At 44.7% G+C, this 286,167-nt stretch overlaps 7 protein-coding genes and 3 pseudogenes across 25 annotated transcripts in view; 3 read left to right on the forward strand and 7 right to left on the reverse strand.

The window, feature by feature from the left end:
* Positions 1-6,273: 6,273 nt before the first annotated feature.
* POU6F1 (POU class 6 homeobox 1) lies at positions 6,274-33,940 on the reverse strand. 3 transcript variants are annotated; one of them, XM_079774335.1, is made up of 12 exons: positions 33,177-33,940; positions 27,322-27,482; positions 26,793-26,886; positions 23,294-23,489; positions 18,697-18,818; positions 17,588-17,813; positions 16,801-17,063; positions 16,025-16,153; positions 15,183-15,386; positions 13,234-13,375; positions 12,317-12,485; positions 6,274-9,805 (listed from the first exon to the last, which is right to left on the reverse strand). In XM_079774335.1, the coding sequence occupies exons 3-12, from the start codon at positions 26,838-26,840 to the stop codon at positions 9,460-9,462; spliced, it is 1,845 nt and encodes a 614-aa protein (XP_079630461.1). In that variant the 5' UTR covers positions 26,841-26,886; positions 27,322-27,482; positions 33,177-33,940; the 3' UTR covers positions 6,274-9,459. The 3 variants fall into 3 exon arrangements, with proteins under 3 accessions (XP_079630461.1, XP_079630459.1, XP_079630460.1); XM_079774333.1 differs by lacking the exon at positions 27,322-27,482; XM_079774334.1 differs by lacking the exon at positions 33,177-33,940 and having other exon boundaries at positions 27,322-33,094.
* Positions 33,941-49,318: 15,378 nt separating this feature from the next.
* DAZAP2 (DAZ associated protein 2) lies at positions 49,319-53,765 on the forward strand. Its single transcript, XM_079774470.1, has 4 exons — positions 49,319-49,475; positions 50,451-50,569; positions 50,981-51,229; positions 52,321-53,765. Exons 1-4 carry the CDS (start codon positions 49,463-49,465, stop codon positions 52,447-52,449), a joined length of 510 nt encoding a protein of 169 aa, XP_079630596.1. The 5' UTR covers positions 49,319-49,462; the 3' UTR covers positions 52,450-53,765.
* A 127-nt stretch (positions 53,766-53,892) lies between these two features.
* Positions 53,893-55,307, forward strand: LOC307101480 (small ribosomal subunit protein eS27-like; annotated as a pseudogene). The gene has a single exon. The product of its transcript is annotated as a small ribosomal subunit protein eS27-like (transcript).
* A 61-nt stretch (positions 55,308-55,368) lies between these two features.
* SMAGP (small cell adhesion glycoprotein) lies at positions 55,369-72,327 on the reverse strand. 4 transcript variants are annotated; one of them, XM_079774466.1, is made up of 4 exons: positions 71,819-72,327; positions 70,877-71,004; positions 56,780-56,854; positions 55,369-56,082 (listed from the first exon to the last, which is right to left on the reverse strand). In XM_079774466.1, the coding sequence occupies exons 1-4, from the start codon at positions 72,241-72,243 to the stop codon at positions 55,904-55,906; spliced, it is 807 nt and encodes a 268-aa protein (XP_079630592.1). In that variant the 5' UTR covers positions 72,244-72,327; the 3' UTR covers positions 55,369-55,903. The 4 variants fall into 4 exon arrangements, with proteins under 4 accessions (XP_079630592.1, XP_079630595.1, XP_079630594.1 ...); XM_079774469.1 differs by lacking the exon at positions 71,819-72,327 and adding an exon at positions 71,675-71,799 and having other exon boundaries at positions 55,373-56,082; XM_079774468.1 differs by having other exon boundaries at positions 55,374-56,082; positions 71,824-71,959.
* A 3,489-nt stretch (positions 72,328-75,816) lies between these two features.
* On the reverse strand, positions 75,817-111,475 carry BIN2 (bridging integrator 2). 4 transcript variants are annotated; one of them, XR_013813736.1, is made up of 14 exons: positions 111,345-111,475; positions 104,285-104,365; positions 91,545-91,599; positions 91,185-91,279; positions 90,488-90,583; positions 88,899-89,006; positions 88,541-88,626; positions 87,332-87,407; positions 86,192-86,274; positions 82,012-82,765; positions 80,194-80,274; positions 78,118-78,192; positions 77,268-77,358; positions 75,817-75,889 (listed from the first exon to the last, which is right to left on the reverse strand). XR_013813736.1 is itself a non-coding variant. In XM_079776010.1 (13 exons), the coding sequence occupies exons 1-13, from the start codon at positions 111,423-111,425 to the stop codon at positions 77,329-77,331; spliced, it is 1,698 nt and encodes a 565-aa protein (XP_079632136.1). In that variant the 5' UTR covers positions 111,426-111,475; the 3' UTR covers positions 76,885-77,328. The 4 variants fall into 4 exon arrangements, 3 of the variants coding, with proteins under 3 accessions (XP_079632136.1, XP_079632135.1, XP_079632137.1); XM_079776010.1 differs by lacking the exon at positions 75,817-75,889 and having other exon boundaries at positions 76,885-77,358; positions 82,012-82,762; XM_079776009.1 differs by lacking the exon at positions 75,817-75,889 and having other exon boundaries at positions 76,885-77,358.
* Positions 111,476-116,169: 4,694 nt separating this feature from the next.
* On the reverse strand, positions 116,170-133,959 carry CELA1 (chymotrypsin like elastase 1; the record flags this gene model as incomplete). The annotated part of the gene is made up of 8 exons (XM_079775277.1): positions 116,170-116,295; positions 118,049-118,198; positions 125,218-125,363; positions 126,883-127,019; positions 128,544-128,669; positions 129,687-129,787; positions 133,118-133,200; positions 133,920-133,959. 8 exons carry the CDS (start codon positions 133,957-133,959, stop codon positions 116,278-116,280), a joined length of 801 nt encoding a protein of 266 aa, XP_079631403.1. The 3' UTR covers positions 116,170-116,277.
* A 1,749-nt stretch (positions 133,960-135,708) lies between these two features.
* On the reverse strand, positions 135,709-137,378 carry LOC307101751 (small ribosomal subunit protein eS24-like; annotated as a pseudogene). Its single transcript has one exon. The product of its transcript is annotated as a small ribosomal subunit protein eS24-like (transcript).
* A 3,001-nt stretch (positions 137,379-140,379) lies between these two features.
* Positions 140,380-174,586, reverse strand: GALNT6 (polypeptide N-acetylgalactosaminyltransferase 6). Of its 4 annotated transcripts, XM_079775119.1 has the most exons (13): positions 174,005-174,133; positions 164,594-164,716; positions 161,342-161,436; positions 160,447-161,038; positions 158,347-158,519; positions 151,981-152,130; positions 150,682-150,916; positions 146,960-147,077; positions 145,480-145,680; positions 144,831-144,962; positions 144,128-144,229; positions 142,956-143,108; positions 140,380-142,062 (listed from the first exon to the last, which is right to left on the reverse strand). In XM_079775119.1, exons 4-13 carry the CDS (start codon positions 160,935-160,937, stop codon positions 141,949-141,951), a joined length of 1,869 nt encoding a protein of 622 aa, XP_079631245.1. In that variant the 5' UTR covers positions 160,938-161,038; positions 161,342-161,436; positions 164,594-164,716; positions 174,005-174,133; the 3' UTR covers positions 140,380-141,948. The 4 variants fall into 4 exon arrangements, with proteins under 4 accessions (XP_079631245.1, XP_079631244.1, XP_079631243.1 ...); XM_079775118.1 differs by lacking the exons at positions 161,342-161,436; positions 174,005-174,133 and adding an exon at positions 174,305-174,586; XM_079775117.1 differs by lacking the exon at positions 161,342-161,436.
* An 18,425-nt stretch (positions 174,587-193,011) lies between these two features.
* On the reverse strand, positions 193,012-193,586 carry LOC307102407 (high mobility group protein B1-like; annotated as a pseudogene). The gene has a single exon. The product of its transcript is annotated as a high mobility group protein B1-like (transcript).
* A 14,599-nt stretch (positions 193,587-208,185) lies between these two features.
* Positions 208,186-286,167, forward strand: part of SLC4A8 (solute carrier family 4 member 8) — an 85,066-nt gene continuing 7,084 nt past the window's right edge. Inside the window, exons 1-24 of one of the 5 annotated variants that reach the window (XM_079775113.1) lie at positions 208,186-208,406; positions 225,942-226,023; positions 235,078-235,245; positions 235,766-235,901; positions 237,165-237,325; positions 239,917-240,105; positions 241,364-241,455; positions 242,352-242,509; positions 243,391-243,478; positions 244,480-244,626; positions 245,453-245,553; positions 251,847-252,021; positions 252,625-252,758; positions 253,871-254,116; positions 257,670-257,775; positions 258,595-258,756; positions 259,703-259,816; positions 268,753-268,914; positions 269,705-269,956; positions 275,101-275,169; positions 276,278-276,451; positions 279,208-279,345; positions 283,665-283,756; positions 285,888-285,983. In XM_079775113.1, the coding sequence (XP_079631239.1) occupies positions 208,362-208,406; positions 225,942-226,023; positions 235,078-235,245; positions 235,766-235,901; positions 237,165-237,325; positions 239,917-240,105; positions 241,364-241,455; positions 242,352-242,509; positions 243,391-243,478; positions 244,480-244,626; positions 245,453-245,553; positions 251,847-252,021; positions 252,625-252,758; positions 253,871-254,116; positions 257,670-257,775; positions 258,595-258,756; positions 259,703-259,816; positions 268,753-268,914; positions 269,705-269,956; positions 275,101-275,169; positions 276,278-276,451; positions 279,208-279,345; positions 283,665-283,756; positions 285,888-285,983 (3,287 nt within the window). In that variant the 5' untranslated portion in view covers positions 208,186-208,361. Of the gene's footprint in view, positions 208,407-214,479; positions 214,499-225,941; positions 226,024-235,077; positions 235,246-235,765; positions 235,902-237,164; positions 237,326-239,916; positions 240,106-241,363; positions 241,456-242,351; positions 242,510-243,390; positions 243,479-244,479; positions 244,627-245,452; positions 245,554-251,846; positions 252,022-252,624; positions 252,759-253,870; positions 254,117-257,669; positions 257,776-258,594; positions 258,757-259,702; positions 259,817-268,752; positions 268,915-269,704; positions 269,957-275,100; positions 275,170-276,277; positions 276,452-279,207; positions 279,346-283,664; positions 283,757-285,887; positions 285,984-286,167 lie in introns of those variants that run through there. The other 4 variants (XM_079775112.1, XM_079775114.1, XM_079775115.1 and 1 more) reach the window with 4 other exon arrangements.

The raw sequence follows: 286,167 nt of genomic DNA on the forward strand, positions 1-286,167 counted from the left end.
TTTAAATTCTGAACCATAATTAAAACTTCACACAGGTTTTCTTTACCTTAATTTTAATTAATTCTAAAATAAACTGAGGTGCAATGAAAGGTGACTCCTAAACCTTTGCTCATCCAAATTGGAATGCAGCCATCAGCCTTGAGATCTATGTCCTTGAGCCCAGTTCCCCAGGAGGGGAGAAGAGCCTTGGAATTCTGTGACTGGGAGGAGTGGACTTTTTCCTTCCTCTCCCTTCCCCCCTGTAACTAAGAGGGAAATCCGAGTGCCATGGCTGGAAACAAGGATTCCAGGGGCAACCCTGGCAGCTCTGCCTCCAACAGAAGATCCCCAGTGTTCCCCTGGAAATCCAGCAACACCTATCAATAAACCAAGTTTTCCCCCCATAAATTCATCCCACCACAAAAACCATGGCTTCTGTTAGACAGAATAAATATGACTAATTAACCAGAGCACCTGTGGCACAGAGCTCCAAAATTCTTATTCTAGACCAGTGGTCGGCAAACTCATTAGTCAACAGAGCCAAATACCAACAGCACAACGATTGAAATTTCTTTTGAGAGCCAAATTTTTTAAACTTAAACTTCTTCTAACGCCACTTCTTCAAAATAGACGCACCCAGGCTGTGGTATTTTGTGGAAGAGCCACACTCAAGGGGCCAAAGAGCCGCATGTGGCTCACGAGCCGCGGTTTGCCGACCACGGGTCTAGACCATTGGGTAAAGTTAAGGCTCATTGTGAAGGGTTCTTTTCCCTAGATTGGATCCTGAAACTAGACTGTTTAGATGGAACAAAGCAGGGTTTACCCTGGTGTGTGGGAGTCTGGAAATCCTATAAAAAAGATGAGGACAGACAGCAATCTCCAGGTGCCACCCCGTATGGGGGAAGGTTAAGCACACAGGCTTTAGAAATAGCACATTTGGGTTCAAGACCTGGTTCTGCTGCTCACAAGCAAAGCAACCTTGAATAGTTTCTCATTTCTTCTGTGCCTCAATTTCTTATCTGTAAAATGGGTATAGTAGTTATTACTTGATAAAATCCAGTGAGAATTAACTGAAATAATGCACATTAAATGCTTAGAAGAGTGACTAGTGCATGGTCAGTGCTAAGTGAAGGTTAGCTATTATTATGATTGACAAAAGGAGACCTATCCTGCCTATCTCATAAGACAAGTCAATTTTCTCAGAGGCCTGAGGCTCACGCTCCCTGGATCAGCACCCCAGGTTTCCCTTCTTACTCATGAACTGAAGTCAATCACTGTTGCTGGGTTCCTGGGTCAATCACTGGGCATTTTCTCCCAGGTATAAGAAGAAACCAATTATCCAGGCAGGCTTTTTTGAGGGACTGACCATCTAGCGTTAACTCTTTTTTTTTTTTTTTAAATGTTTTTATTGATTTCAGAGAGGAAGGGAGAGGGAGAGAGAGATAGAAACATTAATGATGAGAGAGAATCATTGATCGGCTGCCTCCTGCATACCCGCTACTGGGGATCGAGCCCAGAACCTGGGCCTGTGCCCTGACCAGAATCGAACTGTGATCTCCTGGTTCATAGGTCGATGCTCAACCATTGAGCCACGCAGGCCGGGCTAGCTTTAACTCTTTACATCTTCTTACATCCCACACAGTCAGCCTGTGAGGCCCACTCTGTCTTCCTTGAAAGACCCTGCAGCTGAGAGAAAAGGAAATCAAAACATTTCACACCCATGAAGCTTCAAGCAACCTCAGGTCCCCTCATCTCCAGTCCAGAAATCAGTCCACATTTTCTCTAGTTCTTAAAAAGTCAGTTCCTCCTTCACAGCCATCCACAGCACATAGGACATCTGTGATACTGTGATTTATAAGAAATATATATGTTAAGAAGAAAACTGCAGGCCCCAAATGGCATTATTAGTGCTAAAAGCCCATGATGCCAAACCTAATACCTGATCTAATTGCAGTTTTAACCTCTCCCAGAAATGTAATCTTAATTAACCTTAATCAGGCTGAAATTTTCTGATCAAGAACCAAATAAATATGACTAATTAACCAGTAAGTAGAAAGAAGTAGCAAGACAATCTACATGATAAAAACCCTTCCACTTTCCTACCCCTAAAGAAAAGATGTTCTGGCCCTAGCTGGTTTGGCTCAGTGGATAGAGCATAGGCCTGCTGACTGAAGGGTCCCCGGTTCTATTCTAGTCAAGGGCACATGCTTGGGTTCCAGGCTTGATCTCCAGTAGGGGGCATCCAGGGGGCAGCCAATCAATGATTTTCTCATCATTGATGTTTCTATCTCTCTCTCCCTCTCCCTTCCTCTCTGAAATCAATTAAATATATATAGATGTTCTGGCCCCAAAATAATCAGCTTTTCTTTCCCTAATAAATCCATCTTCCTATAAAATCCCTCTATTTTGTATAACCCCTGGGAAAGCCCTTTTAGGTGCTAGATGGGATGTTGCTCAATTGTGAATCACTGAGTAAAGCCAATTAAACATTCAAATTTACGGGGTTGAAAGGTGTTTTTTGTTTTGTTTTGTTTTTGTTAATCCTCACCTGAGGATATTTTTTCCGTTGATTTTTAGAGAGAGTGAAAGGGAGGGAGAGTAGGGGGAGAAGAGAGAGAGAGAGAGAGAGAGAGAGAGAGAGAGAGAGAGAGAGAGAGAGAGAGAGAGAGAGAGAGAGAGAGATTGGGCCTGGGATGAAACTTACAACCCAGGTATGTGCCCTTGATCAAGGATCAAATCTGAGACCCTTTGTTGTGCGGGCCGACACTCTAATGATTGAGCCATACCAGCCAGGGTGAAGTTTTGTTTTTTTTAACATATATGTGGTAGGCAGTTAGACAGATATGAGCCGAGCAAGAATGATGGGCCAGGTACAGAAGGTCACTAGAACAGAAAGCTCCAGGTGTCTAGCAAAACTGGGAAAACAAGGACCTCACCCTCAGGGTAACCTTTTCTCCCCTAGCATATAGATGGCCATGCAGTTTAGACCCCCTGACCTTCCATCTCACTGCTCATGCAGTTTGTATCCTCCCCTGACCTTTCCTCCCTGGCATGTTGCTAGTCTCCCCACCCCTTAGAGGAGAGTAGCTCTTAAGCCTCCAGGACAATGAGGTTCTGACTGACCCACATCACATACATCTAGGCCTCAGTTGTGTTTCAGCTCCAGGCCCAGAAAAAAGCAGAAAAAAACAGACAAGAGACACCATGGTTGACATTAGGATCAGCTGACTAATGACCTCCTGCCCTGGCACCAACCCATCAGTAGAGACCATGAGCCTGAAAGGACACACCTAGAAAGCTGATGAATATTCTCTCGGGATCCTTCCCTGAGACCTCCAGTTAAATAACCTCAAGACTGAGCACCCAGCCCGGCCAGTGTGGTTCAGTGGTTGAGCATCGACCTATGAAGCAGGAGGCCACGGTTCTATTCCCAGTCAGGGCACATGCCCCAGTTGCAGGCTCGATTCCCAGTAGGGGGCATGCAGAAGGCAGCTGATTAATGATTCTCTCTCATCATTGATGTTTCTATCTCTCCCTCTCCCTTTCTCTCAATAAAAATATTTAATCAATAAAATCAAGAAATCAATAAAAATATTAAAAAACAAAACAAAAAACAAACAACTGAGGACCCAGTGCAGCTCAGTGCAGCTCTCTCTGTGGAGCATACCCCTGCCTTTCCCATCCCCCTTCCCCTGGGGACATTTTCCTTGTCTCTGAAGCTCCAAGCCCTCCCCCCTCTTTTTTTTTTTTTTTGCCTCTGTAACTTGTTTCCCAAACTGACTTCTTCTACCTCTGTGACTTTCTAAATAAACTTGCTCTTACAGTTTGAGTCTTGGCTCTGAATTCTTTCTTAGCCAGAACTCAAGTGCTGAGGTTGCTAAACTAAGGTTCAGTCTGATTCCACTGGCCTAACACCTTGTGCCATTACTGGTGCCAACATACATATTTGGTCCATTGAATGACCAAAATACATTTCTCATATATGCTTTGTCTTTGTCCACAGTTCCTGGTTCACAGTTCCCTGAGACCTTGGAATTGCTAAGCTTAAGAGCATTGGGAGCATCTTTTGTTATACCATTTGGCCTCTGGTCCTCAGTTCTTGAAAACCTGCAGAGCCATAAAGGTGAAATGGGTCTTGCTTTCATAACAAGCCCCTTCCCACCACAACGGCCACAGTAGGCTTATGTGAATGAAGGTGACTTTTGGAAGGAATCCAAGGCGGGGGGCTGGTTGCGAGGAGAACCAACTGAGAACAGAGGGTTGGAACTTTTCGTTTCACCCCCGCATGTCAGGGGAGGGGACTGGTATCTGAAGTGGAGGGTGGTCTTGTGGAACTGAGACAGTTCTCTGTGGAATCTAATGCTATCCCCAGGTAGACAGTGTCAGAATTGAATTGAATTCTTGGACACCCTGCTGGTGTCTGAGACTTGCATGTTGGTGTGGGAATCCTACACACACACACACACACACACACACACACACACACACACAAATACACACTTGGGAATTGGGTCCAGAAACCCAAAGGACATCCTAGATAGACCTGGGAATAGAAACTACAGTTTCTCCACAAACCCGCCGCTTTAAAACCTTCCGGGCCAACTGCCAGAAACCACACTTGACAGGTCTGAGCCAGAGATATCAGCTTTCACTGACTCTTCTGATGGCATCTGCCTCTCTCCAGTCAGGGTCCGTTGCTACTCAGATTCCATTCACTCCCACATACCAGAGTCTAAACCCTGTATAGCTAAGCAGAATTCTTTCCACCTGCTTTCTCCCAGCAGCCTGAAGTCAGGGTCTCAGCTCTTATTATTTCCTTGAAGGAGAGAATAGGAGATACATTCAGCCATCTGTCTGAAATTTGCCAAGCACTGTGTGCTCCTGGCCTGGGCACTGAGGAGTCACAGACTAGTGTGGAGTCACAGACTAGTCTGGGGGTCTAAGTACCAGGAGGGACAGCTAGTATTAGGGTTGTGAGATCTGTGCAGAGGTAAGTGCTGGCTTCTATTTAATTTTTTGCCCCATTATTTTACAGCTCCTCTGATCCTTAAGCCTTACATCAGAATCTTAGACATCTCTTGTCCCTTGGGTAGAGGTGGGGTGATGGAGCATGATCTAGAACCCAGCATAGTGCCTGGCTCAGAAATTCTGGTTGGTTCAGAATCAAAGGTGATGCCTTGCTTTCACCAATTTAGATTATGTAGCCCAGACCTCATCCATACCAGGTGGGTAGAGGGGGAAGTGGGAAGGCTGCAGGGGGGCATGGCATAAACCCTACTCCTAGGAGTTAGACAAGAGAGAAACCTTTACTATAGCTGTGCTCTTCCAGCTCTAAGCTCAAGTATCAGGCCTACCCTAACATTGGCAGGCCTGCGGAAGAGCACAAATGAAGATCCACGTAACATATATCTAAATTTTATAAAGTGCAAACCAACCTAATTGTGAATGATCTAGCAGCTAATAATGATAAGCAGACCTTCAAAATGATCTTAAAGGTCCAGCCAGCATGGCTCAATGGTTGAGCATTGACCTATGAACCAGGAGTTCCTGATTCGATCCCAGATCAGGGCACATGCCCGAGTTGTGAGCTTGATCCCTAGTGTGGGGTGTGCAGAAGGCAGCCAATCAATAATTTGCTCTCTTCATTGATGTTTCTCTCTCTCTCTCTCTCTCTCTCTCTCTCCCTTCATCTCTAAAATAAATTTTAAAATATTTTTAAAAAATGACCCAAAAGACTGGGTTTGAATTTAAACTTCTAAACTTCTAAGAGTCCTTGAAGTTTTGTGCTAGAATATTCTCCAGCCCCGGCCCCCAGCCTATGGCCTGCTTTCTCTTCCCCCTTGCAGCCCCATCTCACATTGCCTATATGTTTAGACACTCTGGCCTGCATATTCAAGCTCCACCCACCCAGATCTCTGACAAGCAGCTGTCCCTTGGTTATTTCTTGAGTCTAGGAGTATGCACACCAACATGTCTGTTGTCAGAACCCAGAGAAAAGAGGCTGGAAAGTGGGCTTGGCAAGGTATTCTGGGGTCCTAGGTACCAGGATGGTCTAGAAAGACAAAGGGCACATCCCTTTGACCCTGCACCCCATGAACAGGGTCGTGGCTGGAGGGCCAGGGGCAGGGCCCTCTGAAGTGTGAGTCTGGAGCACTGACCTTCACCCTCTTGCAATGGCGTTTTCCAGGCCATGCGCTCTGATCGCAGAGGCAGCTCACTGATACTTCCCTGGCCTCTGACAGGAGTGCCCTTATGTCCCCACCCGGAGAGGTGAAGGAGAAACAAGCAGACCCGTACAAAAGAAAAATACTGTTTATTCCACACAACTACAGCAAGTGTTTCTCCCTCCCCAGCCCTCACTCCAGCCCTCAGCAGGTTGTGCCCCATGTCGGGGGACAGTCAGAACCTCAGTGTGGGAGCCTGGCCTAGGAGACAGGAGGGGGACCCAGGCATAGGAAGATGACTGGATTGCCAAGGACACAAAAACATCAGGGACTCTCATTCCAAATTCAAGTGAGTTCCTCAACCTATTTGGCCAAATTCTTTCCCTGGACCCCGCCGGGACAAAACACCATGCTTAGTGCAGGGCCGAAGGCCTCAGCTAATTCACCAGGCCATAGAAAGTTTTGGTCTTTCTTTCATTTAAAACAAAAACAAACGAAACCACAAGCAAACAGCAAAACATGTTCTGCCCTTTCTCCTGCCTTTCCATGGCGAAGGAGCCATTGAGCTCTGGCTTTAAGTCCAGAAAGGTGCTTTCAAGACAAATTTATATCAACTCCTTTAGAGTCTGATGCTACTACCAAAAACAAAAACAAAACAGATGCTTCCCAGGGTGGGGGGATGGAGGCGGTGGGGGGGGGGGCGGTGGGGGGGGCGCGCTACAGTGGGGAAGCAGGAGAGATGGCAGGCCGGTAAGCTCTGCTTTGGGCATATTTCAGGGACACCCCACGCCCTCCTGCCTAGGGAATTCAGCCTGCAAATATTCCGACCCTGGTATAGTTCCTCAGAAAGACCTACCCATGCTTCCTATAGAGGAGAAAACGGTTCAGCTCTACCTCAGCCTCTGGAAGACGGATTTAGACGAGGGAGGAGCTGAGAAAGCAAGGCCAGGCCTAATTTGGACCAGCAGCAGCTCATTATCTTTTTCCTGCCCTGACACCAGACAGATGGTGTCCTGCAGAGCCACTGCCATGGGCACAGCCTGGATTATGTGCGACTCCCAGGGTACCCACCATGACCCACCTGGGAGAAAGCATATCTGAACGCGAGTGTTTGAGGGTGAAAACCTGTCTCTCTAATTCAGAGATGTCCAGCCGGCGTGCCTCAAAACATTTCAAACAGGCACTACCTGACTGTTTGGTCAAGGGCACTGACCTCTCTTCCCTTAGATTGTCAAATTCAAAAACGACAACAGGCAACACAGCACAACAGCCATTGGTGTGACTGAATCAAAAGTATACCTACTTTTTTGTCAGATTGGCAAAAAATATATTTTTGGGTGTGCTGCAGAATTATAGTAATCCATTTATGTGTGCCATGAGATGAAAAAGGTTGAAAACTGCCGCTCTAATTTATTGAAGTGTAAATCGCTGAATCCTTAAACTCCAGGACTTTAACTTGTACTGAAAACTTGTGTACGATACTCCTCCCTTCTTCTCACTGAGACAGGTGGATCACCCTGACCTTGAGTGTGGAGCCTCCCCCTGGAGACATTTTTTCTTGGGAAACTGGGGCGGGCAGGCTGCCCACCAGCTTCCTCACTCTGGCAGGTCTGCTGGTCCCAACGCGGTGGGGCAGGAGTGTGCGTGTATGTGTGGCAATTTGACACACAACTGTCTTCCCACTGGCAGGGCTACCAAGAGGGTGGCCCCACTGGCACGGCAGGGCCTGGGAGGGACCAGGTGTGGGCAGGAAAGGAAAAGCATGCTGGTGAAGGCCAGGCTAGGAGGTGGCTGCCAGTGGCCAGCAGAGCTGCAGATGTGTTCTTGCCGGCAGTCACTTCCTCAGGTGTATCCTGTGAGGTGCGGTGGAAGGCAGCTGCTAGAGACCTGGCTTTGTAAGGACAAGAGTAGTGAAGAGAGGGGGTGGCTGACCCCTGTGACTTGTGGCCCTTTAGGGATGCTCTATACAGCAAGGCTGGGCTCATCTCAGCAAACCTCTGAGTGCTCTCTTGACTTCCTGGAGTCACAGGCTGAGTTCCAGGGGTTGGCCAGCCACAGCGAGGCTGGAAAACTCAGGAGCTCGGAGGAGGTGCCAACCCCCAATGTGCCATAGTTACCCTCTCTAGAGGCAAACGCCATCCTGTTCCAGGGATATTCTTGGTTCAGTGGAGTACTGGGGAGATGACTTACACAAACACGGGTCTAAGACTCGGGACAAAATAAGATTTCTCATCCAGTATCCAAGGCTTAAAGCTACAAAGAAACTTGGAGTTAAGTCACCTTCCACAGGAGACTTTTCTGGGCTGGATGTCGGCCTTCCCCCAGGCCTTGCTGTCTGGGTTATTGTTCCATTTGCCCCTTCTGAGACCCGTCTTGGGTTGGGGAAGAATGTGAGGACGAGAGAGTCAGCATTTCTTTCCTCATTTTTCTCCAAAGTGCCTGCTTACTTGGGAAGGGGATTTTCCAGGCTGCACGTTCTCTTAACTGCTTTGGGGGGAGATGGTCATGGGCAGAGATTAGATTAAAATCTGGAAGAATGGCCTTATTTACTAAGTTCCCGACCTGCCACAGGCCTAGGTCAACTCCACAACAGCTAGAGTTCGCTGATGTTTCCTTCCAACATGGATTACAAAAGAAAAGGTTCTGCTTTAGTGCAATTTTCCTCCAGAGGAACCAGGAGGGGGGCGGGGTGGGGGAGAGGAGGTGGCCTATTCTAGCCCCAGGGCTGTGGAATCTCCTGACTCTGAGGTCAAGGCAGACACTGAGTCTGACCTGAGCAGCACCTCACACTTTTCAGAATTGTGTCTCTTGAGTCCTTTCAGGGGGTAGTGTGCCTGCAGGCAAAGGGGTGAAGCTGTGGTTCTACTGGATGAGCTGCCATACCTGCCACACGGACACAGAGGAGCAAAGAAGAGAGGGTGGACAGAGAAGCCACTGGAAACAAGAGCTAATGGCCAGTCTTTAGGGGCTGCTGCAGCCCTGCCCCAACGACGGGGGTTTTCTGGTTCCCAACCAGCATTCACCCTTCAAAAACCACGTTAGCAAAGTGCTTCTTTAAGTGACACCACAAATCCCCTCCCTGGGCATGACCAGCCCGGAGCCTGGCGCGCTCAGAGGGCCCCTCCGCCCTCCCCACGATGTGCAATATGTGGGGGACAGGAGGGAGGCAGCTGGCGGGCATGCACACGGTGGAGTCTTAAGACCCAGGACAAGCACAGCCACATGTACCGGAATGACGGTGCTGTCGCAGCCGTGGCTGCAGCCGGGTGCCGAGGGACAAGTACAAAGTGCTGGGACACCGGGCCGGGGCCGAGCCCTAAGGGATCTGAAAGACGTTCAGCTTGCTGGTGTTCTTGAGCGTCTGGCGCCGATTGCAGAACCAGACCCGCACGACCTCCCGGTCATAATTGAGCTCCTTAGCAATCTCGGTGATTTCCTGGCCAGTGGGTAGTGGATTCTTCTCGAAGTAGGCATTGAGAGCCACGATGGCCTGGGGGGTGAAGGAGGTGCGGCGTTTGCGTTTCTTGGAGGGCTCGCCTCCCACAAACTCCATCAGGTTCTGCTGGCCTTCCTGGTTCCGGAGCTCGGCTTCGTTCAGCCACTTCTCCAGCACCGGCTTCAGCTTCTGGGCACTCTTGGGTGTGATGTCCAGCTTCTCGAACCTGTAGGTGACCCAAGCCCAGGAAGGGACAGTGAGAGTGTCTTACTCCCCACACCTGGGTGTGAGCACTCTGCTCCTCGCCACCCCCACCAAGACCCCGATGGCTTGGTGAAACCCAGACTTCTCAGACTATCCTGTATCCCAGGTCACAACAGAGGGGCCATTCCCATGGCCTCGGTTCAGCAGTGCAGTTATAACAGTGCAGCTGCTACCTGGAAAACCATTCCAGAACTTTCACAACCAAATAAGTGCGGTCCTTTGAGGTGCTATCTTGAGAGGTCTCCACACAGGGCAGTGGACCTCATGAGCACTGTCCTCCTCTAATTACCCTCTCATAGCAGCATCACTAAGTCAGAGCCCGGATGTGGCTGCAGACTTCCCAACACAGCAGTGAGTCTAACAGTCTCTCTAGTCTACATATGGAATTGGAAGGCAGATGAAACCTTTTGGCCATACTGAGCCTCATTCTTATTGGAACCGCTCTACTACCCCTCCTATGATACTGGCACCAGGACCAGCTTAGACGCTGCACACAGAAGCCAGCCACACCACTTTAGGGTCATGCCTTATAAAACGGGGAGATGACAGCATGACGGGGTGATGGTGGGATAGAGTTGAGAGCTAAGACAGAACTGAAGTTCCCACCTTTGTGACTTATTTCATAAGCTGTACTCCTTTCCCTCTAGGATTCCTAATGGATTAGGGTCTTGGGATCCCAGAAAAAGACTATTTGCTTGCCCTAGCTGGTTTGACTCAGTGGATAGAGCGTTGGCCTACAGACTGAAGGGTCCCAGGTTTGATTCCAGTCAAAGGCACATGCCCGGGTAGCAGGCTCGATCCCAAGCAGAGGGTGTGAAGGAGGCAGCCGATCAATGATTCTCTCTCATCATTGATGTTTCTGTCTCTCTCTCCCTCTCCCTTTCTCTCTGAAATCAATATCCTATCCTCCTATCTAATAAAAGAGTAATATGCTAATTAACCATCACTCTGCTACACCCACAAACCACGCCCACCAGCCAATCAGGAGCGAGTATGCAAATTAACCCAACCAAAATGGCTGCAGCCACGGAGAGAGCAGGAGAGCGGCTTGGATTTCCCTGGCGATGGAGGAAGCCAAGCTTTCCACACACCCTGGCCAGCCCAGGCCTCCACTCAAGGCTACAAAGTTTCAATTATAGAAGATAAATAAATCCCAACAAAAATGGTGGCAGCCACAGAGCTGGAGAGAGCAGGAGGCTAGGGTTGCCCCCAGTGATGGAGGAAGTCAAGCTTCTGCAGTCCTTGGCTTCTGCTTAAGGCTACAAAGTTTCAATTATAGAAGATAAATAAATCCCAACAAAAATGGCTGCGGCCACGAAGCAAGCAGGAGGCTTGGCTCTGCTCAAGGCTACAAAGTTTCAATTATAGAAGATAAATAAATCCCAACAGAAATGGCTGCTGCCACGGAGAGAGCAGAAGGCTTGGCTCCGCTCCAGGCTACAAAGTTTCCTTTATTTATCTGGATAAATAAATCCCAGATACCAGGGCCTCCGCTTGGGTCGCCGGGGGGCGTGGCCGGCCTGCAAACCACCACAGGCCCCTCACCCAGGCTGCCCCACGCCCCAAGGGAACCCCCACCCTGATCCGGGACACCCTTCAGGGCAAACCAGCTGGCCCCTACACATGCACCAGGCCTCTATCCTATCTAATAAAAGAGTAATATGCAGATTGACCATCACTCCAACACACAAGATGGCTGTCCCCATGTGGTCAAAGATCCTGCCCCCATGTGGACACAACATGGCCACCACAAGATGGCCAGCAGGGGAGGGCAGTTGGGAGGGACCAGGCCTGCAAGGGAGGGCAGTTGTGGGCGATCAGGTCAGCAGGGGAGGGCAGTTGGGAGGGACCAGGCCTACAAGGGAGGGCAGTTGGGGGTGATCAAGCCTGCAGGGGAGGGCAGTTAGGGATGACCAGGCCGGCAGAGGAGGGAAGCTGGGGGCAAACAGGCTGGCAGGGGAGCAGTTAGACATCAATCAGGCTGGCAGGGAGTGGTTAAGGGGTGATCAGGCTGGCAGGCAGAAGTGGTTAGGGGCAATGAGGAAGGCAGGCAGGCGAGCAGTTGGGAGCCAGCAGTCCTGGATTGTGAGAGGGATGTCTGACTGCTCGTTTAGGCCCGATCCCACCAGGATTGGGTCTAAACGGGCAGTCGGACATCCCTTGAGGGGTCCCAGATTGGAGAGGGTGCAGGCTGGGCTGAGGGACACTCCCCCCCCCCCCCGTGCACGAATTTCGTGCACCGGGCCTCTAGCATATATATATGTACTATTTGCTCAGGATTGGAGGATAAACATCAGAGGACCTGGTGAGTCTTTGGCTACTCCGGGTATTCATATCTTATCCTTAAAGCAGCCTTCCTTATTTGGAAGAAGGCAGAAGCAAGGGAGAATAAAGGGGTCACCAGGTCCTGTGAATACCTGGTGGCACCAGGCACCTGAGCAGGCCCTGACCTTGCCCAGGGAGCCTTACTCACCGGCAGATGGCAGACTGGCTGTAGGCCGGGCCTTCCGTTGCAGTCAGAGCCTGGCCCACCTGGGTCTGTGTGAGGCCCAGAGATAGCCGCCGGATCTTAAAGTTCTTGGCAAACTCCCGGATCTCTTCTAAGTTGATCCCGTCCTCATCCAGACTTGGGGTATGTGGCTCTAGGCCAGAGAAGAGAGCAGGGTGAGTGCAGAGGACAGATAATCATCACTGCTTATCTAGCCCATTGGCCTGGCCTGGTGCAGAGGGGTGAGGACATTTGGCCAAAGGCCCACCTACCCTTAAGACCCTCATTAACTTTGTCCCAAGACAGATAATGGAGGAAAGGGCCTTGGACCAACCTGTCTGGAGGTTGGGGTCTTGTTTCAGTTTGTCCAGCTCTAACTGTTGACCCTCCCCATTCCCCCTATTCCTGGCCCCCGAAGAAAACCTGTTGGCCATCCGCATTCCTCAAATACTAGGTAAGAATCACTGAGAGACAGCCAATGGGGAAACAGCCTCCACTATCATCATGCCTAGAATCCAGCTTCACAGGAATAAGAAAGCCAGTCCCTGGCATCGAGCACCTGCCCTTCCCCCTGGGACTCCAGGAAGTTTATTAAGAGCAGCATTCAGCCCTAGCTGGTTTGGTTCAGTGGCTAGAGCGTCGGCCTGCAAACTGAAGGGTCCTGGGTTCCATTCCAGTCAAGGGCACATGCCTGGGTTATAGTAGGGGGGGTGCAGGAGGCAGCCAATCAATGATTCTCTCTCATCATTGATGTTTCTCTCTCTCTCCTTCTCCCTTTCTCTCTGTAATCAATAAAAAATATATTAAAAAGAAAAAAAAAAAAAGAACAGCATTCAAAGATGTCAGGGGGTCCAAATAAATGCCTCTCCCATTCTCCACAACTTCCTTCAGGAGCCACTTACTGGACACCAACTGGCTGACAGTGGGCGTCTCTGAGCAGGTAATTGGGATGGGAGCAGAGGCCGATGGTTTGGCCGCTGGGGCTGGGCTGGCGATGACCACTGTAGGCGGGGGCACAGCTGGCGTAGGCTGGATGGGCTGCACCTATGAGAAGAGAGCCAACAATCCCCTATTGCCTACCTGCCCAGCTCAGGGAGTCGGCGGCCCTACATGGACCAGAGACAGGGGCAAAAATGGGCATGAAGTCCACACTCCTCCCTGGGCCCCATCAAAAAGCAAGACTAGAAACTACTTATTATCACCCACCCAATGATAACGACCTCCGAAATAAGCACAGCAACATGTTCCACCAAGCTGGGGCCTCATGGCCACCTGTGACACAGGCAGGTCAGAGGCTCAGAAAGGTCAGTACACTTGGTCAAAGCCCCGCAAGTGTCCACCCTGAGAACTGCTCTCAAATCTCTGCCCTCAGAGGAGAAACCTAACCTGATTTTAGAGCCTCCTAGGCCCAAACATCCATTACTAGGGACCAGCAAGTGGCATCTGGGACCTCCCTATGAAAAGAATAAGGTATATCTCTTAACCACTGACATGGAAAAAGCTGAGTCATGGTGCTAAGTGGAAAAAAAAAAAAGCTTCCTGAAAAGTTCAAATTTCTCTAGGATGGGTCCTGTTCCCTGGATTCTACCTCTTGGTAGCTCTGAAGTCCATTGCCTCTTGCTTCTCAGAGCCTTAGCCTTAGTACAGAGTCCTGGTCTCTTGCTAGAACTGTTTAAGCTGCCTCCTAACAGGTGACAAGGACTCAAGTCTCACCACAGTCGTTCTTGGCTCCTCTGGCGACAGAGGACATTTTTCCATGTACATTTAGTTAGCCATTTCCTTGCTAAAAACCCCTCCATGACCCCTCACTAGCTAATAATAGTGATAACATTCGTTTTCAAGTGCTTCCTGTGTTAATTGCCTATGTGTCATCATCTGTCCTCCAATACCCATAACCTTCTGCAGTTGGTCCTCTTATAATCTCCGTTTTACAGATGAGGCTAAGAGGTTATTCACAAAGCTGAGAAGCAGCACACCACACTGGAGGATCATGGGCCCCAACACCTGGGAACTAGTTAGAAAGAGAGGTTCTTGGGCCCCACTCCAGACCTACTGAATAGGAAACTCCGGAGCGGGGCCTGGGAGCTGCATTCCAACAGGCCCTCCAGGGGGTTCTGACACGCACCCAGGTTTGAGAACCCCTGCACACTCTACTCTTGCAGTTTCCTAAAGATAAAATACTCTCATTCAAGCCATCCCTTTGGATTAGTTCAACGTCCCTTCTCTAGGAAGCCTTGTTGAACTCCCCCGTCTGTTGAGCTCCCTTCTTTGGGTCCTCTTATCATGCCCCTATCACCTAGCACAGTCTTTGTCAGGCTGCCTTGTACTTGTCCTAAGGCCATGCTACCTAAGGCTAGGAAGAGCATCGTATTCTTCTCTAGATCTTCAGTACCTGGAATATAGTAGGCACTCAAAAACTGCTCCTCGAATGAACAAATAAGTGAATAATCCAAGTGAGGGGTGGAGGGCTAAAGGGGGAAGAGGGAGGGGATGCAGAACTAACCTCCCAGAGTGTTTCTAGCAGTTTTTTTTTTCTCACCCTGGCGCTGATCAAGGCCTTTTACTTTGACCACCTCCTCCCAGGCCTTCTCAGAAAGGCACTAGCTTCTGAGGGTACATGGACAAGGTTTTGGTGTGTGTGGGTAGGGGTCAGGGGTGGGGAGCGTGGTTTCCCTGAGCAGAGCATATGTGACTCATGTGAGCCTTCTACCTTGGACCTCCCCAAACTTTGGGGAGGTCCCTGCTTTCTCAGGGGCTTCAGAAAATAAACTTGTCCTGCCCATAGTCTACAGAGAGGCCGCTTATGCCAGACAGCACTGCCTGCCCCCATTCCCAACCCCAGCCCTTGTACCTCACTCTTAGCAGGGGACTCAGGCATGCTTGGCTTCCGGACAGCCACAGGTGGAGGCAGGGGGTTGCTGGCCAGGGTTGCAATCACCTGGCCCTGGGCGTTTAACAGCAGCTGGGGGGTCACAGCCTGGACCTGCAGGCTTTGGGCTGGTGCTGGTGTTGCCACGCTAGCTGAGTTCACTACCCACGGAAGTGTTCCAATAACCTGGGAGGAAATAAGGCAGGGACTCTAAGTGTGAGGCCAGTGTCCAGCTCCACCTCCAACCCACATCCCCACACTGGTAGGGGAAGGCATTTAGATGAATCACTCGACCTCTAGGACCTCCGTTTCTTCCTCAATAAAATGAAGGATTCACAGTCTGGGGCTGCTTCCTTTGTTTTATCTCCAGAGCTGTGATGGAGCAGGAATGGGTCTGCACGTGGAGTCAGATGGACCTGGATGTGAATCCCTGCTCTGCCACAGTTTAGCTGTGGCTTAATTTCTCTGAATCTCTGCCTTCTTCCCTGTACTGGTAAAATGAGAATAAAAATCTCTACCTGATAGATCTGTACTCAAAACCAAGTGAGATGATGTATGAGAAAGCACCTAGCACAGACCTGGCCACGAAGTAGCTACTCCATAAAGGAAGTGGGTGTTCACCTCAACTGGAGTGGGTGCCTCCAAGGGCAAGGCAGTGGCTATGCCCCTGCCTGCTCTCAGGATCAGCAGGGAGCCGCCACACAGGAGATATGAACAGCAGTCCGACACCCTGTTTGAGTTTCTGTGACCCGCAGCCCAAGTCCTAGTGCCCCCGCCAGCTTGTCCACAGCCCCCATCCCTCAGCCCTGGCTTTGACCACTTGCCTGTCCCTGAGCATTGGTGAGGATCTGACTGCTGATCCCTGGCATGCTGGGAATGGCGTTGGCAATGACCGGAGTTGTCGTGAGGGAGCCCAGGATCTGGGGCTGTCCCCCGAGGGAAGCAGCACTGATCTGTGGGCGGAGGAAGAGCCTTGCTCAGAGACCAAGGGCGCAGAGGGAAGAGGGCTCAAGGCACTGGGGTGGGGAGGTAGGGACATGAGGCAGATATGAATGTGGGCTACAGGCTCCTGTCTACCAGCTGAATAGTACCCAGGGCTAGGGGTGGCAGGGGGTACACCAGGGAGGGTGGGGTCAAAGCCATGGAAGAGTAACTGGCTAATCTTTCAGGCCAGGCCTGGGAGGGTAGACGTGCCCGATTGGAGTGGCTGATGTGATTCTAGTCACATCGAACAGCTCCACTGCCAAGCCAGGACAGACACTGGCAAGGGGCCGTGAGCCTCTAGCTCCACCTCAGTGACCGCTCACAAGCTTGCAATCCCCAGACATCATCCCACCCTCCAAGGCTGGTCCAGTGGTCCAGGTTCTGGAGAATTTGCCCAGCCCTCTTGGCAGAGGTTGTCTCTGCCCTTGTCTGGGATGGACAGGCTGGCAGCTGCAAGGAGAAGGCTTCCGAGGGAGCCATCTCTGCTGATGTGTTGGAAAAGAGCCGTATTCAGGGGCCTGGTCCTCCTCCTCTTTCCTCCCCCCATCAGTTCCACCCTTGGCCCAAGATTTGATCCATCCCTGATCAGCCCTGGGTGAGGGCAGCAGCAGCTTACGATTCCTGGGCTAAAAGCGAAGCTGGCAGGCTGTAGGGTGATCTGTGGGGGGGTGTCCACTGGCTTGGGGGTGGGGGCGGTAGCGGTGGCAGCCGTGGGCTGCGGTAGAATGGTGGGCGTGTTCTGCAGCAGCGATGGCGGCGGCGGGGTCTGGAACAGCGTCTGGGACTGTGCTGGTGGCCGGGGCTGGACGGGCGAGGCGGCCTGTACCGGTGGGGCAGCTTGTACGGGTGCCGGGAGAGCGGTGTTCAGCACGGCCGCTGCTATGGAGCAAGGCAGAGACAGAGGTGCTCAAACGCCTAGCCGCAGCCCAGAGCAGCTCCAATCCCAAGGGATCTGGCACAAGAACAGAGGGGGCTGGGGCCGCGGGGGAGGGGGGCAGGCAGCTGTGATTCCCTTGATCCGTGCAGGGGGCAGCACACGCCCACATCTCTCATCCCCCCTCCCTTGGGCCTGGAGATGTGTAGGTTCAAAACCAGAAGTTGCATCTTCTTGCAGTCCTTCTCAGGAGGCTGGTCATGGGGTGGCTTCTGGCGTGGGGGGAGAGGGGCAGTCTCAGACAGATGGCTGAAGTAAGAGAGGCCTGCTGGGCCGGATGGTGTCCTGGCCTAGAGTCCCGAGGTGCTGCAGCTCTGTGGCTGGGTGCCTGGGACACCGGATCCAGACTCCAGGGCTGTCGCCCTGGGCGGGCTGCGGGTTCTGAGTCCAACATGGCAAGCGCTCGTGCAGGAATGGTAGTGGTGGGTGGTGGGGGGCCTGGTGCAGTCCTGGGGAGAGCTGCCGTTACCTTGGAGACTGGCTAAAGGTGGCTTGAAAACTCCCCCCGTAGGAGAAGCAGCGGTCAGTCCTGGGAGGGCGGCCACGGTTGCTGTAGGAATTGTCCACACGGCCAGCCCCTGCTGACCAGCCACTTGACCTGCAATACTGATGGGGATAAGAAGAGGTTGAGTAACTGCCCCTGCTGGAACCATAACTCCTGTCAGAACTGTGGCTAAGTTTTCCTGAGTCAAGACCTGCAAAAGCAAACAAGATTTCAAAAAGAAAAGAAAAAATAAAAAAAAATCAACATCGACAGCGCAAACACTGGGTCTCTCTGACCCAGCGGAGCACAAACAAAGCATTCTGAGGGCAGTGGGGGAGAGGCCGCGTGAGGACGGGGAAGAGACCAGCCCTAGCTGGAGGCTCAGCCTCGCGTGGGGTGCCTGCCTTCAGAGAAGCGGCCCAAACCGAGGGCAGGACCTGGCCTGCTCACAGGACAGCCGGGGGTGCACAGGCCTCTTCCACTGGACTGCTGCCCCCCAGCCTCCCCTGGGCCCTTGCCCACAGGACCAACACTTTGTGGCCAGACAGCGGGGGCAAGGGCGGATGGAGCCAAGTGGTCAAGGGCTCACAGAAGCTTCTGAGAAGCTCTGAGGGAGGCTACCCTTGATGGATGCCTCAAAAATCTGTGCATATAGCAAAGGTCACAGGGCGTTCAGCAGGCCTGGAGGATCCTGGAGGCCGCTCGCTGTGCTGGGGCTGCCCCCCGGCTCTAAATGAGGGCTGTGAACAATGCATTAACTCTTCCAGGCAGCCACTGGAGGGCCGGACAGGGTATTCACTCATTTAGTCATTAAACAGAGTGGCCTGTGGCATGAAAGAGTTAATGTAATCTCTACCATCCTAGCTGGACCCAAGGAGACTACCTGGCAAAGGCAGATCTCCTCTTCCCAGTGGGCCTGCTCTGGGGCAGGGGAGAGGCCAGGGGTGCCTAGAAGGGGACTCCCTCTCTCAGGCCACAGCCCCGTCCCTGTCCTGCCTCGTGAGTTTCCAGATCCCATCGCCTCTCCATGGTGGTGGTCCCATGTCTTGCTTCTGCCCACTGCTCTGTGTCCGGCTCCCAGGGGTGGCTCTTACCTGGGGGGCAGCTTGTACAGCCAGTGGCGTCAGGGTCTGCGATGCCTGAGGCTGGCTTGGGGGTTGGCTGAAAGTGGCGACAGCCGGGGCAGGACTCGAAGGGATCCCCGGGAGTGACTTCACTTCATGTGGCATTGAGAGAAAGGACAAAGGGTGAGCCTGGTGTGAGCAGACGGGTCCCTGGACTAGAATGTCCTGTCTGCAGCTTGAAGTGGCAACTCTCAGCCTCACATCCTATTTCTGCATAACCCGAGACCAATCACTGGCTTTCCCTGGCCCAGAAGGCAGCTTCCCAAATGCAACTGGTAGTGAGACCAGGAGGCTGGAGAGCCCTGTGCCAGACCTAGAATGTGGGCCCTCTACTTCCCACATTTAGATGAAGAAAATGCAGGCCTATGCACAGCTAGGTGTCAATCTCTCATTTCCTGGCTCTACAGAACACTGTGACCTCTGACCTAATCAGTAGAGGGGTCTGAAGGGAAGGAACATGTGTCTGGGAGGGAAGGAGCTAGATAGAATCAATGGGAGCAGCTTCCCCTGGCTCATCCAGCAACTGGACCATTGCTCAACCCACCTGCAGGCTACTTTCTGGATGCAGGTGCTGGCTTGGAGAAGGGACAGGTATTCTGAAGTCCTTGAAATGACAGTCCCTGAAAATTGGACATGGCTTTGCCACACTCAGGATCACAATGGCTCTCCAGGCCAGGTAGCTTTTTTTTTTTTGTTTGCTAATCCTCACCAGAGGATATTTTTCCATTGAATTTTAGAGAGAGTGAAAAGAAGGGGGCGAGAGAGAGAGAGAGAAACATCGATGTGAGAGAGACACATCGATTGGTTGTCTCCCACACTCGCTCGGACCAGGGCCAGGGATCGAGCCTGCAACCCAGTCACATGCTCTTGATCAGAATAGAAACTGGGAACCTTCAGTCCAAGGGCCGACGTTCTAGCCACTGAGCAAAACCAGCTAGGGCCAGGCCAGGCCAGGTAGCTTTTCTCTGCCAGTCCCTGAGGTATGAAGTCTAATGAGCAGCTTCAGTGAGTTTCTAAGGGAACTTCCCATGAACCAAAGCTTTTCATCCAGGTTACAGCTTCCTCTTACTACCGATTTGTGAGGTATTGGGAATCCCCACTAAGAATTCACACATTGAGGAAAAGGGTTATTATTTCATATACTAGAGGCCTGGTGCACGGATTCGTGTACTGGTGGGGTCCCTCAGCCTGGCCTGTGCCCTCTTGCAATCTTGGACCCCTCGGGGGAGGTCAGATTGCCGGTTTCGGCCCAATCCCCGTAGGTGGCCTGTGGGGATTGGGCCGAAACCAGCAGTCCGACCTCCCCAGAGGGATGCAGTAGTGCTCGAATCAGTAGGTGGCTGGGGAGGAGCCCGAGCCCGGGCCTGGTGCCATGCCCCTCCCACTCATCCTGGCCCCACTATGCCTGCTGTGGGCTTGCGCCCAGTCCCGATCAGGAGAGGCTCGCACCCACCGCAGTGGCACTTGCCAGCCGTGAGCCTGGAGTCTGGTGCCCGTTGCTTACCTGAGCGGCACTCCCTCTGTGGGAGTGCTCTGACCACCAGGGGAAGCTCCTGCATTGAGCATCTGCCTCCTGGTGGTCAGTGCATATCACAGCAACTGGTCGACCGGTCGCTTAGGCAATTATATATGTAGATGGTGAGACATTAAAAGGAGCCTAGGTATTGGGTGATGGATATTAGACCAGATCAATGGTCTCTTAATACTAGCTGGACATGGATTTACTGAATCAGAATGTCTGAAAGTGGAGGCCAGTACCCTCTTCTCTCTCTTTTTCTTACTTTTAATTTATTTATTTTCTTTTTCAACTATAGTTGGCATTCAATATTGTATTAGTTTCAAATGTATATCATAGTGATTAGATACTTTTATAACCTATAAAGTAATCACCCCTAGAAGTCTAGTACCCCTCTGACATCATATTCAGTTATTGCATTATTATTGACTATATTCCCTATGCTGTACTTTACATCCCGTGACTATTTGCCTAACTGGCAATATGCACTTCTTAATCTCTTTGTTCTTTAAGCTCCCTTGTGATACAGCACACAGCCACAGTGGGCACCATGCAGTCAGAGAACCTCCCATACCCACATCCCCAGCCCATGTCTTAATCTGGAAAGGCTCCGATCTAACTCAGGACTGTCCTGTTCACAGTACATAATGAAGAAATTCAGATTGTTTAAGGAATTAAAGAGACAAGCAAGCAGCAACAAAAGCCTTATAAAATACTAAGTGGGGGAAAAAATACTAAGTGAAAACACTTAGTATTTCACTTCACCGCAGAGGGGAGATGCATTTCCAACTACTGGGGGGAAAAAATCAGAGAAGAGAAAATTTTAAAACATTTTTCTTGACAAATATAATGAATGATAAAAAGGAAAGTGAAAATAGGAATATGATAAACATGAGTGATAAAGCTTACCATCCAAAGAAATGAGATATTCATTTTATTAGAATATATTTCCAAAGTAGGATCAAGAGGTCCAAGAGTGGGCACATATTTAGGCTTTTGTCACTGCCTGCCAGACTGCTTTTCAGAAAGACTGAACCAATTCACAGAAACATCAACCATGTACCTTTTCTCCACAGCATCACCAGGTTAGCTTTTATCACTGTTGAGTATTCTGGCTTAACAGGCATGTAGTACCTTATACCCAGTTACGTTTTCTCTCATTGATAGCAAGAGTTTGCGTTTTTTTCATGTGATAACTTCTCCCTATATAAACAATTGATTTCTCTTCCAAAAGAATTTGGGTGGACTATACCTCAAAGAAAAAAAAATTCCAAAGACCAGTACAAAGATATTCCAAACAGCACTGGTTATGTTAATAAAAAAACAGATAGTTTGGCAATAGTCAAAACCAGAACAGGTTTGTGAATCTATGTCAATAAAGGAAAAAGGTATCTGAAATAATATAGTGGTCAGAGCTATGCTACATAGTCTACCCTCAGTGGTCACAACTATAAAACTATGTATGTGTGACAAGGACTGGGCAGTAATTTAGACTGCCATAAATCACTAGATTTTTTCCCACCCTGAAAAAGTTTCCTATTCCTTTGTTTTTGTTTAATATATTTTTATTGATTTCAGAGGGAGAGAGAGATAGAAACATCAATGATGAGAGAGAATCAATGATTGGCTGCCCCCTAACACCCCACACTGGGCATATGCCCTGACTGGGAATCGAACTGTGACCTCCTGGCTCATAGGTCGATGCCCAAGCACCGAGCCACGCCAGCCAGTACTTTGAGCAGATTAAGACACCAGAATAAATGAGGTATGGAATATCATTAAAAGGATAAAGAGGGAAATCAGGGCACTGTGGATAAACCTGGGAAACCTCCCAAATTTTCTGAAAAGGGGCTCCATCCCCACAATGGAAAGGGATGGGAAGGGTGGCTGAGGCAACGAATCCTTGTCTTCCCTGCCTGCTCTCCAGGGCATGGGTCCATGCGAACACGGGTAATGCCCCATCCTGGGCTCAACACGGAGCAGAGCATTTCCAGGCAAGGGGGAAATGGTCATGTCTCTTGTCATTTCTTTATTCAAAAGCAGGGGAGTCCCAAGTGAGTCTGCACTCTAATTTGCAGGTAGAGCACAGGATGCGAGGTCTTGCAGTTTCCTTGTTAAGGGGTTGCTGTTTCCCGAAGCCTGTCTGTTCTCATTTGCTGTCTTCTTGGCTCCCCCTCTTAGCCTACACCCACCAGCCCAGATCTCCAATCTAGGGAAGGAAAGATACGCAGAAGACAAGGGGAGATGAGTCCTGGTGTTCTGGGGGAAACTGGCAAGGGAGGCCTCAGGCTTCCTGCAACAGGAGATGTCTGTTCTGTAAGGTGCTAATGAGGAAAGCCAATGAAATGGTGCCCTGTGGTCAGAGAGCAGTGCCCGGTACCAGACCCAGCCTCTAGTACAGCTCTACTGCAGGTAATTAGGGGAGATAGAGTGGGTGGATCAGCCACATCCATTTCCATGGGGAAGAATCAAGCTCATGCCCTCCAGTCATCTTTGGAGGACAGCAGAAATAAGTCCACCAGGCCTGACTCACACCAGCCCAGCTGGGAGTAAGGAGCTGGCATTCTTCAAGGTCCTACCTAACCTACATCCTTAGTCCAAGGTGGGTAAGATGCCCTCCCATCCCAGCTCCTGGGACCTCCCAGCTTCCCCACAGCAGGTACTGAGTTGGAAGGGCTGGCGGGATCCTCAAGGTCTAGTCCTCTCTGCACTGGGGCTGAGGGTCTGGTTTAGAACTAGGAGCCCCCTCTGAGGTTTATACACGCCCTTCAGGCGAGCCCTCACTCTCCACTCACTCTGCGCCCACCTCACCCTGATTCCTCCCAGTTTAGGTCTGGAAATGACTGAAACCAGAACCAAAGCTCCAGGGACAAGGAGTGCAGCCCTGGAAGCTGACCAGAAGTACAGGCCATGGCCAGAGGCTGTCCAGTGGGCAGGAAGACGACAAGACCCTAAAGCCACCTAGGCCCCGAGGACCTGTGCTGGCTCCCCGGGGAATCACAGAGAGGGACCAGGGTGGAGCAATGCCAGACGGGAGCAATGGCCTCGTACCAGTTGCCTCAGCAGAAGAGTCTGGGTTGTCTGGCCCAGCTTCGCCAGCAGGTTCACTGGCTTCAGCAGGACCTCCACTCTGGCAGCCCCCGGCGGCCACACCCTCCAGTCCTTTGTCCTCCTCCTCAGCAGGGACCTGGGCGTCCACTCCAACTTCCAGCACGCGGATGGTCTCATGGCCTGACATCACGATGACCTGCAAACAGAGGACAGGGAACACTGTGGGGGAGGGGCCGATACAGACCCCCCCCCGCCTGGTGACCAGAGCTCTAGGCATGATTTCGGGGGAGAGGAAAGGGTAGACCTCCAGTCCCGAGCACTGTGTGCTCTGTGAGAACTCCAGAGCCTGGGGCAGGCTGCAGCTCCCTGGCTCCAGAGGAGTGAGCTAGGAGAAAGGCCCTGGGGAGAGGACAGGGGGCAGGGCCTGACACAGCTGGAAAAAGCCCCACGGAGCCAAACCACTGGAGCATATTGCTATTTGGTCCCTTTCTTGGAGTCAGTTCAGGGCGGGTAAAAGTCTATTCCACAGCCTTGCAAGGATGTTCTCTTGGCTGCCGGGATATTGGTGCGTGGCTATGAGGGCCCCTGACACAGCATCCACAGCGTAAGCTGGGCCAAGAAGCAAATCCCGCTTCACGTCCCTTGAAACCTTCAGAGATGAGGCCGTGGAACAAATGCTCCACAATGCTGAGTAAGTTTTTCAGCTCGTGATTCCTTTATTTCCAAAACTCTGGGGTAAAGGCCAAGATTTTCCTACAAGCTAACTTCCTGCATCCTGAGGACGGAGCCTCTCCCCACCCCCCGGGCCTGGAGCTTGTGCCCTGTGGCTACAGCTGTGCCATCTGCTGTCGGCCTGCTCTGACCTTGAAGGGAGCCTCCATGTCCCAGCAACGCGGAGGCGCCTGGGCCTCCTCAGAACATGACCTTCTTCTCCTGCTCAAACAACCAGCACTCAGCTCTCTAACTCCAGCACGAAAATGCTTCCAACGGGGCCATTCAAAAATCAGGGACACTGTACATTGAAAAGCTCTGTGCCCAGCCTCCCCTACATTGGGCCTATGCCTGAAGCTACTCCCACGACACACTCCTTAGGCCTGAACACTAGATCCAGCCAGAGATTCTGCTGGAAAAAGTGACGGTGTGACCCATCACGGGAGCTGGAGGAAATGAACCCCCAAAGCAGTTGCCTTTCTGACTCAAACTTGACCTATGAGGGACTTCAATTACATTTTAAGAGTTGTCCATCTTTTTTCTCCTTTTAAGTGCCCTGGCCGGTGTGGCTCAGGTGGTTGAGCATTTTCCCATGCACTGAAAGGTCACCGGTCTGGTTCCTGGTCAGGGCACATGCCCAGGTTGTGGGTTTGATCTCCGGTTGGGGTGCATGCGGGAGGCAACTGATCCAGTTTCTCTCTCAGATCGATGTGTGTTTTTTTTTCTCTCTCTCTCACTCTCCCTTTCTTTCTCTCTCTAAAGATTACATAAGTAATAAATGGTGATTGTAGAAAAATTAGAAAAAAATATATAAGAAAAAATATTAAAACCAAAAGCAAACAAAAGAAAAAAAACACAGGAAAAGAAACAAGAGCAAATTATCCAATGTCCAAATATTTCCCCATGTAAGAGCCTAACTAATAAAAGAGCAATATGCAAATTGACCGTCACTCCAACACACAAGATGGCCACCCCCATGTGGTCAAAGATGGCTACCACAAGATGGCCAGCAGTGGAGGGCAGTTGTGGGCGATCAGGCCAGTAGGAGAGGGCAGTTAGGGGGGAACCAGGCCTGTAGGGGAGGGCAGTTGGGGGGGACCAGGCCTGCAGGGGAGGGCAGTTAGGGGTGACTGGGCCAGCAGGGGAGGGCAGTAGAGGGGGACCAGGCCTCTAGGGGAGGCCAGTTGGGGGGGGGCCAGGCCTGCAGGGGAGGGCAGTTGTGGGGGACCAGGCCAGCAAGGGAGGGCAGTTGTGGGGACCAGGCCTGCAGGGGAGGGCAGTTATGGGGGACCAGGCCTGCAGGGGAGGACAGTTTGGGGGGACCAGGCCTACAGGGGAGGGCTATTGGGGGGGACCAGGCCTGCAAGGGAGGGCAGTTGGGGGTGACCGGGCCTGCAGGGGAGGGCAGTTAGGGGTGACTGGGCCAGCAGGGGAGGGCAGTAGAGGGGGACCAGGCCTGCAGGGGAGGCCAGTTGGGGGGGGCCAGGCCTGCAGGGGAGGGCAGTTGGGGGGGACTAGGCCTGCAGGGGAGAGCAGTTGGGGGGGACCAGGCCTGCAGGGGAGGGCAGTTAGGGGTGACCGGGCCAGCAGGGGAGGGCAGTTGGGGGGGACCAGGCCTGTAGGGGAGGGTAGTTGGTGGGGACCAGGCTGGCAGGCAGAAGCAGTTAGGGGCAATCAGGCAGGCAGGCAGGCGAGCGGTTGGGAGTCAGCAGTCCTGGATTGTGAATGGGATGTCTGACTGCCCGTTTAGGCCCGATCCCACCAGGATCGGGCCTAAACAGGCAGTCGAACATCCCTCGAGGGATCCCAGATTGGAGAGGGTGTAGGCTGGCTGAGGGACACCTCCGTCCCACCCCCTCCCCACCCGTGCACGAATTTTGTGCACCGGGCCTCTAATTATACATATGTGTACATTTTAATTTCACTTTTTAAGATCACACCTTAGCCTGGCTGGTGTGGCTCAGTGGTTGAGCATCAACTCATGAACCAGGAGGTCGGGGTTCAATTCCTGGTCAGAGCACATGCCTGGATTGTGGGCTTGATCTCCAGTAGGGGACGTGTAAGGGGCAGCCGATCAATGATTCACTCTCATCATTGATGTTTCTCTCCCTCCCCCTTCCTCTCTCTGAAATCAATAAAAAATATCTATAAAAAAAAAACCTGTAGCCGAAACTGGTTTGGCTCAGTGGATAGAGCGTCGGCCTGCGGACTCAAGGGTCCCAGGTTCGATTCCGGTCAAGGGCATGTACCTTGGTTTCGGGCACATCCCCAGTAGGGGGTGTGCAAGAGGCAGCTGATCAATGTTTCTCTCTCATCGATGTTTCTAACTCTCTATCCCTCTCTCTTCCTCTCTGTAAAAAATCAATAAAATATATTTTTAAAAAAACAAAAACCCTGTAGCCAGTTTGGCTCAGTGGATAGAACATTGGCCTGTGGACTGAAGGTCCTAGGTTCAATTCTGGGTTTTGGGCTCAATCCCCAGGGTGTGTGTGCAAGAGGCAGCCGATCAGTGATTCTCTCTCATCATTGATGTTTCTATCTCTCTCTCCCTCTTCCTTCCTCTCTGAAATTAATAAAAATATATTTTAAAATAATAATAAAGTCACAGCTTACATTCCCAAATCAAGCCCCTGAGAAATCCTAGCTGGTAACTAAACCTGGTCAGGTGAACTGACCATGAGCTTTGGTAAGAAACAGACAATGAGGGGCTCTATCGGGTCTTCCTACTTTCCCACACCCCTTGATCCATCACCCTCACTCCCCCACCTCTTTCTGCCCCAGAAGATACCTGCTCATTGACGGTGAGAGATGACTCTGGGCCAGCTCCTGGGTCCATGGTCCCTTGTCAGGGTGGGCGGGGACCAGCCCACACCTAGCACATCCTGTGGGGTGAGATGGTATGGGAAAAGCAAAGGCTGATATGACACAGTAGTACGATTTCCATACCATTGCAAAAAGTCCTAAGTAGAATGGTAGGAAAAGAGAGAAGCTAAGTTCTCTCAAGTATTTGTAGACAGAAAGTATTCTAAGGACTTTAAAACTAAAGTGTCTTGCTTCCTACAGCTTCCCCGGAGAACCTACACTCAGGGGAGGTGGGAAAGAAGAACAGGGTGACAAGAGAAGGGCCAGATATTGTCCCCCATCCAATGGGAGAAAGAAGACTCAGCGGAACCCAAAGTAACTCTGACCCGACACTCAGAACCTCAGACCTGGATAGGGAGCACTTTGGGTGTCAGAGTGCTTCTCAGGGGAGGAGTCTGAGCAGACCTCCTGGAAGAGATGGTAAAGACAGGAATACATTAAAACATTAGTCTCGCCTGGCCAGTGTGGCTCAGTGGATTGAGCATTGTCCCATGCATCAAGAGATCACCGGTTCGAATCCCGCTCAGGGCACATTCCAGGGTGGCAGGCTGGAGGCAGTAGGGGGCATGCAGGAGGCAGCCAATTGATGTTTCTCTCTCTCCCTTTACCTTCCTCTCTAAAAAATCAATAAAAACATGTTTAAAACAAAACAAACAAATAAAAACATTAATCTCAAACTTTAATGTACACGATCAGCACTGGAGCACTTATTAAAAAAAGCACAGGCCTGGATTCACCCAGAATAAACATCCCCAGAGAGCCTGAACCAGCAGGGGGGCCCCACAGAATCAGCTCTCAGGTGATCTCGTGGCCGTGGCCCAAGGTCTGGCCTCTCCCACTGGAGGCAGGACAGCATCCCAGACGCAGAGCAGCCTGCCAAACGCAGGGAGGAGTGGGAGAAGCCCTGGTAAGAACAGGCTGTCTGGCTGGAGCCACAAACCACACAGTCATAAGAAATAAAGGTAATAGAGGGGACAAATAGGTTTGGACACTTTTATAGAAAAGAAGGCAATTAACATTTATTTTGAGTGCCTACTGTGCTAATAAGCATTTTATGTAACTAATTCATGTATTACTCATGCCAGTTGGGGGCTGGGGACATTATTATCACCATATAGATGAGGAAACTAAGCTCAGAGAAGTGTTCTGGATTCCTCACCTTTCCCTTCATCCTCCTCTTTCATCTCTGCATCATTTGTTTTACTTTTTTGTGCTTTTATTGAATGAGATAAAATCCATCTATAATAATGAAAGTGTAATATGCTAATTAGACTGGACGGCCGAACGACCTTCCGGACGAAGCCGGGGCTGCGAGGGCTGAGCCCCTGGCACGAATTTCATACATCAGGCCTCTAGTATAACCTAAAATTCACCATTTTTTAAATGGTGAATGGTCATCAATTTAGGCACTGTTATATAAACCAAATTTTAAAATGGAAATTTAGTATTTTGAATAAATTTGCCAAGAAAACAACATTTAAATAAATATTTACCATTTAAAATAATGATAAAAAATAATTTGGGCAATTCTGGTTAAAGCTGGGAGGGAGCCAGGGCCCACCCAGAGCCTGCTCCTTTGCTTTCTTTCTCCAGTGAGTTGCGTTTGAAAACACCTGAAGCAAATCTGGCAAGGCACCTTGCTTGGCTAACAGATGGCTCACTTATTCCTGGCTTTCCTGTGCTAATGCCTAGAAACGCCTGGAACCTCAGGGGGAAGGAACTGCAGGTGCTGAGGCATTTGCCTACGAAGGAAAACTCCAGGGCCATCAGGACTTCCAGTGGAGGGGACTGAAAGGAATTTTCTTTTAGGAACTGCTTTAGGCGTAGGGCAACATTCCAAACACCCAGAGGAGCATTGGGAAATCTCAAACAAATCAGAACCCCCTAAAACAGCCCAAGATCATTTTAGAAAAAATCCTGAAGTGCTTTGTCCTTCATTTATTTAACAGATATTTCAGTGGCTACTGTGTGCTGGGTGTTGGGGATACAATAGGGGGAAAATTCCCTAGCTCTGTCAAGAAGCCTACAGTCTAGCGCAGTGATGGCGAACCTATGACACGCGTGTCAGCACGGACACGCGTAGCCATTTCTGATGACACGCGGCCGCTGAGGCGGCCACATGCCGAGGATGAAACACTTGCTGCTCCTGAGGATGAAACATTTGCGAAATAATGTTTTTTCCTCAAAGTGACACACTACCCGAGTTAGGCTCAGTTTTTTTGGCAAAGTTTGACACACCAAGCTCAAAAGGTTGCCCATCACTGGTCCAGCGGCTCTCCCTCCCCAGAGCTCAGCAGCGCCTTTTTCCTTCCCCTCTACTTCCCCTACCCTACCACCCAAGGTCCTGGGCCTTGCTCTCTCCTAAGCTCCAAGGGCCTTTCTTTTGCCTCTATCACTTATTTTCTGAGCCCATTCCTTCTACAGCTCACTTCTACTTCTGTGACTTTCAAAATAAACTTTCTCTTATTACAAAAAGAAGAAAAAGGATGAGGATAAGGATGAGAGGAGGAGGAGGAAGAGGAGGAGAGGTTGCCCCTGCCTGCAGTCTATATGGGAGTAAAGGATATAAAAAGCATGTTTTCAGTGTCAAGGCAGATGAATACAGAGCGGTAGAGGACGCACAGAAGGGATGCCCAATAAAGTTTGTGTGGTCCTCTGTTCTAGAGTGGCATGTGTTTCAGATATGAAATTTTATGTATGAAGAATCTTGTGCCATGTAGAGGAAAATGGAACTTAATTCAGACTCATTTCTGTGGTTTTACTCACTCCCTTAACACTTAACGTGGTTGAGGTCTTCCAGGTGTAAAACACATTCTCATTATCCAGTCATTTTGGGGAGTGGGGGTACTCTGCATGAAATTAGTTGAGTCCAAAGAATGGCTGCTTGAGCTGAAATTCGTTTTAGCAGTATTCCACTGGTAGAAAGTCACATTTTTTATGGGAAATTACCTTTCACATTTTATATGTAATTCTCACAGGCTAGGCTGTTTGTAGACATCAATATTTTCAGCTCTACACCACTCTTAAATTGTTCAGCCACTTACCTTCTGCAGAGCTGCCATTCAAATAGACCATGAGGACAGGAAGCGAGAGATAGGTATAGACTGGTAGCTGGGGCTGAGTCGAATGGGGCAGATAACCCACTCTTCCCCTCTTCCCCAGTCTGACAACCAACCAAGTCTAAATCTTGTTGGCCCTCACCTGGAAACTTTAGACTCATATGTCCAGTGGCCTACTGTTTGCTCATATCATCTCATACTCAACAAGTTCAAAACCAAACTCCTAATTTCCACCCCAAATCCGCTCCACCTGCATGCTGCGTTTCCCATCTCAGCAAATGGCAGCTTTATCCTTCCAGATGCTCAGGCCAGAAACCTTGCCATCATCCTTGCCTTCTCTCTTATCGCATGCTTATTCCTTCAGCAAATCCTGCTAGCTCTTCCTTCCAATATGCCCAGAATCCCCCCATTTCTTATCACTACTACCCTGGTCTACACAGCTTTGGTACCTAGTGTGAAGCAACACCACACGCCCTTCTGCACACAAGTATTCCTTGTCCTGTTCTTAAGTCTCCAGACGCCAGGCAGGCGCCACCTCTTTCAAGTTGTCATTGCCTGATGGACTGCTGTATGTCCTCCTACCCTTCTCCATTTCTGGCCCAAGGACACAGACTTCCCTTCCCACCTGTTGAAGAATAATAATCACTGACAGTTTAAACAAATCTATATATATAAAAGACTAAGCGACCATCCATCCGTCCGATGGGCCAGTAGGTATGACGCGCACCGACCACCAGGGGACAGACGCTCAACGCAGGAGCTGCTGAGCTGCGGGGGGCCGGGTGCTGTGCAATTCCACCAGGCCGCAGGACCCCACCTCCGGAGGGACCCCGCTCATTCCACAGATGCCTTTCGAGCCTCAATGCCGCCCCATGTACGGCCGGCCATTGGCTCCAGGGCATGTTCGGCCATCTTGCCCAGTCCTGCCCTGCTGGCCACCTTCTAATTAATTTCTTTTCAATGTGCATGGATTGGTGCACCGGGTCACTGATACACACACACACACACACACACACACACACACACACACACACACATATATATATATAGTTGGTAATAAATCACTGATAGTTTATTGGGACACAGAAAGCTCTCAGTTCTGCTCCAGACCCTCCCCCTCAGGCCCTGGATCCATAGGCAGAGATAATGGCTTGCCAAGCTGTTGATAGACTGGGTAGGCCCACACATGGGCCAGAAAGAGAAAGGGGAAAAGATAAGGAGGTAGTGAACAACTTTATTTCCCTGCATTGAGCATACCATTTGTAATCTTAGACCTACACAGTCAAACAGTAAAGACTAGTTTTATAAGGACAAATTTAGGTTTAGTTTATCCTTCTGCCCCCTTTCCCTTGGGCCCAAACTTGATTCACCCCAGGCAAAGTGAAGGGAGGGGGCAAATAAAATGTGAAAAATAAAACGTAGGTCTGTTGCCCCACTAGATTGTAAGCTCCAAGAAGGCATGTCCACTTATCACCATATCCCAGTGCCTAGTATAATACCTTGTACATATGGGAGCTAATGAATATAAAATAATTAAGACATTATAAATTTAGGAAATATATTAAAATATAAATTAAGAAATAAAATCAGCCCGGCCGGCATGGCTCAGTGGTTGAGTGTTGACCTATGAACCAGGAGGTCATGGTTTGATTCCCAGTCAGGGCATGTGCCTGGGTTGTGGGCTTGACTCCCGGTGGGGGGCATGCAGGAGGCAGCCGATCAATGGTTCTCTCTCATCACTGATATTTCTAATCTCTTTCTCTCTCTCCCTTCCTCTCTAAAATAACTAAAAAAATATTTTTAAAAAGAAATCAAATCACATCACTTAGCCTCCTCATATTTCCTCCTTCCCTCCTCAAAACACATGTCCTATTTCATATTTTGCCCCCATTCCCAGTACTAGGGAATTACTATTATGACTTTATAGTGAGTAAATCTTGGGGAGGGGAATATGATCTAATCCTGTGCTCCTTACCCTCAGAGAAGCAAAATTTTTCTGACTTTTTCTTAATTGCCGGGTAGTACCTCACATCACATAATATTATCTTGTTTGTTTTCATGTTTATGATCTGCCTGTCCCCCCCAAACTGGAATGAAAACTCCACGACAGAGGGAGTTCTCTCTCTATTGTTCAGCGTGTGGCACATAGTAGGTATTTTTGTTGAACCAGTGAACAAATGAATGACGTTCTACCGCTGATATGCAAAGAAGTACCTGGTCACAGAAATATCACCCTGAGCACCAGTACTTCAACCAAAATGGAATCCTACATGGACTTGTTCCTCAGAAGGCCCTGCTTGCCAATATTGGCTACCTTAGACTACCAAGACAAGTGGAGGGGCAGATGTCCATGAACAATGGAAGGCCAGCCCCCTGCTTTCGGAACAAGGACTCAGAAAGAGCAGATAAGGCTAGAATCTCTGCCAAGAACTTCTTTCATCCGCCGGGGCAGGCTCCTGCCTGCGTCCGATTCCCCCTACCCAGCAGCTGAGGCTCTTCTGAGGCTTTAAGCTCCCGGTCACAGCTGAGCGAGGCATCCCCACGCTCAAGTGGAGGTGACCAGGCACCTTGAGGCTCCCTTGGCCCTGCCAGGTGAGAATGCCCAGGGAACACAGATTGGGCCCATTATTATGACGATTTATTAATAATAATATTATTATTAAATATGTATGAAGTACCCACTCACTCCCCCACCCTTCCAGCCACGCCGCCAGCTCCCTAACCCTGAGTGCCACCGGTCCTCCCAGGTCGTCCTGGCCGCCTCGGCAGACCTTAACCGCCGGGAACCCCGGCGTGCGGGTGCTCCCGGGGGGCGAGGACCCGTCCTGGTCGCCCCAGGGTCTGGGTATAGGTCGTCCTATGTGGTCTGTACCCAACCTGGGCTCTAGGGGCAGAAACCGGGAGGGGCCAGGTGCAAGCTCCCTGCGAGGTCCACCTGGCGGCTGCCCCCGCCCCTCCCCGGGTCCCCGGGTCCCCGGGTCCCCGGGTCCCCGCCGGCCCGCGGACCAGCGAGGGCGACACCCCGGGCTCTCCGGCCCCGGGCGGCGGCCGCGCGCGGTCCCACTCCCAGAGCTCCCGCCGCCCGGCCCAGCATCCCGGCGCCCCGGCCCCGCGGCATTTTTTCTCTTTATCATAAATATATAAATTATGCTAATTACGGGCATTGCATATTAACCAAACCCGAAACCTCCCCTGCCCGGCCCCCTCCCCCTCCGTGCAAACCCCTCCCCGCCCCGGGCCCCGCTACTTACCGGAGCCCGAGCCCGAGCCGCCTTCGCCCTGGGTGCCCGGCGGCCACCGATTAGGGATTCATCTCACAGCCCGGGCCGGGGGGCCGGAGGCCGGGGCCGGGGCCGGGGCGGCCGCCGCCGGTAGACAAAGAAGCCAGTGCGGCTTGGCTGGGCTCGGCCCGGCCCGGGAACCGTTCGGGACCCGCCGCCGCCCCCGGACCCCCAGCCCGAGACGGGCAGAGCCCAAGGGGACTCCGCGGGCTGCGCTGGGCGGAGGCGGGACGGCCGGGGAGCGGGGCGGGAAGCTGGGGTGGGGTGGGGGCGCCCAGGTATATATATTTTTCTTTTCCCCTTTCCACGGCCCCCCCCTTTTCCCTCCTCCCCTTTTTTCCCTCCTTCAGCTACTTGGATTTTTTTAGCTACTGCGTCATGAGCATAATTTATGCAAAGAGCTTTGCGGCGTGCTGCACCGCGCTCGCCGGCCGCCGGGGGCGGGCGCAGGAGGGAGGGGGTCGGGAGCCGGGAACCAGGGGTGGGGGCGGGGCCGGGAGCCTCCGCCGCGAGCCAGGCCGGGAGGCCCCCGAGGCTCGCTCCCGGGCCGGGCGTGGAGGATCGGGGCGGCGGGTCACGCAGCCCCCCCAGGGTACCGCGGAGGGGGTTTCATTTTGGAAGGTGCGAGAGTGGAGCGGGAGCCCGGGAGTCCGGGCTGGGACCCTGAGCCGCAGTCCCTGAAGCCTGGGATGGGGCGGTCCCGGCGGTGGCGCCCAGCACCCGCCTTTCCCCCCCTCTGTCAGTCATCTGCCCTTCTCAAGGTGGAAAGCCAAGTTCCTGTCCATGGCCAAGCCCCGGGCCGGGACCCCACCGGGAAAAAGGAGAGGGAACTCAGACCTAGTTCAGCCAGCCTGGGAACTTGGGAGCAGCGCCTCCTTTCCACGCAGGGAGGGGGGGGGGACCCAGGTCCTGCATGCCCCCCCCCCCCCAGGAGGGTTGTAGAACATTACAGCTCTGGGGGTTTTGTTGGGTCTGTAGTCCCTGTAGCCCTGCCCCTCAGACGGGAAGTTCCTCGACAGCACAGGTTAGGACTGAACTCACTTTAGTATTTCCTACCACTCGACGTGAAAGGGGCCCGTATTGCTAGTGAGCGTGGTCACCATGAAGGCAGAAACTCTCGGGCGTGGTGACCTGGTTTGGTGCTCCACGCAGATCCGAAGCCTCGGATGACCTGGATATCAGGGATCGTGTGATTTGTGGTCAAAGGGGTTCAAGGAGACATACATCAAAATGTTAATTGTGGTTTTATTTGGGAAAAGGACATCTTTAATTTATATTGTATACATTTCTGTGAATATTACTTTTTTATTTAATTTTTTTTATTGGGCATGACATACACCTGGTAAAGTACACAAATCGTAAATGTACACTTTGAGGAATTTTTATTTTATACATGTAATTACCACCCACAATCAGATACAAAGCATTTCCAACACCTGACGCGGCTCCCTTGTGCTTCTTGAGAGCTGGTCAACTACCAGTAACTACTATTCTGATTTCAATCACCACCGATTAGTTTTGCTGGTTCTTGAACTTCATATAAATGGAATCAGACAGTGTATACTCTTTCGTGTCTGGCTTCTGTCGCTCAACAGATGTTTTTCAGATTCATCCCTGTTATTGGGTCCAGCAGTATTACTTTTTTTTTTTTATTGCTATTTGTATTTCATTGTGTAATTATGCTCCAATTTATCCATTCTACTATTGGTGGGCATTTGGGTTGTTCCTGTTTTTATCTTTTATGAATAAAACTGCTATGAACATACTTGTACAAGTCTTTCGGTAAATACAGGGTGTCCCCCTAAAATGTATACACACTTTAACAGCTGATAGCTCAATTTTGAAAATGAAATGTATTTTAATAAACACTGCATTTATAATTATTCGAAGTGTTGACTAGTATACATTTTTTGGGACCCCCGATATATGCACTTATTTCTCCTGGGTAAATACTGAGGAGTGGAATTGCTAGAATTGGGGTTTATGTTTCGCTTTTGTAGGTACTGCTAAATAGTTTTCCAAAATGTTTGAACCAGTTCATGTCCTTGCTGGTAACACATGAGAGTTCTAGTTGTTGCACATCCTCACCAATACTTGTAATACAATCTTTTTCTGTTGTTCCAAGATTGCAATATAATCTTTTTGGAATAATATATATTTCATAATCAGAAAAAAAGTCAAAATATAAATATTTCCATGACCACAAATCTTCTCAGGTGTTGGAAATGCTTTGCATCTGATTGTGGGTGGTAATTACATGTATAATATAAAAATTCCTCAAAGTGTACATTTACGGTTTGTGTAGGGAGAAGCTGTCACTCACTAGTGTCTTCAGCAGTATCCTCAACCCAGCACAGTTTCTTTTTCTCCTTGACTCCCACTCCTTTGAGCCTACTAATATTTATTATTACTATGTGCCAGATACTGGGCTGGCTACTAAGTGTCCAGTGGAATTTATAGTTTGCTGAAAAAAAATAGACATTAAACAACAACAACAAAAAGCACAACACACATAAATATATCATTATACATGATAATTAATAAACAAGAAGTGATATGAGAGAGATTAACACTGGGGGGCAGGGAAGACCTCTGAGGAAGTCTTGAGTATTTAGGGCAAAGTTTGAAAGAATAAGCAGGAGGCAGAAGGAACAGCAGCAGAGACAATGAGGCAGGAAAGAACTTGGTGTTCAAGAAACAGGCTGACAATGTGGCTGGAGCACAGCGAGTGACGGCACAAAGGAGGCTGGACAGAGAGAGGCATGGCCCAGATCAGGCAGGCCTGGCTATAGATACCTCCTAATCTTTCTATTTAATTAGGTCCCTTCTTTCTTTACAAACTCTGTCAAGATTTACCTCCTCTAAGATGCCTTCTTGAATAATACATTGTTCTAATATTATTTTTAAAAATATATTTTATTGATTTTTTACAGAGAGGAAGGGAGAGGGATAGGGAATAACATCGATGAGAGAGAAACATTGATCAGCTGCCTCCTGCACACCTGCTACTGGGGATGTGCCCGTAACCAAGGTACATGCCCTTGACTGGAATTGAACCTGGGACCCTTGAGTCCACATGCTGACGCTCTATCCACTGAGCCAAACCAGTTAGGGCAAGAGTCTTGAATCTCATATAATGCAGGGGCTTCGGATGCTTGCAATCTTGAGCAGCATTCTTTTTTAAAAAATATATATTTTATTGATTTTTTTATAGAGGGGAAGGGAGAGGGATAGAGAGTTAGAAACATCAATGAGAGAGAAACATGAGAAAGAAACATGGATCAGCTGCCTCCTGCACACCCCCTACTGGGGATGTGCCCGCAACCAAGGTGCATGCCCTTGACCGGAATCAAACCTGCGACCCTTCAGTCTGCAGGCCGATGCTCTATCCACTGAGCCAAACCGGTTAGGGCAGTATTATTATTTTAATTGCATCATTGTTCCAATAACTTCATTATGTAATTTGTTTGTAGGCCATTCATTCCGTTTCCTGGGAATGTATTGGTTTATCCCACAGATGTGGGACAGCCTTCTGTTTCCTCTTTTGCCTGATCTCCAAGCCACCCAGTTTATCAGGGATGGTCTTTTGACAGTTAGTGTCCCTTGGCACATATTTTACTCCTAGAAACCTCTAGGAATGTAAGCAGATAATCCCTGGGGTCCTTGCTTCCCTGGCTGGAGAGCTGACCCAGTCCCAGATCTTCGAAACCTGGCGTGGAGCAACCACATTTCCCCAGGTTCTGTGCATATTTTCCCAAACACCTTCCTTATCTCCATAGTTAATCTTGCCCCTCCTCCGCTCCAGTCGCCAGACTAAAGGCATCACTGCTGTTGCTAAGGGACTGAGGCTTGGGCAGGTGGGAGTCGGCTGAAGGACGGTCCAGCAGGGAGTCAGGTTGGGCAGCTGGAAAACACTCGCAGCTGTAAGGACAGGAAAGAGAGCAGTACATTTCCAAGTGCTTCTCCGGCCAGTTGTTGTTGTTGTTGTTTTTATCCCCTGCGTGTTTGTTATCGGCTTGTTCTCGCTGAAAGCGTTTAGAATTACAAAAAATAAAAATCTGGTGACTTACATTTTATAATGTTATGGCTCGTTGTGGTTAGTCAGTTTTGATAAAACAAGGAAGCTGTGGTCCATCTTGACGGGTCATATCAAAGTCCTTGTGAGGAAAATGGGCCGTGAAGGAGGCCCCTGAGTGCTGTTAACAATCCAGGGATATTTCAAGGTGAGAAGCCAGAGTTTTTGAAAACTTGTACGTGACCGGGAGTGTGGCTGTGCATGCCCCTCTTTTTACAGACCTCCCACCCTGAAATGCATGTATTTTCTTGTATTTACTTTAATTTTAGCAGTGATGTAAAGGCATATGCTGGGCTGCTGTCGCTCTGACAGATCACCCTACCAGCTCAAAGGGTAAATACGGTTTTCTTTTCATAACTTTTTGTACAGTAACAAGGTGAGGAACATTTTAGCTCATAAATTATTTACCAAACCTCACAGGCATAATAGGCTGTGTGCATATTCATCAGGCTATCATCCATTATTCATAAGACGTTCGCTTCAACTGTTAGAAGAAAATGAGGTTGTTGATTGAAATGCTGAAGAAATGTGGGCTTTTGTCCCCCCCCCCCCCCCCCCTCCTTCCTTCTATCTGAGTTGGTCTGGAAGTTTCCTTCAAAAAATGGCATTGTAGGGAGGAAAAATTCATTCCCGACATGCAGATGTGTAGATAAAAGGGAAAGAAAGCTTGGAGTAGGAAATAAATGGGCAGAATCAACCACCATCCATTTAAGGTGGCTAAAGGCCCCAGATTCCTGCTTCCACAGAGACTGTGCCCCGGAAGCCAGCAGGGGTCCCCTTCCTTGCAACAAAGGGCAGTTTCAGCAAATATGATAGAGTTAATGCTTCTAGTAACTAAGATAGAGGTTGCATGCTACAGTTGAAGTATTTATCTTCTTACTTGCCCTTCACAAGTCTGTGAGGTAGGAGTAAGTTTCAGGATGAGAAAACTGAGGGTCAGAGAGGTTAAATGATCTGTCTACGGCCAACCAGCTGGTGAGGAACAGACCAGGACTAGAACCTAAGTTTTCTTCGGCATTTCATGTTCTTTAAATTCTGTCTTCCCAAGTCCTCTGGATGATAAAACCCACCATTCCCAAGACAGAAGCATTTCCCCATGTTTTCCATGAACCATTGATTTTATTGTTTCCCCTTTTTATATCTTTATTATTTTTGTGAACTACAGAAGCAATGTAGGCTTGATAGCATCAAATAATACGAAGTTCTATAGACTAGAGAATAACAATGTCCCTCGTGCATGGGCAGGCTGTTAAGGGCCATGTCTGCCAGCCGCCACTGCCACAGGAACAAGCAGGAGACATTATAATCCGGTCAGATCCAGCGATCTAGGTTCCCGTCTGGCCGTGGCCACTTACTAGCTGTGTAACTACAGCAAGTTAGCCTCTTTAAGCCATAGTCTCCCATTTATAAAACAGGAGTAACACTCCGAGGGTTTTTTAAGTTGAATGAGATAATGTATATAAAACCCAGGTGTCCGCGTTTTCCTCCATCTAAGGGTTACCTCTCTAGTATATCTGGGGACGTGGAATGGGAAACCAGGTTCCTTTCATGGCTATCCCCCAGGTCTTCTGCTTGACTGCCTGTTTCATTCTGTCCTGGGCCACTCACTTGGCTGCTAGCCCCAGCCTAGAACTCCTGGCTCCTCTGAATGAAACACATCTATATTCTCAATGGGGCACAGCTGTGAATTCTCCCTAACATCCTCTATCAGTGGTCGGCACACTCATTAGTCAACAGAGCCAAATATCAACAGTACAACGATTGAAATTTCTTTTGAGAGCCAAATTTTTTAAACTTAACCCTTTGCACTCGCTTGCTTTTTTCTCGATTCCTTTATTCTACTCGGGATTTAATTTTTTAAATACCCCAGATTTTACAAAGCGCGGCAGTAGAATAAAAAACTGGAGTTTCTTTTCATACAAACTTATTTATTTGGATTTTTTTATATTTCAAATTATTGATACATTCAAAGAGTAATTTTAATCTCGACATCTGAGTGCAAAAGGTTAAACTTCTTCTAACGCCACTTCTTCAAAATAGACTCGCCCAGGCCGTGGTATTTTGTGGAAGAGCCACACTCAAGGGTCCAAAGAGCTGCATGTGGCTCGAGGGCTGCAGTTTGTCAACCACGGTCCTATATAATAAAGAGCTAATATGCTAATTAGACCAAAAAGCAGAACGACCGTCCGGACGACTTTCCGAAGGAAACCAGGGCTGCGAAGGCCGAGCCCCTTGCACGAATTTCGTGCATCGGGCCTCTAGTGACTACATAAGGTTATACTTGACTGAAGCGTTGGAGGAAAAGTAAAACAAATTCCAATGACTAAGGGAAAACATTAAAACTTTGTTTTTTAACATTCTCTGTAACCCAAGTGTAAAACAGCTAAGAAGTCCAATCTTTATTAAGGGGTCAGGTCCTTTCATGGATGAACCCAACCCTAGCATGTTCTTAGGTCTGCTTCCCTCCCTAGGGGGCACTCCTTCAAATCTCTGCTCCTTTTGGGAAGCCCCTGTCCTCCTCCCTCTGGTTCCTCAGCTGTCCCCAGAGGTATACTTTCCCAAATATGACAGTCCAAAAGAGATGAATGTGTGCAGGGGGCACAGGGAGAAGATGCCAAAGTGCATGTGTCCCAGTGAGCTCTGGCACACAGCCCATCCGGCAGAGTTGTCTAGGGGAGGCTGACACCCCAAGTCCAGACCCCTCCCAGTCTCCTGAGGCAATTGAGGTTCTATTCTTCTGAGTGCCCCTTTGGAAAGTAAGAAAGCTTTGGAATACACACACACACACACACACACACACACACACACACACACATACACACACACTCACCTTGAAGAATAAAATGAAATCTCAACCCCCAACCCTGCAGATGTTGCTGTGGTGTGTTAGCATCACTCCATTACTTTATTGTGTTGTTTTTAAAATATGTTTTTATTGATTTCAGAGAGGAGGGGAGAGGGAGAGAGAGATAGAAACATCAATGATGAGTGAGAATCATTGATCAGCTGCCTCCTGCACGCCCCCTACTGGGGATCGAGCCCACAACCTAGGCCTGTGCCTGACTGGGAATCAAACTGTGAACTCCTGGTTCATAGGTCAATGCTCAGCCACTAAGCTACACCAGCCAGGCTGCTTTGCATTTTTATAAAGCACTAGATGAGCCCTAGCCAGTTTGGCTCAGTGGACAGAGTGTCAGCCTGCGGACTGAAGGGTCCCAGGTTCGTTTCTGGTCAAGGGCACATGCCTGGGTTGTGGGGGTCGGTCCCCAGTTGGGGGCCTGCAGGAGGCAGCCGATCCATGATTCTCTCTCATCATGGATGTTTCTATCTCTCTCTTCCTCTCTCTTCCTCTCTGAAATCAAGAAAAAAATACTTTGTTTAAAAAAAAAGCACTAAGTGATTCTGATGCCGAGATGCAGGTGGTTTGGGATTTCACATTGAGAAAAACTAATCAAAACCCCAAAAGAAGAGACACTGCCCTAGGATTTACTAGGCTGCCCAGCAACAGTGGAGTTAGCCCTGCGCATTAGTAGGCAGAGCAGTGTCAGTGCCTGCCCTACGAAGGCTTGCCAGGAATAAGAAAGGAGGGTCCATTTCTGAGTCATATATCTTGTAATCCTTGCTCCCATAGTTACACAGAGACCAGCCAAAGCTTTGAAAGACTGCTTCAAAGAGCCTCGTTGGATTCTTCCACAAACCTCCACCCTCCCAATTTGGGCTGGCAAACAGGTGGTTTGTTTTTTTTCTAAGTACATAAGTGAAGAGCACAACACATAGTAGGTGTTCAATAAAGGGACCTTAAAACGTTCTACTGTCTTATTAACTGGAACTAGGGGCCAGCAGGAAGCGGCACCTTTGTTCTCTGAGCCCTCAGAGCACAGCTTCCCCGGCTCCTCTGTAGCACTTACCGCATTCGGCTGTAATTTCCCTTTCAGCATCTGTCTTGCCCAACCACATTAAAACAGCTCATTATAATGCCACCATCCTGGGCTTTTCCCTTTCTTCATCCCCACACTATGTTTTAAAACACCTCTATTGGGGTGTAACTGACATATAATAAACTGCACATGTTTAAAATTTTGTAACTTTTAAAAATACATATTTTTATTGATTTCAGAGAGGAAGGGAGAGAGAGAGAAACATCAGTGATGAGAGAGAATCATTGATCAGCTGCCTCCAGCACACCCCCTACTGGGGGTCAAGCCTGCACCCCGGGCATGTGCCCTGACAGGGAATCAAACCCTAACCCCTGGTTCATAGGTTGACCCTCAACCTCTGAGCCACACTGGCTAGGCAATTTTGAAACTTTAAAATTTTTATTTTATTTATTGATTTTAGAGAGAGAAAGGGAGAGAGAGAGAGAGAGAGAGAAACATTGATTTGTTGTTCCACTTACTTATGCATTCATTGGTTGATTCTTGTATGTGCCCTGACCAGGGATCAAACTGGCAACCTTGGTGTATTGGGACGATGCTCTCACCAGTTGCGCTACCAGGCCAGGGCCCAATTTCGTAAGTTTTGACATGTGCACACCCATGAAACAAACACAATCCAGATAATGAACATATTCCCAAAAACTTCCCCTTCGTTTACATGGGCAACTGTCAATCTGTTCTAGATCAGTATAGATTAGTTTGTATTTTCCAAAATTTTATACAAATGGAATTCTACAGTCTGCACTCTTTTTAAAAATCTGGTTTCTTTCACTCAGCGTAATTGAGTTTATTCATGTTGTTGTATGAATCTATACATTCCTTTTTTAAAAATTCTCACCCGAGAATATGTTTATTGATTTTTTTTTTTAGAGAGAGAGAGAAACACTGATCGGTTGCCTTCTGTATGTGCCCTGTAGGGGGTTAGGACCCAAAACCTGGTATGTGCCCTGATGATGTTCCAACCAACTGAGCCACACTGGCCACTTTTATAGGTATTTTGTGTATTTTTTCAGAATTTTTTTACTCAAATACTAATTAATATTCTTGGTTTTCCTGTCCTTTTACACAAAAGGCAACATGCTAAATACACTGTTCTCAACCTTTTTTATTCACTTAAAAATATTTTGGAGAGCTTTCTCATTCTTCGTTAGTCTCACAGTACTTAAATGTATAGATGTACTAAGATTTATGTTACTAGTTCCCCATTGATGGACATATGGGCTATTTCTAACTTTTTCCTGTTACAAACAATGCTGCAGTGAACAGCCTCATATACAGTGTTTCTCACGAGTGCAAATATATCTGTAGAAATCATTCCTAGGAGTGGGAATAGTAATTTATAATTTTGATGGATATTGCCAAAGTATCTTTATAGGAGTTGTGCCAATTTACAGCCCGACCATCAATAAATTAGAGTGTCTGCTTATCCACAGCCCTGCACATAGAGTAAAGTTAGCAAATGTTTGGAGTTTTGCCAATCTGATAATGGTATCTGTGTGGTTTTAATTTGCCTTCTTATTAAGAGTGAGGCTGAACATCTTTTCATCTGTTTAGAAGCCATTTGTATTTCCTTTTTTTGTGAACTGTTTGTAAATCTCACTTGCTATTTTAATATATATATAAAATGCTTGCTATTTTAATATTAAAATAGCAAATGAGATATATATATATAATTGATTTCAGAGAGGAAGGGAGAGGGAGAGAGAGATTGAAACATCAATGATGAGAAAGAATCATCGATCAGTCCGCAACCCAGGCATGTGCCCTTGACTGGAATCGAACCTGGGATCCTTCAGTCTGCAGGCCGACACTTTATCCACTGAGCCAAACCAACTAGGATGCTACTTTTTATTTTTTAAATAATTTTTAAATTATATTTTAGAGAGAGAGGAAGGAAGAGGGAGAGAGAAACATCGATGTGATAGCAAAACATGAATCAGCTGTCTCCTGCATGCATGCCCCTTGGGAATCTAGCCCACAACCCGGCATGTACCGGAATCCGAATTGAACCAGCAACCATTGGGTGCATGGGACGATGCCCCACCAACTAAGCCACACTGGCTAGGGCCATGGTAGGCAAACTGCGGCTCGTGAGCCACATGCGGCTCTTTGGCCCCTTGAGTGTGGCTCTTCCACAAAATACCACGGCCTGGGCGAGTCTATTTTGAAGAAGTGGCGTTAGAAGAAGTTTAAGTTTAAAAAATTTGGCTCTCAAAAGAAATTTCAATCGTTGTACTGTTGATATTTGGCTCTGTTGACTAATGAGTTTGCCGACCACTGGGCTAGGGCATTTGCTACTTTTTCTAATGGTTGGTCATACACTGATTTCTCAGGGTTCTTTATATGCAGGGGGATTAGCCCTTTGTGATACAAATTGCAAATATCTTTTCCAATGTGTTATTTGTATTTTGACTTTATGGAGTATTCATACCTGACATTAATCCTGTTAAATAATTAAACAAAACATTAATTCCAGTATTAGTCCCTTTGTTTCTCTTTCCTAAATATTTCTAGAATCTGCCTTGGCTGGTAGGGCTCAGTTGGTTGGAGCATCGTCCCATAGACCAAAAGGTCCATGTTTAGTTCTCACATTGATGTTTCTCTCCTTCTCCCTTCCTCTCTCTCTAAAATACATTTTAAAAAATTAAAAAGAATAAATATTTTTGGTATCCTCCACACCCTTTCTTTCTACCCCCACTGCCACTTCCCTAGGCCAGTCTGTCATCATTACTCACCTAAATTACTAGTTTGGTATTCTAAATGGTCTCCCAGACACACCTCCATTCTTTTTGCTTGTCGTTTTTCAGCTGAGGACATTGTCCCATTGATTTTTAGAGAGAGTGGAAGGGAGGGGGAGAGACACAAAGAGAGAAACATCAATGTGAGAGAGGCACACCAATTGGTTGCCTTCCGCAAGTGCTCCAACCATGGCCAGGGATTGAGCCTGCAATCAAGGTATGTGCCCTTGACTGGAATCAAACCCGGGACCCTTCAGTCCGCAGGCCGACGCTCTATCCACTGAGCCAAACTGGCTAGGGCTCACACCTCCGTTTTTGCCCTTTCGAATCTATTCTACATTCTGTAGCCAGAAAGATTTTTCTAAAATAAAAGCGTGATCATGTTACTTTTCTGCTTAAAATTCTTCAGTGGCCGACCCGAGCCTGTAGGATAGAATCCATATCTTAAGATAGGATCTTCCATGCTGGCTCCCGATTCCCGCTTCAACTTCATCTCCTCCCAGTCCTTGCTCCACTGAACTGTTTTCATGTCGTCCCTCTCCATAAGCTCTCTCACCTCTAGGCCTTTGAATAAGCTGCTCCCTGTTTGAGGAGCCCTCTACTCACCCTTTCCTTCTACTCACCCTTCAGATTTCATCTCACATCACTGTCAGCAGGAAGCCTTCCCTGAGCACAGTAGAGAAGACTGGGTGTTTTCAGAACACCCCATGCTATCCGAGTATCAGTACTAAGCACACTATATCATGATTATCTGTTTCTCTTTCTGTCTTTAGGTAGATTACGTTCCATGAGGGCAGGAACCTCTTCACTATTGTTTCCCTAACGCTTGGCACAGGGCCTGGCATGTAATAGGTACTCAATAAATACTTGTTAAATTAATTCAAAGGATGTTTGATAAGTGACTAAATGAACATCTTTATCTCACTGGGAGACCCGGGAAAATGACGAGGATAGAATGGCTTTTGATTCCTGTCCCAGAAAGTAGTTGTTCATTAACCCTACCTGCCAGAGAGAGCAGTGACTTGCAACCCTTCCATTTCCGTTGGTAATCTCATTTGGCTTCCCCTATCCCCAGGTCCCAGGGTGCTAAGCAAAATATCTAACATCTTATAGAGGAGGCACTGACCAATCTGAGGGCAGTTGCCTTAGCTAGGTCCTGGAGGCTTCCCGGTGTCAAGAGTTTATTAACCCTTTAATCCCTGGACCATGGAGAGGTCCTGGAAGGGTTGGGGGATTCCAGTGGAAGGCTACAGCAGAGGGGCAGGTACTTGGGGAAAGGGCTTAGGGCAATGGCTGTTTACCATCCAGTAGAGGTATCTGAATTTTTAACACCTGGTAATGTTAGAGAGTGGGAATTTTTGAGCACTACTGAGGCCGTGACTATGCCCCAGATAGAGTTGTCAGTGCTGACACCAGGCCAGGCCTTGAGATACGGTCTGATGGCCTCTTCCCAGCATGTAGGCCTTCTTTCATAGAACACTGTCAGCTTTCTGAAGAACAGGATGACCCTGTAAATAACATGGTCTTCAATGGCATGACCCTGACGTTGCTTAGGAAAACTGTTTTGTCTTGGGTTGCTTGCTCTGCAAAAACAGGATGTGGTTAATGGGCTTAAAAGTGGTCCTGCACAAAGGGTCGGGCTGCTCTCTGGACTCCCTTCGTGGAGAAAGGCAGAGCAGTTGCCAGCTAGCTATTAAAGGCTCCCTAAATTTTAATTTGGTTTGGACTCCAGTGGTCGTTCACTCGCGTTCGCTCCACATTAAGGGCCTGACCAGAATTTACAACTTAATTATCAGCTCTGTCCACTTCCCCTCTGTCTTCTAAGGCCTCTTTTGCTCTTTTCCTTTCCTCAAACAGTCTAGATTTATAGCTGGAGGTGACACAAGGAATGTGTGATTTGGTGGACAGATGATGAAACGGAGACCCTTGTGAGGCAATGGATTAAAAACACTATAAACAGGTTAAACAATGTAAGCAGATTAAAAACAATGCTTGTAAAGTCGAGCAAACCCGAGTTTGATACTGGCTCTGCAGCTGTGGAATTTAGTTTAGCTACTTAACCTCTCTGAAACACAGTCTCCTTACTTGCACCTTTCCTTGGAGTCTGCTATGGACATTAAATGGATAATATCTGTAAGATCACTGGCACAATATCAGATTCCTACCTAGTAGGGAATAAAGGGGAGCTGAATAGATAAGAACCAAAGTCACTTAGTTGGTGACAGAGTAGGACCAGAACTAGGATCCACCTCCTATGCCCATTGAAATGGGCTGTTAGGACCCACATCCTACACTCTCAGTGACATGGGCTGCTGCAGTCAGCACAATCCCAGGGGCCCTAACTGAGGGCTCAGAAAGAGAAATCAGGGACGTTTCCTTTCTTAGTTTCACTCCTTTACTTTCTGAGGTCCTGAGCACAGGGTAAGGGTGGGGATAGAGCAGTGACTTCTCTCTCCAGTTTCAGGCTTTAGGCTGGAATTAATTTAAGATCTGATTTGGGGAGAAGTTAGGATACAGGGAAAAAGATTAGCCTGATCTGACCTCCAAGGATTTATTCGCTCATTTACTCACCAATAACTGATTGCAAAGGCCCTGGGGATAATAGTCCACTAATAAACAGTGCTTTTCAAACTGTGAGTCCTGACTTGTTAGTGGGATATGAAGTCACAACCAGAATTGAAAAGAAAAAAAAAATAGAAGAGAATAGAAAATACCACAGTGCATTTGTTGTGCATAGAAAGATAAGCACAAGGTCATTTAAGTTTGTTTCAGTTACATGTATAAACGTGTATATGCTGGGTCATGATTTGGAGTGAATTACTGTGTATTTTGGTCAAAAAGTTTTATAGGCTTCTGCCCTAGAAGGTAAACTTCGGGAGAGCAAGGGCTTTGTTTTCTTTTGGGACAGTGCCTGGTGTTGGTAAGTGCTCTACAAATAAATGTTGAATGAATGAGTGTCAACACTGTGCCTGCCTTCAAGAACAGTCAGGAATACAGGAAAAGGTATATATCAGAGGCTTTATAATATCAATGTTAGTCTGAGTCAAGTTAATGAGATTATATATATATATATATATATATATATATATATATATAGAGAGAGAGAGAGAGAGAGAGAGAGAGAGAGGTAATATGCAAATTAGCTGGGACACCATAACAGTCACGACCAGCTCAGGAGGAGGCAGCACGCGCAGATGGGCTGGAGGGGACTGTGTGCTGCAGCGTGGCTGGGGCTGGGGCTGGGCCCAGAGCGGAGACACAACACACAGGGGGGGCCACCCCCCCTGGGAGACAGCGTGCCAGCAGTCCCACTTCTGCGTGTGAGCTGCAGAGGAAACACCTTTTCTTATTGCTCATTGGCTAAGCTCCCTGTACGCCACTTGCAGTGTTCTTGGTAACTTGGGTAATAAGAATCCAAGAAGGTGATCTAGGGTTTTTCCACTTCACTCCTGGAGGAAAAAACGAAGGTCTGCTGCTGAAGGGGCTAAGAAATGTCATATCCTGCCCTAGCCGGTTTGGCTCTGTAGATAGAGCCTCGGCCTACGGACTGCAGGGTCCGGGTTTGATTCTGATCAAGGGCATGTACCTAGGTTGCAGGCTCCTGCCTGGCTGGGGCCCAGGTCAGGGCTCATGCAGGAGGCAACCAATCGAAGTGTCCCTCTCACATTGATGTTTCTCTTTGTCTTTCCCTCTCTCTTCCATGCTCTCTAAAAGTCAATGGAAAAATATCCTCAGGTGAGGTTAAAAAAAAAAAAAAGAAAAAGAAATGTCATATCCTATGAAAGAGACATCTTGAAAATGCCTAAAGAAAGTTATCATTTTTTCGTGGTGAAGGGACCTTGGTGGCTGCGGTGGCCAGCAGTGGCAGTAGCAGCAGGGTGATGAGGGTGGCACCTTCTCTTGATCAGCTGGTCACCTCCTGCAGAGGGAGGCCAGACTGCGGCTTAGGCTCACTACCCCTGGGGGGCAGGCCTAAGCCATCAGTAGGACATCCCCTGAGGGCTCCCGGACTGTGAAAGCAGGCAGGTTGGGCTAAGTGGACCCCCCCCCCCCGTGCACGAATTTTGTGCACTGGGCCTCTAGTGTAAATCTAAAAGAAGTCTCCAAACAAAAACTCTTGGACACTGGACTTTTAGAGTATTTTAGTCATGATAGGCAGTGTGATATATAAGAAACAAACAAACAAACAATCCAGAACAAAATAAAAACACTGATTTGGGACCCTGGAAGCCAGGACACAAGACCTGATTCTGGAACCAGTTCACTGTGTGACTTAGGACAACTCTCTTTAATCATTTTCTCTTATTTGAAATACAGGAATGCTCATATAAGCCTTGCCTGGCACACAGGGCTGTTGTAAAGACCCCTTGAAATCATGCATTTTAATGGTGCTCATACAGTACTGGAGAAAAAGTGAGAGTTGGAGTAGGGGTCTTTTTAGTCGTTTAATTAACCAGCAAATATTTATCAGGTTTCTAATGTTTACTGAGAGCTTTTCTTTCCAAAGTTTTCTCTTTTCAGATGCTTTTCTCCTACTATTCTTACTACATACGATAGAATGTAAACTCTATGGGAAAATAGTGTTGAGCTGTCTTGTTCAGCTTCATCTCTGTACTTGCACATAGCAAGCGCTCAGCAGGTATTTTAAAATGAAGGGTGGAAGGAAAAACTTAACTGCTGCCCTAAAGGATAGCATCTTTGCCCTTAAGGACAATTAAGTCAGAGGCAAAGCGGTACACAAAGAAAACAGGCACAAAGCCCCGTGCAGGTCGCCGGTAACAGGTGCGGAAGGAAGGGCAGGGCCACCGGCGCTCCTCACCGGTGGAGCTGTAGTGGAGGACACAGCACAATGCGCCCTTGCTTTTTGGTGGGAAAGAGCAACACCGAAGTAAATGCTGACAGCCTGTCGGTGCAACAGACAAGACAGCGAAGATTCGAGGGATGGTCTAATTCAGAAAAGAATACGTGTGAGCTGGACTGGCAAAATAAATCTTCACGGAGCTGAGGCTTAAGTTGGGATTGGTAGGAACGCGTGATAGATCAAGGTTTAGGAAGCACATCTCAAGCAGGTAGATAAATTACTGAAATCTGTGCCCCTGGTGGAAAGGCTGTGAGGTGGGGTGACCTGGAGCCGTTGCGCATCGATGGGAAGAGATTCCGGGAAAAAGTTTAAGATTCTGCCCCCGAGCGCCCCAGAGAACAGGTCCTGTTTTGAGACAATATCCGCACGCGTAGGTAGTGTTTGGTTTTCCACTAGGCGACGGACAACGGTGGGGATTGGAGGACACGACCGAGTGGGCGGGGCCAACGCGAGTGGGCGGGTCACGCGGGCTCTCCCTTCAGCTACTGGAGGGCTGGCGAAGGGGCGGGGCTTCCGGCGCAGAGGCACTCGGCGGCGGGTGACGCTAGAGGACGAATCAGCACGTGACACGGAAGTGACTACGAACAGGAAGAGGACGAAAAAAATAACCGTCCGCGAAGCCGAGCCGAACCGGACCCGCAGCCACCATGAACAGCAAAGGCAAGGACTGGGGACGGCTGAGGCCGTCGCGGGGAGGAGCGCTGCCCGGAGCGAGCGGCCGGGAGCCCAGGGTGCCCTTCCTCTAAATGTGGGGCGAGCTGCGCCGCCCTCCTCGGCCGGCTGCACTCCCCGGGGCTGCGTCAGCCGCATTCGTCATCCCCGAATCACGGCTGCTCGCTTCTTCCCGGCCCTTTCCCCCTTCAACTCTGTGGCGCAGTTTGGCGCTGCGGAGTCGGGGTTGGGGGTGGGGGGGGGGGGAAGGTTTGTGTTGATGGGCATCTGCAGAAGCAAATGGGGAGCTAGAACAGGGATTTGGGTAGGCCAATGGGGAGCCGGCGGAGGCGGGGCGCCGCGCTCCCGAACCACAGGCAGGCCCCGGGCGTAAACGGAGCGGGCGCTGGTGGGCGGGCCAGCGCCTGAAGGGTCACTTTCCCCGTCCCTTCGCTGGCGACCATAGTTTATCCTGGTTCCTGGGATGCTGCTAGTATGTCTGGCAGAACACGACCTCGGCTTTTCAAGTCAGGACTTTCCCCTTCACCCTCTGTCCAGCCTCAAGGTTCTCCTCCTCCATTCACGCTTTGTTTTAATTTGAAGTCGACCTTGAGTGGACATCTGTGAGATAACCACCGTTACTCGTTACGAAGTCTTGGCTGGTTACAACCGGGCCTGTGGAGACTCCGCGGGCGAGAACTTGCCCTGCACTCTGGGAGGAACTTGGGCCTAGCTAGATTTCCCACGTACACCAGTACACTATGGGAAGAGCGACTTTCCTGCCCATTTATGACCTAGCACCCGTGATAAGGGACTGCTTAAGCAAAGAGAATACTTTTCCCCCTTGGCTACAGGAATCGGGCCCTCCAGGGCAGTCTGGTTTTGCACATCCCCTTTTGCTTGCTCCCACTAGTTGACTACCCGGTATGCCCTTCCTTGGTGGCTCTATATGGCAGGCAATATGCATTTTTTCTTGTCTTCCAGGTCAATATCCAACGCAGCCAACCTACCCTGTGCAGCCTCCTGGGAATCCAGTGTACCCTCAGACCTTGCATCTCCCTCAGGCTCCACCCTATACGGATGCTCCACCCGCCTACTCAGAGGTGCTGCTAGTTTACTGGACTTGAACGGGTTGAGAATACTTTTGGATCACATTTTCAGTCCTTAGCTAAGTCTTGCTCCATATATTGACAAACAGAAGAATGAATAATGAATCATCTAAAACAACATATAGTTCATCAATATCTGTTGGGTTCAGAATGCATTATCTGATTATTGCACATTATTTGGCACAGGCTGAAGTTAAGATGAGTTTGCATTCTTTCAGCTCAAGGTTAGCTATAGCAGGAAGTGATTTAAGAATATTGAGTGGTAGGGGAAAGGCAACTTGTATAACTTCTAGATTATAATCTGAATAAAGAGAATTAAGAGTGACTCATTAAAGAGGAAACAGGAATGAAATCTGAAATAGGAATGTCATCAAGTAACATTTCGCCTTCTCCTGCCTTTTCTAGCTCTATCGTCCGAGCTTTGTGCACCCAGGGGCTGCCACCGTCCCCACCATGTCAGCTGCATTTCCTGGCGCCTCACTGTATCTTCCCATGGCCCAGTCTGTGGCTGTTGGACCTTTAGGCTCCACAATCCCCATGGCTTATTATCCAGTTGGCCCCATCTATCCACCTGGTTCAACAGTGCTGGTGGAAGGCGGGTATGATGCAGGTGCCAGATTTGGAGCTGGGGCTACTGCTGCTGGCACCATTCCTGTGAGTATGACTTTATCAGAAAACACTCAGCCCTTGTGTACTTTAACTTTCTGAAATGACTACATATTCATCCTTTCACCATCCTTGGATAATAGTTGCCGGTATTAGTGTAACCAATGACAGCCACTAGTCAGGCAGAAAGTGACTGAGAGGGCAGGAGAACTGTGGCAGGTCAGTAGCATCTGGAACATTCACTGGCTCTGAGTTAACAAGATTCCTTTGCTTTCCTGTCCTAGGAGTCTTACCTGCTGCATGTACAGTTCACTTTGGTCTAGTAACATTCTGTATTCTTTCCATAGCATTTACTTAGTATTTGCCATCAGCATGGAGTCATGCTGATTAAAAAAGTAGAACGCATAATCTCTATTAAGTAGCTTTTAGAAAGATACTAGGGAGTTTAGTTATGTCTTCTGCTTAGTTTCCCTATACATGGGATTTAGAGCCCAAATGGTCCTTGCTAGGTCTTTTCCCCCCATTGATTTTTAGAGAGAGAGGAAGGGGGCGGGGGGAGAGAGAGGAACATCGATGTGAGAAAGACACATTAGTTGGTTACCTCCCAGGGCAGGGATTGAGCCTGCAACTGAGGTACATGTCCTTGACCTGATGAACCCGTGACCCTTCAGTCTGAGGGCTGACGCTGCCAAACCGTTGAGGGCCTTGCTACGCCTTGAGGCCCGTCTACTCACCATATGTTAGAGATGAGGTGGGAATGGTGTCATTAGGTAGAGCCTTTTGGTTATCCCATCGTCATTGAAAAATATTGAGGGACCCTGTGGTATAGGGCCATGGACCTGGCACCCCATCCCTGTTTTTGGAATGTGGGTAGGAAACCACTGGGTCTAGACTACCCATATTCAGAAGGTATCCATAGGCTTTATCTTGAAGCTAGAGCCCTTTGAATAAGTAGTGCATGCTTTCCTGTTTGTATCTTTGGGTTCACAGATCTGCTTTAGAACCCAGATTGGTGGTACAGCTAGCTCCTAAAGACGCTTTTGGTCAGCACACTGCCATCTTCCTAACAGGTCTTCTGTTTCACCATTTCCCTTGTATCAGCTGCCTTACGCCCAATCAATCTTGTCTTTTCCTTTCAGCCTCCACCCCCTGGATGCCCTCCCAATGCTGCTCAGCTTGCAGTCATGCAGGGAGCCAATGTCCTCGTAACTCAGCGGAAGGGGAACTTCTTCATGGGTGGTTCAGATGGTGGCTACACCATCTGGTGAAGACCCAAGGCCACCTCTGTGCCGGGGAAGACATCACATACCTTCAGCACTTCTCACAATGTAACTGCTTTAGTCATATTAACCTGAAGTTGCAGTTTAAGACACATGTTGTTGGGGTGTCTTTCTGGTGCCCAAACTTTCAGGCACTTTTCAAACTTAATAAGGAACCATGTAATGGTAGCAGTACCTCCCTAAAGCATTTTGAGGTAGGGGAGGTATCCATTCATAAAATGAATGTGGGTGAAACAGCCCTAAAGATCTTCCTTTAATTCCTCTGGAGTAATACTGTACCATACTGGTCTTTGCTTTTAGTAATAAAACATCAAATTAGGTTTGGAGGGAACTTTGATCTTCCTAAGAATTAAAGTTGCCAAATTATTCTGATTGGTCTTTAATCTTTAAGTCTTTGATTTATATTGCTTGTTATAAGTGAAATGCATTAGTTGTCTGCCTTTTCTTTTCCATCTTTTGTCCCACATCCCACGCCCAACCCATCTTCCATTCCCTCCCGCCAATCTCCATTGAATCAGTGGTGCAGGACAGAAAGCCAGTCAGACTAATTTCCTTCTCTCCCTGCACTTGTCCCCACTTGTCATCTTTAACTTGTCTTTCACAAGGATCCTCTGAAACCCCGTCTGTGCCCAAAGCACAGACCCCATTATTTCTGTTTTTGCATCTCCTCAGGCAAAAGTGGAGGGTGCCTTTTGGACCCTCCTCATAGGCTGTCTCTTACATGAACCAAACCCAAATTTGCTTTGGTGCCAGAAAAACAGCTTATTTGAACAAAGGATAGCAACACAAACTGTAAACAACAGTTTGTTTAAAATGTGTGTGTGTGGGGGGGGAGGGCAAGGAGGAGGATGTATTTCATAAGCCTGATGACTTTAGAGCCAAATTTAAGTGGAGTTGTCAGATAAAAAATTGGTTACCATTTATTGTCCAAGCGTCTGATGCAGCCACTCATGGCTCCCAATAATTCCTAAGCTGCGTTAATGGGGTCATGTTGTGAATGCCTCTACAAAATGACTTGAGTCCAGTGAAATCTCATTAGGGTTAAGAATATTTCAGGGATCCTTAATATTTTAATTTTTGTTTTTTGCAATTGGGTTTTATTTTTATAATTTCAGTTCATCTAAATTTTGTGTTCTGTACATGTGATGTTTGACTGTACCATTGACTGTTATGGAAGTTAAGCGTTGTATGTCTCTCTCTCTACACTGTGGTGCACTTAACTTGTGGATTTTTTTATACTAAAAATGTAGAATAAAGACTATTTTGAAGATTTGAATAAAGTGATGAAGTTGCATTACACCTCACTTCAAGGATTCATTACTCAGCTTGTTTTTAGATTTCTTCTGTTTATAGCTTTCCCACCAAGAATTCAGATAGGTGCCACTGCTATTTTAAACAATTAATTTTACTTCCTAAGCTCTTTCTTTTTTTCCCCATTGTGTGAAAAATTTCCCCCTTATTTTATCCCCCTTATACACTCTTCTACCTTAACTCACCCCCCTTTCAGTGTGTGTGTGTGTGTGTGTGTGTGCGCGCACGCTTTGACCGGGAATCAAACCGTGGTTCATAGGTTGACACTCAACCACAGCCACACCAGCTGGGCTCAGATTCTAGAAGTCTATTATGCCAGAGGAATTCAGAACATAAACTTAGAAATAAGGGAATGATACAGACTCCTAACTTGCCCTAAAGTTTGACTTGAGGAAAATGTTTTTAGTATAAAAGTTTGTGTAAGTTCAGGGTGACCTTCAGTTTCTCCAAAGTTCTGTGTGGAGAAATACTGAAAACTGGAATCTGAGTTGCCAAGACTGACTCCTCAACTCCTGAGGTTTTACTTTGGGTGGACTTGGATAATGGAGACGATACATTTAAGACCTCAAAGAAGATTTAGCTTAATCCCAAAGAAATATCTGGGGAGTTAATGATTTCCACCAAAATAATTGTACCTTTTAATCCTCACCCAAGGATAAGTTGGTTTTTGTTTTTTTTTTAAATTGATTTTGGAGAGGAAGGAGAGGGAGGAAGAGAAACGTCGATGTGAGAGAGAAACTGATCGATTGCCTCTGGTATGCTCCCCGACCAGCGATCGAGCCCGAGACCCTTCAGTGCACAGGGCAGTGCTCCGACAGCTACCTGGCCAGGGCCAATGGTGCCTTTAAAACATACCTCATTTTGAGATACAAGTTAGATCCAAGAAGCTTCTCAGCTTGATTCAAGGAGATTAGTGGGAAAAGTAGTAAGTAGACTGCTCCTGGTGCCCTCTGTGTACACGAAGAATGGATTCTGGGAAATTGTGGCCCTTGCTAGGATGGAGAATAAGCCAATCCATCTCCCAGGGTATGTTTGTAATGACACTTTCTAGGACCAGCTTTGTTTCAAGCCCCACCCCCACACCCCTCAAAAAAATTGTTCTGGGAACTTCCAAAACTTCCTTAGAGTTCTTTTAGCTTGGGAGAGGACATATGCAAAGGAGTCAAGCAAAAGAAAACGTCAGAAAGTTTAAGCAGGGATAAGTCACAATGTAAAGGTAGCCTTTCTGGCAGTAACGACTTCCCCACCACAACATGCCTCTCGCTAAGGATCTCCTTCATCCCTCTCCAGAAGAGAAGAGGAAAGAGCCCCAATTCCTACTTCATGGCATGGGTGTGAAATGTCCAGGATGCTATAAGACCACCACCGTTTTTAGCCATGCACAAACGGTAGTTTTGTGTGTTGGCTGCTCCACAACTGTCAGCCTACGGGAGGGAAAGCAAGGCTTACAGAAGGGTGCTCCTTCAGAAGGCAGCAGGAAGAAAAGCACCCCGAATCAAGATGAGTGGGAAACATCCCAATAAAGACATTTTGGATTAAAAAAAAAAAAAAGTAGTTATTTCTTGTACATGAGAATGATTTCTTAATGAAAAATTTTAATTCTGATAAAAATAGCATTAAGTATGAGGCTGGGAAATAGGGAAAGGATGGGCTCAGATTAAGGGACGTTGCACATTCATTAGGAGGTAAGGTGTCTATCTAGTCTCCTACCCTCATGGCCTGGCCTTTTATTGTGGTATCAGCCTCTGGGAAGAACTTTTGTGGACACTACCTCCACTGGGGCTGTCACTAGGTAGCGAACAGAGGAGCAGCCAGTGACCCTAACTCCTCCCCTTTGACCTGTGAAAAAAACCTGAAGATGGCTGGGCACATACTGAAATGTTGCCTGGTATAGCCCTACCTTAGTGGTCAGTCACAAACACTGCTTTCTAAAGACATAAGCAGCTTTCTCCATGTCCCTGGTCCCTACTGTCAGTGATGTTGGATTTGGGCCTCCTCCTGGAAGGAGCTCAGGTTTGCCCATACCAGTCAATGCTTCTCACTGGCTTCAGATAAAACTTTCACCTAATAAGTTAGATAGTCATTGTGTTAGCACTGGAGCCTGGATAAGCTCTGTGGGGCCTGGGAATCATTAGATGAAATATTCCTCCTTCTCCCTGCCCTTGGCTGAGTCACTCTCCATCTGAAGGATGGTGCTGGGCTCTCCTTCGGCCGGTTCGTAGGTGACGTAGCTGCCTTTGTTCTTGTACAGGTAAAAGAAGATCAAGATCACGACTGAGAGCAGGGTGAGGAAGACCACGGTGATAACAACTTGTAAAGGAGAGGGAAAATGTAGAGATGTTTTAGGATCCAGTATATCTCAGTAATTCACGGGGTCCCCTGAACTAGACGAGTCCCTCACTTTTCATAAGGATCCTCCTGGTCTAGTTAACTGGTGTCCACTTCCAAATCTATATTCCCCCACCAAGCCCAATCCCCATGGGACATGATCTCTGGGGACTTAAGCTAAGGACACAAGGCTTCTGACTTCTGATAAAATGGAACTCTCTCTCAACCAGTTCCTGATGATTATGATAGAAACAGGAAGGAGGCAAACAGGAAATAGCTTATCCAACAGGAAGGGTTGTTTGAATCCATAGCCTCCTGCAGGGGGTTCTCTGCTCCCTCCTATCCTCTTCCTCACCCACTTGGCAAACCACACATCCTCCTCCCTACCCACGTACTGGAGTGTAGCGCCCATACCCACCTATATCTACTTGTGGCCACCTCCCAACCTATCATTTACTGGCAGTGCCTCTGCCAGGAGCCTCAGAGAGTCTTTCAGAGCTTTGTGTGTGTGAGATAACCTACGTGCCGAAATGAGCCCCTTTGTGGGTCTGGTCTCTGATTTTTAGAGCTTTCCTGTACAGGGAAGTCCTAGTTCATCACCACGGGTTCCTGGCTGACTGGAACGAGATGGCCCCTGAACTCAGAAGGTCCCTTGGATTTGGCTCAGAGCCGCTGTTACCTGCAATGAGTGCGGTGCTGGCTTCAGCTTCTGGGGACAGGGCCTCGGTGACCTGCCGAATGGTGGTGATCAGTCCTGGAAAATTTAGAAAAGTGGAGAAGGAAATGGGGGTGAGTTGTTTTGTCCTAAAGCATATGCTTGTCCTTCAAGTTTCACCACCCTTCTTCCCTATTCAAAAACTCATCATTCGATTTCTATAGTAAACCCACACAGAAAACCTGGGGAACAGAGGAGAAGATAAACCATCACCCAGAGACAGAGAACATCCTCACGGACTTCTTTCTGCCTGATTTAGGAGCGTCTGACTGACAAGGTTCAGATCTGTCCTTTACTGCGGTGGAACCTTGAGAAAATGACCTCACCCCCCTGCGCATCAGCTTCCTCCTCTGAAAAATGGAGAGGATAGTGTCTGCTTTATAGGGTTATTGTGACATGTAGTAACTCAATAAAGCTAAGCTATTATTAATTAGGAATGCATATTTTTGCATAAATGAAATCAAATGCTGAGTATATATACATAATAGATATATTATATGGTACATGTATTTCTTCAATGCTCTTACCAACTCTTTGTAAACACTACCTAAAAGTTTTTAATAAAAATTTTTTAATCCTCACCTGAGAATATGTTTGACTTTAGAAAGGGAGGAAGGCAGAGAGAGAGGGGGGGGGGGGGGGTAGAGAGACAGAGAGAAAGAAAGAGAGAGAGAGAATTATTGCTGTGAGAGAGAAACATCGATTGGTTGCCTCCTGTACGTGTCCCAACGGGAGATCGAACCTGCAGCCTTTTGCTGAATGGGACAATGCTCCAACCTAGCCACACCAGCTAGGGCATGTAAACATTTTTTTTAAACAATGAGATGAGGTTCCTTATTAAAAACCCTTTCTGCACTTCTAGAGCAGGCCCTGTCATTGGAAAGGTTCTGAAACGAGGCCTCTCCGATCCTAAAACATATCCCCCTCCCTCCCGCTCTTAGTCTACCTATCCCTCAGAGCTTGAATGACCCACCCCTGAAGTCATTATCCTGAGTGGGAACACTACAGAACCACTGGTCTCCAGAAGTCCCTTTTAAATGTTTTCCTGGGAAGTCAGGAAGCCCTTCAGTTCCCCCCTAGTTAGCGTTTTAGAATAAACATTTGAAGAGGTAACAATTAAGTTAAGGTTACTATAGGACAGAAGCACCCTGAGGCAAACAGGCTGGCGGATCCTGTTTTCCGGAAGCATCCACAGGAAGCATCTCAATATTCCTTCAATAGATGATAACAGCGTCACCCATTAGCTGCCTACCTTTCCGCCAGGTACTGTGCTAGGCACGCCGGGGATATAGCGGTGAGCAAAACATTCATGGCCTACCCTCACTGAACTTACCCTCCGCCATACCACAGTTCACAGTCATGAACTTCCGATAAACGCAGCAAAGGAAATACCCGGCACTTCGCATGTGCCCGAGGGGCCTGGTCTCGTCTTCCAGCAGGGACAGCCTCCCCAGGAAGTAAGACTTGCACAGGGAGCTGAAGCGGGCGTAGGGGTTTACCACGGGGTAAAAGGAGTGGGAGATGGGACACATTCTATGCAGAGGGACGAGCCCGGGTCGGAGTTGTGAGACAAGAGGATTCCAAGGCCAGTGTGGCTGGAGCACAGGGCGTACATGCTTCTTGTCCAGTGCCGGACACCCTCAGGTTCCCTGCCAGGGCAAGTGAAACTAAGGGACCGGTGGTGGTCTGGGGAGCCTGGGACCGGTGCTAAGGGGGGCAGTGGTGTTGAGGGGCATTTTAACACAGGCCAAGCGGAGGCCTGATGAATGGTCCTGGCTCTGCCGCAGAGAAGGCCGAGGTAGGCTGTTGAGAGCACCTCCCCAACCAAGGCCAGGCCACGCTCTCCTCACTCTTCTTCACTCTGTGGCTCAGTGTCCTGATTTGTAAAATGGGAGTGTGGTAGGAAGCGTCTAAGGTGACTCCCAATGATTCCGGCCTCCTGGTCGTCACACCCTGGTGAAAGCCTGTGTGTGGGCTGGACCCAGAGACTTGCTTCTAACAAACAGAATACCACAAAAGTGACGAGATGTCATTTGTGAGATCCATAAAAGAAAAAAAAGCCCTGAAGTTTATCGACGCTTGCCAAGCACACGTTCCCTCCCCAAACCTCCCAGGGCTGGACTCCATCTTCTGACCGTTGATCCAGAGTTCTGTACAGTTGCTTCTAGTTTGGCCTTCCTTAAACATTTGGGAACTTAAGATAAAAAAAGCACCGAGAAGAATAATGTAGGTACGTAAGTTTAAAATAAAGGTAAGCAATATTCAGTTCAATCAACAATTTACTTTGCCCCTACTATGTGCCTGAGGCGCTGTCACTGATGCTCGGAAGCAGCAATGATGAGGGCAACCAGACGGACCAGGGAGCTGAATTTTAGTGAGGGTTCAGGGCACAGATACGTGTGAGTCCCTGAAAGAGAATCTGGGAGGAAAGATGATTCCTAGTTGGGAAATTCTGCAAATGATGTCAATTATGACAGCTTTGTGCTAGGTGCTTTATGGACATGATTATTAATCCTTAGAACACCAATCGTAGTGTTTTTATTTGCCCATGGAGACCCTGAGGCCCCGGGAGAGTTAAGTGACACGCTTCATATTATAAATGAAGAAACAGTGGGTGGAGCCAAGATCTGAATCAGGATGACCCACTCCAAAGCCCAAGCAAAGCATTAATGCTAAACCGTCCTACCTCTGTCCTTTTCTTGTTTCCAACAGGGAAAGAGAGGAAGAGTTAATGAACGACAACTATGAGGCAGCACAACAAGCTTTCCAAAAAGTTCAATGGTTTAGAAGACACGGATAAAGGCAGAAGAAAACCAGACAACTACCATCAAATACAGACTGTCGTGCTTCGAAGAGTGCGCCTTGTACGTGGATTCACCCACAGGTGATCGGCACATAGAGAATGACATCAGTGTAACGTGGAAATCACGCTGGTTCATAAGCAACTGTTCCAGCTTTCGCATTTGATGTTCTACATCTAAAAAGAACATTTCAGCAATATCACGACCTTAAGAAACATAAAATTCAATAGAAATGTCTTCCTTGGGTGTAGTAATACAGTTGGTCTCTACTTTTATTAAGCCATCTGGTGAAGCAGTAAGTACAAATGAAGGACTTACAAATAAATTTACCTGTATGTGGAAACCAAGGGTTAATGAAGAAGGCAGACCCTGAATCAGATTTTTAGTTTTGCCGAATAATTTCACTCTGTTGGAGGTGAGGGGTCTCTGGCGTCTACGTCTGAAAGGAGGACGCACACTCGCCAGGGCACAGGGGGCAAAGGACCGGCAGGGATTCGAGGATGGAAATGCTGGTGGAGATTTCACTGTCAATATTTTAATTGAGATGGTTGTCGTATTTTTAGGGTTTTTGTTACAGAGTTTCGTAAGCGTTGAGTGGTCGGTCCTAATCCTGTTTTTCCTGTAAGCCCATTTTTAGTAGTGTGATTTCAGAATGTGGGTCTTAAAAAAAATGCACATCAAGTTTTGTAGCAGAAATGCCTATATTAGAGACTTAGAAGAATAGTGTCAGAAAACTGGCAAACAAATTTAAAAAGTGTTATGTTTGGAGCAAGAACAGGGAAAGGGCTAAGGGTGCTGTTGGGCCTGAGGATGCCAGCTTGGAGGAAACAGAGGAGGCAAGATTCTTCCAGCCTTTTATTTGCCTCTGTCTCCTGTCAAAGAGAATGATTTTTGCACAAAAGCAGCAGCAGGAACTTGGTGAGGTGGGGAAGTGAGCTTAAGAGGAGAGATGCAACCCAGAAAGCACCAGACTAATCTAAAAGGGATCCAAATAAATGACAGTCAACGGCACTGAAAGAACATGTGATGGGCCACTATTGGTGACGTAGGAGCGTCTGAGCAAGAGGGGCCAGGAGCCTGACAGGCCATAGAAAAGAAGGTGGATTCTGCAAACAGCTGGCGATTTCGACATAGTTCCCCCGCAAAACTCTAGGACCAGTTATTCGGGCCTGCTTTGGGGGCCTTGATCTTGAAACAGCACGCATTAGGAGCTACTTCGGGACCACTAGGAGCAGGCGGCTCAGACGAGCTGCACAGCCTTCTTAGGTAGAGAGTCCCGGTTCATAGAGAAATGAAAAGTTAATTCCATAAGTATTTACTGGCCGTGTACTCTGTGCTAGGGTCTGTGCTAGGCTCTGGCCATACTCCAGTGAACACAACAAACAGCCCATGCCTTCACAGATCCTTAAAAATTTAAACACAATTACCATGTGACCCAGCAATTCCTCTTCTGGTTATGTACCCGAAAGAAATGAGAGCATGAACTCAAAGAGATATTCACACACCCATGTTCATAGCAGCACTATTCATACAGCTAAAACGCGAAATAACTCACATGTCCATGATAAGCAAAATGCCATATACGTATACAATGGAATACTATTCAGTCTTAAAAAGGAAGGAAATTCTGACATATAATACAAAATGGATGAACCTGAAAGACATGCTAAATGAAATAAGCCCATCACGAAAGGATAAGTATCGTATGACTTCACTTATATGAGGTATGTGGAATAGTCAAATTCACAGGGACAGAAAGTAGAATAGTGATTATCAAGAGGTGGGAGGAGGGGAGAATGGAGAATTATTGCTTAATATGTAGAGTTTCAGTTTGGGATGAAAAGTTGCGGTGATGTTGCGTAACAATGTCATTCAGTCTGGAAACACTATACAGTTGTTCCCCACAGAGGAAGAACACAGAACTGTAGACTTAAAAATTTTCAATTTTAGCCCTGGCCCGGTGGCTCAGTTAATTGGAGTGTTGTCCCATACACCAAAAAGTTGCAGGTTTGATCCCTGTCTGGTCATGTAAGGGAGGCAACTAATTGATGTTTCTCTCTCTCCCATCTTCTCTCTCTAAAATCAGTAGAAACATATCCTCAAATAAAAAAAAAAATTGTAAATTTTATGTTATGTATAATTTTACCACAATTAAGTGTTTAAAATAAAATTTACATTCTGAGGGGGGAGAAGGACAATAAACAAAATAAACAAGTGAAAAAATAGACCGCATTAGATGTTGATTAGTGCTATGTAGAAAAAACAAGCAGGAAGGGAGACGGGGAGTTCGGATGCGGATGGCGGTGGTCAGGGAATGTCTCCCTGATGAGGTGACTGGAGTAAGGACGGCTCGGTGAGGAGGCAGCCACGCAGACCTGGGGAGGAACCTTCAGGCAGAGTTCAGTTAGGGCTGCTCCATAATACTGACATGCACGTGGGGCCGCTGCATACTCGAGCAGGAGAGCAGTGGAGAGGGCTGTATGAGCGAGTGAGATGGGAATCCTTTAGAGGTTTCTGAGGAGAAACTGGCCGGATTTATATTTTACAACAGCGCTTCTCAAACTCTGCTGTGCCCGAGAGTCTCCGAGGGATCAGGTGAAAATGCAGGTTCCGATTCAGGGCCTGAAATCCCGAAGACCATGCCTTTGGAAAACTGAGTCCACTATGTTGTGAGGAAGCTGGATCCAGCCCACTGAAGGATGAGAGGCCACACGGAGAAAACGGAGGCGCCCCGCCCATACCAACCGCTCGGTGCGTGAGGGAGGCCGTCTTGCCCCTCTGGCCCAGCGGACCTTGCAGAGGACTGCAGCTGCGTCAGCGCGAGCACAGTGACAGCAGCAGAGGAGTGCCTGGCCAACGCACAGAATTCTAGGAACAATAAACTGCTATTGTCTTAAGCCACTAAGTGCCGAGGTGGCTTGTTATGCAGCAATAGGTAACGGAACAGAGGTTGATTTTAAAGGCTCCTGAGCGAAGGTGGGGATGGAAGTAGAAAGAGGTTCGACCTGGCACAAGGGCACACACAGCTCATCCACACAAAGGGGAGCCTTTTTCTGGTTTGCACGATAACACTGACTGGGCCTAGCAGCAGCTCAGGGGAAAGTGGGGGGATGCTGGATATATTCTGAAGTTAAGACTGACAGGATGTGGGGTGAAGTCAGGATGACACCAAGGTTTGGGCCTGAGTGACTGGAGGGAGGGAAGGCATGAGGCTACCCGAGATGGGAAGCCTGTAGGAGGAACTGATTTGGAAGGGTAAATCCAGATGTGGACAGACTGCTTATCAGATGTCCAAGTGCAGATGTTAAGGCTGGAATTTTGGGAAGAGGTGTGCACTGGAGATTTAAAAGGTCAGCATATTTAAGATCATGAGAGAGGGTGAGCATCATGGGAGCAAGTACAGGTAAAGAGGATCAAGGACCCCTGGGTTTTGCCAAGCATAGAGTCATGAGTGACTTTGACAGCCCCAGCCGGTAGCCCAGTTGGTTAGAGCATCGTCCCAATATGCCATAGTTGTGGTTCAATCCCTGGTCAGGGCACATATAAGAATCAACCAATGAATGCATAAGTAAGTGAAAGAACAAATTGATGTTTCTTTCTCTTTCTCTCTTTCTCCTTTCCTCTCTCCCTCAAATCAATAAATAATATACATATATATATATATATATATATATATATATATATATATATATATATATATTTTTAAAGAAGCTTTGGTGAAGTGCTGAGTATAAACCCCTGGTTTACAGAGGGTTAAAAAAATGGAATGTTGCCCTAACCGGTTTGGCTCAGTGGATAGAGCCTCAGCCTGCTGCCTGCGGCCTGAAGGGTCCCAAGTTTGATTCCGGTCAAAGGCATGTACCTCAGTTGCAGGGTCCTCCGTGACCCGGGCCCTGGTCAGGGCTCGTGCAGGAGGCAACCAATCGATGTGTTTCTCTCACATTGATGTTTCTCTCTGTCTTTCCCTCTCTCTAAAAAGCAATGGGAAAATATCCTTGGGTGAGAATTAAAAAGAAAAAAAAAAAAGGAAAATAAATGGAATGAGAGGAACCAAAGGCATAATATAAACTTTTTTTTTTTCTTTCTCCTGTAAAGGTGAGCAGAGAAACGGGCTATCGCTAGAGTGAGGAGGGAATTCAAGCTTTTTGTTTGCTTTTGCCTTTTTTAAGGATGAGAGAAATGACAGCATATTTATGTACGGACAGGAATGAGTCAGGTGAGAGGGAACAACTGATGATGCATGAGAGAGGAGAGTGGCTGGCACCATGGCCTGGAAGGGTAAATAGAGGGTTGGCTGCAGAAGCGCGGGGACCGTCCATTACCAATGTGCACACAGGAACAGAGGCAGGTAGTGGGCAAATGGGGGCGGGGGACAGGGGCCTTTGGCAGTTGTCTTCTGAGAACTAATTTTTCCAGAAAACAGAATATAAGGTTATTAACTGAGTGAGGAGGGGAGGGGGCTGAAGGGGCCCTGTGAGTAGCTACAGGCTCCTCACAGAACACAGGATGAAACTGTTTATACTCTCCTTGTGGAGTAATACAGCCTCGTTGTAAGGACTAAGTGTGGTGGTAACTGTCAGTCAAGGAAAGGACTGAGTGATGCCAGTCTAAGCAGAGGTCCTTCCCCTGGGGTTTGACTTTAGTTCTTTCTGAATTGATATTATTATAGCAAACCAGGGATAGGGCTAAATTAAGGCCTTTAAGCAATTAAAAAAATTAAATCGTAAGACAGGTAGAAGAAGGTCCAATAATATAATGTGTCCCTTATGATGAGGACTCTGGCTTTTTGTCTGTTTTTAAAAATATATTGAATATGAAATTCTTTGCAAGATCTTTTGTTTTGGTGTCCCACTTTTTCGGTACCTTCCCCCTGGGCTTAGTGCCCTTTGGGTACACATAGCCCCCTGCGGACCCAGGGAAGGAGTGACAAAATTGTGAAACACTCAAAGCTAGAGGGGCAACGAGTAAGCTGATACACAGAGAGATTTCAAATGACTGAAGAAACGGGCCAAATTGAACAAGATGAGAATTTAACAGATTCCCTGCTCTTAGGTCCAGGAAACCAACGAACTCACAAGTAAAATGGGGACTGGGGAAGGATGGGGAAGCCATGGCTGAGTGGCAGCGTGTACAAAAGGCTTATAACAGGATCATTAGAAAGCAACTGACCCAGGAAGGATATGCCCCCAAACAACAGCAAGCGTGACGGGTAAGTTATAGAATTTGGGGTGATTTTCATTTTCTTCTACTACATGCTTCCCTTTCTCTTCCAAGTTTCTTACGATGGTCATTACTCATAAAACAGGTTCAACTTGCTGTTATGTTAGGCACCATTAACATGGTCTCTAATAATGGACACAGCCGTCAGCCTTCCTTTGCGCCACACCTGGACTGCCGAGCTGCGTCTGGGTGTCAGTTTTGAGGTGAGCAGCCAACATTGTGAACGGTTTGGGAACCGTTCCAGGTAAGGACAGCTTGCAACAGAAAGCCCCGAGAGAAAACTTAGGGGGAGCCTAGCACTTGAATGCTGCCCTCCGATACGCCACTGGATGGCCTGTACCAGTGGCAGACGCCAATGGGAGGCGATGCCACACCACAGAGGAAGAACACAGCAGGACAAATGCTTCGGGTATCGGCGAGATTCTAACCGAGTCGGTGGTTGAACCAGCTGGCCCCCAGGACCTTTCTCAGCCTTAATTTTGGGATTTTTTATAAATTGAAAGTGTTCTATCAGCATTTACTTCAAAATCACATTTTCGAACTGGTGAAATCTCAGTGAAGTCTGTAGTTGAGTTGATAATATTGTACCAATGTTAATTTCTTGTTTCTTCCACAAATGTACCATGGTCATGTAAGATGCATTAAGGGGAAACTGGCTGAAGGGTACATGGGAATTCTCTGTACTATGTTTGCAACATTTCTATAAATCCAAAATTATTCCAAAGTAAAATGTTTATTTTTAATTTATTTTAATTAATTAATTTATTTAAAAATATTTTATTGATTCTTACAGAGAGAAAAAGAGAGGGATAGAGAGATAGAAACATCGATAGGAGAGAAACATCATTCAGCTGCCTCCTGTACAACCCCTACTGGGGATCGAGCCTGCAACCAAGGTACATGCCCTTGACCGAAATCGAACCCGGGACTTTTCAGTCCACGGGCTGACGCTCTAGCCACTGAGCCAAACGGGTTAGTGCTAAAATGTTTATTTTTCAAAAATTAAAATTTTGAACTCACACAAAAGTGCTTGTCTCAGACTAAAGGTTAAAAAGTGTCCTGAGAACTGATGAGCTAGAGCCTTTCCGGCTTCAAGTATCAGAATTATTATCTATATTTATGATTTACAGTTTACAAAACACACATTATTTTATCTCCACCCCAAGAACAGGACGTAAACAGGGTTATTATCATTCGGTACACGCCAAGAAGCCGAAGCAGCTCAGCAAGCGCGGGGTCATTCAGCAGGTGGCTGAGCTGGGTTTCAAATCTGTCCAAGGCTCCTTCTGCCACAAACTACCTACCCTCCGAGCTCTGGCAACATCCTGTGCTGCCTCCAGTGAAACGGAGTTGTTCTCTGAGTTTTATTGCAGATGGAAAGGGTGTTCACTGCTGCACTGTTTGCAAGAGTGACACATATCTGAATGTCCACAGGCGGAAGAATGATTAAATAAATTACAGGTCACTCATTCTGGAAACACTATACAGTTGTTAAGAAGAATGTGGTAGATCTGCATATACCGCGGGACAGGACATGTGGTTAGGTGAAAAAAGCAAATTGCTGGGGCAGCATGTAATATGATTACATGTTTGTAAAAACTGTAAATTAAAATAAAATTATAAACACACACATATATAGAGAAAAGGTCAAGGAGGCTATTTTGAGGGGCATGAAATAGCTTTTTAATGAAAACAACAACAAAGGTTAACGAAGTTCAGAAAGTCTGGGATAAAAGGGGGGATGGCTTACAGCTTCGCCCCATTATCTCCTGTTGCTACCCCATTTCTCCTCTGTCTTTTGTCCAACAAAGGAATAATAATGTTACTCTCCTCCTTCCCTTCTAGGGCGTGGAAGTACTCTAGTGCGCCGGCTTTTCTTTCAGGTGGCAGGTCTGGGGCTCAGGACCACAAAAAGGTTCCACCCAAATCCTAACCAATAGCAAATGAACTTCAAGATCTATTTTGCGCATTCACCCTCCCCTCCTGTTTGTGTTAACCCAGATACAGGTTGGTTTCTTTGTGTCCCTTGTTCCCCTAAATCTCTTATCACCAAGGCATCAGATCCTTTGCCACCTGAGTCTGCCAACCTACTTATTTGCTCTAGAGCTGCCCAACCCAGGGCGGCTCCCCCAATCCTCCTTCCCACGGGAACCCGCCCTGGAATTCTGCTCCTTTTCTCCTTCTTTCTCTTTCATGTGGCCGGCCAGTGGGGTGGAGTGGCACTTTAAGAGCAGTATACCATGACGGAAAGAACACAGGCTCTGGAGTAAACCAAACGTGGCACAAAATCCCACTTCTGCCATTATTAGCCACATGACCTTGGGAGAATTTCTTAACCTCTGAAAATTTCTGAACTTCCCTGGACCTCAGTTTTTGCTTCTGTAAAATGAAACGAAAACCTGCTCATAGGGTTGTGGTGGTAAAAAATAAGTGAGATGAAAAATACTGAGTGTCCAATCCAGAGTGAGGAAAACCTAGGAGGTAGCTAGTATGATTAGGTGGAAAGGGATGGGCTTTACTGGTGGGTAGGCAGAGCCCACAATGGCAGGTTCTACTCCATCCTACTTCCAACAGGGTGACTTAGGCACTAGGCACAGCAGGCACTGTGCCTAAGCTTCCTGATCCTTCTAGGGGCCCATGAAAATGGTTTTTAATGATTTTAATTTCTTTTAAAATTACAGGAAAAAATTGAACATTTAGGTCAAGGAAATTGTAATACTGTTATTATCAATTAATTATTAATTATACGTGCAACTTTAATATTATATTTTTCCTTACACCAACACAGTTGTAAAATATAATTTTTAATATATATCTTTTTGTTTGATAGTCCTCACCCGAGGCTATTTTCCATTGATTTTTAGAGAGAGTGGAAGGGAGGAGGAGAGACAGAGAGAGAGAAACATCTATGTGAGAGAAACGCATCGATTGGTTGCCTCCTGCACAGGCTCTGACCAGGGCTGGGGATCGAGCATGCAACCCAGGTATGTGCCTTGACTGGAATCGAACCCAGGACCCTTCAGTCCAGGGGCCAACACTCTAATAACATGTATCTTTTTTTTTTTTTAAAGATGATAACCTTCTTCTTTTTTTAAAAATATTTTTTTTATTGATTTCAGAGAGGAAGGGACAGGGAGAGATAGAAACATCAATGATGAGAGAGGATCATCAATCGGCTGCCTCCTGCACACCCGCTACTGGGGATTGAGTCTGCGACCCAGGCACGTGCCCCTGACTGGAATCAAACCCGGGACCCTTCAGTCCTCGCCGACACTCTATCCACTGAGCCAAACCCGCTAGGGCTATATATATCTTTTTAATGGAGGACTGAGCCCACAAAGGCAAAAGTGCCAAGAGCCATGAAAGTAATAATGTGGCCCTCACTTTCTTCTTTTTAAAAAAAATATATTTGTATTGATTTCAGATAGGAAGGGAGAGAGGGAGGGATAGAAACATCAATGATGAGAGAGAATCATTGATCGGCTGCTTCCTACGGGGGATTGAACTCACAACCCAGGCATGTGCCCTTGACCGGAATCGAACCTGGACCCTTCAGTCCGCAGGCTGACGCTCTATCCACTGAGCCAAACCAGCTAGGGCTGTGGCCCTCACTTTCAACACTCCAAGAGGTTAGTTCCTTTAGGAGCTCTTTACAGACGGACTAGGGGAAAGGATGGGAGGGGACAGATGGGGAAGAGACGAACAAGACGCTCAATGATCTCACTGTTTGTGATTTCTCCCGTATTGTTTCTGAACTTAGTATTTGCTTGGACCCAGTGGGAGGGGACTGTATGATACATCCTAAAATACCATATCACTAATTGATGTCACTACTTGGGTCAAGAATTAAATATACAACTCAACAAGAACAAAACAAGGCAATTAAAAAATGGGCAAGGGGCTTGAATAGACATTTCTCCAAAGAAGATATACAGCTCAACATCACTAATCATTAGGGGAATATAAATCAAAGCCACAATGAGTTATCACTTTGCACCCATTAAAATAGCTACTATATAAAAAGATAAAGTAATGAGAATGTGGAGAAATTGGAACTCTTGTGCACTCCTGGTGGGAATGTAAAATGGTGCAGCCACTGTGAAAAACAGGCTGGCAGCCTGGCCGGTGTTGCCCAGTGGTTAAAGCGTTGACCTATGAACCAGGAGGTAATGGTTTGATTCTAGGCCAGGGCACATGCCCAGGTTGTGGGCTCGATCCCCAGTGTGGGGTGTGCAGGAGGCAGCAGATCAATGATTTCTCTAATCATTGATGTTTCTATCTCCCTCTTCCTTCCTCTCTGAAATCAATAAAAATATATTTTAAAAAAGAAAAAGAAAAACAGTATGGCAGTTCCTCAAAAAAATTAAACACAGAATTACCACATGATTCAACAATTCCACTTTTGGGTATATATATATACCCCAAAAAATTGAAAGCAGGGACTCGGAGAGATATCTGTACGCCCATATTCATAGCACCATTATTCACAATAGCCAAAAGATAGAAACAACCAAAGTATCTATCAGTCGATGAATGGATAAACAAACTGATATATACTATACATATATTATATGTATATAAATAATAAAATTCAGCCTTTAAAAAGGAAAGAAATTCTGACACATGCTACAACATGGATGAAACCTGGAGACATTATGCTAAGTGAAATAAATCAGACACAAAAGGACAAATATTATATGATTCCACTTATAATCTTAAGGTACTTAGTCAAATTTATACAGATAGGAAGTATAACGGTGGTGGTTACCAAGGGCTGGGGGGAGAGGGAACGGGGAGCTACTGTTTAATGAATACAGAGTTCAGGAATATGGAAAAGTTCTGGAGATGGATGGTAGTGATGGTTGCACAGCACTGTGAATGTTAATACTTAATATTACTACACTGTCCACCAAAAAATGGTAACACATATTATGTGTATTTTATCGCAAATTTAAAAAAAAAGAGAGAAAAGGAATGTAAATACCTCCCCTTTTACCCAAGTGCTGATTGCTCAGCTAGCTGCCCAAGCATCACGTGGCTTCCCTATGGGCAGGTTTATCCTGCAGGTCCTCTGCCCTCTCTTCTTCTCTTTCAGAACACCCTCCAGGGGAAATGCAATCTCTGCAGATTCACACATGGTACTGCCTCCGGAATACTGTCTATACCCCACTCTGCCATACCCATCCTCCGCCCCTTCCCCACTCATGAAGACTTTGCTAACCAATCTAAACTTCTACCATTTCTCCCTTTTCTCTCACCAGACAACTAACAGTCTGAATTGTGTGCGTCACTGAGGACATTGTTTTAGCTTTCCTTGGGGTTCTCATGCACCTGTTTCCACATCAGTAAAGCAGAGAATGTCTGTCCTGATGATAAATGAAACTGTGTATATGAAAACAAAGGTGTATGGACCAACCAAGTTTTTATTCCTCCCCTAACCTAACTAGCACATAATGAAAGTAATCAATGAATATATTTCATAAGCAGCTCAGCTTGGTGGGAATCCATTCTCAAAGCGATGAGAGCATAGCTCCAGGAACAATGGGTTTTTGATACTGGAGTGTATCACCAGAGGAGTGCAATTAGAAAAATGCAGAATTCCTTCCCAGGAAAAGGTGGGTTTCTAACAAACACATAATAATAACAATAATAATCACTGTTATTGAGAGCTTATTAGATCTGAGACACTATACTAGGTGTTTTATATAGGTTGTCTTATTTAACCCTCACAAATAACCCCATAAGATAGGTATTATTTCCCCCATTTTACAAATAAGGAAACTGGAGCTTAGAGGTTAGATAACTCGGTGTCACAAAGCTTTAAGTGGTAGTGCCCGGAACTGGCCCAGCCCACGAGACTTAGATGCAAACGCACTAAAGTGCACACTAATTGCCTTCTGCTTCCTCCCAGGACCTTTGGGGGTGAGGCGGCCAGAGGCCTTCTCAGCTGGCCCGAGGCCTCAGGGCATTCAAAGACTGGGCTGGGGTGCGGACGTTGGAAGAGTGCCTACCCTCCCACCTGGAAAAGGCCTTCACCTACCTCCTGGAGAAGGCGTGGTGGGGAGGCTGGTCATTGCAGCCAGTGGATGGGCACCGTGAGGACCTGGAGGTGTGAGTGGGAGGCTAGTCATTGCCGCAAGCGATGGCCACCTTGAGGAAGGGGCAGATCTGTGGGAAGAGGGGAAAGACAGGAATGAGGTGCGTGGGGCGGGAGACAACTGGAAATGCCATGCCCTCTTCCCGGTGGAGCTGGTCCCAAACCCTTGTTGGGTTTCCCTGGGTGTCTCCCCAGGTTGCAGTTATCAGGAGCAGGTCCGGGAGACCACCGGTATGCGGGGTGCATTGTCTTTGAAGGTCCTGGCCCAGCTCCTTTCAGTGGTCACCTTCCCCAAGGCCCGAGGTTAGGCACAGGTATGCACATGAGCAGCGGCCCGGTCCGCCAGTCTCGGTCACAGGTGCCCAGCTCTTCCACCGCCGGAGTTCGGGCGGAGCCACCCTCCCGGTGTCAGGACTGGGGGCGCGCAGGCCCTGCCCCCGGCCCGGGGGCCGCGTGGGGCGGTGGTGGGGGTGAGCCAGGCAGAGGAAACGGGGAGTGAGGGGCCTTAGTCGCCTTTTGGCCTGAAACAACCGGTCCGCCGGGCTTGACCCGCTCCCCTCGGTCCTCCCTTCACTGTCCACCCGCGCCGTCTGCGCACAGACTACCGAACCCCACTGGCCGGCCACGAGGGCCGAGCCCAAGCCTCTGACGCCGGGGGACCCCCGACACGCCCGCGGCGCCTGCTCTCGCCCCGCGCTCCCGCCCCCCGGCCCGGGCCCCGTCCGCCCGCGTTACCCGCACCGGCGTGCTCGCTGCGCTCCGAGGGGCCTCCGCCGAGGGCCGCGCTCGGTTTCAGTTCCTGCCGGGGCTGAGGTGGCTGCGGCGAGAGTGTGGGCGCCCGGCTGGCCGCTCCCGCCCTCCCGGCCCCCTCCTCCGCGTGCTCACCTTACCAGTCGGACGGGCTGCGGGGCAGGGCCGGCGCCGCTCCGCGCGTCCTTTTGAACTCGAGGGGGCGGGAGCCGCGGAGCCGCAGACCCTCCGAGGGACGCGGCGGCGGGAGCCCCGAGAGGCGCGCGGAGTGCGCTGCGGAGGCCGGCGGTGGGGGTGGGGGGCCGGCCGAATGGGTGGGACAGGAAAAGAGGAGAGAAACCGCCCTCTGCAGGTCCCCTCCGGCCGCCCGGCGCCCCGGGAGGAAAGGCTGCCTTCCCTTCCCCGCTGGTCGCCGTCCCTCCGTCCGGAGCGCTTCCTCCGCGCCCCGCGGCTGGGGGTGGGTGGGGCCCGTGGGAGCTGGACCCCGGGCTAACTGGGATCCGCTCGCTTTCCTCGCTACCGGCTTGATTTGAATTTTCAGTTAATGTGGGAAATCGCATTTACTTGCGTTTGCTTATCACTTAGGTAAATAGGTCTGTGTCCCGAAGCTTGGAGCGCAGGGTACCTTCCCGCGGGCCGGGGAGCGGGGAGGCGGGGGGGGGGGGGGGGGGGGGCGGTACCGGGACATCGCCCCGTCCGGACGGGTCTTCCCTGTCGGATGTTCGTCTGGGGTATAGGAGCGGCGTGGACTTTGGACTCCGACAGCCTCAGCTCCGCAGCTTGTTGGTTGTGTGACTTTGGCAAATAACATCTCTAAAGTCTGTTCCCTCATCCCTGAAATGGGGGACCGAAGCGGATCATGCCCGTGAAGCCATTTCATTTCATTTCATAGACGTGGTTCTGTACATGGTAGGGTTTAATCAATGCCATACTTTATCCACCTCTTGACTCACTTTTTTTGTGGCAGGAAAGTTTCCCAATTAATGATGAACTCAGTGACTAAGGATGGGCTAGTATAAACACAGGCTCTGAAATGTGCTCTGCCGCGAGATCTTGGATAAATTACTTGTTTAATTTCTCTCGTTGGGGCAATACTTGTCTCATAGAGTTGCTGTGAGGATGGAATGGGTTACTACATCTAAAGCAGCGATTTTCAACCCTTTTCATCTCATGGCACACGTAAACTAATCACTAAAATTCTAGGGCACATAAAAATATTTTTTGCCGATCTGACAAAAATAGGTATAATTTTTATTCAGTCACAATGGACTATTGTGTTCGCTGTTGTCATTTAAAAAATTCGACAATCTACATAGTCAGGTATTGCATGTTTTAAAAATTCTTGTGGCACACCCGTTGAAAATCACTGATCTAAAGCATTAGAACCTTACCTGGCACATAGTAAGTGCTCAATAAATGCTAGCTATTGTTATCCTGGCTTCCAACTTGGGGTTAGAACGCTTGTGGTTATTCTGCCTTCCATCCCAGTGATACAGACTTCTGTGCTTACTTCTTATTCTTGTAAAGAGTTTGGGAATCTAGGTTTGGGAATCAATGTTTATATAGATGGATAGAGAGACAGGGATTGTGCAAGTTTATTTGGGAGACAAAGACTGAAAGAGAAAGTCTCAAGAATAGAGACATAGTGTGAGAAAAAAGAAAGCAAAGACACAAAATAAGCAAGGGTAGTTGCTTTCATTCCTAAAGATGTTATTTGGTTGGTAAAAACTGAGGATAAAACAGAATAAGTTAATAAAATTCATTTTATTTAAATCTGTCTTTAAAGGCATAGCCGTGATCAGTGAAGAAAGCCCAGGTGTGGGGAAACTGCTACTCCAACCAAGAAAGTAACACACAGCCGAAACCGGTTTGGCTCAGTGGATAGAGCGTCGGCCTGTGGACTGAAAGGTCCCAGGTTCGATTCCGGTCAAGGGCATGTACCTTGGTTGCGGGCACATCCCCAGTAGGGGGTGTGCAAGAGGCAGCTGATCGATGTTTCTCTCTCATCGATGTTTCTAACTCTCTATCCCTCTCTCTTCCTCTCTGTAAAAAATCAATAAAATATATTTAAAAAAAAAAGTAACACACAGGCAGGACACATATAGTAAGTTAGTAGAAGGTCAGTTGGACCAGTGCTCAGATCAGAGAATACTCAAGAGAAAAGGAAATTCTAAGGGTTAAACTCCAAAGGTGGACAATTGCTTGCATTTACTGACAAGCTGACCATGAATTCCAGGTAAGGTTGAAATTTTTGTTTCGTGGTTGGTCTCTCTCAGCACATATTCCATTAAGTATTGAAAACTGTTAGAACCAAAGACTCTCAGAGGCCATCCATCTGAACTCTCTACTGATTTGCACTGTTACTTTCACAATTTAAAGGTTAATAGTCTCTCACAAGCATCTTTTTTCTCTGTAAAATGTAACCTTAAGTTTTGCTGATATGTGATTTGATCCCTGTAGGCACATACCATTCATTTTGAAAGTGTAAACATGTAGAAAAACAGGACCCAGTATGTACACGCTCAGCACCAATTTAGCATATAATGAACAATATTGTGAGCAGTGCGTATACTCTGCTCTTTGCTGTGCCCTAGATGACCTGGATATTTCTACTGTACTCTGGACATATTGCCTAGTCTGTCATTATTGTCCTTCAGACTGATAGAAGGCAATGTTCTTGCAATTAATTCTACACAGAGATGCATACAGATGAATGAAGCCTCGTGTGGTGACCTACCAGTGTTCTCCAAGGACTAAATGCTAAACCTCAGAAACTAGAGCAGCCATCCTTTTGTCAACAGACCTCCAAGGGCCTCAGGACAGGAGATAGGAGATATTCATCTCTGCCCAATTTTACTGGATTTCAGCTCTTTATGTTGCTGCCAAGATGAGTCTTCTGAGTCCTGGCCTTTTCCCCCTGGACAACTTTATCATGTTGTATATCTCAATAAACAGTTTGGTTCTTACCTGGGAATATCTATCCTAGATAAGCAAAATTATCACTCACGCCCAACCCACTGGCCCTTTCTCCTGCCTTTCTGGAACTTCCAGTAGTGTCATATATAAATGAAGGGTTCATTTCACAAAGAGAATCAATTTCCTAGGAGATGAGGTCAGTGAAAGCCCTGCAGAGAAAAGGCTTGAACTTGGTTTTGCCAGATGAATGGGTGGGGCATTCCAAGCAGCTCAAGGAGGGCCTTGGACAGCTGGGGGCCTGTATTCCCAGCAGTTTCCCCACCCTTCTAATACCCATGGAGTATCACTCCCAGCAGTGATTCTGAGTGCTAAAGGACTGGGATGCCTTCTAGGAGAGGTATTAAAATACAGGCAGTAGGCCTTTATTTGGGGGGACGGGGGGGTGTGTGTGGCATGCAGCCTTCTCTCCATTATAACAGAAGAGATCCTCTGAAGGTTTTAAAATAAAATAGCAGGATTCAATCTTAGAAAAATGTCTTCTAAATACAAACATGTAGCCTGGCTGGTGTGGCTCAGTGGTTGAGCATCAACCCATGAACCAAGAGGTTCCTGGTTCGATTCCCAGTCAGGGCACATGCCTGGGTTTTGGGCTTGATTCCCGGTGGGGGGTATGCAGGAGGCAGCTGATCAATGTGTCTCTCTCACTGATGTTTCTATCTATCCCTCTCCTTCTCTAAAATTAATAAGTATATATTAAAAGAAAATATATAAACATGTATTTTCAGTTCCCTAACGGACATATCTACTAGAAAGTCCTGCAAGTTCTCAAATATTTGTATGAGATACCCAAAAATCTGCACATAAAGCATACAATTTGATCAGTTTTGACACATGTATACATGTAATAAACTATCACAATAAAAATTAAGAACATTTTTATCACCCCAAAAGTTTCCTTGTACTTTTTTTTTGGTTATAAATGTTTTCATTGATATCAGAGAGAGGGAGAGGGAGAGACAGAAACATCAATGATGAGAATTATTGATTGGCTGCCTCCTGCACACCCCCCACTTGGGATGGAGCCCACAACCTGGGCATGTACCCTGACCAGGAATCGAACTGTGACCTCCTGGTTCAACCATTGAGCACACTGGCTGGGCTCCTTGTACTTCTTTGTAACCCGCCGTCCTTACTACCATCCCCACAATGGTCTTTTACCTGTCATTGTAGACACTAACATGCCTCCCCTCAAACTGGGCCCGTCAGGTACTTTCTCCAGGGAACCTGGATCTGCAAAGGACACAGTGGCAGATGGTGGCTGAAGCTGTCTTCTGATGACAACTGCCTAGAGGGGCAATCCACACATTCCTGCCACAGATATCTGTGGGCTGGTTCTTGCCTTCTGCAGCTTGTTTGTTCTTTCAGTTCTATGAGCTGCCTGATATCCTTTATTGCTTAATTGTGTCTGTTGCTTGCAAACATAGAACCCACATACAATGCATTTCCTCCTACATTTCAGGGAATGGCACCATCAAATTCTAGTCTTTCAAGCCTAACCTAGAATAATTCCTTAAAAGTTGAGTCTTTATCATGTGTCTTCTTCTAACACATTGCTAAATCCTGCCCATTCTTCTCCCTGCTCAATATTCTGTCTCTATAAAATTCTTACGTGTTCTACTCATTATTTCTCTAGTACCTAGTACAGTGCTTGGCACTGAGCAGGTACTCAATAAATGCTTGCTGAATGATTGAACAAAAGGTGATATTGCCCATCACCCTTAGAAACAAAAAACAGACAGATTTACATGTGTCCGTGTTTATCAGGGTGGTAATACTTCAAAGTTAGCTTTTAATGTATCACAGAAGCAAGTGATACAGCTGAACCCAGGACTCTTGACTCCCAATTCCATGCCATTTCCATTATATTATTGTACTTTGTACCCTTTTCCTTTACTTGGAGTTCCATTTCTTCTTCCATCCTGCAGATCCTTTCTTCACCAAGTACCAGACTATTAACACTAGATATAACTCTAAAATGTAACCCCTTTCCAAGGGTATTAGCTTATTAACCAAGGGTAGGGGGCAGGTGCATGCAGTAGAGTATCTAGATTGAGGAACCTGTGGTCCATGGCATCATCAAATAGTTAAAGCCGGAAGGTCAAGTGAGCTGGAGGTCATGGATGTGACTAAAGCTTTCTGAACCCAGGGTAGAATCAATAACCTTGCCCAAGCGGAGAACAGTGTGCTGGACTGGGCCAACCTCCCTATGTCAAACAAAGACTCCATACATAGAATAAAGCTTTATTTAACAATCTGAAAATATGTTCTTTTGGCTGTAAGTCTTGAAAAATGAGTGGTAAATCCAAGATTTGTTTCCTGTTCTCTGAGTATGTGTGGTTGTGTGTATGCATCCATAGATGCTTTTTGCTTGTTATAGTCATTTTAGCCCCTTTATTTAATATATAAAGTTTTATTACATAACAATGCTAAAATCTGAATTAAATATTCCCTGAGCCTAACAATCTCGTCTCCCAAGCCTGCCTGCCTCCCTCCCTCCCCTAAGTCTGCTCCTCAGCCTCCATTAATGCTAGGTCTTTAGAGACAACCAGCATCCACTTTGAGAACTTATAAATGAATGTTAGACCTTAAGTCTCTACGACTTATATACCCTCTAGCTGAAGAGTTTCTCTGGGAGAGGTACATATGTGGGAGGTCTTGGCAGTTGCTCTTCAGAGTTGTGCACTTTGAATTGTAGACACCTGGAAAGTAAACATGATTGCATTAGATGCTCACCTGCCCTCCCACCAACCACTCAAGGAAGGTAAAAACTCAATTTGCTTCTATCAAACTATACTTCATGTCATGCACTATTGAGGGAAGTGAAGCTGGTTGTTGGGATTCTTGTCAAAACTTTTTGCAGATATTGGTCATTGCATCTGTCTTCATCTCTTTATGGGATTCACAGGAGAAATTGCCTTTTCATCTTAGTAGCAGGAGTTGTTTGAAGGAATGGCATCATGAATTGGGTGAACTGATCAGATTTTTCTCTTCTTGGATGTTTAGAAAGTCTGGGACCAATTTTGTGATCCATCCTTAATAAGTTTATTTCATAGAAGGTATTTTTCTATTTGCCTAATTCATCGCTCCATTTTATGTCACTGTCATTATTTCTGAGTTACTTTGCTATATTTTATGTGTGTTTATGTATTTGCCTTTTTGTATTTAACTTTTTGAAATAAGTTCAGAAAAAACTAAATAAGTACTTGGGAGATAGGGCTATGGTGAGAGGTCAAGAGGTTCAAGGCCAAGTGTTGGGAAATGGACACCCCAAACCCACAATGTCCCAGTTTACTCTTGGTTCCCCTGTTCCCATCTGCTTGACTTTGCTCTAAGGATATTGTTCACTGCTGGGTTCCCTTAGCAGCCATGGTGAAGATTCTAATCTAGTCAAACTTCTGTCCACTCCCAATGACCAATCTTACCACCCATCTTGGTCTCTGTGTATCTGTCCACCTTACCTTTTCTTGACGCTCAGGTGCTTTGACGTTGCTGTCTTCCGGAACCACAGAGGCATGAAGCTGGAGACCTTGGCTCTATAAAAAGAAGAGTTCGGCCAGTGAGAGGTGGCTCAACCTCCCCAGCCTCTCAGCTTAGGGGGTCTTCTGTGCCTTACACTCTACAGGGTCATAGACAATATAAAGAGTAAACATACAATGTTGGTTCACTACAGCCTGATGGCACGAGGAAAGGCTTTCCTGTCATCCTCTTTCACAGGCCAAGAAACCAAGATTCAGAGGGTGAAATGACTTGCTGAGACAGGTACCCAGGTCTTTGGGCTCCAAAGTTGTTTCCATAATCAAACACTGTAATTTGTGTGACATGCATCAGTATGTATGTCTATGTGGGAGTCTGTGAGGATATAAATATAGGTCTTAACACTACCTACCACTTTTAGACTGTCCTCAAGAATACACTGCAGTTAACACACTGAGATGATCCTAACCTATGGCAGTTAGGAGAGGCAAGTGGTATAATGGTTTCTTTGGGAAAAGTTCTAGGTTCTGCAGTAGGAACCCCAAGTGTGAAAAGCTCTGTCTAGGACAGTGGTTCTCAACCTTCCTAATGCCGCGACCCTTTAATACAGTTCCTCATGTTGTGGTGACCCCCAACCATAAAATTATTTTCGTTGCTACTTCATAACTGTAATTTTGCTACTGTTATGAATTGTAATGTAAATATCTGTGTTTTCCGATGGTCTTAGGCTCTACAGCAGCGGTTCTCAACCTGTGGGTCGCGACCCACAGGTTGAGAACCACTAGCAGGGTCGCGACCCACAGGTTGAGAACCACTAGCAGGGTCGCCTAAGACCATCAGAAAACACAGATATTTACATTACAATTCATAACAGTAGCAAAATTACAGTTATGAAGTAGCAACGAAAATAATTTTATGGTTGGGGGTCACCACAACATGAGGAACTGTATTAAAGGGTCGCGGCATTAAAAAGGTTGAGAACCACTGGTCTAGGAGCTGCTAAGCCAGGAGAAGACCTTGGAACTCTACAATTAAGAATTTATTTTTAATTGAAATTTAATTCACACACCATAAAATTCACCCTTTTAAAGTAGAACCAATTTCTATCAGTATGACAGCTACTTGAAATTTTCTGATTTTTCCTTTTAGGAAATATTTTCTTATTCTCTCCTTTGATTTCAGGCCAGGAATTACCTGAAAGGTAATACTACCTCCCAGAAAGTTATCATTCTCTCACAGGTATTTTAAATGCTAAGCAAGAACAAATTTTCTCATAGTGATCTTTTTTAATTGTGATCCATTTTATATGTGATATGTCCATAATTCTGCTTGAGAGAAAATATGATTTATGATGTATCTGCAAGGGAAGTAAACAGATCTAGTATGACAAAGGCTTCAGAGGATTGATGTCACTGATAGGCTAGGATCTAAGATGCTCTAGTTGCTCAATTCCATAGGAAAAATAGGTTTCCTTAGTTGATGACCAAAGCAATCCCACAGGAAAGGCTGTGAGTCAACACTATAATTGTCAAAAAACAAAACAACCGTAACACTATAATTCTCAAATATAAGGAGGTAGCCTCAGGGGAAAGGAGGTTGTGTCCTGTACCTCTTTCCAAAGGAGAACAGTGTTATTAGTCTGTTCCTCAATATAGACAGCAACATCTTGGTCCCCATAATCTCCCTTTCAATAAGATTACTCCAAGAATGAAAACTTGTTTTATTATTCATCAGAGCCAAACAGCTCACATTATTGCTGCCTCCATACTAAAGTCATATATTACAAAGTCAAATATAAATTAATTTTGGATTTTCCATATTGTTGAGTTCCTCTTCACAGTGCAGAAATGTCAGAAGTGGCTATACTTGATTCGAAATCCCACAATTACCCTGTGCTTCTTCACTATCCATATGCCCCACATCTCTCTCAATCAGCATAGTGACCTCACACCAGAAACCAGCCAAGAGAAAGTTTAATAACTTGCTCTGTTAGGACCTTCAATACCTCATGTGAATCAAGTCTCAGGGCATAATAATGTTGATGACTTAGATTTTAGTACCTCAGGGGAGTCAGCCAAGATAAGCTTATTTTTCTCTTCTTTGTCTTCCATCTTACTTGCCTTGTCAGATTCTGAAAAAACCTGTAGATTAAAGAGGACAATGTAGAAGGAAGTTCCAAACCTTCTCACCCTGGATGCCACCCTGGTACCCGTCGTTCATGTTAACTCCCCTCAGATAGCAGGAGGCTCCCAAGGTATCATGGTCAACCTTCCTTAGGCATAGGCAGTAATAGGATAGTGTCATCTGAGGGGTACCAGAAATCTCATACTCCCAGATAGCCACATGGTTCGTGCCCTGGCCTCCTTCATTGCCCCAATGTCACCTTCTCTGGCCACTCTGATTAAAATCGCAATTCAGCCCCAATTCCCTGTGCCTTCCCCTACTTAATTTTCCTCCATATCTTTTATCACCACTAATTATAATTTTACTTATTTGTTCTGTTTTGTATTCATCTCCCCTCCTCCACTAGGATATAAGATGCAGGAAGGCAGGGAATTTTATGCTTTGTTCACTGTAATACCCCACTTCCTAGAAAAGTGCCTGGTACATAGTAAGGACTCAATAAGTAATTGTGGAATGCATGAATGAATGAATCTTGGTACCATATAGTCAGATGTCTCACCGAAATCCTCCCTGTAAGGAACCTGACAGATGATCATTTATCTTAGCTTTTAACATCAAGGAAGGAGAACTATTTGTCAAAGTGGCCCATCACATTTTGTTGTTTGGAAGGCCCTTGTGTCCCCTTTCTCATATATATATAATATCTCATATATATGTAATATATATATATATATATGTATATATGTGTGAATACACACACACACACATATTTTATTGATTTCAGAGAGGAAAGTAGAGGAAGAGAAGCACAGAAACATCATTGATAAGGGAGAATCACTGATGGGCTACCTCCTGTATGCCTCCTACTGGGGATTGACCTACAACCCGGGCATGTACCCTGATGGAATCAACTGTGACCTCCTGGTTCATGGGTTGATGTTAAACCACTGAACCACACTGGCCGGGCGCCCCTATATTTAAAAAATATTTTTCCATACCATTTTTTAACAGAGATAATTGCTAAAAGTTCCCCTTGTATTGATTCAAAATGTACTTTAAAACAATCTTTATACATAGGGCCTAGTTCTGCCCTCAGGAATCTCATAGAATACATCAAATCTCTCTGTGATAGCCTTTCCATCTGAATGGAATATGACTTGGATTGCTAGATTCTTCACAGACCTGCTTGTTCTCCAAAGGGACTGTGTCTCTATTTTAACACAATTATTTTCTCATCCACATTCTCATCTTTCAAAAGCCCATCTTTTTTACTTTCCTTCCTCTCTGAGTTCCTTCTTCTATTTCTTATCAATGAAATGATTCTTTGCTAATTTGGTTGAGGTCTATTTACCACAGTCACAAGTATGACAAAGTGAAGTGAGACCCTCTTCCCTACCCACTATTCAAAAAAGTTAAAGCTCAGGATGTCAGTTGTAGATTCTTTATTGGAACTCCCCAAACTTGTAGTAAAAAAAGAAAATCAGTAGAAACCTTTCATAATAATATTAGAGATAAGCCCTTTGTAGAAGTCAAATACCCTAACAGTGCAGATCACTAAATTAATTGCTCTGGAGATGTGAAACAATCCCCAGAACAAAAAACAAAAACAAAACAAAAACAAAAGGTAGTCAAGAGTATCCTTGAGACTGTAATATGACAAAATCTGATTAACTATGGGACAACCTGGACATAGTAAAGATGATCTATAGGAAGGTTATAAAAGAGAATAGAGACTTAATCAGATGCACTCTCACCTGAGGGATCACCGAGGTGGGGGAAGTACAAAGATCTGGGTTCAGATTGGCGGTGTTTTCCTTTTCTCTGTCCTCAGGAGTTCTTACTGGCTTCTGTGGTGGCTGTGGATCAAGAGAAACCTCCAAAGTGGCCCTAGAACTAGGACTTGGAGTCCCAGCCCCCAAGGAGGCCCTGGGGCTGGTGGGTGAACCCTGTTCAGAGGCTGCAGGACTGGAGGGTATGTTCCCCGAGGAGGTTCTAGCTCTGGGTGGAGGAGGCCTATTAGGGGGTGCTGAGGTCCTCTGGACAGGGGCTCTCTTCTTTGGTTGTTCAGACCCTTCACTTGAGGTTCGGGTTCGGAGGACAACTTCTGGGAGAGATGCAGGCTGTTCTGACGGGATTAGGGCTCTGCCTGGGGGTGGATCTGGGGAGCCAGGGAAAACTTCCTCCTGGGACTCGACACCCTCAGTGGGCTGGGTAGGAGAGGGCTGGGCCTGGGTAGGGCCATTGCAGGTCGGCAGAGGCTCTTCCTCCTCAGAGGAGTTGGCTTCAGCCTCTTCTTTCTCTATTTCCTTTTCTTTTAAGGGCTCTTCTTTCATCTCAGAGTTGTCTTCTCCCTGAGCTGGATCCGATGTTAGCTCTTCTTCACTTGCTGAGATGGAGTCCCTCTCACTTGACAAGGAAAGTGTTGAGGGACTGGTAGGTGAGGTAGGAGGGCTGGAGACTGTAGATGTTCGAACTGGGGAAGAGATGACTAAAGAGCGTCTGCTGCTGCTAAAAAATGAAGGACATTCAGATTCAGAAGAGAGAGGAAAAAAAAGAAGTCTTATTGGGTATTTTTAAGTACCCCCAAATAATGATGCATGCTATAGAATAACAGAATAAATTAATTTAAAATGATACTAGAAAGCTTGTATAATTTGCAATAATGCTTATGTTATCAAGTAGAGTGTAAAAGGCTGTATCAAAATCTCAATTATTTAAAAATATATAAAGAAAAAGAAACCAGAAAGTAACAAGAACATACTAACAAAATATTTTCTCTGGGGAAAAGATTCGTGGGTGATATGCAGTTGATCTTCATGGATTCTGCATTTGCAAATTCACCGACTCCCTAAAATTTACTTGTAACCCAAAATCAATACTTGTGATGCTTTCATGGTCATTCACGGACATACGCAAGTTGTGAAAAATCAGTGCCTGACAACACTTTCTCAGCTGAGGTCTAACAAGGAAACATTCTACCTTCTTGTTTCAGCTCTCACATTGTAGTTATGTTCTTCTGCCATATTTTTCACACTGCTGTACTTTTGTTAGTGGTTTTTCTGGTTAAAATGGCCTCCTAGTATAGTGCTAAAGTGCTAAGAACAAAAGGACTGTGATGTGCCTTACAGAGAAAATATGTATGTTATAAGCTTTGTTCAGACATGAGTTATATAATTCTGTGGGCTGTGAGTTCAATGTTAATGAATCAACAACATATATTAAATAAGTTGTCTTTAAACAGAAACATACAGAAGACAAGGTTATGTACTGATCAGTTGATGAAAATGTTGGGACCAGGGGCTCACAGAAACCTAACCCTGTGTTTCCCCTGGGAGCAGTGGTTCAGTATTCACGAATTTAGTGCTTATGGTGACTTTATAGAACATAACTACCATAAGTAAAAAATTTAACTGTAACACGTATCAAGTAGGCTGGATACTGTGTTAAGTGCTTCTACAGCCAGCATTAGCTTAACTCCTCACCTCCTTAAGTGCCTCCTATGTATTGTACACCAAGTGATTAAGTAACTCACAAGTATTTCCTTGACAGGTGCCAACTATGTGTTGTGCCCTGAGCACAAGGATGGGATATGGGGATAGGAAGAGAAAGAGGTGAAAGAAAGTTCCTTCTAAGGGAGTTTCTGATATGACATAAGCTGAGTGATATAAGGTTCTTTCTAGCACTACAATTCTAGAGGTCAGTAGGTGAAGGCCCAGGACACAGCAAGAAAACACCAGATTTCCCTACAAGGTTCGGAGGCATCTTGATGTAGGTAATCGTAAGTCTTAGATGAATGAACAATTAGAGAGAACTATGGTTTTCAATATTGGAAAGAGAATTTTTTGATCAAAGGGATTTCTCATAGGAAGTCTACTTTGGCTCTTTCGTGATTCTTTTTAATAGTTTGTAACTAATTGCTAAATGAGAAGTTCAAGCAACAGATGTGAGCCCTATTCTTTTTCAGATTTCAAGCTCAATTTCATCACCTCTTTAAAGCCTTCTCCGGCTGTCTGTACATTGGCAATTACTTATCTCTCTGGCATTCCTACCAGTCTCATTAGGCACTTTGTACGTGCGAAAGTTTAAATTGTTCCTTATCTCCGTATGCACATTTTCTGTCCTTTCAACTTTTTGTAAATCACTTCAGGGAAATAACAAATCTGTGTCTTTGGATCCCTAATTCTCAGCATAAAACTTGACCATAGAGGGAACGTAATTAGACTTCCTGAATAAAGGCTTCCAAATAAGAAACGGATCACATTCTGAGGGACCAGTGAATTGCTTATACTTACCAGCATAAAGAATGTATGATGGCAATTGACACCACACAAAAAAAGAGAGAAAAAAGTGGAAAATCAATCCATAACAGATTGAGAAAGAATATTTGCAATGCATATCATTAAAGAATTAATATCCAGAATATTTTTTAACCCCCCAAAAGTTCATATAACTAAAATATTTTAAAAAGGGTATAGAGCCCGGCTAGTGTGGCTCAGTGATTGAGCATTGACCCATGAACCAATAGGTCACAGGTTTGATTCCTGGTCAGGGCACATGCCCGGGTTACGGCTCAATCTCCAGTAGGGGGCGTGCAGGAGGCAGCCAGTCAATGATCCTCTCATCATTGATGTTTCTACCTCTCCCTCCCTCTCCCTTTCTCTCTCTTAAAAAAAAAAAAAATCAATATAAAGGGTAAACAATCCAAATGAAAAAATTGAAAAAAGGATAAACAGGAGACTTACAGAACAGGAATCTTAAATGGCTAATAATGTGAAAAGATGTTCAAGCTCATTAGCAACTGTGGAGATCTCAATTAAAACTGCAAGAAAATTATATTTCGTACCCATTAGGTTGAAAATTAAATATGATAATGATGTTACATATGGCAAGAAAATGGAGCAATGGGGGCTTTTATTTACTGCTGGTGGATTGTAAATGGAAACAATCACTCTAAAGAACAATTTGGCAATGGCAGTATGAGTAAGGCTGTAGAAGCCCAAATGCACAGACTCTGTGGCTCAGCAATGCCACTCCCTGTACACACCCTAAGGGAACTCCTGATAATATTCACAAGGAGAAATGTAAAATGTGTTCACTGTAACATTATTTGTAATAGCAAAAACTAGAAAACAATCCAAATATTCATTAGCAGGAGGAGAGATAAATTGTGAACTAGCCATACAACAGCATCTATAACAGTGTGGAAAGAACAGAGCTAGCAACATGGAACAACAAGAATAAATAAATCTCACAAACAATACTCAGAACAAAAGAAGTTGCAAAAAAATACAGTATAATTCTTTTTATATGGTTTCAAAACATGCAAAACAATATTTTTTGTGTGTATATGTGTGTATAATAAAAGTAAAAAGAATGCAGGGGGATAATAAATACTAAATTTAAGATAGTGATGACCTTTGGTGGAAAGTGAGTGGGGAAGGGATACTGGTCGCTTCAATTATATATATAACTAGAGGCCTGGTGTACGAAATTCTCATGGGTAGGGTCCTTAGGCCTGGCTGGTGATCGGGGCCGATTGGGGCCTCCCAGCTGCCGGCCTGGGCCTTCCTTCGTTCCACGCCACCCCTGGTGGTCAGTGTACATCATAGCGAGCGATAGAACTCTCGGTCTCCCAGTCAAACTCCCACGGGGACACTTTGCATATTAACCTTTTATATATATAGATTATATATATAGATAGTTGTTTTCTTAAGTTTGGTGGTAGGTATCTGGCTATTTGTTGTCTTACTCTTTATACTACAGTTATAGCTGAAATATTTCATAACAGGTAAAAGAATTTATATAGGGGTGTAACCACAGACAATATCATGCACATAAGCACACAGGAATGGCCAGGATTTGGGATGGAAGACGAGACTGTTGAATATGTTCACATACCGGACAAGTGAAACAAGAGTCTCAGAAATTGCTCACCTTGATAGTCCCTTCACCACAAAGACTTTGTTGGAATGTTGCTTCTCCAGTTTGCTCATCACTTCGTAGAGATTGTGGTTCAGCTAGAGCCAGCAAGAGAGAAGGAGATGCTAGCCATATGGAACCTGAGACTGGCATATCCCTTCTCTACTTTCTTTCAGACAGCTCCCCCAAATAAAACCTTCCCACCCTTAATTGTAAAACTCCTCTTCATTTCTTTGGCAGGGTCCTGTCCCACCACCCCTTCTTCCTTGACTTCCTTCTAAGTGATGCCTCTTCCATCAGACTGGCAGCTTTTAAGGCTGGGTCCTTGATGTTTGAGATTCTAGCTTCTCAGGTGAAAACTCACTGTAATATTAACTAGGCAAATCATAATTTAGCCAAAATAACTGTGGAGCGGAACATGTATGCATGTGGATGTGAATGTAGTTGATGACAGCTAAGAGTCTTGGAATCCCAGGACTAGAAAAGAGACTTGGAATCCCAGGACTAGAATCCCATGAGGTCAGGTTCTGTGCCTGCCCATCACTGAGTAGGATTGGCCCTAGTCAAGACCAATGAACTACCAGAGAAACTGACTTGTGCTTAAACACTGTCCTCCTGGTTCTGTAGCAACCAAAGATAGATATTTCACAACTTAGTTCCCCATTTCAGCTGTTCCTTCCGTAGGCCTAACCTCCTTTATTCATCTGAAGTTCAAGTTTCAATCCTATTATTCACTTAACAGGGATGGAAAGGACCCTCTGATATGTATATATATGATTTAATATGGTCAACACAGTTAATCAAGTGCTTTTGTTTCATCATGAGAAAAGGGTAAAAATCTGTAGTGCTGATATGGATACTTAACCCTTTGCACTCGCTTGCTTTTTTCTTCGATTCCTTTATTCTACTCAGGATTTAATTTTTTAAATACCCCAGATTTTACAAAGTGCGGCAGTAGAATAAAAAACTGGAGTTTCTTTTCATACAAACTTACTTATTTGGATTTTTTTATATTTCAAATTATTGATACATTCAAAGAGTAATTTTAATCTCGACATCCGAGTGCAAAAGGTTAATGATTCTGTAAATTAGGACAACTTTCATATTTACTAGAAAAATCCACTGAGATGTCTAAATTGACCACCTATGTCTCACCTTGCTCATCTCCCTGTAGAAGACGTCCTTCAAGTTGGAAATGTTTTGAAAGATGGTCACATAACAGCCAATACGACTATCAGGGGGCAAAACAACAAACATACAGGTGAAGGGTTGGTAAAGAAAGTCTTTTTTTGAAAACACAAGGTAGGAGCTTTAGCCAAAGCCAGCCACCACCAAGGATCCTCAGAGAAAAGCACCCCACATCCTAAGACTCAGGATGTTCTGGGATCTGATTCATCAGAGCCAGCCCAGGAGCACACTTGACTCTCAGGAGTGTGAAGGCCAGAGGAGACACTCAGTCCAGGCTGACACCAAAGTGTAACAGATATCTAGCTGCACGGAGTTATCTGATTCAGGCTCTTTAGGTATTGAAGCAGACATTAAAGTGCTTTGAAGAATTTATAAAGTGCTATATAAATATAAGGACATACAAAAAAAGGGGAAATATTATATGCAAATTAAAAAAATAAATATAGGGCCATACAATTATAATAAGTAATTATTCTTTCTCATGATGCATTATTGAACTTCTATGAAGCTATATGTACATTAATGGAATTCTACTGGAAATGAATTAGGAAAATTTACATTTCAAGAAACTATTAAATTTCACTTCTATTTAAATTAAGTCACATAATGTTTTAGAATACATGTAGTTATTAAAAAGGTTCCATCATATGTAAACTAATATTAAGTGACAATATGAAATACAATGGCTGCAATTGCATTAAAGCATAGCTTGTACAGTGAAAAGAAATTAGGATACAAATAGAATTTCTGCTCAGATTTCTCTTCCAGTGTAAAAAATTTACATCTAAAGCACTTTTACCTACTGTGAAGCAAAGACATCTTCATTAATGGAAATAATCGTCCCATGATTTATTTACGTAAATCTGGATGGTCACAAACCACGCTTGTTTAAAACAATACATCCTTGTGGCATGAAACCAGATACTCTTACTATGCATGATGACAGCACTTTACTTGCAAGCTCTTTCCTATTCAGCAAGCATCTTGTCTTTAAAGCTGGAAAAGCTGGCTGGGCAAGGATGGTTATCTCTGTATTGCATATGAAGAAACCAGTGTCTAGAGGGATAATATTGCCTAATATTACACAGCAAGTTAGTAGGCAGGATGAGGCTACAACCTACTCTTGGATGCTTTTTTTTATGAGGTGACAGCACTTTCCAGAATCTTAGTCATTACCTATTATAAAGAACAGGTAGCTCCTCTAGTAGTTCTTGGTTCAGATCTTCAAACACAAGCTGGGCTTTGTTGAACTCTTCATCTGCCTGGTTGGTAAAAGAGACAGTTCCCCTCAATTCTGAACCCCAGGATAGACGCTGCTGCTTGTATCCTTTCAGGGACTAGGCTTACTTGGAACCATGCCTCTCCTTCTCAGACCCGTGCCCTCCCCAGCCTTGACTCTCTGGCTATCCTTAGAGCATCGGTGTCAGAAACGGGGACTTCCTTCAGGACACTGGATGTTGAATTTATCATTTCCTAAACCCAGCACGACTGGGGAGGCTTTACTAGGCTTTTTTAAAAAAAATTTTTTTTTTACCTTGGCAATCTTGGCCTCATCTTTCTTCTTGGCATTCTGCACCGCCTCCAGGTGGTGTCGGGCACTGTCATAATCCACGAGTTTCCGACCCCGCTTGGCAATTCTTTCCTAACCCAGAATCATGAGAAAAAACCTTGATATTCTTCAGTGGCCAGGAAGTAGGTAACAGAGTATCAAACAGAGAGGCAAGATTCCTGGGTCCTATTATCAAATTTCAAGTTCTAATATGGTTTTGTACCCAAGGGATCGTCCTTATCTGGAAAGAACGGGAATTTTCAGGGGGAAATAAAGGGCAATCCAACACTTGGAAGCCTGCATTAAATATGAACATTTCCTACAAACTCACTATAAACTAGTTCATCCTCTGGGATAAGTGGTCTTGAGAATCCTATGAAATTGAAAGGCAGACGTTTTGGATTTTACGCCCAACACTGCCATCTATTAGCCTTGCGACCTAGGGCAAGGCCCATCTCTTTTGAAGCCTCAGTAGCCTCATTTGTCTTTTGGTGTTATTTTAAAGATCAAATGCGGAATATAAAGTGTTTTGAAAATCCTAAAGCACAATAAAAATATTATGACCACTGAGAGAGAGTCTCCTCAATCTCATGTCTCATTCTTTCAATCACAGAATTTGAAAGGATCTTAGCAGTTATTTGGTCCACGTTTCTATGCAATACATGAACTATCTCTACAATATCTAAATTAAGAAGTAGTTGGACTTCTGTTTGAACAGAGAATAGACAACCCACTATCTTATAGTATATTCCATTTTACTTCGTTTTGGGAAAACTCTATGGGAAAATTAAGGCTCCCTCTCATTTCTTCCTATTAATCTAAAATCAGTGCCTGACAGACTAGGTGATATGAATTGAATGAATCCTAATTCTGCTTTCTGGAACACCCTGAGACTCTGCCCCACACAACCTACAAGCCCACCCAAGCTCCAGGCAGCGGCTTTTGCATATGAATGGCCTTCTCTATTGCAGTTTAACCTAGCAAACTTACAACCGGGTGCAGGTTCACTTCCTTTTTAAACTAATAGACTTTCTAATATTTGCAGATAACTATTACGACTCCTTCTGCTTCTCTACAGTAAACATCTTTTAGTCTCATTAGCTGTTTCAAACAACTAAAAGGGATGCTCTAACCTGGATCTAGTTTAAAATCAGTCCAAATCTAGTTCACTGAAATCTAAGTCTAAACATAACCTCCACCCTACCTTTAACTCTCCATCTTAACCTCTTGACCAGGCGTCCTCAAACTACGGCCCGCGGGCCACATGCGGGTGTTTTTGCCGTTTTGTTTTTTTACTTCAAAATAAGATGTGCAGTGTGCATAGGAATTTGTTCATAGTTTTTTTTAAGCTATAGTCCGGCCCTCCAATGGTCTGAGGGACAGTGAACTGGCCCCCTGTTTAAAAAGTTTGAGGACCCCTGCTCTTGACTAACTCTCAACTTTAATACTTCTCCTAACCTACTCAACTTTGTTCCTAACCACGGGCTCTAACTCTACTTATAAGTTTAACCTAATATGGTCTCTTATATGGGCCACTCATAACCCATCCTTGATGCTGTAAATCGCGTGAGTACCTTAATTTCACCAAACTGGGCTACATAGTTTTCCATGGTCCTCAAAGCCTGGTCAGCTAGTTTCTCTTCATAGTCTTCCCAAAGGAGATCATTATTCTGTGGGACAGAGGCAAAGGGGAGTTGTGAGGGCTCCACTTCTCAACAACTGCAAACCAGGGAAATAGCCAAAGTCTTCCTGCCACAGACTTCCTTGTTGGAGCACTGGGAAGAATCAGATGAAGAAACAGCCCTTCCCAAGGAACTGCCCTATAAGAGGTTAGACATACCTTCAGGGATTAAAAACAGGAATAGATGGTCAGAGTATTGGACTCTAGTGCTTTAAGGCTAGGTAATTTTTTGAGTAAATAATTACATGAAGTTAGGTTTCATGAAACCTTCCATAAGGTTTTAAAGAGGGGAAGAGGGTCAAAAACAGAGTCCACAGATTAGGGAAAACTTGTTTTTACCTTCATAGTTGCAGTTTTTTTTCTTCTACCTGTGACTGAGACTATACAAATGAACAGTGTGAATTGGCTCATGCCCTTGACCGGAATCGAACCCGGGGCCATTCAGTCCACAGGCCGATGCTCTATCCACTGAGCCAAACCGGCTAGGGCTGGCTCCTTTGTTTTCCTATTTACTTGATGGAGACGCTGAGGTGATGCTGAAATGAGGGCAGGAGTGAGTTGGGAAGAGTTGTTAAGCCCAGAACACTTACCCCTACAATGGCCTTCAGCTCCTCATGACCATCCCACTCACTGCTGTAGATCTCCTGCAGGGTTTCTGACACTCTCTTTGAGCTTTCATGCATTACTGAAAGGAGAGAGCTCCATAAAGTTTCCCAAAAGTAGTTTGGAATAATCATATGGGTGACAGGCATATCAGGGGGATAAACTGAGAAGGTTTGGGTTATCAGTGAGGGAAGCTGGCTGGGGCTGGGATAGAAAAAGTTTCTCTTCCTCGGCCCACCAAGTTCCAGGAGTCAGAGGCATACCAGGTTGGGTTTTTTTCCCCATCCCCCAAACCTGCTAGAGCTGCATAAAAGCCTCTGGATTTTCTCCAGTGCTACGATACCCACCTTTGACTGCACTAAGGAAGTTCTTCAGCTCCTTGTATAGCTTGAGGCCCTCTGCCTGAAAGAAAGAAACGCCTTTAGTGACTAAAGAGATATATTTGGAAAGATGCTGCAGAGGTCAAAGTATAAAAGTAGCTTAAAAGCAGAGATCAATCCTGGAACTTCTTCAAACACTTGCAAATGTAAATTAGCTTTTACTCTCTTTACCAAGAAGTTGTAGGTTGTCTCTTTGGGGCAATTTTTAAGTTGGGAAATTGCTCCCACTGCATTGGTATGTCTTCTTTCCTATGTTCTTCCTTCCAGTGAATAAGTGCCTATACCTATACCTAAGTTTCTTTGTTGAAATTCAGTGATCATCTGGCTTATGCCTTCTTCTCTGGGTAAATTGCTACCATCTTCTGCAGACACCAGACCCTCTTCCTTCTCTGCTCCCTCCCACAGGCCATTCTTCTCCTCCCCTAATGTCCTTCTCTGCCTTGGCCCACTTTACCCTTCCCTTCCATCAGCCACCGCTTTATACTTTTCTTCCAAGGAGCCTCATCATTGACTCTCTTGTTCCAACTCCAGTGTCCTCACTTATAGTTCTATCTATCTGCCTGATTCGATCTTTGCTCCTGTGTCTGAATTCTCACTTTTTATGCTAGGACTCCCAAGCACAGAGTAGGTCTCTTCCCTCTAAAAAGAAGAAGGGAGGAAGGAGATGAAGGTATCATTTAGGTTTGGCAGTTCAACTCTCAACAGATGAGCTACTTTTGTTTTAGCTCTGACAAATGTTCATTTAGCCTCTGCTTCTTGAGGCAACCAGAAACCCACATAACCTTTTGTTGAGGATGAACTTCATTTTAAAATAGCTCTATCAGAACTTTTGCCCACTGGCCTTACATTGGCCGTCTGTACTCTTGGCAGATATACTTTCTCTTGCATATATGTTTAAAGAGATCTTTCACATGCCCTGTACCAAGTCTTTTTCACAGCTTCCTCAATTGTTCCTCAGGGTGTTTTTTAGAGACCCTTTCCCTTCTGTGTGAACTCCAGCTTTCAGGAGTTAGATAAGAAGGAAGTCTGAGACCAGACCATTGACATTTTAGAGCCTGACTTTAGGAGTATGGGACTGGACTGAAAGGGCAGCTAACTTTAAAGGGCCAGGCCCATGGGTCAGAAGAGTGATCTTGAGATCCAAGATGGTGGCGTAGGTAAACATCTAAACTGCTGCCGTGCACAACAATTTCAAAACTACAACTAAAAGACAAAACGTCTATCACCCAGAACCATGGGAAAGCTGGCTGAGTGGAAGTTCTACAACTAGACGGAAAGAGAAAAGAGCATTCAGGGCACAAGCGCTGAAAACTGAGGTAAGGAGGCGCGCGATCGGGGCTGGCGGTGGATCCCGGCTGGCGGCGGGCGTTGCTTTCTTCAACCCGAAGAGAGACAACCTCTCGATCTCTCTGAAATCCAGTTTCTGGGGAGAAGCTGGACTGTCTGCCATCGGGTCGGAAAGTGAGGGTGGCTGCTTGCAGAGCTGCGCGCAAGAATAATTGTTTGCTGTGCTGGGGCGTGAGACGTGGGGACGCGGTCGGAGAGGCAGAGACGGCTCACTGCCAGCCATCACTGTTTGTCACGCCCTAGCCTAGTGACGCCCTGAGACTCTGCCCCACACAACCTACAAGCCCACCCAAGCTCCAGGCAGCGGCTTTTGCATATGAATGGCCTTCTCTATTGCAGTTTAACCTAGCAAACTTACAACCGGGTGCAGACAGCTCCAAAGCCTACAAGCTCCAAGCAGGGAGGAGAGGACTGTGGTTCTTGCTATAGCTCCTGCTGGGTGGCCTCAGACAGTAGCTGAACTGCACCCCATTGGAGATCCAGAAGCCAGTGTACCTAGTGGTCAGTGTGAGACACCAGATTTCAACTCCTCACATCCATAAGTGACACATTCGGGAGGCGGACTCAGTGAGCACCAAAGCCCCACTGAAACAAGGCCTGCACCATAAGCATGTCTCCAGCGCAGCAGTTCTTCCATTATAGACACAGTGGGTCCTCACAGCCAATTGGCCTGGAGGTCAATTCCTCCCAGTGTACCAACAGCAATCAAGACTTAACTACACCAAGACTTTGCACTCAGCCCACAAAGGGGTGTACCAAGAGCGTCCACCTCGGGTGATTGGGGAAGCTGAGCTACTGGCCCCTATAGGTCACCTACCACACAAAGCCACTCCATCAACACAGGGAGGCAGCCAAAATGTGGAGACACAGAAGCATGTCATGAATGGGAGAGATAGAGGAAAGTAAACTACTGGATGACAGAGTTCAGAACCACATTTATAAGGTTACTCAAAAATCTTCTAAAAACCACTAAGAAACTTGAAGAGACCTTCAAGGACCTTAATGAGAATGCCAAAAAAAATGGAAAAGGACCAGTCAGAAATTAAGCATACACTGTCTGAAATAAAGAATATACAGAAACTCAACTGTAGATCAACGTACCCCAAGAGTCAAACCAAAGATCTGGAATATGAGGAAGCAAAAAACACCCAACCAGAGGGGTGGAAAGAAAGAAGAATCCAAAAGTGTGAGGATAGTGTAAGGAGCCTCTGTGACGGCTTTAAGCGTACTAACATCCGGATTTTTGGGGTGCCAGAAGAAGAGAGAGAGCAGGATATTGAAGGCCTACTGGAAGAAATAATGACAGAAAACTTTCCCGATCTGGTGAAAGAAATAGACTTACAAGTTCAGGAAGCGCACAGAACCCCAAACAAGAAGAATCCAAAGAGGACCACACCAAGACACATCATAATTAAAATGCCAAGGGCAAAAGACAAAGAGAGAATCTTGAAAGCAGCAAGAGAAAAACAGTTAGTTACCTACAAGGGAGCACCCATACGACTGTCAGCTGATTTCTCAACAAAAACTATGCAGGCCAGAAGGGAGTGGCAAGAAATATTCAAAGTGATGAACAGCAAGAACCTACAACCAAGATTACTCTACCCAGCAAAGCTATCATTCAGAATTGAAGGTCAGACGAAGAGCTTCACAGACAAGAAAAAGCTAAAGGAGTTCATCACCACCAAACCAGGATTACATAAAATGCTGAAGGGTATTCTTTAAGAAGAGGAAGAAGAAGAAACAGGTAAAGGTAAAAATTATGAACAACAAAAAGTCATCAAATACATACCTACCAACAAGTGAATCTAAAAATCAAGTGAATAAAAAATCTGAAGAACAGAATGGACTGGTGAATATAACAGAATCAGGGACATAGAAAGGGAGTTAGACTGACAATTCTCAGGGAGAAGGGGATCTGAGGGGTGCGAGAAGAGATTGGACAAAAATCTTATACCTATGGATGAAGACAGTGGCGGGGGACTAAGGGCATGGGGAATCAGGTGGAGGGGAGCTATGGGGGGGAAAAAAAGAGGAACACCTGTAATAATCTGAACAATAAAGAATTATTTAAAAAAATAAATAAATAGGCATGAAGGAAAAAAAAAAAAAAAGAAGAGTGATTCTCTTACCAGTTCAGGTGATGAAGTATCTGAGCTAAGATGCATTATTCAGTACATACTTGTGAACTAGTTCATTTGTTTTATTTGCTTGTGCTCATTACTGGGTAGGCTATTGAGCATGCCAAACATATAAAAAAAATTTACAGAAAACTGGAAAATTCTAACAACTTAAATTAAAATTTTGTGTACAACTTTGAAGGAAAGACCATTATTGTTTAATTTTAGCAGAAAATCTAGATCTACTCAGTCAAATAAAGAAAATTGGACTAATTATTTCATTTATCTTCTTGCCTCCAGAGCTCTCCTCTAAGCCAGTCCAAACTTTTCACCATTCTTCAGGTTAATAGTCCTCCTCAAGGGGATGAATATCAGGCTCAAGGGACATGGAAACAAAGATAGTCTCAAGGTAGTCTAACACCCTGTCAGAGAGGGGGAAGAACTGGGATTGTGTAGTGTGTCATAGCAAATGAGAATAAAGACAGCATTAGAGAAATGACCAAAAAGAGAGTCAGATGCTACAGAGCGGTTAGAATGCAGGAAGAATCTGTAAAAGTTAATGGACTTGGTAATGGAGGTCACTGTTGACCGTGAGAAAGTGTTTCAATAGCATTATGGAGACAAATTTGGTAGGTTAAAAAAAATTCAAACACTCAGCATTCACCAGAAAGGATGTCTCACTTCCTCCTTGCTTTTTCCATGAAGTCTAGCATGTTAAATATACATAATATTTGTTTAAAAATCTTTATTGTTGCAAGTATTACATATGTCCCCCTTCTCTTCCCATTGACCCTTTCTAGCCCACCCACACCCCCACCCCAGGCCTTCACCACCCTATTGTCTGTGTCCATGAGTTATGCTTATGTGCATATGAGTTATTTGGTTGATCTCTTCTAACCCACCAATCATAATACCTTTTAAACATGGCTATGGTAGGTAGGTATAAGTTTGAGAGTTTTGCAAATGTGATAACCCAGCCAAAACCGGTTTGGCTCAGTGGATGGAGCATCGGCCTGCGGACTGAAAGGTCCCAGGTTCGATTCCGGTCAAGGGCATGTACCTTGGTTGCGGGCACATCCCCAGTAGGGGGTGTGCAGGAGGCAGCTGATCTATGATTCTCTCTCATCGACGTTTCTAACTCTCTATCCCTCTCTCTTCCTCTCTGTAAAAATCAATAAAATATATTAAAAAAAATGTGATAACCCAGGTTTTAAAAAGTTCTGAAAGAGCCGAAACCGGTTTGGCTCAGTGGATAGAGTGTCGGCCTGTGGACTCAAGGGTCCCAGGTTTGATTCCGGTCAAGGGCATGTACCTTGGTTGTGGGCACATCCCCATTAGGGGGTGTGCAAGAGGCAGCTGATCGATGTTTCTAACTCTCTATCCCTCTCTCTTCCTCTCTGTAAAAAATAAATAAAATATATTTTTAAAAAATCTTAAAATAAAATAAAATAAAATAAAATAAAAAGTTCTAAAAGAGTTTTACGGATTATAGAAATTAACAAGGATTTAAATTTATTTTTTGAAAGAAAACAACTCCGACTCAACTCTTTATTTCACTATGAAGATTTGGTCTGAAAAATACATATGTGAGGAACTACATGGTAAACTATCTTACATAATTTCTATAAATAAAATTCTTAATTTTTATCCCATTGGATATTACATGGCCTGAAAAACCAGGCTACCATGTATGATTGTGCAGGTTGTATGTACACTGTTCAGTACTAGTGGAAACTATTTATACCATACTCCATAAAATGTGAATGCCTTCTGCCCTCCATCACACCTCACAAAAGTCCAAATCCATTTTTGTGTTTTAGAATCAAGCCTCCTCAAAGTTCTTCCTTTACACTCTTGTTCCTTCCTTTGAGGAAATGCAGTAATAGTAGGATGCAGGGTGGCGAAAAGCACTGAATGTCATTTAAAAAAAATTATTACTGTCTAAAGTTTTACATATGTCTTCTTTTTCCCCAACTGACCCCCCCCCCGCCACCCCCCAACCATTCCCACCCCAGGCAAGCCCCCACCGCAAGCCCCTACCGCCCCAGTGCCTGTGTTGAATGTCATTTTATTTCTCTGACCTGTCTTCCCTGAAATGTCTCCAGGCTAAATCACCCCAGGTTCTCACTTGTCTGGGAGTCAAATACTTGTCTCTGCCACCAACTAGCAAGTTATTCTGCTTCTCTGGCTTTAGTTTCCTCATCTATAAATGCCGGTTAAGGCGATGTCTAGCTCTAAATCTTTGTGTCACTTCTGCTCTCTGAAGCCTTGTCCAATTCTTGGCAGCACTATTAACAGTCTGAGTTAGTCCCTCCCATCCCTTATACAAACAGTCCCAGCCCTCAGTTAATGAACCACTCACTCTGCAAGCTTCTCCTAAGCACTCAGGTAGGTAAACAGAGAGCTATGTTCTCTAGGAGACTGGGGTAGTGAGGATAAAGAAGGCCCCAATCCTGGGGTTCCCTCCTTGCTGGAGAAAAATGGACCAGAGAAACCCAAACATTCAGCAAAGTAAGTAAACAGCATGACTAACACTGAGCAAGTGCTAAAAATGTTTGATCTAATGGAGGTCCAGAAGGGGGAAGATAAAGCTAGATTGTTTGATTGGATTTTAAAGGCAATGATTTGGAAGCAGCTCTCACTACCAGAAATAAGGCGTTAAAGTACTGCTTGGGAAAAGGAATTCTTCCTATATAATATGTTTTGGAGAGAGGGAAAAGAGGGAAGCAAGTAGAGCACTCAAAGAAAAATTACCTATGGAAATTTGATTAGGAACGTAGGTAAGTGCAAGGCCTTGAAATCAAGTTGGAAAGTTTGGGAGTGATATTTATTTATTAACAAAAAGTTTACCTACAAGTTGATTGTGGTTGAGGAAAAGGGCACATGACCAACTGGTCCAATTTCCAGAATACTTAACTTTCAATCTCTGGCCTTGTCCTTTTTCCTCCTGTTCGCCTTAGCCACCCCAGGTCCAGCCTCAGACCTGACTGTATTATCACTCTCTTTCTTCTTAAACTGTGAGACCCTTGAGGGCAGGTATGTTTCTTATCTGTGAAATCCCAGCATCCAGCCCAGTACCCGCATGCAGCAGGCACTCATGAAATAAATGTTTGTTATATGAACTTTCCAAGCCTGTTCAAACACGAGTTACTATAGGTGCAGCATTCTCACCGGAGAAAAGTTTTTCCTTGTTCCTAATCTAACTCCATTTCATTTCTCAAAAATATTCCCCCTATCAAGTGACATTTAGTTGGTGGGCTCGCAGAGAGAATTCTGAGGGAATTGTCCCATCTGATCCTCTTTTTCTTCTTGATGATCACATCTCTTATCCTTTCTACCCACACATCTGCCATTGCAGCACCATCTTACAAGGCAGAGAGGGAGAGAAAGGACTGAGGGACAGAATGGGCCAAGAGCTGGAAACCTTTCAAAGTGGGTGTCACCGTACTGATTCCTGTTCTTTTTACCCTGGAGTTGAAAGTAGAACAATAACTGGAGTTGAGAAGAGGCCCAGGGAGGTCTCCTATTGAGGTACAGGGGAAAAAGCACAGGGTTTAAGTTTGAATCCTGCAACTCTTATGCTATGTTACCTTGATGAAATCATTTCCCTCTCAATCAGATCCTATTTCCCCGCAAAGGAGTTAGACTAGATCAGTGGTTGCCAAATGCTGTTCTCAGACTAGCTGCTACATCATAATTACTTAGAGAGCTTAATGTAAAACACAGATTCTCTAGTTAATGATCACCTATGGCTGTTAATATCACACAAAAAAGGAGACAACTATAATGATGTGCCTCCAGCTGAGAGAATAGAACACCTACAGTAATAAATATTCTCGCCACCAACCAAAAGAAACAAAAACAAAAATATGAATCTCATCAAGGCTCTAAATCTAACTATTAATTTTCAGAAAATACAAGTGATAGAGGAACATGTTAAACATACCATGGGGATTCAATCAGCAAAATTTAGACTATAGGAAAACAATTTAGTATCATCAGCAAATAATCTACAAAGGGAGGGATTAGAAACCTACAGATTAAGGGATTTAACTTTAAGAGATTTAAACATGTCAATCAGTTGCTGATGTAAACAAACTATAAAAAAGACAATTAACCTTTTGTACTCGGATGTCGAGTGTGACTCTACACAGTTAGCATTGCAAGCGAGTGCAAAGGGTTAAGGGAGTGTGAACACTGACTGGATATTTTATATCAAGAAGTTATTGCTAATATTTTTAAATATCACTAAGACATTTTAAAAATATATATATTTATTGATTTCAGAGAGGAAGGGAGAAGGAGAGAGAGATAGAAACATCAATGATGAGAGGGAATCATTGATTGGCTGCCTCCTGCACGCCCCCCACTGGGGATCGAGCCCGAAACCCAGGCATGTGCCCTTGGCCGGAATCGAACCCGGGACCCTTCAGTCTGTAGGCCGATGCTCTCTCCACCGGCTAGGGCAAGACATTTTTTTTTTACATATGTTTTAGTGGGATAGTCAACATGATCTATCTGAAAAGATATTTGTGTTATTCTGTTAAGTGAAAAAGGCAAGTTATAAAACCATATAAATGAAATAATTTCACTTTTGCAAACCTCTTTTCTTTATAGTGGATATATTTAGAGATCATACACATATATAGCAAAATAACTGTAAGGATATAAAACACAATATAAACATAATTATTTTTAAATTATTTTTTTTATTGATGTACTTTCTGATTTGTTATGAGTAAATGTTTACAGAAAAATATTTTTAGGTGCAAATAAAATATTTTAGGTGATTGTATATCACTGGATATTTTTTCCATTGCTTTTTTTTTTTTTAAGAGAGAGTGGGAGGGAGGGAGAGAAAGAGAGAGGGTGGAGAGAAACATTGATGCGAGAGAGCCATATTGACTGGTTGCCTCCCACAAATGCCCCAACCGGGGGCAGGGAGCGAACCTGCAACCCAGGTACCTGCCCTTGACCAGGAATCCAACCTGAGACCCTTCAGTGCTCGGGCTGACGCTTTGCTCTAACCAGAGAGACACCAGCCAGGTAGGTGATTATATTTTAAAAGAGTCCTTATCTTTAGAGGTTGATAATGTAATTTTTAAAAATTTTATTTTTATTGTTTAGAGTATTACAAATGTTCCCCATTTTATTCCCTTTGCCCTCCTACACCCGGTTCCCGCCCCACCCCAGACCTTTACCTCACTATTATCTGTGTCCATGGGCTATCTATACATATCTATATAATAAAAGCCTAAGCGACCGTTACAGTGGAACGACCAGAACGACTGGTCGCTATGATGTGCACTGACCACCAGGGGGCAGATACTCAACACAGGAGCTGCCCCCTGGTGGTCAGTGCGCTCCCATAAAAGGAGCGCCGCTCAGCCAGAAGCTGGGCTCCTGGCTGGCGAGTGCAGCAGCATAGGTGGGAGCCTCTCCCGCCTCCACGGCAGCGCTAAGGAGCAGCAAGCTGAGTTGTAAGGAGAAGCAAGCAGGCGGGCAGTTAAGGAGCGAGGGGTCCCAGACTGCGAGAAGGATGTCCAACTGATGGCTCAGGCCTGCTCCCCCTGGCGAGTGAGCCTAAGCTGGCAGGTGGACATTCTCCGAGGAGTCCTGGACTGTGAGAGGATGCAGGCTGGGCTGAGGGACCCTCCCCCCCGCAGTGCATCAATTTCATGCAATGGGTCTCTAGTAACCAAGTTCTTTGGTTAATCTCCTTTCCCCTCTTCCCCCAACTCTCCTTTTCCCTCTGAGATCTGTCAGTCTGTTCCATGCTTCCATGTCTCTGGACCTATTTCATTTGTCAGTTTATTTTGTTCATTAGAGTCCACAAATAAATAAGATCATGTGATATTTGTCTTTCTCTGATTGGCTTATTTCACTTAGCATAATAATCTCCAGGTCTATCCATGCTGTCTCAAGGGTAAGAGATCCTTTTTTTATAGCTGCATAGTATTCCATTGTGTAAATGTACCACAGCTTTTTTATCCTCTTATATACTGATTAGAGGCCCAGTGCACTAAATTCGTGCACGGGGTCGGGGGTCCCCTCAGCCCAGCCCGGACCCTCTCCAATCTGGGACCCCTTGGGGGATGTACGACTACCGGTTTCGGCCCGATCCCCTAGGGGATCGGGCCGAAACTGGCAGTCAGACATCCCTCTCACAATCTGGGACCGCTGGCTCATAACTGCTCACCTGCCTGCCTGCCTGATCGCCCCTAACTGCCCCCTCATTGCCAGCCTGATCACCCCTAACCGCCTCTGCCTGCCAGGCTGATCGCCCCTCACTGCCCCCCCCTGCTATCCTGGTCGCCCCTAACTGCTCCCTCTGCTGGCCTGGTCACCCCCATCTGCCGGCCTGGTTGCCCCTCACTGTCCCCCTCTGCCAGACTGGTCACTCCTCACTGCCCCCCCTGCCGGACTTGTGGCCCCACACAGCCTGCTGGTTAGTCATTTGGTCATCCCTCGCTAACCCCCCTGCTGGCCTGGTTGCCCCACACAGCCTGCTGGTCAGTCGTTTGGTCGTCCTCACTAACCCCCCTGCTGGCCTGGTCACCCCACGCAGCCTGCTGTTTGGTTGTTACTGTGAGGGTGTCATGACCAATTTGCATATTACCCTTTTATTAGTATAGCTGGCCACTTGGCCTGTTGAAATTTTATAGACAAATAATATACCTAGAATTTGCTTCATAATGATCAAAGATGGGGGAAAGTGGTGGAGCCAGATGAAACAAGATTCCCAGGAGTTAAATTATCAAAGTTGAGCAATGGTACATATGGATCCATTACACAAGCTTTTCTATCTTTGTGTATGTATGAAATTTTCCATTAAAGCAAGCTTAAAAGTACAGATTCCCAGGCCCTTCTACCAATGAGCTTGCATTTTAAAATATTCCTAAATGATTCTGATACAGTCTACTACAGAGTTAGATAATAGCTAATATCCTTTTAATATAATTTTAAAGAATTATTTTGCATACTAGAGGCCTGGCACATGAAATTCGTGCACGGGTACAGTTCCTAGGCCTGGCCTGCGATCAGGGCCCTCTTCCTCGGCTGCTGGCAGTCGGCCCTGCCCCCTCCCCCGCCCCCCCCCGTTTCCCGTTCATCATCGGGCAATCAGAGCCTGCCGGCCGGGGGGAGGGACCAAGAAGTGGGCTATACCGCCCACTCATTGGCCCCGTCCCCAGACACTGGTCACCCTCTGTGTGTGGGGCAACCAGTAGGGCGGGGCCTTGGCCTGGCACCACCCACATCCATCACCACCCACCCCTGGTTCCCTGTTCCCCATCAGGCGATCGGGGTCTGCGGGCTGGGGACAGCTCCTGTGTTGAGCATCTGCCCCCTGGTGGTCAGTGCATGTCATAGTGACTGGTTGTTCCGCTGTTTGGTCGATTTGCATATTATCCTTTTATTATATAGGATAATTTGACTAACTGATGTTGAACAATAAAAATTTTGGCTATGCCCTAGCTGGTTTGGCTCAGTAGATAGAGCGTCAGCCTATGGACTGAAAGGTCTCAGGTTCAATTCCAGTTAAGGGCACATGTGGCCCTGATCCCCAGTAGGGGGCATGCAGGAGGCAGTCAATCAATGATTCTCTCTCATCATTGATGTTTCTATCTCTATCTCCCTCTTCCTTCCTCTCTGAAAATAATAAAAAAAATATTTTAAAAAATATTTTGGCTGGTTTTTGTCCCTGGTTCCTGGGAAGTAAATTCCAAATATTTGGGATTTCCTGAGTGATAGGAGTGTCTTTATTATTCATGGTGGACCTCTCATATCATACCTCAGGACAGTAGCAGTTCAGGCTGGAAAGATGAACCATGAATTAGAGGGTTAGTGCTCTGTGACAGGTGATATCAGCCCAAGGTAGGAGAGAGACACTAGAGATTAAGTTCAATCACATGGCCAATGATTTACTATGCAATGAAATCACAATAAAAACTGTATAGCCGAAACTGGTTTGGCTCAGTGGATAGAGCGTCGGCCTGCGGACTCAGAGGTCCCAGGTTCGATTCCTGTCAAGGGCATGTACCTTGGTTGCGGGCACATCCCCAGTAGGGGGTGTGCAAGAGGCAGCTGATCGATGTTTCTCTCTCATCGATGTTTCTAACTCTCTATCCCTCTCTCTTCCTCTCTGTAAAAAATCAATAAAATATATTTTTAAAAAAAACAAACAAAAAAAACTGTATAGACACCTGAAGCTCAGGTGAGATTCCTTGGCTGGTAATTCTAGATCAGTTTGTTGGGAGGGTGATATGTCTTATGGACACAGAAGCTTCACATTTGGGACCCTCCCAGACCTCACCATATATGTCTTCATTTGGCCGGTCTTGACTTGTATTCTTTATAATAACAATGTAATTATACCTAGAACACTTTCCTAAGTTCTGTGAATCATTCTAGCAAATTATGGAAGCTGAGCAGCTAGTAAGAAGCCCAAAATTTATAGCCAGTTGGTCAGAAATGCAGGTGGCCAGAAAACTCTGGAGTTTGTGTCTGGTGTCTGAAGTAAGGCAGTGTAATAGGGGAATCTGCAATGTAACTGGATATTTGTTTAAGTTAACAACTCCTTTCTATTAAAAGAGGGGGTCACAATCTTCAAGACTAATGTAAGAATTAAATGAGATGTGTGTAAAGCACTGTGCATGGTGCCTGGCACATGGAGATGAAAAATCAAATATCCCATGGGAAGTTAAACCTCTGTTATCTACTTGTTAACATAAATTTTCTACATAAAATTACCCATACTATCCAGTGAAGACAGAAGGAACAGTGAGAACAGAAGGTGTTGGTGAGAATGACAGGTGAAAAGATGGAGCTATTATTTTAGAATAAAGGGTTTAAGTAGGGTATGTAGATGTAGTGAACAAAGAGGCCACAAGGAAAACATGAGGCTATTGAGATAAGAAGAGTCCTAGGGTGGAAGAGAGGCACCCTGGGAAGTAAATAAGGTGACAGGGGCTCGTATTGATTTTGTCTAAGGACCTAGTGATGCCACTGTGCCCTAGGGGAACCACTAAGAGAAAAGAACACTTATCTGCTCACCCCTCCCCAGAACCCAGGGTCAGCAGGAGCAGGAAAGGTAAGTTCCTCTGGTTCCAGGACAAGGATAAGCAGCACCGAGGCCCTTACACCTGGGGAAAATGAGTTACTAGGAGTGCTTTCTGATTTGAAGAACGTGCTGTTCCTCTACCACTCAGCCCTCCAAACTTCCCTTCCCCACCTCCAGATTACCTGTTGATGGTAAAAGTTGTTGGCACTTTGTTCAAACCGTTCATCTTTGGTTTCCACAGTTTTCCCCAACTTCTGCAGTACCTGGGGATATAAGTCAGAGAGGCCCATAAGGTTATATACAGTATAGTCAAGTCTCTCTTATCTGTTGGCGTCACATGACCCTGGCTTCTCTCAGAGTTTTAGATTCAACTAAAGGGCCACTGTACTCAACAGAATTAGATATATAGCATATTGTTGAATACATAATCATCTTTTCACATTGGATACTCTTAAGTATATGCAGCAGTGTGCTAGAGGATATATATAAAGCCCAAAATAAATAAGGTATATGTTCCTGGAATTACATTGTTATTTACACTGTTCTTTGCAGGGGGATGGGGAAAGTATTATATTAAAACAACAATTAATATGCAGGCCGGTGTGGTTCAGTGGATAGAGCATGGACTGCGCACTGAAAGGTCACAGGTTTGATTCCCAGTCAGGGGCACGTACCTGGGTTACAGGATTTTTGTTGTTGTTGTTTGTTTGTTTTTAAATATATTTTTATTGATTTCAGAGAGGGAGGGAGAGGGAGAGAGAGATAGAAACATCAATGATGAGAGAGAACCATTGGTGGGCTGCTTCCTGCACACCCTGCTGGGAATGTGCCCTTGATCAGAATCGAACCCAGGACCCTTCAGGCCACAGGCTGACACTCTATCCACTGAGCCAAAGCGGCTAGGACAGGGTCGCAGGTTGACGCCTGGCCTCGGGTTGGGGTGCATGCTGGAGGCAACCAACTAATATGTTTCTCCCTCCTCTTCCTCCTCCTCCTCCTCCTCCTCCTGCTTCTTCTCCTCCTCCTTTTCCCTTTTACTCTTTCTACAAATCAATGGAAAAAAAAAATATCCTCAGTACGGATTAACAACAACAAAAAGTAAAATGTGCATGGCTTTTAAAGATATACCTAGTAACATGAGCCTTAAAGACATTTTTCAATTGAGAAACTCTCTTTCAGCCATAGCCCAGGTTCTTCTAGAATAGATGAGGTCAGAGAGGTGGGCAGGAGACTCCTCTCTTATGAGGGCCCTATTTTAAGAAGCCCTGGTAAAATGCATTTAAAACTCAGCTAAAAATTAATGCTATCTATGTTTATTTCCTCTCCACTGGGAACCCGAGAGCTAAATATTATTCTGGTCTCGGCACTAATGAAAAGGACATGGAAATGAAAAATGTACAGTACCTGTTTCCATAGGGGACACTCACATAAACAAATAAGAAAGTCCTGCCTCTTCTATCTGTAACCCATTTTGGAAGGAGGTACCACCAACCCTAGGTCCAAGTTGGAATATCAGGAGTTTCCTGCCCTCAATTCCTTCTCTCTCACCTCCTTCATGGAATCCCTCAACACGCCCATCTCTGAAAATCATCCCACGCTTTCTAGTCTCATTGCCATAGCTTCAGCCCCGGCCCCGATTGTTTCTCACCTGGTCTGCCTATCATGCTGCTACTTAAAACCTTCTAATGATTCTCCATTTACCTTCTCAACAAATTGTTATTACATACCCATTATGTTTCTGTAAGTTATAGTTCAAGCTCTAGCATGCATGCAGGTCTCGATGATCTCACTACTCACTTAGCCTCAGCTCTCATAGTTCCTTCTTCCTGTAGGTCTCCCCGCACCCCCCCTCCCCAACACTTTATTAGTTTCCCGAATAAGCCATATTTCTGCTTATTGTAGATGCTGTGTCCTCTTTCTGGAATGTTCTTCCCCACCTTGGCTGTCAGGCCACTATCTAAAAAACTCAATTCATAATTTATATTCTTTGTGACACTTAATCACATCTACTTCATCTTATTAATCAAGTTAATCACTCCCTCCTAAGCACTTACAACTTCTGTACCTTATATGCACTTCTGTTACTCTTTTATTATTTTGTATTTATCTATCTATGACTCTTTCTAAATTGTGAGCTCCCTGAGGATTGGGTACTTGCCTTACTTATCTAGATTTCTCAGTATCCAGCAAATAGATACTTAATACTTATAACAGGAAGGAGAGTAAGACTGATACTGGAGAGGACAAATACTGGGCCTTTAATTAAGATTTTTTTAATTTTTATTAATTCTCACTGGAGGATACTTTCCTATTTATTTTTATTTTATTAAAAATATTTTTATTTGCCCTAACTGGTTTGGCTCAGTGGATAGAGCATTGGCCTGTGGACTGAAAGGTCCCAGGTTCGATTCCGGTCAAGGGCCTGTACCTTGATTGCAGGCACATCCCCAGTGGGAGGTGTGCAGGAGGCAGCTGATCGATGTTTCTCTCTTATCGATGTTTCTAACTCTCTATCCCTCTCCTTTCCTCTCTGTAAGAAATCAATAAAAATATATTTAAAAAATATTTTTATTGATTTCAGAGAGGAAGGGAGAGCGATAGAGAGATAGAAACATCAATGATGACAGAGAATCATTGATTGGCTGCCTCCTGCATGCCCCCTACTGTGGGGGGTCGAGCCTGCAATCCGGGCACGTGCCCTTGGCCAGAATTGAACCAGGGACTCTTTAGTCCTCAGGCGGACACTCTATCCACTGAGCCAAATCAGCTAGGGCAGGAAGACTCTATTCTTAATCCTGGGGTTAGTGTCTCTCACTTCTGGAGCTTTCTCTATAATGGTTAAGATCAAGGACTCTGGAATCAGACAGATAAATGTATGCCCCCCATCTTGGCCTTTCCACTTACTGGATATATGCCTCTGGGCAAATCACTTAAACTCTGGAGCCTCAGTTTACAGACCTCCCTTTCCCCATTAAGATAATAGTAACTCCTGGGGTTGATGGCAGAATTGAATATTATACATATAAATTGCTTTCACAGTGCTGCCCTAAGGTGAGTACTCAAAACAAACCCACTATCACTAAGTCTAGTTCCACCCCTTCCCTATTTCCTTTTCAGTTTAACCTTATATGTTTGTCTGTCTCTAACTCCACCTTACTTAACACCCAGGCCTGGTTGTGCAGAGTAGGCCATCTTCCTTGGCTCCACCCTATCCCCATCCCCCTAAGAAAGTTGCAAAACCACCTTGTTTAGTGATTAACACAGCCCTCACTTCCTTCCTGCTACCCCTCCCTTCCTTTGTTTGGGGCATAATTCTTCTTTGGTGGAGGAGGCTGAAAGGATAGAGGAGTCCACTGAGGCTAGAATCACTGTGGCAAACTACAAAGCAGACCTATGTTCCCAATCCCCAAAAGGCTCAAGGCAAAAAGGCTTGGAAGGTGTGGGAGTGTGTGTGCTGAGGGAACACTCCCATCTTCAATTCTGAAACTGAAAAGATGAGTATTATCACCCTGGAAACATGTCCTGGGCCCAAAGTCATTTGTTGCCATAAGAAATGGGGCCAGGAACATAGACACTTATACTATGTTGTAGATGTTCTTTCTTAACCAGAGTTCCTTGAGGGAAGTGGGTGTACACATGCTCCACAGATGTTTGTTGAAAGAATTAGTAAATTCTATCTCAGGATCACTTCCTAGTAAAGGCCCACGTAATGCCAATCCCTGAAGTCCTGCACTGAGAATTCTGACCAAGTCTGTCTGGCTTAGCAGCTGGGAAGTTAGAATATAGATACTTAGGGAGAAAGAGCAGGGACAAGAGAGAAAGTAAATGTGGCAAAATGTTAACACTTGGTGAAACAGGTAAAGAATATTCTAGTGTTCATTGATTTACATTCTGTGTAAGTTGAAGTGGGAGGGTAAAGCTTTAAAAAAAAAATCACTGCAGATATGTTTGTTGCCTATAGTTCCTCACCATGACCCTTCCCCATAATCACATACTAGTATATCTTGAGTTAATTCTCTCAGTTGGGGTAATTTGAGTAGGGCCTGCACATGAGATATGAAATTTTGTTAATTTTTTTTTCCTAGGTGCGATAATGATACTGTAGTTATGTAAGAAAGTTTATTTTCAGGATATATGCTAAAGTAGGCTCTTTAATATGGCCCTAATATACTTCCCAGCCTTTTATCCCACCGCTCCTTGCCTAAAAGGATTTCCAGAAGCCACGCCTGGCTCATGTTGGCATTCCTCATCTCTTGCCTGAGGAACTACTAATTAGCCATAATTCCTATTTCAAATTCAGACTCCCCTACAAAACCTCCCTCAATTCTCCTCAATCTTTCTGTCCTCTGAATTCCCACAGAGGTGCAGCTCTCTCAGGTCACTTATTTTACCTTTAAAAAACAAACAAACAAACAAAAAACTGAATTGTAAGCTTCGGGCAGGCAAAAATGCCTCTTACTCATATCTAAATTCCCTCCTGATAGACGTCTAGCCAGGTATCCTGGACAAAAGAGTTTTTCTCTAAATATTGTTGATTGAACCATCTGAGATACATGTTGAATAAAAGTCAACAGAGGGAAAAGAGCAACAAAGGAGTGGGGAGTTAGAGATCTGAGTTTTCCACAGAGATATCACAAACAGTTGGTGAAAGCATTAGAGTGAAATGTGAAAATGTGTCATCTTGTAAAAACACAATAAAGCCAGTTTGAATTGTCTCATGTTGAGTCTGGATGGGAACTGGAAAATAACACAAGAATGCTTCACCTCCATTGCGTTTAACAGTCACCAGACCTTCACTCCTAGTTTTTCAGAGGAGGTGGTCTGAGCAAAAGGTGTTCCTACTCCCAGCTTTGCTCCTGAGAAAAGATAGGAAGGAAGTGGGCAGGCCAGCAGGAAGTGGGGAGGCACAGATGTCCAAGTGGTTTATCGGGAACCTTGTAAAGAGAGCAGCCTGAGTTTGGCATCCAAAGGCAAGACACCTGGGTTCCAGTGATCGTTCTGCCACATGCCAATCTCCTTTGAGCCTTGTTTCCCCATTTCTAAAATTGGGATACTAATAACGTGCTTAAGGGTTAAAAAGATGAAGTGAAATCATATTATAGCTATGTTGGCTCCATAAAGGGAAAGATCATGTCTTTCTTAGTGGGCACTTGATATTTGACACATTTGACTATTTGACATGTTAGCTATTACATACTACTGAGAAGATTACAGCCAACTGCTTATAGAAAGATTGCAAAGTTTCCTAGGGAGTCCTTTCTTTTGACTGTAACTTTCACCGTCTTTATCTTGTCTTCAGTAACTTCCCATTCAACAATAGAAAAATAAAAATAACTTCCCAAGACTCAAGAACTCCGGCAGGCTGAGTAAGCTGAACTCCTGCCCACATCCCAGGCCGTTTCCGCTCTATCCATTGAGTATCCACTATCGTTAAGGTGCCAGCTGAACTGTCCAATTTCTGCCTGCCCTTCTGTCTAAGTTCAGAGTATTTTCTTGTTTTCTGCAACAACTTGGGAATTCCCCAGGGCAGATCTGAGTTTGTTCCTCACTCTGCCTTCTCAGGGTTCAGACCACAAAAAACAGTGTGTACCTGGGCAGCTGGTTCTCCCTCTGGGAGGCATCTGACGCTGTGGTTCAAGGAGCCCTCTCTCCTCTTCTCACTTTAGTGTCCTTACCATGTTGAGTTTCCAAATCACTGAACACCAAATCTCTCATTTTACAAATGCAGAATCTGAAGTGGGCAGAGCAGGGACATTATTTACCTAAGGCTTAGGACTCCATGCTTAAAAAAGGAGAGAAATCCCAAAGCAAGGGCATAGTGTTGATGATAGGCTGGATGAGGACAGAAGGTGAAAGAGGGAGTTAAAGTCAATTTCTCTATCTTTTAAAAATAACTATTATCCACAGTTTTTATCGTTTGGGCTTTCTTTTTGTTTTTCCAACCCCTAGTATAGCTAGCCTTCCCCTCTTCTCTAGTACCTCCTGTTTCTCCACACTGTTTCTAACCAGACCTTCCCCCTAGACTCTGATCTCTATGTGTCTGATCTGGAACAAGACAGCCTTTTGAAGGCTGAAACCATGATCAAGGTGGTGAAGTTAGGGCAAGGTGATGCAACAGTCTAGCCACACAATGTCCCTTTTCCTCTGCTTTTTCACCTGAACCAGCTTCTTCCCTCCCTCCCCTCTTCCACTGTGAGCTTCTTAAAAGACAGGAGCTCTATCTACATTCCATCAATTCTCCGTTGATAATCTCATGTGGGAGAGCTGGTTGCCTTGAATCCTTCCAGGACCCAGGCCAGTGCTCTGCTTTTAGATTACAAAAATATTTCAATTCTTAAGCATGTGGTATTCATCCCAATGCTTCTAAGCCCACGGACCCTTAGAAAACCACAGTTCTGTGTCAGGTCCTTATCGCTCCCTCCCCCTTTTCTGCTGGCTTTTTCATCTTCCCATACCATCTCACCTACCAGAGTGCTGACGGCGGGAGCCGAAGTTCAGGTTAGAGGCAAAGGAAATACTCTGGGTAGGTAGAAACAAGAATGCCATTACATGTGTCGGGCAGTGTCCACATCACCTACACAGGTGGGCCAGTTACAGACAGACAACCTGCCTAAATGCTAGGGCGGGAGCAGGGCCACCAGGAGCTCGCCCAGGGCACCACGCAGAGAGAGAAGCACCGTCACCGGCCTGGACGGCGCAGGAAGCAGATACGGGCCACTCTTACAACAGCTTCAACAGCACTCAGATGTGGGCCAGGCAGCGTTAGACACAGAGGCTCACGCAGAATGATCTAGTCCTTGGACTCCCAGTCCAAGCCGCCCGGCGGCACCCATTTCTGTCTTAGGACTTGGAGGGAATCACCTCCTTGGAACCATCAATGCCATCACCTGTAAAATACCATCCCTGCTGGGCTGGCAGGGTCAAAACTGCTCCCCAGCAGCCCCCAATGCTAGTTCCTTCCCTTCATCTCTCCTGGGCCAGCCTGAGCGTTAGGGTTCCTGAGAAAGACAGCTGTCTCCTCAGCGTCCCTCATCCTGGCCCAAGATGGGGTGATGCGCTTCCTCTCTCTCCAGTCTGCCCGGTGTAGACACCCACGCCCCGCTGCTGCTTCCCGGAGGAGGCCGGAGACCCTTCTCTTCAGCCCAGGCCTCCGGGCCCCGGAGCACCCGGGCCGCCCCTCTCGCCGCCCCCGGCCCGGGCCTCGGCTCCTGGCGGGCAGACGGGCGGCCAGGCGGCGCTTACCTTCTCCTGGGCCCGGCTGAACTTCTTCTGCACCTGCTTGGCGAACAGGCCCGCAGCACCGCCGGCCTTGCCCTCCGCCATCCTGTCGGTTCCCTGGGGGCGGCGGCCTGACCGAGAGCCTGTGGTTTCTGGAGGCTCCTGGGGAGGAAGTGCGGTCCCAGCATGCCTCGCATCCGCCGGTGGGCGGGCCTCCCACTTCCCCCTGCGGGCGCTGCCCCTGCGGGGCTGGGCTGTCCACCCCGGGGCCCTCAGGACCACCCCGGGCCCCTCAGGACCACCCTGAGGTCGCCCCAAGACCACCCTGAGGCCCCTCAGGACCACCCTGAGGCCCCCCAGGACCACCCCGAGGTCGCCCCAAGACCACCTTGAGGCCCCTCAGGACCACCCTGAGGTCGCCCCAAGACCACCCCGAGACCCCTCAGGACCACCCTGAGGCCCCTCAGGACCACCCCGAGGTCGCCCCAAGACCACCCCGAGACCCCTCAGGACCACCCTGAGGCCCCTCATGACCACCCTGAGGCCCCTCATGACCACCCTGAGGCCCCTCAGGACCACCCTGAGGTCGCCCCAAGACCACCCTGAGGCCCCTCATGACCACCCCGAGGTCGCCCCAAGACCACCCTGAGGCCCCTCAGGACCACCCGAGGTCACCCCAGGACCACCCTGAGGCTGCCCCAAGACCACCCTGATCCCCCCTTAGGATCCCCCCGAGGCCCCTCAGGACCACCCGAGGCCGCCCAAACCCCAGTGCAGCGAGCCTGGGCCCATACAGCGGCCACCCTGAGACCCACCACGAGGTTCACGTGGAGGCCGACGCCAGCTCAGCCAACCCTGCTCCCTGAAGCCCTCCCTTCCGCCCAGCCCGGGGTGGGGGTGGGATGGGGTGGGGGGCGGCCCAGAGCAACAGATGAGGGGCCGAGTGGGACTTGTGGAGCTCAGGGTGGAGGCTGGGCCTGTTCGGAAGAGGCCAGAAACTCGGCCCGCCCTCAGGCAGTGCTCACTGAAGACCAGCTTCAAAGATCTCCAGCCCTCAGGTATGGGAACACCAGCCCCGCTGAACAGTTTTCAAATGGGGGCCAATTAGCCACAACTATTGGCGCTGGAAAATAGGGAGGAAACAATGGGGTAGGAAATATTGTGATTTTTCACTCAGCAAGAGTATTTATTGTTTGGGAAAGCGCCTTTCACTTATATGGGTATGTATACTGGGTGGCCAAGTAAAATGTACTTTCTTATGTCAGGTTATCTATTTTAAAGATGGAAAGCCTCTATCAGAGAGGTTGGCTCTAAGCCTAGAACTGGTAGGAACAGAGTCCACACCTGAATTTGAAAGAGAGGAACAACTGAGGTAGAGACAGAAATGGAGGTCCCGAGGAAAGGAGAGGATCTTTTGAGAAAAGAATGAGGAGGAGAATATGGAAGCCTGTGCTGGGGCTGGAGAGCAAATCTTTCTAGCTCGATAGAAACTAGAACAATGTACTAGAAGGAAGCAGAATGTGAAGACAGACACAGATTGTGAAAGTTGGGGTGGGACCGCTGCTTTTACAACTGTTGCTTCTCTATGTAGGTCTCCAACAGGAAGTTACTCTCTGACCTGTTGAGGGGATAGCTGGAAATTAGGACACCAGATTTGGAGGAACCATTTACTCAAGGATTATTCAGTGCAGATAAAATTCCCTTACGGAAGGGAAGGGGGTCAAAATACCACTTCCTAAGGAATGGAGAGGGAAACTGGAGGCCTGGGACAAAATTAGAGGCCCTTGTCTATTGTTTTCCAAGTCATTCCCCAAAGTGGACGTACTACACTGAGGATCAACCGTGTGACTGGCATTGCTGAGTGTTGGGAAGCCAAAGATGAATGAAAAACATTTGATCTTTAACCTCAGATGCTTAATGTCGACAGATGGAAAAAGGTTGGTCATCAGATGATCATAATGTTATGTTATATATGTTCTTCATTTATAGAGCTAGAGCCAGTATTTTCAGGTAATAGATCAATAGAATTTATTCTGGGTGTTAGTTGTGAGGATGGTCTAGAATGAAGAAAATGGAAGGACTTGATGTTGGATGGGGAGACGTGGGGGAGAAGCCCAGAGAATGGTGGTGTTGTGGGGACACCTGAGAGAAGATGGTGTTGATAGCAGGTGTGTCACTGGCAGAAGCAGGCCAATACCTGTGTCACTCTCCGGAATCTGCAGCATCCTCAGCCGTGCAGCCCAGCCACTGCCTCCCAAGGAACGCTCTTCAGTGCTAATCTCTCGGGAACTGAAATTGGTGGTCACCAAATCATGTACTTAGAGCACAGACAATGGTTAGAAGTTAACTAGATAGGGAAGTTGAGTCATAGAAAGGCTGGTGGCTTGCCCAAGGTTACCATCCCTCAGTATGGAACTGAGATTGGGAATATAGGCATCCTGATCCCAGCCCAGCTTCTTACAGTGTATACACTGTTCCGGAGGCCTCTGCTGACATAGTAGCCTACAAATTCCAGGACCTGTCTTAGCCGTTTCTCCTGCTATAATGTTAACTACCCTGGTCCCTCTTGTCTGGTCCTCAGTAACTGCTATAGAAAGTGGCTTCTCAAAATGGGTGCCCCAAGGAAGCCCCGAAGCTAGTGCGGTTTGAGGAACTAGCTTCTGTGGGAAAGGGGAAGGAGGATTCTAGGAAAAACCATGGGGAGGACCAACACCACCCTGAGCCCCACAGTGCTCTTTCACTGAACATAAGGATTTTACGCTGGTGTATCAGCAGTATGCAGCTCTCTTCATTGTGGTTGGAATTAATGACACCAAGAATGAGATGGTGATTTATGAATTCATCCATAACTATGTGGAAATTTTAGATGAGTACTTCAGCCTAGTGAGTGAATTAGATATAATGCTTAATTTGGATAAAATACACCTCATTTTGGATGAGAAGATATTAAATGGCTGCATTGTAGAAACAAATCAGGCAGGAATGCTTGCCCCTCTACTAATTCTTGATAATATGTCAGAAAGCTGAATAATGGAAGGCTCTGCCAGGCATCATCGACATAGGAAATGAGAACATGGAATACCTCTCAACATCTGTAGCCCAAAAGAATCTAGAAGAGCATACATTGCAAAATGGGGCATCCTTCCAAAGACATTTTAATCTTCATCCAAGGACATGCTTTCTATTTGTTTTAGAGAGAGAGAGAGAGACAATGATCTGTTACCTCCTACACGTGCCACGACCTGGAATCGATCCTGCAACCTAGGTATGGGCCCTTGCCACCTTTTGGTGTACAAAACAATGCTCCAACCAACTGAGCCACACCGGCCAGGGCCAACAACATTTTAAATATGTGTTTTTCACAGTTCCTAAATATGATGTAGGAAGAAACATTTTCTGTGAGAGAGAACCATAAGCATTTTCCCCCACTTGTTTAAATTTTGTTAAATAAAATTGTTAGTCTCTGCTTCCCTTTGCAAATTAAATTCAGGAATAGCAGCATGAGGTGGGAAGGAAGTGTGGCAGTTTTTTTATCAGCCAATAAAAATTTAAAATGACTTAAAAAAAATAAAAGGTTGCTGCTTCACATCCTCTTAACCTTCTCCTCTCAGTTTACTCTTCAATCTATGGTAGACCACTCTAACAGACTGAGCCCTGGACAGGATGAGGCAAATTATCAGCTTCCTAGTTCTCTGTGGTTTATAGAACCCTGGGTCAGGTTGCCTATTTTAGTCTCAGCCTTGAAGTGCTAACTCATACTTAGTTTGAGGATGTATATAATTTTTTTTGAAAAGCGCTTGTGAGCATTTAATGAACTTCTCTCTACTAGTATGTGGCTTAAAGCTACCAGGACACAGGGCCCCCAACACCCTTAATCTTCTCCTCAACCCTTCTGCTGAAATATATGGCCTTCGTGATGACAGGCTGCTTTGGGAGCTTTCCCTTCCCCAGAACAGTGTAGTAGCCGGATCACACCACATCAATGATAGGAACACCTCTAGTCTTGTTTTTGGCAGCTTTTACCTGTGTCTGCTCACTGACCAGGGTCCAGAGTTTATCAAGGTTGACTGTTGGGCAGAAGCTCTGGTTCCTCTTTAAGTGGTAATTCCTCATATCAGCTTTCCCTAGTAACCTGGGTGATAGTTGTCCAAGTTGATCCTGAGATGTTACAAGCCACCAGTATTACCTCGGCCTCCCAAGTGCTTCTGGTGCTTGTGGATGTGGCTGTGGCTGTGGCCATGGCTCACGTGAGGCCCCATATTATTGTCTCTTCTCCCTTTTTGTTCTGCCTCTTCCCCTTAAATCTTTATTTTCTTTGTTCAACATTTTCTTTTCTCCTTTTTTCTACTTTTTTACTTCCTAGTCTTTCTAATTTGCCACTTCCTTTGCTGGCACCTGACCTATCACCTAATCCTTTACTCCTGTCTCTAGTGTATCTTTGTAAGAAGTTGCCACCATCCAGAACTTTGGGGTGAGCACTTGTTCTAGGCACTGAAGGGGGAAACAAAAGAAGAAGGAGCCTACAGTGTACCTGGAAGATCAGAACACATTTTGTCACTCAGGAACATTTAAAAGTACTCTGTGCCTTTGTATATGGAAAATATGCATTGGAGGAGGGCAGATGGGTAGATTAATGGATCGGTAAATCCTAAGATAATTTAAAAAGGATAATATTAAACCACTCCCACTTGGCTTAGTTTGTGAACTGATAGAGGTGGCAGCAAATGGACGAACCAGCCCAGAAATGTGGTGAAATCCAACTTGGGACCTATAACTGCATTTTTCTAGAGAGATTAATTACAAATAAAAAGACACAGGTTGGTAATGTGTATGCAGTTTTATTTGCATTTCTGTATCTGGTTCAATAGTCTCCTAGAATGTTTTTTTCTTGATGGCCTCAAGTCCTGCTGTGAATTAAAGAATTATCTTGGCATGGCTGTTGTACTCAGGAAGATGTTCAGTTGCTGGCAATGACCTGAAGGAAAAGCAAGTTATATCCACGTCAGTTATTTTTGCCTACATCCTTTCTTTTTCCTTCAGGGTTCCTAGTTGCATATGGCTCTATACTGGGTTTATAGGGAGTTAAGAGGTTGTAGGGCAGCTGTGTCAAGACAATTCAATGTTATGGACATACTAGTGTCTCGGTGCATGGATTCATGCACATTGGAAGGAAATTAATTAGAAGAAATACTTTAATATTGTTATTCGCTCTTTCTCTATAATAGAAGTGTCACCCAAATTCACAATCAACAATGACAGATCAAAACACACTCGTGTGATTGGCACCAGTGAAAGCTTTATATGTATTGCACATATGCAAGTCAACTTAGCCTTTTATATATATAGAATAAACTTGCTTAATTAGACCTGCTGTCTGATTTAGCCAACCTTTTCCCAGCCCAGTGAAGCACCCCAACTCCTCTTTCAGGTAATTGTCAGCAACACAGCAGTAAATAGCAACATGAAGCACATTATTATTGTAGATCATGCAGGGAGAACAAAGGGTAAAATATTTAACTGCAGCAGTGTTTGACTATATTCTGCACAGTGAGAAAACCTGAAGTCATTTTCAAGGTCCACCATTTCTTACTTCTTTTTAGTCGGGTCAAGTTTCTAAAATTTCTAAATCTCCATTTTCCGGCTAATGAAAATAAAATAGGATTCTACTGAGTCTCCTATCTACCTACTCCAGGACTTCTGTGAGGATCAAATGTGATGAGACACGTGAAAATGCTTCACAAACATTTGGTTAAAGTGTAAAATGTTTGCACCTGGCTATAAAGCAAGTCATGTTCCTGGGTTGAAGAAACTCCAAGAAGATTAGTCACTAGGGAGAGGAAGCTGGACGTTGCTATGTGACATCATTACCCGGTGCCCACAGCGACTGTTTCTGAGCCAGGCTGGGCTGTGGGCCTCATTTTGCACCATGGGGGCTTGGCTGTGATTTGGTGGGGTGTTGCTCCAGGGTGGTGGCAGGGCCTGTGTCCCACTTGGGGGAAGCCGAGTGCTGGTTTGTTGGCGCCAGGTCTGTGGTGCCATTTATTTTTAAATGACCAGTGTGCATCATGGCAGCTCCTGCGTTGAGTGTCTGCCCTCTGGTGGTAGTGTGCATCATAGCTACCAGTCCGATGGACACTTAGCCTTTTATATATATAGATATCCAGGATTTAGTGGCAAGGACAGACTTTGCAATGGTTGTGAGTTAATGTTCATACCACAAGACTCCAGAATGAGTTAGAAGGCTGCAAGGCACAGGTGAGATGACTGTGAGGTTCTTCCCACTAAGTCAGTATCAGTAGAGTCTCATCTAACCCTCAAACATTGTTTAAAGTGGTAAAACCTCTTTCCAAAGGGTAGAGCAAATTCTCATAATGGGAGAGATTATTAGTGCCTCTTCCCTTGCCCAGGAGAATGCAGGCCTTCGGAAGCTGTTTTCCCTTGACTTTAACTTAGGACAGCTGTGATAAATGCCTGGTTCATATTTGTTGTTACCACCATCTTACCCTAAGCAGTAAACAATATGGTGAAGCCTGCTTAGTGGGTATGTGAAGGGAAACTCAGGGTGGTATCATTATTGAGGGAAAGTGCACTATGGAGGGGGAAGGAGTAAACATATGAATGTGATGAGGAAAATGATGGTTTCCCCTGCCCAACTTTTGCTCTCCAACCCAGCCAGTGCACAGGTCTCCAGGTGACCCTATTTCAACCCATTATTTGAGAGGACTCACATTATTCATCCAAGAGATGTAAGCAGAGACCCGGGTGAAGACTGTGGGCTTCCTGGAGACATTACAGCCCTGGCTGGACACAAAGCTGGTCACTCCATGGACAGTATACTGACCATTCACCAAGCAGTGGAGGGGGCCTCCAGAATCACCCTGCAGGAAATAAAAGCAGAGTCCTGAAATTCCAGATATTTTTATCTTTGGGCCTTTGCTCTTGCTTACATCCTGCCCACCCCCATCTCTGTAAAATTCTGTACAGTTTTAAAACTCCAATTCAAATCACCACTTGCTTCATAATCCCACAATCAAGATGAATCTCTTCTTCCTTTCTAAACAACCACAGTACTTCTTCCTTTCTTTTGCATTATTTATGCCATATTCTGCCTTGCATTTTGGTTTCATAATTTGTTTCTACCTCCCACGCATAGCTAAGAGCTTGAGACAGGAGCTATGTTTTGATGATAATTTCCTTTCTACAATGCTAACACAGAACTTTGAACAGCTACAAGTTTAATAGTTTTTATTGACTTAAATTGAACCTGGGATGGGAGAAGTAGGGTGTTCTAATGATTTCTTTATCCCCAGCATTTAGACCAATGGGTCTAATTAGACTTAACATTTAAACACAGGATAGGTAGTCAATACATGTTAAACTAAACTGGGGTAAAGAGGAGAGAAAGTAATATATTGGGTAATGGTTACATGCTCAGACTTAGAATCAAGAACCTGGGTTTATAGAATATGACCTTGACATGCTTCTTCTTACTCAGTTCCAAGAATGCCAGTTCTATAATAATAGACATAAAATTGGAAGGTATTTCTCAGGAGAATCTGACCAGCACAAGAGAACAGACCTAAAGATACTGACATTGAAAGTCCCCCCCAATGAAATAGCTTAGCCAGAACTACAAAGTAGTTCACTATGGATAAACCCCACCTAAATTCAGAGCTACCTATCCACTTCTTAACCACCCCATTCTAAAGTAAGAGCAGATGGTCAAGGATTACCAAACATTTGAAGAAAGCCTCTAATATAAAAATAAAGATCAAAGAAAGAGACAAAGAAATAAACAAACAAAGGCAACTAAGATTATGCAGGGAGAAGAAAACAAACAATAAAACTATGATTAATACTGCATCCATGATACCAGAACAGCATGCTATTAATAGAACATTTGAAAATAAAAAGAGCCTTTGGAAATTATGAATATGATAGTAGAAATAAAATGTTGGGAGTATTGGAAGATAAGGTAGAACAAACAAACAAAATATAGAGAAAATAAGAGGACCAGTTTAGGAGGTAAACTTATGAATAACAAATTCTAGAAAGAGAAAATAAAAATGGAGGGGAGGAAATACCAACAATACACGTTTTCAGAAACAAAGCTCTAGAGTTTCCAGAATGAAAAAAAAAAAGCTAGTAAGTGCCCCTCATGATGAATGCAAATAGACCCATACCAAGACACAGAACATTAGGGACAAGAGAAGATAAAAGAGGTCACTTGCAAATTAATTGAGAGTATGGGATTGAATTAGCAATAAGTTGAGTATATACTATGCAAATAAAAAAGACAATTATTATTTTCCAAGGAATACAAAGTTATGCAGGAAATGTAAATTAATCCTAGAATACCTGGTTTGGTTGTGAATCGCATTTTATATAATTATAACAAACATTAAATGTTAATCTAATAAAAATTATTTTTTGGAGTTTGAGGTGGTGATGGAAAAAGTTCATGCTTGGGGGCAAGTAAAAATGTGTAAAAGGAAGAGATATCCACATCTCTCATAATGCCTGAACTGAAAAATTAAGTAGCAATATAACTATATTTTTAGAGAGGTATGGAAGTAGAAACCAAAAGTCAGCTGAAACGAGTTGAAAGTAGTTCCTTTTAGGGAGCAGGAGCTCAAGTGGTAGAAGGAACACAATGACTATTCTTTTCCATTATTAAGCCTCATAGTTTTATTTGCCACCTTAAGCAATTTAATATGTATAGTTTCAATATAAAATTAAAGCTAAAAAAAAAAAAAGAAGAAGAAGAACTAGGGAAAGAGACCAAAAGTTCAAATCGGGGATTTGTTTTAAAAAGGAACTAGCTGTACCCCACCTGAACTAATGTTTAGGCAAAGTAGATGTTTTGTTTAGATTATTGTACTCAAAACAAACAAAAACAATCTAAACCTCTTCTACCCAAATTCTAATAGGGATTTGAGAGTACTTCTGGGCTATAGGACAGGAAAGTAATTGAATTATATGTAATACAATGTCTTATGCTAATCGATCTGAAAAGAAACAAAGGCTCTGGAGAGATGGAGGGCATGGTTGAGGATTTTAGGACAGAAGGAAGAGATAGACAAGAACTCAGTGGGAGTACTTGGATTGAGGTCAGAGAAGCTCAATGAATTCACTCTCAGGAAAGGGGTTGGGAACACAGAAGTCTGAAAACCTAGAGAGTACACTATTTGGAAAACTCCAGTGGGAAGGAACCCAGAGACATAATTATCTTAGAGAATTGTCAGTTTGGAGTGGCAACCAGAAGAGAAGTACTCTAGTTTTTTTCAGAATTCAAGACCCTGGGAGAGAAGAAATTTGGACACACAGAGAACACCACGGATGAGAAAAGACCATATGAGGACTCAGCAAGGTCACCATCTGATAGCTAAGGAGAAAGGCCCAAGAAGAAACCAAACCTGCTGACACCTTGATTGGACTCCCAGCCTCTAGAACTAAACATTTCACTGACCTGACCTTAGTTTCTCACCTTGGGTGATTGTTGACCTCCAAGCAGCAGAAGACAATAACCCAGTTTTGATTAAAAGTCACAAGATTAAGCCCCTGGCTAACCCACTGGATAACATCTTAAGTTATGTGTCAGTTCCTGAGCCCTAAAGCTGGATGATCCCCTTGGCTACCTCTCTTTGAAACCGATTATGGACAGTTGGACTCTTCAAAAATACCAATGGCATAAAAGACAAAAAATACAGTAAAATAAAAGTAAGGGACAATAAAAGAGACTAAAGAGATATTTCTATTACTTAAAAGATATTTCTATTATTTAAAAAACTAGAGGCCTGATGCATGAAATTCATTGAGGGGGGGTGGTGGTGGGGGGTGTCCCTCAGCCAGGCCTGTGCCCTCTCGCAATCTGGGACCGCTTGGGGAATGTCTGACTGCCTAAACCAGCCAATTGGGCCTAAACCAGCAGTTGGACATCTCTCTTGCAATCCGGGACCACTCGCTTCTAACTGCCCACCTGCTCACTCCTTACCGCTTTTCTTGCAGCTCCTTAGTGCTGCCTGGAAGCAGAGCTTCTGGCTGAGTGGCGCTCCTGCTGTGGGAGCACACTGACCACCAGGGGGCAGCTCCTGTGTTGAGTGTCTGCCCCCTGGTGGTCAGTGCGTGTCATAGCGACCAATCATTCTGGTCGTTTGGCCTTAATGGTTGCTGGGCTTTTATTGATTTTTACAGAGAGGAAAGGAGAGAGAGAGCTAGAAACATCATGAGAGAGAAACAATCAGCTGCCTCCTGCACACCACCCACTGGGGATGTGCCCGCAACCAATGTACATGCCCTTGACCGGAATCGAACCTGGGACCTTGCAGTCCGCAGGGCGACTGCTCTATCCACTGAGCCAAACCGGTTTCGGCGGTTGCTGGGCTTTTATATATATATAGATAAAATTTAAAAAAGACCCTGGGAAGTGAATTAACTCAAAAAGGTTAAACCTTAAGAGGTTATAGGTTAAGCTGGCTGAAGAGGACCTGAGAGGTTGTTTTAGTTTCCTTTTTTGCCCCTCCTTGCATGTAAGGTTCCTAGGATACAGGACTCTTAAGTTTTAACACTGGAAAAGTCCTGGGAAAACTAGGACGATTTGGTCACCTTACTTCCATAGTACTAAGTGCTCACAAAAAAAAAAATCCTTTGCTTCTGTTATTTCAGCCAGCCTACCCGCCTCCTGCTGGCTTCTCTTCCTCCTTCACCTAGCTTGGACCTTGCATTTGATTTGCAGTCTTGCCTTTTGCCCTGGTAATGCAGGAAAACCTAGTCCTGGATTAATCCATTCTCTACAACTGGATCTTTGAATGGTTATTGTGTAATCTCTAATCTCAGCCTATCAGTAATATTTTGGAGGCCAATCCTTCTCCCATTCACTTTAATTAATCCAGACCCATACAGTCCTTTCCTCTTCAGTTTCAACATCCAGTTAGACTCCTACTTCATGAGTAAATAGAAGCAGTAATGCAGAACACCTGTCAACTTCCACGTACCCAGCATACACACTTACGTTTATGAACATTTTGGCATCCCTCTCCCTGCCCAAAGCCAGCTCCACCTGTGCTCTTGGTTCCATCTTTTTTTGTTTCCACTGGGATCTTGTGCTATCCATTCATTCCCTCTCTTTGACTGTATAGGATCCTTCTCTTTCTGCCTTAACACACTTAATTTTCTTCCCTCTTACAAGGTCCTTCTCTTTCTTGACTTCTCATCCCTCTTAAAACTACCAGACTTTTTTTGTTCCTCTCTTTCACCTAAGATTCTTAAAAGAGTGTTCTACATTTCTTTGCTATGTTTTTGAAAAAAAAAAAAAAATTTTTTTTTTTTTTTATTGATTTCAGAGAGAGGAAGGGAGAGAGAGAGAGATAGAAACATCAATGATGAGAGAGAATCATCAATTAGCTGCCTCTTGCATGCCCTTCTACTGGGGATCTGGCCCACAACCTGGCATGTGCCCTGACTGGGAATTGAACCATGACCTCCTGGTTCATGGGTTGATGCTCAACCATGGAGCCATACCGGCTGGTCCCTTGCTATGTTTTTATTGCCTCTTCTTCCTTACCCTTGAGCCTCTGCCATCACCACTCCACTGGAACTGTTCTTGCCATAGTTGCCAGTGACTCACCCACTGCCAAGTAGTCACTTTCAGTTATCTACTGTGGATCTGGCTGCACTGTTTATTTGTGATGACCTATCCGTATTTTTTGAGATTTAATAAAACTCTTATTTTTCTTTTGCCACTAGTCCCTCTTAGATCTTTATGGGTTCTTTGTCTTCCACATATCTCCCTGAAGCACTCTCGTATTTATGTTATTGCAGTTCTGCTAAGTCACTGCTCTTTTTCTAGTGGTTTCCTTGGGGGTGAGGGGTGGGGTGGGAGTGTCTCAGTTGCTGTTAAGGGTATCTCTAGCCCAGCTCTCTTACCCAGGTTCCGCTTTCTTTATATCTAATTTCTTACCAGTTAACTATACCTGAATATCCCACAGGGATCTCAGAATCAACTTATCCAGAACTAAACTCTTCACCTTTCCTCTCAAATCCTATAAATCTTGTCTCATTTGAGGGAGCAAACCTCTCTCCCAAATAACTTAAACCAAATGCCTGTAGGTCATCCCATTTCCTCCTTCTTCCCTCTTCTCCACTGCCCTAATTCAGACCCTCAAATTTTTTGCCTGGATAATTACAATAGTCTCCTAACCAATCTCCCTGCCAATTTTGTCCTCTTCAATAACATGATTATCTTGTCATCAGAGAGTGCTTCTAAAAGGCAAATCTGATCATGCTGTTCTCCTGTTTGAAACTCTTCAATAATTTCCCAGTACCTAAGTGATAAAGTTCATGTCCCCCAAGCATGACATTTAAAGCCCTACATCATGTGGCTCCTACTTGACCCTAGTGTCATCTCCTGACATTCCCTAGTATGGTAATAGTTTATGTTCTAGCTCAAGGAGTCAGCAAACTTTTTCTGTAAACGGCCAATTGTAAATATCTTAGGCTTTGCAGGCTCTGCCACAACTACTCAATTCTGTAAAAGCAGCCATAAACAATACACAAGAAACAACTATACTGTTTTCCACTAAAATATTTTTATGAACATTGAAATTTTATATTTTTCATGTGTTAATAACATATTATTCTGTTATTTCTCCCCCAACCATTTAAAAATGTAAAAACCATTTTTAGCTCAAGGGCCAAACAAAAACAGGCAGCAGGCTGGATTTGGAGGCTTGTGGGCTTCGACCTCTGCTCCAGCTAGCTGTAGGGAACACCCTATAATTCTGTATGTGTCCTACCTAGGTTCTTGGTCCATGCCTTTCTTCATGCTGTACCTCTTTCTGAATGTCTTTCCCTCCTTCTCCTGTTTAACTCTCAGGACTCACTGCAGATTCCACTTTCTCAGGGAAGGCAAGTCTTTTCAGACCCCAACAGTTAGAGGTAAGTACCTATTTTTTGGACTTCCCTATCACCTGGTGCCGTGGTCGGCAAACTGCGGCTCATGAGCCACATGCGGCTTTTTGGCCCCTTGAGTGTGGCTCTTCCACAAAATACCACGGCCTGGGCAAGTCTATTTTGAAGAAGTGGCGTTAGAAGAAGTTTAAGTTTAAAAAATTTGGCTCTCAAAAGAAATTTCAATCATTGTACTGTTGATATTTGGCTCTGTTGACTAATGAGTTTGCCGATCACTGACCTGGTGCATATCTTTATTTTAACACTTAACCATGTTATATTACAATGTTCTCTCATATGTCTGCTCCTCCCATTTCTCCACTGTGTTTGATTTATCTTTGTATCCCTAGCATTTAGCACAGTATCTGGTATTTTATTTAGTAGCTAATCAAGACCATTTGTTGAATTGCATTAAGAAATCTGTAAGATGGTGTATTGCTGATTGATCTTGTCTAAAGAGAAAATTCTGTTTTATTTATACTATTATAAAACCATTTGTGCACTTTTCCCTACTATATTCACCCATATGTATGGCTGTAAATACTAGTGAGGTAAAAGAGTGGAAATAGAGGAGCTATTGATCATTGATCAATAGATTGATCATTCTTGTAGCTCCTCTAAGGGGAGCTACCTTATACAAAATTACAACCATCACTCCAGGCTTAGCCCCACTGCATCCATAAAAAGTCTAGGTCATGAACAAATTCTAAAGCTTTTGAGGTGGGGCCTCTAGGCAAGATGCATTTTTAAGATTTTTTTTTCAACTTTGAGATCCTGTGAGCATAGAGTTACTAGCAAAGAATCATTCTCATTCAGAAACCAGAGTAGAAAGTTGAATCTGTACATGGGGTGTAAGTGTGGAACAGCGGGTAAGGAAAAGGTGGGAAGTAGTAGGCAGAGAGGGGAGGGTTCTAGGGTGGGACTTTAGACACTTTCTACATGTGTTCACCTGGCATCCAGAGCGAGCTCCATCTCCTCCAGCGCACACCATGGTGTTCTTCACAGTGGAGCCCCAGTAGGAGGGGCTGGAGCAGGTGGCGTAGTCCACAGTGGGCAGGTAAGCCTGCTGCAAGGTCTGGGCCAGCTGTCCATTGGCTAAACAGGACACACAGCATTGGAGACCAGCCCAGATACTATCCAAGGGAAAAACCTTCCACATTCTCCCAAACCTTCCCAAGCTCTGATGAAAGCTGAACTCCAGGCAAGCTCCTTCTTTCTGCCCACTGCATGTCATAGATCCTCCTTTTTTTTTCTCTTTATATGGAATCAACAGGCTCTTTCCTTTAGGGAGTCATCCTTGATTACTGTTCCCAGGTTCTAAAAAACCAATCCTAGCCCTAGCCAGTTTGGCTCAGTGGATAGAACGTTGGCATGTGGACTGAAGGGTCCCGGGATTCCAATCAAGGGTTCATGCCCGGGCTGCGGGCTCAATCCCTGGTGGGGGGGTGTACGGGAGGCAGCCAATCAATGATTCTCTCTCATCGTTGATTTTCTGTTTATTTTTCCCTCTCACTTCCTCTCTGAAATCAATAAAAAATATATTAAAAAACACACAAATAATACAGATTTAAAAAAAACAACCACAACCAATCCTACTCCTGCCTTTTTTTTTTTTAAACTCATGGATACCTTAGCAAAGTAACTAGAATCATTTTTTGATAACTTATCTGCCTGTCCTGTTTTTTCCTTATACTGTATTCCCCTGAAGCAGAAATGGGACTGTGCACCGTTGTTTGCATTTCTTAAGAGCTTGGTGCAACTTTTCTTTATCTGGCTCTTTGATTTTTCAAAGCCTTTGCACATGAATTATTTCTTTGGATCCTTACAACCCTTTCATGTTAAAGATCATGAAATTGAACCACAATGACATTAAGTGAACTGAGAGCAGAGCAGGATTAGAAGTATGTCTCTCAGCTCCAGGTTTTCCCAGGAGACTGGCTGCTCATAGCAAGGCCTTGCCTCACTTTCAGAGCTCAAATACTGCCTGGTGGCTGATAGACTTCCATGTCAGGCCCAACATCTCTGCCCTCCTTAACCATCTCTGTTCATAGCCTCTCCCACCTTTCTGTGTTATCTGAATAACATTCCTTACCAGAAATTTTCCCATGATGACCAGAAGCAGGTGGAGGCCTCATCTGCATTGACTTTTCTGGACCTACAGCTACACTGGTTAACTCACTCCAACCCAAAACCCAGTGCCTGTCTATGGAGGTAGAACAGTGGTGTGATGACTACCGAAGTGGGAGCCAGGATACCTGGGTTCCAGCCCCAGATCAGTAGTTACTAACTAGTAATGTGATCTTGTACAAAGTGTTTAATTTCCTTTGGCCTCAGTTTCCTCATGTTGAGAGGCTTGTATATAATACTGAGTTAAGTAGTGTGGTTTGTTGTTGTTGCTGTTGGGTTGTTTTTTGAGTTACAAGAGTCTATGACTCTCTACCTTGATTCCATTGCCTGTTCTTAGCTTGATTTCATGTCTCAGTTATTTTATCTCTGGTTCCTTTGTGGTTTCTTGGCTTCTGGCTATGAATACCTAGTACCACAGAAAATTGTACCCTAGAAGCTCAGCTAATCAAGATTCATGTGGTAGACGGTGCCCATGTAGGTGACTTACTTCTGGTCCTGCCCCAGCCTGTGATGTAGCAGGGACTGTTGTTAGCCAGGATGGTTCCCTCCCGTGGCAGAACACCCAGCTGGACGTAGTTGTTGAGGGTAACACTCTGGGCCAGGCGCAGTAGGGCGATGTCATAGCTACGGGAGGGAGGAAGAGATTGCTCATTCGTGGGCCAGCTGCCCATGGCTGAACAGGTCTCAAGTCTCAGGCCTCAGGCCTCAGGTGGGCATATGGGCAGGCCCTCCCCTAGCCTTGTGTCCCCATAGAATTGGAAACCAATGATTTTGAAGAAGGATAGAGCTGACTTGCTAAATCTCAAACTTGAGGTATTATACATTGGATTGTTTAGGACATTATATATTTAACAGCAGCACCTGCTGGTGAAGTCTTGGTGTTGTAGTCTAGCTCTGATCCCTGCAGCCCTGAGGAGTGGAGCTTACATCTTAAAATATATATATATATATATATATATATATATATATATATATATATATATATATAATGTATATTTTATTTCAGAGAGGCAGAGAGAGGAAGAGAGAGATAGAAACATCAATGATGACAGAGAATCATTGATTGGCTGCCTCCTGCATGTCCCCTACTGGGGATCCAGCTTGCAATCTGGGAATGTGTCATGACCAGTAATAGAACCAGGACCTCCTGGTTCATAGGTTGACATGCAACCATGGAGCCACACCAGCCAGGCTGTAGCTTATATCTCTCAGTTACAAGTGGAGAATCAGGAAGGAGCAGAGTGGTGCAATGATGGTAGCAGAGAAGTTTTCAAGGAAGAAAGATGTAAAAATCTGTGTGGTTCTGAAAGCTCTGCAGAAATATTTCAATTACTTGAACCAATCCCAACCCCCATATTCTATAGAATTGACCACCATTTTGATGACTTCTTTTCAAAAAATGTGCAGCTCAGTCTTGGTGGAGTTTTCACATGTAAGATTCATTTTAAGAAATTTACTTTTGTTGATGAAGTCTATTCCATAAAATCCTATATAATAAAAGGCTAATATGCAAATCGACCGAATAGCAGAACAACCGGTTGCTATGATGTTCACTGACCACCAGGGGGAAGACGTTCAACGCTGGAGCTGTCCCCTGGTGGTCAGTGTGCTCCCACAGGGGGAGTGCCGCTCAGCCAGAAGACCAGAAGCCAGGCTCACGGCTGGCGAGCGCAGTGGCGGTGGCGGGAGCCTCTCCCGCCTCCACAGCAGCGCTAAGGATGTCCGATTGACAGCTTAGGTCTGCTCAGGAGCGGGCCTAAGCCATCAGTCAGACATCCCCCAAGGGCTCCCGGACTGCGAGAGGGCGCAGGCTGGGCTGAGGGACCCCCTCCCCCCTCACCAAGTGCACAAATTTGGTGTACCAGGCCTCTAGTAAATAATAAATAACAATAAAACATTATTGTTATTATCTAGTAAATAATAAATAACAAAGAAACATTAAACTCTGCAGAGAAAGAGCTTCAGGTGATCCAATCATGCAAACCAGCGTAGATCAAATAAATACCAGAAATTTTTAAAAATTCTCAAATTTTTCAATATATGAATTCTCAAAGTCCTCATGGATGAATGTGAAGAAAGCCAAAACCCTGTTGCTAGTTAGTCAGCCTTCCACTTCCCAGCCCAAGGCCAGCCCAGTCTTGCCCTTACCCGGCAGCCACGTTATTGCTGTTCCAGTATGGATGCACCACAATCTTCTGCACATTCACGTACTGCTCAGTACCATCATTCTGGCTCAGGTTGTGGTCTCCAACCACCACACGGAACGTCATTTGGCTGGAGTGACAGAAGGAAGCCATGAGTGATCCAGGATGTCCAAGCCTTCTCTTCCCCCCTTAGGGAAAAGTTGGGAAACCAGCTTATATCTTATCTCTAGGATAGGAACTCATCTTATCTGGTCCAGCAGAGGAAGGATGAAAAGTACTGGACGATGAGGAAATAACAAGCTCCCTCATTTCCTAATTAATTAACATGGGAGGACAAAAACTACCATCAACTTCATTTTCCCAGTTTATTAAACTAAACATCATATGGTGAATATAAATGAAATAATGGCTTTTTAGCTCACAGAGGAATTTTGAGGAAAGTATAAATTTCTAGAGTAATAATTCTTAAAGCATGGTCCCTGGAACAGCAGCATCTGCTTGACCTGGAAACTTGCTACAAGTGCAGACTATCAGGCCTCACCCTGGACCTACCAAATCAGAAAATGCTAGATGGAGTCCAGCAATCACCAGTGCCTGCCAGGTGATTCTGATACATGCTCAATTGAGAACCGACCATTGTGCCATATGAAAAAATTGTTACCAGCCAGCAATAAAGATAAATTTTTTAAAAAGGGACATCTCGGGGGTGGCAATGGGGGGATAAGGACACATATGTAATACCTTAATCAATAAAAAAGGGACATCTGTAATATTTTCAACAATAAAGATAAATTTAAAAATATTGTTACCAGCCAGGCATTGACTAGGCACTCAAATATTTACCTCCTTAACCCTCACAGTAACTCTACAAAGTAGGTTTTATTACCTCACTTTAGAAAGAAGAGAAAGAGGACTTAGAGAAGTAAGTTATCTAAGGTCATATAGCTGGAAGAAGGTGGAATGAGATTTGAACCTGAGCTTGCCTAATGCCAAAATTTATACTTTTCATTATATTGTACTGCCTTCCCACAGGCCTCCAAACAGACTCGTAAAGTATTGCCCTGGTGGTCAAAGATACGTATTTCTCCAGAAGGGCCAGACTCTTCCCCTCCAGGGGCTCAGTAAAGCTGGTCTTTGTTTTTCTCACTTGTCCACACAGTGAGCAGCTGTCATCACCCAGTTCCGTCTGACGAGGGTCCCTCCACAGGTGTGATACCAATTACCTCTAGACCAGTACTGGAGAGAAATCTAGACAGGGAGGAAAGAAAGGAAGGATAAGTGGTGTTTCTTAAAAGCCTTTGCCCCAAATTACGTTACCCCTGAAGTTTCTGCCATCCCTCAAAACATTCTCCAACTTTCTGGGCTAGAGATGGCAAATAGATTTCATTTGATCTGTCAATTGCTATTGATTGATTGGTAGTGTCTACCTGGTGTGGTAGCGAGAAAGGGTGTGTAGATGATCTGGGATCAGCAGGAAAGAGTGCACCATTGTTGGGCGATGTTTGCTATTTACATGGATGGGTGTGGGGAGGTAAAGGCATACACACAGAGTGTATCTGTCCCCCAACCCCAACTCTAGGTTGTTGCAAAGGGCCAAGACCTCATTTCCTTCTACTTCCATTTTCTCTTGGGAAGGAAATGTAGCTATGGATTTGCTCTATCACCTAAGACCCACAAGCTTAGGTCTCAGAGCCTCTCCTCCAATGTTTTCAAGATATACCCTGTCCCCCTACTTCAGGGAATATTTAGAAATACCATTGGAATGTTCATTTTTATCAGTTCATGTCTTTTTCAGCACCTCATATTACACAATAACTTCTGAAAATTGGGTCTCAAAATTTTGTAAATTGATTTAATTCTAATTGTTTTTTAATTTAATAAATCTTTATTGTTCAGATTATTACAATTGTTCCTCTTTCCCCCCCCCCCCCCCCCGCATAGCTCCCCTCCACCCGGTTCCCACCCCACCCTCTGCCCTTACCCCGCCCCCCACTGTCCTCATCCATAGGTGTACGATTTTTGTCCAGTCTCTTCCCGTACCCCCACACCCTTTTCCCCCCAAGAATTGTCAGTCCACTCCCTTTCTATGCCCCTGATTCTATTATATTCACCAGTTTATTCTGTTCATCAGATTTTTTTATTCACTTGATTTTTAGATTCACTTGTTGATAGATATGTATTTGTAATTTTTATCTTTACCTTTTTCTTCTTCTTCCTCTTCTTAAAGAATACCTTTCAGCATTTCATACAATACTGGTTTGATGGTGATGAACTCCTTTAGCTTTTTCTTATCTGTGAAGCTCTTTATCTGCCCTTCAATTCTGAATGATAGCTTTGCTGGGTAGAGTAATCTTGGTTGTAGGTTCTTGCTATTCATCACTTTGAATATTTCTTGCCACTCCCTTCTGGCCTGCATAGTTTCTGTTGAGAAATCAGCTGACAGTCGTATGGGTGCTCCCTTGTAGGTAACTAACTGTTTTTCTCTTGCTGCTTTTAGTATTCTCTCTTTGTCTTTTGCTCTTGGCATTTTAATTATGATGTGTCTTGGTGTGGTCCTCTTTGGATTCCTTTTGTTTGGGGTTCTCTGCGCTTCCTGGACTTGTAAGTCTATTTCTTTCACCAGGTGGGGGAAGTTTTCTGTCATTATTTCTTCAAATAGGTTTTCAATATCTTGCTCTCTCTCTTCTTCTGGCACCCCCATAATTTGGATGTTGGTACGCTTGAAGTTGTCCCAGAGGCTCCTTACACTATCTTCATATTTTTGGATTCTTTTTTCTTTTTGCTTTTCTGGTTGAGTGTTTTTTGCTTCTTTATATTTCAACTCTTTGACTTGATTCTTGAGATCCTCTAGTTTGCTGTTAGATCTCTATATAATGTTTTTTATTTCAGTCAGTGTATGTTTAATTTCTAGTTGGTCCTTTTTCATATCCTCAAGGGTCTCGCTAAATTTATCGGCCTTTTCTAGAAAATTCTTGAAAAACCTTATAACCATGGTTTTGAAGTCTATATCCAGTCGTTTGCTTTCCTCCATTTCTTTCATTTGTGATCTGTTTCTTTGTCTCTGCATTTTGGCTGCTTCCCTGAGTTGATAGAGTGGCTTTGTGTGCTAGGTGTCCTATAGGGCCCAGTGGCTCAGCCTCCCCAGTTACCTGAGGTGGACACTCTTGGTGCACCCTTTTGTGGGCTGTGTGCACAGTCTTGTTGTAATTAAGCCTTTATTGTTGTTGGTATCACTGGGAGGAATTGACCTCCATGCCAATTGGCTGTGAGGATCAGCTGTGTCTACGCTGGGAGAACTTCTGTGCTGGAGACACCCTTATGAGACAAGACTTGCAAAAGCCTATGTGCTCAGCTTGGATGGGGCAGAGTCTCAGGGTGAAGAGACAGCATTGGTTTCCTGTCAGCCCTGCCCTAACAGGCCCCTGTGTCTCAGTGTCCCGTGGTAATCGCTGCAAGCACATCTGAGAGAAAGCTGCCCTTGAGTTCTGCCCGCTGCCAGACAGTCCAGTTTCTCCCCAAATGAGTCTGGGTCCCCAGAGTCTCTCCCAGAACTGGAGTTCAGTGCAGTCAGGAGCTTTTGTCTCCCTCCCGCTTGAGAAAGCCAGCCGCGTACTCAGTTGCCTGCCCTCTCTGCGCGCGCGCCTTGGTACCTTTTCCTTCCGCATTCTACTGAGTCTCAGTGTGCTTTTCTCTTTTCTGATAGTCCAGTTTCACCCCGTATGAGTCTGGCTCCCCAGAGTCTCTCCTGGAACTGGAGTTCAGTGCAGTCGGGAGCTTTGGTCTCCCTCCTGCTTGAGAAAGCCAGCCGCGCACTGAGTTGCTCTCCCTCTTCACACGCGCGCCTCGGTACCCCTGCCTTCTGCAGCTCCTCTGAGTCTCCATGTGCTTTTCTCTTTCCTTCTAGTTGTAGAATTTCCACTCAGCCAGCTTTCCTGTGGTTCTGGATGATGTCCGTTTTGTCTTTTAGTTGTAGTTTTGAAATTGTTGTGCGAGGCAGCAGTTTAGGTGTTTACCTATGCTGCCATCTTGGTTTCTCTGATTTAATTCTAATTGTAATGATTCCTCTCAACTTGCCAATTTTATATATTTAGAATTGCTTAAATCAGAACCTAGCTGTCCTGTTATGAAAGTGAAAACTCTTTAAATACCCAAATAAACAACACACTCTTCTTGGGGGCAGGAGTGCACTTGAAAGCGTGACACATACTGTGTGAAGGTGTGTGTGTATGTGTGTGTGTGTGTGAAATAGTGTCAAGATATATGGAGTCTGAAGTGTGGGTCTGGCACACAGTCTTGTTAATGTGGCACAAATAGTGTTGCTGGGAGTGTAAATGTGATTTGTGTTTAGGTGTGTGTCTGGGAGAGTGAGTGTGGTTAGGGTTTAAATTCCCTCCTTCAAGCCTTTTGCATTTAGTAAAACCACCTAAGCCTGGTCCCATTCGTCTTTAAAATCTAGAATTCAGGCAGTTGGCGAGCTTCCTGTTGATAAGGACACACACAAACACCTGCAATACTGTGTATCAGTGCCCAGGCAACTCTTATTTTATTGGAAGTCGGGGGCTGTGAAGAAACACCCACCTGAGAGGGCCAGGAATTCTTCCGGGCCTCAACCCCTCCAACTACCCGGGTGTTGGTTTCCGGAACATCCTGGGTGCTGTGTCCTTTGTGGGGTAGAAGAAAAGTGAGTGATGACTAAGCATGGGGTCAGCCAGGGGTGGGGATGGGGAATAGCAGTTGTGCTTTGTCTGCAAATTCACAGTTCCTCCCTAGCAAATGAGCCCCCTCCCCCCCCCAGCCCCACACCGTGAGATCCCTGAGCCCCTTTTGAAAGCAGGGGAGTCTGAATGCCTTCTGCTTTCCCTGGGTGTCCTCAGAATTCTGGCATGCTGTGAAGGACCTACTTCAAATCATCAGGCTGGGGCCTCAGAGGCAACTTGTCTTAACCTTCCTCAGGCCTGCTGGAACCCCTCCTTCCTGACTACCGCCCTCCCCCGAAAAAAACTAAGAACAACAACAACAACAACACACACACACACACACACACACACACACACACACACACACTCACACACTCTGCTTGGGCAGGATTCTCCAGGGGGCATGGACAGCAGTGCTCATCCCAGCCAGGCCCCTGCTGAGGATGTCTTCTTGTCAGTGGGGGTGGTAGGGAAGCCCAGGCCCCTGCGAGAGGCTTCTCTCCTTCACGAGGGGCCTGCACAAGAGTGGCCCCAAACTTTTCTATCATGGGCTCCAGAAGAGTAAAATTTTTGCTAGACTTACAGGCAGAGTGTCCTACCCGCTCTGGAGTAGAGAGCAGGTCTGGGCTTAGGGATAGATTTCTGACCCTCCTGCTAGAACTCAGGCCACATGACCCACTCACCATAAAGGACCAGGGTGGCAAAGACGAGGAAGCTCAGCATGTTGCCAGTGGAGTAGACCACAAGTGGCCCCTTACCATGACCCAAGCCTTATTATACTCCTTTTATCAGCAGCTTTGCTAACCTCCCTGCCAGTTGGCAGGGCTGCGGGTGGAAGGCAGGGAAAATCACAGGTGACATGGAAATACAAATGAAAAGATTTTTTTTTTCAAGTAAACTAATTTATCTGTTATTCAAAGACAGAACAAGGTCAGGGCTAAATTAATTATCTACTTTTAGTTGAAAAGCATCCAACAAAATCTTTTTCAGAAGTAAGATGGAGAATCAGAACTGGTTTGATTCTAGTTCCCCTAGTAGCATGTGTTCCCCTAGTGTAGCATGTCACTGCCTCACTGTCCTCAGTGGCACTGCAAACACAGAGACCTATCCCGTGCACTAGGAGGTGGGGGTAAAAGAGGATTGGAGGAGGGAAGAGTGACTAGCAAGAGGAAAGAAGAGTCAGCAACATCTCCCAGTGCACAGAGGGAGATGGGACGTGTACATATGTCTGTGTGCATGCAGACATAGGTGTAAATGCAGGGAGGCAAAAGCAAAGCAGGTGCATTAGAGAGAACCCTGTGGAAGAGGGTACTAGGAAACAGGTTTGGGGAGACTCAGAGAGCTCCCAGAGGACAATGTGGGAGAGTTAGAAGAGGGAGCCCTTAGGATAGCGAGATAATTTGAGGGTCATAAGGGTAGAGGCCAGGGGGAGCAGAGTGGAGGAGTGGGCATGTCCTGCAGGAGGTGAAAGGCTCTGCCCATCAAAGTCAGTAGAAGAGGAAAGAGGGAGATGCAGAATGCCTTGAGGTAGGCAGAGGACTTAGGGTTGGGAGGCCCTAGAGCAGAGGACTATGGGTATAGTGGTTTTTTTAGGCAGAGGAAAGCCAGGAAGCTTGGAAGTCTAGAGGGAAGCAGCAAAGTCACCAGGTCCCTAGAACTGCAGAATTCAACTTGTCATGTCTGCAGATACAGGAGAGGCCTGGAAAAAGCTATTAGAAGGAGCTCTGTACAAACAGTGACCTTTTTAGGTCCTTGAGCTAGTCAGGGGAATGTAAACTATGATGCTCAGGTAACCTGGAGGGCTCCCTCTCCAGTCTAATTCCCAGCATTCTAACACAAAGTAGAACTTGGGGAGGAGGGCTGAGCTGGGCTGGGGACCAGGTTCTCTTTTGTCATTCTCCTCCCACCTCCTACCTCCTTTGGAGAGTAAGGAGACAGCTCTAGCCTTAGGATGAGGGGTTTAAGAGGAGGCTTTAAGGCCTCCTAAAAGTTACCCCTCAACATCACATACTCTAAAGTGTACCTTTAAGGGCAGGGCCAATATCACATCCATCTCTGTATCCGTGGCCTAGCCCAGAGAAGCCCAATCTGTATTTGCTTAAAAACCAAAATCTTTACGTCCTGACCAGGTGGCTCAGTTGGTTGGAGTGTTGTCCCATACACCAAAAAGGTTGTGGGTTCAATTCCCGGTCAGGGCAAATATCTGAGTTGCAGGTTGGGGTGCATAGAGGAGGCAACTGGATAGATGTTTCTCTCTTTCTCTCTTTCAAATCAATAAAAACATATCCTCAGGTGAGGATTATAAAAAAGAGAAAAAAAAAAAGAAAAACTAAATTCTTTAGGACTACATTTAAGACTTTCACAACCAGTGTCAAATCTACATACCCCGCATCATCTCCTAGTGGTAGGCATAGATGGTGACTTTGGTCGCACTTTTTATTTTATTTATTTAAAAAAATTGGGGGGGGGGGATTTCTCTTCCTTTTTTAAAATATATTTTATTTTTAAATATATTTTTATTATTGACTTCAGAGAGGAAGGGAGAGGGAGAGAGAGATAGAAACATCAATGATGAGAAAGAATCATTCATCAGCTGTCTCCTGCACGCCCCACACTGGGAATCAAGCCCGCAACCCAGGTATGTGCCGACTGGGAATCGAACTGTGATCTCCTGGATCATAGGTCGATGCTCAACCACTGAGCCATGCCAGCCAGGCTCTCTTCTTTTTAATGATGCTGATTGCTTGAGGGCAGAGAGAAAGAGCAGAGGCATCATAAATGCTGAGTCTAAATTCTCAATGTATGTTCTTCCGAGAAGACGACCCTGGAAATGTCCAGAGGGAGTGACACATTATTGATGAATCTTATGCACCAACATTGACCTTCACAGTCCCCCTGATTTTCTTTATTCTATTCTTGTGTTCATTTGTTTTCCTGAGGTCTTCTTCTTTTCATATAGGCCATGTCTTGCAAGTCCATGTTTGGGTTCATTTTTCTTTGCATAATCCAAGGAATCATAAATCATGCCAAAGTCAGTTGTCTTGCCATCACCAAAATGGGTTCTGAATCCAAACACAAAGATGACATCTGGTGTGGTGTTATACAGTTTGGCTAGTTTTTCCCGAATTTCTGTCTTGGGTACTGTTGCCTTCCCTGGGTGAAGGACGTCAATGACCATTTGTTTCTGCTGAAGTAGTCTGTTGGTCATGAACTTCCTGGTTCAGTAGTTACTGTGTCATTTATGATAGAAGTTGATCTTCAAGCAACCAGGGAGGAAAGGAGAACCACTCTCCCCTGGCCAATTATATCAACAGAAGGAACCTGGACAGCGCTGGTGTGTGGGTGTGGCCATATCAGGAGGCCTACCACACCAATCTCTTCTTTTTAAAGAAGGCCTTTTAACATTTCTTGTAATACTCCTTCAGCGTTTTCTTTTCTGGGAAGCTCTTTATCTATCATTTGATTCTGAATGATAGCTTTGTTAGATAGAGTAATCTTGGTTGCTTTTCATCACTTTTTGTGTCAATATTTTGTGCTAATCCCTTCTGGCCTACAAAGTTTCTGTTGAGAAATCAGCTGTCAATCTTACGGGAGTTCCCTTGTAGGTAACTAACTGGTTTTCTCTTGCTGCTTTCAAGATGCTCTCTTTGTCTTTAACCTTTGGCATGTTATTATTATTATTTTTAAAAGACACATTTGCCTGGCCAGCATGGCTCAACCTATAAACCAGGAGATCTCAGTTTGATTCCTGGTCAGGGCGCATGCCTGGGTTGCGGGTTTGATCTCCAGGAGGCAGCTGATCAATGATTTTTTTTCATCATTGATGTTTCGATATCTTTCCCTCTCCCTTCCTCTCTGAAATCAATAAAAAGATATTTATTCAGCATCATTATCTAACTACTACATTTAGCAATCAACAGCATGGGTGCAAAAAAACTATATTAAAATCCTTTGTTAGAATGCTTTCCACTTTCCACAGAATATAAACTAAAATAACCTGTTATACAATTAGTCACAAATACAGTCCTTGTGTTTTTGTTTATTTTTTAGAACTAATATATATATATATATATATATATATATATATATATACACACACATATATATATATATATATATATATATATATATATATATATATATTTTTTTTTTTGGTTAATCCTCACTTGAGGATATTTTTCCATTGATTTTCAGAGAAAGTGGAAGGGAGGGGGAGAGACAGAGAGAGAAACATCGATATGAGAGAGACACACACATCAACTGGTTGCCTCAAGGCCCTGGGATCAAGCCTGCAACCGAGGTATGTGTCCTTGACTTGAATCGAACCCAGGACCCTTCAGTCCTCGGACCGAGGCTCTATGCACTGAGCCAAACTGGCTAGGGAATCCTCAATATTTTTGCTCATTCACATGAGTATTATCTAAAACACATCTTCCTTGTAGCAGCTAGGTCCTGTCACTACTGTGCTTGGCTGAGTTCACAAATCTGTTGTAACCTGTAGCTTTCCTGTCACTTTTCTGGCTCTCCTCTTCTGCTAAGCTTTGTTTCCTGGCAATAATTAAAACCTTCTGTCACTGACATAACTACTGCTGCTGCGGGAACCATCATAGCCATCTTGGTTTCGTGGTTTGGCAAAGTATTGGCTTCCACCATCATAGGGGCCTTCTACCTCCAAAGTTTCTTCCTTTCATAGGTTCAAAATTTGAAGATTGATTGTTGTAATTGCCAAAGCATTGTAGTTTCACCACCTCCAAAATTGCTTCCATCATTACCAAATCCATTAGAGCCATCCCCACTGCCGCCATATCCACCACACCACAGCTGCCACCAAAACCACCTCGATCACTGAAGTTTTCTCCACAACCAACATTGTCACTCCCACTCAAACTACCTCCACAACCACTTCCAAAGTTTCCAGAAACACTGTATGGCATACACAGACACAATCTTAAAAGCAAAACTTCGAAGACAGTTAACTATACTGGAGTTCAGTATTCACAACTGGACATGGTGGTTTCCATTGAAACACAATTTTTCTAGGATTACCCTCATTTTCAAAGGGACTGCATTAAGTCCAGTTTTAGTTTGGCCTGAGTATTTGCATGAACACAAGAATAGTAATTGATCAAATTGATCACACAGGTTCTTTCAAATCTGCTTTGATGGAATTTTTGCAAGGAATCTTAATAAACTTTCTCTTATAATTTGGAAAAATAAATAAATAAAAAGAATGAATTAGACTTAAATAAAGTGACATGAAAAATGTCGTTGATATAGTAAAGAAATCAAGTGTACATGTGCATTTGTAGATTTACAAAAAAGCAGTTTCAAAGGGCTTTTACCAAGCAATAAAGTTATTCTATCTAGAGAATGAATTACTAGGTATAAAAGCATTGTGAGGATAAATTTCACTTTTTAAACTCACATTTTCTGTATTATTTGACTTTTGTACAGAATTACTTTGTAATTAAAATAGAAGTAGATAATAAATTCTGGGACACTTAGCTCTTCTTGGCAATGGCACCATTACTTCTCAAGTGGGAAATAAATCCCCAAGGGGGATCAGCCATTCAATGCTAAGGTAAGAGGCAGATAGTATCACAGGGCTAGCAGCAAGGTTTTAAGGTTTTAGGTGAGCTCTGAGAGTGGTTAAAGGGGTGGACTTTAAGGAAGAGGGCAGATGTCAGGATAGGGCAAGACCCACCTTGGCTAAAGAGAGGCAATGAAGCTGGTTTCTTGAGCCTTTCTACCACCCGTGTCAGTGCTACCGCCCTTCCCTAGTCCTCTACTCACCCCCAAACCTGGGCCTCCTCTGTAGGTATGTCATGCGGTCTTTTCTCTCTTGTGCTGCATCTCTCACTTCCTGTTACTCTTATGATTGCCCCTGGGGGAGGCTATGCTGTTTTTGGTAGGGACAAGGAATCACCTTAGGGCACCTTGGTTGAGCATATATCATAAGATTGGGCTGGAGAGCTGTTGGGTGATGTTATAGACTGTATGAGGGATTTTGGGATAAGTGGCAAATAAGGCCTGATAAATGATTAGATGTTTAATGCAACCAGAGTAGGGCTAGGGTTAGAGTTAGGGACCATGGCTCCCTATGGCTCACCTGACTTACTAGCATGACATTCAAAGCCTTCTCAATTGGGCCCCAACCCCCTGTTCTACAGGGCTGACCTACCCAGTAGGCATAGCAGGCACAGTGCCTAAGGCCCACAATACTTTTTTTAGGGGCTCAAAAAAATGTTTTATTTTATTTATTTATTTAATTAAAAATACATTTTTATTGATTTCAGAGGGAAGGAAGAGGGAGAGAGACACATCAATGATGAGAGAGAATCACTGATTGGCTGCCTCCTGCATGCCCCCTAATGGGGATCAAGCCCACAACCTGGGCATGTGCCCTGACTGGAAATCGAACCATGACCTCCTGGTTCATAAGTCCATGCTCAACCACTGAGCCAGGCTGGCTAGGCTGTTTTTCTTTTAAACCTATAATAAAACGAATACCATCAGCCTGGGTTATATTCATTTTTATACCAAAGCAGTTATAAAACAATTTTAAATATTTTTTTATGAAGGAAAAAGTGCCCATGAAAGTTGTAATGTGGCCCTGATCTTCTAGCTTCTACATCTACTGCTCCTTCACCCTGTTGTCCTCTTGGTTTCCCAGATCCACTTGTACCTTTGACCCTCTGTATCTCTTCTCATGCTAGATCATTTCTTGTATGAGGTCTTTGTTTATTAAGTCCTTCCTACCTGAGGACTCATCCTTTGAGGTCTAAAGTCAAATGTCACCATCTTTGTGAGGCCTTCCCTGATCCCCCTGAAGTTTAGGGCCTAAATGGAAGGAATTGTTCTAACTCACCTACCACATCTCTGAACACTCCATGACTTGCTTGCATCTCTGTTTCTCCAGCTAGAGTGTGAGTTCCACAGGGGAATAGCCTCATCTTGTAACTCCTCATGTCTACTTATGCTTGACACACAGTACGTAGGCCAGAGGATGTGTGGGAACAAGAGCAAGTTGCTGTGATGGACTTTTCAGATGTGTGTAGTTTTTCACAGCCTGAATCAATAGATTCTTTAAAGAGATCAGCTAAGGAACCATGCAGGGGGAGGAGGAATCCAATGCAAACTTCCTTTACCAAAGCCATAAAAACCTTTATTTCTACAGGGATCTCATGTCCAATTCTCTTCTCTTTCTAGAAAAGACCTTTCCCACTCCAGGCTACATCATGGGAGAGGCTATGCTCTGTCTTCTCCCTTTGGCTGGGCTGTCCCAGAGTTTCCTCTACAGGATCCTGAAGGCTCTTCAGGGGCCTAGGAGACCTGCAGTACTGAGTTGCAGGGAAGGAGAGGCAGCTGTGGTCCCTTGGCACCCTCACATGGTGATGCCCAAGATGACAGCCTGCTACTGAAAGTCATAAGGATTTCTGAGTCCAAGTGTGTAGGGTCCGACTTCTTAGAAAAGAGCTGATATGCATGTCACATCTGCTTCACGTGAGGGCTTCATGTGAGTACAGCAGACCAGGGTAGTCATGCGGTCGTGTTTGAGTTTACACTGTCCTTAATTCCTCAGCCTTTCTACAGCTCTTGTTAGCCTTATCTGGGTCCTGGCTTCAGGGTTGCCAATGCCTTGCTGTGTGGCCTTGGGCAAATTACCTCACTTATTTGCCCTCGGTTTCATAATAGGAAAATGATAAGGCTGGACTAAAATGATGGTTTTCAAATTGTCTTACAGAATTTTAGAAGTTCAGGGGCTAGTGGACATGGCCCCTGTCTATCCTCAATTTCATCCATGGCTACTTTGCCTTTTATTCGATTATATATGGGGCACTAAAAATAAAAAAGGGTTCTGGGACTTAAACCTGAGAATCGCTGGCTCCACGAACTGTGTGGTTTCCCTCATGGCTACCTCGCTCCATTGTTCTGAGCTTTATAGAGACCAGCCAGCCAGAAATTATCAGAATGCAGGGAAGAGAGAATGGGAATGGCGGTGGCTAGTTTAGTGTTTTTGTGGTGTAGTGGAAGGCGCCCTGGTTCACTATCCAAGTTCAAGCCTCAGTTTTGGCTCCCACCATCCACTAGCTGTGGGACTACAGACAACATCCTTTACCCTTCCCTGCCTCAGCTTTCTTATCTGTAAAATGGGCCAGTCCCTGTCCTGTCTTTCTTACAGAGTCAATGTGCAGATGAAGTAAAATAAAGGATTCCTATCAGGGTGTTTTCTGTAAACAGTAAATGGCTCTATAAACTTGGCGTACTATTAGCAAGGGAGTTGCTCTTAGACCGCTAACAGAGGGATCTCTGCTAGAATATATTATGTCACTAGATCCTGTATGCCCAGCTCTAGGTGATCAGGTAGTCACGACATGGATGCAGAGGTACTTTTCTTGAATTCAGCATTGCTGCCTTGGGCCCTGTCCCAGGAGCTTTCTCTGCTTTGGAAGTCTCTGTTTCTCAGACAGAAGGAACACTCTGGGTCAAGTACTATGTGTTCTTACAGTCTCTTCCGTCAATTTGGAGAAAAGAAAATGGGCCCAATGTTGTTGCAAGGAGTAGGAAGGTCCTGCCTTGACATCCAAAATTAGGTTTAAACTCCATCTTTAAGGCCTACAGAGAAGCTGATGATCAGGTTCCCAAACATCAGGTTCCCCAAAATGTTTCCTGAGAGACTTGTGGGAACTCCCACAGGGGATGATCTGGGGCCTAGATGAAGAGCCAGTGCTGGTGGGGGTCACTGGGATTGCAGGAGGCCATGGCTGGCTTTTTGTCCTCGGACGTCAGGCAGGTACCAGATCCTGAGTTCCTGATGAGTTGATCCTAAAAGATGACATAGCAAAGGGTCAACCTGGGCCTCAGTCCTGTAACAGTGCTACTAGGGGGCAATAAATAGCACTGTTACAGGTCTGGCAATATGCCAGACACTCTTAGGGGATGCATTCCTGAGTTTCCACTTGTGTCAATTACCCACCCCAAGCTTTAGCCCGAATGGCTGGAATATAGGAAAGACCATGGGCTAACTGAAAAAGGCTTTAGGGCCTGCCTCCTCCAGATGGCCTGGGCCGCTGCTGCCTACCTCCACTTTCTGCCTTGGATCATATTTAGACTCCTCCCTTCCCTGTAGCCCCAAGGTTAGCCTCCTCTTTCCCTAACCCAGGGACTGAGGATTAGGGTAGAACAGAGTGAGCTAGTTTGTGCTCAGTACTATAGAAGTTACATTAAAACCCCCGAGGCAGTGTGGTATAATGGAAAGAGCCTGTGCTTTCAAGTCAGACTTATCTGGGTCTGAACCTCAGGCCTGCCATTTACTAGCAATGAATCTTGGGCCAGCCACAAACTTGCTGAGCTTCTTGGGAAGAACCTCTGAAATATTAATCAAATCAATGTATGTGAGTGCATAGTTTTGTGCCTGACACATGGAGGGCAGGCAGGAACCATGAGAAACTCTTCACTTTCATCTACTTAGGTTCAGTCAAAAAATACTTGAGCCATGACACACCTGACCCTATCTTTCTATCAGGCAGAACCAGCCATCACCAAACATTACTTAAGCCCTGGGAACTCTGCCTGTGACCAAGCCCTCACCCACCATACTTTCTACATAGTCCTGATCTACTCCATGGTATCTCAGGCATAGATGCAGAAAATAAGGAAGGGGGAGGGGGCAGTGGTGGCCTCAGGTTCTTGATACTGAGCTTTCTGGGCCGACTTACCTGGGTCAATTCCCATTCCTCGTCCTTGGGGACTTGGCTGTTTTTGCCAGTGAAGTGACAGCTCCTAAGGCCCAAAGCGCCAGCACTGGCGTGTAGACACAGCTGCTTTGCGATGTTGTGGCGAAGGTCCCTCTGGGTTGTGTACTCAAAGTACTGTAAGTCAAGACAAGAGGAGGTCTGAGAGACAGGCGGAGAGTTTACCCACCACCTCCCAAAGCCATCGGCCCTAAGATGCCAACCACAGATGGCCTCCTGGGGAAGCAAGTGAGTGAGCAACAAGACTTCAGTAATTCAAGTGTCACCTTCAGGAATTTTTAACCGTATCTGGGTTATACTGGAATAATAATTAATATTTTTTATTTAATTAAAATATTAACCTCACTTCATTTTAAGCGTTATCTGTGAAGTCATGTGTCTGATATTCTAGTTCTTCTTTTGTTAATAGATTACTAGTAAAATAAAAAGGTTCACCAATATACCACCTAAAATCATCATGCAGGCCAGTGGTACAGGGAATTGTTTTAGAATGACTATCTTCATACAGGCAGTCTGTTCAGTGTCCCAAGCCACTCCTTCCCTTGCTTCAATTATGGTTCAAGTACTTCTTTCTTACCAAACGCTGGGCATTCAGGCTAGATTGAGGGACTTGGGCCAAGGAGGTTACTAGTTATTCCTCAGTAAAGGGCTGGGCCATTGTAGGGCATGGAGTAAATTTTCAGGATGCTAGGTGACTAAGATGTCAAGAGGTGGTTGTTTTGGGGTCATTTTTGGGTGGTAGGATCACAGTGTTATTTTCTGGGCAGAAGAGGCACTGAAGATAGAAGCTGTATGTAGATGAGGGAAAGTGCTCAAAAATTTCCCACACTTACCCTAAAACGTCACTTAGCAGCTGGCATCCTCCAGCAAGCCTTCTCTGATGAACAATCCTCCCCTCCCCCGTCCCTTTCTAGCACCCAGCACTGATGCCCAGTGTTCTCTGTATGTCCCTAATTCAGACTTCAGACCTTGTCTGTCTCTGTCATGCTTTCTTCCTCAGACTGGGAGTTTTCTGAGGCGGGGACGGTGTCTCCTCCTCTCTCTGGACATCCCCCATCCTCGTCCTTCGGAAAGGACTATTTTGAGTGGAGGAATGGCTTCTCTCGGGGCTGCCCCAGTAGGGTTGGGCTATGTACCTGGTTGCCACCAAGACCGTGGCAGGCATACATGATGAGAGGCTTCCCTCCATGGTTCTTCTCACCCACATCCAGGCACTGATTGATACCAAGGTTCTTTATCTGCAGAATGGGGAGCAGAGAGGGAAACCAGGACAGCATAGTCAGGAGATTTTCAGTTTGTGGTGTCAGGCCCAATTGGGATAAATGTGCACGACTGGATTTCTCCTCTGCTCGTTAACTCAGATGCCTGAAGTTAATAGCCAAGTGAGGTGCACAGCCCAGAGGCTGGGCCAGCGCAGGCTGGGCATCCTCCTAGGCTGCTAGGTCTGTGGGAGAAGCCCTCAGCACATGGGAATTTCCTCATGAGCGATGGCTCTCAAAGTGTGATTCCCCAGATCATCAGCATCACCCACGAACTTGTTAGAAATGCATATTTTCAGGCTCCACCCCAGTCCTACTGAATCAGCAGTCTGTGTTTTAACACGCCTTCCTGATGATTCTGATGCAAGGTGAGCGTTTGAGAGCGAGCCACTGCTTATAGGCTGTTCTCCTCATAAGGATTTTAGCTATCTCTAGAAGCTCCAAAGTCCTCCTTCTGGATAAAGAAGTGTGGAGAATAAAATTCAGCACTCGTTTGTTATCTGTCTGTGGGGAAAGTGGTCTTGAACTTCTCTAGGGGGTTCTGTGGTGATGGGCAGGCAAGTTGGTTTTCAGGACTCACAGCTCCATAGAAGGTGGGCTTCAGGTCAGGAATAAACAACTCTGGGTAGATGTTGTGCAGGAACCAGGAAAAGTTACGACAGTGTAGTTGTTCCCTCAGCTGCAGTCGTTCGGAAATGTCACCAAAGGATTTCTGTCAACAAGACAACCCCCTAAGGGTCAGTACCACCAGCCTTGACCTTCTTGCCTGGCTTGAAGTAGTTCAAAGTTCTTGGGGTCACTTTTTCCCAGAATGGGTCTCAGGCTCCCTCTTGCTCAGGACCTGTTGGAGCTACTGCCCCAGCCTCACATCCAATCCCAAACCCCATCTTGGCTTTGGGAACTCCACCCATACCCCCCTTACTCCCTCATCTCCTGTCACTCCCCAGTTAGTTTCCTCCCAGCCCCATTCTGAGCCTCTCAGAGCAAAGCCAGTCCTCCTGGAAGAGGTTCTTTCTCCAAATCTCGTTGCTCTGCCCTCCTAAAAGATACTGGGGCTCTCTAGGCAGGGATAACAAAGACTCCTCTCCTCATTCTCTAGCTTCCCTGGGCTAGCTCACAGGGTCTAAGGTGGTAGACATGGGTGGGCCTCTACCATTAAGCTCTTGTCAGGGTCTGGGATTCTGTACTTTTCTTCATCTAGACACCCCTTAAGGACCATTTCATCTCACCTCTTGGGCCATCTTTGCTGCCTCCATATTTCTCCGGTAGAAAATCTCCTTGTAGCTATCCATCCAGACTTCAGCCAGGCGCACTTGGTTGCGAGCAATGACATTGGTGCCCTTGGGAAAGGTGTGGGGGCTTTTGGTACGGAACACGTGGCCTACCACAGAGCAGGGGATGATCTCCAGCTGGCCCCCACACTGCCACACCTGCCGTAAGAGGATACAAAATGGGGCCTTTAGGAGCTGGGTGGAACAGTCTCCCCCCGAAGCAGCTCTGTTCCATTCCCAGAGCACCAGAACCCAGGTCCAAGATCTCAAGGCAATGCCACTTTCTTTCCAGAAAACAAGGACAATGACCAGCTTCTTCTTAGGCCATGGCTACACACACACAATCCCTAATGCTCTGATATTGGTTCACTCTGATGTAAGCACATTTGCATGTCTGACTGGCCCTCAGGGCCCATTTTAGAGAAAAGACAGTTTGGCTAACTTTGGCTTTTTGAGTTGAAAATGTGATTTTATCAGCTCATACAGGTATTAGTGGAAACTCAAACTTCCTCAAATCAAGATAGACTTGTGACCCAATCAGAGCATCAGTGCAAGGACAGTCACCTGCCAGGTGGCCTGTGGTAGTCACCTGGACCTGTAGCACACTAGTGCCCTAGGAGAGAGACGGAACACAGGTCAGAGGCTCATGGATGAACCTACAATGAGAATTCTGGGAGTTATGGAGAATGAGCTGGTGACCCTTCCGTTTAAGCCTTCCCACCTGTATCTTCTCTTTTTAGGCTTTAAATTAGGAGATACGTTGTTCATTTTAGTGCAGCAGAAACAAATACATAATAACAGCAGGTATTAAAGATGTGCTTAATATGTGCGAGCTCATTTACTTACTAATTACCTCTCCACTGGCATGGGGATTTGTATAGATTTCACGAAGAGGCAATCCTTTGTTCCTAACCTAATCCTGATTTGCCTTATTCCTGTAACCCCTCAGAGTTCTGGGGTCCACCAAAACTTGGGCACCATCTTCTCCAGTATGAAGAGCTTTCTGAACATATGGTAGTGAAACTCTGAGACTACCAGGGCACATGTCCTCTGACCTGGAAAGGGGAACCTGATTTTTCTAGAAAAAAGATAGTGACTGCTTACAAACCTGTTCCAGGGTCCTCTACCATGATCAGGGTCTAATCCTTTTCTACAGACACCATGAAAGAGTCTGTAGATGCCCAGTTCCTATTACCACTGTTATCCCTTCTTTCTGAGGAGTTCTCCTCAGTAATTTGTTTCAAGTTGTCCAATCTGATTCCCAAAGTCCTATTGCCAGAGGCAGGGAGGGGAGCGGAGGAAAAGCGGAGTCATGCCAGGAAACAGCCACCTTTTAAGTTCGGTTCCAGATGTTATATTTCTGCTGCCTAAGAGACAGGTTCTCAGGCTGTCCCCTGGGATGTTGTGGTTCCCCCCTCGAAGCCCTCTTCACTCTCACCCGGAAGGACATTTCCACGTTCTCCCCTCCCCAGATCTCCATCTGATTATCATAGGTACCGATGTGCTCAAAGTAGGACTTGGAGATGGAGAAGAGGCCACCAGCAAACGTCGGGGATCTGGAGAGACAGAGGGAGAAGCATGTGCATCTTCTGGGGAGGAAGTGAGAGGAGTGGAAAGATGGGACTCACCGCTAATGCTTCCTACCCTATTCCCACCCCCTTTCCTGGGATATACAGCCCCTCTTCCACTAAGGAGTTCATTTAGCAAATGTTTATTAAGCTTTTATTATGTCTCTTTACCTTCTAGGAACTAGGGCAAGGAGAGATGTAATTATCATTACTCTCTTCTAAAAGGCACCCATTCATTTATTCAACCAAGGATGTATTAAATACCAGCCACCAGGACCTGTGCTACATGTTAGTTAAGAAAGACAGATCTTAGTCTCTGAGAGCTCAGTCTAGTAGCAGAGGGTAAAGCTACCATTGTTTGTTTACTTTTTGGCAGCTAAATTCCTGGAGCATAGTAGATTCTTGGTTATTAGAGGCAATGTGAAATTGTTTTTTGGAAATAGGATTCAAACCATGAATGAATGAATATTATGAGTTGAACTGACCCTATTGTCTTTCAGAGTCCCTGGCCCTTGAGGGACTAGAAAGCCCCAGTTTTAGTAGGAGCCCAGCCCTGGTACTTAATACTACATGAGCAACTAGCTTTGGGGAAAATCTGCCAGCTGCTCTGGACAGAGGAAACTCCTGGAAACAGAATAGGAAATGAGATGACATCAAGCTCAACTTACACTGAAAGGAGCATTTGGAGGTTACAAAAAGATTCTGGCTTTCAGACAAAAGCAGGGAGGCACAGACCCATATGAAGACAAATTAACAAAAACATCTCATTCCTAGAATATAGATACTGAGTGGCTCAGAAGGGGAGCTGGGCTAAGGGTTGAAGGTGGGGGTAGGGGCTAGGGGAGACTAGGGTTGACTATCAGATACTTAATCAGTAGGAGCTGGTAGCTGTGCCTGGCCAGGCTCTCTTGGACGTGGCTTTGCTGCCCCCTTCTGTTGCTTCTTCATGTAGCCCAGAACCAATCAAGGTGCTTCACACACAGCAGGGGCTCCATCAGTGTTCGTTGGACTGATCTATTAAGGTGACTACACATGAGCCTGACCTTGGAGTTAACCTTGTGGCTGCTCTTGTTGCCCTGAAGTTGGCTCCTGCAGCTGCTTTCTGGAAGAAATTTTAATTGGGAAACCCTCATGCTCATGCAGGCTTTCTGTCACTGGTTCTGACCCAGGAGTTCTAAGCCAGCCCAAGTAAGGCCCAGAAAGGTTCAGAGAATCCTGGGACTCCAGATTAGCACTTTGGACCTAACCTACTTCTTCTACTCCTTCCTCTTTTCCTCCCTCCCTCCCTCCCTCCCTCCTTTCCTTCTCACTCACTGGGGATTGAACCCGCAACCTTGGTGAATCGGGACAATGCTCTAACCCAGTGGTCGGCAAACTGCGGCTCGTGAGCCACATGCGGCTCTTTGGCCCCTTGAGTGTTCTAACGCCACTTCTTCAAAATATACTCGCCCAGGCCGAAAATCGACTTCTGCGCATGGGCCACGAAGTTTCAATCGCACTGTACGAGCACGCCCGCATGTGGTATTTTGTGGAAGAGCCACACTCAAGGGGCCAAAGAGCCGCATGTGGCTCGCGAGCCGCAGTTTGCCGACCACTGCTCTAACCAACTGAGCTACCTGACCAGGGCTTAACCTATTTCTTCTTGAGGGTCTTCCTGCCTTGGGCCTGTCCCTTTGCTTTGAGAGGTCTCTGACCCAGAAGCCACTGACAAATGACCTCTGAGGATAAACCCTACAGAGGGAAACTCACTGCAGACCCACAACCTACAGGCAACAGCCTGGGTTTCCTGGCCGATTTCTTAGGATCCTCTGGGTCCTTTATCTCTCCTCTCAGCCTCCTGTTAGCTTTCAGAGTAAAGGATTCTGTCTGCAGGCCTCCTGGTGGGAACTATGCATAGTGCTGAGGGCAAGTCATGCATGCCACCAGGCCGCAATTTCATTCCTCAAACACTGGAGCTTTATCTTCCAGCTGTATGGTCCTTGGACATTGGAGCCAGGGACATCAGTGATGGGTGGTGGCCAGGTGCCTTGTCCCTGACTGTGTCACTGTGTGCCTGGCCCCAGCTTGTTGTAGCTGTACCCAACCAACAAAAGACATCTGTGAAGCAGACCGACAGTCAATAGGGAGTTCTCATTTCTTTTCTCCCTCTTGCCTTCTCTTTCCCCCTCTCTTCTTTCTGTTGCTGCTTCTCCTTCCAACGGAGACAGAGAAGCTGGCTGTTCAGGATCCACGGGATTACTTCCTGTGGCACTCATCTGATCCCTCTCCACTGAGATTCTGGGCAGCATTTCTTAGGATTTGGGCATGTGGAGGGGGGAGGAACTCCAACACTCTCTTCCTTTCAAGCCTTCCCTCTTATCTCTGCTCATTTTATCTCCTACCTCTGCTTCTCTCCATCCCAGATATATATTCAGTTGACCCTGGAATTTCCTGGCCAGTATGGGAAAACAATGGCAGATAATCACAGGATACTCTAAAAGTCACTCCCCAACTCAGTTTGGCTGAAATATCTGTTAAAATAAACTTGTGGTTGCCCTGGTTGGGTGGCTCAGTCAGTTGGAGCATCGTCCCTACTCCAAAAGGTTGCGGGTTCGATTCCCGGTCAGGGCACATACCTAGGTTGTGGGTTTGATCCTTGGTCAGGGCATGCACAGGAGGCAACTAAACGATGTTTCTCTTTCTCTCTCTCCCTGCCTCTCTAAAAGTCAATTAAAATATATCCTTGTGTGAGGGTTAAAATAAACTGTGGTCTCTAACACCAACAGGCAATTGGAGAGGGAAGGACAGCATAGATGTATGAGGGGAAGGTAATGAGTAAACTTTCATGCATCCATCCTATAGCTCAGGGGTTGGCAAACTATGGCCTGGGGGCCAAATCTAGCCTGGCTTTATATAAGACTCTGGGTTTATATAAGAATGGATTTTACATTTTTAAAAGGATTGTTTAAAAGAAACACAAACAAGGAATATTATGCAACAGACTATATGTAGCTGATAAGCCTGAAATATTTACTATTTGGCTCTTTACCAAAAAGTTCAGGGCAACTGCAGCAAACTGCAAACTGCAGAACACTTGCACTATTCTTTTACTATGTTTTCAGTCTTTTCAAAGAGAATGACCTGGGAGCACATGCACCCACTCTTATTACAATGGCTATTCAACAATGGCCACTACCTACTATCTCTCAGCACCTCTGCAAACACCAGTCATGGTCTTCTACAAATAGGGAGGAATAGATGACACAAAGTGTGTAGAGCCCTTAGTCCAGTGCCAGGCACACAGTAAGTGGCAGATAAGAACAGTCTAGTGCCATAGTTAGGAGTGTAGGCCTGGGTCAGACAGGCCAGGATGGGTATCCCTGTTCCACCTTTTGTTAGCTGTGTAATCTGAGGCCAATTGTTTATCCCTAGGAACCTCAATGTTCTCACCTATTAGATGGGCTAATCATAGGGGATGAGAATTAAATAAAATATGTCAGGTGCTTGATAGAGCACTAATAAATGTTGACCTGAGATGGCCCAGGTCCCTAGGACTGGGTGAGTCTGGGACCATGTAGGGCAGGTTGGGGGCTCACCAGGCTGTGGTCCTTACTTGATTGGGTAAGTCTCATCCTTGCGCCTCTGCTTTTCATGTGGAGGGAGAGTCTCCCAGCCGAAGGTCAGGCTCCAGTCAAAGTTGCCACGGCTATGGACTCTGCCCTTCCGAACGGGCTTGGAGAACTCAAAAGTGTTAAGGTCAATAGTGACGATGTCTGGGCTCACCACCGCTGTTTCATCCTCGGTGATGCGAGCCAGGAGGGGCTCCAGCCAGCCATGGAAGCACTCGCCTGCAAGCCCAGACCAGGAGACAATTGTCAGGGTCCTGATCACAGCTGAGCCCATGCCCCAGGCCAGCGGGGAGACCCAGGAGGACAAGAAATTCTCCGCCCACTTCCTAGCTATAGGCTGAGAAACACAGGCAAGCTCGCTCACAGCTGTTCAGAACAGAGATCTGAGAACCTCCTCCTCTCCCCTCCCCCTACCTAAAGATGCAGGCAGCTGGAGGGGAGAATGGAGGTCTCAGGGGACTAACATGGGCTCAACTGATCCAAAAGCACAGGAAAGGCCCTGGATGGGTGTCTTCAGATTCCCAGCCTACCCCCTGAATCAGCCCTCCCTCCCCAAGTGTGGATTTCAGAAGCAGGTGTCCCCTCTCCTGGGAATATCTGCATCTCAAGCTTCAGCTCCAGTTGTAGAATAACAATCTCTTTCATTTGTCTAGCCCTTTGAGATTTTCAGTGAATTATATATATTACTTTATTTGGCCCTCAGAGTAATAATTCTGTTGGTGAGTAAGGTTGGTATCCCCTTTCCATCTTACAAATGAGGAACCTGAGGCTTTGCTAGAATGCAAACCCGGGTATTCTGGCTTTCTAGGCTTTCCACAATATATATCACTGCTTTTAGGGAAGTTATTTTTTCCAGAGAATGGTGGGAGGTGTTTTGGTTTGGGGTGAGAGGGAGGCTTTCCTGGCTCCAGGTCCCTACAGGAAAGCTCCACACAAATCAGTTCCCAGAGGTAACAGGAGGCCTCTCTGAGGGGTTGAGTTCAGAACAAGGTACAGATCTGGGAGAGAGGAATGCCTGGGGCTCCAGAGTATATTCCCAGCAATTGTGGGGTGACCAATTGTTTTAGGGTTGTGTGTGTCTCTTGATAAAACACCCTTGGGATTGGGGTGAGAAATGGCTAGAAGAAGCTGGAGAGAGTCCCAAGCCTCCTTCACTCCTAGAACAGAGCAGGAAGGGGCCTGTTGATGCTGTGGTCACAGCTCCTCATTCTGCCAGGGAGGGGTGGGGGATGGACCAGACTATACCCAGGCCTCCTGGGTGCCAGGCCAGCACTCATACTCACAGTGGGCATCCAGGAAGGTGAGCACCTCTGCCTGTGCCACGCTGGCTCCCAGCAGTCGGGCAGTGATCAACCCCTTCCGCTTCTCCTGCCGCACCACCCTCACGATCTGCAGCTGCTTCACGTACTGTTCCAGTTGCTCCTTTAAATACTCTGGAAGGGACAGTGTCCTTGAAGTCAGCTCACCGCTTTGTTGAAAACCTAATCCCCTGTGGGCACCAAGCCCTGGCGCTCTTGGGTCTCCAGCAGGCCTGAATTTTTAATCCTCCCACACCTACTGCACTAAGCAATTCCATGGAAGCAGATGGTGGGGAAGGGGGTGGAAGGAGGAAGTCCTGTGTGTGGCCAAGCACCCCCTGCCACCCAAGCCCACCTTGCCAGGACACTGGCTCTGCAGTGTCAGTCCTGTGCCTGTTTACCTAGGCACCTTCTCTGATGTCCGAGACAGGTTTTCAAGGCTGTTTCTTTGGCCTAAATCAAGTATAAACTTCCGACAAAGGCTTCAGGCGCCCCACTCGGTCTCTGCAGCCTTTCAGCTGCCATCTTTCAGAGCCGTAATTCCATCCTCCTCTCCTTTCTACCCTTGTGATTGTGAGTTTTCAGTGTCTGCTTCCCTGTCTTCCAGGCTCCTCAGAATAAGTGTGCCAGGTAGAACATACAAATGTTGATTTCTTACTTGCTGGACCAGCAGCAAGAAGTCTTACTCTAATCTCCTTTATTACCTGCTCTGCATATGGAATTTTTTAAGAAATGAAAAGGTGAAGAGCCTCTTTTTAATTAAATTAAAAACATGCATCAAGTGCCTGCCATTGGTCAGGCACAGTGGTGAGCCCAGCCACCTAGGACCATCAGTAACCTGTCAGAGGAAGTACAGGGCTGAGAGCCTGAGGTGGGAATTTGGGGATGAGGAAAGCTTTTTGAAGGGAGGGGTGTCTCTGCTCAGATCTTTTATGTTTTGTTTTGTTTTGTTTTTTTTTCTGAGTGGAGGCTTACTTCATAATCCTGTTATTCAGTCTGGAATCCTCAAAGCATTAAGAATAGCTCTATTCTGAAGCAATCCATCTTGAAACATATTCCAAATCTTACTTATGTTTTATTAACTGTGATTTTGGTTTCCCATGCTCTTTTTCTGATCCTGACTGTGCAATGGAGTTTCAGAAGTGGAAGTAGAGGAGAAGGTGTAAGCGATGATTGTGTCCTTTCTCTTTCAAGCTGTGGGATCAGCCCAGTGCTCAGACCTTGCTCTGAACACAGTTCTATACCAACTGTGGGGCCTGAAATCAATTTGGTGTGGGGGTGTTCCCCCGTTGTCTCTCTCTTTCTCTCTCTCTCACACACACACACACACACACACACACACACACACACACACACAGTGTCCAAATACTTGCACCTACTATGTGCTTTTAAAAAAAAATGATTTCAGAGAGGAAGGCAGAGATAGAAACATCAATGATGAGAGAGAATCATTGACCGATGCACACCCCACACTGGGGATTGAGCCTGCAAACCAGCATGTGCCCTGACTGGGAATCAAACCCTGACCTCCTGGTACAACCACTGAGCCACGCCAGCCTGGCTGAACTAGGTACTTTTATGTTGACTTCCTTATTTTATATTATCTATGAAGATTAAAACACTATGAAATAGGGAGTATTGTCCCCAATGTTTATGAGTCAAAATTAGCCTCATTTGGCAGCTTTGGCCCAGCATTCACTTAGTAAACATCTGCTAATTCACTTCCTAGGTGCCAGACACTACCCTGGTCAGGGAGGGGTCTGCTCTGGGTCCTGCCTTCAAGGATCTCCCAGACTCATAATCCAACTACAGCCCCAAGTGCTGGTTCTAACAGGAAGGAGGGAGGAACCCCAACCAAGAGCCTCACCTTCTTACAGGAAATTCATGGTGATGGAGATAACTCAGGGACAGAACATCATAGGAAGTGGGTTTTGTGGTAAGAAACTGCAAAGCACTGAGCTGTGAACCTCAGGGGACCTGAGCTCTACATGGCCTTTCTCCCATACCTTCCTCCCAGGCTCAGGTGGCTGGACTGGACCTGCGGATTCTGAGCATGAGTGCAGGACCTTCTAGGGGAGTGAGACAACCCCTGACAGTCTTCCGGTCACACCCCTGGACCCACTGGACATATGCTCCAGAGCATGGAGACACAGACAAGCCTATCCATACTTTCTTATGTCCTCTAGACAATAGCCTCCTAATTTAAGTTTAATGCCCCACCACCACAACCCAGCTTCATGCCTCATTACAGAGTCTGTAAGACTCCTGTGACCTCCAGCACACATGCCTTATTCAGTCTCATCAATATGCAGATGGCTCCTAAGTCTTCTTTCCTGGCCTTGCCATCTTCACATGGATGTATAACAGAACCACAAAACAAACACGCCCAAAATGGAACTCCAGATTTCCTCCCAAGCTGCACCCCAGGCTCCCCCATGTCAGTATACAGTACCTGCATCCCTCCAGCTGCTCTAACCTAGGAGTCGTGCTGGATTCTACCCTTTCCTCATCCTTGACAGTGAGTCCATCAGCAAGTACTGCCAGTTCTCTCTCTTGGTCCTCACTGTCACCCCAGGAATAATATCTTTTTAAAATATATATATTTTTATTGATTTCAAAGAGGAAAGGAGAAGGGAGAGAGATAGAAACATCAATGATGAGAGATAATCATTGATTGGCTGCCTCTTGCATGCCCCCCACTGGGGAATGGAGCCCACAACCTGGGCATGTGCCCTGACTGGGAATTGAACCGTGACCTCTTGGTTCATAGGTCGATGCTCAACCACTGAGCCATGCCGGGCAGCAGCAATAATGTCTTAACTGGTTTCCTGGCCTCTATTCTACACCATTCTTCACAATCTATTCTTGACATAGCAGCCACAGGGGACATCAGTTATCTTACAAAACTAAATCAGATCATGTCAGTACAGTGGTTTAAAATTGCACTTAAAAACAAAATCCAGTCCTGGCTGGGTGGATCAGTTGCTTGGAATGTCCTTTGTACACCAAAAAGTTTCGGGGTTGATCCCCAGGGGCGTACATACAGGAGGCAACCAATCGGTGTTTCTCTCTCTCTAAAATAAAGAAAAACATATCCTCAGGTGAGGACTTTAAAAAACAAACAAAAACAACAAGAAAAAATCCAAATCCAAACAGTATGGTGGCTCCTCAAAAAATGAAATAGAGAATTACCACATGGTTCAGCAATTCCACTTCTGGATATATATCCAAAAGAAGTGAAAGCAGGGGTTCAAACAAATATTTGTATGCTGATGTTGATGGCAGCATTATTCACAATAGTCAAATGGTTATTGTGAAATAACCATTGTCCATGGATAGATGAATGAATGAACAACCCCAATGTCCATGGATAGATGAATGAATGAATAAACAAATCCAGTTTATACAAACAATAAAATACTCAGCTAACCCAAAGGGCTCCCCAGTGTCTCCTCCCCTGAGTTTCACACAGTGCATTTCCAGACTTCAGGGCTGCCCCTTCTTTCCTTTCCTTCGCCTGCTGTTCCCTCTGCCTTCCCTTCCTACAGCGCCCCTTCCTGGCCAGCCTAACCTCGGTGCCCCTCCCCTCTCCATAAGGAACTTACTCACTGAGGGGCTGTTCATTCCCCAACTCTCCAGATCCTGGCTATGTGTCTGATTTCCTCCCAGCCATCTAGCAAATTCCCACAGGAGGGACTTAGCCTCACAGACACTGCCAAGCACCTGGATAGGAGGACAGAGAGCATGGACATTGTATTTCAGCAGAGACACCGCTCTTCTCTGTGTGCGTGTAATGAGAGCCAGTTAATCTGATCAAATGGTCAAATGTGTGGAAAATTTTATCCTGCTGTGGACAGCAGGGACTTCTGACCATGGATCCGAGTTTTGTCCTTTCCTGACAGCTGAACATTTCTGAGAGCATCTCAAGAGTCCGAAAGCCCTCACGGTGGGGCTATTTTCCTAGGGTCCACAAACTCCCTGGAATTACATGCAGAACTGTGGGTGTGTGCACAGTGTTGTAGCAAATCTGCACTACTCTAGGGAGTGGGGTAAAGCTTTTTACAGATTCTCAAAAGAGCCAGGACCCAGAAAGCTAAGAATGACGGGTTTAGGATTTTCAGGCAGATGATTCTGAGGTGCTGGCATTGGCCCTAAGAGACAACCAGAGAGAATGCCCGCTAGGGGCAGGCACTTTGGTGAGGTTATCGTGGCCATTGGAAAGCCCACCCTACTAGGCACAGGCTGCTGTGCCCTTTAGATGCTGCCTGTGCCAGCCTGGCATTGTCACCTTTCTAACCTGGTCAGAAGAGCTGCCCAACTGGGCACTTGTATCTTATGAACTAAAAAAATTCTGAGTGACAAGTACAGTTTAGAACTTCTACCGTCTGTGATTCAAGGGAAGAAGCATCTGAGGGATGGCTAGCATAGGTCTAGGGGAGAAGAGTTACCAGAGAGCCCAGTTTAAGAGGGAGGGCAGCTGGACTGACACACTTGCTCCGCATTCCATACAGCCATTCTATGGTTACTAAGGGGCCACTCCCATCTCTGCCAAACTCTTTGCCCCTCCCTTTCCAGAAGCCTTATCTGATGCTTCTTGCCCACCAGACTCTCTCGCTGCATCCCTGATACTTGCTTGCCTTTGATATATATATATATATATATATATATATATATATATATATATATATATATATATAATTTCAGAGAGGAAGGGAAAGAGAAAGAGAGATAGAAACATCAGTGATGAGAGAGAATCGTTGATTGGCTGCATCCTGCACACCTCTTACTGGTGATCAAGCCTGCCACTCAGGCATGAGACCTTGACTGGAATCAAACCCAGGACCCTTCAGTCCACAGGCCGATGCTCTGTGTCAAACAGGCTAGGGCTGCCTTTGCTTTGTAAGTGCTGCTAGGTGTCTGTTCTCCCTGGGGAAATGTGAGCTCTCCAAAGAAATGGACTTACCAGCACTCACTTCAGCTTCTCCTCCCTCTGCCTTCCCAGGCTTATTCCACGTTTTAGCATCACCTCTAATCTAGAAGGCAGGCAGGAGGCTGGGGAGGTCAGGTGGAGCCACAGCTCTACCGAGTGGCCCCAGGATACTCTGGGAAGTGTGGTGTCCGTTTCTGCACTCGATATAGGAGCATGGGCACAGGAGGCCAATCTGAGAGCCTTAGACACCATGTGCCACCCAGGAGGAGGGCTTAGCTCCTGGAGACTCCCAGCCTAATGATGTATCAGTTCCTCAGCCCCTTTCCTAGGTCTGGCCCTATCATCAACTCTCAGGTGGTTATAAGAATTTCCTCTCATGACTTGGGGTCCTCTGCTTCTCTTTCTGACAATTACCCTCCCCCAAACTGCCATCCTTCGAAGACAAGGTCACTGTCCACCTTAAACACCTTCAATGACTCCTAATTTTTTTTCTAAATACTTGTATCATGGCACAAATTTCAATTCAACATCATTTTAGTGTCATTTCCTAAAACGAACCTAAGTTTCAGCCACATCAAACCTCTCAATTTTTCACAAATACACCTATGCCTCTAGGACTATGTGTATGCCATTTTCTCTTCTGGGAATGCCCTTCAATGCCTCTTCTTTCCCCAGACACTCATGCTTTAAGGCTCCAATCTGGCCTCCACTGTGGACTGCCCTAGCCATGCCACGCAGAAATAACGTCTCCTGACTACATACTCCCAGAGTGCATTGTTCCCATACAAAGACTAAATTGAAATCAATGGAGCGCCTTACTCCATCTAACTACTCTGTCATCTGAATTATCTCATTTATCACCGATCTCTGATCCCTCATCCACCCTGTGAGGGAGCCATGTCTTCATTTTTAGCAGAGGAAACTGAGGTTCAGAGAGGTTAAGTATCTTGCCCAAGGTCACACAGTTAGGAAGAGGCACAATTGGGATTTGAATTCCTGGATGTTGGCCTTTAAAGTCCACATCCTTTTACATCTATTAAGGGTGTGTTACAGGCCACACTGCTGTGGTTGGTGGTGTAAGGGGCCATCTGACCCATGAGGTTTGTTAGCTTTTTCAGGGCAAGATCCATCTCATTTGTTATTTGTCATGGTATCCCCGTGGTCTAGTTCAGTGTCAGACACAGAATACTCTGCATATGTTTGTGGAGTTGCTTTAAAAGGTGTGGGTGGAAGTTTGGTGAGCAACGTCACTTGCCTATTACCAACTACAGCTTTTGAGGTGGAATCTTTGAGGTAGGAAACAGAAGGATGGCCCATCCCCACCCTCTGCCCTGCCCGCTCCCAGCATTTCTGACTTGGGTTGGACTTGGCAGCTCTAAGGGAGCCTGAAAAGCAAAAACCTGGGCCACCTCTAGCCTCACCCTCAGTGCTGGCATCATCCACCAGTATGATCTCCTTCAGCAGGATGGCAGGGCTGGTGTGTAGGACACTGTACACTGTTCGCAACAGCGTGGACCAGGCCTCGTTGTGAAACACAATGATGACGCTGGTAGTGGGCAGTGGCGGGCAGCGCCGAAACTTCTGGTCGACACATCTGGAAGGATGAAAGTGTACATATAGCTCTCCAGGTCCCTCAGAGTTCCGGGGGTAAGGAGGGCTCTGTGCACAGATTACCATAACCACTCACTGCTCTTGGGAAATACCAGCCTACATTCTCTGTTACAGCTGGGAATAGCTGCTCCCTGTTCCCAGTTTATGCTGTATTTGCCTCCTACTCTGAGCCTCTGCGCAGGTCCTAGCCAACTTACTCCAAAACCCGTTTTCCCCAGAGCTGGCTCAGTGCCACAGCTGTGATGCTGAGGGCTCCTCCCTGCTCCCCTTCTCACTTCTCTCATCTGCTCTAGGAGTTCCCAGGGCTGACGCTCTTCCGCAGTAACATGTGTGCTGCATAGAGTGTAATCCAATCCAGAGGTCCCAAAGGGGAAGTAGTAAAGGGCAAATTTGACATCCGAGAAAAGCGACTACAATTTTCACACTCTTCTTGTTACACTTTACAGTTCTTCTCTAATCCATTTCCTCATTAATTCCCTGTCATCTGACACTACTATCACAATCAATTTCCTGTGACCTTTTCTCTATCCTCATCCACTCCAACCACTCTGTGGCACTTGGTCATGCTGCTACCCTCTTGACATTCCATCTCAGGTGGGAGTGGGAATGTGTGAACCCTGTATCTCAAGGAATCATGTGGCTCAACATCCTTTTTTTTCCCTTTTTTTGTTGTTAATCCTCACCTGAGGATATTTTTCCATTGATTTTTTTTTTTTTTAGAGAGAGTGGAGGGGGTGGCGGGGTGAGGGGTGGGGAGGGAGAGAGACATCCATGGTAAGAGAGACAAATCAATTGGTTGCCTCCCGCTCCTACTCCAACCAGGGATGGGGATAGAACCCGCAACCTAGGGACATGCCCTTGACCAGGAATTGCACGCTCAACCCTTCAGTCCATGGGCCAACAGTCTAAGCACTGAGAGACACCTGCCAGGGCTCACACCCTTTCTTATCCCCTTTGCTGGTCAGAAAGATTTCTTATGGAGTCTCCAGAGGGGGCTCCCAAACTTCCTCTTCTGGCTTCCCTATGGCCCAATACCCTTCCTTCCCTGCTGAGAAGCTCATGACAATTCCAAGTGGCTCCAACTTTTAGGACTATAATACTTGGTCAATTCTGAGGAACCCCAGGTTCATAGCCCTAGAGAATCATGAATGTGGGGATGGGGGCTGCCACGTGACACAAGGCCAAAAACGATATAACTCTTGAGTTGGGAAAGACAAGTCTAAATGAGAAAGACACAAAATCTTTGACTTGAGGACAGCATGAACACAGCCATGATCACATAAGAGTGAGGTGGCCTATGGCTCAAAGATCTAAGTGCTGGTTCATTGCCCAGAATTAAAATTATAAACAGCTTCAAATAAAGGTTGGAATGAATTCATGGTCCTGTGCGCCTTCACTGGAAGAAGGAAATCAGGAGGTGTGGGGATAGTCCTGACCACTAGAGCCGCTGTCGGGAAACGTCCCTCTCCCAGCAGCTCAGCAGCAGTGTGCCATAGTTTCTGGGGCAGGCCGTTCCCAGAAGGGCTTTAGCTCAGCTCGGGTGTAGAACCCAGGGTGGCAGAGGGCAAGGCCACCAAATCAGTGGCCTGGAATCAGTCCCTCTCAGTCACCCTAGGCCAGGTCCTGGTCCCAGACCTTGAGTTCTTTTTTCTGTACGCTGTCACCTTTCTAATTGTGTTCTACTCTCATAGGACTCCCTAGGCCTCTGGCCTGACCAGAATACTCTTGAACCCCAACCCCTGAGATAAGGGAAACTGGTCAGGAAAAGGGGTGAGGGTGTAGAGGAAATCCCTGTCCATATTCTAAAATCCCCATCAGCTCTTTACCTGGCACTTGGCCCAAGGCCATGGCCATACCACCCATACCTTTGGCAGAGCCCTGGCCTCACCCGATGACTCTGGGCTACTTACTCAGGGGGTCGAGTGTCTGGCCCCAGGGCCCTCTGCAGGGAGATCCGGTCACTGGCAAAGGCATTGAAGCAGTGCTTCTTATAGCCCTCTTCCTTTTCCTGGGTCTCCAGGGGAGTCCACTCGTCCTTCTGAAAAGCTTTCCCATCTGCCCCAGGGCCGTTGGGGTCCTGTGGTGGCCGTTCCCAGAAGGGCTTCAGTTCAGCGGGGGTATAGAACCCAGGGAGGCAGAACTTGTTTGTGGAGACCAGTGTCTCCTGGGGCTCTGGAGCCCTGATCTGGAGCTTGGGCATTGAATCCTTAAGGTTGTTCATGGCCCCCACCATGAGGTCCAGGACATGATCCTTCTGGCTCACCAAGGACTTCAGCCATGGTTTCTCTGTGGCATGTTCCCTGCTGCTTACATCCCTCTGCAGGATGAAGAGGAAGAGCACAAAGGCGCTGCCCACTAGGGCCAGGCGCAAGGGCATGTGACGTCTGCGGAGGAGCCTCATTCTCTGGAACCAAAGGGGACCCCGGCTGAGTCAGCTCCAGTGCTGGGCCGATCCTGAAAATAGCTTGATATGTCCGGGTGGCCACACCTTGGGGCCTCAGCCTGAGAAGGGAAAGAAATGACAGGGCAGGGGTGGAGAGGGCGTCAGGGGGTTGGGGCTCCAGACCAGGCTCTGTTGCTGAATAGTGACATCACCTTATCCAATCACTTAACTTTCTTGCTTCTAAATTTCCTCCACCCGTAAAATGAGGAGAACCAGAATCAGTTTCTTTCTTGTCCTAAGATTCTGACATTAGTGGATCTAGAATAATCAGAACACTAAAACTCTAAATGCAGATATTTAACAGAAATAACCACTTTGGGAGACAATTTGGCATTATAAAGTAAAATTTAAAACGTACACACCCCATGATGCTGCAGTTCCACTCCTAGTTTCATATTCCATTCAAACTCCAGTGCACATGAGCCAGGAGGCATGTACCAGAATGTTTCTAGAAGCACTAAATAAAATGACAAAAGTAGCAACCACCCAAATGTCCATCAGCAGTAGAATGAATAGAGTATGAAATATATCCATATTACGGAGTACTCTACAGCAGTGACAAAGAATGAACTATTTCTACATGCAAGATCACAGATGTAATATTGATTGAAAACAAGTTGCAGAAGAATAAGTACAATATGATTCCATTTATAGAAAACTGTAAAGCATGTAAAACTAAACAATGTATTGTTTATGAAAACAAAAATGAGTACACACTATTGTTCATGAATACAAAATGAGTATGTGGTAAAGCTTTAAAGAAAACTAAAGGAACGATGAAAGAAAAGTTTCTGAAGGAGGAGGAAAGATATGAGAATAGAGGCACATGGGGACTTCAAAGTAAAGCATTTTTCCTTAAAGTGGATGGTGGCCACTACTGGTACTGTTATTCCTTATTCCCTAAACATATTTTATAAATATTTTTCTGTATCTACTCATGTTTAATAAAAAATATCTAGATTCCAGGCAGGACTGAGCTTTGGTGTTCATCAGCTTGCACCCCCAGGCACATACATGATCCCACGGCTCAGAGGATGAATGTTTGCAACACCTTCTGTGGAAAGCTCTGAAAACACCAGGGTTCCTTGTTAAGCACCAGATGTTCATGGCACAGACCTGTGTGCAAAGCCCAGTTCTGCCCCTTCTAGTAATAATAGCACCTACCTCCTAGAGTTGTTAGAAGGATTAATAAATTCAATAAATAATCATGGAAAACACTTAGTAGTCCCTGCACACAGTTCATTCTGAAAAAGTATTCACTTTTTATCATTAGTGGCTGTGTGACGCTTGGACAAATTACTTAATCTCTCTATGCCTCAATCTCCTCATCTATAAAGGGGGATAACTAATACCCAACTCACAGGGATGTGATGATTAAATCAGAGATAATGTATGTAAAATCCTTGGCAGAGTACAGGCAAATAATAAGCCCTCAATAAATGGTTATCAATTATTTCCACTATTATAATTAATAAATCCCTGCTCAGCTTTCCAGCAATTTTCCTCAAGCACCTGGTCCTTGGTCAACGCCACACTCATTACTCCATGGCATGTCATGCTATTTAATACTGTTACTTAAACACGCAAGTTCCTGCCTGTGGAGAAGCCTGGCATCTGGAGTCACTTGGACCCGGGGAATATGATCTCAGGGGGAGCATGGATCACTCTGGGCTGGGGGAGACAGGTGGTTTTCTTTTATAACATCAGACTCAGCAGCAGCAGCATCAAAAATCAAATAAAATGAAGTCTCTTTGTCTATTTTGTGTTAGATGTCTACGAAATGGGAGAGGAGGTTGGTTCATTCTGCCAGTATTGATGGAGTATCTGCTATATGCCAGATGTGGGAGACACAGAGATGAGCAAGCCCAACCTTCAAGGAACGTACAGTTAACTGGGGGAGTCAGATTTTAAACAGAGATCATCCAGTGAGAAGATGGCATAGAGAGGTGTGGAGAGCAGCCACCGTGTTTGGACAGGTTCAAGCCTCGGACTAATGAGAGGGCATGGTCCTCTCATGGCAAAGCCATGTGCAAGTCCTAGCTTGGAGGGCAAAGCCCTCCCAGCACAACTATAGCCAAAGGCTATAGTTGTAAGCTTGACCTTATGGTCCAAACCTGTGGTCCCACGTGGCTGAGTGATATGGGCTGCGGGAGGTGCAGCAAGTAAACAAAGCTTGATCAGGTAATAGCACTAACCCACCAGTAGGAGTTGGCCAGGTAAGGTGAGTACACAGAGGCCTAGAGGCAGAAGACAGCATAGCCAATCAGAGAACAGCAAGCATGTAATTGAGTAGATTCGAAACTCAAGAGAACGTTGTAACCACACCCTTATTTTGCCTCCTGGAATCTGGCTATAAAATAAAGACAGGGCTTTCAGGCTGTGGCGCTGTAGCTAGCTCTCCATCAGAGAGGACACCGTCCCACTCAGACCCAGCTTTTTTCGCTTGTCTGTCTTTTCTCAATCCTTCACTGCCCCCTCTCAGGCTCACCAAACCTGGCTGAGCTGGCTCGGCACAGAGAGAACCCTTGGGTTCTGAGGAAGAGAGGATACAGGAAACTGAGCAAGTGGGAGAAGGTGACATTTCTGAAGCAGTTCCGAGGGGGAGGAGCTTGGGCTGAGCACTAATCCACCAGTAGGAGTTGGCCAGGTAAGGTGAGTACACAAAGGCCTAGAGGCAGAAGACAGCATAGCCAATCAGAGAACAGCAAGTAAATTGGGATAGTGGGAGTATGTAGTCTGATCCAAGTAGTAGAGGATGGGCCTGGAGAGGCAGAGGCCACCAAGTCATCATGCCAAGGAGTTTGCTGTTGACCTGAGACATGAGGAGCAATACAGGATTAGTGGGGAGCCCAGTACTACAGGAAGAACAATATGACAGCTGTTGGAGGGTATCTAGGAGACGGACCTGATTGGCAGCTGGATGGCCAATTAAAAGGGGTTGGGGATTTGACCCAAGATAGTATCGGTGCTGATGGAGGAGGGAGAATGTGGTGCTAGAAAACTCCCTTGAGTGACCAATGGGCCAGTTCACTCCAGCTGGGGCACAGAGGTATGAGACAATTGCTTTCCCCACGAGATTTTAGAATCTAGTTGGAGAATAAGAACTGGTACCGTTGGGTCCAGGTAACAACTGTCTAGGGAGGGGACAGGAACAGAGAAAAGATTTTTCACTGAATACCTGTTTGTACTTTGAACCTGACTATATTACCTATTCAAAAACTAATAAAATGAAAACAGTAGCACCGGCAGTAAGTGCCAAGCTGAAAAGGTAGAGTTCTCTGTGGGCTTGAAGATGGCTTCAAGGAGGAAATGGGGATTCGATGTACAGGCAGTTTCCTGCACTCAACTGGGGTTGAGCTATGTATGCTGGGCCAGCACAAGGAGTTCTGCTTGAGCTAGATACCTCATAAATCCTGGAACTGCCCCTGCTAAGCACAGAGTCCCACAGAATGCAGAAGTGTTTGCCATGACAGTGTGGAACTATCCTACAGGTCGCACTTCCCTGATATTTTCTGTCTACCTACCCACAACAGCAAGAAAAGAGGAGGCACAGTTAGAAACAAAGGTGTGGTAATAGATTAGTTAACAGCTGCTGCCAAGTGCTTAAGACTCACCTCCTCCAGGAAGACCTCCCTGACCGACTCCCTCCGAATCACCCAGGTCACTTCACCTTCCTCTTCCTGGCATTGTGTTGTGGTCCTTGGAAGTGGGGTTGGCCTTTATTACTTTTATTCCCCCTGAAGAAAGAGACCTAGGGTTAAATTGAGCCCTTCCCAGGCATCTGTTCTCTCAATCCAACCTGGCAGTCTACGGCTTTCTCTCTGGAGCCTGCAATTCCTCAAGGTACTAACCACATCCTGAAGTGAAAGGAGACACCTGTGATTAGCCCTGGCAGTAAGGGACTCCACCTCTCGTTAGTTTGCTCAGCATGCAGGCAATAGGAAAGAATCACTTGGAAGAGACACATAATCCGATGGAAGGCAGAAGACTGGGATTAAGGATTCCTGCTCACTGAGTAGATGACTCCCGAAGTGTGGTCAGCAAGGTCAGGAGGTCACCGTTTAACCAGCTTTGGAAAGGAATAGCTCCCTCCTTCATGCAGTACTGTACTTTGTCAAGTGCAGAGCTTCACAGGATCCCCCCACAGTGTCTTGTGTAGCTCCCTCACCTTTGGGTTCCCACAGTATGGCCACCAGACCAGGTGCACTGGCAAGTGTGCCTGCAGCCCTCATCCACTCATTCCTCTTCTGCTGCTGCTGGGCCTTCATTCCCAATCCCTTTTCCTCCAGCCACTCTTGGGATCTCAACACGTGGGACCATCTTGGTTTTAGTACTGAGATGATGCCAGAACACAAATTCATCTTCTCTCACTGGTCTAAGGGAACTGAGCCTCAGAACACAAATTCATCTTCTCTCACTGGTCTAAGGGAACTGAGCCTTCACCCAGCTCAGTGTCTATCACACTGCTGACTACAACCCACTATAGGATTGTGAAATAAACTTAAACTGTTGCAAATCAGCATGAAAAAAAAAAATCTTAATGGAGTAGAACAAAAAAGTACCAAAGTATGTCACATGTAATATAGGCATTGTTTCATTAAAATTTCATTGCAGTTATTATACACTAGAGGCCCAGTGCATGGATTCGTGCACTGGTGGAGTCCCTCGGCCTGGCCTGTGCCCCCTCACAATCTAGGACCCCTTGGGGTATGTCGGACTGTCAGTTTTGGCCTGATCCCGCAGGCCAGGCCGAGGGCCTCCAGTATGCATGTAAGATCTTTGGTTAATCTCTTCCCGCTCATCCCCCTCCCACCTTCCCTCTGAGATTCATCAGTCTGTTCCATGTTTCCATGCCTGTGCATTGAGCATCTGCCCCCTGGTGGTCATTGTGCATCATAGCTATCAGTCAAAAGGTCGAATGGTCGCTTAGGCTTTTATATTTATACTAGAGACCCAGTGCACGAAATTCGTGCATGGGGGGGGGAGGGTCCCCTAAGCCCAGCCTGCACCGTCTCCAATCCAGGACCCCTAGGGGGATGTCCGACTGCCGGTTTAGGCCCGATCCCTAAACCGGCAGTCGGACATCCCTCTCACAATCCTGGACCGCTGGCTCCTAACCACTCACCTGCCTGCCAGCCTGATCACCCCTAACTGCCTCTGCCTGCCAGCCAGATCACCCCTCATTGCCCCCACTGCTGGCCTGGTCGCCCCATGCAGCCTGCTGCTTGGGTCGTTTGGTTGCCCCTCACTAAACCCCCTGCCAGCCGGGTCGCCCCACGCAGCCTGTTGCTCAGTTGTTTGGTCGCCCCTCACTAACCCCCCTGGCAGCCTGGTCACCCACGCAGCCTGTTTGGTCATCTGTCCAGTTGCAATGGTTGCTTAGGCTTTTATATAGATCCTATCTAACAAAAGAGTAATATGCAAATTGATCGCACCTCGGCTATACCCACAAGCCACACCCACCAGCCAATCATGAGTGAGTATGCAAATTAACCCAACCAAGATGGCTGTGGCCACAGAGTGAGCAGGAGGCTTGGGTTTCCCCGGCAATGGAGGAAGCCAAGCTTCCTGCACACCCTGGCCGGCCCAGGCCTCTGCTCAAGGCTACAAAGTTTCAATTATAGAAGATAAATAAATCCCAACAAAAATGGCTGCGGCCACTGAGCGAACAGGAGGCTTGGGTTTCCCCGGTGATGGAGGAAGCCAAGCTTTCTGCCTGCCCTGGCCAGCCCAGGCCTCCACTCAAGGCTACAAAGTTTCAATTATAGAAGATAAATAAATCCCAACAAAAATGGCTGCGGCCACTGAGCAAGCAGGAGGCTTGTGTTTCCCCAGCAATGGAGGAAGCCAAGCTTCCTGCACACCCTGGCTGGCCCAGGCCTCTACTCAAGGCTACAAAGTTTCAATTATGGAAGATAAATAAATCCCAGATACCAGGGCCTCTGCTTGGGTCGCCGGGGGGCGTGGCTGGCCTGCAAACCAACACAGGCCCCTCGCCCAGGCCGCCCCATGCCCCAAGGGAACCCACACCCTGATCTGGGACACCCTTCAGGGCAAACCAGCTGGCCCCCACCCATGCACCAGGCCTCTATCCTATCTAATAAAAGAGTAATATGCAAATTGACCGTCACTTCATCACACAAGATGGCTGCCCCCATGTGGACACAAGATGGCCACCACAAGATGGCCAGCAGGGGAGGGCAGTTGGGAGAGACCAGGCCTGCAAGGGAGGGCAGTTGGGGGCGATCAAGCCTACAGGGGAGGGCAGTTAGGGGTGACCAGGCCGGCAGAGGAGGGAAGTTGGTGGTGACTGGGCCTGCAGGGAAGGGCAGTTGGGGGGGACCCAGGCCTGCAGGGGAGAGCAGTTGGGGGGACCAGGCCTGGAGGGGAGGGCAGTTAGGGGTGACCAGGCTGGCAGGGGAGCAGTTAGGCATCAATCAGGCTGGCAGGGGAGTGGTTAGGGGGTGATCAGGCTGGCAGGCAGAAGTAGTTAAGGGCAGTCAGGAAGGCAGCCAGGCAAGCAGTTGGGAGCCAGCAGTCCTGGATTGTGAGAGGGATGTCCGACTGCCTGTTTAGTAGGATTGGGCCTAAACGGGCAGTCGGACATCCCTCAAGGGGTCCCAGACTGGAGAGGGTGCAGGCTGGGCTGAGGGACGCCCCCCCATGCACGAATTTCGTGCACCAGGCCTCTAGTAGATATATAAAAGCCTAAGCAACCAGCCAACAGTTCAAGCATCTGACCGGTAGCTATGACACGCACTGACCATTGAAGGGGCAGACCCTCAATGCAGGAGCGGAAACCACAGGCATGGAAACATGGAACAGACTGATGAATCTCAGAGGGAAGGGGGAGGGAAGAGGGCAGGAAGAGATTAACCAAAGATCTTATATGCACACTAGAAGCCCGGTGCACAAAATTCGTGCACGGAGGGGGGTTGTCCCTCAGCCCAGCCTGTACCCTCTCCAATCTGGGACTCCTGGAGGGATGTCCGACTGCCCGTTTAGGCCCGATCCTACCAGGATCGGGCCTAAACGGGCAGTCGGACATCTCTCTCACAATCCAGGACTGCTGGCTCCCAATTGCTTGCCTGCCTGCCTTCCTGATTGCCCCTAACCGCTTCTGCCTGCCAGCCTGATCACCCCCTAACCACTCTGCTGCCAGCCTGTTTGCCCCCAACTTCCCTCCTCTGCCGGCCTGGTCACCCCTAACTGCCCTCTCCTGCAGGGTTGATCACCTCCAATTTCCCTCCCTTGCAAGCCTGGTCCTTCTCAACTGCCCTCCCTTGCAGGCCTGGTCCCTCACAACTATCCTCCCTTGCAGGCCAGGTGCCTCCCAACTGCCCTCTCCTGCTGGCCATCTTGTAGTGGCCATCTTGTGTCCACATGGGGGCAGGGTCTTAGACCACATGGGGCAGCCATCTTATGTGTTGGAGTGATGGTCAATCTGCATATTACTCTTTTATTAGATAGGATCAGAGGCACCATCCCTTGGCTTGGCCTGTGCCAACTCGCAATCCGGGACCCGCTCATCCCCCTCCCACCTGGGGGATGTCGGAGAGCCAGTTTTGGCCCAATCCCTGCAGGCCAGGCTGAGGGACCCCCACCGGTGCACGAATCTGTGCACCAGGCCTCTAGTATATAGATATGTATAGAGTGTTTCAAAAGTCTTAGTGCAGTTTTAAGCTTTAATAACTTCAGAAACAGAAATGCTACACAGACTTTTAAAGAACATCATTTGAAAGTTTTTATTTAAATTTATTTTATCTTTTTGAGTATTATGAATCTTGAATAAGTTTTTATTTTAATGTTTGTCTCAATCCATTGATGCTAGACACTTCCTGATACAAACTTAAATTGAAAATTTGTTATTAAAAATTCATAAAGGTAAAAAAATGGAAACGATTACATTTTCAAGTTTTGTTTTTTTTTGGTTAGTTGGTAGAGTTCATACCTCTGATGTGATTGCAGTGTAAAATTGCCCTAAGACTTTTGAGATACCCTGTCACAAGTTAAGTGGGTATGAAGTTTTGTTGTAGAATGTTTTTCTTACTTTGGTCCCATCATAGAAATCTGAAAGCCACTGACACCATCCAGTTACATCCTAGGCTCCCCCAAGAGGCCTTTTTAGCTCTCTCCCCTCTTGCCCCTCAGCAGACTTTATGCTTCTACCCTGGCCCCATCACAGCCTTCCCTGTGTGGGAGGAGTCTGTTCTCTCTTACACCTCTGGGAACTCCTGGACCAGAGATGCCAGATTGTTTTCACCTCTTTATCACTTGCAAAATCCCACACAAGTTTAGTATGTAGGAAATAGTCCATAAATTCTTGTTAAATGAGATGAGGACAGACAGGTTAAAGCTACTAGGGTAAGCACTGGCTTTGCCAAGTGATGTTTTGAAAGCACTGACTCCAACAAGCATTGAGTTACGCGATACTCTGTTGTTTAGCCTTAGTGTGCTACTTTGACTGTCTGTGAGTCTAGCACCCTCGTTTCACAGGTGAGGACTTCTCTATTGTCACACAGCTGGTGGCTCCCAGAGCAGATGGCAATTTCCTAACTCCCTGGCCACGGCTCTGTTCCCACATCTCACCTGCCCCTTGGAGGTCTCCTGGGAAGTTTGGCGACTGGGTTTGGCTCTCCTGAGCCTGGGGCAGGGCTGTTTTCATGAGCATCCCAACTTCACTCTCAGAGCCACCACCTCCCCCAACCCCCACTCAAGGCTACAAAGGCTTTAAAGATGCCAAAACTGGAAGTCCCAAGCAAACTTTCAGCTTTTATGAAAGCCAGGGTAAACAACGCAGAACACGCCCTAGCTGGCCAGGTGGCCTCTTTGTAACAAAGTTTCTTTCTGTTTATCAAGTGAGCTGCTCACCTCCGGGAGGGAGACGTGGCAGCCAGGAAGTAAGACGCCACCACAGGGATGTTTGTTCAAGTTAGTCAGACTAAGGCCCAATTACAGGTTCCTTGGAAAAGAGATGACTGTCGCCACTCTCACCCCGGGCCCAGGTGTGTGGAGCTGGACATCATGTTGGGAGAGAGGACGGGTCCATTTCAGGCTACTGGTGGGGGGAGGGGGCCGAGAAGCTGCTTTGGTTACATGATCATCCCTTCCTTCCTCGCCATCAAGCACAGCACTCATTTCACTTCCTCTGTTCTCGTGCTGTGCACAAAGTAGCAAATGATCCCCTTCAAGCCCCTCCTCCCAACTCTGACCCTTCTGATTACAGAATGCTGGGAGGTTTTCACTTTTCTCCATAATTGCACCTTTAAGACACTTCAGCTGCTGTGGCTTATTTTCCCAGAAAGACACACTGAAAGTTATTTCTGTAGCTAGTCTATCAAGTTCTTCCCCCACCATATCTAGGTTCATTTTCTTGTTTGCATAACATTTTAAGCTTGTTATCCAAACACAGATTTTCAATTGAAATAACCTACCCAACTTTGCTCACACTATATACCTAGAACAGTGCTTGACACTCAGTAAATATTTGTTGATTTTATGACAAATTTGTAAAAGCCCTTGAAAATCAAAAGAATATGTAATCAAAGAGGAAGTTCAAGAGCGAGCTCACAACTTTTCACTGGAGTTACTTCCATGCCCTGACAGGTGGGGCAACTGTACTCAAATTGAGCGTTGAGACTGTTGTCTCCTAGGAATCCAGGGATGAAAGAGGAACCTTCAGGTGGGCGTGAGGTGGGATTTTCTAAACCCTGGTGACAGGCTGGGTTTGAGAGAAGGCAAAAAAAAAAAAAAAAGGAACTTGAGTTGAGTTTTAACATCTGTCATTTGGGGCAGTGGAGAGAGGGAGTGTTGAGAGGTATTTCTGAAGGCTTAGACTGGTCACCAGATTGGGGTGGGGGTGATAGGAGAGGACAGAACTGACGTTTTTCCTTCTCTCCTCACCCCACAGTCTGCTCCTGGCTGTAGGCCTTCTACTCAGGTCCACCAGATACTCAATGTGCCACACCCTGAACTCAGGGTCTGTGCCCTACCCCCCACGGCAGCCAGTAGCATCAAAATCCTAGGAACAGCCTCTGCCCCTGCCCCACTACCAGGTGTGTAGTTTGAGTCCCTTCTCAATTTCAGGTTTACCCCGCCCACTGCCAAATTCTGCCGATTCATTCCCTGCCTCCTGGATCCTCCTCTTCCTCTCTACTCAAAACTCATCTGAGAATGGCCCTTATCACCCGACATCTGTAGGATAAGCAGAAGCTGCCTGCCCTCCGCCTTCGCCTCAGGCCTCTCTCCCTTTCACAATCAGAACAGCCATACTTATACTTCTTTAGCACCATCTGATTGCATGTTTCTACACGGCCTGGGCAATCTGCTTCCTGTTTGCTACGCACCCTCACTGGTTATCTTTTCCTCCTCAGAGATTCCCCCTTGTGTTTTTGCTAAGCAAACCGCTTTTCTTTTCCAAATTCTTACTTGAAACTGCCCTCCTCCAAGAAGGCTTCTTAGGCTCAGGTGCATCTTATTGCCCCTGGTATCAAGGTGTATTTGTTTCCAAGTTTCACTACCCATGTTTCTCCATGTGGGACTTCCCCACTAGATTTTATGGGGGAGAACCAACCGGCCTAGACACTAGGCCACTTAGATCCTGTTTTCTTTCTCCTTCACAGTCCTTACATCCTGGTCCCAATCTTCTGCATCTGGGGTGTGATCCACCTAGCCTTCCAGTCCCTGTAATATCCCTCTGCCCTGAGGTCTTCTCATCTGCCTGTCTTTTGTTCTCTGTTATATGTCAGATATAGAGCTGAGGGTGAGGTTTGGGTTTCTTCCTTCTTCAATTCTCTATGTATGGCTCAGGACCAGATTGCACAGAGTACAGGAGAATAATCTGACCCCACAGGGCTCTTAGGTGCCACAAAAGAGTCTTCTAACAGTCCTTTTCCTCCCCAGACTGAACCCATCCTTGTTCACTGCGCAAGCCTTTTACATGGCACAATTACAGCATTGAGCTCCACACAGAGACAGTCACTGCCCTGTACTTGACCTCTCCTTTATTCAAACCCTCACTCTCATTCCCATCAAACGAGAACGGACATTTTGAGCTTTCCCAGAGAGGAGCAGAGGGCCGTATGAAGAGCTAAGTTCACCCACGTCTTCGGCACAGCCATTCACTGGGCCCTCTGGTGTGCAGACACCTACTCTGGTCCTCAGCTTCACTTCTAGACAGATGTCGGAATATGTCCGAGAGCCAGAGTTAGTTTAGGACAGTACCACCACTTTTAAAATTACTACTAACCATGTCGAGTCAGGTAACAGTTATCTTCTCCATTTTTACACAGAAGGAAACAGAAGCACAGGGAGATAAAGCAACTTGACCGAAGTCACATAACCAGGAAGTAGCAGAGGCAGGATTTGCACTCAGGCCCACGTCTCTCCAAAGCCCACTCACTGCCTTAACCATGACCCCACACTGCCTTGCATTTGGCTGGTGCTTGGAGCTTGGCCAAAGCACTTTCCCTACACCTTCTCATTTGCTCCCCACCCGGGGAGTGTTTATGTGCTTTGGCCAAGGTTAGACAGCTAAATCAGCGACAAGGCTGAATCAGCTCCTGCCTCCTTATACTACTGCCTTCTCAAACTGAGAGGCCTTGGGAGCTAGGTTAACTGTCCCTCTTGGCTTCTGTTCTAGGCAATGACTACCCGGACTAAGCCCAAGGTCATATATCCTGTCCAGGTTTCTCCCTCCTGAACTTGGGCTAAGATGTTTCTGATTTCACAGGGCATCTGACATGGATCAAGACCTCTCCTTGCATGCCTGAGCTCTTCTATGCTGCTACAGGTGGGAGTCAGCTGTCCCGCCAACTGTGGGCAATGATTACCCAGGATGAGGCCATCTTGGGCAGTCCAGTATCCTTCATGGTTCCTTCTATCAGCTCCAGACCACCTCTTCCATTTGACAGTCCTGCCCTGTGCCCCTTAAAGTGTTACCTCTGGGTACTTAAAGTGAATGGCTTTCCCGAGGAACAGCAGCTAGGGAAGTACCTGCGATGATACTGACTTCTGCTGGATAATGTGAAGCCAAGTATATTTTAAACCCCTCACCTTAGAGTGTATTATTCATCACATGAATTTGCCATCTCATCCTTTTTACCCTTCCTGTGATGGGCAGGGATACGGCTGATCTCTCTGAGAGAATAGGGCCTGGGTAGTGTACACACATCTCTGGTTAAATGAACACAGCCCCAGGGTCTTCCCCCCCCCCCCCCCCCCCCCCACACACACACACACACAGGAGAGCTCTGTCCTACCCTCTGCCGAGGTCAGGGTCTAGGACAACTGGCTCTGGGTCTAGGACAACTGGCTCTGGGGGTAAGGAACAGTTTCTCCTTTTGGTCAGCCTCGGCTCGGAACAAATGACGGGGAAATCGGGAAGTTGGTGACAGTCACAGTCATGAACGCACATCAGACTCCCTCCCACAATACCACACAGCTCCCATCTGCACCAGGCCCAAGCCTCCAGAGTGAGGACATCCCAGATGGCCCCACCAGGAGGCTTCTCTTGGCTCGCCTCTTCTGCCCAGGGGCGACATGGCCCTGGGGGGAGGGAGCCTCTCTGAAAGACTTTCAGTAGGGGGGCACACAGGGTAGCCCAACCTGAGAGACTGGGCACCCTGGAGTGGGCGGCTGCATGAGCGGGCGCAGGGAAGAGGTGCAGAGCCCTGGAGGGAGTGCTATGGCTTGTCCCTCCCCCACCCCGCCCACCCTTACCAGCCACAGAGGTCTGAGCTTTCCTTCCATCCCTCCTTCAAGGAAGGCACACACGTGGAGGGGGATCCAACCGAGGGAGAAGCTAGAGGCCGCTAGGACAGATCAGGGCCAGTCTGGCCCACCCTCTGCCTTTTATTTGGGGGATGGTGGGGAGGAAGAGGAGGAGAAGGACGGCAGAGACTGGAGGGAAGTTCCCAGAAGGGGGACAGCTCTGGGTTCCAAGTCAGGGGGAGGGTCGCAGGGGTGGGAGAGGATCCCGGGGGTGAGGGGGCTTGTGAGGGTCGTGGGCTGCTTCTGCCGCTTACCTGTCGCGCCAAGGCAGAGCCGCAGCCGCGCCGCCGAGCCGTTCAAGGTTTTCCGACGGGACGTCCTCGAGGGCGGGGCCGGGGCAGGGCCTGTGAACTACCGGGGCGCGTCCTACACGCCCCTTCCAGGCCAGGTGCTGTCGGCCACCCGCCGTGCCCCGATCGCCGCTGCTGGCCGCACCACTCCCGGCGGCTCCCAGGGCCCCGGCCCCTCGCATCCTCCCCTCCCCCTGCTGGCCGCCGCTAGGAGCCCAGTTTCTCCAGATCTCAGCCCACCCCAGGGTGCAGGCTCCAAATTACCTCTTCCGTTTGACAGCCCCGGCTCTCAGCGCCGAAAGGATTGGAGGGTCCTGGCCGAAGACGGCCGGCATCAGCGGTGCCGCCGGTGGCGGGCGCGGACGGCGTGTGCAGGGAACCGCCTACTGGTGGCGGCGCGGCTGGAGCGCTCGGAGCCCGAGGCAGCGAGGCAGCGCGGCAGCGCTGGGGAGTTCAAATGCGGCCCGGCCGTGAGGAGCCAGGGGCTCTGTCCCAGGCTTGCTTCTCCTGGTCCGGGTGTCTTGGGCAAACGACTCCCCCCTTCCATCCAACAGCAAGAGCAGTTATGAACGTGTGCCCCGAACAATGCTGAGGGCGCCCTATGCCAGGTCTTAGGTAAACCACAGCCCCGACAAATACCTGCAACTATTGTCCAGAATATACTCGGCAGGCGGCTGATCACACAGGTACAGTGATGCTCAAAGCATGGTTCCTGGACCAGCAGCATCAGTAGCACCAGATAATTTGTTAGAAATGTAGATTCTTAGGTCCCACCCCAGACCTAAATAATCCGAATCTCTGGGGATGTGGCCCAGAGGTTTGTGTTTTTAAAAGTCCCCCGCGTGATTCTGGTGTACACTCCATTCTGAAAACCACTGAACATATACTGGCAGGGCTGGTTCTAGAATCCAGGTCAATTCAATTCCTCAACTCAAGCTCTGAATCATCCATCCCTCCAGGGCTGCTCCCTGGTCCTGTCCGGCTCTAAGGTTCTGTAATACTATCTTTGGGTCCTTATCTCAGTAATAGAGAAGTAGCATAGTTGACTCCAAATAGCCAATAGTGTGGAAGTCTTTTATGGTAGAATCTTAGACTACCAACTTTGTCTTTCTTTTGTTTTGACATTTAAATGATTTGTATTTCTTTTTTAAAGTATATTTTTATTGATTTCAGAGAGGAAGGAAGAGGGAGAGAGAGATAGAAACATCAATGATGAGAGACAATCATCGATGGGCAGCCTCCTGCATGCCCCCCACCAGGAACTGAGCCCACAACCCAGGCATGTGCCCTGACCTGGAATTGGATCATGACCTTCTGGTTCATAGGTCGATGCTCAACCACTGAGCCACACCAGCTGGGCTAAATGATTTGTATTTCTAAGTCCATAAGACCTGTGAGCAGGGGTCTGGATGAGAAGATCTGAGCAAGAAGACAGTTCTGACATGAACTGGGACGGGCAGGGAAGCCACTTGGGGATTAACAGCTGGATGAAAAAATAATCTTGTTTTCTAATCTGGGACCCCATGGTAGGAGGCCAGAGGTTTTCCAGTGATGGAGTCTGGAGAGACAAGGTCAGGGCAGCATGGAGATCTTGCCCAGCTACACTCGATCAGGGGAGTGGTGAAAGAGGGACATTCCCAAAGGAGTAGAAAGGGAGGTGTCCCCACTCTCTTGGCATGGTCGCCTGTCTCCCCTTACTCCAAGTAGCTGACTAATCCTCTAACCCCCAACTCCCTTTCTTTCACACTAGAGACTTTCTGGGGTTTGAATTCCTAAATAAAGACTTTCTATAGCATTTACAGACACTCAGGGCTCATTTTCACTCCCATTGCTCCAGTTGCCACCATTCTTGTCATTGGCCTTATTTGACACCTATCTTTCTCAGGATAAGGACATTCTCTGTCAAAGATTGTGGGATGCTGCCCCACATTTCTCTCTTTCTGGGACTGGACACTTCTGTATGGGTCTGGCTCTACTATCTTTGCTCTAGCCTTCCTCTAACTCTGCTCTTTGACCCCCCTGGATCACGTGGTTCTGACCTGGCCCTGGAGCCTTAGTCAGGACCCAACCTGACCAGAGGGTGTTAGGCTAGGCTGGATTCACAGCCTCTGTTCTCCCCAGGACAGAGTCATGACCACCAACCGCATCCTGGAGTTCCTGAGAGGGTGGTGCCCAGTTTCCCAAGGAGTGCTTCACTTTCCAGAAGCAGATTACTCATCCAATTTTACTTCAGCTGACTCTGATTTTAAACGTGACTTTGAGTCCTCAGAATCATCAGTTGCCTAATTTGGAGGCACATGCAGTCTACAGGATGTGGGACCCACCCCTAACGTGTCATGCACTGGGCTGTTCTCTCCTAGCAGGAAGAACGGTTCGGGCTCCCTGGCCTCTGCTCCAGGAAGGTCTGGAGATGAGCCACTGCAGAATAGTGACTGTGATCTCAGCCTGCCACTGGTGCAGGCCACTTTTAGAAAGTGTTTTGTTTTTTTTTTAATTGAAAAAGTCATATAGGCACATAATTACAAAAAAAAAATCAAGCACTATATAAAGGTATACAATGAAAGATAAATTTCTTTTTTTATTTTTTTATTAAGGTATTATATGTGTACATATCTTATCATTGCCCCCCCATCCCACTCCTATACATGCCCTCACCCCCCAGAGTTTTGTGTCTATTGGTTATGCTTATATGCTTGCATACAAGTCCTTTAGTTGATCTCTTATCTCCCCCACCTTTCCCTAACCTTCCCGCTGTAATTTGACCTTCTGTTTGATGCTTTTCTGTCTCTGTATCTATCTTTTTGTTCAACAGCTTATAATTTTCTTTATTATCCATAGATGAGTGAGATCATGTGGTATTTTTCTTTCATGGACTGGCTTATTTCACTTAGCATGATGTTCTCCAATTCCATCCAGGTTGCTGCAAATGGTAGGAATTCCTTCTTTTTTATGGCAGCATAGTATTCCATTGTGTAGATGTACCATAGTTTTCTGATCCAGTCATCTGCTGATGGGCACCAAGCTGTTTCCAAATCTTTGCTATTGTAAATTGTGCTGCTATGAACATAGGGGTGCATATATCCTTTCTTATTGGTGTTTCCAGTTTCTTAGGATATATTCCTAGGAGTGGGATTACTGGGTCAAATGGGAGTTCCATTTTCAGTTTTTTGAGGAAACTCCATACTGTTCTCCACAGTGGCTGCACCAGTCTACATTCCCACCAGCAGTGCACGAGGGTTCCTTTTTCTCTGCATCCTCGCCAACACTTGTCGTTTGTTGATTTGTTGATGATAGCCATTCTGACAGGTGTGAGATGGTACCGCATTGTCGTTTTGATTTGCATCTCTCGGATAATTAGTGACGTTGAGCATGTTTTCATGTGTCTCTTGGCCTTCCTTCTGTCTTCTTTTGAAAAGATTCTATTTAGGTCCGTTGCCCATTTTTTTTTTTTGGATCATTTATCTTCCTTTTATTAAGTTGTATAAGCTGCCTATAGATGTTGGAGATTAAACCTTTATCAGTGATAAAATTTGCAAATATGTTCTCCCATACAGTGGGATTTCTTGTTGTTTTGTTGATAGTTTCTTTTGCTGTAAAAAAGCTTTTTATTTTGATGCAGTCCCATTTGTTAATTTTCTCTTTAGCTTCCATTGCCCTAGGGGCAGTATCAGTGAAGAAGTTCTTTTGGCATATGTCTGAGATTTTGCTGCCTGTGGATTCCTCTAGTATTTTTATGGTTTCCCGTCGTATGTTTAAGTCCTGCATCCATTTTGAGTTTATTTTTGTGTATGGTGTAAGTTGGAGATCTAGTTTCATTTTTTCGCATGTATCTTTCCAATTTTCCCAACACCATTTATTGAATAGACTGTCTTGACTCCATTGTATGTTCATGCCTCCTTTGTCAAATATTAATTGAGCATATTGGTTTGGGTTGATATCTGGATTCTCTATTCTATTCCATTGATCTATATGTCTGTTCTTGTGCCAGTACCATGCTGTTTTGAGAACAGTGGCTTTGTAATACAGCTTGAAATCTGGTATTGAGATACCTCCTACTTTATTCTTCTTTCTCAGGATTGCTGTGGCTATTCGGGGTCTTTTTTTTATTCCAGATGAATTTTTGGAGAGTTTTTTCTAAATCTGTGAAATATGCCGTTGGTATTTTGATGGGGAGTGCATTGAATCTATAGATTGCTTTGGGTAGTATGGACATTTTAATGATGTTGATTCTACCAATCCATGAACATGGTATGTTCTTCCATCTGTTTACGTCTTCCTCTATCTCTTTTTTCAGTGTCCTGTAGTTTTCCGCGTATAGGTCTTTTACCTCCTTAGTTAAGTTTATTCCTAGGTATCTTAATTTTTTTGGTGCGATGGTAAATGGGATTGCTTTTTTAGTCTCTCTTTCTATAAGTTCACTATTGGTGTATAGAAAGGCCATAGATTTCTTGGCGTTAATTTTGTATCCTGCTACATTACCAAATTCATTTATTAAGTCTGGTAGTTTTTTGATGGAGTCTTTCGGGTTTTTTATGTACATTATCATGTCATCTGCAAATAAGGATAGCTTTACTTCTTCTTTTCCAATTTGGATGCCTTTTATTTCTTCTTCTTGTCTGATCGCAATGGCTAATATTTCCAGTACTATGTCAAACAGGAGTGGTGAGAGTGGGCATCCCTGTCTTGTTCCTGTTCTTAGGGGAAATGGTTTTAGTTTTTGTCCATTGAGTATGATGTTTGCTGTGGGTTTATCTTATATAGCTTTTATTACGTTGAGGTATGATCCTTCTATTCCCACCTTGTTGAGAGTTTTTAATCAAGAACGAGTGTTGGATTTTGTCAAATGCTTTTTCTGCGTCAATTGATATGACTATGTGATTTTTATCTCTCAGTTTGTTTATGTGATGTATCACATTTATTGATTTACGGATATTGTACCATCCTTGCATCCCTGGGATAAATCCTACTTGGTCATGGTGTATGATCTTTCTGATGTACTGCTGGAGCCGATTTGCTAGAATTTTGTTGAGGATTTTGGCATCTATGTTCATGAGGGATATTGGCCTGTAATTCTCTTTCATTGTGTTGTCTTTATCTGGTTTTGGTATTAGGGTAATGCTGGCTTCATAGAAGGATCTTGGAAGTGTTCCTTCCTCTTGAATTTTTTGGAATAGTCTGAGGAGGATAGGTTTTAGTTCTTCCTTGAATGTTTGGTAAAACTCTCCTGTGAAGCCGTCTGGCCCTGGGCTTTTGTTTGCTGGAAGCTTTTTGATGACTGTTTCAATTTCTTCCATAGTTACTGGCCTATTGAGCTGTTTAGATTCTTCCTGATTGAGTTTTGGAAGGTTATATTTTTCTAGAAATATGCCCATTTCCTCCAGGTTGTCCAGTTTGTTGGAATAGAGTTGTTCGTAGTATTTTGAAACAATCCTTTGTATTTCAGCGGGGTCTGTTGTTATTTCGCCTCTGAAAGATAAATTTCCTCCCTCTCTAGACCTTCTGTCCTTCTCGCCAGAAATCATCTATGCATATTTATGACACACTCTTCCTATCATCAAGCATTTCTGCAGGACATGCCTGAATTCCCTGCTCCTCAGGAAGTCCTGTGAATTTTATTTTTCCCCTCACAATCTTATTTTTATTTCTGGGCCATTTTAGAATTTGTTTTTGGGTGTTCTGAGTTTCGTTTTTCACATCAGTGTGCTTCAGGGGGTTCCCCCACCATACAGCAGGAAGTGTGGTAGGGAACAGATCAGTGGGAACAAGTGAGACAAGAGCAACTCTGAGGCTACTGACATCAGCTTTGGCCCTTATCAAGTCTCTTCTTTCCACATGCAGTCCCTGGTAAGGAGACACCCACCTCTGTGTGGGCAGAATGAGGAAGATTTGCCCATCTGGTGGAGGTGCTGCTGGCTTCACTTAGCAGGAAAAGTTTGTAGAGAAGCTGACCCAAGCTTGCCTTGGAGGTTAGGAGTTGGGCAGCTGGCCTGCTGACAGCCTGTCCACCCTGTTCATGATTTTACTCTCCCACTCCAGAGGCTGGCTGACCACAGAAGGAACCAAGCAAGTCCCTTTATCTTTCTTACATCTCAGTTTGTTATTTGTAAAGTGGGGTTAATGATGCCTAGAGTTTTATCTTTCTTACATCTCAGTTTGTTATTTGTAAAGTGGGGTTAATGATGCCTAGAGTTGTTGTGAAACTCAAGCAGATAACTGAGGTGAAAGTGTGACAGTTTAGTTCTCCTACTGCACCTGTTCCCCCTTCCTTCTCATCTCATTCCCATGCCCAGAAGAGAAACCATCAAAGCAAAAACCTATAACTGTTTCAAGTTCTGTCATAATCATTTATGCATACAGTTCACTCACCTCTGTTTGCCTCAATTTCCTCATCTGTAAAATAAGTATAATATTAATTTTATTATTGAGTTGTCAGATTAAAATAAATAAAATATTTAACCCATTGCCTATACACAATAAGCATTCAGTAAAGGTCATAATGTTAGTCATTATCATTAGCTGTTTTCCTTTTTTTTTTAAAAATCTATTTTTATTGATTTCAGAGAGGAAGGGAGAGAGAAAGAGAGAAAAAAACACATCAGTGATGAGAGAGAATCATTGATTGACTGCCTCCTGCATGCCCCACACTGGGGATCAAGCCCACAACGTGGGCAGGTGCCCTGACCGAGAATCAAACAGTGACCTCCTGGTTCATAAGTCGATGCCCAACCACTGAGACATGCCAGCCGGGCCTTCTTCCTTTCCTACCTTCAACAAAACGATGTTGGAGCCCACCGTGCATAGCTTCTGTGCTAGGCATTGGGTAGGACACAGAGATACAAAGGTAAATAAAACACATCTTTCTCCACAGGACATCTATAGTCTAGGAAAGGAAGTTGATAAATGTAAAAAAGAGTATGACTGGGGTAGAGCCAGGACTATGCTAAGGTGAGTGAGGCACTTGCTTTGGATGCAAAATTGAAGGGGGCACCCCAAAACTCAATGATCAAGTAATATTTAATGAAATATTTTTAAAAAATCAAAATTTATGCAAAAAAATCTGTGACAAGAAAATATCAGCAATCCTATCTAATAATAGACAAATATGCAAATTGACCATACCCCTGACACACCCACAAGCCATGCCCACAAGCCACACCCACCATCCAATCAGAGCGAGCATGCAAATTAACCCAAACCAAGATGGCTACAGCCACAGAGAGCAAGGTTTCCTAGGTAACAGAGGAAGCCAAGCTTTCCGCCTGCCCTAGCCAGGCCTAAGCCTCCACTCAAGCTACAAAGTTTCAATTATAGAAGGTAAACAGGCCAGGGTTGCCGCCGGCAACAGGGGAAGCAAAGCTTTCCGCACACCCTGGCCGGGTCCACCCACTTAAGGCAACAAAGTTTCAATTATAACCCCAATACAAATGGCTGCCGGGCCTCGGAGGGAGCCCCAGGCTTGGCTCCGCTCCAGGCTACGAAGTTTCAATTGTAGAAGGAAAATAAATTCCAGATACAGGGCCTCTGCTTGGGTTGCCAGGGGACGTGGCCGGCCTGCAAACCACCACAGGCCCCTCGCTCAGGCCGCTCCACACCCCAAGGGAACCCCTGCCTGATCCGGGACACCCTTCAGGGCAAACCAACTGGCCCCCATCCCTGTACCAGGCCTCTATCCTATCTAATAAAAGAGTACTATGCAGATTGATCATCACTGCAACACACAATATAACTGCCCCCATGTGGTCAAAGATCCTGCCCCCATGTGGACACAAGATGGCCACCACAAGATGGCCAGCAGGAGAGGGCAGTTGGGAGGCACCCGGCCTGCAAGGGAGGGCAGTTGAGAAGGACCAGGCCTGCAAGGGAGGGCAGTTGGAGGTGATCAACCCTGCAGGAGAGGGCAGTTAGGGGTAACCAGGCCGGCAGAGGAGGGAAGTTGGGGGCAAACAGGCTGGCAGCAGAGTGGTTAGGGGGTGATCAGGCTGGCAGGCAGAAGCGGTTAGGGGCAATCAGGAAGGCAGGCAGGCAAGCAGTTGGGAGCCAGCAGTCCTGGATTGTGAGAGGGATGTCCGACTGCCCGTTTAGGCCCGATCCCAGGGATCGGGCCTAAACGGGCAGTCGGACATCCCTCGAGGGGTCCCAGATTGGAGAGGGTACAGGCTGGGCTGAGGGACAATCCCCCTCCGTGCACGAATTTCGTGCACCGGGCCTCTAGTCTATAATAATAGAAGCGTAATATGCTAATTAGACCAGACGTCCTTCTGGATGTCCTTCCGGGGCTGCTGCTGCGAGGGCCAGGGCAGCAGCGAGGCTGCTGCCTCGGCTCTTGGTGCCCTTTGCATGAATTTTGTGCATCGGGCCTCGAGTTTAAAATAAACAATAGTGCTCTGTTGAGCCATATTGGAGCTTGATGCAAAAGAAAAAAAAATGTGTACCCCATATTCATGTTTTTCTGTATATTTTAAATAGCTATTTTTCTAATAGTAGTAGTTGAAGAAATATTAAAAAGTTTAAAAAGTAGGTGTATTAAAACTCACAACATTAATTTAAGTTTTAATATTTTATTTATACCCAAACAGAATTTACTGATTTTTACTTCAGTTTAAGTTAATTAAAATTTATTTAAGATCATCTCTTGGTCAAGAGAAATTTTCAAACATGGCAGTTCCTCAACTGAAAATGAAATAAGCAAAGAATTAGATTTTGAAAGTATCATTGGTGAGTTTACTTGCATTAAAGCCAATTTTCTTTTTCCTCAGGCTCCAATATAGCTCAGCAGGGCACTGGATTGGGGTCTGGACAAAGAACCTGGAGAAAATGGAGGGGGAAATAAGGGAAAGGGAGAGGGTTTGAAGAGTTGGAGGGTGGGTAATATAGCATTTATTGTTTTTATTACTTACTCAAATATCGTATGTTTAGAAAGCACACACACACACACACACAAAAAAAAAAAAAACACAAAGAAAAAAATAAACTACCCATAATGATTGTACTTAGAGATAACCCCTGTTACTATTGTGGCGTAATACATTCTATTTTTTTTCTAATCATATATAATTCACATACACATGTATTCCATCAATTCTAAGATGCATATTTTATTTTTTATTTTTTAACGTTTCTGAAATCAGAATGTATCTTAAATTGTTGGTATCATAATTTAATTAGCAGTGTTTTTCCTTTACTGATATCCATATAATAAAAGCCTAATATACTAAGTGTCCAGTCAACTGGTCGGCCATTCCACCAATCAAAGTGTAATATGCTAATGATATGCTAAGGCCACTCAACCACTTGCTATGATGTGCACTGACCACCAGGGTGCAGATGCTCCAACCAGTAGGTTAGCGTGCTGCTGGTGTCCGGCCGATCAGGACTGAGCAAGACGGGCCAGACACGCCCTGGAGCCCTCCTGCAGTCCCTCCCTGGCTGGCCAACCTCCCACGTCCCTCCCCGGCCTTGATTGTGAATCACTGGGGTCCCTCAGGCTGGCCTGTGCCCTCTTGCAATCCGAGACCCCTCAGGGGCTGTCGGAGAGCTGGTTTCAGCCCGATCCCACAGGCCAGGCTGAGGGACCCCACTGGTGCATGAATTCGTGCACCAGGCCTCAAGTATAAAATAATGATTTGTTTTTAATCTATGTTAGATGACTATATGTATAGTCATGAAATTATATGTATACATATATATGAAATTACATAGGTATGTAATTACTATGTATATTACAAAATTGGAATCATATCAAATATACTGTTTTATGACCTAAATTTTTTTATTTACTATATTATATATTTTTCAAGGTGATAAAATCTCATATAAAATCATGAATCACTTTATGTAGATAAATCTTTTTTCTTTTTAATTTAACCAACCATTCATTACAGGACATTAGGTTGTTTGCCTTTTTTGTTTTTCTATTATATGTAGCTGGCTGTCCCACTAGAGGTTAAGTCCATGTACAGGTTTTTCTTTCCCTCTCTGTCCCACCTCAAGTGAGAGAGGAGTCAGAAAGTCACTTACATTGGCATTTATAAGATAAATTAGCTTGAGTCCCTGACGTAGTTCCTTTCCCCCCAAGAAATAGCACGGGCACACGTGTGTGTGTGTGTGTGTGTGTGTGTGTGTGTGTGTGTGTGTGTGTGTTAGCTAGCCTGGAAAGCACTGAGGGGACCACTAAAGGTAGTCACAGAGCCTACAGGAAAGAGATTTTTATCAGTCTCGTTGCGTTAGAAGGATCTAAAGGAAAAAGTGCTAACTAACCTCTTGGAGGTGAATAAGGGAAGGAAATATAGTTTGAGAGAGTGGTGGGTCAAGGAGGCCCTTTATAGCTGGGAGGTGGCTATGTTGGTTAATTTTATGTGTCATCTTAACTAGGTTATGGTGCCCAGTTGTTTGGTCAAACACTAGTCTAGAGGTTGCTTAAAAGGCATTTGTGAATGTCCTTAACATATACAACCAGTTGACTTTAAGTAAAGCAGATTACCCTCCACAATATGAGTGGACTTTATCCAATCAGTTCCGGGCCTTAAGGGCAAAGCCTGAGGTTTGGGGGGTGAATGGGGGTGGGGAGAGAGAATCGATTCAGCCTCAAGATTGCAACATAGAAACCCTACCTGAGTTTTCAGCCTGCTGGCCTGCCCCACAAATTTCAGACTTCTAGCACCCTTGGTCATGTGAGTCAGTTCTTTAAAATAAATCTATGTTCTGTTTCTCTAGAGAACCATGACTAATACAGTGACCGTGCATGAGATAAGATTGTGGACATTGGACAAGAACTCAGCAGAGATTCCACTTGAAAATACAGCTTTTCACAAGTTTAGGCCCAGTTGTCTTGGCCTCTACCCCTTTTGCTGCAGAAAATGCTGGCATCTTTATCCGTTATGAAACCTGGTTTGACATAGACAGCCTCACAGGAAACAACACCCCTTCTCTTGGAAGGAGTAGAAAAATAGGTACTATGAATATCCTTTTTTTTTTTTTTTTTTTTACAAGCGAGCAGTATATAAGCACAGCAGGTCCCTGTGACCCCAGTGTCTAACTCTTCGCCACTACTTTCTGCAAGTCCCTTCATTTACTTGAATTCTTAGTTTATGATCTGCAGAAAATTTTCTGGTGCTCTCCTTCCCCAATCTGCACAGTTCTTGTGGACTTACTCCTCAGTATTTTATATTTTGGTTCCTATTGTAAATATTATATTTTCCGGGAGACTCTTGGTCCATTTTCAAAAATATAACAGAAGTCTTCTTATATCATACAATGAATAATTTTTCCTCTCTTGGGAAACACGTGGGATTGGCAAATTGTGACTATGCACTCTTCTACTTAAATAACACAAGATTTTCTCCTTAAAAGTACTCAAGATGTCCAGGATCTGTGTGTACCTTTTGCAAAAAGACATTTAATAATTGTGAAGAATAAAACACATAAATGTTGCAAGGTTTTGTTGTGAGAACTCCTTCTTCCTAAAATTATGATAGCTGTTTGCTTAATGGCTCTCTTTAAAAAAGTGGTATGCACACTGAACCTTCTGAAACAGAGGTAATTGGATCTCAACCTAACAATTATTTTGCTCAAAGGGAAGTAATAAAAGGAGTAATAAACTATCCCCCAGAGCAAACCACGAACCAGCTAGCAGCAAATCCTGTTATCTTTCCCTAAAAAATAAGAAAGGAAATTCCTATCTTCTTAGTGTTTGAAAAAACAATGAATTTTGTTAGGAATGGTTGCAATCTATCTGATAGCATCTAAATGTTGTTCAATATTGTTTTGGATTAAAAGTAAAGGAGAGACCCATGCCTATATAGTCAATTAATATTTGACAAAGGAGGCAAGAACATACAATATGGTAAACACAGTCTATTCAATAAATTGTGTTGGGAAAATCAGACAGATACATGCAAAAAATGGAACTAGGCTACCTTCTTATACCATATACAAGGATACATTCAAAATGGATTAAAGACAACAATGTAAGATTCAAAGCAATAAAACTCCTAGTAGAAAACATAGGCAGTAAAATCTCAGACATTTCTCTTAGCAACATTTTTTCTCCTTGGGCAAGGGAAATAAAAGAAAAAAATAAACAAATAGAACTACATCAAACTAAAATGTTTTTGCACAGCAAAGGAAACCATCAACAAAATGAAAAGACAACCTACTGAATGGAAGAAGATATTCACCAATGAAACATCCCATAATATGCAAAATTTATAAAGAACTCATACAACTCAACACCAAAAAAAAAAAAAAGCACAAAACAACAACAACAAAACAATCAACCCGTTAAAACATGGGTAAAGGACCTGAATAGACACTTCTCCAAAGAGGACATACAGATGGACAATAGACAGATGAAAAGATGCTCCAAGTCACTAATCATCAGAGAAATACAAATTAAAACCACAATGGTAGTTCAGTTGTTTAGAGCATTGTCCTGATATGCCCAGGTTGAGGGTTCGATCTCTGGTGAGGGTACATACAAGAAGCAACCAATGAACACATAAATAAGTGGAACAACAAATTGATGTTTCTCTCTCTTCCTCTCCCACTTCCTCTCTCTCTCTCAAAATCAATAAGTAAATTTAAAAAAATTAAAAAAACACCATAATGAGATATCACCTGACACCTGTCAGAATGGCTATCATTAATAAATCAACCAACAACAAGTGTTGGAGAGGTTGTGGAGAAAAGGGAATCCTGCACTGTTGGTGTGAATGCAGATTGGTGCAGCTACTGTGGAACATAGTGTGGAGGCCTGGCTGGTGTGGCTTGGTTGAGTGTCGTCCTATCACCCAGAGGAAACTAGTTTGATTCCGAGTCAGGGCACATGCCCACGTTGTGGGCTTGATCCTCAGTAGGGGGGCATGCAGGAGACAGCTGATCAACGATTCTCTCTCATCATTGATGCTTCTATCTCTCTCTCCATCTTCTTTACTCTCTCTGAAATCAATAAAAACATTTAAAAAAACACACACCACAGTGTGAAGGTTCTTAAAAAAATTAAAAATGGAACTGCCTATGATTCCACTTCTGGGTATATAGGCTAAGAAACCAAAACACTAATTTGAAAGGATATATGCACCCCCATGTTCATTGCAGCATTATTTATAACTAGAGGCCCAGTGCACAAATTCGTGTACCAGTGGGGTCCCTCGGCCTGGCCTGTGGGATCAGGCTGAAACTGGCTCTTTGACATCCCCTGAGGGGTCTCGGATTGCAAGAGGGCACAGGCCAGGCCGAAGGACCCCACTGGTGCAAGATTGGGGCCCAGGAGAGATGTGGGAGGTTGGCCAGCTGGGGTGGAGGGGGGACCGTAGGAGGGCTCCAGGGCATGTCCGGCCTGTCTCACTCAGTCCCAATTGGCCAGACCCCAGCAACAAGCTAACCTACTGGTTGGAGCATCTGCCCCCTGGTGGTCAGTGCACATCATAACGAGTGGTTGAGCGGCCTTAGCATATCATTAGCATATTACGCTTTGATTGGTTGAATGGCCAACAGGTTGACTGGACATTTAGCATATTAGGCTTTTATTATATAGGATAGCCAAGATATGGAAGCAACCCAAGTGCTCATCAACTGATGAGTGGATAAAAAAGTGGTGGTATAGCTCTGCCCAGAGTATCATCCTGTATACACCAAAGGATTGTGGGGGGTTTGATTCCTGGCAGAGCACATATCTAGGTTTTAGGTTTGATCTCTGGTCAGGTCACATAGCGGAGGCAACTGGTTGATGTGTCTCTCTCATTGATGTTTCTCTCTCAAATTAATAAACATATCCACATATTCTCAGGTGAGGATAAAAAAATAAAATTAAAGTGATGATATATATATATATATATATATATATATATATATATATATATATATGTTTGTGTGTGTATACACACACACACACACACACACACACACACTGAGTGGCCAGATTATTATGATTTCTGAGTGCATAATAATCTGGCCACTCAGTATGTGTGTGTGTGTATATATATATATATATATATATATATATATATATATTACAGACCTGGTGCATGAATTTGTGCATGGGTGGGGTCCGGCCAGCCTGGCCAGGTAGAAGGGACATGGGTGGGTGGCCAGCCTGCCTGCTGGTCGAACTCCTGGTCGAGGGGACGATTTGCATATTAGCCTTTTATTATATTTTTATTATATAGGATATACACTGAGTGGCCCGATTATTATGCATTCAGAGATCATAATAATCTGGCCACTCAGTGTATATATCTTAACATTTGCAACAGCATGGATGAACCTAGAGGTATTGTGTTAAGTGAAATAAGTCAATCAGAGAAAGACAAATACCATGGATTTCACTTATATGTGGAATTTAACAAACAATATAAAGGAACAAACAAAACAGAAACAGACTCATAGGTCCGGAAAACAAACTGATGATTGCCAGAGGAGAGGGAGGATTGGGTAAAAAAGGTGAAGGGATTGAGAAGTACAGATTGGTAGTTAGAAAATAGTCATGGGGATGTAAAGGACAGCATAGGAAATATAGTCAATAATCCTACCTAATAAAGAGCTAATATGCTAATTAGACTGAATAGCAGAACGACTGTCCAGACACCTTCCGGACAAAGCTGGGGCTGTGCAGGCCGGCCGTGGCTGTGAGGGCTGAGCCCCGTGTACAGTTTTGTACATTGGGCCTCTAGTATTATAATAACTATGTATGGTGCCAGGTGGGTACTGGAAATATCAGGGGAACACTTTGTAAAGTATATGATTGTTGAACCACTATGCTGTACACCAGAAACTAATGCAAAATAATAGTTGAAAATAATAATAATGATAATAATAATAATAATAAAGTAAAGGAGAGCCAATAGAACTCAATACCTGTTTTAATGTCCTGATGTCTTCTTTTTTTAAAAAAATAAGTTTTTACTGATTTCAGAGAGAAGAAGAGAGATGGAGAGAGAGATAGAAACATAAATGATGAGAGAGAATCATTGATCGGCTGCCTCCTGCAGGCCCCCTACTGGGGATCGAGCCCACAACCTGGGCATGTGCCCTGACCAGGAATTGAACCAGCCCTGGTACATGGGACAACACTCTAATGTCCTAAAATTTTTGCCATACTACTTATTAATTCCCATGGAGTCTTATTTATTTTCTATAGGTAATGTGCATACGGCACAAGAATTAAAAGTTCAAAAGTCTTGTGAAGTGTAAGTCTCATTTCTACTATCCCTGGTGACCCAGTTTTCCTCCCAGAGGCAGCTATTGTTACTGCCCAGAGAACGAGCCATGCTGATTTTAGTAAGTACCTTAAATAGTAACTTTTTTCATGATATTGTCTGAAATGGTTAAAGTTATTTTTAAAGCAGTCAACTTACTGAGCTCTCTTTGTGGCTCTGATGGATTTCCAGTTGGTTCTTTGGGTTGTATAGGTAGACAAACACATCGACAGCATATGGTTTTGACAAAGTGAAAATAGTTTTGAAGTGAGACCTGAGCCGAATCCTGGCTCTTCCAGTTACCTGCTATCTAATTTGAAATCTAGCCTTTATAAAATATTGGCACTCTCCAAAGGCAGCATGTAGGTACAAAGTGGTCCTTCCCCCAGGTGTGGTGGGTAGAGTGGGCAGAGGCTACACAAAGCCAAGCACTGTCCCTCTGCACTCCCCTGGATCTGTTCCACCTGGATCTGTGTGTGGATAAAGCCGGAGGGCTTTGATCTCAGGGATTTCTGAGGACTCAGAGATCAGGAGAAGAGACTAAAAAGGAAGCCCTAAATGAAAATAGTCTTTTCTTTATTAATGAATGGAATGTGATTTAAGTTTGCTGAGAGCAGATTAAAATAGATTTTGTTTGAAATCAAGGATTTACAGAAACTCTTTGAAGAGCTACTGATTATCAGTGAGGTCCTGTAACCTCCAGCCCTACAACGATGGTAGTGGCTAAATAGCCCTACACAATGGAGATGTCTGTAGGTTTTCTCAGAGTTGGGACCCCCTGCCAGAGAGCGAGTTGGTGATATTTGGCGAAGAGTGATACTAAGAACAACCTTTGGTTAGTGAGGGGGAAAAATACAATTCTTACTTGTCCCCTGTTACATATAAATAGTGCTGCTGTAAAGTCCGATTTTCCTAGGGTAAACTTCTAGAAGTGGAACTTGCTGGATCAAAGGCTATGAACATTATTAAGGTTTTTGATTCTCATTCCAGGAGGAAATATTATCCATTACTAGAAAAAGAGATGTAAAAAGTTCCTGCCCTTGTCAACTTGGAGAGAACTGATGGCCAAATAACTAATGTAAGAGGTGGCCTGTTTTTCTGAAAAACAGACATGCCACAATGTCTATAATAAATTAAATTAAGAACATAAAATGTGGTCTGGGTGCAGCAGATCACATGGTATTAAACAAATTGGACTGCCTTGAGATTCATGAGACAGAAAACACCAGAGAGACAGAATGGGGTTATCAGATGGCTCCTTGAAAATAGGAAGTGTGGTGGTGGCAGCAGCTGAAGTTGCATTTACTCAGGGCAACTTCTGTGTAAATGGGGTTAGGACGAGAGGATTGCAAAGAGCTAGCATGTCTCTCTCAGGGAACTCTGTATAATGAGGGCGATCACCAGCTACAAATAAAATTATTCCAAGAGAGAGATTTTTCCCCCCCGGTATAAGCAAGAACATTCTAACATTCTATCCATAGTTGGAAAGGTTAATGTATATGAAAGCTCTGTGGAAGCCATAAAGTATTATTGGTGGGGGGTACAGTGCTAGGTACTAGGGAGTCAGAGATGAAAGACTAGTCTCTGTCTCCCAGTGTACGGAACCATTTCTCTAGAATGTGATAAGAGCTGTATCAGAGAAATGTGTATGGGAGGCCCAGGAGGGAGTGATTAGTTTACCTGCTGGAGGAAGAGGTGACATGACCAGATTTGTGAAGAATGAGTAAAAATTTGCCTGGTGGGTTTAAGTGGGAGAGACGCCGCAGGTATAGTGAGGGGCACAATGTGACCTAGGTGGCTCCCATAATTTGGACTACAAGTAATATGCCTCGGCTGTCCCCAGAATTTAGTGTTCCAGGCCCCACATGCAGCAGTATCAGATCCAGAGGTCCAGTCTGGGGTCCTCTGAGGCTCCACGCTGTCCCCAGGATCCTTGGGGTTACTAGTGTTATGTAACAACAGAGCCAGCTTGGTCCTGGCGAGGTGGGCTCATTGCAGCAGGAGACTGCACTTAATGAGGGGAAGCCAGCCCAGGCCAGTAAGTCCTCAAGGTGGAGGCTGCACAAAGTTAGGAGGCATGTGAAAGCGATGTCTTGCTCCCAGGGTCTGTCTCTTAAACGTGAGACCCTTGCACTCCTAGCTTGGACAGTCAGAATTTCCTTTTATTTTTAAAAATATATTTTTATTGATTTCAGAGAGGGAGAGAGAGAAACATCAATGATGAGAGAGAATCATTGATCGGCTGCCTTCTGCAAGCCCCCATACAGGGGATCAAGCCCTCAACCTGGGCATATGCCCTGACTGGGAATCAAACTGTGACTGCCTGGTTCCTAGGTGGACACTCAACCACTGAGCCATGTTGGCTGGGTCAGAATTTCCTTTTAAAACTATTGACAACTTCCGCCGAAACCGGTTTGGCTCAGTGGATAGAGCATCGACCTGCGGACTCGAGGGTCCCAGGTTCGATTCTGGTCAAGGGCCTGTACCTTGGTTGCGGGCACATCCCCAGTAGGGGGTGTGCAGGAGGCAGCTGATCAATGTTTCTCTCTCATCGATGTTTCTAACTCTCTATCCCTCTCTCTTCCTCTCTGTAAAAAAATCAATAAAATATATTAAAAAATAAAATAAATAAAACTATTGACAACTTCCACCGGGTGCTCAGCTGCCTGCCCACTGTGGAATGCACAGATTCTGACTGTAGACCACTGTATTAATTTCCTAGAGCTTCTGTGACAAAGTACCACTAATTGTGTGGCTTAAAACAGAAATTTATTGTCTCACGGTTCTGGAGAAATCTGCAGAGCCATGCCCCATCTAAAACCTAAAGGAACCCTTCTATGCTTCTTCCTGGCTATCATTTTTTTTTTAAATTAAAATAATTGTATTTACTTAGAAGCATTCAGAATGTCAACAAAACAGCTGCAATTTTTGTTTTTGCAAGTGCCGAGCGGTATTCAGTTAACAGAACAGGAATTATTTCGTATAAGTTGCATCAGAGACAACTGAAGATGAAAAAACTACCATCCCCATATATTACTCATTTGTGCTGTGCACCAAGAACCGGCTTTAAATTTCCATGCCAATTTACAGCCCCCATACTGTACCAGGCAAGGTTAGTGATCATTGAAAATACCACCAGGACAGGGCTACCCCAGGCGTCCTCAAACTACGGCCTGCGGGCCACATGCGGGTGTTTTTGCCGTTTTGTTTTTTTACTTCAAAATAAGATATGTGCAGTGTGCATAGGAATTTGTTCATAGTTTTTTTTTTAAACTATAGTCCGGCCCTCCAACGGTCTGAGGGACAGTGAACTGGACCCCTGTTTAAAAAGATTGAGGACCCCTGACTAGACACATTGGGCACTGGCCAGTGTGGCTCAGTGGTTGGAGCTTCAGCCCAGGCACCGAAGATTTTTGGGTTCAAATCCAGTTAAGGACACATAACTGGGTTGCAGGTTCATCCCAGGCCCCTAAATGGGGCACATGTGGGAGGCAAGCAGTGGATGTGTCTCTCTCACATTGATGTTTCTCTTTCCCTCCTTCCTTCCCTTCCACGCTCTCTGAAAAGCAATGGAAAAAATATCCTCAGGTGAGGATTAACAACAATAAATAAATAAATACACATTAAAAAACACACCGTACAGTTTAAAAACATCTTGTACAGCTTACATTTCAGTTTTTTTCTTTAAAAGGAATGAGTTGTGTTCAGGGCTGTTAAATGCTTTATAGACAAGGGGAAAAAAACTGTGCTAGAACCAACTTATTCACCATCATCTTCTTATTCATCTCCTTCCTCCTCATCATCCTCTTCATCTTCCTTGCCTTCCTCCTCTTCCTTCTTTTTCGTGCTTTTTTCAGCCTTGACAGCTCCCTTTTTGGCCACATCAGGCTTTCCTTTAGCTCGGTATGCAGCAATATCCTTTTCATATTTCTCCTTCAGATTAACAGCCTTCTTTTCATAAGGCTGCTTGTCATCTGCAGTAGTGTGATTCCACACCTCTCCCAGCTTCTTTGCAACATCACCAATGGATAGGCCGGGATGCTCTCCTTTGATTTTTGGGTGATATTCAGAACAAAACAAGAAAAAGGCGGAAGGAGGCCTCTTAGATGCTTTGGGATCCTTGAGTTTCTTTTTTGTTTCCCCTAGGAGGGATATAACTTTTTAAATTTCTCTTTCTTAATGACCTTGTCTGCTTTTGCCATGTCTTCAAATTTTTCTCTCTTGTTAGTCTTTCATCTCTCTGAGCACTTCTTAGAAAACTCTGAGAAGTTGACTGAAGCCTCTGGATGCTTCTTCTTATGCTCCTCCCAGCAAGTTTGCACAAAAAATGCATATGCTGACATTTTACCTCTCGGCTTCTAAGGATCTCATTTGCCCATGTTTAATTACTTTTCTTCTGCAAGCACACAGTCACCCAGTGCCCATCTGGCTCGAACTTGCCCCAGCGCTGTCTCTATGGAGCTCAATGTATTCTCTTCCTATCACACTTTGTCATTCTTTGGACTGTAGATGCATCACTCCAATTCTCCGTCTTTGCATGGCCATCTCTTTATAAGGACACCAATTATATTGGACTAGGGGCCTACTCCAGTATGACCTCATCTTAATTAATTACATCTGCAATGACCCTATCCTATATAATAAAAGCCTAATGTGCTAAGTGTCTGGTAGTCTGTTCATCCGTTCAACCAATCAAAGCGTAATATGCTAATGATATGCTAAGGCCACTCAACCGCTCGCTATGACGTGCACTAACCACCAAGGGGCAGATGCTCCAACCAGTAGGTTAGCTTGCTGTTGGGGTCTGGCCGATTGGGACTGAGTGAGATGGGCCAGACACGTCCTGGAGCACTCCCACGTCTCTCCCCGGCTCCGATCTTGCACTGGTGGGGTCCCTCAACCCGAGACCCCTGGGGGGATGTTGGAGAGCCAGTTTCGGCCCAATCCTGCAGGCCAGGCTGAGGGACCCCACTGGTTCACGAATTTGTGCACAGGGCCTCTAGTTTCCAAATAAAGTCACATTCTGAGGTACTGGAGGTTAGGACTTCAGCATGTCTTTTTTTGTGTGTGTGTGTGTGTGGGGGGGGTGTACAATATTTAATCCCATTCACATGGCAAAGCTTTCAGATGACAAGGATTGGAGATCCCAGTGCTTTAGGGCTGCTCAGGGTGACAGCTCAGGAGCTTAGTGTTTACATCTCTCTGCTTGAAGACCCACGCTGCCCAGGATTGTGGCTGTGGCTGGGCTACAGGGAGCGGGAGCTCCGCCTTACGCAGTGATGCTCAGTGTGGAGGAAGGGGTGGAGTTGAGTCGCTGTCAGGGGCGCCATTTTGGGGGCCCTTTTGCAGTCATTCTTCAAGGAAAGAGGCTCCCAGTGTAACGTTCACCCTGGAGCATTTTCCTTCCAGAGCAGCTGGGAAGTAAGGAAGGAATCTACCCAGTTTTTTTGTTGTTGTTTTGTGTTTTCAGTTTTCCTGGATAGTTTTGCTTGACTATTAAAAATAAACCCTCTTGGTAATGTGTGTGATATCCTGAAATTTATAGAAGAGTAAAAGGGGAATTAACAGCTTTAATAAAATTGAGTTTTTCCTTCCAGACACAGGGTATGCTATTCCATTTGCTCAAGACTTCTTTTGTGCCATTCAGTAGTAATTGTTATTTTTTCATGTAGTTCTTGCTTATTACGTGTTTGCTTGATCTTTTATTTCTTTTGTTGTTGTTGTTGTTAATCTTCACCTGAAGATTTTTCTATTGATTTTCGGAAAGAGTGAAAGGGAAAGGGAGAGGAATCGAACCTGTGATCTTTCCAACCTCGGGCTGATGCTCTAACCACTGAGCAACTGGCTAGGGCAATCTTTCATTTCTTTGCTTATTACTGTAACAGGAATAGTTTCTCTCATTCTATTATCTAATCAGTTGTGCTTTGTTTCATAGGAAAGTGTTGATATTTTGCATAATAATCTTGGGTCCAGCCACTTTTCTGAATTTTCTTATTGTTTGCAATAGTTTTCAGTTGAGTCTCTGAGGTTTTCCAGGTTTGCAATGTTATAATTTAATCTCTTCCTTTCTGATGTTTCATATATTTTATTTATGTTGTCAAGTTCCACTGACTAATCCCCTCCCTACACATTAAGTAATAATGGTAATTGTGATAATTATTTTTATAAAATTTTTATTATATACTTTACATTGAGTACTTCAGAAAAGAAAATAATTACAATGATTTCAAAATGCAATCCCTGGATTAAATAAATATCCTTTATAACTATACTCAATATCTAGAAATGTATGGAGACACTAAGTCAGCTAATAAATAATAAAATAACTATGTAAACTAGAAACCTCAGGGATGAGGAACATACATGATCAATTAAGTCACTTTGCCACCATGTATTTTAAAAAACACGATTCACATTTGTTTCAATCACATATACATGTACTCCAAGAGTTAAATTAGACAGCTGATGCTAACAACTTAACACTATGATCTCTGTTACCTTAAAAGATAATTTAATTTAATACAGAGAAAATCAAGAAGAAAATGTCAGGACCCTGGATCAGAAGCTTTCGATACTTGTGGTACTACTCTGATGTTCATGAAGGTTCAAGTAAGGGTAAGAAGAGTGCTTCCTTCCACTGAAAACATGATCAAAGAAATAGATGAGCTAAACACTCTAAACACTAGCTAGTCATCAAGAAGTTACTAATAAAGGACTCATGTTAGTAACTAACCATGTTTAAAAAGCCTTAGCCAATGTTACAAAAACAAAACTTTTAGAGTGATATTTATGAATGCAAGCATAATTGGTGTTTTGCCTTTATACATAATCATCTTTGAAATGCTAAAAGTGAGTTTCAACTGTGGTTTTGAGAAGCTGTTGGTGCACATGGGATGATCTACCGACTTACCTTCTCAAAGTATTCTTTGGAAGCAGATGTGGCTTGATCATAGGAGAATCCAGTGTCCACTTTGTGGAAGTCTCTTGTCTTTTTGATAATAGCCATTCTAATAGGTGTGATGTGATATCTCACTGTAGTTTTGCTTTGCATTTTCCTGATGATCAGTGAGCATCTTTTCAGGTACTTATTAGCTATTTGTATGTCTTCTTTAGGAAAATGTCTATTCAGGTCCTTTGCCCATTTTAAAATTAAATTATTTGTGTTTTTGCTGTTGAGTTGTATGAGTTCCTTATAAAATTTTTTTTTTATTTTTATTAATGGGTATGTGGGGTAGAGAGTGAGAATGTGATGGATGGCACCAGCTGGCCGTCTGGTGTCCTCCAGGTGAGGTCAGTTTTGGGACAGACCAGAGTAACATTTCGTGCTACATGACCACCGGGCAGCACAGCCTCTCTGAACACTCTCAGTTGGGAGCACCCGTCCTTCTCCAGCATGTGGCCGCCTTTGTAATCAGCAGAGAAGACTGCAGGCCTGGGGGCTTTGCCATAACCCAGTCGTAGCAGCTGGAGCAGTTGTTCAGCTCAGATTGGTTCCCAAATTCATCCATCACCTTGAACTGAATAATCCAGCCTTCCCAAGGGATCATCAGCAGCTGCATGACCTTGACCCCACAGTCATAGCTATGCCTGTGAGAAGAGCTTATTTTATCTCTCTCAGTCTGTGACAGAGCAAGACAAAAAATAAGGAGACCAGGCTTGGGGTGTGGGTGCTGACTCAGCCCCAGAGTGGCCAGCAGCAGCAGCAGCAGGGCCACACAGTGATCCCAGGCCACGGCCAAAGCTCCTGCCATCAGAGACCTGGACCCCCCGAGAGCCCTTCCCCGCTCCTTCTACATTTTGGATATTAACCTGTACCAGATATATGGTTTGCAGATATTTTCCTCCATTCCCACAGGTTCTATTTTTAATTTTTTGAGGGAAAACGTATTCCATAGGATGCCTTTTCATTTTGTCAATTGTTTCTTTTGCTGTGCAGAAACTTTTTAGTTTGATGTAGTCCCACTTATCTGTTTTTGCTTTTGTACCATGTGCTTTTGGTGTGATACCCCAAAACATCATTGCCAAGACCAATGTCAAGGAGCTTTTTCTCTCTGTTTTCTTCCAGGAATTTTATGGTTTCAGGTCTTATATCTAAGTCTTTAACCTTGTGAGTGGTGTAAGATAAGGGTCCAATTTCATTCTTTTGCATGTGAATATCCAATTTTCTCAACCACATTTATTGAAGACACTATTTTTTCCCCCATCGGGTATCCTTGGCTCTATTGTTAAATATTAGTTGACCAAATATGCATGGATTTATTTCTGGGCTCTAGTTTCTGTTGCATTGGTCTGTGGTCTGTTTTTATGCCAGTACCATACTATTTTGATGACTATAGCTTTGTAATTTAATTTGAAATATTCTTGAATATGTTTATAAGCTCTGTTGTTTTTATCTTTTCTCATTTAATAATTTATACTTTAGAAAGTCTTTAGTTTTTCTGTGACTCTCTAACTTCTTGAGTTGGGTGCTTAATTCATTTTTTTCACTTTCATATTTATATGTGTAATTATTTAAAGCTATAAAATATTTTTGGTCCCAGTCTTATGTAGTGTCAATTTAAATTTTTTTTCTTATAAATTAATTACTTAAGATTTTTAAAAAATCCATTTGGTAGAGTTTAAAATTTTTTTGTTACTGATTTAAAGTTTTATTACATTATTGGGGCCCAGTGCACGAATTTGTGCACCTTGAAAGGAACTGTGGACTGTGGTGGGCCCCCACCTGGCCCCTCCTGCCGTGGCCCCCCAGTCCCCTCTCTGCCAGCAGCCCCACTCCCACCACCGCTGCCCCTACCCACTGACGGTGCAGAGTGATTGGGGCCAGCGCCAGCAGCGTGTGTGAATGGGGCCAGTGCAGTCAGCAGGTGCAAGCGGCAACTGCTTCCCCAATCGCCCCTCAGGAGCAGGGGGAGGTGGAGAAGCCCTCAGGGCGGTCAGGGCTGGCAGCTGCCACTTGCACCCACTGATGGCACCGAGCGATTGGGACTGGTGCCGGGTCCTGGCAGCGGGTGCAAGCAGGGCTGGCAGTGGCAGCAGGTGTGAGTGCCAGGCAGGACTGAGGCAGGGGGGAGTAAAGAATTTTCAGTAACCATCAAGGGCTCGCCCTGATGACAGCAACTGGCGCCCCACCTTGGTCTGGCGCCCCCACTCACCTGCTCCACCATTTCACCAGGCCAATGCCTGCCATATTCTGCGCTCTGCCGCCTGCTCTGATGCCCACCATGGTTAGCGCACGTCACAGCGACCAGTTGTTCAGTTGTTCCACCATTTGGTCTATTTGCATATTAGGGTTTTATATATATAGATGACAATAGAATATCTTTTATGCTACAGAATTTATTATTTTTCTTTTGGTCCAATAGTCAATTCTGGTGGATAGTCCCTAAGCCCTTGAAAAGATATATTCCTTGTTTTCAAAATAATTGTGTTTAATATATACTGGTATATCAATTAGATCAATCATATCAATTATGTTCCTCAATTATATATTTTTACTTATTGTTTGTCTTGCTCTGTCACAGATTGAGAGAGGTAAAATAAGCTCTTCTCATAATACTATGTATGTCAATTCTTCCTTATTTATTTATTATTATGTTATTAGATATTTGTTAGATCTTTATTGTAAAGTAAATGTTTATTGTTATAAAGTGCCTATACTTTCATTTTAAAATCAGTATTACCAGAATGACAGACTTCAGGTCATGACTTCCCTTGTCCCTCCTTCCTCCTTCCTTTTTCCCCCTCTCCCCTCTCCTCTCTCTCTCTCCCCTCTCCCCGCTCCCCTCTCCCTTCAAATACCTTTGCACATTCTTTATTGTTCAGACTGTCTGAGTCATCTTGCTTTAGGCGTGACTCAATAGTTTGGGGATGATCTGTACTTTTGGCATTTGGCCAGCTCAGGGCAGGAAGTGTTCTGAAGTAGTGCTCACTGGCCTGAGAATTTGTTGGATGGAGGTCTCTTTTTGTTTGATGTTTTATGTTTTTGAAAATATCTTTATTTCTCTTTAATCCCCCACTTCTATTTCCAAAATCTTAGTTATGAAAAATTTCAAACATAGAGAGAAGATGTAAAACAAGGACAACAAACATCTGTAAAGCCTCCACTAGACTCCACAATTGTTAACATCTTTCCATATTTACTTTCTATTTCTATCTCTTTTTATCTCTGCCTAGGCATATCTATCTATTCCTATAGCTAGATTGCTATAATACTTGAAAATAAGTAGTATGCATCATGATACACTACTCCTAAATACTATAGTGTGCATCTGCTAAGACTAATCACAAACCATTATCACATACGAAAACAAACATAGTGGGATCTTTTTAAATTCTGTATGTCATTGCTGGAAGTTCTCCCAGTGGTGTAGAATTACAGGGGGCTTTCTGGAGACAGTAATCCCATCCTGATCATGGCCTCTCAGGAAGATAAGAACAAGGGAGGGTATCAGAACTGGCTATACTATTTGAAGGGCCGTCATGTGGAAGAGTGAGCAGATTTTTCTCTTTGGATCTACAGAGAGGAGCATTTGGAATATACTAGTAAAGAGTGGAAGTTTCAAGGAGACAAATTGAACCAGGAATGTGGCTACGGGCCTAGAATCATCAGTGAGCTCCTGGTCACTGGAAATATCCAGGAAAAATTGGATGGCCCCTTCTCAGGGATGCTGTGGAGAGAAATTGTGTTGAATAGAAAACTGGTCTATAGGACGTTTAAGTCCTTTCCAATAATTTTTAGGGGACAGGGACAAGAAATTCTGGAGAGGCCCAAACTGATCTTTAGGTTACAATCAAATTGTAATGCCCTTGTTCATTTTGTCTACCCAGCAAAGCTGATTGTGTCTATTTCTGTCTTAAGGCTGGATTTGTTATCCCCTTGATATTTATTGGCTGACCATCTCATAGCGTTGGTAGTTCTTAGTAAATCTAGCATATGTTCTTTCTTTTATAAGAAAATACCAGAGAAATTTGCCTTCTTTAAAGAGGAGGCTGGGCTTTTCAATTTGACAGTAGGAGTTAAAACAACAACCACCACAAAACAAAACAAACAAACAAAGATAAATCAGTGAAATACCTTCAAATTCTATGCTTATTCTTTCTTGCCTCAGTTTAAATGTCTGAATGGATCTCTTTTCTTTTTTATTAACTGCAAAATAAAAGGCCTCAAGGGATGTTTCATGGGAAATAAGAGTGGCTTGGACTGAGTTTATATCTTAAGTCAGATATGTGCTTCCTGAGATAAAAAGCAGTAGTAGTTATTTTCAGAAGAACTTCATGAGTTTGTTAAGTAAACTAATGAATGGGTATCACTGACAAGCTTTCCAAAGTGAACATTATATGAAACTGTCTTCTGATAGGAAAGAGTAACAGAGGAGAAACCTTGAGTTTTTGCTATGGGGAGTTCATGCCAATTCTAAAAGAAATTCGAATTCTCACTGTTCCATTGAAACCAATTCAATTTTATGCAAGAAGTGGCTGAATGGAATTATATTTTTAGGAAGCCACTCAATAAAGTGGAAAGCATCAGTAGTTCCTTTTTTTTCTTTTTAAGAAGGCCTGAGATTTGCTTTATTTTATTTTTAAAATATATTTTTATTGATTTCAGAGAGGAAGGGAGAGTGAGCGATAGAAGCATCGATGATGAGAGAGAATCATTGATCAGCTGCCTCCTGCACGCCCCCCACTGGGGATTGAGCCTGCAACCTGGGCATGTGCCCTGACCAGGTATCAAACTGTGACCTCCTGGTTCATAGGTCAACACTCAACCACTGAGCCACATGGCTGGGCAGCATCAGTAGTTCCTGACCCAGTTTGGCTATTAACTGACCCTCTTCTAGTCACATTGCAGCTTCCTAGTCCATGAAATGTTCTGTGTACATTTGCAGACGCATTGAAGGGAAATGAGATAAGGTGATAAAGAAGTTAAGAGTATATAGAATTATACAAATATGAGGTATTGAATTTGCTGCCGCCCTAAGGATATCCCAGGTCTATTGGCTAAAAGTAAGAACTTCCCTATTCCTACTTAGTATAACAAGCTCAGGAGGCCTTATCCCCAGGTAGATAAAATGTAGGGTGAAACTACTGTACACAGACCTGATTTCTAAGCAGGGCTTGGTTGGGTTAGAAACAGATAAGATAGAAGTATTTAATTAATATAAATGTGTTCAGATCTGACATCAAGGACTTGGCAAGTGGTCCCTGGTTAACACTTGATTCTCCCAAATTCTGGAACTACTTCCCATATGGGTCTGGAAGTACCATAACATGTTACATCCAAGGCCTGCTTTTCTATTTTGTCTGCCCCTTCTATTGGTCCTTCCCGCCACCTCTGTCTCTGTCCAGAGATTCTCATGATTCCTGAGAAGGCAGAAAGTAGGTTTTTGCTATTTTACTTGTGTTTGGTCTCACTTAGTTTGGAGCAAGATGTAAGTGAGTACAATACAGGGCATTTCTATGAATAATGTTGGTGATGACAAGTGGAGGGGGACTGATTTTCCCAGTCAAGAGTCAGTTTTTGTGGTGCTTCATTGTTCTTCCCTGTGATGTGCAGTGTTCCAGGCTGGCAGCATGCTGTGAACAAAGAAACTTGTATTCTGTAGTCTCTTTGGCTGTGCTGTGACTTGGCAAGGGCTGAAGGCAAATCATGCACCTGCATAACCTCTTTAGCTTGATGAAGAATGGTATCTCTTCCCTGGTTCTGCTCCCTTCACAGGAAACTCTCCCAGACGACAGCACAAACAAGCCCTAATTAAGTCTTTCCTTGAATCTCCACATTTTCCCCACCAACCTTTTCTTGGGTTTAGATGTGTAATTAAGAGGAAGTGGGAGAAAGTAAGTCAGCTATGAGATGCAGCTGGGAATTGGGAGTACCTAATGGCAAGCAAAGACTAGAACCTCTGCCCTGGTGGCCCTTTGGACAGTTCAAATGGCAAGAGACATGGTAAATTGATGGAGGAATTAAGATGCTTTGGAAGGAAGAGTTAGTTGCAATTATATGAGCACATTTTCTTAGACCTTTTGAGTTTGTGTTTTTGCCTTTTTGTCTCTGAATAAGAGAATTTCAATGTTTCTCAGCCAATATTTAAAGATAATACATGGGAGGTACCTACTGCTTCCCTGGGAAGGCTGTGAACACGCCTTATAATTATGCTAGAGGCCCAGTGCAAGGAATTCGTGCACTCGGGGGAGGCCCTCAGCCCGGATTATGAGAGTGTGCAGGCCAGACTGAGGGACCTCACTGATGCACGATCAGGGTCAGGGAGGGACGCGGGAGGTTGGCCAGCCAGGGAGGGACCGTGGGAGGGCTCCAGGGCATGTCTGGCCAATCTTGCTCAGTCCTGATTGGCTGGACCCCTGCAGCAAGCTAATCTACCGGTTAGAGCGTCTGCCCCCTGGTCCCCTGGTGGTCAGTGCATGTCATAGTGAGCGGTTGAGTGGCCTTAGCATATCATTAGCATGTTATGCTTTGATTGGTTGAATGGCCGACTGGATGACCGGACACTTAGCATATTAGGCTTTTATTATATAGGATACAAAATTTGGGGCTTTATTTGAAAGGAGAGTCTCATATATTTTACAGGGGGTTCAAGACCTACTTTCCCTCCTACCCCCCACCACTGGTATTAAAGAAGGATCTAGAGATACAAATCTGGAAGGACAGCCACATTTGGAAGCCATGAAGAGAGGTTGGAGCCTATAAAAGTTAGAGAGGGATGGAGGTCCAGGCAGCTCCATGAGAGGCAGTAGGTGGTTAAGCATGTGCACTTATATCAGATACATCTGATCTCAGAGTCCAGTGTCACCCTTTATTAACTGTGCCAGCTGTGTGATCTGGGCAATCTACACCATAAGCCACTGTCTTCATTTTTCTCATCTATAATATGGGATGATAGAACATACCTCATAGAATCATTGCAAGGATTAATTAAAGTTATCCATGTAGCATGCCTCCTTGCTTCCCTGTTGATGTGTGTAGTCTATCTCTATGTGCATTTTGAATTGTATGCCTCATTCCAGGCCAAGCATCCTGTGCAGGCCTCAGAAGGCTGAGTTATGTTCTGCTATTTGGTTGGTTTTTTTTCCTGCTCTCTTTAGAAAAGTAAGAGCGTGAGGTGGTGTCCTTGACTGAATGTCCTTTTTCCAGCTCCCCCAGCTGGCCAGCCAGGCTGAGAGCAGCATATTTGCATTTTTCCAAGCAGTGTAGGGAGCAATAAAAGCTAGGAACCTGGAGCCTGGAGCGAAGGGTCTCTCAGGGAAGGAGACCAAATTAGTCCCGGGGTGGGGGCTGGGGGGCAGGGCCTATAGGCTGCAATGCCCCAGGTGGCGGCTGCCTCAGGCAGCCTCAGAAGCCAACTCTGTGGCCTAGTTCCTTTTGTAATTTTCACAATAGACCAGAAGATGGAGCTCTTGACTCTGAAGTCAAGGGCCAGAGGCTCTGACTTGTTTTATGATTGAACTGGAGGGAAATCAGACCCATCAGAGCTCCTGGGAATCCTCTACTTCCTCAATCCTCTCTTTACTCTGCCCCCTCAAGCCCACTCCCACGGCTGGGAGCTGTCTTTCTGGGGAGAGGAAAACGTGGGCATATTTTTCCTTTGGTCACCATCCTTGGCCCCTCCTGAATTACCACGTTGCCAGAGCTAGTCTAACTGACCCCCTGCCCCAGGTTTCCTCCTCTAATTGGCTTGCCCCTAATGGCAGATTTTGGCAATGGTACCACTTATATGGGATATGCTGCATAGAGGCCAAGAACTAGTGGAATCAGACAGACCTGTCCTTGACTCATCTCACAGAAGAAGCTCTCCTCACCTCCCCAGAGAAGCCCTCCCTGAACACCCCATTTAAAGTAGCTCTCCCCAACCCCGTGTCAGTTACTCTCTATCATATGACCCGTTATTTACTTCAAAGAAGCGACCACAACCTGTAATTATCTTGTTCACTCTCTCCCCACTAGATTGTAAGGCTCAAGAGGGAAAGACCCTGTTTTTGTCTTATTGCTGTTTCCCCAACACCCAACACAGGGCTGATTACATAGATTCTTAGTAAATATGTTTGGAATTAATAAATGACTGAATCCCAGCTTAATGACTGCTTAACTTTGAGAAAGCTGCTAAACTTCTCCGAGTCTCAGTTTTCTTACCAGTGAAATGGAGAAATAATGATGTTATGACTATTAAACGACACAATGTATTTACACTATCAAACCGGGTCTTGATGCATGGAGGTGCTCTCTAAGACCACAGTGTTTTACTTTCTATCATGTGAGAAAAATGAAATCAGAACTAATTAGCCAGCTCTCCAAAATTTGGCCATAGCTTTTCTTTACCACATTTTTTTACTTCCTACTGCTCCTCTTTATAACTTTCAACTTTGGTCCAAATCACTGTTACCCTGAATGGGCCACTGCATCTTAAGTCTTTGCCTAAGAGTTAAGATGCTTACTCTCCTTACCTTGGCTTAACTATTTTCAGATTTAGATAAAATCCACGTTCTCTGTGTCATGTTCCTAAAGTGCCCCAAGTCATAAAGATCATATTCTCTTTTGAATTTTTATAATCTTTGTTGTTTTCATTATTCATAGGGTTCTTATTCTATGTTCTATTAGCTTGTCATTATATTAACATACAGTAAATCCTGTTTCCCTGATTAAATTGTAAGCCCCTTGGAGATATGTATTATGTTACATATATTTTTAAATATGTTTTTATTGATTTTTAGAGACAGAGGAAGGGAGAGGGATAGAGAGATAGAAACATTGATGACAGAGAATCATTGATCGGCTGTCTCCTGCAATGCCCTCTACTGGGAATTGAGCCAGCAACCTGGGCTTGTGCCTTGACCTGGAATGGAACTGTGACCTCCTGGTTCATAGGTCAACAACGCTCAACCACTGAGCCATGCTGGCTGGGCTGTATTTTATGTTAGATTTCTCTGCATCTTCTATGCCACTTGGGCCTGTACATAGTAGGTGTTCAAACATATATTTGCTAATTACTTTCTATGTGCCCAGCATTATTTGAAGCTCTGTGAAGTATACAGAAGGGCATAAGAAAAATAGCCATTGCCTTCAAACATGTACAATATTACAGTAAGTTAAAGTCATCATACAAGGCAATTAAATAATCACGGCATGGTAACTGCTAAGAGAAAGGCTTCTTGGAAGAATGGCCTTTGGGATTGACTTTGAGACGTATAGGTCAATGGGACAGAACAGAGAGCCCAGAAATAAGCCCATGCCTTTATGGTCAATTAATATTTGACAAAGGAGGCAAGAACATTAATGGGGTGAAGACAGTCTATTCAATAAGTAGTGGTGGGAAAATTGGACAGATGCAAAAAAACCCTAAACTAGACCACTTTCTTATACCATACTAAAGAATAAACTCAAAATGGATTAAAGACTTAAAAAATGTTAGACTTGAAACTATAAAAATCCTAGAAGAAAACACAGGCAGTAAAATCTCGGACATTTCTTATAGCAATATTTTTTTCTGATATATTGCCTCCGGTGAGGATGTGGAGAAAAGGGAACCCTGGTGCACTGTTGGTGCAGCCCCTGTGGAAAACAGTGTGGAGATTCCTTAAAAAAATTAAGAGCCGCCCTAGCTGGTTTGGCTCAGTGGATAGAGCATCAGCCTGTGGACTGAAGGGTCCCAGGTTCAATTCCAGTCAAGGGCACATGCTCGGGTTGCGGGCTCGATCCCCAGTAGGGGGCATGCAGGAGGCAGCCGATCAATGATTCCGTCTCATCATTGATGTTTCTCTCTCCCTCTCCCTCTCCCTTCCTCTCTGAAATCAATAAAAATATATTAAAAAAAAAAAAAAAAAAAGAATGGACCTGCCTCTGATCCAGCAATTTCACTTCTGGCAATATATCTGAAGAAACCTGAAACACTAATTTGAAAGAGTATACGCACCCATCTGTTCATTGCAGCATTATTTACAACTAGAGGCCCAGTGCATGGGTGGAGGGGACACAGGAGGTTGACCAGCTGGGGGGAGGGTCACCGGTGGTTGAGGCCGCAATCCGCATCAAAGCAACCAGTTTTTCTGGTCGTCCCAGTTGTTCCAGCGTTGTGGTCGCTTGGCTTTTATATCTATATATATAAAAGCCTAATATGCAAAGTGTCCCCTTGGGAGTTCAATCGACCAGGAGTTCGATCACTCCCTATGACATGCACTGATCACCAGGGGGCGGTGTGGAATGAAAGAAGGCCATGGCCAGCAGCCGGCAGCTGGGGAAGGGAGGTCCTGGCTGATAGCTGGCAGCCACTAAGGACCCTACCTGGGCACAAATTTTGTGCACCGGGCCTCTAGTATATAGATAACCAGGATTTGGAAGCAGCCCAAGTGCCCATCAGTAGATCAGTAGATAAAAAAGCTGTGGTACATTTACACAATGGAATAATACACAGCTGTAAAAAAGGAATGGAATCTTACTCTTTTCGAGAGCATAGATGGACCTAGAGAGCATTATGCTAAGTGAAATAAGCCAGTCAGAGAAAGACAAGTACCATGTTATTTCACTCATATGTGGAATCTAAGGAACAAAATAAACTAACAAACACCATAGAAACAGACTAACAAAGACTAGACTGATAGCTGTCAGAGTGGATGGAGTTTGAGGCTGGGTAAAAAAGGTGAAAGGATTAAGCAAAAAACCCCCCAAAACTCGTAGACACAGATAACAGCATGGTGACTGCCAGATGGAAGGAGTGGTGGGGGTAGGTAGAGAAGGGTATGGGGGGATAAATGGTGATGGAAGGAGACTAGACTTGGGGTGGTGAACACACCGTATAATATATAGATGATGTGTTATAGAATTGTACACCTGAAACTATATAATTTTATTAACCAATGTCACCCCAATAAATTCAACTAAAATATATTGACTTTGAAGAAAGGTTAAGAATTTGATGGGAAATGATGAGGTGAATGCCGGAGTCAAAGGACATGTTTAGTGTAGAGAATGATAGAGACTGTGGCAATGAATGTTAAGACTCAGAAACAGGACCAGGAGCTTATAAAGATTAGAAATATGGTTCTGCCTCAGTTATACTGAAGCACAACCTTGTTTCACATTTCAGGGACAGTGCAAGGGGTGGGATGCAGGGTTGAAATTTTAACATGTCCCTGACTATTTATCTTCAGGTGTAGCTTCTGTGGAGACAGGAGAATGATTTGCAACAGTTCTTTTTGTTCTAATGTGACTCACCTACAGCCTGATGTAATAGTACATACAAAGGAAAAGGCCACTTCCCTCCGCTTGGGGACAGAGGATTGGTTGGATGATGGCCAGACTCTCTTTTCCTTAAAACCTGTATCAAATGGAATGTGTTACTCATGATTTTCCAACGTCGCCTTAAATTAATAGTTCTTGTTATTAAGTGATAATTTGCCTTCTTGGAAAAGTTGGAAGCTTTTTTGTGTTATTACTTCAACAACCATCTTTAGTTCAACCCTGTGCTTTTGGCTGCCAACCTGAGACCCAGGGAGGAGACCTAAGTCATAGCGAGGCTGTAGAGGGGACAGGATCACTGCCAGTGTGCTTATCTTTAATGCTTTTAATCTGGCCACTAGCTCAGAGATTAACAAGTATTCTCGTCCTTTTTCCTCATCCTCAATTACTTCCTTCTGCAACCCCCAAGGGACGTTTCCCCAGAATTTAAAAATCATCCAGAGAATAAAATCAGAATAGACAAAAATCAACACTTTCTCACTTTCCCAGGGTGAGGGGCAGCTGCAAATAGAAGAATGAGATTTTCAGTTTCCAACAAGCAGTTGCAAGGACCTTCAAGCCCAGGGGCCCCTGAAGGGAGGGAGGCGGTTTCCACGGCAACCTGGGCTCCTCGGGCTGCCCACCCCCCCCCCTCGCGGTAGCCCTGGGTACCGCCGGCCAGCGTCCTCCCGTGCTCCGCGCCCTGATTGGCTGCACAGGCCGCGCGCTGATTGGCCGCGGCGCTGCCTTGCGGGCCGGTGGCCACGGAGGCGGAGGAGGTTGATGGTTGACCGTTGGCTCCTGAGTAGGGGTCGCCGTTGGGGCGCTTCGCTGAGACCCGACCGGAGGGTACGGGCTGCAGACGCTCGGCCTGGAGCCCGCGGGCGACACCTTGCTCGGCTCCGCCATGCGCGCCGGGAGTAACGAGCCGGACGGCGTCCTCCGCTATCAGGTAGGGCCCGCCTCCCGCCCCTCCCCGGGCTCAGCCTCCTCATCCTCTGTCCACCTTCCCGCCGCTGCCCCGCAGCTGGACTCCGCGGCCACTCCCTGAGGGCGAGGGGAGGCCATCCCGGGACACCAGGGGGCGCTCCGGGAGGCTGGGGACCGGGCAGGGGCTGCGAGAGGGTGACCTTGGGCCGAACCCGGGAGCTGGCGGATCGCCGCCGCATCCCGCGTGCGCCACCGGTGACCTCCGTCCTCCCGGGGTCCTCCCTGTTCGGGGAGAGGCCGGCTGCTGGCCGCGCCGAGTTGAGCAGGAACGTGGGAGAAAGAGTAGCCAGGGGCCAGCCTTTGGTGAAGCGGGTCTCCTCGTTGTGCTATTTCTGGGGGTTTCTGGAAGCGCTGGGAAGACGGGAGGCCGGGACCGAACCCTGGCAGTGTGTCCAGCTTTCTGACTCCCTCCACCTCATTGCGCAGACACCTGACAGGTCCTGGGTGGGCAAGCAGAAATGGGCTGGGGAAGTGTTGAGGAGTCAGGAACAGTGTTTATTTAAGAGAAGGAGGAAACCAGGTTTGAGTAACTGGCAGCCCAACTGTTGGGGTGGCTAATGTAAGGAAAAGCATTGGACAGTGTGGCAGAGTCTGTAGATTCAAATCTCATACAGGCTTGGCGACCTTGAGTGAGTCACTTGCCTCCTTTAGCCTCAGTTCCCCGTCTAGTAAAATGGGAATGATAATATCTGCTTTGGTTTGAGGGCAAAACGAGGTGCTGTTTGTGAAAGGGCTTAGTGAAATAGTGTTTATTGTGAGACAACCAGTAAGCGAGTGGTACCTTACTCAGTTCTCGACTGTCACCACCCCCTTGCCTGTGCGATCAGGTGGCACAGTTACTGCCCTGGAAAGAGGGACTGATTGAAGAGAGGGCCTAGTCTGAAGTGGGAGGCTGAGAAGAGAATGATGGACCTTCTTGGGAAGGATGGTGGGTCTTGGAAACAAGTGCCACCTTGACATCAGGGATGGTTTCTGTAAGGAGCCAGCAAAAACACTGAGTTTGTAGCAAAATGGGTATCAGATGCTGACTCTCTTCTTCCTGTGGTAGTTTGCTACTAGAAGATCTGTAATTCCTTCTTTGTTTGCTCCATCAAGAAGGAACCTTATCTAAGGTTTTGGAAAATCCTTATCTAATCTGTTAAGGCCTATTAAGTGTATTATTCACTTACATTTGGAATACAATGATTAACAAAAATAGCCAATGTTTTTGCTCTTTGGAGCTTCTCATCTAGTGTGTGTGTGTGTGTGTGTGTGTGTGTGTGTGTGTGTGTGTGTGTGTGTGTGTGTGTGTGTTTGGGGATAACCACAAGTAAATGTGTTATTATAAACTGTGATAAGTTCTTTGAAAGAAAGATAGACAAAATATGGACAAAGATCTAAAGAATAAGTGTCTCCTGAGGGAAGAGGGAGCTCAAAGGGTCTTGGAGACGAAAAAAACACCATATGCAAAAGTCCTGTGGCAGAAGGGGGTACATCTGGCTACAAGACCTGAAAGAGGGCTTGTGTGGCTAGAGCCACAGAGAGTAAATGAGGGGAATGGTGTGAGATATACTCTGGTGTCATAATATACAGGGCCATTGTAGCCCACGCTGAGGAAGTTGGTATTTCTCTGAGGAACAAGGGGAAGACACTCTAGAGAGCAAAAGAAGAGAGATAGAGATAGAGATAGAGATAGAGATAGAGAGATAGAGATAGAGAGAGAGAGAGAGAGAGAGAGACAATGAGAGATCAGATTTTCCTATTAAAAAGATTTCTCTTGCCCGGCTGGTATGGCTCAGTGGTTGAGTGTTGAGCCAGGAACCAAGAGGTCACTGGTTCAATTCCTGGTCAGGGCACATGCCTGGGTAGTGGGCTCAGTCCCCAGTAGGGGTTGTGCAGGAGGCAGCCAATTGATGAAGTTTCTCTCTCATTGATGTTTCTATCTCTCTATCCCTCTCCCTTCCTCTCTCTCTGAAAAAATCAATAAAAACATTAAAAAAAAAAGAGATTTCTCTGGCTGCAGTGGGAGAACAGGCTGGAATGAATGTGAGAAGACAGTGTCCTTAATGTGCAGAGTGTGTACAGGTTATATTGTCAAGGTCAGAATAACCCCTAACCTTCTGTTAGTGTTTGTGAGATAGATAATTCCTGAGTGCTTCTGGGATAAGATAGAAAATAATTACCTCCTTTACATCTAGTTCATGAAACTTTCATGCGTGGTAGGATGAGGAGAAGAAAATAAATAGAGTAGGAACAGTAGGACCTCATGAAGGCTGAGTCAGGTGATAGACAAATGGGAACGTGGATGTACTACTAGGGAGGAAAAGAAATGAGTGTGGAAGGAGGAAAGTAAATGGCTGACTTGTGGGAGACACAATCAAGCAACTGAAAATTACCAATTAATCCTCCCAAGTAGGCTGTGAGGAAGTAGGCAAATTGAGGAGATTGTATAACTTGTGTCAACAGAGAGATTCCAGACATCACATCTAAATATCATAAGTCTGTTGTTTTCTCTGGTTTGGACTGTTGCACTAGCCTCTCATGATTCCCTCTGTCTTCTCTCTTGCCATTCTACTTCAAGCCTGGCAGTCAGAGGGAGCTTTTAAAAATACAAATCAGATTATGGCATATCTATCTTGAAACCTTTTAGTGACTTTCCAGTTCATTTTAGAATAAAATCCAAAGTGCTTATCAAGCTTTAACATGATCAAGGCCTTGACCACCCTCTCTGACTGCCTCTCTTCCACTCTCTATGCATCCCTGCACTGGCTTTCTGTTTCTTCGATATGTCAAGCTCCTTCATGCTTCAGGATCTTTGTTCTTGCTGTTCCTTCTGCCTAGGACATTTTTCTACCTAGGCATTCTCATGACTCAAGTGTCAGCTCCCAAAAGTGTCTTTCCTTGACCTTTAACCACAGTCACTCCCTTTCATACAATACTGTTTTGTTTTCTTAATAGCACATATAATTCATCCGAAGTGTTCTTGTTTTGATTTCTTGTTTATTTTCAAATAGAAGTTTCATGAGGGCAGGGACCAGGCACAAAGTATTTTCATCTAGCACAGTGCCAGGTATAATATAGGTTTGTGATTCTATATTATAGAATGGATGATTCTCCCATAGTCAAAGCCAGTGTGCCTCTCCTTAAGGCGCTCGTGGCCTTGTCAGGATTAGCACAGGGCAACACACTGTCATTGCTCGATTACACAAAAGCTCTCCCTTCTATGCTGCTGTGTTTTTGCCCAGATGTTCCAGCTGGAAAATCTTTCTCATCCTCTCCAAAATATCCCATTTTAACCTCCAAGCTTCATATCACTATCAGAATTCATCACTCTGTCTTCTCTGCTCACGACACCCACCAAGTTCTGTTTTTTCTCCCACCCCTTACTTATGGAATATACCTGTTCTCTCTACTGCTAACCTGGCAGTTCCCTTTGATGATGTTGTTTTATGTAAGCTTTTATTGGTGCTTGCCACGTGCAAGACACTGTGTTAAGTGATTTCCATGCATTATTTCATTTAAGTCTCTCAATAACCCTGAGAGCTACATGCTCTTATTATCTCCATTTTTCATATGAGAAAACCAAGATGCAAAAAGATTAAGCATTTTTTTCTAATATGTGGCTGCCCCTCTTCAAAGGATGTCTCCTTAATCACTCTGCATTACTGTAACTTTTATCTTTGATTCCTAGACCAGTGCCTGGCTCAGAGTGAGCATTTAATAAATGTTTAGAAAGATATGTGTGACAAGGTGTACAAAGGGTATTATTAGAGTGGGAAGAGACTGGAATGAGGGGGCCAGCTAAGAGGCTATAATTTAGGACGAATCAATGAAGGTCTGCATTATTGAATTTTGATGACATCTGTAGAGGTGACTATTGAAATTTTAGGAGTCAGTGAGCCCTTAAAGGGCGTAGCAATGAAAGAAGATAAGAAAGCTTTAGGGAAGCCTAGTTTGGACTGGAACTGGGGACATCTTCAAAATTCCTAAAATTTCTCCTGATCAGCAGTCCATTCTGAGCAGAAAGAAGTGCTGGAGGAGCAGGTGGAGAGGCCTAGGACTTGCAGGGAGGTTCGGAGAAAGTGGAAGTGGAGGAGTGGGGAGCAAGTGAATTTGGGAAATCATTAAGGCTTTTCTGTGAATTAGGCCTGCGCAGAATGGAAAGCTTTGCTGAAGTCTTGAGAATAACAAACCCTGGTAAGTGGGTGATAATTGAAAAGCATAGCCAAATAGTAAGCGAGTCACACTGTATAGCTTATGGTGGTCCTGAGAAAACTCCAAGGCAAGAGTTCCTGAAGGAGACCTGAATACTCATGCCCAATGACGCTGGCACATGTCGGTTAATATTTTCTGAGTGAATGAATGAATGGCTTTGTAGAGAGCAGGTCAACTTTTCTGAGGTCAGTTTATGATAAGCAGTCAGTATTTGTTGAATGTTATTGAACAAAAGTATCCACCATAGCAGCTCTCCTCTCACTACATTGCAGTGTACGTCAATACTCCATCACCCTCTCCCAATACATGCTGGGTGTTCTTTCCCTAAGTGAGAATTGGGGAAATTGTGAGAATTCTCTTTACCTGGCTTTACCAGTTCTATTGGTAAACTTCAGTAGGAGAGGTGTGGGCTGTCCTGCCAAGCAGAGAATTGAGATTGTCATGGGACAATTCAGGCTGAAAATTCACTGCCTGAAATATTTGCAGATAATTGTCTTAGCTCATGGTTTGCCTTGGCCGGGTAGACAGGGTTCTCAGTCAAGCTCGCACAGTAGTAACCAGGACACAGCAAAGCAACTATGTTTATTCTAAATCTGCTGCTGGGTAACAGCAACAAATCTTAGATAATGGAGGGGTTGCTTGTTTCTTGTAAGGTGGTAACACATTTACTTTGGTCTTGGTAGTTAGAAAGCCATAGTGTATGTGTTGGTTTCTATTGCTTCCATAACAAATTACCACAAATTTAGTGCCTTAAACAACACAAATTGATACTCTTACAGTTCTGTAGTTCAGAAATCCAACAAGGTCTCTCAATGGGCTAAAGTCAGATGTTGGTGGGGTTGGGGTTCTTTCTGGAGGCTCTAGGAGAGAATCTGTTTCCTTGACCTCTTCAGCTTCTCAAGGTTGCCTGCATTCCTTGGCTCATAGCTCCCTTCTTCATCTTCAAAGCCAGCAATATCGTGTGTCTCAGACCCTGCCTTTGGCTTCATATCTTTCTCTGACTCTACTCTTCTGCCTCCCTCTTCTACTTTTAGGGACCGTTGTGATTACATGGAGCCCACCAGAGAGTCCAGGATAATCTCTTTACTTTAAATTCAGTTGATTAACAATATTACTTCCATTTGCAACCTTATTTCAGGGTTCATTATTCTGCCTACTATTATGTATTAACCAGTAATCTATATTGGACAGGAGTGAGTGACTCCAAGTGGGGTTCAATAAAAGAATCACTGAGAAACCAGAACCAGTTTGAAATTTTATGCCTTTAGAAAGCTGCTGAAGAGTCAGAATAAGAAAATCATGGGTATTCAGGAGCTCATGGCTACCCAGAAGAGGCCTGGGACAGCTGTGACAAATCCTGATTGAACCCTTTTTTTTCCCTATAGGGTGACTGCATTCAGTGAGGAAGTCAAATTGAGGTCATTCAAGAGTTGGGGATTTATGGGTCATATTCAGTGACAGAGTCTTTTTTTTTCCTTTTAAATATATATTTTTCTTTTTAAATATGTTTTTAATGAATTTTTTAGAGAGAGAGGAAGGGATAGGGAAAGAGAGAGAAACATCAATAAGAGAAACACATTAATCAGCTACCTCCTGCACGTCCCCTACTAGGGATCGAGTCTGCAACCCAGTCATGTGCCCTTGACTGGGAATCGAACCCACGACCCCTTCCGTGTGTGGGCCAATGCTCTATCCTCTGAGCCACACCGGACTGAGCCAGTGACAGAGTCTTCAAGGGCCAGAATTCACAGACTTTGCTGGATAAAGAGGAAGATGGAAATGAATAAAAAGATGGAGAACTATTCAAAGTCTCGGGGAAATTTGAGGGACAAGATTCAGGAGCACTAAGGATTTAAGAAGGTAATAACGTGGCTCTTGAGCTGTTCTGTGGACATAAGCTCTCAAAAACAACCCAGGTTCTTTGCTTTTAGCAGTATTAGAGTATAATGTTAATATTGGAATACAGAGAAACTTGAGTTCTTTCTCTCCCATTTAGTTCTTGTGAGATCTTAGCCTTGATTTAGGTCTGTTTTGAGGATTAAGTGAGGTAATATATGTAAAGCACAATGCTAGACCATGATATAGTAAGTGCTCATAAATATTTGTTTCTAATACTAATTGCATTAACTCAGTTCGCTGATTAGAAACCCTGGTAGCCACTTACATATTTGTTGATTTTAAAAAATTGGTTAAATATGTTAGAACTTAAACACTTGACTTTTTATTGTCCAGGGCAGGGGAGGATGGGAAGGTGGAGGGGTAGGAGCGTGCTATTTATAGTCTCTGAAAACATTGGAACCTTAGGGAAAAAAGATGAAGGAGGTCTTTAGAGGTAACATATCTGAGACTGACTGCCAGAAAAGAGGTGGGCTGAGTTTGGCAGGTATACAACCCCCCAGGTGGAGCTGAACAGTAGAGGTGTGTCGGGGAGAGGGCTCAAGGTGGGCTCCACTGCCTGCTGTCTTCCTCCTCCCCTGCAGCCTCTGTGTCTGCTTCTAGGAGCAGGAGCCATTATGTAAGACTCAGCCCTGCCCCTGCCTTTTAATTTGTCCATTAACTGTAAGTGGGAATCTGGTTTGCTACTCAGCTATAATTCATTCATTTTTCAAGGCTCATAACAATGCTTTCTCTCTCACTATGTGCCTTGCAGTTTCAATGTTTATTTAACTCCTTTAGTTCTTTGTATCTTAATCGTGTTCTTGTGATAGGCATCCAAATAAATCCACAGCTGTGCAATGATTCATTGTCAGTGAGTCAGGAGGAAGTACAGAAAAGAGACTTAGAAACAGGGCCTTTGCTCTAGTTCATCCTTCTTTTCCTCCCTCCTTCCTTTCTTTTTTCTCCTAAACTTATATAATGTGGCTAATATGATTCTAATCTTTTTCTGAGTCATAAACTCCCCTGAGAATCTGGTGAAAGTTATGAACCCTTTCCCAAGAAAAATGCACACTCACACATAATCCTCTGAAGCCCATTCATAGGGACCCTAGAAATCCATGGTTGAGAGATCTTCTCTGCCATAAATAATGATGGTATCAGAGGAAATAATAGCCAACTGGTGAGGACTCTGCAACAAGAACAGACAAATGAGACTTCATGTACCTTTCTTTTCATTTTTATGATTTTAAACAAAATTCATATATACTTGAAATTTATGGGACATTTCAAGCATGTACCAAAGTAAGAAAGACTTGTAAAAATGAATCACCATGTACCCAATGACCTGTCTTCAACAATGAGTACACATCCATATTGATTCATCTGTTTCCACCCATTCTCCAAATTCCAGACATCGTATTATTTCATCAGTAAAAACTTCAGTGTGTATCACTAAAGATTAAGGACCATTTTTATATATATATTTTATTGATTTTTTTACAGAGAGGAAGGGAGAGGGATAGAGAGCTAGAAACATCGATGAGAGAGAAACATCGATCAGCCGCCTCCTGCACACCCCCCACTGGGGATGTGCCCGCAGCCAAGGTACATGCCCTTGACCGGAATCGAACCTGGGACCCTTCAGTCTGCAGGCCGACGCTCTATCCACTGAGCCAAACCGGTTTCGGCTAAGGACCATTTTTAAAGATGACACAACCACCATATTACAATAGTATTGTTACATTTAAAATTAACATATTCTTTATATAATCAAATATCCATTCAGTTGTTTAAAATTCTGTGAGTGCCTTATAAGTTTTTAAAATAGTTGACTTATTTGAATCAGGATCCACATTCACATTCAAGCCTGACCTTTAAAATGCTCTGGCTAATGGTGTTTGCCAGTGACTGTTTTCTTTGGCAAGACAAAGAAAGTAGATGAACATTTATTTGGTGAGTTTAGGCTGTGATTAACAAATCTAAATTAAGGAAACAAACAACAAGTCGATTTTCAACCGGAATTTTTCAGATGGTGGACCTTGCTCTTTATATTTTGCTTTCATAGTCTTTGAGTCAAAAAAATGAATCATTCCTCCCTCCCCCCTTTTATCCAGATTCCTGCTGTGTTCTATGCTGTGTCAGGTGTCTGTAGGCAGTATTAAGCATACTAATTAATTGGTCCTTGTCCTCTGGATATTACAAACCTGTGGGGAAGCCAACATGAAAATTTATTATGAGAAAATATGTTATATGACTTAAAGAGTTCAGAAAACTAATAAGTATGTACTCATCAAAATTTATTGGATATTTACCACATATTGGACATTTTACTAGGTGCTAGTACATAGGAGTGAACATAAGTACGTACCCTCCTGGGACTTAGAGGCGTGAAAGCTACCTACAATGGTAAGCTACAGTATTAGACTCTGGGAAAACATAAAGATGAAAATATGTGGTTCCTGCTATCAGGAAATTCATGATCTTAATCATAAGCTAGATGAACAAATAAGTCTAAAACAAAGGCAAGTTTTTTTCATCTTAAAGTTATTCCTCAAACAGGACTTTATATGGGAGTCTTTACAACTTAGATGGAAGTGAAACTGACATGCTTAGAAAACTGACTCAAACAAAGCACCTATGGGGATGAGGAGGACATTGATGTTAAAGATGTATTTGAAGATTTTGAATAACGTTTATAAAGTGTGACAATAAGTAATATTTCTAAGTTAATTTATTATTTTGCATATCTGTAATCTTTCAGTGTTATCTATAAACTAGAGGCCTGGTGCATGAAATTGGTGCACGGGGAGGGGGTGTCCCTCAGCCTGACCTGCACCCTCTCCAATCCGGGATCCCTCTCGCAACCTGGAACCACTGGCTCCTAACTGCTCACCTTCCTGCCTGCCTCATGGCCCAAACTGCTCTCCCCTGCCGGCCTGATTCCCCTAACTGCTCTCCCTTCCTGGCCTGATCGCCCTAAATGCCTAACTGCTCTCCCCTGCCAGCCTGATCCCCCTAACTGCTCTCCCCTCCTGGCCTGATCCCCCTAACTGCCTATCTGCTCTCCACTGCTGGCCTGATCCCCCTAACTGCCTATCTGCTCTCCCCTTCAGGCCTGATCGCCCTAACTGCCTATCTGCTCTCCCCTCCTTGCCTGATCGCCCTAACTGCCTATCTGCGCTCCCCTCCTGGCCTGATCGCCTAACTGCCTATCTGCTCTCCCCTCCTGGCCTGATCGCCTAACTGCCTATCTGCGCTCCCCTCCTGGCCTGATCGCCTAACTGCCTATCTGCTCTCCCCTCCTTGCCTGATCGCCCTAACTGCCTATCTGCTCTCCCCTCCTGGCCTGATCGCCCTAACTGCCTATCTGCTCTCTCTTCCTCTCCGCACCCTTTGGACCCCCGGCGCAGGCATGCTGAGAGTTCTCTGCCACGGCCCCACCCCCGTCCTGATTAGTGGTTATGTGATGGTGTTCTAGCCAATTTGCATATTCCTCTATTATTAGTATAGATATTTCAGTATGTGTCACTAAAAGATAAGGATTCTTTAAAAAATAAGCACAGTACCACCTAAAGAGAAAACTAACAATTTCTTTAATATCATAAAAGGTCTAGTCAATATTCAAATTTTCAATTGTCTCAAATGTCATATCTTTAATATATTGATTTCAGAGAGGAAGGGAGAGGGAGAGAGAGATAGAAACATCAATGATGAGAGAGAATCATTGATCAGCTGCCTCCTACACGCCGCCTACTGGGGATCAAGCCTGCAACCCAGGCATGTGCCCTTGACCGGAATCAAACCTGGGACCCTTCAGTCCACAGGCTGATGCTCTATCCACTGAGCCAACCAGCTAGGTCAAATGTCATGACTTTAAAAAGGTATTTAAAAAACAACTAAAAGCCGAAACCAGTTTGGCTCAGGGATAGAGCGTCGGCCTGCGGACTCAAGGGTCCCAGGTTCGATTCTGGTCAAGGGCATGTACCTTGGTTGTGGGCACATCCCCAGTGGGGGGTGTGCAGGAGGCAGCTGATCGATGTTTCTCTCTCATCTATGTTTCTAACTCTCTATCCCTCTCTCTTCCTCTCTGTAAAAAATCAATAAAATATATTTTAAAAAAAAAACTAAAAATTTTATTTCAGTTAGTTTGTTTGAATCAAGATTCAAGTGAAGTCCACACATTGTGGTTGGTTCATTGTCTCTTTTAACCTGTTGGTTTTGCCTTTCTCTCCCTCTGTCTCTCTCTTTCTTGTTTTGCAATTATTTACTTTTAAAAAAAGGCTAGGGGAGAATTTGTCCTATATGGTTTTTCACTGTCTGGATTTTGCTGATTATATTCCCATGGTGTAGTTTTTCTGTAAAGCTCTGATTCACTGTATTTTCAGTAAATTTGTGTTTGGATTTAGAGGCCTGATCAGATTCAGGGACAATTTATTTGGTAAGATTGCCTCATGGATGGTGATAAGGTCTCCCATAAGGAGGCATATAATATCTGGCTGTCTCTGTGATGTTAGTGGCTGTTGAAAATCAATCCAATCCATTTGGACTGCAAAATGGCAATGTTCTAATTCTAATACTCCTTTTCCATTTATTTTTTAATAATAAGAAACTTCTCTCATCTACTCTGTTACAATTTATAAAGGGAAACGGATTAATTTTTACCAGCTTTCAAAGCAACCAGTTAACTTATTAGCATATCTTCCAGTGTTAACCAATTAGTTAAATTTTTGTTGTTGTTAATCCTCACCCAAGGATATTTTTCCATTCATTTTTAGAGAGAGTGGAAGGGAGGGGGAGAGAAACATCAATGTGAGAGATACTCATTGATTAGTTGACTCCCACACACACCCCGACCAGGGCCGAGGATTGAGCCTGCAATTGAGGTATGTGCCCTTGACCAGAATCAGACTTGTGACCGTTCAATCTGCAGGCTGATGCTCTATCCACTGAGCCAAACTTGCTAGGGCCAATTAGTTAATTTTTAAAGTGACATTGTGAACTCGTGGATTTTAATATATGTATTTGATATATTCAGTCTGTTGCAGTTATTACCCTTATTGATTCAAATTGTCCTCTTTTATAAAAATATATTTTTACTGATTTCAGAGAGGAAGGGAGAGGGAGAGAGAGAGAAACATCAATGATGAGAGAGAATCATTGATTGGCTGCCTGGGGATCGAGCCTGCAATCCAGGCATGTGCCCTGACTGGGAATCAAACTTGACCTCCTGGTTCATAGGTTGATGCTCAACCACTGAGACATACAGCTGGGCAAATTGTCCTATTTTTGGCAAGGGACCTCTTTAAGTTGTCTACTGAGTCCATCTGACACAACCCAAGTTGTCTTTGAGTGCCTTTTAGTAGAAAATGGCACTCTAAGAGACCACAATATAGGTGCTAATGATACTCATTGCTATTGGCTGACCATTTTTTTCTAGGGCTTTTGAGTGGACAGAGCTAGAAAATACAAATTTATCAATTAAAATATATTTACCTGGAAGAACATACCATGTTCATGGATTGGTAGAATCAACATCATTAAAATGTCCGTACTCTCCAAAGCAATCTACAGATTCAATGCAATCCCCATTAAAATACCAATGGCATATTTCAAAGATCTAGAACAAACTCTCCAAAAATTCATTTGGAATAAAACAAGACCCCAAATAGCCACAGCAATCCTGAGAAAGAAGAATAAAGTTGGAGGGATCACAATACCAGATATCAAGCTATATTACCAAGCCACGGTTCTCAAAACTGCCTGGTACTGGCACAAGAACAGACGTATACACCAATGGAACAGAACAGAGAACCCAGAAATCGACCCAAACCATTATGCGCAATTAATATTTGACAAAGGAGGCAAGAGCATACAATGGAGTCAAGACAGTCTCTTCAATAAATGGTGCTGGGAAATTTGGTCAGATACATGCAAAAAAATGAAACTTACACCATACACAAAAACAAACTCGAAATGCCTAAAGGACTTAAATGTAAGAAGGGGAAACCATAAAATTCCTACAAGATTCCATAGGCAGCAACATAGAAGACATATGTTGTAGAAATATCTTTACAGACACAGCTCCTAGGGAAATGGAGACTAAGGAGAAAATAAACAAATGGGATTACATCAAAATAGAAAGCTTCTGCACAGCAAAAGAAACCACCAACAAAACAACAAGAAAGCCCATTGCATGGGAGAACATATTTGCCAATGATATTTCAGATAAGGGTTTAATTTCCAAAATTTACAAAGAACTCATACAACTTAACAAAAGGAAGATAAACTATGCAATCAACGAATGGGCAAAGGATCTAAATAGACACTTATCGAAAGAGGACATACAGAATGCCCAGAGACATATGAAAACATGCTCAAAGTCACTAATCATCCGAGAGATGCAAATCAAAACAACAATGAGATACCATCTCACACCTGTCAGAATGGCTATCATCAACAAATCAACAAATGACAAGTGCTGGCAAGGATGTGGAGAAAAAGGAACCCTCCTGCACTGCTGGTGGGAATGCAGACTGGTGCAGCCACTGTGGAAGACAGTATGGAGTTTCCTCAAAAAGTTAAAAATGCAACTCCCCTTTGACCCAGTAATCCCACTTCTAGGACTATATCCCAAGAAACCAGAAACACCAATCAGAAAGGATATATGCACCCCTATGTTCATAGCAGCACAATTTACAATAGCTAAGATTTGGAAACAGCCTAAGTGCCCATCAGCAGATGAGTGGATTAAAAAACTGTGGTACATCTACACAATGGAATACTATGCTGCTATAAAAAAGAAGGAACTTTTACCATTTGCAACAGCATGGATGGAACTGGAGAGCATTATGCTAAGCGAAATAAGCCAGTCAGAGAAAGATAAATATCACATGATCTCACTCATATGTGGGATATAATATATATATATATATATATATATATATATATATATATATATATAGTTATTGGTCAAACAGCGACTGTTTGACCAATAACTATGACGCGTACTGACCACCAGGGGGCAGATGCTCAATGCACAGGCATGGAAACATGGAACAGACTGATGAATCTCAGAGGGAAGGGCGGAGGGGAGAGGGTGGGAAGAGATTAACCAAAGATCTTATATGCATACTAGAGGCCCGGTGCTCAGATTCGTGCACTGATGGGGTCCCTCAGCCTGGCCTGTGCCCTCTCACAATCCGGGACCCCTGGGGGGATGTAGGACTGCTGGTTTCAGCCCAATCCCCGCAGGCCAGACCGAGGGACCCCATAGGTGCATGAATCCGTGCACCAGGCCTCTAGTGATCAACATAATTTGATGAACAAGAGTAGATCCAGAGACAAATGGCAGGGGAGGGAGGCGTTAGAGAGCAACCAAAGGACTTGTATGCATGCATATTATCATAACCAATGGACACAGACACTGGGGCGATGGGGGCTTGCCCAGGGTGAGAATGTCTGGGGGGGGGTGTGGTTAATTGGGGCAAAAGGAGACATATGTAAAACTTTAGACAATAAAATATATATATATATATATATATATATATATATATATATATATATATATGTGTGTGTGTGTGTGTGTGTGTGTGTGTGTGTGTGTGTGTGTGTGTATACAGATAAAAATATGTCATATATTCTTGTTGATACTTCCAATTCAAATTCAGGACTGTGTTGGTTTTTACTTAACTTCTATCTTACAACTGTATCTCTTTGCACCCCTGCTGAAAATCCCAGTTCTCAGACATATTGAGAGTGACAGAAAAAATTCACATAATTATTTGTTTTATCTCACAATACACAACAGTCTCAGAGCAATAACACCAACACTACAATCAACAATATGGTAACTAAAAAGCAGTTTAGGATCTTTTTCAATTCTTTTTGTTTTTAGGGTATATCCTACTAAGGATGTTCAATTTTTTATGTTTAAAGCTATTTGGAATAATTTCTCTTGGAATAGTTATGCCATCAATTTGGCATTTATTTTCATTTTGTTTTTGATTTCTGGGAATTGATTTTTAAATTTTGTTTTAAAATTATGTAAAATATGTATAAAATAAGGTATATTCACAGAATTTTAGTTTCTATCCTTGTCTCCTATCCTCTATGCCCTCTCTCCTTCTATAGGTAACTATTTGAAAACATCTTTTATGGCTTATTCTTCCTTTATATGTTTTAAATATAAGCAGATGCTTATGGTCCAAAACCCTTTCTTAGACAACAATTATACAGTTTTTCCACCTTTTTAAACTTGATATTATATCTTGGAGCTTATTCCATAGTAGTAGTAATATATATTTTTAAATATGTCTATAAAATAAATAAAATACTATAAGTAGACATTCGAGTATTTCATCTACTTCCCTACAAGTTTATTTATTCAAGTTAGCCTCAAAAACTTTTTTTTAATCTTCTTTTTAGAAAAATGGATTCTTTTATATTCAGGGTTGTCTTATTTGGGGGCATAGATGATAACTACAAAATAGTAAAATTGGAACAGTAAACTGGAAATTTGAGCAGGATCTGGAAGGATGGTGAGGATTTGCTATGCTGGAGAGTTGGGGAAGGGGAGTGTTAAGTGACTGGACAGTATGAGCAAAGGCATGAAGGTGGGAATGTGCACAGTGCCCGTGGGATCAGTAAGCCTGACTGGAGCTGCAGGTTTGGTAAAGGAAATAGACTAGCAAGGTAATCGGTTAAGATATTTTTTGAAATAATTCAGGGTATGGTGAAGGTCTTGATAAAGTAGGTACCATTATATTCATTCTTTTAACAAAGATTTATTGAGCACCCACTATGTGAAAAGCCTTCAGAGTTCTGGGGAAACAGTGGAAAGGAAGCCAGATATGGTTTCTCCCTTAAGGAGCAGAGACATTTCATTACTAAGAAGTACAGTGTGCTATCTATATATATAAAAACCTAAGCAACCATCTGACGGTTTGACCATCCGACCGGTAGCTATGATGAGCACTGACCACCAGAGGGCAGATGCTTAATGCAGGAGCTGATGAGCTGCAGTGACATGGCAGCTGCCATTCTCAGGTGACGCACCAAAACCAGAGGAGGGAGCCCGATTCCTGGGCACGTCACCCGAGAACCACCTCTCACAATCTGGGACCCCTCGGGGGATGTTGGAGAGCCGGTTCGGCCCTATCCCTGTAGACCAGGCCGAGAGACCCCACTGGTGCACGAATGTCGGAGAGCCTGTTTCGGCGTGATCACTGCAGGCTAGGCCAAGGGACCCCACCAGTGCATGAATCTGTGCACCTGGCCTCTAGCCCATTGGCTCCCCACTTCGGGTCTGGCTCCCCACCAGGCCTCTAGCCCATTGCAGAGGTTGTGGGTCTGGCCCTTACAGAAACTTTCCGACTCGATTAGCTAAATGATGAGACGTGCAGGACCTACTGGCTGTGGCCCCGACGGCTGGTCCTGCGCTCGCCCATCTGCTTAATATTGCTTTCCAGTGGAGGCAGCAAATTTTCCCGCTACCACTCTTAGCTGGGAAACTAGACACGGCTTCCCTCCTTCTGGGTGGGCAGTAGCGCCAGCGGGCAACCTCCGGGGAGGGAAGGAGGCGAAGGAGTAGCTCAGCTGGGAAGAAGGAGGTTCCTGCTGCCACAGGACTCCTCCTGGACGGGAGGGACTGGGCAGGAGCCTGACATTGAGTAGGGTCCTGCTGTAGGCCGACTGGATTCCAGGTTAAGTAAATCCTGTTTGCTAAATAATTGCATTTTGCAGCTAAATGCCCACAAGTCATCAGTTACCGCCAAACTTAGGGTAAAGTGAGATGAAAGAAGCGAGACAGATATAGACAGTCACCCGAGAACCACCCTCTCACAATCTGGGACCCCTCGGGGGATGTCGGAGGGCTGGTTTGGCCCTATCCCCATAGTCCAGGCCGAGGGACCCCACAAGTGCACGAATCCATGCACTGGGCCTCTAGTCTATATAATAAAAGCCTAAGTGACCTTTATGGCGGAATGACCAGAATGACCAGTTGCTATGATGCGCGCTGACCACCAAGGGGCAGATGCTCAAAGCCGGAGCTGCTCCCTGGTGGTCAGTTCACTCCCACAGGGGGAGCACCGCTCAGCCAGAAGCTGGGCTCATGGCTGGCGAGCAGGCGGGCGGTAAGGAGCAAGAGGTCCCGAACTGCAAGAGCATGCATGGGAGTGGGCCTAAGTTGGCAGGCGGATATCCCCTGAGGCATCCTGGACTGCGAGAGGGCGCAGGCCAGGCTGAGGGACCCCTCCCACCGCCCCCCCCCCAGTGCATGAATTTCATGCACCGGGCCTCTAGTGAGGACATAAAAATGGGGGACCTGGCTTAGTTTATAAGAGGGGTAATCGGAAAGCTTCTAAGGAAGTGCATTTAGATTGAGATCTATAGGATGATGAATAAGTATTAGTTGCTGGTGATGGAGGTGGGGGTAGTAGGCAGAGGGTGATTGCTCTAGGCAGAAGGAGCAGCACTTAGGGAAGAAAGGAAGTATGGTTCCAGAATTGATCAAAAATGTCCAGTATGACTGAAAGTGTTGGAGAGTATGGGATCGAGTGGATGTGAGATGAGAGTGAATTCGAGGGAAATTGCAGAGGAGGTCTTGATAAGAAAAGAGAACTGTTTCTCTGAAGGCATGTAAGTGATACTCAATATATATGAAATAGATGACTAAATATGTTTGAAATTTCAAATGTGGATTAAGAAATGATGGTGCCATGGAAGGAGTAAGTAAATGAGAACAGGCTGCTAGTTTTGGAAGGAAGATTAATTTGGTTTTAGACACCTGAGTCTTGAGGTGTGGCATCCTATTGGTTTGTCAAATACTGGGCCACACTGTCTCAGGGTGCTGTTGAAATTGTAATACTCAAGTGAGGGAAGCGAAAGGTAGGCCGTGCTTCCTTGGGAATTATATTTAGAGAAAGAAGATGAGCCTTAGGATGAGACAGAGAAGATTTGGGCAGGGAGCAGGATGGATAATTTCAAAGACAGGGTGTTAAACAGGCTTAGATGCTGCAGAGGTCAAGGAGACTGACCAGTTTACACCAAATGAGACAATGTGGTTGACACCACTTACAAAATGCCATTATACGGATGTATAGATGGAGTGCAGAGATGAAAAGGCATGAGATCTGCAGTCATAAGACTTGGGCTCAGTCCTACTTCTGCCTTTTATCACATTTGTGACCTTGGGCAATAATTAATTTATGTTCTCTGAGTCTCAGGCTGTTCACTTATAAAATAAGAAAGAGAATGGCTACCATATTTGTATCTCAAAGTTATTGTGAGGTTCACATTTTAAAAATATATAAACCATTGTGTTTCTCTTCCAAGTGTTGCATAAAGAGTCTGACACATGGTACTTAACTGAATGTTTGAATGAATGTGTGGGTATTACTATGACTACTTATTTATGTTTTCACAGAGACCAGATGAAGAAGCTGTGGTGGATCAGGGTGGGACCAGCACAATTCTCAACATTCACTATGAGAAAGAAGAGTTGGAAGGTAAGAACTGCTGTTCCATGTAATGGGGGCAACAGTGAGAGGCAGCCTCGTGGGAGGGACAGCTTTGTTATCAGGAGACTGGGGTTTGAGTCCTAACTTTCACTAGCTGTAAGACCTTGGGCGAAATCACTTAATTTCCCTTAGCCTCAATTTCCTTGTCTGTTAAAGAAAAGTAGGGATAATAATACCCAATGGACAGCATGTGAGATAGTGCTTTGAGCACTGTAAAGTCCAATATAAACAATAAATGACCTATTCCATGAGAATGTGAAATACTCAGATCAGTTTATTGATTCTTGACAACTGCTTAGAAATACAAATATATGCAAACTTTTAAAAGAAAAAATACAAGTAATTTTAAAAACTCAGTTTGGTTATAAAATCTTGTTTGTACCCCATTTACAATGTTTGCTCTTTCCTTCGAACTAAACCCATTTCTGCCTGGTGTTTTCGTCTGAACCAGAAAAGGGAAAACACATACGTACCTATAACATATTCTTTAAGAGTCACAGCACAGAATTACATAAGAATCCAACTGAAGTGGACAGGAAGAGGCATTGCTATTGACCTGCTATTTCTAGTTTACCTTATTAAGGCTCTTCTCCCTTTCTCCCTGCCCCAGCCCTAGCTCCCCACATGACCACATGTGGTGTCCTGTTTTCCTTTTTCCCCTGGGGCCTAGTTTCCTGATAAGTGGTGATGCTTGGTTTTATTAGAGAAAGGCTCCTGTCTAGTAGAACTTTAATGAGAACCCACATTTGGCTCAAAAGCCTTTGTGAACTCTCCGCAGCACCCTCTCAATGTTGAAGGCTATGATACAGCAACTTTCTAATGACTGGGACAGCATGTGAAAAATCCTCTCTGTACTGCTTGTTCTCGTGACCTGTTTTTTTTTTTTTTTCCATCATCAAACTTGTACAATTCCTCAAGAAAACTTGTCCTTTGGATGAGGAGAGTGGAAGCTCTAGAGGCTGACTCAGTCTCTGAATCTGTTACCATGAGAACTTATGTGGGTGGCTCTGTGGAGGTCAGTGGGTTTGGATATATCAAGGTCAAGTTTTCCAAACTATGTTAACCAGATGGAAGAGCCAATGTGGGTTTCAGCAATTGGGAGAAAGTGGGAGAAGAAAAGGGTGTGGGGGGTGGGAGGCTAACATTCGTTGATGACCCTTGTGTATTAGGCATTTGACTGGGGTCTTTGAACAAGTTGTCTTTTTTATTTTCTCAGTACAAGGCCAAGTAGGTTTTATACCTATTTGAGGTCATTTAGCCCAATGATCTTCAACCCTTTCACCTCATGGCACACAAACTAATTGCTAAAATTCTGTGGCACACCAAGAAATATATTGTTTGCCAATCTGACACACACACAAAAAAGTGTAATTTTGATTCATTCATACCAGACAGCTATTGTGTTGGCTATTGTCATTTTTTTTATCCTCACCCAAGGATATGTTTTTTATTGATTTTAGAGAGAAAGGAAGGGGGAGAGAGAGAGAGAGAGAGAGAGAGAGAGAGAGAGAGAGAGAGAGAGAGAGAGAGAAAGAGAGAAAGAGAGTATCAACATCTATTGGCTGCCTCCCGTATGCGCCTCAACTGGGGATTGAACCTGCATACCTGGTGTATGGGCTGATACTCCAACCAACCGAGCCACCTGACCAGGGCAGTTGTCACTTTTTAATTTGACAATCGAAAGGAAAAGAGATCAGTGTCCCAGACTAAATAGTCAGATATTGTAAGTTTTAAAAATTTCTTGCACCACACTGATGTGACACTGGTTGAAAATCATTGATCTAGCCTGATGGCAGGTGATATGGGATGAAAGTCGGCTTTTCCACTCTACCACAGCATCTGCAAGGGAGGACAGTATCCAGCATTAACTACCCAACCTCAACATTTTGTTCCATTATATAAACATGTTCATGTATTAGCCCTCCTTCTGCCCAGATAATCCTATTGCTTCTCTACCCTCTTATTGCCCCATGGGGCAATGCTGCTCTCAGTTTAGTTGTTTGGGCCCACTGGACCTTTGTCCTCAGCAGGGAGATAACCATTTATAAACACTCTTGCCTCCTTGCGAGTAGAATAATAAACTTGCGCAAACTCTCTTGAATCCTGAGGACTGTGTTCCATCCACAGAGGTCAGCTGAGTAATTGCCAGTAGGATCACCTTCTTATGATGACATCATCTATTCTTTATGCATTCTCCATTTTGCCATAAAAAATAGTAATCTATGATGTCATTAGAGAGTGATGTGTTGGGAAATGGTCATTTATACATAGACCTTTCTGAAAACTAGAATCTTATTTATTTTAGCACCATTTTACAAAAGCACTTTAGATAAATGGAGGACAAATGGTGCCTACTTCTCAGGCCTGATGTGGTTCTAGAGTAGCTCTGGAGAGAAGAGGAATTTGCTGTGGGGCTGGCCCTGCTGTGGGCTCTACCCTGACTCACTGTGAGGGCAGCTCTGGGACTCAGTGAGGCTGCACTCAGAGTGACATCGTCTTTTGAAGGTGTGGGATAAAATTATATTCTGGTTTGATATGTATGCCATGATACAAGGTTTTGTGGCTGCAGATAAATCCCTGGTCTTCCTTCCCCTTTATTCCATATGTCTACCCCATGTGACATAAACCATTTTATCACTCATTTTCAGAACTATTCTGAGATTTAGTCTCTGGACATTGTGAGAGACTTTTGTAAATGTGGGTTTTTTTGCGTAAGTTAATTTCATCAGTAGGAGATAGTGCATTAAATTATGACATTGTTTTTGAAGAGTCAAAAGCAAACATTAGATTTCCAAAGATAAACTCACGAAGAGCAATAATAGTCCATGATGTGCTTCAGTGGACTCTCCCAGTCTCAGAGGAACACGGAGCAGTTGCTTTAGTTAGAAGAATGGATTTTTCCATTTTTTCTGGCAGATCATTATTCCTGATTAACTACTAGATTTATGAATCCTAGAGTAAGTTTAGTGCCTTCTAATAAGTTTTTAACAAATGTGTAAGAGCCATTTGCTCATATTTATAAGTTTAAAAAAAAGAAAAAGAAAAGGCTTGCATCTGCTCCACATGTTAGATTCCCCCCTGTGGTTATTGACTTTGAGTCAACCTGTAGCCCAGAGGAGTGGAACACCTTTTGTATGTGCTAATGAGTTCTGTCTGCACTCTGGGTAAACAGCGTGTATGGAATGTTAAATATAGCCTCCATCTGGAGGGTGGGTCTCACCTGTGGTTTCTGTCTTGCTCCACAAGATTCAGTCCCAGTTCACTAAGGATTGTTCTCTGCATTTGTATACATACTTATCTTTTAAAAATTGATTTCTGAGAGGAAGGGAGAGGGAGAGAGAGATAGAAACATCAATGATGAGAGAGAATCACTGATCGGCTGCCTCCTGCACACCCTACAATGGGGATTGAGTCTGCAACCCAGGCATGTGCCCTGACTGGGAATCGAACCGTGACCTCCTGGTTCATATGTAAACGCTCAGCCACTGTGCTATGCCAGCTGGGTGTGTATACATACTTATTTAAAGAAATATACACTGTTACATCTTTTGTATAAGTTTCACTAAATTAATACTTGTATTTGCAACAGATAGCCTCTGAAGAGTGGTAAATAACTGGAGAAAAGAATGGAGAATTGGATGGGAAGGAGGTAGAATTTGGGTGAGTTGATAGGTAGATGAAAGGGATGAAGATTGTGAGGGTAGGAGAGGGTTGAATGGCTAGCAAAGTGACCATGGGATTAGTTTAGTGAAGTCATCACAATGCCAAAATCCAGTTAGGACTGGATTTTACTAGTGCTATATTCATTTCCTAGTGTCCATTTCTTTGTCTTCTTTTCTGCTGATTTCATTCAGAAAATGCAAGTTTCTGCTTCAGAGTTCCAGCATAGAAACTGATGCATAATTTTCTGATAGGTTCTTGGACTTAACTTAGCTCTGACCTCTGCTGGGGCTTGTTTTCATTAATGCTTGTCTCGCTGGTGTTTTAAGAAGGCAGGCACTGTGGTTGGCTAATGTTTGTGAGAACTGATTACACTAAAAGAAATTATTAGAGAAGGAGAAGTCTTCTTAAAGATGTAAGCTTTCCCTTACTTCCTATAGAGCCATCAAAGGCATCTGTAGAATGTCTTCCCTGTTATGCTACAGATTTGCCTAGAAGGAATTTAAATATCAAGCAAAACCATACATTATTTACTCAACAAACATTTACTGAGGTCCTTTTATATTTATAGTCATCTCTTTTTGCAGCAATAAGTAAAGATAGTGAGAACAATGGAACCATTGTGAATTCTCCAAAGAAAGCCTTAGCCAAAGCCTTTCCTAGGTCTTGAACATTAGAACCTGGACCAGCCATCATTTGGACAAGACCTGAGAAGTCATTTGGTCCAACTTCCTTGTTTTACTTTAATAGTGTCAGTGAATAAATTAACCAAGAAAACGAGTCTAATAACATGGGTTCTAATACCTAATTTTTGTGTTCTCAATTTCTCTTTAGAATGTAGTTAAATAATACTTGCATTATACCAGCACGAGCCCAGCAGAAATATTTGGAGTGTGCTTAAGGAGAAGTAGAGGTCATAGCCTGGCCAGTAACCTGGGGTATTTGCTCAGAAGAGGAAGCATATGGTTGGGATGGCTCTGTTGAAGGACTGAACGTTACCATCAGACTGTTCTTCACCTGGACACACCTGATTTTACAACACTTAGGTCACTATTTTAGGGGTGGTTAAAGTGATTCTCTAATATCTAAATATGCTTTTCATGGCCCACAGGTTCTTCATGTCTGCGCCTGTCTCTAACTTCCCCCCCTCCTCTCCTTTCCTCTTTCACCTTGCTCTGGTCCTACTGGCTGTCCTTTTCCCTTGGAACTAGCCGCACACATTGCCATCGGAGCGTCTATGTACTTGATCTTCCCTCTTCCTGGAATGCTCTTCTCCGGGGTCTTCTCATGACCTCTCCTTCTCATCACTGGATGTCTCTTCTAATCATCTTAGCTAAAGTTTCCCTTCTCCATCCTATTCCCTACCACAGATATTCTAGCACTTTATTGTATATTATTGATACAAATGAGAAATATTTGAAATAATACATTTTTGTTTTTATGATGTCTGTCTTCCCCCACTAGAATATGTGTTTTGAAGACAGGGATTTTGTGCAGTTCACTGCTGTATCCCCAGCCCTTGGGACAGGACCTGGTACAATTAGATAACTCTAGCCTGGGTTGACCTGAGTGGTGTACCACAGGGACCTAATTAAATACTATAGTCAAACATTAGTTAACAGATGGTATTTTATTAAAGTGGCAGTTAATTACTTGTTTTTATAGTTTATAGTTTCCACTGATTATATCAGAGGTCCAGAATCTCACATCTTAGCAAATTACCTCTTCTGGCTCTATATTTCTGTCTCATTGAAGTTTCAAGATAATTACATTATGTGTTGAAATCTGCCTGTCAAAAATGTCCTGAGGTGTGCCCAAGTCAACAGGACTGTCCTGAGACAGTTAGTGTGTAATCGGTGCGATTCTTCCAGATACTAAATATTTTATTATCCTGCCTGCCTCTCAACACTAACAAATCTCTGATCATCTTCCCATCTAATCATCACTGTTACTTTTTTATTTTGCTTTATCACTTTGGAAATTGAGAGACAGGGGAGGACAAAGAAAAGGAGGGAGAAATAAAGAAAGGGGTGTTAGAGCAGCACCCGCAGGCACTTTAACCACTTGGAAGTGGAGAGCACTATCAAGGAATCCCCAAAGAAGAAGTTGAGCATAATCTTAGGAAATCCCATTGCTGGGGAGAGAAGAAAATGAAGAGTTGGTAACTCCTTCCATAGAGTCCCCTTATCTAGGAAGACTTCCTCAAGTAAGCTTTTAGTTATCAGGTTGGCTAGGATTTTCTCAGTCCTCTCATTCCCTGGTGAGTATTTCATCTACCACAAATATGTTCACTTTAGTTACTCATTCCTTTTGTGGTCCCCTTCAAATTAGAGGCCTTTTTAGTTCATATTATATTCTCCTGAGGAGATTCTAGGGGTTTATGCTCCTAGTGCAGGCACTTAGGATATATTCCATTTTCTGGATATGTGGAGGGATGACCATATATAAGACACTGTGTATTTTGTTATGTGAGGATTCCAAGAGGAAGAAGTTTTGACCTGGGACCTTGAAGAGCTTGCAATTGAATAGTGGGAGATAACACTGATAGAGGCTTAACTTTAATGCAAGGCATAAAATGAATACACAAGAGAATGCTAGCCAAGGACTCTGGGGATTTAGAGGAAGGAGGTGTCATATCTGATCAGGGAGATCAGAAATAACACCAAGAAAGAAGGTGCATTGCAATGAATCTTGAAGGAGCGAGCCATGTCAGTGTCCAGAAAGCATTGGTACATTTATGGAACAGCGGTTTGGTTTAGGTAGAAGAAAGAGTGTGAGATGATGGTGGGTGCAGCAGCCAATGTCATGAGGAGGAGACAGAGTCAAAACCAAGCTATTCAATTGCTAAGGTAGATACAGAAGGTGAGCATCTCTAGATATCCCCTCCCCCTGAATATTTATTTGATATGAGCATGTATAGGATTTTAACTTTTATCTCTCTTGAGCTGATGATCACTCAGTTCTCTTAGAGCAGTGGTCGGCAAACTGCGGCTCTCGAGCCACATGCGACTCTTTGGCCCCTTGAGGGTGGCTCTTCCACAAAATACCACGGCCTGGGCGAGCCTATTTTGAAGAAGTGGCGTTAGAAGAAGTTTAAGTTTAAAAAATTTGGCTCTCAAAAGAAATTTCAATCATTGTACTATTGATATTTGGCTCTGTTGACTAATGAGTTTGCCGACCACTGTCTTAGAGGTCTTTCCCTTTATTTTCCTATTGAATATATATAATTTGTCCCAGAGGAGGAAGAGGCTAGAAAGGAGGCTAGGATCCCGAGCATGCCGGAGCATGAAGGGTGCTGACCATGTAGGAGTGAGCACTTCCAGAGCAGCACTTCGGGAGGCTTGCTTTGTGGGATTTAATTGGTGTGGGAGAAAGGAAGAAGGCCCCCGCTGTTGTCCAAGTAAGAGGAGAGAAAGGCTTGACAGCCCTAATCATAGGATGTAACCCTGAGGGGCCAGAGGTGGAGGTGGAAATCTAAGGGAATTCTGATGTTTCAAGTCTGGAATGTTGAGAGAATGGCGCTGCTGTGGACAGAAACATGAAGAAATGAATATGAGCCTGATTTGGGATGGAGCATGGTGGTTTGCTTTGAATCATTTAGATAAAGATTTGGGAGTCATTTGTAGAAGTGAATTTTGAAACCAGGGGAGTAAAATTACTAAAAGAAGAGAAGAAAGGGTCAAGGAGGGAAAACTGGGGAGTCTTCCTTTGATTGTGGGGTTGTGGAAGCAATGAAGAAGCACAGCCAGAGAAGTAAGTGCAAGCGAGACGGAGAGGGCAGTGGGACAGGAGCTGAGGGAGCCCCGACCACCAAGGGGAGGAAGTGGTCAAGGAATTTGGATACTGCATGGAACGTGGTGGGCTCTCAAGAAAGTCTTTTAGTTGAACTGAGAGAGACTTAAGATGATAGAGATTTGGTGATAGAGCTTAGGTGGTCTTTGGTGTCCCTGAGAGGGCAGTGTCAGTGGAGAGTGGTCACATGCAGTGGCTATGGAACAAGGAGATGATGAGGAAAGGGAGCTAGGTTGGTAGACTGTTCTTAGAAGTGGTTTGATGGAGAAGGGAAGAGGACAAGGCAGAAACGTGGGAGAGTGGCACTGCATTGGGGAAGTTTCTTTTTAAGATAAAAGAAACTTGAGCCGGAGAAATTCATGGAGGGGATGGATGGGAAGGAGAGACGGAGGATAACTGATGGAGCAGAACTCCAGAGGGGTGGGGGCTTTGCTCATTAGCCTGCAAAGAGCAGAAGCTGGGGGAGGAAAGTGAGCCAGGCTGAGGTGGAGGAGCTTACATGAGAGGGCCTGAATTTTCCCATTAAAACACGAAAGGAGGTCACTGCTCAGAGGGAGGAAATGTGGAGAAGGCTGTGGATTTGAAGATAGCGACTAAAGACTGGAGCAGCTTTTGTGATGGAGGATGTTGGGAGTCAGTCTGAGATCTAGAGTGCTGAGCCGCAGTAACGGGGCAGAAATGAGGCAAGACCAAGGTTCTGTATGTCAGGGGTGGGAGCATCCTGGAAGCTTCTGATTCTGGACTCCAGGCTAGGCAGGAAGGCTAATGAAGCCAGGTGGAGGTGAGAGAGGCCTGGAAGTCATTAACAGAACAAAATAAGGTTTATAGAAGGAATGAAGGAGTAAGGAAAGGAAGAACTAGAGAGGAATGCTATTGGATCACCTTTTCATGTTCCCCTCTTTTTGTACAATTATTTCATATCTCTCCCTATAACCTTAGCCTCCCTCTGGTTTGTAACTAGTCTCTCATGCTATTCTACAGTGCAGAAAGAAAAAAAAAAGGAAACTGATCCTAGAATATATTAGCTGCTAAAATTTATTCCAGGTATCGTGTTAAGCATTTCACATACAATACGTTATTTACTGTTCACAAAACCCCTCTGAGTTTAAATAATAAACTTTCAGTACTCCTTTTAAAGGCAGTCACAGAGAGATCAGATAACTTGTTCAAGGTCCCAAGTTGTGAATGATGAGGTCAGGTTTTGGACCCAGGCAGGTTGACCTGAGCACTTTTCCCAGCTGCCTCCCTGCTAAGACTTGTTGCAGTTGTCATAGAGTGATTGTATTGCCTTTTTAAAAATAATTGATCAGATTGTTGTTGTAGTAACAACTAACATTTGTATTGGCCTTTAATGTTCATGCACATTGTTTCTTTTGATCTTAACAACACTACTGTGAGGTTTGCAGCCACATGCAAGCAACCTTCGAATTCTAAGATCTCTATATCCTTAGCTCTGGAAGTCTTTGAAGTTTATCATTACAGGGTTGTGACCAGGCCAAAGAATTATAATCTACACCTCCCTCCCCCTTATATATTCTAAACTCCTTTTGCTAAAGGGGTTTTCTGTACAGACCTTCTGCTTCTTTTCAGGTCATAGAACTCTGTACGTGGGGGTTCGGATGCCGCTGGGCCGGCAGAGCCATCGGCATCATCGAACTCATGGCCAGAAGCACCGGAGACGAGGCCGGGGTAAAGGAGCCGGCCAAGGGGAGGAAGGCCCAGAGGCCCTGGCACACGGTATCACCCTTGGGAGAGAAGGTGGGTGTCCATGGCCGGGAGGATTGGTGAGGCTGAGGGACATTAAGCAGATTGTTTTGATTCTCTGCCCCTTCTATAGAGTTTTTAGAGCTTGCTTCCCTCTGCCCCTTCTATAGAGTTTTTAGAGCTTGCTTCCAAGAAGAAAAAATGCTTTTAAGAATCAAAAGTACCTTCCTGAAAACATTACAATTCAGGCCCCCAAATCAATACCATAATAGGTGAAATGATTTGCTAGAGAACTAGACATTCCTTTGGATCAGATTCATCAGATATCCAGTTTGTTGCGGGGTTTTTTTTAAGTGGTCTTAGTTACTATTTTTTTCCTCCCATGAAACTGCTTTCACAGAAGAGATTTTTAAAAAATTTTCTGGGAATAAATAAATTTTTTTTTATCTGTGTTCAGGATTATCTTAAATATGTACCCGAGGTTTTAAGGCCCCAGATGTGATAAGTAGGCAGAATTCTATCTTTGCTCTAGTTGAGGCTGGGAGCAGACCTATCTCTGTGGTTGATTTTCCAGACACACCATCTCAGCGTGTTCAGTTCATTCTTGGCACTGAGGAGGATGAGGAGCATGTGCCTCATGAGCTGTTCACAGAGCTGGATGAGATCAGTATGAAAGAGGGAGAAGATGCTGAGTGGAAAGAGACAGCCAGGTGCGTTCCTAAAGTAAACTGGGTCAGGATTTGCTTGGGTAGGCAATGGTACCTTTCAGCAAGGGACAGGCCTGCCTTGTCTTTTATTTCTTCATGGGAAAAGTGATGGCTGACTTGGGAACTGATGTTTGAGAGTGTTCTTTGGAGAGTCTTAATGTTGACCTCTTTGTGGTGTCTCTGGTCACACCTATGCCAATTGACCTTGAGCCTAGAATTGAGGTCCTCTCTTTATTTTTGGGGGGCCCAGAGTACTTCATGGGCTATCTTGATATTATAGGTCTGGTTTAGAGGATGCCTGATGGGGCCACCTTGGTTTGGACCTAGCCAAGAAGACAGAGCACAGGTCCAGACTTTTCCTACAGGTGAACCATAGAGTCATTTCGGTTTTAATTCAGTGGAATTCACATAATTTTTGAGATTTTAACTTCTTATGGGACAGTCCAACTTCATAGACCCTTGAGATTATAGTGTGTCTGACAGTAGGCTTTTTGAAGTAGTTGTAGAGTGGCCATGCTTGTCTAAGGCTCAAACCCAAGAAGCCCTTAGATTAACCAGAGCCATGTCTGGGCTCCTCTAGTAAACTGACCAGTGGGCCTTGTGGATGATACAAAGCCAGCATGCCTGAGCCTCGGGGTAGGAGGCAATGTGCATAACTAGCAAAGCATGGCTCCAGCTCACACCGGAATAGCTCTTCCTTGATGCCTGCTGTCCCCATGGATGTTTTCTACAGGTAGAAAGGATTAAACAAGCCAAGCCATCTGATACCAAGTGAAAATGCAATTAATCTTGTCATTTTGTCTTTGTAAACTGCTAAAGATCACATCGATAGGCTCTTTAAGAGAGAAAAAATCATTTTATTAATGTGATTTGTCATTGTATCCAAATGATAGAGATTGGATCTATTTTTAATTGCATAAGTAATGCATGCTCATTATAAAAAATTAGAAAATAAAGATAAATAAAAAGAAAATGGAAATTATATGCAAAACTCCAGGAATAATGAGGAATGTATAATGTCTTATACATGGATGTGTTTGTGTTTTTAAAATTTTCTTTAAATAAAAATGGAATTAAACTGTACTCAACCTTGCACTGTTGTACAGTCTGCTGTTTTCACTTACCAATGTACTGTGAACACAGAGAGTAGATTACAATGTTCAGTGTGATTATTTAGATATCTTTTTTGTGATTTACATGAAAGATTCACTCTTAAAAAGTCCTCATTTTCTATCTTTGGCATCTAGTTCTTTGTAATGCTTTCAGGTGGCTGAAGTTTGAAGAAGATGTTGAAGATGGGGGAGAACGCTGGAGCAAGCCCTATGTGGCAACCCTTTCATTGCACAGTCTCTTTGAGCTAAGGAGCTGCCTTATTAATGGAACGGTCCTTCTGGATATGCGTGCAAATAGCATAGAAGAAATCTCAGGTAAGGTTAGTGAAGGAAAGCAGAGGAATGTTTGTGTAAATTAAGAAGTGTGGTATAGAGCTGCGGTAGCCAACCGGTGGTCCGTGGACCACTGGTGGTCTGTGAGGTCCGAAAGGTTGGCGACCGCTGGTAGGGAGGAAAGAATCAAGTGGCTGTATTTCCTTAAGCAAGTCACTTAGCATTCCTGACCTCAACATTCTCAGCCGGGGGATGGGTTTCAAACTAAGAAACCATCTATTTCACAGACTTACGGGATTCAAATGACATGGTACTTAGTCTTCCATTTTTTTGTTCATTCAGCAAACATTTATTTTATATTTATTTATTTATGCCTGATTATGTCCTAGGCACGGGAAATAAAGATAAAATACAGCTCCTACCTTAAAGAAGCTCATCTTTTAGTGGGGAAAATAGCTATGGGACAATTAATATAAGTGCAACAATGGGAGATATATTTTGACAATAATTACAGAAAGGGGCAACTAGGAGTTGTGCAGAGAAAAGGGAGTTAAAGAAAGATTTTTAAAATATGGCAGCTAGGAAGACATGTAAGAAATTGAGTCAAAATACCTCTGCTTCTTCAGCAAGATATGGAAGGGAGATGTCTGATGAAGTTTTTTGGAGTGGTTGAGTGTTACGTTACTATGTTTTGGGAATGGAGTTTGGCATATGGGTGCATGTGAGGATTTTCCCCTCAATTTGGCTTGATTTGGCTGGAGAGGTTAAATAAGGATTTCTCTAAACTTTTCTCCATTTAAAGTATCCAAGTAATTCTATCTCTCTGGGATCACATGGGGACCCAAGGGAGAGGTCAGCACTGATAGGATCCTGTGTCCCCTCCGAAGATTCTAGGGAGAAGTTATTCCTTGATGCTTCCAGCTTCCAGCTTCTAGTGTCTCTCTAAGGCTCTGTATCTCCTCATAAAGATATTTGTCACTATCATTCAGGATGATCTCATCTGGAGATCCTTAATTACATCTGCAAGGACTCTTAAAATAAAATTACATTCACAGGTCTCGGGGTTATACATAGACATATCTTTTAGGGGGTCACCATTCAACCCACTACAAAAGCCAAAAGGGAAGAGAGTTTTAATTCATCAATGTCAAATGCTATAGAGAGGTCAGGTTAGGTAAGGACTAGAACATCCATCAGATTGAGCAACTGGAAGGTTATTGATGATTTTATCAAAAGCAGTTTCTTTGAGGTAGCCAAATTACAGTGGGCTGAAGAATTTTTGTTTTGAGAACTTTAAGTGATAGGAGAGAGGGAGAGGGAGAAGAAGAAGGAGAAGGAGGGAAAAGGAGGGAGAGAGAGAGAAATAGATAAAGGAGGACTTGGGGAGGATATTCTTATCCTTTGTGTTTGTTTTTTTTTTTCAAGATGAAGGATCCTGAAGCATGTTTATAATATCAGAGCAAGGAAACAATCAATACAAAGGTTAAGATAGAGAAGCATGGATCTTTGGCTTGAATATTTAAAATAGATTTTCTTTATTTATTACTACTAGCACTTGGATAGTTATGGATGAGGTTGGAGTTGAGAATAGGTTGAAGTTTGGGGGAGGCTTGGGAGTAGGTATGTAGGATTGAAGTAAAACTGTCATGGTTCTCCACATTAGATACCTGATGTATTCATATTAGTGATGAATCACAGCAATGTTAAAATGCTCTTCCTGGGCAGTTTGCTCAGTGGTTAGAGCAGGGGGTGGGGATTGTCCAGCCAGAAGTCATTTGGTTTGGCCCTGCCAAGGCATTAGGGATGAACTAATTAAATGTTTGACCAAATATAGCAGGCTAATTTTTAAGTTAATAATTTTATAAATATCCAAATGGCTCTTGGCAGAACAAAGGTTCTCCACCCCAGGGTTAGAGCATCAGCCCACATACTGCAGGGTCATGGGTTCGATTCCTGGTCAAGGGCACATACTGTGGTTGTAGGTTCAATCCTTGGCCCCAGTGGGGGTGTGAGTGGGAGGCAGCCAATCGATGTGTGTGTGTGTCTCTCCCCGCCTCCCTTCCATTCTCTCTAAAAATCAATGAAAAAAGTATCCTCACTACTTGGGTGAGGATTAAACAAAAATCTTGGAGGAAGGGAATATAGAGGACCTTTGGTAGATAACAGAACAAAATGGGTAATAATGTGGGCTTTTGACTCAGACTGCTTGAGTCCCAGCTCTGCAACTTACTAGATGTGAGATTTTGAGGAATTTTGTAATGTTTGGACCTCAGTTTCCTGATCTGTAGAAATTGTTATACAAGCCACTTTTCAGAGTTTTTATGAGGATAAGATTAGATAATCTAGTATAATTCCTGGCACATACAAAGTGTTCAATAGTTTCTATTTCTAATAATAATGATTTGTTATATGAATAAAGTATAACTTACCACAGCTGCTATCATCAAAGATACTATTTCAGGAAATTGTATCTCATTGACACTGGTTGAACTGCTTCCTGGTGCTCATTGACCACCCCCCCCCCCCCCGCCCGCCACTCTCCCCCCCCCCCCGCTCCGCCCTTAACCCACTTGACGTTGGCCTCTTTGGGTCCATTGACCATCAGAGTGTTCATGTTAGCATCTATTTTCCAGACTTGGTCCTGGACCAGCAAGAACTGTTCAGTGACCTGAGTGACAGCATGAGGGTTAAAGTACGGGAAGCCCTTCTCAAAAAGCATCATCATCAGAATGAAAAGAAGAGAAATAACCTCATTCCCATTGTTCGCTCCTTTGCTGAGGTTGGCAAGAAGCAGTCTGATCCACATTCAATGGATAAAAATGGTAAGATTATTAGGAGTGACTGTTTTTTTATTTTTATTAATCAGACATTTCAGAATTAACTGTAGATACTAAGTGACTGGGGGGTAGGGCTATATTTATCTAATATGCTTCCATGCTCACTTAGACGCAGTACTTTTTGTGATCGATGGGTGGGTGGCTGGGACTGGTGCTCTTGTGGCACTAGGGATTCCTGCCTCAGATAGACCTCAGTGGACCCAGGGTGAGAGGTTTGTAGCGCAGAGTGGCCTCAGAACTAATATGGCTTTTGGGAGATACCCACTTTGGGGGTAATTTGGGGTCAGAGAAGATAAATTGGAGATTTTTTGTTATTGTTAATCCTCACCTGAGGATATTTTTTTCCATTGATTTTTAGAGAGATTGGAAGGGAGGAAAGGAGGAGGAGAGAGAAAGAGAGATAGAGAGAAAGAGGTAGAGAGAGAGAGAGAGGGGTGGGGGGAGAGAAACATCGATGTGAGAGAGACACATCGATTGGTTGCCTCCCACAAGTGCTCCAACCAGGGCAGGGGATCGAGCCTGCAACCCGGGCATATGCTCTGACTGTGAAGCAAACCGTGACTCCCTGGTTCATAGGTCAATGCTCAACTACTGAGTCACACTGGCCGGGCTAGTGTAGACTCTTGAGTTGGCCTTCTAGGCTTGAGATTTTGACTTCACCACTTGAAAAGTGTGTGACTTTGGGAAACCTCTAAACCTCTTTAAGTCTAATGTTCTCCTCTGTAAAATAAGGATAATAATAGGTTCAACTCCATAAGTTTATTGTGAGGCTTCATTAACTTAATTCATGTAAGGCCCTTAGCCAGGTGCACTCAATGAATTTCAGCTGCTGATTGGTCTTGTTGTCTGTGGCCTGGCAGGGTGTAACCTACATGATCTTGTCCCCACATTTATTGAGTCACAATATGCAGGGGATATGCCTGGGAATCATATTTGAAAAGTTCTTCATGCGAGTCCGATATACATTCCTGATTAAGGATTATTACCTTAATAGAGGAAGAAAAGAGGATTACAAAGGTGTTCAGGAAGAAGGTGCAGGAGTAGTAATACCCCTGTCCTCCCTTTACCACTAATTAGTAGGTAAGGAGATAGGCATGTGTGGTCCTAGCTTCTTAATCATCTTAACCTCTTCTCTATGAGGGCTTTTGCAGGAGATAGTTATAGCTAAACGATCACGGGTGAGGTGTGTCAGAGGGGGAAAGGGCAGGGACTCAGAGAATTCTGTTTGATTTTCTCCAAATAGGTCAAACTGTGTCTCCTCAGTCTGTTCCAACTACAAATCTTGAAGTAAAGAATGGAGTGAATTGTGAACACAGTCCTGTGGATTTAAGTAAGGTGAGTGGAGACATGGGAAGTTGGCTTATAGGCCTGAGAGTATCTCTAGTGGAACCCAGAGTAAGCTTTGGTATTTCAGCACCCTTTTCCCAAGACCAGAGCCCCCTCTGTAGAAAAGGAGGCCCGTCTGCTCTAGTCTTCTTCCTTCTACTCCAGCCTCAATGGGGCTGACTCATCAGTTTATTCCACCAGGTTCACCAGGTTCAACGTGCTGAAACTGAGACTTGCCACAGACAACCCTCCCTGACTCAGACCTCCTCATTTTTTCAGATTTATTTTGGCACCTGCTCTCTAGCAGCTCCTTCTTGCCTCCAAAAGTTTTGTCAAAACAATGTATTTGCTACGATCTTCTAAAATTCCTTCATGGCTGGGACTGTGACTTTGGTATCCATGGCCTCACTTCAGTTGCTGGTTCAAGCCATCCTGCCTCCAGCCTCTTCTTGCTCTAGTCTACCCTTGACATTATCTTTCTAAAACCCAGATAGTGTCAGGTCATGTCTCTGCTCATGAGGCAGGGAGCCTTATAAAAACTTGAACCTCTGACAAAGCACTCAAGTATTTTAAAATGGGGAAAATTTGACCTAGAGCTTCAAAAACAATTTTCTTTGAGGAAGCATGGTATAATGGATTCAGATCACAATACCTGATTTAAATTCTCTCCTAAAAGCTCTTGTCCTGAGCTAGTCAACTTCCCCTGTCTGGGTCTCAGTTGCTTAATTAAAAAACAAAACAAAAAAAACCTCTTATCCACCTTACAGAGTTCTTGTAAGGATCAAATGAAACAGGTGAGAAAACTTGTTAAATCATAAAATGACATGTGAATGTAAGGCATGAGGAGGGTGATTGACGTTTGAGGTAATGGCTCCCAGGTTCTCAGAGGCTCTTTGGACTTTCAGGTGGACCTTCATTTCATGAAAAAAATTCCCACTGGGGCAGAGGCCTCAAACGTCCTGGTTGGTGAGGTGGATACTCTGAACCGCCCCATTGTTGCCTTTGTGAGGCTTTCTCCAGCTGTTCTTCTCTCAGGCTTGACAGAAGTGCCCATCCCCACAAGGTAAAGACAAAAACAGCACGACTCAGTGCATTATATCCAGAGTACAGATTTGTGTGAGCTCTGCGGGAAGAAGCAAGCTAATGCCAAAACTTAGGATAATTAATTAATTTTGGGTACGCTGCTTAAAATTCAGCAGTGATCTCAACGTGGTATATTTGGTTAACCTCCATGCAAAATTCTAAGACTTTTAAGGCTATGACTGTACAGTACCTGCAGCCTTGGAAATGGAGAACCGAAGAGCATTCAAAGGACATAGCAAGGGCTGTGTTGCCCTCCCAATTCTGCAGAGCCGTATCCCAGGGAAATGTCTGTGAGGGAAGGCATTGATGTCTCTTTCCACAGTCTGGTAGGATTTGTTTGGCTTGCAGATATGTCCACATTTGTTCAAAAGGCTATTCATGCACTCTGAAGGTGGTGATTCAGATGCCTCAGAGCCCTATGAATTACAGAGTATTCACATGTCCAGAAGATAATTTAGACTCCTCTCTAAGGCTTGGTAATTTCCACTTCCTTATTCCTTTCCTTTCCCCATTATTTTCTTATTAGAGCCATCAATGAGATTCAAATAACCTTGAATTTGCATTACAATGCCATGTCTTGAAAAAGTGTCTTTTCTACAACAAGGAATCAAGTCCATGAAAATCCTAAGAATTACAACCACATTATTAATGGAGTCATACAAATAGCTTCCAATGTCCATAGTGGAGCTATTAGATCAAGGCAGCTCATACTGCTCCATAATTAGTCTGCCTCCTTTTATTGAAGGTACTGCAATGATTTCTGCTTGATAGGCAAGAGAAATGTTCTGCTGTTTAGAGAGGAGTAAGATGCCACTTCTTTAATTTTACTTACATACTTTCGTCCTTTGTGTGTGTTGGCAGATTTTTATTTATCCTATTGGGTCCAGTAGGGAAAGGTCAGCAGTACCATGAGATTGGCAGATCCATGGCCACCATCATGACAGATGAGGTATGCACAACTTCTGTTTTTTCTTCATTCAACTCATAAATATTTATTGAGTATTTACTATGTGCCAGGCACTGTGCTAATTATTAAGGATAAAATAATTACAATTGCAATGTTGGCTGGAAGCAGTTCAGGTCACTTCTCTGAATTCTTATTGTGGGAGGACTGAGCTCTTTGGGGGCTTTTTCTTCCTATGTCATCTCTTCCTTTTTGAATAATCAAGGATTCAAAGAAATATTTTTCTTGGGAAATTATTATTGCCAAGTAGACTATTAAGAGAGAAAGATATTAAGGCTGACTTAACTTTCTAGAGATGATTGTGAATTAAATGCATCCAACCTGTTTACATACAGAAACCTCGGTCCAGTTCCACATAAATGAGACCAGTTTGTATAAGTTAGGGGTTTATGCTCGGCACTGTAATGTGAATGTACCAAGGCTGCCAGACATTTTGGCTGAACCCCCACAGCATACCCCAGTGAGGACTTCACTGCTCTTGTAAATTGCAAAGCAGGAGTTTCAAGGCATATGTCTTAGCAGGCAGAGGAGATGGAGGCTGTGTTTTATTAGCTCTCTTTGATCGGGAGGCTTATTTCACAGAGAACCTTCATTAGTAATTCCATCCAGTTTTTCCAACCATTATGATCAGGAAAATATTCCCATACATCTTCCTCTTTATTCCATTCTTTGAGGAGATAACAGAATTATACAACTGTAGAATTATAGAATGTCTTGTACAATTATAAGAATTATACAAATGTCTTATCTCTTCTTATACAAATAGACATATATTTAGTTCTTTTTGACTTATCTCATCTTTAGGTTCATTTTAAAAAATCCTTTTATCCTTAACACTTCTCTAAGTGCTAAAAGTTTTCTACATTTCAGATCCCCATGACAGAAATAAAAATCAAGAGGCTGTATTCATTCTTCATCATATACATTGGTGATTGTTTTAAGTAAAGTCATTTTCAACTTTCCTGAGGGTTTTTTCTTCTCTGTAGATTTTTCACGATGTGGCATATAAGGCCAAAGATCGGGATGATCTCCTGGCGGGGATTGATGAGTTCCTAGACCAGGTGACGGTGCTCCCTCCAGGGGAGTGGGACCCTTCCATTAGAATTGAGCCACCCAAAAACGTCCCTTCCCAGGTAATGTATGCACATTAGCCGATGGTGGCTTAGTGCCTCTTATTGAGTGCCCAACCATGGACCAAGCAAAGACCACGTAGGGTATATGCTAAATAAGTCAACACATGGCCCTGTTTCGGGGCACTTAGAATGTCAGAACAGTAGTGAAAAAATGAATATGCAATAATACAGATTGGCTCACGTGTGATAGGGTCAGTCAGAATTACCCAGGATGCATTTTAAGCCAACTTTTGAAGAATTGATGTGAAATGGCAGAGAGGAGAGAGAAGGACATTTTTTTGGGAGTGTAACATGAATGAAGCTATTTTAAATTAAAAGAGCAAGTTGTATGTAGAGAACAAATAGAGTTCCCCATAGGTTAAAGATGGGAAGGGTACTCCTACTATGCACTGGACAGTAAGCCAGATGCTTTACATATGCTAATTCAGTCTTTTCAACAGCATCCCCCAATGGGTATTGTTATCTTTAGTTTTACAAATAAGGAATAAAATTATCTTCAAGGTTTTAAGGTAAAGTAAGATTATACAGAGGCAGATTTGAAACTGGAACTTAGGTTATATCTGATGCCAAAGCCTCCATTTTTCTGTTTCTGAGCAAGGTAGAGTTAGAAGTCAGGTACTAGTGGAGAGGAGGATAAATTACATTTTTTGTGCCCCCCACCCCCCTAGAAAGTCAATAAACTACCCCAAATCAATGAATGCATTTGAAAACTACAAACACTTGGGTATTTTTTGGCTGCTTTTGGATTATTTTACTACTCCCCCCGTTAGTAGAAAGAACAGGATAGATGGCTAACTTTGCTAATCTTGTGGTCATCTGTTAAAAGGAGAAAAGAAAAATGCCTGGAGTTCCAAATGGAAACGTTTGCCACATAGAACCAGAACCACATGGGGGCCACAGCGGGCCAGAACTTCAGCGCACTGGGCGGTAAGTTCTGGGATGTTTCACAGCTGATACTGCTTGCGGGGCAGATGTGTAAAGGAATGAGTCATCCTCTTTGCTTTCAGCCTTCTTCTCTGTGGTATCTTAATTGTCTGGGAATGACTTTTCAAATGGAACCATTGACTATAAGTATTACGAATATATCAAGTATTGTATTCATTCAGGTTTCTCAGAACACCTACCATGTTCTGTTTCACCTCCAGTTCTTCCCACACATGTTCCCTCTGATTTGAGGGAATCCTTCCTCATCTCCTGGTTAACTGCTATTTATCCTTTGTCTCAGTTTAGGTATTACTTCTTTTGAAAAGCCTTTCAGGACTCTTTGTAGGTGAGGTTAGGTGTTCTTGCTATGTGGTGTCACAGCTTTGAGCTCTGTCCCCTGCCTGCCTGCCATCCTGCCACCAACCCCCTGTTACAGCTCTTATTATACTTTATTATTATTGCTTGATTCGTTGTCTTTCCTGCTAGAATGTTTGCTTCATAAGGGCAGGGACCCCTTTATATTCCTAGCACTCAGCACAGTGCCCTGCACAGAGCAGGCACTCAATATAGAATGAATGAATGAATGAATGCTTTTAGAATGCTGCCTGTTCAGAAACATGAATGGACTAGGTATGGATAAGTATTGATAAGTATTGAGTGATTATTTTAAGAAACTCCCTTAGGATAGAAAAATAGATGTGTGTCTCAGAATAAGTAGTCTACTCTTCTAGGGCAAGATTTTAAAGAGTGATATCCAAAAAGGAGGTTCTCTATGGTAGGCGAGAGAAGCAGGCGCCCAGACTAGGAGGTTTTATTTGCCAGGGAGGAAGATGGTAAAAGAGAATGATATTTTGGGTTGGAGTGATATCCGGTGATGTCCCCAGATCATGGGAGAAGGTTGAGACTGTGGTCCTGACTCTGTAAATTGTGCTGTCTAAGAATGATCTGCTGGGTGGAGATTCCCAGTACAAGACTAAGCTCATGGAAAGGAGCTTTTAACATTTTCTACGCCCTTGCTTTCACTTTAGTTTTTTCCTCCTTGCTTAAAATTGCTTTCCTTATTTTTCTATCTTCAGTGCCCTTCCCAGTGGAAATTCGTGGTTTTGTGTTTGTTTTTGTTTTTTTAACTGTGGAGAGTGATTTATTTTTCCATTCTTGGAAATTCATCGAGAGAAAATGCAAAGAGACTGAGGAGCAGGAGATAATGACACTTACCTAGCAGTGTCCTGGTAGGGGAGTATGTGTCTTGGTTGGAGGAATGTATTGAGGATGGTGGAAGATAAGTAGGTCCTGGGGAGGAATCACTGGAGGAAAGGAGGAGCCCTTTGATGAAAGGGGCCACTGAAAAGAGGGAGTAACCTCTAAGGGTTAAGTTTAATATTTTCTTTTAAGTGGTGTGGGGTCTGTGTTGTGTGGGGAGGCCTGGTGTTGAGAGGCAGTTCAAGGGAAGCATCTGTCCTTAGAATAGGTTCCAGGATTGAGACTGTCTTAGAGGAGGTGGTGTTTTTTAAGGGGAAGGGTGTCAGGGCTTGGACTTGATCATATTTCAGAGTTATGATGTATCTTTGGACTATAAAGCGTGTCTACACCCCAGAATTTAGAGTTGAAAGTAGAAGAAATGAGGACAGCAAAGTTTCCTCCAAACAGATAATCATGCAGACTTCAGGTTTCTTTTGGTGTCAGAGGGAGAAGAAGAAGCTAGGGCCCCAGGCCTTTTGAGTGGGGTCACTTATAATCACTTTCATAGGGAGTTTAGGAGACCCATTAGATTGGATTTCAATAGCTATAGAATCTCAGAAATGGTGCCTAACATTCCGCCAAAAAATCCTATATAGCTAGGACCATCACATGTTTAATTAACTACTAACCCCAAATGACTTTACTCACAAATTCAAATGGGGTTTGAGGAAGTTCTTCTATAATGTCATGTCAGGAACTTCTGGAATTGACAAAGCTGAAATTGGAAGGGTTATCTGAGCTCTCTGATGGTTTTATCCAGTGTTTGCCCTGTGTCTACCTATACATTCATTGTACCTAGCCAGATGAGAGAGAGAGAGAGAGAGAGAGAGAGAGAGAGAGAGAGAGAGAGAGAGAGCTTTTGAATGAAAGGAAGAAAGAAAGGGAGGGAGGCAGGGAGGGAGGGAGGAAGGAAGGAAAGTAGGAGGAAGGAAGCAAGTGGGTATGATAGAACAGTCTCTGCCCTGAGTCCATGCTTGGTGTGGGAGATGCTTTCTCTTCCTAAGCTCCTGAAGTTCTCTTCAGAGCCCTTTGTAAAAGCCTCAAGACACTTTGCTCCCATTGTAGCCCTTTAGGCCAGGCAACCTAATGCTTATATCAGGGACCCATACTTCCATGCCAACCCTAGCCCCTTCCCCAGTCTCATTTATGTAGGGCAGGCGTCCTCAAACTACCGCCCGCGGGCCACATGCGGGTGTTCTTGCCGTTTTGTTTTTTTACTTCAAAATAAGATATGTGCAGTGTGCATAGGAATTTGTTCATAGTTTTTTTAAACTATAGTCGGGCCCTCCAAGGGTCTGAGGGACAGTGAACTGGCCCCCTGTTTAAAAAGTTTGAGGACCCCTGATGTAGGGGGTGAATGTGAACCTTCCCCTGCAGATGGACATCCTAGAACTTTCTGGATCCTTTAGGACTGTATAGACTAAAAATGCATCAGCCTGGGTTTTATCATTCTGCACACCATTAGTAGTGTTTCCTTGAGGTGGTGCACAACCTGGGACAGAACTTGGAGACTTAGAGGATATTATCCGCATTGGATGTAGAGGTGTTTGAAGATGTGGGAATGTAGACTCTAAGACGGAGAGAAAGGAGACAAAGTTGAGAACAGTACTCTGAGGTTTGTGTTACCTGATCACAAAGCCAGGGCTCAGACAGTGTCTTAGACCTCCCCAGCATCCCTGAGGCTGGTGTAGGCAGTGATGCCAGTGCATTCCTGTATGTAACAAAAGGAAAGTCTGATTAGAGTGTTCCTAGGCCAGACTCTTCACAGCAGAGAAGATATCCTGGAAAGGTAGATTTATGTACTTAATTGTGGGTGCCACTCCTAGGAAGGGTTAATGAAAAAAAGAATTAGCTGCTATCTCGATGATCCCCCACAACGCTTCAGACAGATTTCTTCCAAAGCACACCAGACAACTGGCTGGCTGGCCTGTCCCTAAAGTCCTCCAGAGAAGGGCTCCCTAAATCAGTGCTCCAGAGCCTAGTGACCCTCTATACGGTAAGTCCTTTCTTGCATCAAGCTTACATTCATATTCCTGTGTGCCTCCTGTCCCCACCTCCAATTTGAACATTAAGGGTAGTGTTGAAAGGGAAAGGAAGTCTAAAATGTGGAAAAAGCATCCATATCTATTAATACCTGTGGTAGATGTGCAATTATGGTCTGATTTTATGCATGAGTGAGGTATGTGCTGACTCCATAAATAGTGTTCAGAAATCATTTCAGTAATTTATAATTATACTATCAATAAGAGCCTCAGATCTTTTCTCTCCCCTTTTAATTACAGCCAGGCAGACAGATGTCCTCATTTTCTACGGCTCCCCATAAATCCATTGCAGATAAATCTTTTGTCTGTTACTCACAGACACTCCTTCCTGAAGGTGCCTCCTGTGCCCAGAGGCTGACCAATCCTGGCAGCATCTCAGGTTGCCTCAGTGGGGTGAGGCTCATTATTGCAGAAGGAGATTCTTCTCTCAGAAAAATACCCTTCAGAGGAAGGTCATTGGTGATTGAGAGGTGAGATTCACGTGGTACTAAGATGCTATGTTGGCTAAGGACCCAGAAACAATAGAATCTTGCCCCAGACTAATTGCGGCTGCCTGTAAGTTCCTTGAGGGGCTATTTACCCAGAGAAGAAAGCAAGAAAAAAAGCACTTTATTACAAACTGGAGTCTTGGTCCCAAACCCTGAGGTGGATCTCTTGTGTTCTAGGTTGGACCCTGTAGCTCCTTCTTAAGCTAGGTTTGCCAGACAGGCTAAATTGAAAGCAGGTCACAAGGCTGGTTCTGCTTCTCTCCCCTAAGCCCAGATCCACACTGGGATGTTACTGCTGTAAATCGAGAATGGGTGAATCCCAGCTATGTCCACCCAAACCAGAGGAAAAGAGCAAGTGGGTATGATAGAATAGTGTCTTCCCAGTGTCTGCCAGCACACTTATTGTACCTAACCATGAGAGAGAGAGAGAGAGAGAGAGAGAGAGAGAGAGAGAGAGAGAGAGCTCGCACTAGCTCTTTCAAATGGAGAAAGAGCTTGTTGTGCCTTTTCCCCTGGCATACAGGTCCCAGACGTTGTGGCACACCTCCAGGCTCCTAAAAAGAGGAAAGAAGGAAGGAAGGAAGGAAGGAAGGAAGGAAGGAAGGAAGGAAGGAAGGAAGGAAGGAAGGGAGGGAGGAAGGATGGGAGGGAGGGAGGGAGGGAGGGAGGAAGGAAGGAAGGAAGGAAGGAAGGAAGGAAGGAAGGAAGGAAGGAAGGAAGGAAGCGCTGGCCAAATTTCCTTTTATGAGAGAGTAGATTTTTTTTAAGTTTTTTATTATAGAACATTTCAAATATAGAAGAGAGGATAGTATAATGAACCCCCATGTGCCCATCAAGAGTTAACAACATTTTGCCAGTCTTGTTTCACCTATTTCCCCCACTTAATTGTTTTGTTTTTATGTTTTCTAGATTATTTAAAACCAAATAACCAGTAGCATGTCATTTTACTTGTAACTACTTCAGTATGTATCTTTGTTTGATAAGGACATTTTACAAACAACTATCATGCCATTATTACATCTAACAAAATAAACAATAATTCTTTAAATTTGCATGTTGCTCAGTCCATATGCAATTTTTTGTGATTGTCTTAGCAACATCTTTTTAGAATTAATTTATGTGACATAGGATTCAATTAAGGTTTGCATTTGATTATTATGTTTCCATTCTATCACAGCCCTCCCTCCTTTTTGTCTATGCCATTGATTTGTAGAAGCAACTGGGCAAATTGTCCTGTAGAATGCTGAATGGCTCTTGCTGTTATTCACCTAACAACTTTCACCGTGGTATAGTTACTCCACTCTTAGAAGTGACTCAGTGTGGGAACACTGCTCACCTCGGTGTGGGATATATTGTCTCATCCTTGGGAGGTGGAGAGGGGTCCTGAAGTCCTGCCACCAAGTCCTGTTGCTTCTAACTCCTGATTAGCCCCTGAATCCATCCACCTCTGCCTCTAGTCTTGCCCCATGTTCCATTCATTACACCCCCACCAGAGTGATCCTTCCAGGATGCAGGTTTAATTATGTTGCTTCCCTGTTTACAATCCTTCAGTGACTTGACATGCCATTAGGATAAAGTTCTAATTCCTTAAAACAGTTTCCAAGGCTTTTTGTGGCTCAGCTTTTCTAGCTTCTCCAGCCTCGGCTATTTGCCCCTCACACCGTCTTATCCAGCCATATCTCTTTCAGCCCCTAGAACCTGCCAGGTGCTCTCACCTCTAGGGTTCATCCATGCTAGCCCCTCTGCCTCATCAGGCTAACTCCCTGTCCATTCACTGGGCCCTCGATAAATGCCCCTCCCTGTCCCGTGTTGCCATGGCACCCTCATAGCACTGCCTGTCTCCTGCACTAGATCTTTGGTCCTGTGTTTTGCTCACTGCTGCATCTCCAGTACCTGGCACCAAAATCTGCTGCTACTTATCAACAGCATGAATGAATTATTATGCTAATTTCTCAGGTGTAAGGTGGGTAGTTGTTCAGAGTAGAAAAGTGCATGTGAAAGAGGCTTTTTATCTAGAAAAGATGTAATAAAACTAACAATTTTAATTCTTTGAATTAGTTTTTGCACATTTCCTCATAACAGCTCAAATTTGAAGTTTGAAACTAATAATTTCACATTAATTTTTTGGAACTTTCTATTGAATGGGTAATATACACACCTAAATTAATTCTTTTTATGCTTAGGATAACCATTCAAATTCATGACCTTGGCTGCAAATACAGTCTGTACTGACCCCAGACAGTACTCTTGCTAAGATGAAATACATGCAAATGATTTGTTGGGGCACACATGAGAACTAAGACAGGAATGCATATAAGCCCACATGACTCATTGCAGATGGGCTGTGGGCTCAGTGATGATTTTTTCTTCCTCTCAGAGTGGAATTGAATCTTGTACTTGGGGTATAATTGAAGGCAAAGTACTACCTCCGGACAGAGCACATTTGAAGTGCTTTTAAATGTGTGCTGTTCACATGCTTCTGTGAAAGAGGGACTGTGCTAGAGGCCTGTCTGCTGTGTTTCCACAGGCTCTTTGGAGGCTTGGTGCTGGACATCAAGCGGAAGGCCCCTTGGTACTGGAGCGACTACCAGGATGCACTCAGCTTACAGTGTTTGGCCTCCTTTCTGTTCCTGTACTGTGCCTGCATGTCACCTGTCATCACCTTTGGGGGGTTACTCGGAGAAGCCACTGAGGGACGCATAGTAAGAACTTCTTACCACTACTCATGGTCCCAAAGAACACATCACATATTGTGGTGGCTGCCAACTCCACTGGGGGAGAAATGGCCTGGGCTGGGACTAAGAACCCAGAGTCTTTCGGTTGAATTACTATGTATTCTGATTTCATACCAAGCAGCAACACAGTTCTTTATTTAGAACAGACTCACTTCTGCTTAAATATCAATTTCCGTAGCTGATTGCCCAGTTGAATTGCCTGTTGCTCCAAGGATGGAAAATAATATATTAATGTCATTTAAAAATAAGATTTAGGTGACTCTGTATGACAGATCGTTGTGTGAATGGTATTACTGTGCTTTCTAAATCTATTAAATACTGAAGTGAGTCACTGTAGAACAGGACTTAGTTAAGGAACCATCTGTAGATGGATTTGGGCTTCTGAATTATCAAAGTGATGCCATTTACAGGAGTATTAGACAGTGTGTACACATCACTCTTGCTAAGATGAAATACAAGCAAATGATTCGTTGGGGCGTGCATGAGAACTAAGTCAGGAATGTACATAAGCCCACATGACTCATTGCAGATGGGCTGTGGACTCAGTGATGATTTTTTTTCCCCTCTCAGAGTGCAATTGAATCCTTGTTCGGAGCCTCCATGACTGGGATTGCCTATTCCTTGTTTGCAGGACAGGCTCTCACCATCCTGGGAAGCACTGGGCCAGTGCTTGTGTTTGAAAAGATTTTGTTCAAATTCTGCAAGTAAGATACTTGTTTACTGAAAACTCTAATGGATGTGTTATTGGGCTGTTAGGCTTGAATGCCAGGGTCTCAGGTATATAAGTAGGCAAACATTCTTGACAGTAAAAACCTGAAGAATGAACATCATTTGGTCTATTGTCCTGCCTCCAAGTAGTACCATACCTAAAACAGCAGATTTCCTAGTCTTTTTTTTTTTTTTTTAAATCCTCACCAGAGGATATGTTTTTACTGATTTTAGAGGCGGGGAGGGAGGGTAGAGAAAGAGAGAAACATCGATTGGTTGCCTCCTGTACACACCCCCAATGGGGATCGAACCTGCAACCTAGGTATGTGCCCTGACCAGGAGTCAAACCGACAGTCTTTGGTATATGGGACGCGCTCCAACCGACAGAGCCACACCTTCACTTTATCTTTAATAAAACTTTCCCTAGCTAATTCAGACTCCCCCCATTTCCATTTCAAGTCAGTTTTAAATTTGGTCTAATATGTCCTGTTATATTTTGATTGCAATGCCCTAATTTCCCTACTTTTCCTAGAACTGATTTTTAAATAGACTTTTGTATTAGAAATAGGAGCATATGGAACAAGAGCTATATAGCTCTTTTTTATATGTATACATTTTTATTGATTTCAGAGAGGAAGGGAGAGAGAGAAACATCAATGATGAGAGAAACTCATTGATGAGGTACTTCCTTCACGCCCCCTTTATGGGATTGAGCCCACACCATGGGCATGTGTCCTGACTGGGAATAGAACAATGACCTCCAGATCCATAGGTTGATGCTCAACCACGGAGCCACACCAGCTGGGCCAGCTTTTTTGTCTTAACTGCAATAATAAGATCTTAATCACATTGGGCAGTAATGGCAGAAATGTGTGTGGGACAGTTCTCCATTTTCCATGTTCTTGCGATAGCAGATACCACCCATGAAGCAAATCTGTGTCACAACTGTCCCAAGGCAGCATTTAAAAGTGAAACACAGTCAGAATTAAGGAGAAATTGGGTTGCAATACTGGTATAGATAAAATGAGATGAATTAACCATGTTTCTGACCCTTTGTCTCTTAATGCCATCCATCCATGCTTTTTGATGAACTTTTGTCTTGTTTCAGAGACTATGCTCTTTCATACCTCTCCTTGCGTGCTTGTATTGGACTGTGGACCGCCTTCCTATGTATTGTTCTTGTGGCAACTGATGCCAGTTCCCTTGTCTGCTACATTACTCGCTTCACTGAAGAAGCATTTGCCTCCTTAATTTGCATTATTTTCATCTATGAAGCAATAGAAAAGCTGGTTCACCTGGCAGAGACCTATCCCATCCACATGCACAGCCAGCTGGACCACCTTAGCCTGTACTAGTAAGTATGCTTCTGCAAGTCTTTCTTTTTTTTTTTAATTGAGCAAAGGGCCCGAGTTTAATGGCTGATATACTGTAGTATGCCAGGCAGTGCTTACAGCTTGTTATGGAACGTCTTGGCCCTTTGGGAAACAGCTCAGGTATGGATGTGGAGACTCCTGCCAGAGGAGAACAGTCAACATTGATGACAGAGAAGATGGACTAAGAGTGAAACTCAGATGGAAGTTGAGAAATGCTTTCCAAGCATGTCTTTTGGTTCCAGGCATTGAGGCCAAAATAGTACTAGTATTTGTCTGTGTTTTCAACCATCAAGAAGAGTCTGGTCCTATACAACATTTCTTCTCTGGAATAGTATTCTCCAAATTGTAACTAAAGACTTTCATCCTTTAGCTCTAGCTCTGTATCTCAAGTTCCTTACCTTCTGGCTGTACAGTTCTGATATGGAGGGTCTGGTTGTGAAGTGGACAATTTCAACCTGAAACTGCCTGGGTGGATAGAGCACACTGCATGGAGGTGTCTGCTAACTATCAACAGAGACACTTTTGTAGATTCTAGTTACCTGTTCATCAACCTAAAAAAATCAAAATTTATTAGAATTTCTAAAAATTGTTTTATCACAAAATAACAACCATTAGGGAGTATAATCTTTGAAGCCTAGTGGATTGCCAATTGGCATTGGAGCTTTGAATTGCCCATTGGCAATGGAGTAAGTTCATTCTTTGACCTTTTTTATAATTTATTTATTTAACAAGTATTTGCTGAGCATCTACTATTTGCCAGCACTGTTTTAGGTCCTGGAAAAAGCGATGAATATGATAGACAAAGGATCTATCCTCATGAGACTTATATCTAAGTGGGAGAAGACAGACAAAAGTAATCAGCCCTGCCCTGATTAGGCTTTGAGTCTGTATACTGTAATTCTTTGTTAATAAAGCTCAAATGGTATTTTTTTTAATTTGCATTCTACTGTTGGTTCATATGGAACTGATGTGAAGCTAGAACTTCCCAACTCTTTAAATGATTTTATGTTAATATGTGTAAAATTGATTTTTTAATATAATTTTTTTTTAAAGAACAGGTTTAGTTAGGTTCACAGCAAAAGTGAGCAAAAAGTACATAGAGTTCCCATATACCCTCCTGCTCCCTCATATGCATAGCTTTCTCCACTATCACTATCCCATACCAGAGTGGTACATTTGTTGTAATCAATGAACTTGCATTGATATATCATTATCACCCGGAGTCTATAGTTTACATTAGGGTTCACTCTTGGTGTTACACATTCTGTGAGTTTTGACAAATGTATAAGAGCATTCCATCATTATAGTTTTATACTGAGTAGTTTCACTGCCCTAAAAGTCCTTTGTACTCTGCCTTTTCATCCTACCCTACCACCCCAATCCCTGGCAACCACTGATCTTTATACTATCTCCATGGTTTGCCTTTTCCACAACGTCATACAGTTTGACAAAATCATACAATATTTGGCTTTCAGATTGGCTTTGTTCATTTAGTAATATGCACTTGAAGGTCTTCTATGTGTTTTGGCTTGATAGTTCATTTTTTAAATTTATATTTTAAAATTTTATTAATTTTATTTTATTTTTTAGAGGGAGGGAGGGGGAAGAGAGAGAGAGAGAGAGAAACACCAATTTGTTGTTCCTCTTATTTATACATTCATTGGTTGATTCTTGTATGTGCCCTGACTAGGGATTGGACCCACAACCTTGGCATATCGGGTCAATGCTCTAACCAACTGAGTTACTTGGCCAGGACTAAAATTTATTAACTTTAAATTTATTGGGGTAACATTGATTAATAATTATATGTTTCAAGTGTACAATCCTATAATAAGTTATCTATATATTGCTTTGGGTAATCACTACCCAAACAAAATCTAGGCTCCTTCTGTCACCATATACAGAGTGGGGCAAAAGTAGGTTAATAGTTGTTCATATCCTATATAATAAAAGCCTAATATGCAAATTGACCAAACTGGGGGGGGGGGGACAACTGGTGGAACAACTGGTCACTATGACATACACTGACCACAAGGGGGCAGACGCTCAATGCAGGAGCTGCCCCCAGCCCACAGGCCCCAGGCTGGCCAAGGCAGGTGCTGGGGGGGTGGGGGTGGGGCGGAGAATGGGTAGGTCAGTCGCCCTGCAGATCAGCCCTGATTGCCGGGCCAGGCCTAGGGACCCTACCCATGCATGAATGTCATGCATTGGACCTCTAGCAGAAAATAATACAATAATAAATAATTATACAATAATTAATAAATAATAATAAACTCTGTGTTTCAGGTACTCACAACTATAAACCTACTTTTGCCCCCCCTTTATTTGACCCCCTTTACCCTATTCATCCTCCCCACCCCTATCCCTTTCTTGTAACCACCATGTTGTTGTTTATGTGTATGAATTCATTTGTTGGTTTTGTTTGTTCACCTGTTACTTTTTGTTTTATATCCCACATATGAGTGAAATCATGTGGTTCTTTCTGTCTGACTTATTTTGCTTAGCATGATATTCTCAAGATCTACCCATGTAGTGGCAAATGGCAGTATTTTATACTTTCTTATGGCTGAGTAGTATTCCATTGTATACCTATACCACATCTTCTTTATTCAATTGTCCATTGAAGGACCCTTAGGTTTTTTCTTTTTAGCACTGAATAATAGTCCATTGTCTAGCTATACTAAAGTACATCCATTCACCTACTGAAGGATATCTCTGTTGCTTCCAAGTTTGGAATTGATTTTTTTTTTATACTTGAATCTAGGACTTCATAGATTTCCATATTATTTTTCATTTTGTTGATTCCTCCTATTTTGTAAACTGTTGAGATCTTTTTGAATTTTAATTCTGTTTATGCTGTGTCCTTAGAAGACATGCTCATTAGATTCTTGGTTGGTGGGAATGACTATGTTAGTTGAGTGTACAGGGAGCCAGTTCAGGCATGAAGCATGCTGAGACTGGGAGGCAGCATGGTGGCCAGTGGGACAGGTCTGGTCTGGTCTGGTTTAGGTAGAGGAAGAGACCTGGGAAGCCGGGGAATGGCCAAGATAGTGGATTACCAGGGATGCCACAGTGTTAGGAAGAGCTTACAGCACGATTCCAGGAGACTCTGAACTTTAGAGCAATAGTGTGACGGGTAGAGGGAACAAGGCATCCAGGTGTAGAGAAAACTGTTGGGAGCAGAGTGGGTTATCATGTCCTCCTTGCTATGTAGATTGAATTCCACAGGACAAGCCTAAGAGTAGAAACTAAGAAACCTCCAGGGCTCTTTCTGAGCGCATCAGATGCTAAGCTTGGTTGTCAATACAACAGAATCCCAGACCCACACACTGATTTGAGTCCATCTTTATTAATGACTGACTGAAAAACCGGGGTGTGGTTGGGCCTCATCCAGTAAGACCAACGTCAGGAATCTGAAGTGGGCAAAGGAGAAGCAAAGCAGGCTCTGATACTAAAGCCTTTAGCCCAGTCATGGCTAAAAATGTTTTATTCAATAGTTGGCTGCTTTCCTCAGGAATCTTTTTTCCCCTCCAGCTGCAGGTGTACTGTCCCAGAGAATCCAAACAATCACACACTACAGTATTGGAAGGAGGAAAACATCGTGACAACAGAAGTCCACTGGGCTAACCTGACTGTGACTGTAAGTCTGGGAGCTGCCAGATGGCCTAGCATTGTGACCACCAGGTTTAAGGGAGTCTTCTAGGTAGAAGCGGGTAGCCCTTTAGCAAGCTCTGGCATTTACAGAAATAAAGCGTTTTTCTTCTTTTAAACTATTCTTTCTGACTTCCCCCTTCAAAATTGTCTTGCACATAAAGATAAAAGAATATTATCTCTTACTTCTCTCTCACATGCAATAGCTACCCCCTATCCAGTGACCGTGCAGTAAAGATATGTGGGGATGAAACCAGGCAGGGTTGGGGAGCAGATCCCGGTTTTATGGAGCTTGAAGGACATTCAAATCAGCAAGGCCTCTCTAATAAAAATAGTACAAATTGCTAGGGCCCTCTTAGAACTTCGTGTTTTCTTGAAACAGTTCTGGTTTCATTTTCAAAAGTGTCTTAGTTTGGCCTGGCCAGTGTGACTCAGTGGTTGAGCATTGACCTATGAACCTGGTTTGATTCCCGGGCAGAGCACATGCCTGGGTTGCAGGCTCAGTCCCCAGTAGGGAACATGTAGGAGGCAGCCAATCGATGATGTTTCTATCTCTCTCTCCCTCTCCCTCCCTCTGAAATCAATGAAAAAAATATTTTAAAAATATCTTAGTTCAGACCATAAGTAGGCACCCTACCTGGAAGGGGCCTATGCAAGTGAGACCCGCACAGCTACATGGAGGTTAATGCTGCTGGCAGTGTGTGCTCCCCGGCAGTTGCAGGATCACAGTGAGTGGTGGACTCAGAAGGCAGCCACTAGTTACTCCCTCTTGCCTGCTTTTCATTATCCAGAATGTTTGTTTCTCCAGGAATGCCAGGAGATGCATGGAGAGTTCACAGGACCCGCATGTGGCCATCACGGACCCTATACTCCTGATGTGCTGTTTTGGTCCTGCATTCTCTTCTTCACTACCTTCATCCTTTCAAGCACCTTAAAGACATTTAAGACAAGCCGCTATTTCCCAACCAGAGTAGGTAGCATGTTCATACATTTCTTTTGTGTTAGAATCCTATATAATGAAGGGCTAATATGCAAATCGACCTAACGGTGGAACGACTGGTTGCTGTGACACGCACTTACCAGCAGGGGCCAGATGCTCAATGCAGGAGCTACCCCCTGGTGGTCAGTGTGCTCCTCACTCAGCCAGAAGCCCTGAGCCAGGCTTATGGCTGGCTCCGTGGGGGGGGGGGGGGGGGCGGGCCTAAGCCAGCAGACGGACATCCCCCGAGGGGTCCCAGACTGCGAGAGGGTGCAAACCAGGCTGAGGGAACCCCCCCATCTCGCCCCTGCCAGTGCACAAATGTCGTTCACCAGGCCTCTAGTCCTAATATAACAGACTAGTCTCAGCCTCCATGCTACTTGCTGAGTAGAGTGGCAGGTGGAGAATTCTAAATGTCCTGATGAGCCAAGAGATTATTGAAGAAAACACATTCGAGGTAGAGGGATGAGTAAGTTCAAAGACTCGGGTGGGAGTGAGTCTGGCATGTTTAAGAAACAACAAGGAGGTCTGTGTGCTGGAGCAGAGTGAGCAAGCAGAGAGCATTAGGAGCTGGGTTCAGAGAGGTAATGATGCGAGTGAGTGTGGGCCTCATAGGCCAAGAGGGCCTTTTGGGTTTTTAACTCAGTGAAATGAGCAACCATTTTGGGGTTTTGGTGGAGGCATTAACTTGGGCATATTAACATATTCCTATTGTTTAAATATGCTTGTATTAATTCAAATATAAAATTAACCTTTTGCACTCGGATGTCGAGTGTGACTCGACACGGTTAGCATCGGTAGCAGCTCTTTTTAAAAAGCAAGCGAGTGCAAAGGGTTAAAGCATTCTTCTGAGAATTTTTAAACCTTTTACAATGTTAAATTCTTTTCTACTGCATTCAACCTACTAAAACACTTTTCTAATTCTTTTGCATGCCAGGTACGCTCCATGGTGAGTGACTTTGCCGTTTTCCTCACAATCTTCACAATGGTGATCATTGATTTTTTGATTGGAGTCCCATCACCAAAACTTCAAGTTCCAAGTGTGTTCAAGGTAAACAGATCTTAGGGTACTTGGTACCGTCATGTAATTTCATAGAATCTGCTTTGGAGTTAATTTCAAAGGCCTCTTTCCATATCCTAAATCCTGAGTTTTTCAGTCCTCTATGAACCTTGCTCTTTATGCCTTACTTTTCAGAAAAGTGAACTCATCAGGCTTGGCTAGGTTCAAGTCAGAAAGGAGCAAGCCTAAGTTCATTTAATGAACAAAAAGTATGATTTATTATCATTAATGCAACTTAACTGTTTTTATTTTTTAAATTAATTTATTTTAAAATTTATCTTTATTGTTGAAAGTATTTCAGATGTCCTCCTTTTCCCCCCATTGACTCCCTCTACCCTCCATACCCCCAGGCCTATGGCACTGTTGTCTGTGTCTATGCGTTATGTTTATATGCATATAAGTTCTTTGGTTAATCTCTTCCCCACGTCTACCCCCCCTTTCCTCTGAGATTCGTCAGTCTGTTCCATGCTTTCATGCTTCTGGATCTATTTTGTACACCAGTTTATTTTGTTCATTTTTTAATTATAGTTGACATACAATATTATACTAGTTTCAGGTATACACCCCAGTGATTAGACATTATATAACTTACTAAGTGATCATCCCAATAAATCTAGTACCCATCTGACATCATGCGTAGTTATTAGAATATTAACTATATTCTCTATGCTGTACTTTACATCCCCATGACTCTGCTGTAATAACCAATTTGTACTTTTGAATCCCTTCATCTTTTTCACCCATCCTCCCAACTCCTCTCCCATCTGGCAGCCATCAAAATGTTCTCTGTATCTATGAGTCTGTTTCTGTCCTGTTTCGTCATTTGTTTGTTTGTTTCTTTAGATTCATTTGTTAATAGATATGCATTTATTGTCATTTTATTGTTCATGTTTTTCACCTTTTCTTCCCTTCTTCTTCTTAAAGAAGACCCTTTAACATTTCATGTAATACTGGTTTGCTGGTGATGAACTTCTCCTTTAGCTTTTCTTTGTCTGGAAAGTTCTTTTTAAACATTTTTTAAAAAAAATATGTTTTTATTGATTTCAGAGAGAGGAAGGGAGAGGGATAGAGAGATAGAAACATTGATGAGAACTAAACATTGATTGGCTACCTCCTGCATGACCCCTTCTAGGGATCGAGCCCACAACCTGGGCATGTGCCTTGACTGGAATTGAACCGTGATCTCCTGGTTCATGGGACAGTGCTCAACCAACTGAGCCACAGCAACTGGGTGGGAAAGTTCTTTGATTCTAAATTATAGCTTTGCAGGATAGAGTAATCTTGTTATAGGTCCTTGTTTTTCATCACTTTGAATATTTATTGCCAATCCCTTCTGGCTTGCAAAGTTTCTGTTGAGAAATCAGCTGACAGTCTTATGGGAGCTACCTTGTAGGTAATTAACTGCTTTCCTCTTGCTGCTTTTAAGATTTTCTCTTTGTCTTTAACCTTTTGCATTTTAATTATGATGTGTCTTGGTGTGAGCCTCTTTGGGTTCATCTTGTTTGGAACTTTTTGTACTTCCTGGACTTATGTATCTAGTTCATTCACTGGGTTAGGGTAGTTTTCTGTCATTATTTTTTTCAAATAGGTTTTCCATTTTTTGCTCTCTTCTCCTTCAGCACCTTCATGGTGTGAATGGTGGTACGCTTGAAGGTTTTCCAAAGGCTCCTTACACTATCTTCATTTTTTAAAATTCTTTTTTCTTTTTGCTGTTCTGATTGAGTGTTTTTTTGCTTCCTTATATTCCAAATTGCTGATTTGATTCTCAGCTTCAACTACTCTACTGTTGATTCCCTGTAAATTAATTCTTCATTTCAGTTAGTGTATCCTTCATTTCTGGTTCTTTTTTATGGTTTTCATGTCCTTTTTAATACTGTTGATGTTCTCTCTAAGTTCAGCTACTCCTTCCCTAAGTTAATTGGGCATCCTTATAACTAGTATATTGAACTCTGCATCTAGTAGATTGCTTGTCACTGTTTTGTTTAGTTCTTTTTCTGGAGTTTTGTTCTGTTCTTTCATTTGGGATGTGTTCTTTGTCTCCTCATTTTTGCAGCCTCCCTATGTATGTTGCTATGTATTAAGTAGAGCTGCTATGTCTCCCAGGCTTGGTAGAGTGGCCTAATATAGTAGGTGTCCTGTACAGTTTAGTGGCACAGCCTACCTGATCACCCAAGTTGAGCATTCCAGTTGTGTCCCCCCATTCCCCCGCCCCCGCCAATGTGAGCTGTGTACATCCTCCTGTTGTAGTTGAGCCTTGATTACAGTTGGCATATCAATGGGAGGGATTTACCCCCAGGCCGATCTGCTGCAAGGACTGGCTGGAACCACCAATTATTGTGGAGGATCAGCTGTGCAGGGGCCCACCTCACAGTGCAGGACTTATTTCAGTGGGGCTCTGGTGCACACTGAGTTTGCCCCTTGGGTGTGTCACTGTGGAGGTGGTTGAGTGGTGTTTTGACATGGTCTGAAGATGTCTACCAGGTGGGCTAGCTTTGGGGCCTACCGGAAGATGCAGGCCAAGGTCAGCCCCTGCCTGTGTTCTGCCCATGGTCACCTGACTTTAGCTACCAAGCAATCTGCAACTGGATGCTACTTGTGCTAGGCTTGGAGGTGCCCGGCAGAGGCCAAGCTGTGAACCATGTTTGGCTGCTGCTAGTGCCAGGCCTGGGGCCACTTAGGGTGAGGTATGGGGCATGCTGAGGCCAGATGCTATTTGTTTGAGATATTTGGGGAAAATCTGAAGCACAAGCCAAGACATGTCACTCATATGGAAAAGGCACTGGAAGCAGCTTGGGTGTGCCTAAAAGTTTGGTGGGGTGGGGTCTCAGGGAATCACCATGGCAGGGCAAACAGTGATAGCCAGGTTGACGGAGTCTCAAGTATGGTGCTTGCTTGCTGGCTCTGTTGGGGCAGGGCTCATCAAAGGAACAATGGCCTCTGCCAGCACTTTAGTCTGAGAGAACGTTGTGCCCCCAATTCTCAGCCTGATGACAGATACTCAGTTCCTCTCGAATGTCCCTGGTGCCTTTTGAGCTGCTATCCAAGTGCTGGAATCTAGAAGAGTAAGTCAGAGTAAGTGTGTGCACAGGCCTTTAAGAGGAACTGCCTGGGACTCCAGCAGCCCTCCATCTCACTCAACTCTATTCCTGCTGGTTTTTACAGCCAGATAATATGGGATTTCTCAGCTCTGGAACCCTGGACTGGGGGCCTGGTGTGAGACTGGAACCCCTCACTCCTCAGTGTGTACCTCCACAATCAAGATGTCCCTCCTGATGTTCATTTTCCACACGTGGGTGTGGTACCAGCCCATTCATCATCCTAGTTTTAGGACTTCCATTCAGTTTAGTTGTCTGAATGATGGTTGTTCTATAGTTTAGTTGTAATTTGGATGTGGTTGTGGGAGAATGCAAGTACCACATTTCCCTATGCTGCCATCTTGACCAGGAGTCTGCCACTTAACTGTTTTTAATGTTAAGGTTTAAAACATTGGAATGTGCACATTTACATTAATGCATACCAGTTACTGTGGAAATATGGGTCTCTGGCACAAGTCTGGTTAACAGCACTTTCATTGAGCACCAACTGTATGAGGCAATGGGAAGGGTGAGAAAGCTAAATGTAGGACTTGGTCCTACCCTAACGGATTTTGCCAGGTGAGGAGGTGAGCTAGGGAAGGTGCCTCATCCAGAGCCTAGGGCTCCTGCCAGAGTAACCATGACATGTCTTCAACCCTATTTCATTGTTTGCATAACTCTCTGTAATCTATAATATTTTCCCAAAAACCTATATAAAAAGTAAAATAAATGATCCATATGTGGGACTTCAAATCTAATTCTGTTTGGGGACACTGACCGAGTAAATGGAAAAGATGGAAAAGCTGAGCTCAGCTCCATAGATCCTCACGAGGTGAAGAGGAGAAAAAAACCTGGCTATAGTCAGTGACTGGAAAAGAATCATATAATGAGAGGCTGGGGAGGAAAAGGAAGATAGGAATAAAGCAGTCTTTGACTTGTAATGGCCTTTGTCCTCCCTTGCTCTGCCTAAAGTAGGCCTGAAATTTTTGAATTATATTTTGGTAAATTTGCTGAAATGCTACCGGTTAGAAATTTATGGATTAAAAAACACACTCTTTAAAACTGTAATACTTCCAATAATATATCATTCTCATTTTTGTGTGAATGAGTGCAATTACCTTTCCCTCTCAGGTCAACCCTGCAGGAGGAATGAATTTTGCATAAAAATAAGAAATTTGGGAGCATTAAGTAGTCCTTGAAATGGTTCCCTGATGGGTAGGTTTAAGATAGTCAGAAGGCACTGAATTCCTGGGACATCTGGGAAGAAGGTCTCTGGGAGATGGAAGAAAGATGAGAAAGGGAAATGGAAGAATGTCAAAGAAAATGTTCATTGGCAGGCCTTGCTTTCAGGAATCAGAGAGGAAATATTCTTACTTTTTCCCTTTCCTATTACTCCACATAGCCCCCAAGAACCAGTCTGTAGGCTAGTACTATTACTAATGGCTTAATGTCAGTCAGAGTTTAATAAGTTTTTGTGTCGACCTGACAATTTAATTACCACTTAGAACGTTGTTATTAAGGAGACTAAAAGATTTTGTAAACTTTTATAATCTAACCCATTTATAATTTGGGACTTGGTGACATTATTGAAGAGTCTTTGAATCCTAGAGTCATGACCAATATGGAACCAAATACTTTATATATAACAGTCTTGGCTTTGTTGAGTTTGGGTCAATTCTGGGCCAGTTTGTATCCTGGGCCTTTATACCCCACTAGGGGCCCAGTGCACGAATTCGTGCACCTTGAAAGGAATTGTGGGCCGTGAGGCTGCAGTAGGTACAGGGGCAGGTCTTGGCCCATCCTCCACGCCCCCGCCTGGGCCCTCCCGCTATGGCCCCTGGTCCCCTGTTTGCTGGCAACCCCACTCCCGCTGCCGCTGCTCTCATGTGCTGACGGCACTGGCCCCGCTCGAACCCACTGATGGCACAGAGCGATTGGGGCTGGCGCCAGCAGCGGGTGTGAGCAGCAGCTGCTGCCCCGATCGCCCCTCAGGAGCAGGGAGGCGGGGAGGTGGAGAAGACCTCAGGGGTGATTAAGGCTGGCAGCTGCTGCTCACACCCGCTGATGGCACTGAGTGATCAGGACCAGTGCCGGGGAACTGGCAGTGGGTGTGAGCAGCAGGCGGGACCACGGTGAGCAGGAGCAAAGAATTTTCAGTAACCACCAGAGGCTTGCCCCGATGACAGTGAGCGGCGCCCCACCTTGGTCTGGCACCCCTGCTCACCTACTCCACCATCCCACCGCTGCCAATGCCTGCCATGTTCCACACACGCCCCCTGGTGGTTAGCGCACATCATAGTGACAGATTGTTCTGTTGTTCCAGTTGTTCTGCCATTTGGTCTATTAGCATATTAGCCTTTTATTATATAGGATTACTGCTTAGCCAAACAAGGTGAACTTTTCTTCCTCAGAGTACTTTGGAAGGGGGAGGCCAAGATTGAGGATCTAGGAGAGTTTAGGTATGCCATGAACACCCAAATAAGATTTATGAACAGGGGCATTTTACAGGGGCATTGGAAGGGTCAAACAAGTACCCAGATTCAGCAGTCTTAGTGAAACCAAATTGTAGGGTGTTTGAGTTTGAGTTAGTTGTTTCGAAAAACCAAAGAATGGATTTGCGGACTAAAACGGTTAGTGGAAGCAAAGTTTATTGAGAGAAGCCAGTCCTGGAAAAGGTGCAGTTAGGGTTCCAAGAGCAGACCAGTGTCCAGAGCTTCCTTTACATATTATAGCCAGGTGTTAAAGTATATTAATCCATGTGTAGAGCCCCACATGGCCATAAGCCATGTGGGCACAGGGAAGCATCCCCCTGGGAACCAGCACACCAGAGAGAAAAGAGGAAGAAGCGAGCACTTTTTAATGTAGGGGGTGGATGCAGTTTATAGCCTTGCTAGCTCCTGATTGATCCTTTCAAATAATTCTGCCTTAATAATATCCGTGGGATTGGTTATAGGCCTCATTGTCTTGTGATTGGTTATCTGCAAGCTGCCCATCTTAGCAACATTCATACATTTTAAAGCTCATGTCTCCCAAGTGCACCCTTCCTTCCATGCCCAGTTGTGGTGCCTTAGTAACTCTGCTTAGCTAGGTTCCTGGTTCTACTTCCTCCCCGCCACCATGGTCCCAATTCCTGACTACCTAGCTTCCTCCTGTCTCCTCATTAGGTTCCTCTCTCAAGTTCATAGTTCCTGGGCCCCTGTTTCAATGCTGATGAGAGAAGGCCCCTAAACCATTCCAAGCTAAGTGCATGAGATTCTGTACAACTGGCTCTACTTTGCCTTTATTTGTCCTGTAGACATACATTATATGGTTTCAGAAGGAAGAGTGTCAAAGTTATTTATATTTATTGTTAGAAGTTAATAAATTATACTGGACAAAAAATTTTGTTGTTAATTATATTTTACTTAGGTTAATGTTGAGATAAGTTTGTTTTCTCTATACATAGGGGTTTGGAGAGTAGGAGAAGGAAGTAAAGAACTAGTGAGTATTCCATAAGAAGTTCATAATTGAGGATTGACTCTGAGCAAGATCATAGATTTCCTAAAGAGTTGCTGTACACTACAATATTGCAGAGTAGAACACAATGATGGGGTAGTTTCTGGAGTATGCATGAGGAGCATATGAGAGTTTTCTTTAAGTATTAGACATCCTATATAATAAAAGCACAATATGCAAATTGACCAAACAGCCGAATGACTGGTGGAACTACCAATTGCTATGACGCGCATTGACCACCAGGGGACAGACGCTCAACACAGGAGCTGTCCCCAGCCCTCAGGCCCCAGGCCAGCCAAGGCAGGTGCTAGCATGTGGGGGGGGGGGGGGGGGCGCTCCCTGATTGCCCTGCCGGTCGCCCTGCAGAGGGAGGCGACCAGCGGCAGTGGCAGGGGCGGGGCTGGCGAGTGGCCTGCACTAGGTTGGCCAAGGAGGGTGCCAGCGGGGGCCCAATCACCCTGTTGGTCGCCCCACAGATCGGCCCTGATCGCCGGCCAGGCCTAGGAACCTTAACCATGCACGAATTTTGTGCATTGGGCCTCTAGTTATAAAATAATTATATCTGAGTGGAGTGCTTTGGTAGAAAGGAAAAAATGAAGAACCAAGAGTATGGCAAAACGAAAGTTAGAAGTTCTTAAGTAAGTATGAGGTCAGGGAACCTGTTGCAGAATTGGATAGGCTGGCTTTAAATAGAAGCACATAGAATGCCTTGAGTGTAATTGAAGATAAGGAAGCATATATGCACCCAGGTAAAGAGAACTGGGTAAGGGAAATGTGTAAAAATCTGTCTTTCAAGTATATAGAGCTTATACTGGAAAAAACAAGTTGCTGTATTCATGCCTTTTTATTTATTTATTTATTTAAATTTTATTTATTTATTTTTAATTTAATAAATCTTTATTGTTCTTTTTTCCCCCCATAGCTCCCCTCCACCTGGTTCCCATCCCACCCTCTTCCCTTACCTCCCCCGACTGTCCTCATCCATAGGTGAACGATTTTTTGTCTAGTCTCTTCCCGCACCCCCACACCCCTTTACCCCTGAGAGTTGTCAGTCCACTCCCTTTCTGTGCCCCTGATTCTATTACATTCACCAGTTTATTCTATACCTCAAATTTTTAATTCACTTGATTTTTAGATTCACTTGTTGATAGATATGTATTTGTTGTTCATAATTTTTATCTTTACCTTTTTCTTCTTCTTCCTCTTCTTAGAGAATACCTTTCAGCATTTCATATAATACTGGTTTGATGGTGATGAACTCCTTTAGCTTTTTCTTATCTGTGAAGCTCTTTAGCTGACCTTCAATTCTGAATGTCAGCTTGGCTGGGTAGAGTACCCTTGGTTGTAGGTTCTTGCTATTCATCACTTTGACTATTTCTTGCCACTCCCGTCTGTTGAGAAATCAGCTGACAATCGTATGGGTGTTCCCTTGTAGGTAATTAACTGTTTTTCTCTTGCTGCTTTTAATATTCTCTCTTTGTCTTTTGCTCTTGGCATTTTAATTGTGATGTGTCTTGGTGTGGTCCTCTTTGGATTCCTTTTGTTTGAGGTTCTGTGCGCTTCCTGGACTTGTAAGTCTATTTCTTTCACCAGGTGGGGGAAGTTTTCAGTCATTATTTCTTCAAATAGGTTTTCAGTATCTTGCTCACTCTCTTCTTCTGGCACCCCCATAATTCTGATGTTGGTACGCTTGAAGTTGTCCCAGAGGCTTCTTACACTATCTTCACATTTTTGGATTCTTTTTTCTTTTAGCTTTTCCAGTTGAGTGATTTTTTCTTCTTTGTATTTCAAATCTTTGACTTGATTCTTGCATTCCTCTAGTTTGCTGTTGGGTGTCTGTATAATATTTTTTATTTCAGTCAGTGTATGTTTAATTTCTAGTTGGTCCTTTTCCATATCCTCGAGGGTCTCTCTCGTATCCTCAAGGGTCTCGCTAAATTTATCGGCCTTTTCTAGGAAATTCTTGAAAAACCTTATAACCGTGGTTTTGAACTCTATCTCCAGTCGTTTGTTTTCCTCCATTTCTTTGGTTTTTGATCTGTTTCTTTGTCTCCCCATTTCGCTGCTTCCCTGAGTTGGTAGGGTAGCTTTGTGTGCTAGTTGTTCTATATGGGCCAGTGGTTCGGCCTCCCCAGTTACTTGAGGTGGACAATCTTGGTGCACCCCTTTATGGACTGTGTGTACAGCCTTGTTGTAGTTAAGTCTTGATTGTTGTTCTTTTGTTTGTTTGTTTGTTTTTAAAGGATTCTCATTCAGGAATAAAAGAGTTGTGGATATTGTGATTCAGTTTGATCTGTTTTGCCCTAATGACTATAGTTAACTTAAAATACAAAAATAAAACCTTGTTTTTTCCTTTAGCCAACAAGGGATGATCGAGGGTGGATTATTAGTCCCATTGGCCCCAATCCCTGGTGGACTGTGATAGCTGCAATTATCCCAGCTCTACTCTGCACTATCTTAATATTCATGGACCAGCAGATCACAGCTGTTATCATTAACAGGAAGGAACACAAGCTCAAGGTAACAAGAAATTCTGACCGAGAAGGATTAATGGCATCCTATTACATTTGAAAAAGAAATTTAGGGTAAATTCATTTAGACCAGGAACTGTAGTACCTGGATAAAAGAAGTCATGGAAGGAGCTCTTAAGAGGTTTCCAGGGGTTACAATCCCTAGAGTGGAGTCCAATGGTAAGATACAAAAGAAGCTTGGGCTCCACTACTCTCTATTCAAACCTATGGGGAAGCTGGACTGGCAGAGTTCCTAGTGGTCCTTATATAGCCACATGCTCTGGGTCAGGCTTATCTTCCTGAGGTTCAGGTCGGGGCTTGGACCACTGTTTCCTAGAGGCAGGTATTCTCCCATTGCTGTCCATTACTGGGGTTTCTAGACTGAACCTTAAGCTCAAGGATCCTACAGAGGTAGGGTAAGTTCCAATGTATGCATTAGTGAGAGACTTAATGTGTTCATCTCCGTACTTTCCTTACTTAGAGTAGGCAATGCCAATTTAGCAAGGATCTGGAACCCAATAAGGATATTTATCTTTAACCCCTATAATGTCTACCATCTAGAATGGTCAAGATGTGGCTTTATCTCTGGTTACTCTTCCAAGAAAGGATGAATATTTGAATGTGTGAGACTCAGAGTGAGATCTGGGGGCACTTGCATAAAGAATGGATATTGGCATATTTTGGACAAGCTAAAGTTTCCCTTTTTTTCTCTGTTCCCTCCAAACCAGAAGGGGCTGGAATATTCTTAGCTCACTGTTCTATGCCCAACTGATGGTGATGGAGACTCTGTTTCCCTACAGAAAGGCTGTGGTTACCACCTGGACCTGCTAATGGTGGCCATCATGTTGGGTGTCTGCTCCATCATGGGCCTGCCCTGGTTTGTGGCTGCAACTGTCCTGTCCATCACACATGTGAACAGCCTCAAACTGGAATCTGAGTGCTCCGCTCCTGGAGAACAGCCCAAGTTCTTGGGCATCCGAGAACAGAGAGTGACAGGCCTTATGATTTTTGTGCTGATGGGTTGCTCAGTCTTCATGACGACTATATTAAAGGTAATCATTCATTTATTCATTAGGTAATATATTGAGTGCCTGTTTTGAAAATAAGAAATAGCATATTCTAATTGGATAAAGTAGATAAGATGTGGTTAAGAAAGTTAATTAAGGCTCTAACTGGTTTGGCTCAATGGATAGAGAATCGGCCTGCGGACTGAAGAGTCCAAGGTTTGATTCCGGTCAAGGGCATGCACCTTGGTTGTGGGCACATCCCCAGTAGGGGGTGTGCAGGAAGCAATTGATTGGTGTTTCTTTCTCTCTCTCATCCATGTTTCTAACTCTCTATACCTCTCCCTTCCTCTGTAAAAAATCAATAAAAAGATATATTTTTAAAAAAGAAAGTTAATTAAGAAAACAAACAAGTCCTGGCTGGGTGGCTCAGTTGGTTGGCTGTAGGACTGTGCACTAAAGGGTTGCCAGTTTGATGCCCATCAATGTTTCATTCTTATATCGATGTTTCTCTATCTCCCTTCCTTTCTCTCTAAAAATCAATTTTTAAAAACCTTAAATAAAAACCAAAAGAAAACAAACATAATAATTAGAGAATATATGTGATAAAAGGAAATATATAGTGGTCTATGGTGCTATATAGAATTGCAGGGGTACTGTTTTTTAGTTAGTCGTTGGAAAAGGCCTCTCTAAGGAGATGGCATTTAAGGTGAGATGGACAGTGGGAGATGGCATGGGGGAAAGGGAGAAAAGCAGTCTAGTGAGGCTCTTAGGTGGGAAAGAATTATATATATTCTAGGAAACATCATGACCATGTGGCTCAAGGATGTTGAGTCAAGACAAAACACAGTGAAATGAGATCGAAGAGTGAGCAGAGGCAGATCATGCAGGGCCTTGTTGACATTAGTAAAGGTAAACTTTAAAGGGTTTTAACAGGAGAGGGACATGATCCATTTTGTATTTTTAAAAGATTACTCTAGCTGGTGATTAGACTAAATTTTAGGGATGGGGAAAAATAAAAGTAGAGAAACCAGTGAGGCTATTACAGGTAAGAGATTATGATGATTTGGCTAAGGAAGTTGGTAGTAGGGATGGATAAAAGGAATGGCTTCTGAATATTTTTGAGATAGATCCAAAGGTCTTGCTGGATATAGAATGGGGTGAGGAAAATGGAAAAGTCAAAATGTTTGCTAGGTTTCTGACTTGACTACCTGGGTGGAGAGTGATGGCATTTAAGTAGGTGGCAATGCCTTAACCATATGCATGTTGTTAGGTTCTAGAGCCTTTTCCATCTTTTTAAAAATATATTTTTATTGACTTCAGAGAGAGGAAGGGAGAGGGGGAGAGAGATAGAAACATCAATGATGAGAGAAAATCATCAATTGGCTGCTTCCTGAATGCCCACCACCAGGGATTGAGCCCACAACCCGGGCATGTGCCTTACCTGGAATTGAACCCTGACCTCCTGGTTTATATGTTGAAGCTCAATAAACCACACCAGCCAGGCGCCTCTTCCATCTTTGTCAAGGGGAGTGCTAACCTTCCCTCCTTTCATACAACACTGAGAGTGATGGCATTTAAAATAGAGAAGGCAGCCTGAATGAGGAAGTGATTTCGTCAGGGGCAAGGCTGTGGCCAGATTTGGGATAAGATGTTCAGGAAGCATCTGAGTGAAGAGGCTAGAAGAGGGTTCTGAACTAAAAATATAAATGTGGGCATCAACAGCATATAGGTGGTATTGACAGCCAAGGGAGTAGATGAGATCTCTCAGGGAGAAGGGTAAATGTAAAAGAGAAGTAGGAGCAGAGAGAAGAGCAGAATATAAGGTGCTCCATATTTAGAAGTTGGATAGAGGAGGAGACAGCAACAGAGACTCTGAAGGAGCTGCCAGAGGTAGGGAAACCAGGAGGGTGTAGTGTCAAGGATGCCATGTGAGGGGAATGTTTCAAACAGGAGGGATTAGTTAGAGGCTGTCTAGAAAGATGAAGACTAAACAAAGACCATTGGATTTGACCGCACAGAGGCCTAATATGACTTGACAAGAGCAGATACAGTAGGAAAAGAGGGCAGAAGCTGAATTACAGGGACTAAAGAGTAAATGGGAGGTGAGGAAGAAAAGAGTGTGAGCAGACAGCTCTTTCAAGAGGTTTTTCTATGAAGTGGAACAGAAAAATGGGCAGTGGCCGGTGTGAGATGTGGGAAAGGGGATTTTTGGAAAGTGGGAAGATAACTTAAATAAGAGAAAATATGTTTTTGTGTGGGTAGAAGGCCTGCATCTGGGGAAAATGGGGTGAAAAGGGACCTCTGTGGCCATATCTCCAGGCCTCAACCATTGTGGAAGGATCGGGCCTAAACTGGCAGTCAGACATCCCCCGAGGGGTCCCAGATTGGAGAGGGTGCAGGCCAGGTTGAGAAACACCCCCTGCCCCATGTACGAATTTCGTGCATCGGGCCTCTAGTAGGAAATATAATTAGTATTGTAATAACTATTTATAGTGCAGGTGGGCACTTGAATTATCAGAAAGAACACTTTGTAACCTATATGAATTTTTATCTGCTGTGCTATATACCTGAAGCTAATAGAAAGTGTTGAATGCAAACTGTAATAAAAAAATAAAATAAGAGGTATCAGTTTTATAAAAGAGGGATGTGTGTGTCTAATAATGAACTATCAGAGAAATTAAGAAAACAATCCCATTTATAATTGCATAAAAAATACTTAGGAGTAAATTTAACCAAGAAAGTAAAAGACCTGTCCTAGGAAAATTATAAGACATTGAAGAAGATAAAAATAAATGGAAACATATACCGGCGCTCTATTGTAGGAAGAATTAACATTGTTAAAATGTTCACACTACCCAAAGCAATCTATAGATTCTGTGCAATCCCTATCAAAATAACAATGGCATTTTTCACAGAACTAGAACAAATAATCCAAAAATTTATATGGAACCACAAAAGGCCCTGAAGTAGCCACAGCAATCTTGAGAAAGGAGAAAAAAGTTGGAGTTATCATGCTATTTGACATCAAACTATATTACAAGACTATAGTAATCAAAACAGCATGGTCCTGGTATAAAAACAGACATATAGATCAGTGGAACAGAAGAGAGAGTCCATAAATAAACCTCCTATATGGTCAATATATTACAAAAGGAGGCAAGAATATACAATGTGGTCCTGGCCAGTGTGGGTCAGTTGGTTGAAGGTCGTCCCATGTACCAAAAGGTCACTGGTTTGATTCCCATTCAGGGCACATGCCTGGGGTGTGGGCTCGATCCCCAGTAAGGGGCATGTAGGAGGCAGCCAATCAATGATTCCCTCTCTCCCTCCCTCCCTCCCTCCCTCCCTCCCTCCCTGCCTGCCTGCCTGTCTTTCCCTTTCCCTTTCTCTCTCTCTAAAATCAATAAACATATTTACCAAAAAAAGTATATACAAGGGGTAAAGACAATCTATTCAATAAATGGTATTTGTAACATTGGACAGATACAAGCAAAAAATGAAAGTAGACCACCTTCTTACACCATATATAAGAATAAACTCAAAATGGATGTGAGACTTAAATGTAAGACTCGAAACCATCAAGCTCCTAGAAGAAAAAATAGGCAGTAAACACTCTGACATTTCTCTTAGTAATACTTTTTCTGATGTATCTTCTCAGATAAAGGAAACAAAAGAAAAATAAATAAATAAATAAATGGGTCTACATCAAAATAAAAAGTCTTTACACAGCAAAGGAAACAACAAAATGAAAAGACAACCTACTGAATGGAAAGAGATATTTGCCAATGATACATCCCATAAAGGGTTAATATTCAAAATTTATAAAGAACTCATAAAACTCAACACCAAAAAACCCCACACACAATCCAATTAAAAATGGATCTGTATGTTCTTTTTAGACAGACATATGAAAAAATGCTCAGTGCACTGATCAGCAGGGAAATGCAAGTTAAAACCACAGTGAGATACCACTTCACACCTATCAGAATGGCTAGCATCAGTAAATCAACCAACAACAAATATTGGTGAGGATGTGGAGAAAAGGGAACCCTCTTGCAATGTTGGCGGGAATGTAGATTGGTGCAGCAGCTGTGGAAAACAATATGGAGGGTCCTCAAAAAAGTAAATAGGAAACTGCCTTAGGTCCTAGTGATTCCACTTCTGGGTATATATTTGAACAACTCTAAAACACTTATTTGAAAAGATATATGCACTCCTATTTCATCGCAGTGTTATTTACAATAGCCAAGATAAAGAAGCAACCCAAGTACCCATCAATAGATGAGTGGATAAAAAAATGGTGGGACATATATATAATGGAATCTTTCTTGGCCATAAAAATGAATGAAATCTTACCATTTGCAACAGCATAGATGGACCTAAAGGGTATTATGTTAAGCAAAATAAGTCAGACAGAGAAAGACTAATATGATGTGATTTCACTTATATATATAGAATCTAAAGAACAAAATAAATGAGCAAATAAAACAGAAATAGACTCATAGATACAGAGAATAAACTGAGCATTGCCAAATGGGTGGAGGTTGGAGAGGGCAGGGAGAAAAAGCTGAAGGTATTAAGAAGTACTAAATGGTAGTTACAAAATAGTCATGGGGGTATAAAAGTACAGCATAGGGAATATAGTCAATAATATTGTAATAACTATATATGCTATATATGGTGCCAGGTGGGTATTAGAATTATCAAGGGGATCACTTCATAAATTATATAATTGTCTAACCACTATTCTGTAAACCTGAAACTAATATAAAATAATAATGAATGTCAACTATTATTAAAAAATAACATTTAAAAAATGAAAAAAATACACTTTTCCTCTTGCACTAGTAAAAAAAAAAAAAAAGAGGGGTGTGTGTGTGTGTGTGTGTGTGTGTGTGTCCATCCCCACAGAGGAGAAAGAGCCAAATATGGGTAAGACATGAGGCCTATGATTTAACCAGGACCATATTACACTTATGTGTAATCATTTCATTTCAGAACAAAAGTTTTTATCATAGTCAGGTTGTTTTGCCTCTACTTCTACATCATGAAAAGGCAGCAGAAACGAATGTAATGTTTATGTTGTGATTTTGTGACTTTACTTCCCCCTTGGTGACTTAAAAGTTGTTACAGTCTTGAGTGTGCTGATACCAAGTGTAATCTCTGGTCTTTCTGCCCTTTGTGTTCAGTTCATCCCGATGCCGGTACTCTATGGAGTCTTCCTCTACATGGGCGTCTCTTCACTACAGGGAATTCAGGTACTGTATGGCTCAGCCAGGGCAATGTCTTCTCACTGTGCGCTCACTTGTCCTGACCGGGGGCTGGGGGGTGGGGGTGGGGGGGTGGGAGGGGGACAGCTCCAGCACAAGTTAGTTCTTGAGAAACCTTTCCCTAGTCTTGTGGTTAAGCTATTTTGACATTTCTTTGGACTTTGGGCAAAATACAACCATGTTGGCATGAGGGTACAGGGACTTACAGAGTAGCCTGGCTTGATGTCATGGTTCCAGTAATTTGTTATAGTTTTCAACAATTATTAGGCACACATTCAATAATAGGTGCTTTGTCAGATGCTGGTCAAGAACCACACATGGACAGTGCTAGGCTGAAGTGTGAGCGAGGGGTTTAACTGGGGGCACTTTGGTAAAGAGATTGGGGCATAGTGGGAGCTGCTCCAGGTAAGCAAATAGTACTTCCTGGCACACTGCCGTCTCCCATCTACCAGCTAATCCCTCTGAATCCTTTGAACAGAGAAACCCAGGAGCTTGTCACTGATTACCGCAGGTGATAATATGACGTAGCTGCTTCTACTACTGGTGGCTGGTTCCTCTTTGTTTTTATGGAATGTCCAGTGATCATTCTCATATACTGAATTGTAATACGACTGTGGACAGGTTATTTAATCTCTCTGGGCCTTTTTTTTTTTGTTGGCATTTTATAATATAAGAATAGTCGTACTTTCTATATCCAGAATGTTATGTTTCATTTTATATTTTTACTATAAATAATAATGAGAATCTCCAAACTCCTCCAATAGCCAAGAAGAGATTTGGTTTTGATAATAGAAAGATGCAATTGCCTTATTTTATTTTCAACACTCCCTGAGAAAGAGCTTTTTCAGGATCCACAGTGTGGGGTAGGAAAAAGGAATTTGAACCTAGAATTTAAAAAGATGAATTTTAAATTTGACACTGTCACTTACCAACCTTGGCCAAATTGCCTATTCTGAGACTTGGTTTCCATTTCTGTCCAGTGGAAATGGTTATTGCCTGCCTTTCAGAGTAGGTGATGTAAGAGACATGAATTTGCCTAAGAAGTTTCTGACCCAGAGAAACCTCCTGAAAATAAATGCCAGTCCCCTTCTTTCAGTTCTTTGATCGGCTGAAGCTCTTCGGGATGCCTGCAAAGCATCAGCCAGATTTCATTTACCTCCGCCACGTGCCGCTACGCAAAGTGCACCTCTTCACCCTCATCCAGCTGACTTGCCTGGTCCTGCTCTGGGTCATCAAGGCCTCTCCAGCCGCCATTGTCTTTCCAATGATGGTGAGTTTTAAAAAATTATTACTTATTTTTAAAATTGTGATAAAATATACATAACATAAAATTTACCACCTTAATTTTTAAGTACATTCACATTGCCACCATGCACCTCCAGAACTTTTTTCATCTTGCACAACTGAAACTCTGTACCCATAAAACAATAACTCCCCATTCCTTTCTCCCACTAGCCTTTGGTAACCACCATTCTACTCTCTGTCTCTGCATTTGACTACTCTAGTTACCTCATCTGAGTGGAATCCTGTAGTATTTGTCCTTGTGTGATTTGTTTATTTCACTCACAATGTCTTCAAGATTCATCCATGTTGTAACATGTGTCAGAATTTCCTTCCTTTTTAAAAAATGAATAATATTCCATTATGATATAGACCACATTTTGTTTATCTATTCATTTGTCAATAGACACTTGGATTGCTTCCACCTTTTGGCTATTGTGAACAATACTTTTACTATGTGAATAATGATACCAGGAAACAAATGCCCGTTTGTGTCGCTGCTTTCAGTTCTTTTGGGTAAATACCAAGAAGTGGGATTTCTGGGTCATATGGTACTTCCATTTTTAATTTTTTGAGGACTGTCATGAAATGGTTGCACCATTTTACATTTCTACCAGGAGTACACAGAATTTTAATTTCTCCACATCTTTGCCAACACTTATTTTCTGTTTGGGGATTTTTTTTTAATAACAGCCATCCTGCCTTAGCTGGTTTGGCTCAGTGGATAGAGCATCGGCCTGTGGACTGAACGGTTCCAGGTTCGATTCTGGTCAAGGGCACATTGCTGGCTCGACCTCCGGTTGGGGGGGCATGCAGGAGGCAGCCAATTAATGATTCTCTCTCATCATTGATGTTTCTATCTCTCCCTCTCCCTTCCTCTCTAAAATCAATAAAAATATATTTTAAAAAAATAACAGCCATCCTAATGGGTGTGAAGTGGTATCTCATTGTAGTTTTTATTGTATTTTCCTAATGACTAGTGATGTTGAGCATCTTTTCATGTGCTTATTGGCTATTTGTATATTTTATTTGGAGAAATGCCTATTCAAATTCTTTGCTCATTTTTTAATTGGGTTGTTTGGTTTTTTAGGAGTTCTTTATAAAATCTGGATATTAATACCTATTGATGGTGAGGTTTTGTGTTTTGGTTGGTCTTTGTAGGAGGAGCATTATTTTGGGGACCTTGAGGTGTGGGTACATGTGTGTAACAGTTTGCCATGTTTATTTTCCAGGCTACCAGTCTGCCTGTTCTTCCTTCCTTCTTCCCTCTCCACCCTTACTTTCTTTTGTGAATCTGACATGGAAAGGATTCTTCATGTTTGCAATAATTTGCATATTACTTCAAAGCAGTAGAGTTCCAATTTATAATTTAATGCAATTAGAAGTTTCTAAAGTGGTAGAAATGCACTGTTTTGAGCCACTGGGAGAGAGGAAGAGGTTGTCTAACACTAAGTGACTGGGGCAGTCTTGGGAAGCTGAACTGTGTGTGGTGCAGGTGACAAGCTGTTTTCTAAATCTAGGGTGGTGATGAAATTCTTGCCACCTGACTGTTTCATCGCCTCCTCTTGATGCCTTCTCTCTGGCTCCCTCGTGTCATGAGGAAGCTGACAATTCAGTGGGCCATTTGAAAGTTAATTAAAGGCGGGCCTCTGGAGAGAAAAGGCATGTTTGGGACTTGTTTAGGTGCTTTTGAACTCTGTCTTACTGAGAGAATATTCAAAGGTTAGGAAACTGGAGGGGGTCTCTTCTCCTCTAGTCTCCTAGATGTATCCTCTCTTGATGGGCTTCTCAGTTTTGCCAGAATATCTGTAGTTTGAGTTCTGCATTTGGGTGTTATGTTCAGGGGTTGAGTGTTTGGTTAAAAAAGTAGCAAATTCTTGACAACTCCTGGAAGGGATACTATCAATTTTGGATCGATTGGGAAAGTAGTCAGAGAAATTCAGGAGAAATGTGGTTGAATTTCATAAGCTCGATTTGCCTCATTCTTTGTCCAGCCACCAGAGGTAGCTGGTGAACCTCATTCAATCCAGGCAGGTCATTCTGGGTTATTTGTTCTCCTTTGGCTGAAGTGGCCCTTATGGGGAAAATGGAGCAGCAAATGAGGCACCCTGGGCTGTTTCTATTAAAGTGATTAGCTGTCAGAGTTTAGGCAAGTTACTTTCTCTCCCTGGGCCTCAGTTTTCCATTTATAAAATGACTATCAGAACAGACCAGAGCACAAAGACAAAAACCACTACAGATCATGATGCAGGGCATAAAGCAAGGATTTTGTGGGGAAAACGCATAGGCAAAGGATTGGCGGGAATCCAGATAGTCCTTCAGGGTCCCCTCACCCCCTGGTGAGTATGCTCAGGCTGTGCTGGACCCACTGTGGCCATGGTCCCATGCTTCCTGCTGGCCCCAAGCCAGGGAAAGCAGCTCTTAGGGCGTCTACAAGGGAAGCGTTTTCTCTTTTAATGAGGGAATTAAATTCATTGCTCTCCAACCTATTCCTCTCTCCCAGTGGCTCAAAACAGTGCATATCTATCACTTTAGACACTTCTGAAAGTTAAGTAAAATATTGTATAGAAAACACTTACCTTAGTATCTGGTACAAAGAGGACAGTCAATAAAAGGCAACTATAATGATTATTATGAGTTTGATTTTACATGAAATGTCCTATTCTGCTGTGAAAATAAGATTGTGCTTTTAACAATCAGGAAGTAAATGAGTCCCTTTAATTCACTTTTTTAACTTTTCTTCAGGTTTTGGCCTTGGTCTTTGTCAGGAAAGTCATGGATCTCTGTTTCTCTAAGCGAGAGCTGAGCTGGTTAGATGATCTCATGCCTGAAAGCAAAAAGAAGAAGTTGGATGATGCCAAAAAGAAGGCCAAGGAGGAAGAGGTCAGAGTTCTTGCACCAACTGTACACTTTGGGGCAGCCTCAAATTACAGGACATAGGAAGGGCCACATGAAAAGTCAGCATGTCTGGAATCCCAAGTGTCATATTTAGGAGCTGGGAAGATTCCTCCAGAGCTGTTCTCAGCTGAGAAAGGATTAAGGACTCTTGTCCCTGTCTGTCCTTCATTTTTGGATTAGATAACCAGTTGTTTTTTTCTTTTTTTATCTAGTCTATTCACCAGGTTCACACTTAGAATATGAACACAGAATCTGCTCTTATATCAGATCTAATGGGTCATGTTCTCCCGAAAGGTCTAATTTGACAAGTATACAAAACCCATTGTTTTCTGAGAGTATTTGTTATGTACCTAACTGCAGATGATGTTGTGGTTGGCACCATGCAAAGATAACTTGCATAGGACTTTCTGTCCTTCCTCATTTCCCTCAGCACTTGGCATCTGCCACCCACACAATGGACCCTCCATCAGTGGACTCTACAGGCAAAGAATGGATATGTAACAAAATGAAAATACCAGACCAAGAACTGAATGAGTGGGGAAGTGTTTCCAAGTACAGTTAGTGCCTGAAATAGTGTCCTTGGCAAAGCCTTTTAAAGGACTTTTAAAAAAAAAAATCTTGAATTTTTTAAATCTTTCATTTTTTTCCACTTTTATTGAGATATAATTGACATATAGCATTGTATAAGTTTAAGGTATCCTATATAATAAAGCCCTAATATGCAAATTAACCGAACACTGGTCACTGTGACACGCACTGACCACGGGGGGGGGGGGGGGGGGGGGCAGATGCTCAATGCAGGAGCTGCCCCCTGGTGGTCAGTGCGCTCCCACAGGGGGAGCGCTGCTCAGCCAGAAGCTGGCTCGTGGCTGGCGAGTGCCACCCCGCCTCCGCGGCAGTGCTAAGGATCCCTTGGGGGGATGTGCACCTGAGGCTGGCAGGCAGACATCCCCTGAGGGTCCCAGACTGCAAGAGGGCGCAGGCTGGGCTGAGGGACCCCCGAGTGCACGAATGTCGTGCACTGGGCCTTTAGTACTATATAATGATTTGATATATGGGAACATTGCAAAATAACTGCCACAATAGCATTAGTTAACACATCCATCACATAGTCACAATTATTTTTTATGGTGAGAACTTTTAAATCTACTCTCATAGCAATTTTCAAATATACAATTTTTAAGTATTGTTAAATATAGTCACCATGCTGTACATTATATCCCCAGAAAAATTTATTCATCTTATAACTGAAAGCCTGTACACTTTGACTACCTTCACCCATTTCCCTTACCCCACCTCTAACCCCTGGTAACCACCAATGTGTTCTGTTTCTGTGACTCCAGTTTTTTTTAGATTCCACATATAAGAGAGATTATACAGTATTTGTCTTTCTCTGTCTGACTTATTTCACTTAGCATAGTACCCTCAAGATTCATTCACATTGTTACAAATGGCAGGATTTCCTTTTTATGGCTAAATAATATTCCAGTGTGTGTGTGTGTGTGTGTGTGTGTGTGTGTGTGTGTGTAATAAACTTTATCCACTCATCCATTGATAGGCACTTAGGTTGTTTCCATATCTTAGCTATTGTAAATAATGCTGCAATAAACATGGGGGCACAGCTATCACTTCGAGATAGTGATTTCATTTCCTTTGGCTATATACTCAGAAGTAGAATTGTTGGATCATATGGTAGTTCTATTTTTAATTTTTTAAAGAACCTCCATACTGTTTTTCATAGTGACTGTACCAATTTATATTCCCACCAGCAGTGTACAAGGGTTCCCCCCGCTTTTATTTTTTTACATCATTGCCAGCACTTGTTATCTTTTGGCAATAGTTAAGGCAAGAGGTGATGGTGGCTTAGGCTAAGGGAGAGTTTGTGAAAATGCCTGGATTGGGGACTTACTTTGAAGATAGAGCTGACAGGTTTTGCTAATTATAGTGAGGATGGGTAGGAGAGGAATGAAGGACTAGACGTAGATTTTTGGAGGAACAATTAGATGAATGGCTGTGCTATTTATTAAGATGGGAAAGACCTAGGAATAGCAGGTTTGAGAGGAGAATCAAGGGATGCCTTTTGGATGTTAAGTATAAGGTGGCTAGTAAACTTTATATTCTTACTTTACAAAAATTCTTTATAAAATTATTTTTAAAACTAAATCAAATGAAAAAAATGAAGATTTCACCCCAAAAATTTCATGTTAGCATTCAACAGTTATGGTCATTTCTTTATGTTCTCTTTAAATCCTTAACATAGTTTTCATATAAGTGTAATAATTGTATATTTCAGGGGGGCTATTATATATTCTGATTTCCCCCCTTACCTTGGTTTTATGACACTCTCATGTTCCTGTGTGTCCATACAGTAAATATATTTGATTCTTTTTTGTGGTTGTTAATCCTTACCCGAGGATATTTTTTCCATTGATTTTTAGAGAGAGTGTAAGGGAGGTAAGGAGGGACACACACACACACACACACACACACACACACACACACACAAACATCGATTGATTGCCTCCTGTGTGCACCCCAACTGGGGCTAGGAATAAAACCTGCAACCCCAGGTATGTGTCCTTGATTGGGAATCAAACTGGTGATCCTTCATTGTGTGGGCTGATGCCCTAACCACTGAGAAACACCGACAAGGGCTCCTATTTTTTCTTTTCTTTTTTTAATTTTTTAAAAATATATTTTATTGATTTTTTACAGAGAGGAAGAGAGAGGGATAGAGAGTTAGAAGCATCGATGAGAGAGAAATATCGATCAGCTGCCTCCTGCACACCACCTACTGGGGATGTGCCCGCAACCTAGGTACATGCCCTTGACTGGAATCGAACCTGGGACCTTTCAGTCTGCAGGCCGACACTCTATCCACTGAGCCAAACCAGTTAGGGCTATTTATTCTTTTAATGGCTGCATAATCCTTATATAATAAAAAGGTAATATGCAAATCAACTGAATGGCAGAACGACCAGAACGCCCGTGGCCCCTCACCCTGATGGTCCCTGCCCTCGAGGGGGCCCCCCCAACCCTAATTGGGGGCGGGGCTGGCCAGCAAACCGCTGGCGGCCCCTCGCCCCATCTGGCTCCGCCCACAGCCCCTTGCTCCAGCCAGCCTGCCCTCGATAGCCCCCGTAGGTGGCGGGCCAGCTGGATCCCACCAGTGCATAAATTTGGGCACCGGGCCTCTAGTATTCTATAATATTTTAATCTAATAATTAATGTAAACATTCTTCCTTTATTAAAGTTTATAGTTGTTTTAGGTTTTATTTTTAATTATACTAATTAAACATCTTTGTACACATTTTTTCTCTATAATTATTTCCTTTGTATTAATTAAATTGTTTCTAAGAAAACATTTTATTATGGAACATTTTAAACATATATAAAAGTAGAAAGAATATTCAGTATTAATATTTCTCCCAATTGCCTTATTATTATTTTAATAACTAGAGAACTGGTGCATGAATTCGTGCATGGGTGGGGTCCCTTGGCCTGGCTGGCAATCGGGGCCCATCGGGGCCATCTCACCCAGTCCTGATTGGGGCTGATCGGGGCCCATCTCGGCCACCTCACCCAGTCCTGATTGGGGCCCATCTCGGCCATCTCACCCAGTCCTGATTGGGGCCCATCTCGGCCATCTCACCCAGTCCTGATTGGGGCCAGCCACCCGGGGGAGGGACCACAGGAGGTTGGCCGACGGCAGGAGGTTAGCTGTGGGAGCATACTGACCACCACGGGGAAGCTCCTGTATTGAGCGTCTGCCCCCTCATGGTCAGTGTGTGTCATAGCAATGGGTCAACCAGTCATAACAGTCGCTTAGGCTTTTATATATATAGATATGTTTGAATTGGGATTGAAATATGATCCATATATTGCAATTGGTTGTTATGTTTCTTAAATCTCTTTAGGAATTGCCCTTCTTTCCTTTTTAATTTTTGTTGAAGAAATTGGGTCTTTGACCTATAGGGTTTCCCACCATTTAGATTTTATTAAATGTGTCCTTGGTGTCATTTAACATGTTTGTTTGTCCCCTGTGTTTCCAGGAAATTGATAGTTTAAATCTTCAGAGTCAGGATTTTTTTAAAAAATACTATTCCATAGGTATAAATATTTAGTTGTCTCTCTTTTTGTGATGAGTCAAATGTAGGAAAGAACATAATTTACCTTTTTTATAGTAAATGTGAGAAAAATTAGGTAGAAATTACAGTGACAGAAAAAATGGACTGTGTGTAGACTTATGGTTTTACTTGATACTTTTACTTTACAAAATATAATAATGTCTTTTTTTCTTCCAGGAGGCCGAGAAAATGATAGAAATGGAGAGAGACAAGTTCCCCTTAGAGAGCAGGAAGTTACTAAGTAGTACTGAAAAGAACAACAGTTTCAGGTAGAATAACAAGATGTTGACTGTTTTGATTGTTCTGTAAATGTTCTGGCTGTGCGTGTGCATGCGTGTGTGTGTGTGGTGCGTGTGTGTGTGTGGTGCGTGTGTGTGTGTGGTGCGTGTGTGTGTGGTGTGCGTGTGTGTGTGTGTGTGTGTGTGTGTGTGTCTCGGGTGGGGTCACATAAAAAGCCAACACTCAGCCTCCCTGCTTGAAAATGTGGAAATACCTTTTCCTTTCATGGTTTACTGAGGACAAGCCTTGTGTGATGCCTAGACTAGTGCTGGGAATCACGAGGAGGATAGAGCTGAGGGAGCCCATGCACTGAGCGTCTCCTCTGTGCCAGGACTGCGCTAAAAGATTTACTACTGTATGTGCTCTCATTTAATCTTTACAACAACTCTCTGCTGTAAGGCTCATTATCCACATTTGTACAGTGAAGAAGCCGGGGCTTGGAGGGTTTTAGGTAATTTGCCCAAGGTCACAATGCTGCTAAGTAGGAAGTTTAAGATTCAAACCCTGGTCTTTGCACTCCTCAACCCAGTGTTTCTTCTGCCTTCCTCTGCTACTTTTCAAAGATGAATAGGATGTGGTCTTTGTTTTCAGAGAGTTCTCAGCCTGGTGGGCATGAAATTCTCACAGTTAGGCGAGCCTTTTGGGACCGGCAGAAACAGCCCATTCCAGCTTGGCTCATGACATTTACACTCCCGTGAACTGAACTGGGATCACAAAAATTCCTTCCTTCTGCCAGTGATATCAGCCCCTTTCTCTATTGAAGCTCTTGCTCACCACAAGTCAAAGGAAGCTAAATGGGTCCATTTGTGGTTTCATTCCTGGCATTTTGTTTCCACTCTGGAAGAGAGATATGCAGCTGAAAGAAACCCAGAGGTCAAGAAGGGGCAGAAAAGGAAGAGAGGGGATCTGGGTCATCTAGATCCTGGATAATTTATTGCTGAATCATTGAATTCATTGTGTTTATACAGAGGGGGAAATGAGGAAAGTCTTTTCTTTGAACATTTAAAAAATTTTAAATTTATTTAGCAAATAAAAATAGTACATATTTAAGATGTACAATGTGATATTTTGATGTATATATTGTGAAATGATTGCTACAGTCAAACTAACACATGCATCACCTCCTGTAGTTAGTGTTCTTTTTTGTGGTGAGGATACTTGAGATCCACTTTCTTAGCACATTTCAGATGTACAATACGTTAATGTTAATTGTGCTCACCATGATGTGCATGGTCTTCAGAATTTATTTATCTTATAACTGAAAGTTGGCACTCTTTGATCAACATCTTCCCTTTTCCCCTCTCCCAGCCTCTTGTGATCACCGTTCTACTCTCTGGTACTATGAGTTTGACTTTTTTTTTAACTGATTGCAGAAGAATGGAGTCTTTGGACCTTAATAAACTTTCTAGAAGGTTGTTCTAGAAGGAGCCATAGGCTTTGAATTCTTTGGCAGCAAAGTAGGAGCAATGTTCCTCCTCTATTAGGATACTGCCTGCTCTCTCGGCCTTTTGAAAGGAGACCGTTTGGCTTGTAGAAAACTTCAGAGGACTCTGGGGTTCTAGGAAACCAAGGACTGGATTCAAGGTCTTGATTCTCCACTTACTGACATTTGACCTTGGATGGTCAGTTAGCCCTGGGAGCTTTGGTTTCTGTGTCTTCAAATAAGGATGTTAATAATCTCTGAATCTGTGATAGTTAAGATAATGTAAAAGTCTTTTGTTAACTACAAATGAAAAACATTTGGCCAAGTAAGTGAGAAAATGAATGAAGCTTGCTTAGCCCTGTGGCTGGTACAGCCAGCCCTCAGTATGTGGGAGCTGATGCTACCACCATTGGCATTATAGCACCGACATCAGCGTCCCCAGAGGGCCCTCGAGAAGGAGTGCAGAATTGTGGGGGCAGGACTGGCCACCACCTGGCACACCAGCTCAGCCCTCAGCAGCCAGCACCTTATAGGTCACCTTGCCTCTCTACATCCTGACCATCTGGATCCCAGTCCTCCTAAGAGCTGTTAGCTGCGCTCCTTCAGACCTCATCTTTTCCCTTTTGGTGGTCATTATAGACTGAGATATGTATCTTATTTGTATGTCTGACATTTACTGTCCTAAGTATTCATTTCAGATGTGACCCCTCTGAGATTAATATATCTGATGAAATGCCTAAAACCACAGTCTGGAAAGCTCTCAGTATGAACCCTGGAAATACAAAGGAAAAGAGGTAAAGAGAACTGTAATTGCTGATTTTTATTTATTTCCGGCTTTTAAGAATAGCAATCATGTTGCAAGTAAAAGATATTTTATTCGTAAAATTGAATTTGTCTAACAAATATCCCTTCTAGGACTGCTACTAACCCCACGAGAATGACTGTAAGCCTAAGAAAGTAAAAATGTTTCCTAACTAT

Source organism: Cnephaeus nilssonii (assembly GCF_951640355.1).
Source record: "Cnephaeus nilssonii genome assembly, chromosome: 6".
NCBI classification, from domain to species: domain Eukaryota; kingdom Metazoa; phylum Chordata; class Mammalia; order Chiroptera; family Vespertilionidae; genus Cnephaeus; species Cnephaeus nilssonii.

Excerpts from the sequence above, each read along its gene's own strand:
- POU6F1 (XM_079774333.1), bottom strand. The coding sequence starts at position 26,840 with ATGGACCCAGGAGCTGGCCCAGAGTCATCTCTCACCGTCAATGAGCAG. Across the intron at positions 17,064-17,587 it reads ACCTTTAGCCAGTCTCCAAG|CAGCGGCCGTGCTGAACACC; the intron begins GTAACGGCAGCT and ends CTTGCTCCATAG. Across the intron at positions 16,154-16,800 it reads TCGCTTTTAGCCCAGGAATC|ATCAGTGCTGCTTCCCTCGG; the intron begins GTAAGCTGCTGC and ends CTCCGCCCACAG.
- DAZAP2 (XM_079774470.1), top strand. Across the intron at positions 50,570-50,980 it reads CTCCACCCGCCTACTCAGAG|CTCTATCGTCCGAGCTTTGT; the intron begins GTGCTGCTAGTT and ends TGCCTTTTCTAG. Across the intron at positions 51,230-52,320 it reads CTGCTGCTGGCACCATTCCT|CCTCCACCCCCTGGATGCCC; the intron begins GTGAGTATGACT and ends TTTTCCTTTCAG.
- SMAGP (XM_079774466.1), bottom strand. The coding sequence starts at position 72,243 with ATGCGATTTCCCACATTAACTGAAAATTCAAATCAAGCCGGTAGCGAG. Across the intron at positions 71,005-71,818 it reads CAGCCCGTCCGACTGGTAAG|ATCTGCCCCTTCCTCAAGGT; the intron begins GTGAGCACGCGG and ends CTCTTCCCACAG. Across the intron at positions 56,083-56,779 it reads CAGCACCGCACTCATTGCAG|TTGTTATCACCGTGGTCTTC; the intron begins GTAACAGCGGCT and ends CTCCTTTACAAG.
- BIN2 (XM_079776009.1), bottom strand. The coding sequence starts at position 111,425 with ATGGCGGAGGGCAAGGCCGGCGGTGCTGCGGGCCTGTTCGCCAAGCAG. Across the intron at positions 90,584-91,184 it reads AGCTGAAGGCCATTGTAGGG|AATAATGATCTCCTTTGGGA; the intron begins GTAAGTGTTCTG and ends TCTGTCCCACAG. Across the intron at positions 82,766-86,191 it reads GTGGTGAAGGGACTATCAAG|CAGCAGCAGACGCTCTTTAG; the intron begins GTGAGCAATTTC and ends TTCATTTTTTAG.
- GALNT6 (XM_079775118.1), bottom strand. The coding sequence starts at position 160,937 with ATGAGGCTCCTCCGCAGACGTCACATGCCCTTGCGCCTGGCCCTAGTG. Across the intron at positions 144,230-144,830 it reads AGCCCACCTTCTATGGAGCT|ATAAAGAACCTTGGTATCAA; the intron begins GTGAGTCCTGAA and ends CCCATTCTGCAG. Across the intron at positions 143,109-144,127 it reads ACGGTCTTGGTGGCAACCAG|TACTTTGAGTACACAACCCA; the intron begins GTACATAGCCCA and ends CTTGACTTACAG.